At 39.7% G+C, this 227307-nt stretch overlaps 5 protein-coding genes and 3 pseudogenes across 16 annotated transcripts; 5 read left to right on the top strand and 3 right to left on the bottom strand.

Moving 5' to 3' along the window:
* Positions 1-3367: 3367 nt before the first annotated feature.
* Positions 3368-33110, top strand: RAB5A (RAB5A, member RAS oncogene family). The gene is made up of 6 exons (XM_027583247.1): positions 3368-3755; positions 6784-7039; positions 25318-25469; positions 25746-25868; positions 27904-27997; positions 31673-33110. Exons 2-6 carry the CDS (start codon positions 6877-6879, stop codon positions 31786-31788), a joined length of 648 nt encoding a protein of 215 aa, XP_027439048.1. The 5' UTR covers positions 3368-3755; positions 6784-6876; the 3' UTR covers positions 31789-33110.
* A 54-nt stretch (positions 33111-33164) lies between these two features.
* PP2D1 (protein phosphatase 2C like domain containing 1) lies at positions 33165-55457 on the bottom strand. Of its 3 annotated transcripts, none has more exons than XM_027583244.1 (3): positions 55284-55457; positions 46478-47541; positions 33165-34100 (listed from the first exon to the last, which is right to left on the bottom strand). In XM_027583244.1, exons 1-3 carry the CDS (start codon positions 55310-55312, stop codon positions 33301-33303), a joined length of 1893 nt encoding a protein of 630 aa, XP_027439045.1. In that variant the 5' UTR covers positions 55313-55457; the 3' UTR covers positions 33165-33300. The 3 variants fall into 3 exon arrangements, with proteins under 3 accessions (XP_027439045.1, XP_027439046.1, XP_027439047.2); XM_027583245.1 differs by having other exon boundaries at positions 46736-47541; XM_027583246.2 differs by lacking the exons at positions 46478-47541; positions 55284-55457 and adding an exon at positions 44127-44396.
* Positions 50157-51644, top strand: LOC118356863 (heterogeneous nuclear ribonucleoprotein A1-like). Its single transcript, XM_035726917.1, has one exon. It carries the CDS (start codon positions 50202-50204, stop codon positions 51141-51143), a length of 942 nt encoding a protein of 313 aa, XP_035582810.1. The 5' UTR covers positions 50157-50201; the 3' UTR covers positions 51144-51644.
* Positions 55458-75472: 20015 nt separating the features above from the next.
* Positions 75473-174542, top strand: KAT2B (lysine acetyltransferase 2B). Of its 7 annotated transcripts, none has more exons than XM_027584756.2 (18): positions 75475-75882; positions 107162-107288; positions 121383-121528; positions 125683-125775; positions 127345-127526; positions 134655-134846; positions 139929-140035; positions 144345-144470; positions 146760-146905; positions 149706-149914; positions 150947-151073; positions 157658-157768; positions 160626-160769; positions 165720-165834; positions 167280-167316; positions 167544-167607; positions 167706-167790; positions 172468-174542. In XM_027584756.2, the coding sequence occupies exons 1-18, from the start codon at positions 75580-75582 to the stop codon at positions 172659-172661; spliced, it is 2508 nt and encodes an 835-aa protein (XP_027440557.1). In that variant the 5' UTR covers positions 75475-75579; the 3' UTR covers positions 172662-174542. The 7 variants fall into 7 exon arrangements, with proteins under 7 accessions (XP_035584213.1, XP_027440559.1, XP_027440560.1 ...); XM_027584757.2 differs by having other exon boundaries at positions 75478-75882; positions 146760-146896; XM_027584762.2 differs by lacking the exon at positions 75475-75882 and adding an exon at positions 78701-78805.
* A 7390-nt stretch (positions 174543-181932) lies between these two features.
* Positions 181933-195869, bottom strand: SGO1 (shugoshin 1). Of its 4 annotated transcripts, none has more exons than XM_027585611.2 (8): positions 195728-195869; positions 193342-193490; positions 193064-193260; positions 189446-189513; positions 187632-187690; positions 185843-186649; positions 183227-183413; positions 181933-183005 (listed from the first exon to the last, which is right to left on the bottom strand). In XM_027585611.2, the coding sequence occupies exons 2-8, from the start codon at positions 193481-193483 to the stop codon at positions 182888-182890; spliced, it is 1578 nt and encodes a 525-aa protein (XP_027441412.1). In that variant the 5' UTR covers positions 193484-193490; positions 195728-195869; the 3' UTR covers positions 181933-182887. The 4 variants fall into 4 exon arrangements, with proteins under 4 accessions (XP_027441412.1, XP_027441413.1, XP_027441414.1 ...); XM_027585612.2 differs by having other exon boundaries at positions 183227-183338; XM_027585613.2 differs by having other exon boundaries at positions 182868-183005; positions 183227-183303.
* Positions 195870-198502: 2633 nt separating this feature from the next.
* Positions 198503-199045, top strand: LOC113918846 (annotated as a pseudogene).
* A 16654-nt stretch (positions 199046-215699) lies between these two features.
* On the bottom strand, positions 215700-217548 carry LOC113916002 (annotated as a pseudogene).
* Positions 217549-218062: 514 nt separating this feature from the next.
* Positions 218063-219397, top strand: LOC113916003 (annotated as a pseudogene).
* Positions 219398-227307: the final 7910 nt, after the last annotated feature.

Below are 227307 nucleotides of genomic sequence, written 5' to 3'. Positions count from 1 at the left end.
GCCAGTGGGTCTTAGAAGTGCTAGCCACTGGAGCAGCACTCTTCATAAACTATAGTTTATGACTAAACTATAAAATACTATGGAATGTATTTATGAAGGGGGTAAATTAAAAGACAAAATTGGTTGAAAAAAATAAATGAGGAAGCAATATCCTAGAACAATGAGTGGGGAGTTCCTAACAATTTATAAATTTCACCATCTAGGTGTTATTTGAGGTCTTCTTAAGTCAAATGTTCATCATTCTAAATATAATTAAGTTCACAAATATTTTTGAGGTCCCTATTATGTCAAAGATCCTTTGTGAGGAATTGAAATGATGAATAAGTTATTGTCTTGGTCCTTAAGAACTTTAAAATCCTAATGAGATTTTTATATTTTTTATTTTATTATTTTATTTTATTTTATATTGGTGGGGGGGTAGCAGAGAAAGAAGGAGAGAGAATCTTAAGCAGGCTCCATGCCCAGTGCATCAGGAGGCTGACTTGGGGCTTGATCTTACAACCCTAAGATCATGACCTGATGATGCTTAACCAACTGAGCCACCCAAGCGCCCCCTCCCCCAATGAGATTTTAGATTCCCTAATGGGAATGAAAGTGTAAGGAGAAAAGTCTAGGCACTATAAAATAAGGCAGATAGATATTAGAACCATTATAGAGAGTAAAGCAAAGTATTGTGAAGCTACTGGAAAAAGATAACTAAATCCAGTAGAAATACATTTGACCCTTGAACAACACAGTTTTGAATTGTGCGAGTTCATTTATATGTGGATTTTTTTCAATACATCAGAAAGTTTTTGGAGATTTGCAAAATTTTTTAAAAACCTGCAAATGATATAGCCTAGAAATACCTAAAAAATTAAGGGAAAGTTAGGTATTATTTTAAGAATAGAATATGTAATACATATAACACAAAATATGTTATTGGTAAGGCTTCCGGTCAACAGTAGGCTATTAGTACTTAAGTTTGGGGGGGAGTCAAACATTATATGCACATGTTCAAATGTGTGGGGAGTTGGTTTCCCTAAAGCCTGCCATTGTTCAAGGGTCAACTATATCCTCAGATGTGATCGAGAGCATTTGGCATCTTTTTTTTTTTTAAAGATTTTATTTATTAATTTGACAGAGAGAGAGAGAGAAAGAGAGAGAGCAGGAACACAAGCAGGGGGAGTGGGAGAGGGAGAAGCAGGCCTCCCGCTGAGCAGGGAGCCTGATGTGGGACTCGATCCCAGGACCCTGGGATCATGACCTGAGCCAAAGGCAGACGCTTAAGGACTGAGCCACCCAGGCGCCCAGCATTTGGCATCTTGGCCAAAGTGAAACCTGCAGTGATGGACAGTATTGGTGTTCTGGGAGGGAGAGAACAAAGTGATTAAGTAAGCCAAGATGAGAACACACAGGCAATATTCTGGGAACAAAGGGTAGACTGGTATGATTAGGGTACAAAGCAAGAGTTTGGGGAGAGGGAGACTATAAAAATAGAATGAAAGAAATGTGGGTTGGGACTGGAGAACTTTGGACTCTATTTTGCAAGTGAGATATCGTTGAACATTTTTGAGGAGAGTTACTGGATGAAATGTAAAAAATGATTGAAAAGCCAGGATTGTGCATTAATTTGTTTATATGAATACTACCATGGTGTTGGGATTAGATCACAGGTGTTGGGATTAGATCACAGATTTGGGGATTAGAATTTGGGGTATTAGAATGGACAATAGGTTTATGAAGGAAAGTGGGAAGAGGCAAGATGATTTTGCCCTTTCAAGTCCAGGTGACTGGAAGCCTGTTAATACCAGTCAGCTAAGCAGAAGTTTTGGGCTGGAATAAGTTTGGTTTGGGACATACTGTTGACATACCAAAACTGATGTGACATATCCTATTTCCTGATTCTTCCTTGGATTGTCTAAGAGGTACTAACATGACTAACATATTGGAACAAGCTCTTGGGGATAAAGTACCACAGATACCATTTAGGTATGACGCATTATGCTCTTCTGGTTAGTAACTGGGGAGTTGATCTAGAAGACTGGCTATTCAAGGGTTCAAATCATCTTCATTGCATAATGTTGACCAAGAATCCCCAGGATATCTCTTAACCCAAGTACACATTCTAGACAATGTTGATGTTCTCAAAACAGGGTTAAACATGCTAAACAGCAAAATGAAAAGTAGCCCTTATCCTGAAAGAAAGTCAATTTAACATTCTACCAAATTACAAAATGAATTATTTTGTTTTGTTTCAGATACCTGGCCAGAAACTATTGTATGAAATTTAACCAAAGAAGGGTGTTATGTAGATCTGCAGTGGAGGATAATGGATGTTTTGAGTTGTCTTTTACTAGAATCCAGCTTAAGAACTCAGGTTCTGAAGCCAGCCCGCAGGTTAGAATACAATTTCACTACCAGCTTAGTGGTGATTTTGGACAAGTTACACATCTCTTTGCTTCAAATTCTTTACCTTTAAAACAGGCACACCTCATTCATTAATTCCACAACCATGACTGAAGCCTCCCAGCTGCCAGGCACTGTACTAGACAGACGGCGTTGAGGACCACTTTGGGGAGCTAATATTCTAATGTAGGAAGGCATTTAGTTTCAGATACTCGTTTGAGTGGAACCCTGTAGTGTAAGAGTAAAATGGAATAACTCCTGCAAAAGCATTTAGTACAGTAACTCGCAAAGGAAAATCCTGAATAAAGGCGAGCTATTAAGATTTGCTCCCCACCACCACCAAAAATAGGTAAACTGTGAATAAAAGCAAGTTATTATCTTAAGATTTTCTCGCCTAGAAGATTTTTGGTATGAGGAGGTTCTAATCTTCTTCCCTGGGGTAAGTACCACAGTAAATACCTTTATGATCCATGCTTCCTCTCAGGACATGTTCGGGGCGGGCGGGAGGCTCTCTCTTGCTAGAAAAGTCCTCCCCAAAAAGCCCCTTAAGTGAGTTGCCACGGCTGGGGTGTTGCAGGGTAAGGGTTTAATTGGGACGGTGAGCTAATATTCACAAAGGGAACTTCGCCGCCCCACATGGGCAGGGAGCAACAAACCCTAGCTCTCTCGCGCTTCCCCAAAAGCAAGGCAGTAAAAGAGTTACCCCACCCGCTGCCGCCGGGAGCCCAAGACCGCCACCCAGACGACAATGGCGCCGGCAAGGGCGGGGCCGCGTTTGCCTGGGATGTGGGAGGGAGGGAGGAGGAGGAGGACTCGCCCCCTGCCGCTCTCAGAGGTCATGTGACACGCCCCACCCGGCCCTGCAGACCAGCCCCAGCTGAGAGGGCTTTGAGAAGGGGCGGGGGAGCGGATGAAGAGGTGGGACTGGCGACCGCGGAAGTGACGAAGGGGCGTAATTCGCTACGTGCAGCGACGTGGCGGCGAGGCCGGCGCCGGGCGGCGGAAGTGGCTCCCGCGCTGGGACTTGAGTGTTTGTGTTTTGGTTCGCGACGGAGTCGGCGGCTGGCCTGAGGGGAGGAGGCAGAGGAGGGAGGAGGAGGAAGAATTAGTCGGAACTCGAGCGCCGGCGGCGGCGAAGGAGGAGAAAGGAAAGAGGAAGGCGGAGCGGAGAGAGGCGGAGACGGAGCCGGACGGGGGCGGCACCACGGCACGATCCCCGCACGGTCCAGTCTAAGGGGAGCGGCCTGAGGAGGAGACGCGCCGCCGCCGTCTAAGCCACAGCCACAGCCTCAGCGTCTTCTCGGGCTACGCCTGGGACCTGCTGCCGGGAGTCTTCAGCTCTGCGAGTCCGCGTGCTGCGGTCTCAGGTAACCAAACTGTCCCTCCCCTGCCTAGAGCCAGCCGGGACCCCAGGTTATACACTGTTCTGTCTGTCCGCGGCCCTGCCGGCTCTGAGTCCCCCGCCCATTCTGCCTTACCCGGCGCCAGTGCCCAGGACCAGAGCTATCAAGCCGGCGTTTCGTCCTGCCGGCCCTGGTGATTCATTCCTCAAAGAGCTCTGGGGATCGGGATTTGCGGACTGGCTGAGGGAGCGACGGGTGTCACCCTTTTCCCTTCTCAAGATGGCGCCGTGAAAGAGTGCTGGAGGCCGCGGTTCCGTCTGGCCCCTGTCCTGGCAGTCCTGGAGGGGGTGGTCCCAGCCGACGCCAGGCTAGGTCCGGGGAAGCAGGGTGGGAAAGATGGCCAGGGGGCCTGGCGGGTCCTCCTTGTTCAGGCCATCCAGAGTTTGGTACCAGTTACTCAGGTGCTCTCCAGGGAGGAACTGGGGCCTACAGCAGGTGTGAATTTGGGGAACTCCGCCAGCCTTCGACTTCCAAAGACCGGTAGTGGAGGGAGGAGGAGGAGGCTCGTCGACATAGTCTGCCTAGGGACTGTCTCATCTATGAAAGGTGATGAACCGCAGCCTTTAAGAACTCAAGACAACTAGGCCGCCGAACACGCACAGTGGGTAGAGAGAGACCTTGTTAACCCTGTCCTGCTGTCCTCTTCCCTTAGAAGCTGGTTACCCTCCTGAGACTTCCAGACTGTAACTCTGAACGTCATAATTCACAAATTGGGTTTTTTGTCAGTGTCAAATCAGTTGCCTTTCGCATAACTAGTTAGGAAAAAAAACACCTGTACAACACTATGAGAATTCAGGAGAGCTCAGAAACTTTATTTTTAACGTAAAATTGGGGTAATATGAGTTTATAGGGTTGCTGTAAGCAAACTTCATGGAATAGTGGTTGGCACATAATAAGTGTGTGGTAAATGTTACTGCTGTTATTAATACTATTTTCGTTAAAGAGCACCTAGAGACCTTTATAGACTACCACTTATTCTCAAAAGATTTAAAAAGCATTTTATGCAAAATTTTCGTTTTGCAAAATAAAAATTTCAGTAGTGGATACAAATGAATGCACATGATTTTTAACCTTAATGTTATGCTAACTGTATCTTTATAATTAAATTTATTTTCTGCTAGAGAGTGTTGGAGGGAGTTAACAGTCCAACAGTTTTAACCCCTAAAAGGCAAAGCTAAAATCATAATTTTTTATGGGAATCATGTTTTCCCTGAAATTTGGACCATGGAAATTTGGAGCCTGTTGCCCTTGACAAATATTTCAATTTGCTGTTTTGGAGGTAGTGAGACAACGGGGAAGTGTTTCAATTGGTATTGAAATACCTGAAGGTGTGTTGGTGCGTGTTCAGTCTGCATGATGTTCTGTTGATATTTGGTCATTATTTCATCAAAGGGCCACTTTAATTGCCAATTTTTAATCCCTTTTATGTGTTGACCCCTGTATTAGAGATTTTTTTTTTTTAACATATATTCTGTCATCTAATTCTCCAGCAATTTAAGTTAGGTATTTTGGAAATGGAGACTTTGGTATAGCCAGCCAAGATTAGATCCCAAATCTGGTATGTTTTTTTTTGGGGGGGGGTGTCAATGTGAGGATTGGAACATTTTTTTATTACAGAAAAAATTTTAAATATACAGAAGTAGGGAGAATAGTAAGATGAACCCATCACCTGCTTTAAATTATTTTATGGCCAGTCATGTTTTATTTACATCCCTACTGTTTGGAAGCAACTCAGACATATCATTTCATGTGTAAATAGTTCAGTATGCATTACCAAAAGAATTCTGCAAAGCTGCTGTTTAAATAAGTCAGTGGTGATTTTGTCTCAAATGTAAGGTCTCTTGGATATTTATTAATGAATTTACTGTCCAAAGGGATTCTTATGTAAACTCATTTCATGGGGAAGGCAAATTTCTTATATGAGGTACCTAAATGAAATATAACAGTGATTTTAAGGAGGGAATCGTCAGGTTTAATGAGCACATGATCAGATTTTAGCTAAAGATGGGAGAAAACCATTGTGATTTGTGAGTAGATTGGAAGAGTCCTATAATGTTCCCTCATTCCTTTGAGATTGAAAATTAGCATTAGATGATAAAGAGAAGTTGCCATTTAGGCTAGGTTTTTCTAGATGTGTTTAATAGAAAATAGTGACGTAGTTAATTATTAGGCCCAAAACTACGGAAAAGTATAAGTAAATAAGACACTAATAAGCTTACCACATAGAGAACCCCACTGTTAACACTCCATGTATAATGTACTTGAGCACATGATGAAACAATTTTAAGTCTTTTAACCACTAGACACACAAATCTAAGAGCCTTAAACTACTTGTTGCTCCAGAATTACCATTAGTTAAACAAAAAAATGTACAGTTTAACAGGGGCCTTCACATAATAATAGTCAACATTTAGGGGTGCCTGGGTGGCTCAGTCGTTAAGTGTCTGCCTTCAGCTTGGGTCATGATTCCAGGATCATCATGATCCCAGGGTGCTGGGATCGAGCCCTACGTCAGGCTCCCTGCTCCGTGGGGAGCCTTTTCTACCTCTCCCACTCCCCCTGCTTGTGTTCCCTTTCTCGCTGTGTCTCTCTCTGTCAAATAAATAAAATCTCTAAAAAACTAATAGCCAACATTTATTGAGTACTTAGTGTGTTCCAGGATCTTTTGTAAGAACTTTCCATTTATGAAATTCATTTTCCCCAAAACTATTTTAATCCAGCTACTCTGGCTCCGGAACCTAAACTCGAGTCAGTTCTCAGGTTGACTAGGTTTGAAACGCAGCTCTGTTGTGGCTCTGTCACAGTAACTGTGTGACCTCAGTCAAGTTACTTAACCTCTCTGTGCCTGTTTCCTCATTTTTAAGGATTGTAGTATCTATAGGATTGTTGAGTGACTATGTTAACTACCTGGCACAAAGTTCAAGTCTTTAATAAAGATTAGCTTTAAAATTTTTTTAAAACTCTGAAAATTACAATATCTGTTTCTTTACAGGTTTCTCTACATCCAGAAAGAAAAAAATTGACACCTTGCATCCTGGAAGTTCATTTAAGAGACTGAATTTAGGGACTTCTTTCAAATTTGGACATGGCTAATCGAGGAGCAACAAGACCCAACGGGCCAAATACTGGAAATAAAATATGCCAGTTCAAACTAGTACTTCTTGGAGAGTCTGCTGTTGGCAAATCAAGCCTAGTGCTTCGTTTTGTGAAGGGCCAATTTCATGAATTTCAAGAGAGTACCATAGGGGGTGAGAATTTCTTTTTTCCCTTCATTTAATTGAATTATACAGTGGCAAAAATTTTGCAGTTTCAGTTGTTTGATGATGAATACCTAAATAGGTTGCACAGTGAAGAAAACTGTTCAGCAGACTTCAAGCTTTAAAACTTACCTTGATTTTTGTTTAGATAGTATCTTCCTACATTTTGATTTCCTGGTTATCCCCAAGACGGTCGTGTAAAAGCTGGAATACAGATGCAAGCATGAACAGAGTCAGTGTCCCAAGTATTTAGATGTGATCTGATATCTGTTCCTTGATAATGATAAGAGGCTTCTTCAAATTAATACATGTTTTAGCTCAATTATACGGCCTTTAGAATGAGTAATGAAAATAGTAAAAGTAAATAATAAAAGTTAACTTTAAAATTCTAATTCTAAATAACTGGACTCTTTGTAAATTACACTGATTAGTAAAATTAATTAAATTTTATTAAACTTGTTTAAGAATGCTCCTAGGGTGAAGGAAGAGAGAAAGTCAATGATCAATGAAGAGCGACATAAGAGGGAAATGGGACCTGGAGAGAAAGATGAAAGAGGGGTTAAGAGGTAGAGTAAGTACTGAATAGAGTGGTTGTGGTAGAGATGAAATGAGGGGAAGGTAAGAGGCAGGACAGAGGTGACAACTAATAGTGCAGTGTTATGGACATAAGACAGGAAATTTGATAATTGAATTTAATCAAAGAAATTCACAACTATATAGCAGTGGGGCAAAACAGGCACTTCAGGGGCCTCAGTTTCATCTGTCAAATGAGGCTTTTGAATTGGGTAATACCAGAGGAAACAGCTTTAAGATCACAGTATTTTGCAAGGGGTGTGTAATTAAGCAGTACTGTATTTTTAAAGGTATACATAAATGTAGTTTAACCTCATACATAAAAAAGTCAAACTTTTGTAATACGTAAGACTGATACACGTAGCAACCTCAGATCTTTTAGAAGTGTAACTTTATGTCGTGCATTTAGTGTATGTTCTCAAGTACACTTGAGAATCTTATTCATAGTTCAGACCCTTCCATTAAAATAGTTTGTTAAACAGTAGTACCTCCTGGCTTTTCCCTGCATATAGGAAATAAACTACATAGGTGGTATTTCCACTTTAATATACTCAGAAGTATAGTGGTGATTGTCAACCTCTTTTATTTGTATATCTATCAAGGTTCACAGTGTTACACTGTTTTAGTGGGGTTTTTTTGAAAATATATTGAGAGAGCGTGCGCGCTTGGTGGTGGGGGTGGGTAGGGGCAGAGGGAGAAGGAGCAAATCCTCAAGCAGATTCCCCACTGAGTATGGAGCCCATCATGGGGCCTATCACGGGGCTCAATGCCAGGACCCTGAGATCATGACCTGGTCCATGGTATGGAGTTTTTGAGTTAGAAATCTAATGAACAATATGTTATATGTTCTTTGTGGTTTCTTTGTTAATACATACGTCTGGTTTACCGCAAGGTAATCTTCTCAGGTGGTTGTCAGTGGCAGCATTTCCCAAAGTACATATGCATTTGAGGCTGTAAATACTTGGGCCAGATAGACTTGATATATGCCACCCTCCCCCTTCTCACAGTACATACTAAAATAACAAAAACACTGATATACCATAGTACAGAACTTAATTCCTGGGAAACTGCAGGAACCTCAGAAGCTTAAGACTAGAATCTTTTTTATTTTTATTTATTTTTTTTAATGGTGCTATTATCTGGGTGATCGTATATTTTTTTTATTTTTTATTTTTTTGGATGTTGTCATCCAAATGTATTTTTTCTTAATGACATTTCAAGCAGGGCATTTATAAGAAATATTTAACCCTGTATCAAGTCATAAATATACATATTTTCTGATACGTGTGTATGCATATATATAATCTTGTGTCCATTCAATACAAATTAGATTATTTACATTTCATTAATGAACTTTTCAAGTTTTTTGTTCCTCCATGTTAAGCTTTCTTAATATTTTCTACTTGTACAGATCAAATCTTGCTTTTAAAACCAACTTTAAAAGGAACTTATATCCAGATTTGTGTCAGTGGTTGTTGGACACTTTTAACTACCTTGACTATGTAGTAATATCTTTAGGAGGTATGAGTACCATTATGATTACAGCTATGAGCACTGGTTTTTGTTTTTGTTTTGAGACATTATTGACATAAAACATTGTGTAAGGTTAAGGTGTAAGAGTGATTTAATGTTTTTATAGTGAGTACTGTTCTTTTATGCTCTTTGCTAACAGCTCTTCACTCTTAGGAACTATAGTAGTAATCTATTTAAGCACTTAAGGATTTCAAGGTTTGAGCTATTTAATGATGAATACCACAGGCCTGTAACTTGTAAGAAATATGTATTTTTGTTTTGGCTGATGTGTGATAAGACTTACCTAACAAATGAACCTGGCCAAATGTTTTGCATTTTATATGTGCTTTAGTTTTTGATTGTTTATATCTAACAATCATTATGGTCTGAAGAGCTCAACTAAAATTTTCATCTGCTTGTGTTTTAATGTGGGAATCATATGCTGTACTCTTGAATTTGTGTATATTCTAGAACCTTACATTCATCAGGAATATCAGGATAGTTTATGTGTTCCTTCCTAAACATGGTAGCTTGATTTAAGAATCCATGTTGTCTCACAATATCCTATACAATTGCCCCTTGACCCTGTAACACTCAACAATGAGGTTAGGTAGTTAGATGGTGGGTTTAGCACTTTGGGGAGTTCTAGCTTATTTGTAGGGATTTAAAGTCTGCATGACATTTTATGTTCTTATTGAGACAAGCCCAGAAGGTTAGCAAGGAATATTAAGGCTCAGGTGGTTGTCTTTCTCCTGCTGTCTCATCTGGAGGCTTAGTATTGCCTCAGTAAATATTTGTTGGATGGGGCTGGCCGTCTTTCACTTAACACCTTGAGTAAAGACTTTAAAGAATTCAAGTGAGTTAACTCTTGTAAAAAAAAAACAGTATTTGTTTTTAAACACATTTAAGTACTATTTACAAACAAGTAGATCTTCAGTGTAAGTCAGAGCAACATTAGAGTATGCAGTGAAATAAGATGCAGTCATTCAACTCTTTTTTTCTTTTGAAAGATGAATGTTTTATACCTCAGTTTAATTTTGTATGCACTGATCATCAAAGGAATGTCAGACATATGGTTTAGGTTATAGAACTATACATGAGAACATTAACAGCATTCTTGCAGGTACTGTAATTTTTGAGCTTTGGTTTAGAGCAGTGGTTCTCAGACTGTTCCCTGTTCAGGAGCATCTGCATTACCTAGGAATTTGTTAAAAATGCAAATTCCTATATCCTATATTCAATCAAAACACTGAAGTGGAACCAATAATCTTAAATTTTAACAAGTCTTCCAGGTGATTCTGATATATGCTGAAGTTTGAGAACCACTGCTTTTTGTGTTCTGAGTAGTCAATATTACTTTTACACTAAGGTTCTTGGAATAATTGCTTTTTTTTTTTAACTGTAGTTTGGGTAGGATTTCTAAAAATATGTGGTTTATCCAACTGCTCCAGTTTGAAGATTACAAGTATTTTGTCCTAGTTACATCATATATTCTTTATATGTGTTTGTATGGAAACCCCTTCCCACAAATCTATTAACCTGTTAGGCCCTTTAAGAGAATATGGCCCCTTCTCTGTCCCATCGAGGTTACTCTGCCTTGTCTCTGCTAAGGAACTTAGAGTATCTGTAGTTTTCAGTTATCTCTACCAATGCTGTTCCCCCTTAGTGACACAAGTAATCAAGGACTGATTATGTTAGAGAAACAAGTGCCTTTTTTAATTTTAGTTCCAGCACATAGCACATACCAGCTGCATGATCTTAGGCAACTCATACTCAGCTTTATTTTCCTCTTACAGAAATGGAAATAATGGTACCTAACTTGAAAAGTTTTTGGTGAGGATTAAATGAAAGTACATGTAAGTTTCTTGGCTACAGTGCCTAGCATAGAGTAAAATGCTTATTAAATGTTAGCTGCTACCACTACCATCACCACCATTACTTTTTGCTGAGTCATTTTTGTCACTGTTCTATTGTCACAGCATGGCATTTATTTTGGAATCATGACTATTCCATCTAGTGCCTGGCATTTGATTTTGGATTTGACAATGTTAAAAAAAACTTCATGTTTAGATTTTCTTTTATTGGAAGATAAACCTTCTCATTAAAAATTATAGGAACAAATAAAAATTTTTTAAAGATTTTATTTATTTGTCAAAGAGAGCACATGAACACAAGCAGGGAGAACAGCAGGCAGAGGGGGAGAAGCAGGCTCCCTGTTGAGCAAGGAGCCCAATGTGGGACTCCATCCCAGGACTCTGGAATCATGACCTGAGCCGAAGGCAGGTGCTTAACCAAAGATTTTAAAACCTTATAAGCAAATACTTACACTAAATTTGAGCCTTCCATAAATGAAGTTTTTGCAGATTCATTCAAGTAGATAGTATGAGCATTTACAACTAAGTTTTTTAAAATTCTACATGGTAAATTCTTAACTAATTTTCTCCCTCCATTTATTGGTTTTCACAGAAGTGGTTAGTCATGTATATTACATTAAATTCATGCCACCCACAGGAACTGAGTTATTTGTGGAAGTTTTCTCAGAGGGAGAAATTACACTGTTAAATAGAATACTAAATGTATTCGGATATTAAACTTGCTTCCTAAACTGAGAAAGAAAAGCCAGCCAGAAAATTTGAATCTGAATAAGTCATGTTCTTCCTGTAGTAGTAAGGTTTCTACTGTTGCCCTTCATTTGTTTGCCTTCAGAAAGACCAGTCTGTATATAGATGATCCCCAGTTTACAGTGGTTCTGCTTAAGATTTTTCAACTTCATGATGGTATGAAAGCAATACAGACACTAGAATCTATACTTTGAATTTTGATTTTCTCCCAGGCTGGCAATATTCAATACAATACTCTTGGGATGCTTGGCAGTAGCAGTGACTCCGAGCTTCCAGTCAGCCACGTGATCACAGGGTAAATAACTGAAACACAACTATTCTGTACCGGTAACAGCCATTTCATTTTTCATATTTAGTACAGTATTCAAGAAATTACATGAGCTTTTCTGTTCAACACTTTATTATAAAATAGTCTTTGTGTTAGATGATTTTGCCCAACTGTAGGTTAACATAAATGTTCTGAGCACATTTAAACTAAGGTAGGTTAGGTGTATTTTTTTTTATTTTTTTTTTTAGATTTTATTTATTTATCAGAGAGAGACAGAGGCAGGCAGAGGGAGAAGCAGGCTCCTTGCTCAGCAAGGAGCCCAGTGTGGGACTCGATCCCAGGACCCTGGGGTCATGACCTGAGCCGAAGGCAGACGCTTAACCAACTGAGCTACCAGGCATCCCCGTTAGGTGTATTTTTGACTTTTACTAAATTTTCAACTTGACGATGGGTTTATTGGGAATAACCCCATCATGAATCAAGGAAGATCTGTAATTGTAATCTGTGCATTTATTGCCTTTATCTTTTTTCATGTACACATTGCTCTCAATTAAAAGTGCTCTTTTTTTTTTAACAGCACGTGCAAGCAAGGGGGTGGTGCAGAGGGAGAGGGAGAGAATCTTAATCTTAAGCAGGGAGCCCCATGTGGGACTCCATCTCACAACCCAGAAATCAAGAGTTAGATGCTTGACTGACTAAGCTACCCAGGCGCCCCTCAATTAAAAATACTTTTCAGAGAGAACAGAAGACCTACAGATAGACCATTAGCATATGTTTTTTGATTGATGAGGAAAATGGTGCTTGAAATGTTCATTGTTCTTTGTAATACAGTGAGAATTAAAATTTGTGGAACTTAAGCATTGGTTTCAAGTGGAAGAATATCGTTATGCATAATACTCTTTCCTTCTAGAAAGTGTGTATTCAGTTACTATTTGAGATAGATTGTATTACTCTGAGCAGTTGGTAGAGATTTGCTACTTTATATCAGTTTGTACCAGTTACGCCCTAAAAAGTGAATTTTTAATAGTCTAAACATCAATTATTCTCCAGTATCCTAGTTTAAAATGTTATACATGACTACTTAAATATTGCTTGTAATTAGGAGTCTTGTTTCTAATCCTGGCACCCTTCTTTGTTTTTTCTTTTTAAAAAAATTTTTAAGTATTTATTTACCTGACAGAGAGAGCTAGAGCAGGAACATAGGCAAGGGGAGTGGGAGAGGGAGAAATAGGCTTCCCTTGGAGCAGGGAGCCCAACATTGGGCTCCATCCTGGGAGCCTGGGGTCATGACCCAAGCCAAAGGCAGACGCCTAACGACTGAGCCACCCAGGTGCCCTGTGGCACCCTTTTTTGAACACTTATGTGAGCCCTGTTTGTAAAATGAGAGGATTGAACTAGATAAGGGTTCTTCTAGAGCTAACTTACTTTTTTTTAATTTTTTTTGAAGATTTTATTTATTTATTTGACAGAGACACAGCGAAAGAGGGAACACAAGCAGGGGGAGTGGGAGAGGGAGAAGCAGGCTCCCCGTGGAGCAGGGAGCCCGGTGCGGGGCTTGATCCCAGCACCCTGGGATCATGACCTGAGCTGAAGGCAGATGCTTAATGACTGAGCCACCCAGGCGCCCCTAGAGCTAACTTTCTTTTAAACTGTGTACTCTCCTTCACATTAAACAATACAGTCAATACAATTTAATCTTTTTCTCTTAAAATTTATGTCATAATTTGGGATTTTGGACATCAGTTTTTGTCCTGTCTTCCTTAATTCATTGATTGTCCTCTGGTGCTGCTGAAGTGTTCAAAGCTGTTTGGTAGAATGATTTTTGCCAGTTATCTCTAACTATAGTGAACAGCCTCTATTGATTGACTAATTTGCTGCTTTTATTCTGTCACATACTGGGAAGTAAGATTGTGAAACGTCTTTAAATCAATTTACTCAACAAATTTACCAAGCTCCTAACACTGTGCTAAGTACTAGAAGTCAAAGATGACCTTATGGTTTAGGATGGGAGACAGATTGAGTACACATAAGATATGAAAAATGGTATTACATACCATTATTTAAATTAAGCCTAAGTTTCCAATTGGTCTTCCTGTTTTATTTATTATATATATCCCAAAAGAGGACATATATGTGTATATAAAGAAAGTGTGTTCTCAGTTACATACTGAAAAATTCTGTAAGTTTTCATAAGCTTTGATGCTTGGACTTTATGACATCTGTTTGGCTGCATTCATTCTGTTTTTGCTACCTTTCTGTTGTTGACTCTGTTCTGAATATTTTAAGGTTTGTGGATAATTATCCTTTTGTAGACACCAGGGACCCATAAACGATATTTGATTTGGGTGGTGATTGGGTGTGGTGCGGTGGGAAGCTTTTTTAAAATTTGCTTTTAATAGAGTAAGAATTCTGACTTGATAAAAATATAGGAAGTTTTGTTGTTGAAAAATGTTTCTTTCCCTCTTTTGTGTCTTACACCATAATAATCTGATGTTAGTGATATGCAATTTTATGGTGCATGCTGAATTTATTAGATAACGTATTTTGGAGTCATCATAAAGAGCTTTTTATTACAGGCCTCTTGGTGGAGGAGAATAAGAATGTGGAAGAGTGAGAAAAGCAATAGGAGTTAATTTCAGAGGTTTTGGGATTTTGATCATTGGCTATCTTGATATAAATATGAATTCTAGCAAACAAATTATTAAATTCCTCAAGATGAGAGTGAGTGCTACTGAAGTTGCCTATTGGATTTTGGAAATAAGGAATTATGCTTCGTGTTTTACTACTTTTATAGAACAGAATATTTGAAGCAAGTGTTGATGAACAGCATTCACCCTCTTTTCAAGGTAATATATAGATGTGGAAGAGTAGAAGCAGATAAGGAACTAGTTATCCTTGGTTTCCATCGTTGAAGATAGCAGGTGCTTTTGGACTCAGAAGAGGATAATCTGTTGATATGGGACTCAAGTCACTATATAATTATTGGGCTAAACCTTTAGCATTTCTCAGCATTTTTACAAGTTTCATATGGACCTTACCATGGCTATATGATATTACACTGAAAACTCTCCCTGCTATATTCTCCTACCCCACTCAGTTCTTTTCCCCAGAGACAATGTTATATATCCTTGGGAGGTTACTGTTACTTTAAATCTATATATTCTCTCCCCTGTGGAATTTGAAATATCAGGGCCACTATAATGTATCATTTTTTTACTTTAGTACTGTTCCAGTTATTTACTGCTCAGAAACAAATGACCGCGAAACTTCATGATTTAGAGCGATACCATTTTATCCTCTCATGGCTCTGGGAGTTGAGTGGGCTTTGTAGGTGGTTTTGTGATCTCTCATGGGTTGCTGTCAGTGCTGGGGCTAGAATCATCTCAACTGCTGCTGGCTATTGGTTGGGGCCTCAGCCAGAACACCTACATGTGGTCCTTGCCACCTGGCTTGGGTTTCCTCACAGCATGATGGCTGGGTTCAAGAATGAGTGTCCCAAAAAGTACCAGGTAAAGCTGGGTAACCTTTCATGACCTAGCCCAAGCAGTCAGGTAGATAGCATCAATTATGTTCTAGTCACAGGCTCACACAGATTCAAAGGAGTGTAGGTGTCATGAAAGAAGAATGTGGTATAGGAATCTTTTTTTTTTTTAAAGATTTTATTTATTTATTTGACAGAGACAGCGAGAGCAGGAACACAAGCGGAGGGAGTGGGAGAAGGAGAAAGCAGGCTTCCCTCTGAGCAGGGAGCCTGATGTGGGACTCGATCCCAGGACCCTGGGATCATGACCTGAGCCGAAGGCAGATGCTTAACGACTGAGCCACCCAGGCGCCCTGGTATAGGAATCTTGTTAAGCCATCTTGGAAAACAAAATCTGTCAGAGATCTATCCATATCATTTTAGGAAGGGCATCTTCATTTTTCTTGGCTGTCATGGTATTTCATTGCATGGATCATATCGATGTATATTTAAATTGGTTCTTTAGTTTTGAATTTGCACATTGTTTTATATTTTTGGCTGTTAACCGTAGTGCAGTGAATAATTCATAGTCACTTCTCATATATCCCAAGTATTTCTATTGTATAAATTTCTAGAGGTTGATTGTCTTTGTCAGAGGTTATATACATTTGTAATTCTGGCAAAATTTTCCAGACAGCCCTTCAACAACAGTGTACAGAATGCCTATTACTCTACTTTACTATCTCAAGGGACTTTAGATTTTACCATTCTGCCTTTTTTATTGTACTTTTTCTGTTATGAGTGAGATTAAAAATCTTATATTTTTAGTCCATTGTGTTTCATTTCTCTGTTAACTATAACTTCATTCTGTGAATTCATTTGTAATAATCATGCTATTATATTCCATTTCATTTATTAATGGTAATTTTTTCAATATTTCTTATGTTCGTTTTTATTTTAGTAACTGGTAATCTCACATTCTTTAACTGTACTCTTACTGTTGGACATTTAATGTTTGCATTTTTGTTTGCTGTTTTAGGTAATTATCTAATAGTGGATATTTTCTTAGAATTTTTTTCCACTCTGGACATAAATTCTGTAAGATCAATTTCTAGATGTAGTTATTAAGCCAAAAATAATTTTATCGAATGATGGTAGGATCAAAAGGATTCCAGTCTTTTCATCACTTTTTTCCTCCCTTGGAGATACTTCCAGTGTCTTCAGGCATTGCTTGGCTTAAATAATTATATTCTAGGATTATAGGTTTCCTGTAAGTGTTACTCTGGGAGTTAAAGTCTTCCTTGTCTCTTATCCCTTCTCTCTCTCTCTCTCTCTCTCTTTTTTTAAGAATCTATTTATTTGAGAGAGAGAGAACAAGCAGGGGAGCAGCAGGCAGAGGGCAAGGGAGAAGCAGGCCTCCGGCTGAGCGGGGAGCCTGACATGGGGCTTGATCCCAGGACCCTGAGATCATGACCTGAGCTGAAGACAGATGCTTAACCAACTGAGCCACCCAGGTGCCCCTCTTCTCCCTTCTTTAACTTGTCCTTTTCCATTCCTATGTTGTAAAATTCTCAGATATTAACACTTTTAAGCTGACTTAGTGGATCGGTTTATTGCTAAACATTAAAGAGTCATTTTCAAGGCCGGTAATGCTTTAAAGATCTGGGAGGTTCTGTCTAGGAAGCATTAAGTGCTAGATTCTTAAACCCAGCTGAGAAGGTAAGGTGTATCACTAAAGAGAAGGGGCGAGGGGACAGGCTTTCCCCTTTTCGAATAAGCATTTTCATTTTCTTCAGGTAAATAATCCAGAGGTGGGATTACTGGATCGTGTATTACTATTTTTAATATTTTTAAATTTTGTTTAATGTTTTCTGTAGTGTCTGTACCAGTTTACATTCCCACCAACAGTGCACTAGGGTTGCCCTTTCCCCACATCCTCGCCAACACTTGTTATTTCTTGTTTCTCAACTAGCCATTCTGACTTGTGAGGTGATACCTCATTGTGGTTTGGAATTGCATTTCCTTGATGAATAGTGATGTCCAGCATTTTCATGTGTCCGTTAGCCATCTGTATGTCTTCTTGGGAAAAACATATTTAGGTCCTCTGTCCCATTTTTTAATCGGATTGTTTGGGTGTTGAGTTGTAGGAGTTCTTCATGTATTTCGGATATTAACCGCTCATTGGATATATCATTTGCAAATATTTTCCCCCATTCAGCAGGTTGCCGTTTCATTTTGTTGATGATTTCCTTTGCAGTACAAAAGCTTTTTTATTTGATGTAGTCTGACTTGTTTATTTTTGCTCCCTCTAGAGTTTGACTTGTCTGCACCTAATTTCCAGCAATTTGTCAATTACAGCTCAGGTTTTTGTACCTGAGCTGGTTTCCTCAGTCTTCTGATCTGTGTCCTTACTGTATCCACCTTTCTGTCCAATTTTAGGACAAGTAGATTGCCCTGTGACCTCACTTTTCTTACAGATCTGAGAAGAGTTATCGATTTTTCAGTTTGTTCCATCTTTTTACGTGTTAGGGTAGGGTGGTGACTTCTAATCTCCATACATGCAGAATCAGAAACCAGAAGTCACCTTTTCCTTGCATATTATGAGAATTTAATAAAGTACTATTTAAACTATTTAATAAAATATCTATTTTCCACAGATTAAATGTCTAAGTTAATTTTATTAACTTTTTCTCAGTTTTTGTTCTTTGGAGATCATCTAATAACTGATACTATTTAATAACTTCTAACAACCTCTCCCCTTTCTCCCATCTCTTCGCCTTTCCTCTTTGTAATGTGTTCATTCTGCTTCCAATTTATTATTCGATGCATCCTTGTTATATAAATCCAGTCTATTGAGTAAAGATTTTAAAAGGTTTGGGCCCTTGGTGGGGCAAGCACAGGTTCTTAGCCTTAAGTTTCAAATCCTGGTTTTATCAGTTCATTCTAGGGTGTTTAGGTTTGGGGCACAAACTTAATACTAACTAAACTCAAACTCTTCAAGGCTAATTTTAAAAGAATGTGCATTAGTTTAGTATCAGAAATAGTAGTATAATGTTCAACAGTTGAGGTGTGACTAGTTTATGTCCTGGTTAGTGGATTCCATTAGGATAGTCAGGTGTCCTTTAATATTTTCCAAGATTGCAGTTCACTTGGCAACAGTTACCTTTAGATGTTGCTAAGTGATTTCTGTTGTAAAATATAATATAAAATTTACAATTTAAGCATCTTTTAAGGGTACAGTTCTGTGGCGTTAAGTACATGAACCTTGTGCAGCCATCAGCACTCCCTGTCTTCAGAACTTTTTCATTTTCCCCAACTGAAGCTCTACTTATTTAAAAAATAGCCATTCTTCCCCACCCCTGCCCATAGCAAATACCATTCTACTTTACATCTATGAATTTCACTGCTCTAGAATCTCCTATAAGGGAAATTATACTGTGTATCTTTTTTTTTACTGTGTATCTTTTTTGTGATTGGCTTATTTCACTTAGCATGTCATCAAGGTTCATCCACATTCTAATGTGTCAAAATTTCCTTTTTAAGGAAGAATAATGTTCTATCACATGTATAATACCACATTTTGCTTATCTTTTTTTTTTTCCACATTTTGCTTATCTTTCATTGATACTTCATTGTGGATTCTTAGGTTTCTTCCACCTCCTGGCTCTTGTAATGCTGCTCTGAACATTCTTTTGGGTGTATATCAGAAGTGGAATTGCTGTGTCATCTGGTGATTCTGTTTAATATTTTTCAAGAATCTCTACCATTTTCCATAGCAGTACATAATTTTATATTCCCATCAGTGCACAAGGGTTCCAATTTCTCCATATCCTTGCCAACTCTTGATTTCTGTTGTTTTGTTAATAGCTGTCCTAATGGGTGTGAAGTGGTATATCATTGTGGTATTTTCATTTTCCCACAGATGAGTGATGTTAAACATCTTTGCTTCTTGCTCATTTGTATGTCTTCTTTGGACAGATGTCTATTTTTCATGTTGCTGAGTTGTAGGATTTCTTTATATATTCTGGATATCAATCTCTTATCAGGTGCTCATTAATTTTGGGGCACCTGGGTGGCTCAGTCGTTAAGCATCTGCCTTCGGCTCAGGTCATGATCCCAGGGTCCTGGGATTGAGCCCCATGTCGGGCTCCCTGCTCAGCTGGGAAGTCTGCTTCTCCCTCTCCCACTCCCCCTGCTTGTGTTCCCTCTCTCGCTGTCTCTCTCTCTCTCTGTCAAATAAATAAATAAATAAAATCTTAAAAAAAAAAAAAGATGCTCATTAATTTTAAGAATGAATCCTATGTGATTAGTATTTTACAGATCATCTCATAAGATGAATTTGCTTTTTGGAGTATTTTTTTGGGGAGTTAGTCACTGTGTATGCTTTCTTCTCTGCTAATCTTTCTTATCACCCTTCTCTTTCTCACATTAATTGAAATGTAACTCTTTCCTTGAATACATGATTTTTGCTGCCATAGTCAACTTGGGTATTCCTCACTATGCACATATGATTTTAATAGGAAATAAAAATGGACACAGTTTTTTATTTTGTCTGCTGTCAGCTCTAGACTATCCATATTTTCTTCTCTGTGTACAATTTTGTCTGAAGTCAGTGCTCATCTGAGAAAATCCATTATATTAGATTACTGCTGTTGATACTCATTTCCTAAAGCCAGTTTCTACCCTGATAATTTTGGTACCTGGTTCTTGATGCTACTTGGTCAATTCCTGCCATCCTTCTCCCTGATTGGATATTCATCTTGAAGTTTGATCCATTGAACTCAGTTATTAAATTCCTTGCCTCTAAAAACCTTTGCTTCTCCTGTAAACCACTTCCAAACAGTCTCTCTAACTTGGATTTTATGATCTACTTCTGAGAACTGGAACCAAGGCCTTTCTCTTCTCTGGCAATTATATTCTTACCTTTCAGTTTAAAAGGCCACAAATCCACTACTTCTCGAGGTTTTACATAAGGGAGAACATTGAATCATGATCTTACAATGAGGACACTACTGGCTTTTAGTTTCTTCTGTGCTTTTCTAGTCATGATTTTACATAGATGTACCATATCTCTACCAGGAATTCATATATATACTTAATAAATTTATTTTTTTTTTACTTTTTGGCAATTAAACAGGTCATCTTATAACAATTTTTTATTTAATTGCTACTTAATACCTACTAAGCCAGCAGTACCTTTTCATTTATACATTTAGGTTGTTTATAATTGTTAAATACAAAAATTATTTGAACATAAAGGTTTGTTCTCCCTACTCTCCTTCTCCCCATACCATCTTTTGGAGATTCCATGAGTTATGAGCATTTTCACGGTTTTGCTACATGTTGACAAAATTATTTTCAAAACAGTTACACAGTGTCACCAGCAATATGGGAGTTTGTGCCACTTAAGTTTTTTTTTTTTCCTTTTTGCTAAGTTAGGAGGTAAAATAGCCTTTTTCTTTTCAACTTTTTGCTATAAGGATGATTTTCTTTATTACTAGTGATGTTGACTTTTTATGTTGCAAATTTTCTTTACACATTTATCCTTGATGCTTATGCTTTTGAAGTTTTTAAGATTTATATGAGCTATCCCACATATTAAAATTTAATCTCTTAGTATCCACTGTAGAAATTTTCCTTTTTTTTTTTCTTTGTAGAAATTTTCCTAAAATGTCTTCACCCCTGTGTTTGGGGTGGTGATACATGTTTGCAAACGAAGTCAAATTTTTATGTCATCAAACGGATAGTCTCATAGGATTTTTGGTCAGTTCTAATAAGGTAATTCTTGTTTATCAAATTCGAAAAGAAGTTGGGTCGTATTGGTTCCTTGTTTTATCTCTTTTATGCCCTTCTGTTTAATTCTTTTAGAATCATTTTAGTTACTAGATTAAACTTTTTTTTCTTAGTTGTTAACCTTTGGTTAATGCTATTGATCTGGATATTTTTTCCCTGGTCCAGTATATTGCAGTGTCTCTTTCCTATTTATTATTTATGAAGGTCTTCCCTGTTAATGTAGGCCTTTGGTATTTGCAGATTTAACATTTACAGTTTTCAGCTATTCTCAGCTGACTGCAAGGTCTATGATTCACTAATTTGTAGTTTTGCTGAGACTGAAATGTTTGCTTGCTGCCAGCCTTACCAATAGGAACTGATCATGTAGCTCAAAGAGGGAGCCTATTTAGACAGGCCAGCACCCGCATCTCAACGCAGCTTTGTTTTTCTCTACTTGTCGTCGCGTACACAGTTAACTCTCTCGAAGTGATAAAAGCTGTTTCTTTGTGAAATATGGGCCCGGAAAGAAAACCAACTGCTAGTGCTGGTGATGAAGTGAAGAGAAAATGAAGAGGTCTAAGAAAGTGATGGTTCTTAGCCAGAAAATAGACGTTTTGGATAAATTAAAGTGGTTGTGCAGATTCAGGTAAGTTTGTGGTGGTTAATGTTGCTACAGTATTGATGTAGTAGTTTATATTTTGAGTGTCAGAGTTTATTTTTATAACCTTATAAATGACTAGCAGTGTAATTTTAGAAGCATTAAGGATGTCATGAAGATGTCAGCTGTACTTCACTGAGTTTTATGGGAGAAGTATTTGAAAACTTGAGAACGTTAAGGAATCATGATGGTCTTGCAGTGTATAATGTCTATAATAATATTGGATTATCCTGAAACAGACAGTATTTCTGTTCTTGTGGCCCTCCAACACTTTTAATTGTTTTAATGTGTTTTTGATGTACCTAAGACCCATTCCCTGGCCACTAAATACTGGTCCTTTTCTCCTCCAGCATTATGCTCTGTTTATCATACCTCATGAACAAAACTATGGTATTACCAAGTTAAAAAGATCTTGATGGTATTTTGTTTGAGATTGTGTTAGTTATATAATGACTTGAGTAGAGGCCTTTTGAAATGTCAATTTTTTTCCCATTTGGGAACTGTTTGTCTATTCATATGTTGTCTAGGATACCCCAAAAATAGTGCCACTTATCTTTTATGAACTTCATCTAGTGAACATTTTGAATATATGACCTGGGATTTTTATTAGATGTTGCGTATGGAGAACAGTAGCTAACAGTAATTTCTCAAGAAACTCCCAGTCTAGAAGAAAAGGATTATATAAATCAGTGATTACAAAAAGTGTGAAAATGTCCATTGCACAGAGGTGGGAGCTGTAAAATAGGGTGTGATGAAGGATGCTTTCTAAGAGTTGAGTGAATTGATTATTCTTGTTCTTTGTTAATATGATTGGGATTCATTCTCCTCCCAGTATAACACTGAAAACCTGGTTATTGCCAGTGTGTTGTAAGGCTGTTGACTTTAATCTGTTCTGGTCAATTTAAAGAACTCATTATCTGCACTTTTTTAGCTGATGCCTTTGGATTTTCTTGTCATTCTTTCCTCTTACAAATAATGTCTCTTTTCAGAAATCTAAGGATATTTGAAATAATAAAAAATAATGGTGGTAGTGGACAGTCTTATTTATTTGGTTTCTAGATTTAGAAAGACTGCTTAAGAGCTTTACTATTAAGCAAAATGCTCATCTCAGGCTTACAGATAGAATTGGACACTTGATAAACGTTAAGGAAGAGTCCTACATGTATATTAGGAATGGATATTGCCTCAAATGCCCTTTTGTAATTTATTTAAATACACGATTTTTCTTCTTTAGCCTGCTGGTGTGATAGCTTTGTGTTTCTGAATCTGCTTGGTCATGGCTTTTGTTCTTTTAATGTATTTGTTGAAATTCCTTTGCCTGTATTTTATTTGTCATTTTGTACATATATTTATAAAAAAGACTGGTAGCCTTTTGTGATACCTTTTGTGTTTGAGAATCAGATTATATTTCCTTTAAGGCAGCATAACTAATAGTTATGTTTCTGAACCTCAGGTTGATTTATGTAAATGTAAATGAATGTTTTAACTACCAGTGTATTTTGTGGTCATAGAAAAAACAAAGTCTGAATGCAAATTGTGATCCAGTTTTTTTTTTAAGTTGCGTCAAACTACTTGAGAAATGGCTTGTATTTTTGTGATCCATTTTTTTCCTTCTATGGGAAAAATAGTGTTTTAGAGGCTTAAAGTGTTTAAGAATATTTTTTTGATTCTGCAGGAGAATCTTTCATGACTGAAAAAGTGACATAGTCCTTTTTTGGTATCCTTTACCTTAAATACAGGATTTTAAAAAAATGGATATTTCTAACTTTGTATGTTAAAAAGTTTGATGAATTAGAATATATTTTAATTATGACTAACCACTTCTGAGAATTCACAGAACTATTAATTAGAATCTGCTTAAAATAAAGACATTTCCAATTAAGATGTTTGCAAAACTGAGGTTATAGTTGCTAATATAAAGCCATCAACTATGGAAATAAAAATACCTTGAAATAAATGTTATATTTAATGTAAAAGAATATCTAATTAGACTTGGCTTATTCAGCAGATTTGATATTAATTAGTGAATCACTTATGAAAAATTGACCACTAGATAAACTACAGTTTATAGAAATGGATCATAATTCTCTTGCATGAGAGGACAGAGTTTTAGAAAATTTTTATAACTTTAATTCCATGCCAGTTTGGGAGAAAGTTGAATATCACACCTTCAGCTAAAAGTAAAAGGGAGGGGCATACTAACATGATGAATGATAGAGCAGCCGGGGCTTAACTACCAAAGTTAATGAAGGAGAAGAACTAAGGTGTCAGCATGCTGCTAAAAATGGCTATGTGTAGGTCTCTTTCCCAAGTATCTTTATTTAGTGCAGCTAGCAATACTTAGAAACTTACTCTAACAGTTGATATTTTAAAGTTCAAGTCAATTGATTATAACCAATTTTTTATAAATTGATGGTTTTTCATTTTTTGTAAATATACATTGCAGTGTTTTTCTTGATGTTTATTCTTAGAACTAAGAGGATCATAGTGGACATTTTACTTCATACTATTCTCAACAAGCAGTTCAGAAAATAAGTGATACCATAATTTGCAAGATTGGACAGCAACTTCTTAACCCTAAAAGCAAAAATATCACTATAAAATAATACTTCCTTGGGATGCCTGGCTGGCTCAGTCGGTAGAGCTTGTGACTCTTGATCTTGGGTTTGTGAATTCAAGCCCCATGTTTGGCATAGAGATTACTTAAAAAAAAAAAAAAAAGGATACTTTCTTGTTAAAATCTGAGAAAAGAACTGATGAAAAAGCACAAATGCAAAAAATCTATACAAGGATTGAAACAGCTAGGAGTTAATATTGAATGTATATTTAACACATTAAGTCTAGATTGAGGTCATAACAGTTACAAAATTTAAAGTGTTATTTTTGAAGGGAAAATAATATAACAAAAAATATTTAGTGATATAGGCCTGGGACTAAATCCCCAGAGTATGCCAATAAATACCAGGAGAATGGAACAGGGGGCATTGCATTGACAATGTAGATGATAGTTACAGGTATGCCAATCCTTTCTCTGTGTGTCCCCCCCCACCCCCTGTGCAGTTTTTAAAGAATATCAATATATATATACATTTATTAAATTGTTTTTAATTTAAAAAATTTTAGTTTACAATGTGTAAAACAATTTAAGAAATGTTTACTAAACTATTTTACTATTACAATAAACTTTTTAAGAATGTAGAAAAATCTTTGAATCTGTGATTTTACTATGAAGGTGCTTACATAAGCACATATGTCTTACCAGGTTTCAAGGCCCAGATCTTGCAAGTATCTAAAGCCACTATTAACTGTTGCATATGCAGTATATCATGTTTCCAGCTGTTTCTCTATATTATGAAAATATTAGGGTAAAATGATAAACTTATTGCAGACATTTTCTTCTTTCAGCTGCTTTTCTAACCCAAACTGTGTGTCTTGATGACACAACAGTAAAGTTTGAAATATGGGATACAGCTGGTCAAGAACGATACCATAGCCTAGCACCAATGTACTACAGAGGAGCACAAGCAGCCATAGTTGTATATGATATCACAAATGAGGTAAGTAGAAATGTATCCTACAATGAAAATAATTTGAACATAGTTTTGGTATTCAGAATTTTTTTTAATAGCCAATCATGACATTTATGCCAAAGCTTTTATGAGGTAGAAGAGCTGATTTAAAAAAAAAAAAAAAGATTAAAGTGTCTCAAATAATACAGTAGTCCTAAGAATTTCTTTGAGTCACATTGAAGAGTCTTTAAAGCCTTGTCTTACAGAGACGCTCCCTAACCATTTTTTGAGCATTTGCCAAATAGCTGTTTTTTTGTTTCCCAGGAGTCCTTTGCCAGAGCCAAAAACTGGGTTAAAGAACTTCAGAGGCAAGCCAGTCCTAACATTGTAATAGCTTTATCAGGAAACAAGGCTGACCTTGCAAATAAAAGAGCTGTCGATTTCCAGGTATGTTTGAAGGCACACATGTATTGTAAATTTTTCTTCTGTATCCACACGTGAATTATAGTTACAATTTTAAAGCCATGCAAATAATAGAAAACAGTTTTTTAAGCAAATGTAGATCTACTATATGTAATGTAATGTTTCTCATGATTAATCTGAATTTTTAAATGTCCTTACATATTGTAATATATAAATTGATTCAAAGATTTTGCTGACCAGGGTTCCTGGGTGGCTCAGTCGGTTAAGCATCCAACTCTTGATTTTGGCTCAGGTCATTATCTCAGGGTCATGAGAACAAACCCTACATCGGGCTCTGCGCTGGGCGTGGAGCCTGCTTGAGATTCTCTCTCTCCTTCTCCCTCTGCCCCTCCCCACCTCTCTTAAATAAAAAAATTTCGTTGACCTAAACAGTTACAAAAGAAGTAATTGTTGACAAATAGTGCAAAGTATATAAAGCAAAAGGTGATTCCCTCCTACCCTAATCCTTCCACCCCCACACATAATTTAGTATCTTTCCTAACTTTTTTATTTATCTGCCAATATTTATATCAGCACACATAAGCATACCCACATATGCACATACAGCTTACACTTATGTGGTTCTTGAAAGGGCCTACTACAAAAGGGCGCCTGGGTGGCTCAGTCGCTTAAGCCTCTGCCTTTAGCTCAGGTCATGATCTCGGGGTCCTGGGATTGAGGCCCACGTTGGGCTCCCTGCTCTGCGAGGAACCTGCCTCTCTCTCTCCCTCTGCCCCCTCCCATACTCGTGCTCTCGCTGTCTCTCTCAAAATGAATAAATAAAAAATCTTAAACCAACAAAAAAGGGCCTTCAAAAATAAAGGCTCAAAAAATCCACTTTATATGTTACTTAATATAGCTAATTAAGAAAGTTCCCTGCTACAAGAGAAAGTACAATTACTTAAAAACAAATGTCTCTAGTTAGACATTTTTAAATTTTCCCTTTTCTCTTCCTCTTCAGCTTCTTTATGAGAGAAGTTTGTTGTGGTCATTTTATATGTATAATATCAGTGATGGGATAATTGTCTTTGATGATGGCTGTTGATGGAGTACATGGACTGAGAAAGGGAACTGATATTTCTTGGCACCAGTAGGTAGTAAGCTGAGCATGTTGCACCTGTGATTTTATTTAATTCTGGTTACAATCATGTGAGGTGTAAGACCTATTCTCTTTCTAAGATGGTTACCTCCCCCGCATAGAGAGGGAGATAGAGCCCTTAAGTTATAGTCACAAGTGGCCTTCCCACATAACAGTTCAAAGGAAACTCTTTTTTTTTTCCCCCATTAAATGGGTAAGATAATTGGTTGCTCTTCACAACAACTTGAGGATCAAGGCAATAATACATGTAAACTGTAAAGCATGACAAAAATGTAGAGTAGTAATATTTTTAAAGGAATGATTTATGACATATTCAAAATTAACATATAGCTAGCCATTTAGTAGTTGAAGCCAGTATTAGATATTTGGATTCCCTTTGATTTCATTGCAAATGATAAGCATAAATAAAATTTGCCATAGAGATCGAAGAGAATTTTATATTTAGAATAGGATAATTTTCCACCCTCTGGAACTTACCATTTCAAATCAAATTTAATGTGAGACCAGAAGAATCAGAATGGGATAGTGCAAGAAGTTAAGGCAAAAAAGAACTTTGTAAAGGTATCCTACAGGAATTCTCTTACTTCTCTTAATTAGTAACAATTGTTTATTACATAGTTGATTATAGGTAATCAAGTTGGAGTAGTAATAAGGAAGCAAAACAAAACAAGTCAGGTATAGGGGCGCCTGGGTGGCTTAGTTGTTAAGCGTCTGTCTTCAGCTCAGGTCATGATCCCAGGGTCCTGGGATCAAGGCCCGCATCGGGCTCCCTGCTCAGCGAGAAGCCTGCTTTTCCCTCTCCTATTCCCCCTGCTTGTGTTCACTCTCTCTGTCAAATAAATAAATAAAATCTTAAAATAAAAAGTCAGGTATAGTATGTGCAAAGGATATACATCTTTTTTGTTGTTGTTCTATAAACAGGAAGCACAGTCCTATGCAGATGACAACAGTTTATTATTCATGGAGACATCAGCTAAAACATCGATGAATGTAAATGAAATATTCATGGCAATAGGTAAGTTTTTTTTAAGCAGTGGATATAGGCAAAACAAGTTACACAACAGCATACTTGGTTTGACTGTCTTTTTAAAAACTCTTGATTGGGACACCTGGGTGGCTCAGTCAGTTAAGCATCTGCCTTCAGCTCAGGTTGTGATCCCAAGGTCCCTGCATGAGTCTCCTTGCTTAGCAGGGAGCCTGCTTCTGCTTCTGCCTGCCACTGTCCCTGCTTGTGCTCTCCCTCTTTCTCTCTTGCAAATAAATAAAATCTTCAAAAACTTTTTTTTTTTTTCTGTAAATAATTTTGGGTAGTATTTTTAAAAGTAGCCATTCTTGGGGCACCTGAGTGGCTCAGTCGGTTAAGTGTCTGCCTTCGGCTCAAGTCATGATCCCAGGGTTCTGGGATCAAGCCCCCACACTGGGCTCCCTGATCATTGGAGAGCCTGCTTCTCCCTCTGCCTCTCCCCCTGCTTGTGCTCTCTCTCTCAAATAAATAAATAAAATCTCCTAAAAAAAAAAAAGTAGCCATTCTTTTTTTTAATGATTCTACTACTATTCTAGATCCTTCCTTTTTTTTTTTAAGATTTTATTTATTTGACAGAGACAGCGAGAGAGGGGACACAAGCTTATCAATACAACATATGGGCATAAAGAGATTTCTTTATCACTGATCAGTAACTATTTTCATCTCTACTTTGCCCTCAACGAGCACTATTTTTGTTTCTCACATTCTTTTTAAATCATTCATTTTTGACAAATACAACACAAACATGTACATATTACATAAATATACAAATTCTTTTATGCAAATATTGTAATAGAGAAAGTTTCAAATCATTGAGGCACAGAGAGAAAGAGGGAAAGCAAAACGACATGGTTTATATTACCTCTGGTCATTTGACCTACATAGTGCTCTTACGTTTTCTTTAAGGTAATTTTAACTGATAATGGTTGCGATTCCACGTTTGTTGATAGTAAGTGGTGAAGTTGGAGTACTAATAAGGAAGCTTCCTATTTTCTGTAACAAAAATAAAAGTATTTCTATTGACCCTAGCCTCCTTCCAGTAATTTTAAGGTGCAGATTCTGTGAGAATTGTCTACTTTGGTGACTTTTGTGTTTTACTGTCTATGCACTATTCATGCACCAAGCACTCTTCTCATTCCAAAACATTTTTATTATATGGCAGTGATTATTAACTGGGGTGCCCACAAACTTATCCCCAGATAAGAAGTATTCCTTTTATTGAAGTCATACAAATTAATTAACAGCTGGTTCAGAGGCTAAAGAAAATTGCTACAAATACTGTCAGAATATCTTTCACTAGGTTAGAGAGCTTAATGGCAGCTCATTTAGGCTCATTAGGAAAAAACTTGCCTGTTGTACAGTAAAGTATTTTACTGAAAAGCTCAGGCTGAAGTTTATTAGGGAAATACTTGTGAAGGATTGTGCAACAATATGGTCTTTTTATAAATAGAACACAGGATTACACCCAGAATCACATCTGAAAAGCTAGTAACAGAAATCAAAGAAATAATAGGTCCATCAAATCAGGCTGAACTTTAAACTTTTCTGATGGTATTAAGACACCACTAGCAGATAGGCTTCTTGCTTGTTTTATTATTTTTTTATTTTTTAAGTAATCTGCACCCATTGTGGGGCTTGAATTCATTATCCCGAGTTCAAGAGTCACATGCTGTACTGACTGAGCCAGCCAGGCACCCCCAGTTGGACTTTATTTAATTTGTACCTTTTATTCAGATGTGCTAATAATATATTTTTCCAGTCAGAAAGTAGCCTACATATTAGAACTTTCAGTTATTTTTCTGAAATTACAATGTTTCTTTCCTTGAAATACCATGAATTAAATTGGATTGTGGCCTTTCTATTTTGTTTACCAGGTTAGTAACTTAGATCACACAGTGCACTCATTATTTTCACTCTTAATGACTTCCTATAGGGAGTAGTACAGTTATTTAGTGGGAGAAGGTCTACAATAAATTTATCATCTGCTTTCAATTTGATAAGATTTTGCTTGCATGGCTTTCATTGTACATCTTCATGAACTTGATCTGGAATTTTTAGCCTCTTAAATCCTAATTAAGGGGCAAATTGGTAAGCTCCAATTATCCATATAGCAAACAAATATTATCAGCTTTATTTTGGTAGTATTTAATAAGATACGAAACAGAAGACTGCTTCTAAGACTTCTAAGTTAGGTTTTAGTTTATCTTCTCACAGTAAAAGTTTACCAATAGAAGCTTAAAAATTTCTCATTCTACTTTATTTCATTCAGCCTCCCAGTTTCATTCAGATCTAATTACAGAAAGCTCATTGAAAAGTATGGTAAAGGGAGAAAAGATCTCTCAGTTCAAAATCTAACTTAGTATTATAATAAAGTTTATAGATGCTAGCTTACTCTTTGTTCCTACAAGCCTTTGTTTGAAAATACATTCCACTGGAAATTTGCCATTTTATTACCATTTACCCTACCATCCCTAGTGCCATTTCTAGAGAAGTAGCCCAAGGTGAAGGCTTTTCTTCCCAAATTTCCATTGATTCTTAAGATGATTAATGTTCATGTGGAATATTAAAACAAACAAAGAATAAAAGATCCAAAATGCAACTAGGCTTTTAGGTATTGAAGTAGAGCATGTTCAGCTTTTGGGTAACCTGAACCATGGCTAAGGTAAAGTCAGAATTCAGCCATAGTAGTCTCTCCCCAAGGTTGATAGAGACCAGTGTATTTAGTCACCTTTACAATCGGTACTCTTAGAGATAGTATTCTGTGAATGCGGCACATGAAGGATCTTTGGGATTCAAGCAGACTACATCTAACAGGTATGTTTTTAAATCAGTGGGATCCAGGCTCCAGAGAATAGCCATTAGCTATATAGAGCTTAGCAGAGCTAAAACTGTAACTGCTGGTGGAGGGCTTTGTCCAAATGTGGCAAGCCAAGATCATCCGACTCAGAATTGGGAAATAGTTTTTTGAGATAGAGCCTTTAGAATCAAGTCTACTTGCAGTAGGCAGAGCTCCTGGTGAATAAGTATTTGTGTGGCAGTTCAGAGATCATTGATAAAAGCTAAGATTCTTTATAAACATTGGCTGGGCATCATCTTTATTAACTTAGATTTTCCTTAAATAATAGAGGTATTAATGATAATGAAATAAAGTACTATTCTGGTATTACTAACTGAATATGTATAAAGAATTAAATATAGCTCTAGTCAACTTAAGTTTTAATTGTATGTCTGTAACGGTTCCTCATCTAACCCTTCCCTCAACCCACTAACCTCACTAAGGACGGACCAATGACTACTATTTGGTATTATCTAGTAGATACTCAATAAACATTTCAAAAGAATGAGCATATAGCTCTGTGATACTTTGGGTTAACCCAGCTGGGAGAAAAAAAGGTAAGTAAGCAGATGAAAGTAATTCTAGGGGCACCTGGGTGGCTCATTCGTTAAGCATCTGCTTTCTGCTCAGGTCATGATCCCAGGGTCCTGGGATCGAGCCCCGCATTGGGCTTTCTGCTAGGCGAGAAGCCTGCTTCTCCTTCTCCTATTCCCCTGGCTTGTGTTCCCTCTCTCACTGTCTCCGTCAAATAAATAAATAAAATCTTAAAAAAAATAATAATTCTAATATGGATATTCTAATTGTGTTTATTTTGATAATTTATCTCTCAGCTAAAAAGTTGCCAAAGAATGAACCACAGAATCCAGGAGCAAATTCTGCCAGAGGAAGAGGAGTAGATCTTACTGAACCCACACAGCCAACCAGGAGTCAGTGTTGTAGTAACTAAACCTCCAGTTTGAACTTGCTGGAATATTCTTCTGCTTCCTAAATGTTAATGACCGTGGAATTGGAGCATTTAACCAGCCCAGTATGACTTCCAAAAAGAAGAGACTTATGATAGAGTCAAGTTTCTAATACAGAATTATTTTAAGTGTTTTGAACTTAATTTTTAATAACATGCATGTGACCCTCTGACTAATGTTTCAGAAGTAGAAGGGAATGAGAGCTGTGTGTGTACGCTTGTTTCCTTGGACGGTTAGGGAATCATTTCTCATTACCAGGGATAGAGACAAAGGATGATGTAAACCCAGAGTTAACCAGCCACTTCTATGTAAAAGATTTGGAACTTAATAGTTTGGGCTTTTCAAAAACATTCTTTTTTTAGAAGGAGGTTCTAAAGATATTTATGCTTAGCTACAGTATTTGGGCAACTGGTAATTTCTCTTAGTATGCATATTTAAAATGTACATTCCACATTTTAACAAATTAACCACAAGAAAACAGTCCTACATCTTCAGGGGGAAAAACACGAACATTTAGTGGCATCTAAATTATAGCCGGTCCTGGTATTTTTAGTGGGGTAAAAAAAAGTCAAATGTAACCTCATCTTGTTTTAGGAATATGAAAACTGATAAATGCATCTTAATGGATAGTGTTCCCTTCAAACATGTGAGCTCTTCAACAGAAATGAAACAAACCAGGTGTCTGTGATTTCTGTTTAATCACTGCTGGCCATTACATAGGTTTTGTTGTTGGGGGAAGGGAGGGAGCTTTTGTTCCCTTTGGATATGATATAGTCAATGCACTAACAATTATGTACATTCAAACTTGATTATTTTAAATTCGATCTTCAGCTGTACTGTAAATAGGGTACTGCACTGTAGTCTCCATATATGTTTATTACTTTCCTGTAATATTTAAGAGTTGCTTAAAAGTATACAAAATGTACAGTTACTAAAACAGCTAATTTTTCCTTTTCTCTCCCTTTGAAAGGAAGGGGCTTCAGTTGTTCCTACATGGCTAGAACCATAATAAACAATGTATCAGTAATTTGTAACCTAAGTATTACAGTATGTTAGTAACAATCTTGCAGCCTTGTTTTCCAAAGTTCATTTTATTTTGATCAGTTCAGTATATTGCACTAATTGTTTTAGGTATTTTCATTATATGAAACCTACCATGTGTCAGATGATTTAATCTATTTAAGTGTTGAACTGCTAGCAGAACTTGTACATTTACAGTAATTCAGAATTAGTAAGGAAAACAGTTCACCAGTGTTTAGTTTTATATTGAGGTGCTCAGGTTGGAATAAAGTGGTATAAAAAGCAAGTACTGGTTTTTCTCTTTTTTGGCATGGAACAGTGAACATATATAAATGGTATTATGTAACCTAAAATACGCTTTTATAGTTTCTTTAATACATTCTTAAAAATTATTTGCTTGGTATTGATGTATTATCCTAATATCTGGTTCTTTGAAGAATTGTCTTTACATTTTTGTACTCTGGATAATCAAAACTTTATGTTTTGTCAGTCAGAAACTGATACTCACTTCCCTTGAGAAGTATTACCATGACTGTAATGTTGTCTCTGGAGCCAGCCACTAAAGCAGCACTTACAAGTTCACGGCTAATATATTTGGCTACACCTTCATAGAAATTTTTAGTGCGTGATTCTTTTTCCCTTGAATTTTTGGACACATCATCTATACTTGTTGGTCCATTAGTTTCTTTCTCACTGTAAAGATCATGATTAGTCATTTCTGGTGGAAATGTTCGTGCATTTTTAGGGTTAAAACATGTTGAATCAAACAAATTTTCTTTTGAATTTATAGTTGACACACATTCTGTAGATTCAGATTTATACTGAAACAATATACGGATATTACTTTCTGATATAGAATTGCTTGGTTCATAGATTAGGAAAGGCTCTTTGGATGGTAAAGATTCATTTTGTGTGTTAGAATAGTAGGTTTCTTTATACACTTGAAACATTGTCATTGCTAGTGCAGTGACTTCCTTTGTATCCAAAACTTCCCAGAGTCCATTAGTAGCTAAGATAAGGAATTGGCATAAGTCATCTATAGGGACCGAGATAGTTTGAGGTGCTGGGATAATAGATCTTTTCAGTTTGAGATTTCCATGAAATCCAAGTCCTCGTGTGGTTTTTATTTGCCCTTCTAGGAGCCCGTATGGTTCATTTGAACTAATCATTGCTCCGTTCTGAAGTAGCCGTCGTCTTTCGGTTATGTTTCGTGTAGTGTGTTCTTTCGTTATGCAAAAGCCTTTTCCGTTTCTGCATAAGACTGCTTGTACGTTACCTAGAAGATTATTAGAAAAAATTGATCTTAGATATTTAACCACCAGTTGTATTATAAAGTATGCTCTTAACTCTATTCTGTGTTTCAGTGCATAAATAGGCCATTTTAAAATATTTTTTACATTTGTGAAATACTGATATTACTGGGCAACTTATGGTAATTAAGATTTGAAACTGGGAGGCCAGTTTATCCCTCATTTTTAAGTAACTCAGTGTTTAAAGTAATGCACTTAATATTAAAATAACTAAAACTACAGATACAAAATAACCATCGATTTTTTTTTTTTATGAATCAGCTTCTGAATATTTTATAGAGCCAAGAGTTGAATTTTTTTACGACCAACATATATTCCATAGGGCAGACATTTTTAAAATGTTTAAATAAATGCCTTTTTAATTAAAAACACAAGAATTGATTTTTTTAAAAAAGTGGAGTTGATAGTTTTGTACCTGGTAAAACTTAAAACCTTAAACACATCTATATAGGTGTGGGCGATGAAGAAAATTAGAATGCCACTGTTAATGTCAGTCTTACTAGTTTCATGTTGTGTGATTAAAAAGAAATTAAATCAATTAGCCCTGTAAAGAAAAAACATGTATTATTAATGTATTACATGGATAATAGCTAGACAACATTAAACCCTTTGAAAACTGAAGTCTTAAAAGTTGATTGTAGTTTATTCATGGTTCAGATGAACCTGTGATGTGTGCTTCATTGAAATCTTAAAATCTAAACATAATCTGAACAGATTGAGGGATGGTTGTACTACCACAACTTTTCTTTGGTTTATTAAAAAAGGATTCACAGAGTTTTAGTTTATTAGGAAAGCAATTTTCCCCAAGTTTTTGGGAACATGATTGTATATTTAAGCATAAGCAAGTTTTTCTTGATATGGAGTCATCATTTATAAGAGGGTATATAAATTATTCTGAGATGGGGTTGATGTTTGAATAGTAAGTACCTTTGAGAATTAAAATTCCTGGGATCATGCAAAATTTACATTAGACTATCTGGTTTCAAGCATTGTGCTAGGCCTGGAATCTGACTTTTGTTGCTACAGGGGTTCAATTCTAATCCTGTGTTTGAGGTAAAGAAGTTGAGATTTCAGAAGGCTAAAGTTTACACAACTAGTATGGTTGGACCCAAAGAGCTTAAGTTGAAGCATCAGTGTCAGGCATAGGCTGAGCCTATTGGCTCATTTACATAATGAGAATTACAAAGATGATGAATGTGGAAAATGTTTTTAAAACCAGAGAACTGGGTAAGTGATAGTCCTTAAAACTACATGACCCCTTTTACTTCTCTCTGGTTTGGTTATTAATATTTTGTATTAACTTGTCTTTTCTTCTCGTCACTTTACTTAAACTGCAGAAGGCAAATCAGTAAAATAATTCTTGACTTTTGCTGAGTTGTAAATTATTACTGTACCAGCAAAGCAGCATGGATTGGTAATGAACATGTCACCTGGGTAAATCAAATGTTCTATTAGGAGGACATATGATTCAATACCTCTTTTAAACTAGAAAGTTTCTTTTATGTGTGTACATACACAGAAATAGTGCAACCATAGCTCTGAAAACACAAGGGGCGTTATTTAGCTCAGAATAGTCAAATCCACTGACTTCCTAAATGTTTTATTTGCATGTGGCATTTCAAAGCCCACTCAACAAAAAGAAAAAGTTGTTCCTCTGTTGTGTGATTTGAAAATAATTCAATACAATTATGTTGTTATAATGGAAAGGTGGTAAACTGGTATTTTTATTTTAGTTACCTCTGCAGAAATTGCCAAGCATAACCGTACGCACTGTTTGCCTTCCCCCCCCCCGCCCCCACAATTGCTCTACTAGATAGTAGGAAATGCCATTTTGGCTTATTTTACTATTGTGAACATCCCTTGGGCTCACCACAGTAGAACTTTCTAGAAGAGGGGACATTAAATCCTCATTGCACTTTTCACTCTACCATTTACTTGCTGTCTGACTTTGAGTTGAGTTAGTTTATCCTAATGTAAAGGGAAACAGTACCTTCTGAATAATTCACATCCTTTCCTATGTGAATGGTGCATGAAGAAAAAAGTGAAGGAGAGGTACCTACTGTATCTCAACTATTCACGCACAGCCCAGGAAGTAGAAAGATTCAGGCCTTGAAAAGAGTACTATTGGAACAAGAAGAAAAATTGTATGTGCAAAGTTTAGTAATGTTTTTTTTGCCTGAGTCTAGGTTACATATGTTGTCAGCTGCAAATGGGGTTGTTGAAAGCAGTTGACTACATTAAGCTGAAAGGATAGAATAATGAACAAAAATAATGAACATCTTCCCAAGGAAGATGGGAAATTGGAGGAAGATTTAAATAACACTGTTAATGTCCAAGTGTCTCGGGAACTGAAAGGGGAGAGGAACAGGTCATGACAATTTAAAGATTGGCTTTAAAGAAAGGTTCCTGTAACATCTCTGTAGAGGGAATGAGAATAGGCAGTGAGCTGATGTGAAGACCCTTATCCAAAAGTTTCTGTGAATCTGGGCATAAATATTTCAAATTCCTAGACAAAGTTACCAGCTTCAGCAGTTTGGAGAGATTGTGCTCTTCAGAAAATGTTATCAGAACAAAAGTGGAACAGGGTTACTGCAAGAGGGACATTAAGTATATGAGGATTAGAAAAACTGCTTTGAAATGATACTCAAGCTTTTTCAAGATGGCGTGTATAGTCAGGCAAAGTGTTCTTATACAGAGAGCAACGATGCAACTGCCTCCTGCAATTAATTGCTGGATTATCTTCAACTTGTGAAAATGAAGAGTACTCCTGTAAACTTTGGAGTGACCTTAGAATCACAAGGGAATTCTAGATCTGAATGGGCAAGATCAAGATTTTTTTTCAGATAAAGCCACTCACTATTGAAGATAATAGGAAAATTTATTAAAAAGTGGAGGAAAAAGGAAGAAAAATTATATGTGATGGAAGAAAAACATACAGGATGAGGAGTGACCAGAAATAAAAAGCTTGGTTTGAAAGAAATAGCATGGGGAAGTGGAAACACTTCGGAATCTGACACACTTGTTTGGGCTTTAATTCCAACTTTATGTGACCTTCATTTAGTCACTTTATTTCCCTGAGTTAGTTTTCCACCTGCAATGTTATTATTTGTCAAGGTTATTGTGAAGATTTAAGAAGGTAATTTAGGGGCGCCTGGGTGGCTCAGTCATTAAGTGTCTGCCTTTGGCTCAGGTCATGATCCCAGGGTCCTGGGATCGAGCCCCACATCGGGCTCCCTGCTCAGCGGGGAGTCTGCTTCTCCCCTCCCTCTGTTGCTCCCCCAGCTTGTGCTCTCTGTCTGTCTCTCTCTGTCAAATAAATAAATGAAAAATCTTTTTTTTTTGTAAAGATTTTATTTACTTGACAGACACAGCGAGAGAGGGAACACAAGCATGGGGAGGGGGGAGGAGAGGGAGAAGCAGGCTTCCCATGGAGCAGAGAGCCTGATGTGGGGCTCAATCCCAGGACCCTGGGATCATGACCTGAGCCAAAGGCAGACACTTAGCGACTGAGCCACCCAGGTGCCCCTAAATGAAAAATCTTAATTAAAAAAAAAAAGTAAAGTTGAAACTTGATAAAGTTTTTTTTCCCCCCTTTGGGTCCCATGAAGGAGAAACCAGAAGAGAGGCAGTCCAAAAAAGATTGAGATGAAGCTATAAATGTTTGATTTCAGACATATTTATAAAAAAAAATTCTCATGAAATAGATTTATAGGCTTAAAGAAGTAAGGAGCAATAACTTGAAGCTTGGGAAATGAAATAGTTACTGGGGAAAAGAAAAAGCAATTGAAAAGGAGCATGAACAAACGGGAAATTCAAACATCAGTGAGGTATACCTAAATTGGAAGCATAATGAAATGTATGTAAGTGAGGTCAGGGAAACAACCTATATCCAGTTTTTTTGCAAGACTCTAATTTTGGCAGAAAAGGCTGAATTCGTATGCATGGACACCAGGTTTATGACTCTTCCTACTGATGATCAGTATGAGAGCCTTGCTGATGGGGAGCTAGTTTTCATCAATTATTCAAAAGATCCCTTCGTTCATTTTGTAGGCTGTATGAGCATGAAACTCAAATTCACCATTGTACATCTGGAGCCTAAAAATACTTTACACACTAGTCTCAACTATCGGTCAAATATTTGTTGAATGTATTTTCAGAATCAGGTTTGTATATATGAGTTCACCACCAACTTACCCCAAAAAAGGGAGAGAGGGAAGGTAAAGCATATAAAATGTCAGTGTCTGTTAAGAATATGGTTTCTTTCCTGCATAAAATAAGGTGATTCTGGAATTTTAAAGATTTTATTTATTTGTCAGAACAAGCAGGGGGAACAGCAGGCAGAGGGAGAAGCAGGCTCCCCGCTGAGCAAGGAACCCTCCCCCCCCCCCCCCAATGCAGGACTCCATCCCAGGACCTGAATTAGGTTTTAAAGAAAAAGGATGGGGCTGGAAATAATTACCAGCAACTAGTTTTGTTTCCTAGTGACCTAGTTTTCTGTCCGATGAGCTCATTCTAGATCCAGAGACCAGTCATAGCTTTACCCAATACTTTTCTACTATTCACAATTCCTTAATTGTTGACCACCTCAAGCCCCCATCCTTCTCAAGGTTACCAAGTGATTCCTTTAATCCTCACAACCTCAAGGTAAGGATATCCAGATTTTAACACATAAGAATGAAGCTCAGCAATTATATAAGCTTGCATCACTAGTACAAAAGTAGTTTCTGGGGCCTCATTAAAAGGAATTATCAAGAACAAATATGCACTGGGGTGCCTGGGTGGCTCAGACTCTTGGTTTCAGCTCAGCTCATGATCTCAGGGTGGTGAGATCGGGCCCCACATCAGGCTCCACACTCAGCATGGAGTCTGCTTGAGATTCTCCCTCTCCCTCACCCTCCTCCTCTGCCCCCTCCTCCCACTCTTCTTGTGAGCACCCTCTCTCTAAAATAAAATATTTTTAAAAAAACCAAATATGTATAATCTAGACATAAAGATACTGGAATAGATACACTAAACCACTCATTTACCAATGCCCATTTACCATTCCAGAAATCCTAGGGCCCTTAAGAATTGTCTTAAGAAATCTATTCTGCTTATGCTCTACAAATGCAACAACAAAGCCTGGATGCCGGTACATGTATTCAGTTTATTGAATATTTTAAGCCTACTATTGAGATGAACTGCTCAGGGGGAAAAAAAAAAAGATTCAAAGCAATTGTGATGACTCTGGTATTTTACAAATTTAAATAAATTTGTACAGGAAATACAGAAAAATACAGGAAAAATAAATTCCCTTGCTATAATTATAGGTCTTGTACAATGTCCATTACTGCTCACTGACAAGGCAACTGGTCACCCAAGAGCTCTGATGATGTACAACAAGATTGATATTTTCATGCCTGCTAACACAACATCCATTCTGCAGCCCATGGGTCAAGGAGCCATTTTGACTTTCAAGTCATTACTTAAATACTTTTATGGGGTGATAGCTACCATAGATAATTATTCCTCTGATGGATCTGGGCAGAGTAAGTTCAAACCTTCTAGAAGGGATTCACCATTCTAGATGCCATTAAGAACATTCATGATTCATGGGCAGAGGTCAAATATCAACATCAACAGGAGTTTGGAAGTTGATTCCAACCTTCATGGATGACTTAGAGAGGTTCAAGACCAGTACAGTAAATCACAGCAGATGAGGTGGGAATAGCAAGAGACCTAGAATTAGAAGTGGAGCCCGAAGCTGTGACTGGATTGCTGCAATCTCATGATAAAACTAAACAGATGAGGAGTCGCTTCTTATGGATGAGCAAAGAAAGTGGTCTCTTGAGATGGAATCTAATCTAGTCCTGGTGCAGATCTGCCAAGATCATTGAAATAATGACAAAGGATTTACATTATCACATAAACTCAGTTGATAAAGCAGCAGCAGGGTTTGAGAGGACTGACTCTAATTTTGAAAGAAGTTCTACTGTGGGTAAAATATTAACAAACAGCATCACATGCTACAGGGAAATCATTCATGAAAGGAAAACCAATGGATGTGGCAAACTTTGTTGTCTTATTTTAAGCAATTGCCATAGCTACCCAAAACCTTAGCAACCATCACCCTGATCGGCCAGCACTCATCAACGTCAAGGCAAGACCCTCCACCAGCAAAAAGGTAACAACTCACTATGGAGACCTCAGATGATGATGATCATTTTTTAGCAATAAAGGTATGCACACTGGCTTTTTAGCATACCGTATTGCACACTTAATGGACTACAATATAGTGTGATCATAACTTACAGGCACTGGGAAACAAAAAAAATTTCATTTGACTTGCTTTATTGCAATATTTGCTCTGTTGTGGTGGTCTGGAACCAAACTCGCAATACCTCCTAGGTATATCTGTATAAAAAGAGACAAGTTTATATATATACATATGAACAAAATAGTATAAAGTCTGAGAGGGAAGAAATAAAATTATGCTGTTGAAAGGATTTTATTCTATATGTAAAATGGTATAATATCATTTGAAGGTAGACTGTGAGAAGTTAAAGATGTATACTATAAACTAAAAAACAATATAACGAAGAGTTATAGCTAACAACCTAAGAAAGGAGATAGATAGGAATAAAGAAATCAATTCCAAAGAAGGTAGTAAAAGAGATAATATACAACTGTGTATCCACATAGAAAAGAATGAAGTTGGGCCCCGACCCCATGACACATACAGAATTAATTCAAAATGGATAATAGACCTGAAAGTAAGAGATAAAACTATACATCTTAGAACAAAACACTGGTGTAAGTTTCTGTGGCCTTGGATTAGGCAATGGTCTCATAGATTTGACACCAAAACTACAAGCATCAGAACAACAAAGTTGATACATTGGATTTCATCAAAATTATTTTTGCTTCAGAAGATAACAAGGAAGAGGAAAAAAAAAAAACAACCCATGGAATTAAAATATTTTCTAATCATACATCTGATAAGGGACTTGTGTCCAGAATATAAAAAAGAACCTTGCCACTCAATAGATAAGTAACCCAATTAAAAAAAATGGACAAAAGATTTGAGTAGACATTTCTCAAAGGAAGATAATCAAATGACTAATAAGCACATAAAGAGGTAGTCAACATCATGAGTCAACAGAAAATTGCAAATCAATAGCACTTCATACCCATTAAGGTGGCTAGAGTCAGAAAGACAGCGTTGGGATAATGTGTAAAAATTAAAACTCATACATTACTGGCAGGATAGTGAAATGGTACAGTCACTTTGGAAAATAGTTTGGCAGTTCCTCAAATGGTTAAAGTGCAGAATTACCTTAGGACCCAGCAATTTCACTCCTGGGTATATACCAAAGGGAGTGAAAACATGTCCACACAAAACTTATGTACAATGTCCATGCCTGCATTATTCATAATAGCCACAAATTAGAAACAACTCAAATGTTTTTCAACTGAATAAATGGATAAACAACATGTGACATAACTATACAGTGAAATATTATTCAGCAACAAAAAGGAAAGAAGTACTAATGCATGTTACAGCATGGATGAACATGCAAAGTGAAAGAAGACAGTCACAAAGGAACCCAAGTTCTACAATTACATTTATCGTAAGTGCCCAGAATAGGGACATGTATAGAGACAGAATGTAGATTAGTGGTTGCTTGGACCTGGAGAAATGGCAGGTTAGAGAGCTGATTGCCGAAGGGTACCGGGTTTCTTTTTAAGAGGACGAAAATATTCTAGAATTGACTGTGGGAATGGTTGCACACATCTGTGACTGTACACTTTACATGGGTGAATTTTGTGCTTTGTGATCTCAATAAAGCTATTAAAAATAAAAGCACTGGGGAAAACAAGGATCAAATAAGAATCCCTTATGTTTATAAGGAACTTGTGTGGTTAATTAGAAATGTAAAATTTGTGGTTTATTTGATGTTAGGGAAAAAGTGTAATTATGTATTCTGAATAAATACATTTGTTAGTGTTTTAATTCTGTGAAGATTAATTGAAGCAAAATAGGAGAGCACCAAGAGAAATTTTAAAATGCAATATAAATGGGAAGTGCTAAGAATAAAAAATCAAGAATGTCAGTTTTGAAATTTTTTTTCCACATGCACAAATACAACATTTATTCAATGGTTTCATTATTGCACTCCTGTTTCCTTATATAGTGAGGTTTTTGTTTTGTTTTGTTTAATTCCCAAGTTGTGATGACACTGGTATTTTACAAATTTAAATAAATTTGTACAGGAAATACAGGAAAAATAAATTCCCTTGCTATAATTATAGGTCTTGTTTTATAAAATACAACACATGCTCTTGATAAATTTCTGTGAAAATTTAGTTTTTGTAACCCAACTAAATCACTTTCAGGAGCAGTCTTTTTTTTTTTTAAGATTTTATTTACTTATTTGACAGAGAGAGACACAGCAAGAGAGGGAACACAAGCAGGGGGAGTGGGAGAGGGAGAAGCAGGCTTCCCGCTGAGCAGGGAGCCCGATGCGGGGCTCGATCCCAGGACCCTGGGACCATGACCCGAGCCGAAGGCAGACGCTTAACGACTGAGCCACCCAGGTGCCCCTCTTGTATCATCAATCACGACCTCCTTTTCACAAGTTGGAATTTTTCCCTACATATTTGTTTCTATTAAAATGAAGGATGCCTAAATGAAAACAGTTTAACACAATTATGTAAGCCTGAAAATTCGATCCAACAAATATTTGACCTGGAGATTAGAACCAGCCAAACAGCAGTGATCCTGGAAGTAGTGAATCATAGGAAATTAGACATTTAATGATAGTGTCTAGTTATTCACTGTCTCATAATTCTTCCTTTAATTTTACAAGAACCCTGATGTGTAATGACATTTTCTTTTTTTCTTTTTCTTTTTAACAATCACATAAGGAAGCATTTATTTGAAGTTTAACATGGAATCATACAAATAAAATTTGTATAAACACAAATCCACATCGAGTCATAACACAGATAGCAAAAGACAAAAGTAAAAACAAAGAAAACTAATTGGCAGCTATATACAGTTGGACAGTTGTGTCTTGTACACTAGAAAGTCTTTTACAAAATAATCATCTTAGATCAACAGAAGACCAATCTTCAATGTCGTCCTGCAAGATGGGTTAACTTTAGCAATCTCCTCCTGTTTTCTCTAACATCCTCCTTTAGTATGGCTGGTAATTGTTTTGGTGATTGCCACCCCCTCGAGACGCCTTGCCGTAAGCGCTCTGTTGCCCACTGTAGTCTGCACATCGCTGTCCATATCCATAGTTCCCATAGTTATACCCAGTATAATCACAGCCGCCATAGCCACTATAGTTTTGATCACCCCATAGGCACTATTGTAATTTCCATATCCTTGATCATAGGAGTTCTTAAATCCTTGGTTCCAGTTTTGGCCCTGACCTCGTCCACGACCCCTAGTACCACCTCGTCCACCAGCTGCAGCACCTCTTCCTCCTTTTTGTTGTTGCTGTTGCTGCCTGTATACCTCTTTGGGTTGTGCAACTTTGATTTCACACTTCCCAGAACCAATTTGATATCTGCTTTCTAACAATTTCTTTACTGGCTCTTCGTCTGTATATGTAATAAAACAAAATTCTCTTCTTTCATTTGTTTTTGTATCCATGGGAAGTTCAATATTTTCAATCTCTCCAAAGGCTCCAAAATATTCTTTAATTTGTTCTTCAGAAGTATCTGGGCTCAATCCACCCACAAAAACCTTTTTGGGGGGTTCTTTCCCTTTTAAAGCTTTGGCCCTTTTGGGGTCAATTTGCCATCTAATTTGTGTTCTTTCAGTTCCAAAACCTTATCAACACTAGCAGCATCTCTGAAAAGCACAAATCCAAATCCTCTTGATCTTCCAGTCACTGGATCTGTTTTTATTGTACAGTCTACAACTTCCCCAAATCGAGACAAATATTCAGTCAGATCTTTCTTGCTTGTATCCCAGCTCAAGCCCCCAATAAACATTTTACCGTCATCCTGCTGATTCTTGCTCGCGTTGATCTTGGATCCCTCTGCGAATTCCTCTCTGTTGCTGTACCCGTTCATGTCCTCCATGGTGGCGGAGTTGTCGGCCGTGGGGTGCTGGCGCGCAGTCCGGGTCGCGGCAGCAGCGGCGGCGGAGCGTTGTATGGAGCTGGATTTAAAATGGCGGCGGAAGAGCTGTAATGACATTTTCTAATGGATGTCCCACGTCCAAGAATATGGGTCAGTTCCCAGAGTGGTGTGAAATCTGAAAACTATGCATAATATAGACCGGCTCTGAAGCCATCTGGAACCTCAGCATAAAGCCTGAAAAGTGACAAAAATGCTGAGGAAACTGGCATTGGACTTGACTTCTTTATATTGCTTAATCTGGAGTACTCATCTTGGGCTCAGAACCAAAGCTAGAGGGGCGCATGGGTGGCTCAGTCGTTAAGCGTCTGCCTTCGGCTCAGGTCATGATCCCAGGGTCCTGGGATCCAGCCCTGCATTGGGCTCCCTGCTCGACGGGAAGCCTGCTTCTCCCTCTCCCACTCCCCCTGCTTGTGTTCCCTCTCTCGCTGTGTCTCTCTCTATCAAATACATAAATAAAATCTTTAAAAAAAAAATTAAAAAAAAAAAGAACTAGAGCTAGATCAGAAACAGGCTGATACCCAGGGGCCTTGACATTGTAGTGGTCTTTGATTATCTGGTTTTTGTTTGGAGCCATCTCAAACACATCGTCCCACTCGCTGAGGGCCAGCCTCCTCAGGTTGTGGAAACAATTCCCTTCAGATGCAGCATGACATTGTGAGCTTGATTCCCAGCTCCAACTCCTATTACCTCCGAGACCTTGAACAAATTATCTCACCTCTCTGAGCTTCCCTTTTCTTATCTGGAAAAATGGGGTAACAACACCTAGATACGAGAGGGGTGGTGGGAGATAGAACAGGTGTTTAAGGGTCCAAACTTGCAGCAAGTAGTAAATAAGTCCTAGAGATCTAATGCACAGTATAGGGAATATAGAGAGCAATACTGTATTATAGTCATCAAACTTGTTGAGACTAGAATTTAATTGTTTCAACCACCAAAAAGAAATGATAATTATGTAACATGATAGAAATGCTAATTATCACCCAAACAGCAATCATATTACTATATATGAATGTATCATATTAACATACTTTAAACTTGCACAATGTTATATGCCAAACACATTAAAAACAAACAATACTTAGAGGATATCTTTCGATATCAGGGTTCTCATAAGACTAAATGAAAAATTAGGCTATATTCAATATTCAATAAATGGACACTATTATTAATTATAACTCTAGGGGCACCTGGGTGGCTCAATCAGTTAAGTGTCTGCCTTCGGCTCAGGTCATGATCCCGGGGTCCTGGGATCCAGTCCCACATCGGGCTCCTTGATCAGCAGAGAGTCTGCTTCTCCCTCTGTCCTTCACCCTGCGCATGCTCTCTCTTGCTCTCTCGCTCAAATAAATAAATAAAATCTTAAAAAGTAATAATAGTAACAACTCTATACAGGGGCACCTTACTAGCTCAGTCGGTAAACCATGAGATTCTTGATCTCAGGGTCGTGAGTTTAAGCCCCACACTGGGGGTAGGGTTCACTTAAAAATAATAATAATAACTCTATTGATGAAAGGGGTAGTGGAAACCTAATGAAGCATGTCATGGAACTCAGCTTAACTTTGCTAAAAATGTTTTACGTATAGGCTTTCCATTTTGGCAACCTCCTAAGGTAGACCTTTAGCACTGAAAGGATTGCTTCTTGAAATACAGTTTTAAAAATACAGCCAAATGTTTGGAGAAGAGAATATATGCTTATAAACTTGAGGCACAAATTATTGTTTTCTCTAAAATTAAATTGATGCTACTTGGCCAGTGAGCACAAGTGACCTATCGCAAATGCATTATCAGAGTGACTGACCAGTTTAAACAACCAGACTTGTAACAATCCTTGAAGAACTTTCCATTCTCCCGGAAAAGGGAGGTATGGGAAATGTTTTTTGTTTCATTCAGATCTAAGCAAATGTAATATGTTTGCTTTGCCTTTATTTATGGCTGTATTGCTACCCCATTTAGAAAATTTAATGTTTCTGTCAAATTATTACATATATGTTCCTTCTTGGGAAAAAAATTTCAATTATTTTTGTGCCTGCAATCTGCATCTAAATGTGATTGTTGGTCATTTCTTAAATTAGTCAATGGAATTTCAAGGCATTAATAAGTCACTAAATCATAGGCCACTAAATAGCTCTGGAAGCAAAAGAAGTTTTGCTGCCAGGAATAAAAAATAAATGTAAGGTGTGTAATGTGTACCACTCCATGTACATACCAGTGTTTGCAATATGGAGTACTCCAGACATTATTTGTGGCATCATCTGGGAAGGGAAACTCTTTGCCAAGTCATCACCCTTATTGATTTTCCAATTCTTGTTAGCATAGGGTTTTTTAATATTGCCTTCCAATATACAAGTAACTGCAGAACAGCCACTCCATCGAACCCTGGATACTTCATTCCTTCCGAGACGTAAAAGTCTATCCATTCTCCAAAATGCTTTTGCAAACGCTTTGTGTATGTTCTCATACTCACATTTCACCGTTCTTCTCTTTCTCTTTATGGAGGAAAAAAGTTCTTCTATAGCTATGTATTCCTCCCTAAATACTGTGTGAAAGGATTTGATTACGTTTTGCTCTTCAGGAGTCATTTGGTAGGAAGGATCAAATCTGGAAAGTTGATGGAGAAGTAAAAGTGGAAGTTCCATTGATGTCAAGTCTGCCGCTGAGGCACCATGATGTCCATCGAACAAACCCAAAAAACACACGTCAGGTTTATTGCCAAAGTTATTCACCACAGTGAATTTATCATTCATGTCAGCTTTCCATGTAGAATTTCTATCTTCACAAACGGCCACACCCTTAATCAATACATGACAGATTGTTTGAGAATATATGGAACTCCTGTGAATGTTATCAATAATCTTATAGTATGCTGGGATTTGTTTCTGCCAAAGTAGCTCAAAAGCATTATTAATGCTCTGTAGGATTTTTTCAGTGAATATAGAAAATGACAATAGTTTAGTGATTATAAACTGTCTCTGGATGGAAATCAGTGGGAGCGCGGGTTTCTTTCCACCCATCCATTGAAACCCCAGGGTGGCCAGAGCCACGTGCAGCTTTTTATGGAGGAAAATTTCAGGTAGATCAATTTCATGCTTGCATATGGAACAGGGAAATGTGATCATTTGGTCATGCTGCTCTTCATGGTCTTCAGAGCCTCTTGATGGTCTGTTCTTTTTCATCCTTCTAAAATACCTTCTTCTCAAGGAAAGTGGGATTTCTTTCACTGAATCAAATGTTGATTTTCTCACATTCCATTCCCTTGATTTCCAAAACACTCTGCAAACAAGACAAAATATAATGACATGACAGGAATGACACACTGAAAGTCTTTTTTTTCTTTAACATTTATTTATTATTTATTCATAAAAAGTGAGAGAGTGAACACCTGGCGGAGGCATAGGGAGAGAATCTTCAAGCAGACTCCCACTGAGCACAGAGCCCAATTCCGGGCTTGATCTCTCAACTCATGAGATCATGACCTGAGCCCTGAGCCGAAGTGGAGAGTCAGGCACTTAACCCACTGAGCCACCCATGTGCCCCAACACAGTGAAAGTCCTTTCAAGCAGACCCTTGTCTTTGCAATTTGCTTTAGTTCCTCACGATTCTATGTGAGCCTACCACTGAATATCCTGATGCATCTTTCTATCATTCCCCCAAAAAAACACACAGTAGAAGTACTCAAAAAATTGGTGACTGAACTGTGGATGCCTGAATAAAATTAGGCAAAGTCTCTACAAAGTCAACTAGAAATCTAAGAGCAAATACTCAGAAATCAGCACAAGGTTGTATCCCAGGCATGTGAAGGTACATGCTTGACACCTAGGTATTTGATTTAAAATTTGAGCATAATTATTTTTGTACTCCATTTTATGTTGCTGAAAATACTTTTGTTTTTTTCTACTTAAAGGGTTCACAGGAAAATGAATAGGAGGGGCACCTGAGTGGCTCAGTCAGTTAAGCATCTAATTCTTGGTTCTGGCTTTGGTCATAATCTTAGGATGGTGGGATTGAGCCCTGCATGAGGCTCTGCACTCAGCACCGTGTCTGCTTGAGATTCTCTCCCTCTCACTCCCTCTCTGCCCCTTCCACTGCTTGTGTGCTCTCTCTCTCTAAAATAAATAAAAATCTTTAAAAAAAACATTCTAAAACCTAAAAAAATCAAAGTTAGTAGCTTTAAATGCTTATGACATGTGACATGTTGTTAACTTCAACTCAACGTCATGTAAGTTATATTTAACTTCAACTCAACTCATAGAAGTTGTATTTGATCTGAGTACATTTGATGTGTTAGATTGGCCCACAACAAGAAGAATGTCTGAGGCCCATAGGGACTTAAAACATTCCAAGCATAGTAAAGGTATTCAAAAATGCTGATAGTTGTTAAAATAAGAAATGAGTCCATTTAGTACTAATGACAAAATAATAATAATATCTCTTAAGAGCATAAAAGTAATGCATAATCATTTTTAAGTTCAAGACAGAAAGACACAAACTAGAAATGAAAGAGTGTTCTCCTTGTTTCCCCAGTCTCGCCTCCACCTCCCAAATCCCAGTCTCGGTTAATGGCCTGTTATCTATCTTTCCAAACATGTATATATAAGATATTTTGTAATATATTAATAATATATTGTACTTGTTATTATATATAAATACATTATAATTATTATATACATTATATATTAATATATTATAAGTATATCATTAATGTAATATATTATGTTACATATAATTATATAATAATATATTAATAGTATTAACATTACTTACATAAATATATTTACATATAAAATATATATGTCATCTTTTCTGAAATGTAAATAAGAGTCACATTTTGCATACCATCCTAGAATCTGCCATTTTTACTCAATACTAAGTCATGGCCTCATATTGCAAGTTTGAATATGGAAAGACAAAACAATATACTATGAACAATGTAGAGTTTGGATTTAAAAAAGAAACTGTCTTCAAAAAAAAAATCTGTCTCCACTTACAAATTATATGGCCTTAGCCAAGTTATTAAGCTTCTCTGAACATCTGCTTTCTTATCTGTAAATGAGTAGGATTATTTATAGCATCAAATGAGATAAATGGTGAGGCAGTTGGCAAAAGGGGACATTCAGAAAGTGCCGGCTCCTTCTACCCTAAGCAAAAAGGACACTTAGAACTGTACCAGATGAAAACATATCACATGAAGACATGAAATTGTAATGTTTAGGGGACAATGTATTCTATATAAAACTAATTTAAGGAAAAAAATCAGTAAATTAATGGGAAAGGATTTTTTTCTTAAGTAATCTTTATACCCAATATGGGAGTTGAACTTAGAACCCTGAGATCAAGAGTTGCATGCTCTACCGACTGAGCCAGCCAGGTGCCCTGGGTGAGGATTTTTTTAATAGCAGTACCTGAATCTGAGTGTTTCAGAATTGTGTTATATGTATTTATTAATATGTTGTGGTAAATTGTATATATCATTGCTTTGCTACAATTGTTACTCAGTTTAACAAATAATAATAAACTGGACATATAAAATAAAACACAATTTAGGGGCGCCTGGCTGTCGTGAGTTCAAGCCCCACGTTGGGTGTAGAGATAACTAAATAAAGACTTGAAAAAATGGAACACAATTTTGAGAAACGTATGTAAATTAAAAATGAAAGCATAGGGGCCCCTGGGTGGCTCAGTCGTTAAACGTCTGCTTTCGGCTCAGGTCATGATCCTAGCGTCCTAGGATCGAGCCCCGCATCGGGCTCCCTGCTCAGCGGGGAGCCTGTTTCTCCATCTCCCACTCCCCCTTTGTATTCCCTCTCTTGCTCTGTCTCTTTCTGTCAAATAAATAATAAAATAAAAAATCTTTAAAAAAAAATGAATGCCTCCTTTCTGCCCGTGGACGCCGCAGAGTAAGCATCATTAAAGTCTCCCCTCCCACCGCCGTCATGTCTAAGTCAGAGTCTCCCAAAGAGCCTGAACAGCTGCGGAAGCTCTTCATTGGAGGTTTGAGCTTTGAAACAACCGATGAGAGTCTGAGGAGCCATTTTGAGCAATGGGGAACGCTTACGCACTGTGTGGTAATGAGACATCCAAACACCAAGCGCTCCAGAGGCTTTGGGTTTGTCACGTATGCCACTGTGGAGGAGGTGGATGCAGCCATGAACGCAAGGCCACACAAGGTGGATGGAAGAGTTGTGGAACCAAAGAGGGCTGTCTCAAGAGAAGATTCTCAAAGACCTGGTGCCCACTTAACTGTGAAAAAGATTTTTGTTGGTGGCATTAAAGAAGACACTGAAGAACATCATCTAAGAGATTATTTTGAACAGTATGGGAAAATTGAAGTGATCGAGATCATGACTGACCGAGGCAGTGGCAAAAAGAGAGGTTTTGCTTTTGTAACATTTGATGACCATGACTCTGTAGACAAGATTGTCATTCAAAAATACCATACTGTGAATGGCCACAACTGTGAAGTAAGGAAAGCCCTCTCTAAGCAAGAGATGGCTAGTGCTTCATCCAGCCAAAGAGGTCGAAGTGGTTCTGGAAACTTTGGTGGTGGTCGTGGAGGTGGTTTTGGTGGGAATGACAACTTTGGTCGTGGAGGGAACTTCAGTGGTCGAGGTCGCTCTGGTGGCAGTCGAGGTGGTGGTGGCTATGGTGGCAGTGGGGATGGCTATAATGGATTTGGTAACGATGGAAGCAACTTCGGAGGTGTCGGAAGCTATAACGATTTTGGCAATTACAACAATCAATCCTCAAATTTTGGACCCATGAAAGGAGGAAATTTTGGAGGCAGAAGCTCTGGCCCCTATGGTGGTGGAGGCCAATACTTTGCCAAACCACGAAACCAAGGTGGCTATGGTGGTTCCAGCATCAGCAGTAGCTAGGGCAGTGGCAGAAGGTTTTAATTACTGCCAGGAAACAAAGCTTAGCAGGAGAGGAGAGCCAGAGAAGTGACAGGGAAGCTACAGGTTACAACAGATTTGTGAACTCAGCCAAGCACAGTGGGGGCAGGGCCTAGCTGCTGCAAAGAAGACATGTTTTAGACAATACTCGTGTGTATGGGCAAAAAACTCGAGGACTGTATTTGTGACTAATTGTATAACAGGTTATTTTAGTTTCTGTTCTGTGGAAAGTGTAAAGCATTCCAACAAAGGGTTTTAATGTAGATTTTTTTTTTTTTTGCACCCATGCTGTTGATTGCTAAATGTAATAGTCTGATCATGACGCTGAATAAATGTGTCTTTTTTTTAAATGTGCTGTGTAAAGTTAGTCTACTCTGAAGCCATCTTGGAATACTACCCCAACAGTGTGAAGTTAGAATTCCTTCAGGGTGATGCCAGGTTCCATTCGAAATTGATTTGCAACCTGCTTGGGCACAGAAGCCGTTGTCTCCAGTTAGTTGAACTGACAGTTGAACTGACAGTTAATGTGTTGTGACCTGGAGTTCACCATTAAAAGGGTCACCCAAGGAAAGTCCTGGAGTTTATTTGGTTATTAATATGATTGTTGGCACATCCTATGCAATATATCTAAATTGAATTATGGTATCAGATAAAATTATAGATGGGATTAAAGCTTGTGTATCATCCATTATCATGTGTAATCAACAAACTATTTAATATTCTCCTGAAAAAAAATGAATGCATAAGTAAAGTAATACTTTATGGCTAGAGAAAATAGGCAAAAATCTTTAAGATTCTTCCCAGTAGAATTTTCATTCTATATGCTATGCAAAAGTCTTATTTCGAGGGAAGAAAACTTTCTATGAAAAATGATAAATAAGATGGAGTACCATGTAATTGGCAAAGGGCTTTAGCAAAGTTCATATATGGTTTACATATGGCAATATGATTAAAAATTAAACAAGCAAAGCTCTGAAAAGTTTAAAATGTTTTGCTGTTTTCCTTATTTGTATTTAATTCCCTGAAGGGCACAACTGTATTGAATATAGCTACTCATTCCTATTGTAAAATTTTATTTACAAATTTCACCTCATAAATGCTTCTGAAGCTGTTAGCATATTAGTAGGCCTTCCTGGCTTTGCCTCAGCCACAAATTTTTGTGTGTTTTTATTAACAGAAAAATGTAAAAGTACACAAAAATAGAAGACTATAATGAGCCCCCATATGCCCATCATCAGCTTCAACCATTATCAACATTTGTCCATTCTTGTTTCATCTTTGTCTTCAGCCATTTTGTTTTTTTATTTCATTCTATTACTTTATTGGAATATTTAAAAGAAAATGCCAAAATTATATCAATTTCACTAATAAACACTTCAGTCTCATCAACAAATATGATCAGCACCCATTCACTTCTTCAATACCTACCACAGGACAACTTCTGTCCACACATATGCTGACGATGCACAGATAGATAAGGCTTGAAGCCTTGAGGGGAGGAGTTTGCAGAGCCATTCATGTGCTCACACAAAGAATTAAACAGGTCAGATGAAGTCCAGGACAGTGCCCGCCAAGGGACCTAACCCCTTATGTAGCCAGGAGTGGCATCATGACACCTGAGAAGCCGACCTAGAAAAACTCACAGTTGAGAGATATCAACAAGTGGGTCGAAGGCAAATCTGAGGGAATGACTAGTTAGCCGGAGGAAGAGGACCCACTGAAGGAAATGGACAGGCAAACAGAGAAGTAGGGGGAGAAATGAGAGCTGGCAAAGCTATTAAGCTCTTCTGGCCAAAATGTATAACAAATATTTTTATTTGCTATTATTTGGTAATGTTCATGTAAAGGATGCAGTTTTCCTGAGGCCTGATGAACTGTTGGGACAATACATAAGGCACCTTACCACTGTGATTCGACTTAGAGCCAATCCTTCATACCAGAAGTTTATTTTTCTGTATATGGGAAATAGCCATAAAACAGTTCTCTCTCACATGGAACTATTCTTACAATATAATGTGTCATTCATTCATTCAACAAATGCTTCAGTGTCTGCAATATGCTAGGTACTGTTTCATTTGCTGGGGATACAGCAGTAAACAAAACAGGGCTGTGATGAAGCTTATATTCTGATAAGAAGGCAATACATAAAAGAAACATATGAACATGTAATACCAGATGGGAGTAAGTACTAACATGAAAAATATAGCAGAATAAGAGTATAGAGAGGGATGGAAGCCCTCCTTTGTAGAAGGTAGTCAGAAGAATATATCATTTCCCCGTGTACATAGTCTAACAAGAAGCCAAGATTTCATTTGATAACTAAGAAAGTGGAGGAAAAAGAACACTGTAGATAAAATTGTTCATTGACTTACAGAGGGCAACGGACACATGAAAAGATGCTCATCATCAGAGAAATGCAAATCAAAACCACAATGAGATAGATATCACCTCACACCTGTCAGAATGGCTAAAATCAAAAACAAAAGAAACGACAGGTGTTGGCGAGGATGTGGAGAAACAGGAATCCCTGTGCAGTGTTGGTGGGATTGCAAACTGGTGCAGCCGCTGTGGAGAACAGTATGGAGGTTCCTCAAAAATTAAAAATAGAACTATTCTATGACCCAGTTATCAAACTACTGGTATTTACCCCCAATTTTTTTTAAAGTAATTCAAAGGGATCCATGCACATCTATGTTTATTACAGCATCATTTTTTTTTCCTAAAGATTTTATTTATTTATTTGACAGAGAGAGACACAGCGAGAGAAGGAACACAAGCAGGGGGAGTGGGAGAGGGAGAAGCAGGCTTCCCGCTGAGCAGGAAGCCCATTGTGGGTTTCGATCCCAGGACTCCAGGATCATGACCTGAGCCGAGGCAGATGCTTAACGGCTGAGCCACCCAGGCGTCCCTGCAGCATCATTTATAATAGCAAATTATGAAAGCAGCGCAAATGTCCACTGATAGAGGAGTGAATAAAGAAGTAAGATATAGGGGCACCTGGGTGGTTCAGCCGTTAAGCGTCTGCCTTCGGCTCAGGTCATGATCCCAGGGTCCTGGGATCAAGCCCCGCATGGGGCTCCCTGCTCAGCGGGAAGCCTGCTTCTCCCTCTCCCACACTCTCCCCGCTTGTGTTCCCTCTCTTGCTGTGTCTATCTCTGTCAAATAAATAAATAAAATCTTTAAAAAAAGTGAGATCTATCTATCTATCTATCTATCTATCTATCTATCTATACATATATTGGGATATTACTCAGCCATAGAAAAGAATGAAATCTTGCCATTTGTATCAACATAGATGGATATAGAGAGTGTAAGGCTAAGTGAAGTCAGTCAGAGAAAGACAAATACCATATGATTTTACACATGTGGAATTTAAGAAACAAAACAAATGAACAAAGGGAAAAAAAAAGAGAGACAAACCAAAAAATAGACTCTTCACTATAGAGAATAAATTGACAGTTACCAGAGGGGCAGTTGATGGGAGGATGGGGGAAATAGGTGGTACCTTTCACAGTGTCCCATCTCCTAGACTCACTATGGGATCCTACTTGTCTGTCTGTGGCCTGGATCATTTACATAGGAATCTGATTTACTGATTTAGGGAATCTACCAAATAGTTTTCAGCCCTCTCCCAGTGAGGGTTATCAAGTGTATTCAGCCTGAGCCACCCCTGAGTGTTCCGGTTTCTCATAATTGTGTTTGCTTTCTAATAACGCTTGGATACAAACAAAAAATGGGGGGATTAAGAGCACATTTATCATGATGAGCTCTGAGTAATGTATAGAATCGTTGAATCACTGGGGCGCCTCAGTTGGTTAAGCGTCCGACTCTTGATTTCAGCTCAGGTCATGATCTCGGGGTCGTGGGATCAAGCCCTATGTCAGGCTCCGTGCTCATTGTGGAGTCTGCTGGAGATTCTTTCTCCCTCTTCCTCTGCCCCTCCACCCGCTCACCTTCTCTCTCTGTCTCTCAAATAAATAAATAAATCTGTACCAAAAAAATTGTTGAATCACTATATTGTACACCTGAGACAAATCTAACACTGTATGTTAATTACACTGGAATTTTAAAAAAATGTTCATTGACTACATTTGTCATCCAATAGAAATGAAGACAATTTACCTGAAAGCACTATTAATTTCCTTGCTCATTTGGAATTGTTACCTCCCTTCACCTCCTCTTACGGCCTTTCCCCAGCCTCCATTCCTCCAACTTGGATAGTGATGGTGATGGCTGTAGTGGAGGTGGCTATGGTGGTCGTGGCTGTGGCAGTGGTGGGGGGCGGGGTCCCAGTGATGTGATGGGAGACCTCTCTGTGTGGAATGTTCACTACATCACCTGGAACCTTGGTCAGAATTCTCTTTATGATTCTGAAGGACTATGAAGCAGGAAGGGTACAACTGTATTAAGTAACAAACTTGTGCTTGAAATTTCGGAAAGAAGAATCATTCATTAAACATACTGTCTTGAGCCTGCGTAATAGGATAAAAAAAATAAGAGGAGGGACTATCAAGTAAGTTTTTTTCTTTTAAGTCATGGACTTTCAACATACTGATTCCAGAAGGCCACCCTTAATGCACAGACCAGTTCTCTTCTCACTCAGAGGTAAGGTATCTCAGCCCATCTCTCCAGGACCCGCCCTGTAGGGTCTGCCCACTCCATCTCGCTGCCCTAAGTCACTGCCAGAGTTATAGACCTTGTTTGAACCGTCTTTTTGTTTCTTGAGACTGTCTTCCCTCCTGGCCAATACCTTTAGCTCCTAGACTCATAATCCAAAGCTGCATTCCACCCTCACACCACAGGATGGGTTAAAACTAGAGTTCTAGAGCCATTTGTTTGCATATTGAAGAAATTTAGACAAGACAACTGCTTCCTGGACATTTCCATGGGAATGTACTACATTCAACTCAAAGTTGACATGTCCAAAATGGAACTCACTACATTTCCTCCAGAATCTCCCACCATTACCTTGGTTAAGCTGGAAACTGTTTTGCAGAATCCTTTTCCCTGTGTGGTTCCAGGTTAGAGTTGGCCAAGAAAGGAATTTGGAGGCACCCTATCTGAATGCCATCATGGTTCAATGATATGACCTGTAGATGCAGAGGTGCCTGGCGGGTTCCAGCTTGTCCTTGCTCCCTCTATTTTGCCTCCAGCTCTTTCTCTGGACTGAAGGCCCTGTTGACCAACAGCAGCCCAAGATCCATCAGCAGATGCCTGCCCTTAGACCCACAAAGGCAAATGCTTCTTCTAGACTTCTCCATCAGTCTCCCTTCTGAGGTCCAATTTCGGTGGCTGGACATCCTTAGCTTCTCAGACTGACTGGTTGGGGATTTAACTCACCTTCCCAGATGTTCACTTGCTTCCACAAACTGTGCAAGGTCTAATTTCAACAACAAATTCCTTATTCCATGAGTCCTACGGTTCAACTTTTACTGATTGAACCCTAGATGATACAGACACCACACCACCACCACCCTGTTCTCCTTTTCTGGACGTATACAATCAATCACCAAGGCCTGTCAGAATTCTTTCTTCAGTATCCCTCTACTCATGCACTTGTCTCCTTTTCCACTGCTTTCACATGTTCCAGGGTACAACAATATTTTGCCTGGATTACTGCACTGGCCTCCTAGCTGCTCTCCCCACGTCCAGTCTGGTTGTTTCTCAATGCATTCTCCGGGGAGTAGCCAGAGGTGATCCAACTGCCTAAGGCTTTTTACTGGCTTGGGATAAGCTCCCGGTTCCTGGGATAAGCTCCTTAATGTGTTTGACAAAGCTCTGCCTCATTTGCCTCTGCTAATTTGTCTAACTTCACTTCTCATCATTGCCCCCTCACCCCGTGCCAATATTGTGCAGAGCCATCAAACAAATCCTCCCCAGTTTGGTAGGACATGGCATTTGATTGTTTTCCTTTCAATTTCTTATTATTCAATTACTTTGTAATTCATACCACATATGCCCACACTGCATATTCATTTCCATCCGCTGCCTCACCCCCCTACCTCCACAAATGTGGGAAGGAATGAGGCATGTTTTTTAAGCAAGTACTGAGTCTCCTTTCGGCTCTCACTCCCTGGGGTGGGGTCGGGCATCCTGCAGGACAGGTGTGCTGTTCCGGTCTCACCTCCACATGTAGCCACTGGGGCGGGCAGGGACTAGAATAGTAGGAAACCACCCCCTTCTGGTGACTTAATGGTATCTTTCCAGAGAGGCAAAAATGGAGAAAACATGGTCCTCAAATCCTTCCCAAGGGAGAAGATGGGTATGGGTGTGTCTCTACATAAGTTCTCAGCAGCTTTTCTTCCAAAATCTCTTTGTGGTCTGTTAATTTTGTCATCAGTTGATTATTTTATTTATTTATTTTATTGACTTCAATAAAAACATGTGCTTATATTTATTGATTGATTAGATGCCCAATTAATGCCTTTTCCTTTTAAAATATTCAAACAATACAGAAGTATGTAGAGGAAGAGCAGAGGTCTCCCTTTCTAGAGGTAATAATTACTGCCAAAAAATCAGGTGTATATCGCTCCAGACCACTTTCTATGTATTTACATTATACATGAAAATATAGACACAACCTATTTTTTTAATTTAATTTTATTACGTTATGTTACTCACCATACATTACATCATTAGTTTTTGATGTAGTGTTCCATGATTCATTGTTTGCTTATAAAACCCAGGGCTCCATTCAATACGTGCCCTCCTTAATACCCATCACCGGGCTAACCCATCCCCCCACCTGACACAACCTATTTTTTTAAGTAAACTCTACCCCCAACATGGGTATTTTTAAAGTTTTAAATTTAGGTTTAATTTGCTTACTGTCAATGGCACAAATTCTAAATGTACAGTATGATGAATTTTTAGATGGGAATACACTTGTAGACTCCATTAAAACACTCTTCTGTATTTTTAAAAAATAACTTGGTAACATTACCACAATATTATTCTGTAAATGCTTTCCGTCATTTACTAGTGTGGGGTGGGGATTTTCAAGTCGGTACCTATTGACTTACCCTATTCTTTTTAACTGCTCTATTATATTCTATAAAAATGTAAAACATTTTAACATAGATTACCTATAATGATGGATTTTTTTTTGCTATGATAATCAAAGTTACAATAAATATGAACACATATGCCTGGTGCACAAGCTGGTGCTTGTTGGATATCCAAACCACAGAAAGTCTGGCTAGGTAATGAATGCATTATTCTTCTTAGTATTGCTATTATATTTTATATACAGATTCAAAATGTTACTCTGTGCCTATTCATCATTTTAAAAATGAATGAGGCAGCATTGTTTATAGTGCCTAAAAATAAGTAATTAGTTTACTAAACCAGTTGTAAATACATTGGCATACTATAAGGCCTATAAAAACAAATTGATTTATTTAGAAAAAAATCCACTGAATATCATTTGATAAAAAGCAGACTACAGAGCAGCATAAATAGGATAAACTCATTTTTGTAAAATTGTACAGCTGCGTAAAGAAATAGCTAGAAAAATATTTACCAAACTGATATGTTTTATTATTGTAAGAGATTTTTTACTTTTTTATTTAGATTTTTTTAATGAAAATGTATCATTTCCCCTGAATAATTATGGTATTTTCAAATAAATAAATCTATGCCTTTTTTACAGTTTTACATAAAAACTTCCATACATTTTTATTTTTAAAAAATAAATCAGGGGGCACCTGGGTGGCTCAGTCTTTAAGCGTCTGCCTTAGGCTCAGGTCATGATCTCAGGGTCCTGGGATTGAGCCCCACATCAGGCTCCCTGCTCAGCAGGGAGTCTGCTTGTTCTTCACCCCCCCACCCCTCCTCCCTACTCCTGTGTTCTCTCTCAAATAAACAAATAAAATCTTTAAAAAATAAAACAAAACAAGAAACAATGCTCCAACAAAAAAATCCTGTACATATACCCATTTGATAAATCCCTTGTAGTAAAATTCCTCTCTCAATGACTAAGTACATTTGCATTTTTCAAATTTATTTAACAACTCTTTATTGAAGATACACTATGTGTCAGACACTGTTTTTAGGCTGGGGATACCATATGAAGAAAAGAAATTTGTTCCTACAAGGAACACATATTCCAAATTTTGCCAAATAGCCACCTATACATTTTATACTAATTTATACCAGTTTTGAGTTTTATTTCCTCTATCCTGATTAATAATGGGCATTAAAGAGAAAAATAGGAGTTTACTCGTTTTTCTTTTCATTTTAAATTAAGAGAAAGTTGACATTTTTACAAATATTTATAGGGTACTAAACTTTCTTTTACTCTGAAACTGATGATTCAGATATTTTCCCCCCAGTTGTGTTGTTAACCTTTTTCTCATTGATTAGACACCTATCTTCCATAATAGTAAACTTTTCACATATGTAATTACTTTTCTGTATTGTTTATTTTTTTCTTAATAAGCATGCATAATTTTTCTGAAAATAATAAACCTACTTTTAAATATATAAGTAGCCAACCCAATATTGAAAGAGAAGGACAAAGTTGGAGGGCTGACACTATCCAACATCAAGACTTACTCTACGGGCGCCTGGGTGGCTCAGTCGTTAAGCGTCTGACTTCGACTCGGGGCATGATCCCAGGGTCCTGGGATGGAGCCCCCCATCGGGCTCCCTGCTCGGCAGGAAGCCTGCTTCCCCCTCTCCCACTCCCCCTGCTTGTTTTCCCTCTCTGGTTGTGTCTCTGTCAAAAAAAATAAATAAAATCTTAAAAAAAAAAAGACTTAGTCTAAAGCTATAGAAATCAAGACAATGTGGTATTGGTGAAAGAACAGACAACAAGATCGATGGAACAGAACAGAGAGCCCAGACATGAACCTACAGATATAATCAACTGATCTTTAAAAATGGAGCAAAGACAATTCAATGGAGAAAGGATAATCTTTTGAACAAATGGTTCTGGAACAACTGGACATCCTCATGCAAAAAAATAAAAATAAAAGAATCTAGACACAGATCTACCACTTCTCACAAAATTAACTCAAAATGGTTCAAACACCTAAATTTAAAACAGAAAACTACTCTCTCAAATAAATAAAACCTTTTAAAACAGAAAACTATAAAACTCCTAAAATGAACATAGGATAAAATCTAGTAACCTTGGGTTTGGCAATGACTTTTTAGATATGAAAAGCTCGATCCATGGGAGAAAAATTGATAAGTTGAACTTCATTGAAATTAAAAACTGCTCTGCAAAATACACTAATAGAATGGAAAGGCAAACCACAATTTGAGAGAAAATATTTGTAAAACACATATTTGACAAATGACTGATATCAAAAGATGCAAAGAACCCTTAAAACCCCACAACAAAAAAACAAACAACTGGATTTAAAAATGGGCATAAGATCTGAACAGACCCTTCACCAAAGAAAATATACAGATGGCAAATAAGCATAGGAAATGATGTTTAATATTGTATGTCATTAGAGAATCGCAAATGAAAACAATGAACTATCACTACACACCTATTACAATGACTAAAGTCCAAAACACTGATGACACCAATTGAGAGAGAAGGTGATGAACAGCAGGAACCCTCGTATCTTGCCCGTGGGAATTTAAAATGATACAGTCACTTTGGAAGACAGTTTGGCAGTTTCTTGCAAAACTAAAACAAAACAAAACAAACAAAAAAACTAAACATATGTTTACTCTACAATAGAGCAATTACACTCCTAGGTATTTACCCAAATGAGTTGAAGACTTAACATCCACACAAAACCTGCACGTGAATGTTTACTGCAACTTCATCCATAATTGACAAAACTTGGAAGCCGCCAAGATGTCCTTCACTGGGTGAATGGATAAATAAACTGTGGTACATCCATACACTGGAATAGAATTCAGTGATGAAAAGAAATGAGCTATCAGGCCAGGAAAAGATATGGATGAATCTTTAATGCATATCACTAAGGGAAAGAAGCCAATCTAAAAAGGCTACATATCCTATGACTCTAGCTACATGACACTCTAGAAAAGGCAGAACTATGGGGATAATAAAAGGATCAATGGTTGCCAGGAGTTGGGAGGAGAGAGGAATGAGTGGGTGGAGCACAGGGGATTTTTAGAGCAGTAAAACTCTTCTGAATGATAATGTAATAGTGGATACAAGTTATTATACATTTGTCAAAACTTACAGAATGTATAATACAAAGAATGAATTTAAATGTAAACTATGGGTTTAGTTCATAATAATGTATCAATATTGGCTTACCAATTCTAGCAAATGCATCATGTTAATGCAAGATGTTAATATGGAGGGATGAAGGGCGTTAGGGTGCATATGGGAAATCTGTACTTTCTGCTCAATTTTTCTGTAATCCTAAAAGTGCTCAAAAACAAGTTTACTAATTAAATAATATGTGTGTATAAGTAGAAACATTCTAGGAAAATATCTTTCTGGAAATGTATCCAACAATTTTGTTTTCCTAATTTACGTCTAAAGCAAATAAAAAGGTGGTAGGAAATTAGAAGATAGACTCTCTTGGGAAGGCTGACCTCACAGGAGAATTCTTTTCCTATAAGATGGCTATATCAATTATTCATTTTACATACTGAACACCTACAGGAGCAGGCACCAGACAGAAAGGCCAATGGCAGGTGTCTTTTCTTGAGGAGGTCAATGTCATGAGGAAGATAGATATATAGGTGCAGTACTGGATAACAACGTCAGTGCAGGGACTATTTCTAATCATTTCATCCACATTGTCTTACATCCATACGATGCTGCAAACAGACACTATTAACCCATTTTACAGGCAAAAAGACACTAAGCTCTGGAAGGTGAGTTAGCTTGCTTGGGGTAAGTGGCAGAGTTGACAATTAAGCTCAAGTGTGTTGACCAGCAAAATGGGTGACTTTTCTATCATGCCAGAGACAGAGGTAAAGTCAATTCACTTTGGAAGAAGCAGACCATCAGTGATTCATGTTGCTTAAGGAAGTTGGATTCTGGTTTGAAACTTTTGACGTTCAAATACATTCCCAAGTCTTTTTTTTTTTTTTTTTAAGATTTTATTTATTTTTCCACAGAGAGAGAGAGAGACAGTGAGAGAGGGAACACAAGCAGGGGGAGTGGGAGAGGGAGAAGCAGGCTTCCTGCTGAGCAGGGAGCCCGATGCGGGACTTGATCCCAGGACCCTGGGATCATGACCTGAGCTGAAGGCAGACGCTCAACGACTGAGCCACCCAGGCGCCCCATTCCCAAGTCTTTTGTCTCAGACTCACTCTTACTTGCCTTTTTCCCACTGGAGTCAATTCTTTGGTTTGTCATCCTCCCAACTGAAGGTCCATCAGCTGTGTGTGGCTCAACAGAAAGAACAGACTAGAAAATACCGAAAGCCAAGCTCTCTAGTGGGCTGCCCTCATTCGGCTTAAACCTGTCTGTCAAATTCGTTTCCTAGATATTCCACAACTATGCTTGTAAAAGTCGAGGCAGCAGGCACCAGCCTGTGTGGAAGAGAGTTATAGTTAGTAGTCTTTTAGGAGCTGTCTCTTTGGATATCATGGAGATTCTGGTACAGCTTGTTACTGTTTGAGGGCTTGTGGGCCTGCAGCAGAGAAAACGGAGTGGGTGGTTTGCTAAAGTTTTTATAAATACCCCAGTATTTATTTAATGGTAGAAACGCACAGAGAGAACACACAGAGCATTAGAGGAAAGAACACAGCTTAGCTCCATTCATCCTCTGGGCCCAGGACCAAGCACTTCCAGTCTGTTCTGAGGATCTGCCTCTGGAGCCAGCTGCAGCCCTGTGTCTGGGGAAGTCACCTGCCTGGCTGCCGGAGGAGGAAGGAAGGAAGGAACAGGGAACAATGAAGCCCTTGTTAAAAGCCAAGTTTTTTGTTGTTGTTGTTTGGTTTTGTTTTTTAAGTTTGGTTTCTAATCATGTCACTCCTCGGCTTGAAACCTTTCAGGAGCTTGTCCCTGCTTCTAGGATAAAGGTCAAAAGCCCTGATACGGCAGGCGACGCTCTCTAGAGCCTGCTCTTCAGCCTCATCTCTCCCCATTTTCCTTTTCTTTGAAGTTCCACAAACATGTCCACACTCTGCCCACCTCAGGCCTATACATGCTATTCCCTCCACCTGGAATGCTTTTCCCACCACTGGTCCCTAATTCTAGCTTATTCTTCATTTCTCAGCTAAAACGTTCGTTCTGCAAGCTGAACTTCAGCATCATCAGAAAGGGGTTTCCGGAGGCCTCAAATCAATTCTCCATCTGGGGCGCCTGGGTGGCTCAGTCGGTTAAGCGTCTGCTTTTGGCTCAGGTCATGATCCCAGGGTCCTGGGGTCGAGCTTCTCCCTCTCCCTCCATTGCTCTCCCTGCTTGTGCTCTCTCATTCTCTCTGACAAATAAATAAATAAAATCTTTTTTAAAAAAATCGATACTCTATCCTTGTCATACACCTTCCCAACTCCTTATATGATTCCTTTATTTGAGTTTCTAATGATGTCTCTGTGTGATTATTTAATTAATGTCTGTCTCTCCCTTTCTGTCTCGCTTGCCATTTTAACCTCAGAGCCAATGCATAGACTTATAGTGGGTATATCTGCCATGTAAGGAGAGTTCCACAAATATTTGTCAAATAAATGAACAATAAAATAAATGAGCACTTAAGTATTCAGTTTTAATAAAGGGAGTAAAAAAGCTCCTCATTATTTTCCCTCTTTCTCAATTCTTATCTGTGCCTTAGTCTGAAGATACACTCCCCAGAAGCTGGCTAATAGTAGGACTAAGAAAAAGGAGAATGTAATCTCAGAAGCTCTTAGACTCTGCTGCTGGGAACTTGGCCACCAAGCAGTCTTACCCACTAGCCATGTGTGCTGTTTAAATTTAAGCTAATTAAGGGGCACCTGGCTGGCTCAGTTGGTAGAGCATGGGACTCTTAGTCTTGGGGTCAAGGGTTCAAGTCCTATGTTGGGTGTGGAGCCTACTTAAAATAAAAGAAATAAATTAAATTAGTTAAAATTAAATAAAATTAAAATTTCATCAATTAATCAGATTAAAAGTTCATCAATCCCACCAGCTACATTTCACATATCAATGGTCACACATGGTCAGTAGCTACCATATTGGACTGTGCCAATGTAGAACATTTCCATTATCACAGAAAGTTCTATTGAATAGTGAGTGCTACTCTAGAATGAAAAATACCTCTTCTGCACAGAACACAGGATTCTCAGCAGGTTGAAAGACGAAAGCCTACTTTCCTTCCTGCTTTCAGATCAGGAGGTGGGGGAGAAGCCCTGTGGCTGTTAGGATTATTGTCTCTCTTACATGTAATTTTTAGATGCTGCAGCTGAAGGGTCTTCATCTATAAGCACGACTCCTAAGTGCTCTCCATTAGGGTTGTTACGAAGATTAAGTTAGTTATAACACATGTTTAGGCCTTTAGTTCTCAGTAAATGGTAGCTGCGCTTGTTACCGGCTGAAAGTTAACGTGGTTAAGAGCAGGAGAGACTCTCGCGCCAATTATTTAGCTTCTCTGAGGCTCAAGTTCCTCATCCTTACAATGGGGATAATAACTTGAACATCCTGGAAAGGATTAGATAGGATGTTTTGCAAAAAGGGCTTAGCATAGTGCCAAGGATATAGTAAGTACCCCCAAACTGTCAGCTATTCTTATTTTATTATTGTTAAGTGCTAGAACAAATTTTAATTTCTCATGAATTGCCAAAAATTGGATTCCAGGTGTGGGGGCGCCTGGGTGGCTCAGTTGGTTAAGCAGCTGACTCTTGATTTCAGCTCAGGTCATGATCTCAGGGTCCTAGGATCTAGCCCTGAGTCTAGTCGGGCTCCTCGCTCAGCGGGGATTCTGCTTGAGATTCTCTCCCTCTGCAACCCCCCCCCACTCTCTCTCAAATAAATAAATAAATAAATCTTAAAAAAAAAATTCCAAGTGTGTTTCTGCTGTGCTGAAGTGGCCAGTAGTCTAACTTCCTGAAACTTTCATTTTGTTTTGCCGAGGGCTGACAGCCCAACCCGTAAATCGAAACTGCTGGTAAGAGTCAGTTAAATTCCCTGCTGTGACTCCCACGTTTCTGAGATGCCCCTGACTTCTCACTGGGCCAAAGAAATGCCTGACATAGCCTATATGTCAGAATTCTACTAAAAAATACTGGTCATCTTAAATGATTGAACTTTTATCTAATTTTTCTGTTTGGCCACAGCTAGATTCCTCTAAAGTCTCCTCTCAATTCTACTATTTTCTCCCAAATTCTAGATTTGTTTCCATAAGGCAACCAAATTCCTGACAGGATGTGTATGTTTGTATTTGGAAGATAGAGGGGGAGAAAGGAGAGAGGGAAATTAATTTTAATCTGACATCAAGTTAAAAGCAAGAGGAAGGAAGATGGGGTGGCAGAAGGGGGTCCCTAATTATTGAATACTCACCATTTGTCAGACAAATTATTTTTATTTTTTGTGGACTTCCTTTTTTCTTCTTTTTAACTTAAGTTTATTTTTTTAAGATTTATTTATTTAAGAGAAGAGAGTGTGGGGGGAGGGGGAGGAGAAGAGGGAGAAGGAGAGTAATTCTCAAGCAGACTCCCCGCTGAGCATGGAGCCTGACATGGCGCTTGATCTCAGGACTCTGAGATCATGATTTGACCTGAAATCAAGTGTGTCGGCTGCTTAACCGACTGAGCCACTCAGGTACCCCTCTTCTTCTCTATTTTTTATTTCAAAGTAATACATGTACACAGTCAAAATGTAATTGTAGGTAAAGTGTACAAATTTTGAATGCATTTTTTCCCAAAATTGTAAATGACTGTAAATGTAAAAAAAGAAATTAAAATTATTTTTCACATTTTAAGAAATGCTATCTTTCTTCTAAAATATTCAAAATGACCTATCAAAACTAAAAAGCAAAATGAAATTAATCACTATCAAATTTCTAGTCAAAGGTATTAAAATAAGCTGCATGTTTTATTAGCTTTTTAGAAAGTTCAGTTGTCCTTAATAATTTTATAAAACTGTTCACAGTGTTTGCATTTAATGTTCACCTATTTGCCAATGAAAAAAATCTGTCATGCTTCCCATATATAATGTTTAGATCTATATACATACACATTTAAGGGTAAAAAATTCTCTAATATTACAAAATGTTCCTCAGACACTGCAACGTTACTGAATACTTGTGCTAATTTATGAAGATCTTCAGAGGCATGAATTGGAGCACAAAGAGAAGCAAGACAGCGGCTGCTTGGCACTCTGGGAAACAATACTTTGTATGCAGGAGTCTTTTGCATTCATACTAAGAAGGAGGATTTGACAAGTTAATTTGTCTTTTCTCTTACCTAAGCATTCCTGCCACTCAGATCCTTCCTGCACTTCCATACTGTGCTCTCTCACACTCAAAACTTCTCAATATTCTGATCCAGACACCTTCTGTTTTGAGAATCTAGGACAAGAAAGGCAAGGAAGTGTGTCTCCTTAGGGCATAATACGGTTAGGTAAAAGATGAATGTTTAGGTTTACAGGGTTGTCCTGTTTAGAGCTCATACCAACTGACAAGTGACAGAGATTCCCCTCCCCGCCTCTGCTTGTGAGTGTTTATGACATGAGAGATGCTATAAACTATGGGTCTCAGAGTAGACACTCCTCTTGCCTGAGACCAAGGGCAATGCTGTTTTAAAAACTAATTAGAAAACATGCAAACTTTAATGGGGTGCCTGACTGTTCTTCAAAAGCACTACAGTGAACCTGCTGTAAAGATGGATCTATAAGGTCATGCTGCAAGGCACTCCTGGTACATTTAACAATGATAGTTTAAAAATGGTATACAAAGAGAAAATTTTAATAAGACGTTGCCCACTGCCTCACACTATAGTCAGCAACTGATAGAGATGCAACAGGACTTAAATGTGAAAGATAGGAACAGTAAAACTTGGGATGCCTGGGTGGCTCATTTGGTTAAGCGGCTGCCTTCTGCTCAGGTCATGATCCCAGGGTCCTGGTATCAGGTCCCACCTTGCTCCGCAGGGAATCTGCTTCTCCTGCCTGCCGTTCCCTCCTGCTTGTGCTCTCTCTCTCTCTCAATAAAACTCAAAGAACACTTAGAAGAAGAAGGGAACTGGGTTAGGCAAAGAATTTTTACATGGAACACAAAAGCACTAAACGTAGAAGAAAATATTAATAAATCAGACCAATATAATAAGAGTATCTCTTCATCAAGGATACTATTTTTTTAAAAGATTTTATTTATTTATTTGAGAGAGAGAGAATGAGGGATAGAGAGCATGAGAGGGAAGAGGGTCAGAGGGAGAAGCAGACTCCCCACTGAGCAGGGAGCCCGATGTGGGACTCGATCCCGGGACTCCAGGATCATGACCTGAGCCGAAGGCAGTCGCTTAACCAACCGAGCCACCCAGGCGCCCCATCAAGGATACTATTAAGAGAGTGAAAGATCAAGCCTCAGACTAAGAGAAGAGATTTGCAACATATATATCCATCGAAGGTTTCAAATTGGAAATATACGTTAAAAATCTGCTAAAAAATAAAAAAAGACAAACTAATTTTAAAGTGGGTAAAAGACTTGAACAGGCATTTATTTCATAAAAGAGGAAATCCAAAATGCCAGTAAGCAAATGAAAATGTGCTCAACATTATTATGCATGTTGAAAGTGCTAATTAAAACCACAAGGACTGAGGGCGCCTGGGTGGCTCAGTTGGTTAAGCGACTGCCTTCGGCTCAGGTCATGATCCTGGAGTCCCGAGATCGAGTCCCACATCGGGCTCCCTGCTCGGCGGGGAGTCTGCTTCTTCCTCTGACTCTCCTCCTTCTCATGCTCTCTGTCTCTCATTCTCTCTCTCTCAAATAAATAAATAGAATCTTTAAAAAAAAATAAAAAAAGACCCACAAGGACTGAAACAAATAATACATTATATGTTAATTATAAAAAAAACCCACAAGGAGATAACATTTTACAACCACCAAATGGTGAAAATGAAAGACACTGATGATACCAAAGTTTGATGAGGATGTGCAACACTGCACATGGGAGCATAAATTGGTACAGCCACTTTGGAAAACTGGCAGCATCTATTAAAGCTCAATGTACACTATCCCTATGATGCCACAACCGTACTCCTAGGTATAGGAGAAATGAGCATATATGAGCACAAAAAAGCATTATAAGAATATTCAGGGGCACCTGGGTGGCTCAGTTGGTTGAACGTCTGACTCTTGGTTTCAGCTCAGGTCATGATCCCATCGTTGTGGGATTTGAGCCCCATGTTGGGCTCTGTGCTTAATGCAGAGTCTGCTTCAGATTTTTTCTCCCTTTCCCTCCGCCCCTCTCCTGCTCCTCTCTCTCTCTAAAATGAATAAATGAAATCTTTAAAAAAAAAACCAAACAAACAAAAGAATATTCATAGCAACTTTATTCATAGTAGTAAAGAATTGGACATGCTCATCAATAGGAGAATGGATAAGCTATGGTATAGTCATATAATGGAATACTATGCAACAGTAAAAAGAAGGGACATATGGCTTCATGGAACAACATGATGGGGTCATAAATATAACTGTATTCAAAAAGGAGACTCACAACCAGAGTCCATGCTATATGATTATAGTTATATGAAATTCAAGAACAGGCAAGACTAATCTATGATGATAAAGCCAGAATAATGATTGCCTGAGGGTACTGACTAACTAGAAAGGGGCAAAAGGGAGGCTTCTTGGGTGTTGGGAATGTTCTGTATCTCAATCTGGATAATGAGTGGCCAAGTATATGCACATATAAAAATTCATTGAGTGGGACCATTACAATTAGGGCACTTAATAGATGTTATATCTTTAAAAAAAATGTCTACTAAGAAAAATAGAATTAAATATCCCAGCAACTGTTTTCATCAACTGAAAGAAATCTGAAGAGACTTTTTGCTTTTACAAATAAAGCCCATTACCATACTAACTGAGGTCTTTCATAAAAGTGAAAGGTTGGAATGTGAACTTTCTGAAAGTGGGGGGATACTTCTATTCAGATACAGAAAATTGTTACAGAAAACTTAGGTGATACCAAAGTTTGGTTCTTTGAAAATTTGATTTTTTTTTTTTTTTTAAGTAGCCTCAACCGTAGGGCTCAAACTCACAACGCTGAGATCAAGAGTTGCATGCTCAACTGACTGAGCCAGTTGGGTATCCCCCAAATTTGATTTTTTAAATATAATTTTCAAGTTATTCAAAGAGATAGATACTCACATATTGCCATAAAAAAGCAGTCAGCCACTTAGCCTGAATTCAGAAGAAAGAAGTCTTCATTTCTTTTACTTGCTTTGTACCTTTATTGTAAATGGTAGGTAGGCTGACAAACATGTATTAGAATTTAAGACAAAAAACAGTGACAATGGGGAAAAACCTCTTTTTACAAGGGCAGTGCTCGGCCAAACACATTTAGGCCTATTCATATTAAATATGGAAAGTTGTTATTAAGAACAATTAAAAATAAAAAAAAGAAAACAAACAATTAAAAATAAAAATGAATAAGATAGCACTAATGGTATTTGGGGCACGTCTAAGACTCATTGTAGAAATGAGGATTTAAGGGGCACCTGGTGACTCAGCCGGTAAGTGTCTGCCTTTGGCTCAGGTCATGGTCCTAGAGTCCTGGGATCGAACCCCTGCATTCGGCTCCCTGCTCCGTGGGAAGCCTGCTCTTCCCTCTCCCACTCCCCCTGCTTGTGTTCCCTCTCTCGCTGTGTCTTTCAAATAAAGTTAAAAAAAAAAAAAAAGAAATGAGGATTTAATTGCGTAAACGCTTGAAAACTAGGGAAAAATAATTTATGTCTCTGAACTCTAGGAATCATTTTATAATTGTTTTTCAGTAATTTTTCCTTAGAAAGAAAAAATTTATTTTAGAGGTTATTAAAACAAATGTCATTACAGCCACTTTTTCCAGGGGGACGTTGGCTCAAGGAGCTTCACACTAAGGCATGTCTTTATTTTACAATCATCATCAAGCTGCTATCTCTAAACACAGGTGGCTATGCCAGAAAGGACGCCACGCTGGGGCAAACCTGCTTGGACACCACCTGATCCAGACTCAGCCCTTGGAGTCTGGGCCCTCCGTGGGGACAGTTTCAATCTCCCTGTGGCTTCAGGCTTGTTGGTGCTTTACAGAAGCTGTGTTGGCTTGGTAGGAAAGAATATGGCAAAAAGGTGCTGGGGGTTGCAGTAACAATAGATGGTCACAAAACTTGCCCTTCTTAGATGAGAAGGCATGTCTGAGCAAGGGGTACTAGACGCACTGGGTGTGGGGGTGGGTTGGGGCTGTGGGGGCAGCCATGCTGTCGGAGGGCGTCAGGCAGTATAGCCAATGGGAAGGCCTCGGCAGGAAAGAGCTTCCTGAGCTTGGGTGGAGCTTGCCACTCACTGGAGAAAGGGCTAGGAGAGGTTGGACTTTGCCAAGCAGATGATGGAGTTGAGGCTGTATTTTATTTTATTTTATTTTTTAAAGATTTTATTTATTTTTCAGAGGGAGAGAGAGAGAGAGAGAGAACAAGCAGAGAACAAGCTCCCCGAGCAGGGAGCCAGATGCAGGGGCTTGATCCCAGGACTCTGGGACCATGACCTGAGCCCAAGGCAGACATTTAACTAATTGAGCCACGCAGGCATCCCTGAGACTGTATTTTAAATGTTGTGAGAAGCCATTAAAGGGTTTCAAGCAGGGAACTGTGGGATCAGGTTTGTACTTAGAATTTTAAAACTCTGTCCTTTGATGAGGGGATTGTGATAGAGCCAGGGTAAAAGCAGAAAGACCAGTTAGGAAGTTGTTATTAGTAGTCTGGGCAAGAGATGATAGCCGTGGAGAGAAATATGAACAGATGGAACATAGAATTTATAGGTAGAAATGACTACTAGTACTTACTAAGACTTTGAGTGAGGAACTAGGGATATAAAAATGAGAAAAATCTGTTTTATTTTTATTTATTTATTTTATTTTTTTAAAGATTGTATTTATTTAAGAGCAAGAGATTGAGGAAGAGAAAGAGAGAGCACAAGCAGGGGGAGTGGCAGGCAGAGGGAGAGGGAGAAGCAGGGAGCCCGATGCGGGGCTCAATCCCAGGACCCTGGGACCATGACCTGAGCCGAACGCAGACACTTAACTGACTGAGCCACCCAGGCATCCCAAGAAAAATGTTTCATTCTCAAGGATGCCCAGTGAAAGATAAATACATTTAAGAGTTTGCTATCTATTTCTCTGAACATTGCTCTTGCTTTTGCATTTTTACATGCACTCATTGAACATATACAAAACTGGGCTTACCGGTCAGTGTGCCTGTTTTTAATACAAATGGTATTAAACTGTACAGGGTTCATTCAACAGTACTTCTTGGAGATCTGTCTATGCTATTATATTTGTATAAAGGTCATTCTTTTAACAGGAACATAATATTCTATGGTATTAATATGCCAGAATTAATCTCCAGTGGTCAGACCGCCCCCTACAATTCCTACTCTCCAAGCCCTTCATTTTCTAATTGTGGCTTCCTTACCTAAGTAAATTGTGTTAACCTCAATAAAGAGGTAAACTGAGGCAGGTTCAAATTACCAGAAATGGAATTTTTGGGGAATAGCAAAGGAATGCCATTCAGGAAACAGATGCTGTAGCAAGCTACAGGTGAATCCATTGAGGGCTTCTGGTGGGGTGGAGAAAGTCCATCCAGAGTCCAAGCAGTTAAGTTCATTGGCTTGAGGATGGGAAGAGATTCTTAGTGCATGTTCATTGGTCAGGAGATGTCTTCGTCTTCTATAAATCAGGCATTTACAGGAAATCATCTTCAGTTCTTAAGTTCTGTTCTTTTGAGGATGCATGTGTGAGATTCTCCATTGCATATACTCCAGTTCCATTTTATTTTATTTATTTTATTAAGTAAACTCTACCCCTAACATGGGCCTCAAACTCACGACCTGGAGATCAAGAGTCGCATACTCTACCAATTGAGCCAGCCAGGCGCCCCCCTCTGGTTCCATTTTGGATTGAAAGCCTTTCACAGTTGTAAATATAAACCAAAACATTGCCTTTTATTGTCTTGGTACTCACTTCGTAAAAAGGGCTCTGCACCCAGGAACTTACTGAATGCTCACAACAGCCTGATTATGAAGAGGCAACAAGCCTCCTGAATCCTTTGCCCTTGAAATGTCCCTGCCTGGTGTTCATAACACACTTTGAATAGGCCTTGAAACTGTGGGCCTGCAGCCTAAGGCAGTATGTCATCTGGGTGCTCTGAGCAGGGAAATAATGAAAAATAATGTTCAGTTGATGTCACAAGCCATTCACCATTCAGACAGTGATAGTTTTCAGGATGGACTGAAATGAGTTTGTTTTCTTCTGCTTCAAAACATTCTGGAAATAGCCTGCCTCCTGAATTCTGAGGCTGGCTGTGGAGAGGGGACGTGATGGGTGAGTTAATATTAAAGTTGGGGTTTTCCCCCAACATTTTATTGTGGAAAATTTCAAACATACAGAAAAATTCTAATTGCCCAGTGAACACTCCTACACTCACTACCTAGATTCCATTATTAACATTTTACTGATTGCTTTATCACCCAGTCTGTTCATCTGCCTATTTGCCCATTCACAGATGCCTCAATTCATTTTCTTTAATTTAAAAAAAATTTTTTAAATTTTTATTTGAGAGAGAGAGAACGAGAGCACGTGTGCAAGAGCAGCGGAGGGGGAGGGTAGAAGGAGAGGGTGAAGCGGACTCCCCACTGAGCAGCGAGCCCCCCAGGATCATGACCTGAGCCCAAGGCAGACGCTTAACAGACTGAGCCACCCAGGCGCCCTAATTTATTTTTTAGAGAGGGAAGGAGAGGGGGGAGGGGCAAAGGAAGAGGGAGAGAGAGAATTTTTTTTTTTTTACTTTTTTAAAAACTTATTTATTTTAGAGAGAGAGGGCACACAGGAGGAGGGGCAGGGTGAGAGGGAGAGAATCCTCAAGGTGACTCCCCGCTGAGTGCACAGCTGGTTGCAGGGCTGGAACCCACCACCCTGAGATCATGACCTGAGCCCAAATCAAGAGTTGGCTGCTTAATTGACTGAACCACCCAGGTGCCCCAATTTATTTTGTTTTTTGATAAGCAAGCTGCAGATATCATGACACTGTAACCCTAAACTTTCAGCATGAGTACCATTAACTGGAGTTTAATATTATAACTTTTAAAAAATATTTGAGGGAAATTTATATCCAGTAAAATGCACAGATCTCAAGTGGACCATCCCATCGGTTTGACAAACTCCTGCATATGGAACTCAAACCCCTATCAATGTCTGCTGCCATCATGATGTTAGACTTTGATCTGGGGATCAGAGCCTTTAAGATTCCCATCCTGGTGGGCGCCTGGGTGGCTCAGATGGTTAAGCGTCTGCCTTCGGCTCAGGTCATGATCCCAGGATCCTGGGATCGAGTCCTGCATTGGGGTCCCTGCTCCTTGGGAGCCTGCTTCTCCCTCTGCCTCTCTCTCTCTGTCTGTCTCTCATGAATAAATAAATAAAATCTTTAAAAAAAAAAAAAGATTCCCATCCTGGTGTGGTGAGAATGGCTAATAATCTGCAAAACCTCAGTAGAAGCAGGAGAGAGGAGTAGTGCTAAAGTGAAGCATACCAATCACGCAAGAGACTGTCCTGATGGAACCTGACCAGAGTCTGCCATTTCCCACCCCGCCCCCCTTCAGGCTAGACTCAAGTTGGGAGAGGCTATTTCCTTTTGTGCTGTCTAATGTCGCTGTTTAGATATACAAACTTTATTTTTCATTTTAAAATATCGCTCTGCATTAAAAGTCAAAAGAACACAGAGAATCTGGAAAAAAAGATAGAGAAAATTAACCGGAAAAACGGGATGGCAAGGGGAATGTTTCCAGGGAAATGCACATTCCTTAAGGCATCTCTGGCAGAGAGCTACATGGCATGCAAAGAATTTGATAATACGCACATTATGACCCATATTACACAAAAATTATGACTCATATTACGGAAGCACACACTTGTGAAGGGTCCTGAGAAATAGCGTTGGGCTTTTAAAAACTGTTTTAGAAAGGCCCACCAAGAGTGCACAACTTTCAAATGAAAAACTGGAATGTGCACTCCACCTTACTAAACACCACCCTCCTCATTGTCAACAATGAAAACGACAGTTTTCAACAATAGTTGAAAACGCTGAGTCGAGGTTTGTTTAAAAAAAAATTTTAAGCGTGAAGCCAAAATCAACATTCATTCTTTTGGATGCTGCTTAAATTTTTTCATGGTTAATATGAATGCCAGCGATATCAATTTTTGAAAACTATGTAACATTATATAAAAGAAAATAGCAAGGTTATAATCCCACCATGCAGAGATGAGCCCTCTTAAACTTTTTGTATTCAAACTTTTCCCACTGCGAATAGTTTTCATTTTGACAGTGTTTTTAGACAACCGTTCTTTTTAACTACCAGTGCTTTTAAACAAAAATTACAGAAAATATTAACAGTCTTTTTATCCTCCAGCAGATGGGATCCAGACACTGCTATAGGAAGAAAGCGTTCTTAATTTAAAAAAACTTGCACAGAAAAGTATTTAAAAAGAAATAGAAAACATTACGCCTTTATTTTGGTGAATTAGCAACAAAGAAAAGGATTAGCTTGGACGGGTTCTTTTCAAAAATATTTTTTTGTGTCTGGCTCCCGCTAGGGTGGAGGAAGTTGTCTCTGTTCGGAGAGGGTGGAATAGAGTGGAAGAACAAATAACTGGGAGGCTCTGCCTCGTTCGGGAGAGCAGGGGGTCGGCTGGGGGGGCTGCGGAGATGGAGGCGGCCAGCAGGTGCCTGGGCTCCAGCCCCCCTACCCCCACCCTCACCCCCTCCCTCATCCTTACCCAGAGCTTGGCCTCGCCCCCTGGCGGGCGAGCGCTAGGTGCTGAGGCGCGGGGGTGGGGGGGGGCACAAACCCCGCGGGCAGCGGGAAGGAGGCCGGGGGAGAGGGGGGGCCGCCCGGGCCCGACACACACCGAGAGGTTGGCACCCGCCGGCCCGCACCCCTAGTCCGCAGCCCCCAGGAACATGTCCGCGGCCGGGGCGCGGAGTAGAACCCCGGGGAGGAGAACCGGGGGAGGGCGTGTGCTGTGGCGGCGGCGGCAGCGGAGCCGCTAGTCCCCTCCCTCCTGGGGGAGCAGCTGCCGCCGCCGCCACCATCAGCGCGCGGGCCGCGGCCGGAGCGAGCCCAGCGAGCGGCGCGCGCGGGGGAGGGCGGGGGCGGGGAGGGGGGTGGGCGAAGGGGGCGGGAGGGCGTGGGGGGAGGGTCTCGCTCTCCCGGCGACCAGAGCCCGAGAGGGAGACCCTGGCGGCGGTGGCGGCGGCGGCGGCGGCGCCTGACACTCGGCGCCTCCTGCCGTGCTCCGGGGCGGCATGTCCGAGGCTGGCGGGGCCGGGCCGGGCGGCGGCGGGGCAGGAGCCGGGGCAGGGGCCGGGCTCGGGGCGCTGCCCCTACAGCCCCCCGCGCCGCCGCCCGCGCCGCCGCAGGGCTCCCCGTGCGCCGCCGCCGCCGGGGGCTCGGGCGCCTGCGGACCGGCGACTGCAGTGGCGGCGGCAGGCACGGCCGAAGGACCAGGAGGCGGCGGCTCGGCCCGGATCGCCGTGAAGAAGGCGCAACTGCGTTCGGCTCCGCGGGCCAAGAAACTGGAGAAACTCGGAGTGTACTCCGCCTGCAAGGTACTCGCTCGCCGCTTCCCGGCCGCCCAGGGGGGCTAGGGCCCTGCCCGCGGGACCCTCGCCCCTTCCCCCTCCAACCCCCCGCCCCCGCCTCCCGCCTCCCGCCTCCCGCCTGGGGCCGCTGCACCGCGGAAGTGCTGCTGTCGCCCGCGCCCAGTTAGCTTCTTCTCGGACAAGAGTCCTGTTGGGTTGGACGGAGGGGATCGCTCAGATCGGGAGCCTTTCATTCTTCCCCTTTGGAAGGAGTTGCCTCTGCGTCTGCGCTCCTGGGCTGCTCTGGGGCTTTGTTGCTCTGTAGGAGTTCGCCAGAGGCACCTTTCAGAGAGTGGAGCCGCGCTTACTAAGTGGCAAGCGCCCCAGGGCCAAGGAAACCTCTTTTGGGGGGATCTGAGCGTCCCCTCTTCTTCCATCCTCTCTCCGTGTCCCACTGGGAGGAGCTGAGTGGAAGGGAGTGAGAGTGAAATTGGCTTCAGGACTCCCAGCGCTTTGGGAGATCGAGGGGGCGGAACGCGCGGGGTGGGAACGTGAGCACAGCCCGAGGCGAGGGTCCGGGAGCTCCCGGCGCCCTAGGCTGAGGGAGGAGGCGCTGCTGCGCGCGGTGACAGCCCCGTCATTATTGTATTATTACTTGTTTAGTTAAAACGCTGTCCCAGCTGCTTGAGGTGTAAACAGGATTTGGCGAGGTGACAGCCCAGCGCGGCGGGCACTACGACTCAGTTTGACACGCGTTTCTTGCCATCCCCTTTCCATCCCAGCTCTCGCCCCGCCCCCCGTAGCCCTTCAGCTGCAGATCCAGATGTGGGCGCCGTGCTCCGGGGGTGGGAGGATTGCCCGAGGCCGCGGGGCAGGCTGGCCCTGCGCTGTCAGCAGCGGCTTTGTTTTGACAGGGTGACAGCTGAGGGGGGCGGGGACTTGGCCTTGTCAGCTCCTGCGGCCTGTGGCTGAGGCGGGGAAGAGACACACTCACACACCTCCCATGTATATCTCCTGCCTGCTGCAAACAGGGTCAAGTTCCCAGAGTCCAGATTCCCACAACCAGTCTGCAGGGGCCACTTCTGAATTTTGGTGTAGTAAAGATTATTAATCCTGCTGGAACCTCTCTCCCCAGTGTTGCCATTTTTAGTATTTACTGGAGCTTCTCAGCCTCAGTGGAATGTCTGTGCTTACCCTTTTTCCCACACCATTCACATCCTCACGTGTATGTTGAATGCCTACCGTGTACCCTACGTGGGTTTACTAAATATTTGCTGAACGAATGTAGGATCTGGCTCTAGGGCTTTTCAAACTTTAAGGTGCATAGGTATCACCTGGGGAGCTATTTCAATGCTAATTGTGAATCCATAGGTCTGGGGTGGGGCTGAGATTCTGCATTTCTAACAAACTCAGCTGATGTGATGCTGGTCCAGTGACCAGTAGCAAGTCCCTAATTCAGACCTGGGCAATATATTATTAATCCCTTTTGAATTCAGCCAAGAAAGCAAACTGCCCTCCTCTGAGGGCAATATGTGGTTGGTATTTTTGAAGGACTGCAAAAAAAGGAGAAGGGTGAAGGGCCAGGAGGTGGTTATAAAGGACATAAGACTAATGGCAACAAGACCTGGAGTATAGTAGGCAGAAGGGAGAACTGTGCCCCGAATTGAAAACAAGCTCAGTTACGTGGTGGACCTGACGTTCAGGAGCTGGAATGGGTTCACGTAGGAACTGTCAGCGTTTCTGTCCTGTTTTTTATTTTATTTTATTTTATTTATTTTTGAGAGAGAGAATGAGAGGGGTGAGGGTCAGAGGGAGAAGCAGACTCCCTGCTGAGCAGAGAGCCTGACATGGGGCTCAATGCCAGGACTCCAGGATCATGACCTGAACTGAAGGCAGTCGCCTAACCAGCTGAGCCACCCACGCGCCCCCTGCCCTGGCTTTTTATTGGGTGCCCATGATGAACACCTTCTCTCCCAGCTGCCTACTGTTGCCCTAAAACCTGAGAACTTCCCTGAAATTTTGGTCCTCAAAACCATGAACCTGTTATGTGCCCTCCATTGATTTTTTTTTGATCCTTTCAGATTTCTGAGTGTGAGATGTAGCCTCTTCTAATGTTTGTGACTTTGTGTGTTTCATGGTCACATTCACAATCAGACTTTTAGGAAGGGAAACTTCTCATTAAAGGCCTCTCTTTCTGCTCCTGGGAGACTCTGGAAGTGTCCATTTTCATTTGCTCATTACTTCAGTTAATATTCATTCAGTAAATATTTAGAGAGGCCCAACTAGGTCAACTAGGTTCCAGGCATTGTGCTAGATGCTGGGGCCATGACACCCAGAATGTGCTCTCCTGGAGCTACTGAGTGTATGTGTATGTGTGCACGCACGTGCATGCGTGTGTTTGGGGCCTGGGGAGGTAGGCAGTGAACCATGTACAATGACGTGAAAAAAACCTGCTTTCTTAGGGCAGTTTTGGAACTCAGAGGAGGGCAGTTCTTGGGCTGGAGCTTGGGTGCAGTAGGAATGGCTTCCTGGAGGAAGTGTCAGTGGGTGCTAAGGACTCTTGGTAGTGCAGGGTGGGGTGATGTGAAGCTTCTTGCAGTGGAGAAACTGAAAGCACTTGTGAAAGCTTGGAGCTGGGCCAGCAGGAGCTAACGCTGCATTGGCTGAGGCCACCAGGTTGGAGGGCAATGTGTGTGGCCAAGAAGGCATTGCGGAATCTGGGAATTTTAACCTGGGGAGTGACATTCTCTCAGATTTGCCTTTTTTTTTTTCTAAACTGTACTTAGTTGGGTGTGAGGGGAGTGTGAGAGAGCAGATCTGTGGTTCTTTCTCAGCTTGTCTCTATTCTTCACCTAAGAAAGCCCCAAAAGGACCTTTTGTCACTCATGGGCCCCTTGGCATAATTGGAGGGAGTCGAGAGGTGAGAGAGTGAGGAGGGACCTGGAAAGAGGTGAGTAGTTTACTGGGGGCTATTAAAAGAAAAACAGGTCCCAGACCTGATAAAAGATCTGGCCTTTAAACTTCACAAACGGAACAGGAGGAGGAGGGAGCTAGTTCACAGCCCGGGTGGTATACCACACCCTGGAGAAAAGAAAAAAGAAGAAACAAACAAACTTGTTTTGCCGGATCCAGGGTAGAGTTCTTTGAACTATGTTCTGGCAAAGGTTGCTTCAGAGAGTCACTTTTCTTCTGTGTGACACAGAGTAATCATTAAAAATATAGATCTGACCATGTTATACCTCCACTTGGGACCCTTAATTTCTCTTTGCTGCAGGGCCTTACCACTGCTATGTCTGGCCCCTTTTCAGGGCCTTGCGTCCATGGTTCCCTTCTACCTCTGGGCCTTTGCACATACTGTTTACTGGGACTGAAAGCTCTTCCTGACTCCCTTTCAAATTAACTTCCAGCTCTTCCTGCACATCTCACATTCCTTGCATTTCCTTTACCTGCTTGGCCAGACTTCCAAATATAAATTGTTTGGAACCCCCTTGTGCTTACTTTTCCTTCCTAGTGCTTTTATCACAATATTTTTTTAAAGATTTTATTTATTTGACAGAGAGAGACACAGCGAGAGAAGGAACACAAACAGGGGGAGTGGGAGAGGGAGAAGCAGGCTTCCCGCAGAGTGGGGAGCCCGATGCGGGGCTCGATCCCAGGACCCTGAGATCATGACCTGAGCAGAAGGCAGATGCTAAATGACTGAGCCACTCAGGCACCCCATTTTTATCACAATTTTTAATTGTGTGATTATGTGATATGTGTTTGTCTCTGAATAGATTCTAAGTGATGTGGTTGTTGATTGGGTGAATGAACTAGAGAAGAGAAAGCTGAGGAAATGATTAGCTCTTAAAGATAGTAGTGGTGAAATTTTAGCCTGACTGCTTCTTGACAGTGGGGTAGAGGGAATTCTTTCACATAGTACATTTCTAGGTTTCTCACAGGTGTCCACAGGATTGAGTTTTTAGTGTTATAGAAGAAACTTAAGTAAATGTATGAGTAGGCCAAATCTCAATGTCCTTGAATTTAATATAATAATTTACTAAAAACCCCCACTGACTCTTCCTAAGGAAACAGGCCATTTCTACATGAAAGGAAGCAGTACGATATAGTGGCCAAGAGCATGTGCTTCTTAGTTCAGACTTGAGGATATCCAGTACTGTGACCTTGGACAGGGACTTTACCTCAGACTCCATTTCCTTGTCCGTAAAGTAGGAATAATAATACTGTCTCATTGCATAACAGGGAGGATTTAAACTGCGTTAGTATGTACGAGGCATCCAGCTGGGTGTCTGGCCCGTGGTAAGCCCCTACAGCAGCCCAAAGTAGGGAGTACACCGGTAAGGTGGAAGTCAGGAAAGAACGTGGGATTTAGAGAATCTCAGCTCTGCCACTTGTGTGACCCTGGGCACAAGTCATTTAGGTTTTCTCTGAGCCTTGATTACTTCCTCTGTAAAATGGAGACCATAACTTCACCCTTGAAGTTAAAAGAGAAAGGGTCCTCCAAAGTTCCTGGAACCTAAAAGTGTTGGATTAATGCTGGGTAAATGTAATTGCTGCATTGTCTGTCAGAGTCAGTGGCCACAGAGCATTTATGGAGAAGCCAGTTGCTTCGATTCTGGGCCAACTGCCACACTTGGAGAGTGACATGGGCTATAAAATTAGGCTTCACTTAAAAAAAATAATGGTGATAATCTAAAAGTAACACTGATTGTAGAATATGCAGAGGACAGAGGCAGAGAAAAATTATCCTACCTACCAGCCAGGAGCTGGTGAATGGGGACCTAGAGTAAGTCTTAAAGTTGGGGAGAGCCCCCAACACCTTTGTTTGTATTGGTCAGTCACTCCTCCAGAGAGCAAATTTCTCTTTCAACTGTCAAAATCTAGAGCAGTGGCTCTTACCCAGGAGCCGTGTCCCGTCCCCCCCCCCCCCCCCGGGGATATTTGGCGATGTCTGGAGGCATTTTTTGGTCATTGTCAGTGTGAGGGAGGAAGTGCTACAGGCAACTGGTGAGCAGAGGCCCAGGGTATTACTAAGTAGCCCACTCTGCACAGGATAGACTGCACAGCAATTATCTGGTCCCAAATGTCAGTAGTGCTAGAGTTAAGAAACCCTGTTTTAGAGGAAAATTGTATTGACCGTGAATACCATGAATACATTTGCAGCGTTGGAAAAATTAATGCTTTTAAGGTTAATTTGCATAACACTTGAAGCCTGAAAAATGTCACTTGGTGAATCATGGGGCATATTTCTAAACAGCTTTCTTGCGGTATAATTTATAGATCATAAAAGTCACCAGCTGTAAGTGTGCAGTCAGATGCTTTTTAGTAAAGGTATACAGATATGCATCCATCACTATAGTTCAGTTCTTAGACCTCTTCCTTCTCCCTAAAAACTTTTCTCCTGCCCTGGGCACCTGTTTAAGGTGATACTTTGTATGTATTCACAGTTTGCAAACAGAAACCAAATTAAAAATATCTTTTTGGAGACTCATCAAATAAAGAGTATTGCTACAGCAAAGCACAAACATGGAGCGTAGATACAGTGTTTTTAAGAGTGGTCTTTAGCCACATAAATCTATAGCATACAGTTATTTCATGTGTGGTGACTTCTCTAAGAGGTGATATCATGGAGCCAGGCACACATAGGAAAAATATTTCATTTGGCAGGCACAATACAAAAAGCCCGAGAGAAAGATGACCAGATTTAATTGTTTCTTCATAAACTTTCAGGGAATATGGAAATTCAAGCCTGCATAGCCTTCAGATTGCAATTTGCAGTTTTATGTAACTGAGAAAGTAGTTTACAGGGCAAAAGAGAACAAAAATCTGCTGAGGAGTGTTTTGTTTTAGGAAGCATGTGCTTGCAAATAGCATTTGGTGATGCAGTGCTGGTGTGTTGTTTTTTGATTTTTTTTTTTTTTTTGGTTTATTTTGTCTGTTTTGTTTTTTTAAAACCACTGAGCAGATTTAAACCTGATTACCTGTCCACATAGGCGGGATTTAATTCTCTTTCTGTCAGGTAAATCCACAGGTCTAACCCATCATAGGGAATGTTGAGGGTAAAACACAGTTTCATGTGAGGTACCTTGGAATGATCGGAACATCTCCTCAAATGAAAGATTTGGATACTGTGTGCAGTGCCAATAAAACTTGGATTTCCAAGGCTCAGTGGCTTCTGATTTGGTTTGTTGCTCTTTCCAGGAGAAGAAGGTAGTTATTTGGGAATGATTGTCAATGGTTTCTTACTCTTGATGGTTTCCTACTCCTAATGTGATCCAAACACAAAGCACCTGTGGCAGAACAGGAGGCACGTGGACTGGCTGGCTACTGCAGCAAACCTGGAAAGTCTTCCTCCCTCTCCCTCCGTGCTGGGTGCCTTTGGGCAGCCATGTAACAGCCTTGGGGTTCGGTTTCCTGCATGGTGAAGTGGGAGTCCGGGCGCCACCTCATTGACTTACTGTGAAGATGGAGTAGGTGAGCATTATGTGAAAGTTCTAGGAATACAGGTAGCCCACGTATGACTATTTTAGTTCGTTTTTGGAAACTTTCCACGGGTCTCAGCAGTTTTGTTGATAGTGTTTTGCCACAGTGTTACACCTCGTGTCATTTGCTGCTTCTACCTGGTGCAAGAGGAAGGTAAGGAAGGTCGTTTTACTAGCAGGGGACTGAGACCCAAAGAGGTTAAGCAACTTCCTCAGCAGCACTGGCTGCTCTGGGAAAAGCTGGCCCACATAGTAGATTTTCTTTCCAGTGCACGATTGTGCATCCCCTTTCCAAACTCTCATGTGGGGTGGAGGCGATGGTCTTCTCAGTGGCTTACAGAGACAATTTTGTTCCACACATTCCATGGCTCTCATTTGATGTTTATTGTTACTCCTATTGCGAGGTATGTTCAAAGGCTTTTCTAGTTCATTGAAACTGTGCAGGCCATAAAGCAAACAAAATAAGCGTTTTTTATTACTGGGCTAGGGCAGACGGATGCATGCCCTTGATTCTTTTAAAGCTGACAATCAAGAATGGTCACTGTGCTGGCCCATTAGAATCCCTTGTTGAAGGAAGATGAAAGCGATACATACTCAGGCTGTGGAAGGTGCCCGATGTGCCAGAGAGGTAAGGAACTGACTGTCTTGGATGTTTAGAAGTCCCAAAACAGCTCCGCGGAAGACTGCACACACAGCAGTGTTACAGCACAATTCAGAGAAACGTCACTTTTTTCTTAATTTTATTATGCAGACAGTAAGGTGCTCATATCATAAGCATATATAGCTTGGTGAATTTTTACATAGGCACGTGGCCGTGCAGCTGCCACTCAGATGGAGCTGTCGGGCATCTTCAGCACCTCTGAAGGCCCCCTGTGCCTCCTCCCCACCTCTGGTAACCCTTATTCTTTTATTACTAGAGATTACTTTTGCTTTTCTTAAACTTGACATAAATGGAATCATGTGGCCTGCGTTCTTTTGCATCTGGCTTTTATCACTCACATGATGTGCGTGAGCTGCATCCATGTTGCTGCATGTAGTAGTTTGTAAAGACACGTTCTTAAAGTAAAAACGAGTTTTAAAAATTGTCAGCCATTTTCAGGATGGAAGTCGTTGGGTGTGGACAACTTCATAAAATGAATTTTAATTAAATCTTAGAAAAGATTCTATTTCAGAATTTAGCATATGTGAAAGTTCTTGGAATATAGGGAAGAACCCATGAGGGCAGGAATGGGGACAAGAAACCAAGAAGGGCTGTAGATGAGCATTGGGATGGAGGAGGGGCAGAACGCTAGGGAGGTGGGTGCTGGGGGCCTGTGACGTCACAGCTGGTAGAATGCCCAGCCTGCATAGTTCCTTTGCCTCTGGAGTCTGTATTGGTCAGTCCTTCCTGGTAAATATCCGTGTGAAGCTCTGCTGTCTCATATCCTCGGTTCTGGAAGATGCCTAGAATTATATGTTGTATCCTGCAAACCAGGCAGAACCATACATGTTGGGAGCTGTGGCAGGGTTTCTAGAAGGCTGGCTACAACCCAGCACCTAAAGCTCTGGTAGGCATTGACACCTTTGTGTTGTGTTGTTGGCCTAGGGGATGGAGATGCAGGAAAGAGATCATTCTTCTTCACCCTCCTTCCACCCACATCCCCAATCCCCAGAAGTGTGAGGCTACCTCTTTCCAGGAGAGGCAGTGAGGAGCACAGATTTACTCTATTACTCAAAGCACAATTTTGGCATAACAGCTCATCCTTGAAAACTCCTGTGAAATATGTAAGCTTATTATTTAATGGACTCATATGGACTATCCACTTACGAAGTAATCTGTTTTGTAATTGATGTATTTAACACAGCAGGATTTTTGTCTTTTTTACTCATGTGCACATGTAATGGGGGTGTTACATTAAACCTATTGCCATTTATCTACTTTACATTTATTTCCATGGGCTGCTTTAAATTTCTGCTTAGGGAGCTCCTGTCTAAATTCCTTATGACAATTCATCACCTTTCATCACAGTTGAAATATAATTGAATCTTTCTATATTTTTAAAGATTTATTTATTTTTTTTTAGAGAGAGAGTGCACACACAAGGGGGAGGGGCAGAGGGAGAGGCAGTGAGAAAATGTCAAGCAGATTCCCTGCTGAGCTTGGATCCCAGTGGGGGTGGGGGGGTGGGCTCAGTCCCAGGACCCTGAGATCATGACCTGAGCCGAAACCAAGAGTCAGACGCTTAACTGACTGAGCCACTTAGGTGCCCCTTGAATCTGTATAATATTGAATTGCTTTCATCTCTGGCATTTAATTATACATGCTGATACCCCCTGCATTGCACACTCTTCTTCTCCAAGTATTGGTGTGGCTTATTCTCAAGCCTCATTCTGGTCTGTTCTCAAATGCCAACTTTTCAGAGAAGCCTTCTGACCACCCCCTGTCAAAAAAGCAGCACCCCATTACTCTTTTTTTTTTAAAGATTTTATTTATTTGACAGAGAGAGACACAGCGAGAGAGGGAACACTAGCAGGGGGAGTGGGAGAGGGAGAAGCAGGCCTCCCTCTGAGCAGGGAGCCTGATGCGGGGCTCGATCCCAGGACCCTGGGACCATGACCCGAGCCGAAGGCAGACGCTTAATGACTGAGCCACCCAGGCGCCCCTAGCACCCCATTACTCTTTAAGGTTACCTGTTTTGTTTTCCTTTACTGCATTTTTCAACACTTGGAAATCATATATATATCATATTGTTTCCTTTGGGACAGAAGTTCCTTGAAGCAGGGACTTTGGTTCACTTCATATCCCAGGTCCACTGACTGTGCCTTGCACATAGTAGGTGCTCAATACATATTTGTTGAATAAATGGGTAATTTCATATTCACAGTGAATTTCATATTCACAGGCTTTGTGAGATTGGAAGAAAGGAAATTGTGTCGTAGAGACAAGGTAACAGGCTCACAGAGAGATTAGGAATGTGCCCAAAGTCTCGTGGTCCCAGGAGCAGGGCAGCCCCGAGCTGGAGCTGGAACGGCATTTTCTGACTCCGTAGCTAAGTGCCGTTCCCTTGTGCTTACAGCAGACCTGGTGACCTTCAGCACTTGCCGGGTGGCCTGGATTTCCACAAGATAGAACAAGGAGAGTCACACCCACTTTTAATCCTCCTCTGAATGAATGATGTGAACTTCTCTGACCACCGTTTCCTCTTCTGCAAATTGGAAGTAAATTCTCACGCGGGAATTGTATTGTGAGACAGTGGAGTTAAAACCTATGATGTGAGGGGCACCTCGGTGGCTTATTCGGTTCTGCCTTTGGCTCAGGTCATGATCCTGTTGTCCTGGGATGGAGCCCCGCATTGGGCTCCCTGCTGAGCAGGGAGTCTGCTTCTCCCTCTCCCTCTACTCCTCCCCTGCTCATGCTTGCTCTCTCAAATAAACAAAAAAACTTAAACAAACAAACAAAAAAAACCAAACACCTATGAAGTGAGAAAGAGGCCCTACCATGTATTCTAAAAGTCTCTATGGTGTTAGTGAACTAGAAAAAAAATCACCTACAAAGACATGTTTTCTAACTACTATTTATATTTTTTGTTGCTTTGCTGCCCACTTAAAACTAAAGGTTACCATGGGCTTTCTTTGATATGTTCTTCTGTTTGTACCCAGAAGCCCAGACACAGGGCTTATTATTTTTTTAATCAGGAGATGAATACATGTATTTTGCAAAAAAGTGTAAATAATGTCTCTAATGATCCATTTGGAATGATATGCCCCCTAACTTTAGGAGGAGGCTTTGAGTAGTCTCTTCATTGACCTCAGGGCAGGACATTTGGGGATGTTTCCATTAGTTTTCCACCCTCATAGAAAGCCCCCATCATTGCATGCTCTTGGCCTATGCAGCCTTCTACGAGGCTTCTGTGGTATGCAGAAGATTCCAGAAGTACAGGGATGAGACTTGAGCAGTATCATAGTGACTGATGGTGGCAGCTCTAATTTGCATTAGCTCTAACAAGCTGGTGTTGAAACTGGATGGCAGAATGCCAGGGACGCCAAGGTCAGCATTACTTTGAAATACCAAAGTGAGTCATGTAACCCAGGATTTGCACATACCCACAGGAAGGACTACCTGATTCACCCCACCTCCAAGGGAACACATCCACCAGTATTGGTTAGGTGCCTGCGCCCAGGCTCTGCCCTGGTGGGTGGTGAGTGGCAAAAGGAAGTGAAAGCCACAAGGAGCCCCTCATCTTGCTCTGGAGACAGGTATAGAGGGAAAGTAAGATTCGAGGGAGTAATCAAGCATGAAGTCAGCACAGACAAAAAACATTATGAGCTGGGGGCAGGTAGAAGTGTAGGAGAGAGGCTCAGCCTAGGTGGATTGAATAGTATAAAACAACAGAGAAGCAAAAGTGAAGGGAGCAAGACATCAGAGTGCTTTGGAATGTGGACCCAGGGAACAGACTGCCTGGGTTTGAATCCTGATGTGCTGCTTTCTTGCTGTGTGACCATGGGGAGATTAGTTACCCTCTACAAGCCTCAGATTTCATAGCTGTAAAATGGAGAGCGTGATATTGTCAACTTTACCCATTCATTCAACAAACTGTTATATCATGTGCCAGGCATTGATTTAGATGCTGGGGACACAGTGACAGATGGGTTTTTACTCTTGCAGAGCTTGCTTCTGGTAGCGGAAGCAGACAGTAAACAAGAAAATAACAGAAAGTGGTAAGTGCCACATGCCACGCAGAGAATGAAAACAGAGAAGTAAATGACAGTGCCTGGGGAGTCCTTCCAGTACGTGCCCAAAAAGGTCTCTCTATGGATGGGACACAGTCTGGGGCCTGAATGACAACAAGAAGCTAGCCATTGGGGGTGGGGGGTGTGTGTGTATGTGTGTGTAGAGTGCCAGGTGGTGTGTGTGTGTGTAGAGTGCCAGGTGGTGTGTGTGTGTGTGCAGTGCCAGGTGGTGTGTGTGTGTAGAGTGCCAGGTGGGGAGTGCAAAGACTCTGGGGCAGAAATGGCTTGGCATGCTTGAGGGTGGCCAGGTTACCCTTGTGGCTAGATGAGGGGCAAGGGGACAAGTGTAGGAGATGAAGTGAGAGGTAGATGGGGCCAGATGGCCGAGTACGTATAATTTTCACACTGTGAAATGATTTGATTTCCAGTTCTGATCATTTTCAACAAATGCATATCAAGACCCAGAACATTTTAATCACCCTAGAAAGTTCCCTTCTGCTCCTTGCCATTTAAATGCCTCACCCTCAGAGGTAACCACTGATCTACTTTGTATCACGGTATACTAGTTTTGATACTCTGGCATTTCATATAAATGATGCCACACAGTACATACTGTTGTTCTTTCACTCAGTATGATATGTTTGAGATTCATTCTTGTTGCATGTGTCAGTGGTTAATTTCTTTTTTTTTGCTGAGAGGTATTCCACTGTATGGATGTACCGGTTTGTTCATCTGTTCACCTGCTGTTGGGCATCTGGGCTGTTTCAGATGGATTCAGATAAGATTTGTGTTTAAAGCATCCCCTTTGTCTGCTTTGAGAAGAGTAAATTGTGCAAGAGAAAAAAGAGAGCCAGTTGAAGTTACTGCAATGTGGGTAGAAAGCGGAGGGTGGCTTGCGTGAGTGTGATGGCAGTGGGGTGGGGGAGACTAGCCAGTTTGGGGCAATATTAGGAGTGTGGAGGCAATAGGACTTGAAATGAACCCAATGTCTAGGATTTTGGCTTGAGCAATGGAAAGGATGGTAGCTCCATCTACAAAGTTGGGCAGGACCACGAGAGAGGCAGCTTTAGAAGTGGATGAGAATCAAGAGTCCTTTTTCTGGTTGTGTTAAATTAGGTGTGTCTTTTAGTAGTCAAGTGTTGTTTTGATAATAAAATGAGATAATCCACTTAGCAGTTTGGTTTAGTATTGGAATATTCTAAGTGCTCAAAAATGGTAGCTACTATTACATTTAAAAGCAGAGCTAAATAACTACTGATCTTAATAAAGAGACCAGCCAAATTGAAAAAAAGGAAAAACAAGTACACAGAAATTGTGGGTTAAAAAAGGAACATCTCTCTGGGTAAAGAAGAAACCAGTTGTTAGAAAGTCATGAATTTCAGGCAGAAAATTTTGGACTGAATTTATTTAATAATAGTGAGTCTTTGCACTTTAAGGAGGAGGAGACCGAGATATTTTAGAGTGCCAGCGAAAAGTTCTAGGTTTTGGTTTTGGTCCCTGCTCCTTTGCCAGCTGGGGTAACTCAGGCAAGCCACACCCCTTCTGTAAGCATTGAATTACTTGTCCTGTGGGGTTATTGGGAGGGGAAAATAAGATGATGTCGGCTAAAATTGCCTTGGAAAGTATCAGGCAGGAATGCTGGACATTGTTAGATGGCATTTTAGAGTAGGGGGGTGGGTCCGGTGCGTGTTAGATGGAGCAGGAGTGGGGATGTATTGAAAGGGAGAAGAAAGCTGTTTCTGCTAACCAGCTGTTAAAAGCCTGACCCAGGGCCCTGCCAGTGAGAATGGAGAAGATGTAAATCTGGGAGACACTTGAAAAGAAGAATCAGATGGCCTTGGGTGAGGGCATTGAATGCAGATGTACTGAGCCTCAGGAACTAGGAGAAAGGCGGATGCCCCTGAAGGGAATAGGCTAGTTGGAAAGGGGTGTTGGGGTTGAGGGGGAGCCTAATGTAGAGCTAGCTTCCTGGGCAGAGATGCCAGATGTGGGCAGTTGGGAATGCAGGCTGGAAGCGCTGCTTTGCAGGTTGGGCTGGTGAAGTGGGTGTGCGAATTGTCAGCCCGGATAATGATGGATACCATGGGAGTGTGAGCTGTCCGAGGAAGCGACATATATGGTACTGTTTATTTTGCTCCTCCCAGCTGACTTTGTGCCAGGACAACAGGCCGAAGAGTGAAAAATTCTGTCAGCTGGTTGTCTGGCCTGCTCGATGTCAGCCAAACAGTTTGACAGGTCTTTCCACCGTTGAAGACTGAGGTGTCTGCGTTGGCAAGTTCACCGATAAAGTCTGAGATTAGTTCTGTGTGTATTAGAAGAGATACAGGGATTGTCTGGGATTTAGGGTTCTGGGGCACGAGTTTCTTGGCCTTGGTGTCATTCATGACCTCTTGAGGCCTTTTCCAGGGGTGAAGCATGTTTGGGTTGGTCCTGGAGACGTGACTCCGCTGTGATGCAGGGTCTGGCCCATCCCTAGGCCATTTGGTAGCACCAGAGTCATTTAGCACCTTTTTAGATAATGACCAAGGGTTGGGCCTTTGATTCAGTCAGACCTGATTATTTAGCATAAAGAGGGCAGTTCCTGATTGAGCTCCAGCCCGGGCCTAGGATTTCTTCCAGACAGCGAAGTCAGGAAGGTTTTCTGTTGATTTGAGGTCAGAGTCCTCTTGGAGAGCTTGGAAGAGGAGCCTTTGAATAGGGTGTTTATACCTGGGTCATTTCCTTACCGCATATTTTCCATTCTCCTTCTGTATCCTTGACCACTCTGCAGTATTTGCTCTGTGTTCTTGTGACTTTCCAGACTGAAATGGTACTGTTCATTAAGGCCTTCAGAGATGTTTCTGCCTGGATTAGCACGCTGGTTATCTTTTCTTTCCTTCCACTTCTGTTTTTACTTTCAGTTCCAGGCAAATTTGTCTCCTGAGGGAAGTCTCCATCCCCCACTCCCACCTCCTTTTCACTTGTGCCAAAAGTACTTGGATTTTTGGGGCACCTGGCTGGCTCAGTTGGTGGAGCATGCAGCTCTTGATCTTGGGGTGGTGAGTTCGAGCCCCACGTTGGGTGTAGAGATTATTTAAAAATAAAATCTTAAAAAAAAGGTACCCAGATTTTTAAAATCCCAGTTTCAAGTCCTAGCTTTATGGTGTCTGCTGGCTTTCCATGGACAAATGTGTGAACTGGAAGGATTGTTGTCACAGTGGAGAAAGAAAGAATTTATGTCCCAGAAAGGATTAGCTAGCCATTTACATTTAAACCGAATATGGAAAACTGAAGTTAATCCTGGGAAAAGAGGAAGGTGTTAACACATCCATCAGACCACTTTCTCCTTTCAGGTCTTTGCTCCTCCACATGTGGCCCTCACCTGGGAACTTTTTAGAAAAACAGCATCTTGGGCTCCACTCTAGACTTACTCAATCTGAATCAGCATTTTAAGATTTCCTAGGTGATTTGGGAGCAAATTAAAGTTAGAGAAGCACTGCTCCAAGTCACAAGAGCATTATCCAAATTGCTTCCAAAGCACTTCACTTCCAAATTTATTGGGATCACAACTGCTTACAGGGACTTCAGGTGTTGTTGTTTTAAAATAGGATTAAAAGATTTTTTTTTTTCCAGAGTAACACATGCACACTGTTAAGAGGAACATTCAGACAGCTCACTACAGTGGCAAATGAAATGTTAGCCCTCTCCCCTGTCCTCCTGCATCCCGGCTTTCACTCCCTTTCTTGCGTCTCCGCAATGTGTCCGTTTCTCCTCCCCCACCCTCTGGAGGCTACACCCTACAGTTTATACTACAATCCAAAGAGGGGAACTAGATTCACTGTACAGAAATCCCTTTAGAGTCCAGTGAGGCTCGAATGAAGCTGTCAATGTGCCAGAAAGTTGGATGTCAGCAAGTCAAGAGTGTTGAATGAGGGAGCCCAAAAGAAGCACCAGTGAATACTGAGCCCAATGTGGGGCTCGATCCCAGGACCCTGGGATCATGACCTGAGCCGAAGGCAGACTCTTAACCATCTGAGCCACCCAGGTGCCCCAGAGTCTCCATTCATTTTAAAGAACAGGGCAACCTACTTAATGACTTAACTCTCTTTTGCCAAGACAGATTCTGACAGTGGAGGTGTGGCCACCTAGATGCTAACTTATTTTGCTTTTCTACATCAGGGGAGGAGAGAGATGGAGACCCCTATTTGCTGCCCCCCCCTTTTCCCCAAATATAGCTTATTAAGCTTCTTTAATTTGTGAGGAGAAAATATACCTCAGTTTTGGTGAAACTTTGTAGAAGACCTCTATTTGAAGGGATAATTAGTTATGAGCAGTTCTTGCCTTTTAATTTTTACATTTTTTATATTTTTAAAGACTTCTTTATTTTAGGAGGGAGGGGTTGAGGGAGAGGGAGATCCAAGTCAACGCCACGCTGAACTTGGAGCCCCACTCGGGGTTTGATCCTATGACCCAGGGCTCGATTCCACGACCCTGAGATCATGATCCAAGCTGGACCTGAGTGAAAACCAGGAGTCAGACACTCAACCAACTGTGCCACCGAGGTGCCCCAGTTCTTGCCTTTTTAAAAAACTTTAGTGAGATATAATTGGATGCCCTAAAAGTCTGTGGTTTTAAGTTTACAATTCAATGACTTTTAGGAAATTGAGTTTTAGATGTCCCATCTCTCCCAAAAGATCCTTGTGTCCATTTGCAGTCAAACCTGTTTTCACTTCAGCCTCAGACTAATCAATCTACTTTCTGTGTATATAAATTTGCCTTTTCTGGAACTGATATGTATACAATATGGGACTGGCTTCTTATACTTAGCATAATGTTTTTAGGCTTAGTCATATAGCATATGTATCAGCATCTCATTCTTTTTTAATGCCACATAATATTCGCCTGTGTGGATATGCCATATTTTGTTTATGTATTCACCAGTTGATGGGTGTTTGGATGCTTTCCACCTTTTGGCTAACTGATACGAATAATGTTGAGTGGACATCTGTGTTCAGAGCTTTGTATGGATATGTTTCATTTCTCTTGGGCAGATACTTTGGAATGGGTTTGCAGGGTCATGTGGTAAATTTATGTTTAACTTTTAAAAACATTTTTTTTTAAGTTGTGGTAAAATACACATCACATAAAATTTACTATCTTAACCATTTTTAAGTGTATCATTCATTAGCATTAAGAAACTCATATTGTTGGGGCTTCTGGGTGGCTCAGTCAGTTAAGCATCTGACTTTGGCTCAGAGCATGATCTCAGAGTCTGGGGATAGTCAGACTCTGTGCTCAGCGGGGAGTCTGCTTGTGCTTCTGCCCCTCTCCCCACTTGTGCTCTCTTTCTCTCTCAAATAAATAAATCTTTAAAAAAAAAAGAAAAAGGAAAAGAAACTCATATTGTTGTGCAACTATCACTAACTACCACTATCTATGAACTCATAATCATCTTCCCAAACTGAAACTTTATATCCATGAAACAGTAGTTCTCCTTCCTCCTTCCCCTCTACTCCTGGCAACTACTGACTTTCTGCCATCTGTCTACTCTAGGTACCTCATACAAGTGGAGCCATACAGTATTTGTCCTTTTATGACTGCTTATTTTACCTAACATGTGGTCCTCAAAGTCCATCCACGTTGAAACGTGTCAGAATTTCTTTTCTTTTTTAAGGCTGAATAGTATTCCCTTTTATTCATATACTACAATCTGTTTATCCATTCTCTGCTAATGGACACTTGGCTTACTTCTACCTTTTGGTTAATACAAATAATGTTTTTGCGAACTTGGGTGTGAAGTTAAATATTTAAGTTTCTGCTTTCAATTCTTTGGGGTATATAGCCAGAAGTGGAATTGCTAGATCATATGGTAATTCTATTTTTAATATTTTAAGGAACTGTCATACTGTTTTTCATAGTGCCTGGCCAATTTTCCTTTCCACCAATAATGCACGAAAGTTCCTGTTTCTCCACATCCTCACCAACACTTGTTCTTTTCAGTGTTTTTGTTAATAACCATCCTAATGAGTATGAGGGGGTATCTCATTTTGGTTTTGATTTGCATTTCTCTAAGGATGAGTGATATTGAGTATCTTTTCATGTATTATTGACCATTTGTATGTCTTTGGAGAAATGTCTATTCAGGTCTTTTGTCCATTTTTCATTGGATTGTTCTTTTGTTGCTGAGTTGTAGGAGTTCTTTATATAATCTGGATATTAGCCCCTTATCAGGTATTTGATTGGCAGTTTTTTTTTTAATCCTGTGGGTTGCATTTTCACTCTATTGATTGTGTTCTTTGATGCACAGAAGTTTTTTTTTTTACCTTTTAAATACCTGATTTTTATTTTTTCTTTAAATTTTTTTATTGTTAATCACCATACATTACATCATTAGTTTTTGATGTAGTGTTCCGTGATTCATTGTTTGCATATAACACCCAGTGCTCCATGCAGTACGTGCCCTCTTTAATACCCATCACCAGGCTAACCCATCCCCCCACACCCCTCCCCTCTAGAACCCTCAGTTTGTTTTTCAGAGTCCATCGTCTCTCATGGTTCGTCTCCCCCTCCGACTTAACTCCCCTTCATTCCTCCCCTCCTGCTATCTTCTTCTTCTTTTTTTTCTTAACATATATTGCATTATTTGTTTCAGAAGTACAGATCTGTGATTCAACAGTCTTGCACAATTCACAGCGCTCACCGTAGCACATACCCTCCCCAATGCCTACCACCCAGCCACCCCATCCCTCCCACCCCCCACCACTCCAGCAACCCTCAGTTTGTTTCCTGAGATTAAGAATTCCTCATATCAGTGAGGTCATATGATACATGTCTTTCTCTGATTGACTTATTTCACTCAGCATTAACACCCTCCAGTTCCAGCCACGTCATTGCAAATGGCAAGATTTCATTCCTTTTGATGGCTGCATAATATTCCATTGTGTATATATACCACATCTTCTTCATCCATCTGTCGATGGACATCTTGGCTCTTTCCACAGTTTGTTAATAACCATCCTATTGTGGACGATGCACAGAAGTTTTTAATTTGGGTTAAATCCAGTTTATTTTTTTCTTTTGTTGCATATGTTTTTGGTGTCCTATCAAGAAATTATTGCTGGGCTCCTGGGTGGCTCAGTTGTTAAGCGTCTGCCTTCGGCTTGGGTCATGATCCCAGTCCCACATCGGGCTCACTACTCGGTGGGAAGCCTGCTTCTCCCTCTCCCACTTCCACTGTTTGTGTTCCTGCTCTCGCTATCTCTTTCTCTGTCAAATAAATAAAATCTTTAAAAAAAAAAGAAATTATTGCCAGATTCATTGTCATGAAGCTTTTCCTCTGTTTTAAGAGTTCATACTTTAGGTTTTATGTTTAAATCTTTGATACATTTGGAGGTAATTTTTGTATGTGGTGTGAGGCAAGGGTAGAACAACTTCATTCTTTTGCAAGTGAATATCCAGTTTTTCTAGTGTCATTTGTTGAAAAAAACTGTCCTTTCTCCCCTGAATGGCAAAAATCATTTGATTTTTATGTGGGGGTTTATTTTTGGGCTGTCTCTTCATTGGTCTATGTTTAACTTTTTAAGAAGCCACCAAACCCTTTTCTACAATGGCTACCATTTTACATCCCCTCCAACAGTATTTGAAGATTCCCACTTGTCTATATCCTTGTCAACATTTTTTATTGTCTGCTCTTTTGATTATAGCCATCCTTGAGGGTATGAAGTTGTATCTCATAATGGTTTTGATGTTGACTTTTAACATTCTACTTTTGTCTAACCCAGAGCAGAGAGGTAGTAAGATAGAGTGAGGACCTCCACACACAACTACAGGACCACAGTTATCTGCCTGAGCATACCCAGTGCTTCTGCAGGGTAGACTGAAAAAGTTCAGGCAAATCTCTTAACATCTTAGAGCCTCAGCTTTCTCTTCTGAATAATGGGATAATTAATACCTTCCTCATACAGGATGAGATAAGAACAAATGTACAAGTGCTTTTCTCATTTTAGGTGCTTAATAAATGTTGGATTCACAGTTTTACTTCATAAATTTCCCTTCAGTGTGTGTGTGTTTAAGATTTTATTTATTTATTTGACACACAGAGAGAGTGCACAAGCACTCTGGGGGTGGGGTGGGGGGGAGGCAGAGGGAGAGGGAGAAGCAGGCTCCCCGCCGAGCAGGGAGCCTGATGCAGCGGAACTCAGTCACAGGACCCTGGGATCAGGGCCCGAGCCGAAGGCAGATGTTTAACGGACTGAGCCACCCTGTTGCCCTCCTTTCAGTGTGTTCTTGCTGTGGGACATCCCTGTCACTGATTTCAGTTTTCCAGCAAATAGGACTTCCCAGTATTTTAAGCATGACTGAACCCTGCTAGTCAGCTTGGCTGTCTTTCTCTTGTTCCTCTGGATGTCACCCAAATATCTTCACACCCATCTCATCGACACCAGGTGAACTGTAAGCACTCTACTCCCTTGTCTATCTGTCATCTGAGTCACGATCGCTTGTTTATCCAGTTTAGCTTCCTTCTCATCCTCTGTCCTGGCTTCTGCAGACTACAATGAAGGCTGTTGCATTCTCTTGCCATATAACCCTGGATTCTATTGGGGCAAAACCGTTTTTATCCTGGGCCTGTTGAAGCAATCCAGTGACCTTTTCTTCTTGGTTCTGCCATGTCTGCAGAGACTTGCTCTTGGAGGAGATGAAGTCATCTGGGCAGCTTTCCCCTCCTTGTGCCCGGGTTGCTAGCTGCTGTAGTAATTGGCTTGGCAGCACACTCCTGAAAAGGTTGTCCTTCAGCTGGTACTTTGTTAAAGCCACAAGGCCAGTGGCCTTGGGAGTTCCCGTAGATAGCAGCTGTCTTGCCTAATTATGGAGAGACATGGGAAAGGTGTTTTGAAGGAAAACCTCTTATCTGGAAGAACAGTGGCTGGGCCTGCACATCTGGAAAGGAGATAGAAAGGCCAAGGCAGAGGGCATGGTGGTGGCAGCTTGGAACACGTGGCAGAAAGTGCTTTGCTGGCAGTCAAGGATAATGGCATTGAAAGAGGACTTAGTATGTCCTCTTTAGGAAACTGGGCAGGAAGTCCCACATGTATTAAAATTTTTGTGCACTTAGGTTTCCATGTGTCCCATGGTGCATGTACATGTGTAGGAAGTACTTTGTATATCCTACCAAAAAAAAAAAAAGTCCTGAAACAAGTGAGCCAAGCTCAGGGAATTTCCAGGTATCTCAGAGGGGTATAACTTGAACCACTTAGAACCACTTAGGAAATGTTGGGAGTATTCTAGACATAAGACTTGGGTTTTGGGGGGGCGGGGTGAGATTCCTTTTCAACTCTAGTACAGCAAAGTCCAATGGAAATACAATATGAGCTACATATGTAACTTAACATTTTCTAGTAGCCACATGTATTAGTTTATTAGGACTGCTGTAACAGATTATCAACAACAAGGTGAGTGAAGCAACAGAAACTTTCCTTATTCACAGTTTTGGAGGCCAGTGATCTGAAATCAGAGTGTCAGCAGGGCCATACTCCCTCCAAAGGCTCTGGGAAGAATCCTTTTGTGCCTCCTGCCAGTCCTTGGCATTCCTTGGTCTGTAGATGCATCACTCCAAGGAATGCATCTTTGCCTCTTTTATAAAAGCATCAGTTACTGGTTTTAGGGCCCTAAGTCCAGGATAATTTCATCTCAACGTTCTTAAGTAATCATATCTACAAAAATCATACCTATTTTCAAATAAGATCCCATCTGGGGTTCTAAGTGGACATGCATTTAGGGGGACACTGTTCAGCTCACTCCAACACATTAAAAAAGGAGAGAGAAAAATCAACCATTAAATTTTACTAATTGTAATATATTCTTTTTTAAAGATTTTTATTTATTTATTTATTTGACACAGAGAGAGAAAGCACAAGCAGGGGGAGTGGCCGGCAGAGGGAGAAGCAGGCTTCCCGCTGAGCAGGGAGCCCGATGCGGGGCTCCATCCCAGGACCCCGGGATCATGACCTGAGCCAAAGGCAGTCGCTTAATGACTGAGCCACCCAGGCGCCCCTAGAAAATAATTCTTAATGAGATATTTTAACATTCTTCTTGTTTTTTTTTTTTCTTTTTCTTTATCTTCTGTTTTTGACACTAAGTTTTTGAAATCCAGTATTTATTTTACTCTTACAAGGCATCCCAACTTGGACCTGTTACCTTTTTGAAGACTGGATAGCCACTTGTGGCTGGGTGCCACATCCTGGCCAGCACAGTTGCAGTGCTGTGGGGCTGACAAAAACGTTTATACTTCTCAGTGTTTTGCCTGTGTTTTCTTCCTCTCTCCTTTGCTCTCTCTGTCCTTTTATCTTCCTATTAGTTTTCAGTGAATTTTCTATTTATTTGGAAAAAGTCTCATTTGTTCTGAACAAAAGACATAAAAGTCTGCTTTGTGAAAGCGACTGGGATCCCAAGACTCAGTGGGGGAAGCAAAGTGAGCCAGTTTTGAAAGAAAAGTCCTTTATTCAGTTACATTTGTAAGTGTTTATTGTTGGTTGAATTCAATAAGCGCTTCTATCACAAGTAGCTTTAATAAGTGTGGTTAATATTTGGGATGTAACATTTTCTATTAGTAAGGGCAGTGTAAGACTTTATTATTCCGAAATCTCTCTGCCATGAGATCTGTGACCCATTTTCAGCACCCCATGAACACGGCCATTCTTCTCTGTCATGTTAAGACAAGAAGGGGAATAAACTTTTCTTTCTGGGCTGATTACTCTTAAGTCTGTTGCAATAGTGAAGTTAAGATTTATATCTCTAAAAATCTATATTGTCTTCTTTAAGAATTGCAGGCTTGTTACTTTTTGGCTTGAACCTCAGTAAAGGCTTTTATAAGCAACCCCACGGGGAGAAAAGTTTTGGATCCTTGAATTCTTAAATGTGGTTTGTGATAAGGATGTGGTTTCTACCCTTCCTCCCCCACAACTGATTTATACTGAGCTCTGTTATTGTCGTTGGAATTTTTCTGGAATTATGATTTCCCCTCATGAATTAATATTAAAGAAAATTAGCAAGCAACCCATGAATATGAACTGTAGAGAAGAATATAAAGTACAATGTGAATGTCCTTTTCTCTCCTCCCATTTTGCCCCCCCATAAGTATGTATCTGTCCAGTTTCTCTGCATATCCAAATACATATATGTTTAAATTGCCTATTCACTTATTTAAAAAAAAAAGAGATACTGTATTATGCTTTGTATTACTCTATAGTTTGCCTTTTCAGCCTTTTGCTAGGACCTAGAGGGGTTCCAAGTCTACACAGTTAGCTGTAGGGATAAAGGTGACGTAATAGTCTGCGGTGCCAATCTACATAACTATTTTTTTTTTTTTTTAAATCAGAGAGAGAGTATGCACACAAGCAGGGGGAGTGGCAGGCAGAGGGAGAAGCAGGCTCCCCGCTGAACAAGGAGCCTGATGCGGGACTTGATCCCAGGACCTTAGGATCATGACCTGAGCTGAAGGCAGCTCCTTAACTGGCTGAGCCATCCAGGGGTCCCCCAACCTACAGAACTTAATAAATGCTTTTCTTATTGATCCGATTTTACCCGACATATATTTTTCTTTTGCTCTAATAAATGCTATACGAATATCATTGAGCACATGTGAGTGTTTCTGTAGGAAAGCTTCCAAGTAGTGCACTTGGGCCAAAGGGCATGAACATTACAGTTTGGTCTGTGAAAGGCTCTACCGGTGTCTCCTCCCACACATGGTATATGAGGGTGTGTGTTTCCTCACATCTTGGTCAACTTTAGATATCAATGTCAAACTTTTATTTATTTATTTTTGCCAATTTAATTAGTCTGAGGAAATATGTCACGGGGCTTTTAATCTCATTTCTCCATTACTAGTTACTTTGACCATTTTGTAGGTTTATTTGCCATTAGTATTCATTTTTCTTGGAATCACCTGGATTTGCTATTTTTTTCTGTTAGGCTGTGCCTTTTTCTTATTGTTTTATAGATGATTTTTTTTTTTTTAAGATTTTATTCATTTATTTGACACAGAGAGAGAGAGAGAGATCACAAGCCGGCGGGGGGCAGTAGAGGGAGGGGGAGAAGCAGGCTCCTGGGCAAGCAAGGAGCCTGATGTGGGGCTCCATCCCAGGACCCTGGGATCATGACCTGAGCCAAAGGCAGATGTTTGACTGAGCCACCCAGGTGCCCCTAGATGATCTTTATATATTCTGAATATTAGTACTCTGTTACATATGTTATAAATACTGATTATGGAACTTAACAGATTAATTTGAGGAGAACTTAATATCTTTACAATATGGTGTCTTACTATCATGAACACTGTGTATTTCCTTGTTTCAGTGAAGAAATTCATCTAAGCTTTAGTAGAAAGTTGTAGTTTTCTATATATAGATCTTACTCATCTGGAAGATTTGTTCCTAAGTATTTGATGGCTTTTGCCATTGGGATTTTTTTTTTTCCTATTACATTTTCCAAGTGGTTATTGCTGATATAGAGAAAAGTTTCTGAGTTTTATATGTTGATCCTGTTATACAGCCAATTTATTGATTTCTTTATAAGTTATGATGTCTAAGGATTGTATGCCAGTTTTTATAGTGTTTGTGTACTTCCAGGACAATGTTGAATAGTGGATGTATTGAGGGCTTCCTTGTTTTGGTAACTTTAATAGAAGTGATGTGTGTCTCTCTGTTTAGTATAATGTTTATTTTCAAGTTAAGATAATTTTCTTCTATGACAAATTTGCTATTTTTAAAAATCAGAAATTGATACTGAATTTTATGAAAAGCTTTTTTTTGCATCAATTGTAACTATTTTTTCTTAATTTGTTAATGTAATTAATTTGTTTGAAAGGATTATCTTTGCATTAATGCATGATTTTAATTGTGTACTGTTGTATTTAACTTAGAAATATTTTATTTCAGGTTTTTGTGTGTGTGTGTGTGTGTGTGTGAGATTGGGCTAGTGACTTTTTTGGTGTTTTCGCTGTCTGTTTTTGTGTCAGGGTTATACTGGATTCATAGAATGACATGTGAGTTTTTCATCTTTTTCTAATGCTCTGAAACAATTTACAGTAAAAGGAATAGTGTGGTCCCCTGGCTGTCCCATATAGTAGCCGCTAGCCACAGATGACCACTGAGCACCTGAAACATGGCTAGTCTGAATTGAAATATGCTGTTATTATATGCCTTGGATTTTGAAGACTTAGCATAAAAAATATGTAAAATGTCTTATTAATGATGTTTTTATTCTGATTACATGTTGAAATGGTAATATTTTGGATGTTATTACATTAAATATTATTTACTTTTTATAATGTGGCTACTAGAAAATTAAAAATTTTATATGTGGTTCACATTATATTTATTTTGGATAGTTCTTGAGAGTTAACTGGAACTTACCTTACAAACCGTCTGATCCTGGGCCTTTTTTGGATCTTTGACTACCTTTTCATTATCTTCTAGGGTTGTCAGAAAACTTTACTACCTATTAAATCAGGTTTGATAACTTCGATTTTCCTAGGAAGTCACTTGTTTCATCTAGTTTTTCATATTTATTTATATAAAGCTCTACAGAGTACTTATTTAGTTATAAAATAATATCTGTAGTTTTATCTCCTTTCTCATTGTTCTTTTTTTCTCCGCCTTCATTAGAGTTGTCAAGAGTTTGTTTATTTTAATGGTCTTTTCAAAAATGAACGATTTATTATACTGGTTAGGTATATGATTTTGTTTGTTATTGATTTCCCTAAAGTTTTTTACATGAGTTCTTTTTGTCAGTTTTTCTTGAGTTTATTTCGTTGCTCTTTTTCTAGATTATTTGAGTTGAATGAGTAGTTTGTTTATTTTTAGTATTTGTGTTTTCCCCATAAATGCATTTAAGGGTGTATGTTTTCCTTTTAAGTGTTGCCTTGACCATACCCTATAGATTTTGATATATTGTGTTCTTACTAGGTGATTGTGTATATGTAACCTGGCCACGTTTCTCTTCACTTCTGTTTTGTTATAAAAATGTCCACCAAGATCACCGAGTAAGCCTTTGAATGACTTCCCACTGCTCTTACCTGTAGTGGAAATGGAGCTGATTTATTCTTTGAGGAAGCATAACTTTTTATATAACTGGTAACCTGTCCAGTCTTTTGTTCAGTAAGAGCTGTAGCCTCTTTCATGATGATTGGGGCCAGTATCCTCAAACTACTTCATCGGTTGCATCCTCTTCAAGTCCTCACTTTAAAGTATTAACTGTCCTAGTTCATCGTGACCTAACAGTACTCCTAGCATATTATCATTATCAGTGCCACCATAATCTTTATTACTGCTTCCATCTATTCAGCATCTACCCACATTAATTGCTTAATGCCCCCAACAGTCTTGTGAGGTAGGTATTTTACCACTTTATAGATTGGGAATCTTGGAGAGGGTAAGTGATTCACCCTAGGTTCACATAGTAAGTGTTGGAGCTAAGATTTGAAACTGTATTTCTGTAATCCTCTCAACCATGGCATTGATGCTGTGTACTGCCACCTATGGTTTTTCTACCAACTTCAACCTAAGCTGAAACATTTTGCTGACCCAGATTTTGCCTGCATTCCTTCTCCTGTTGCTGCTGTGAGTTGGTTGAAGGCAGGGTGTTGAGGGGCCATGGAGAAAGAGAAAGAGCCCTTGCAAGAGTGCTCAGCAAGAACGCTTCCCAGAGTTTCCCGCCAGTCTCTTTTGTGAGGGCAGATAGCCTCAAACTTCATGTCTTTCCCCGGGCCCCTTTTCTCTGTCCCTAGCCTCTTTGGTCCTCCAGAGTCTGAGGAAGGCAGTATAGCCTGAAAGAATGTTCTCGTTCATAAGTTTTGCTGCAGGAAGATCTTGTCTCTTTCCACACTATCTGGGAAGATTTCCAGGAATCTCTTTGCTGAGCAGAGCTTCAGGAGGAATAGGCGTACATCACCTATTTGATTCAGTCCCAAAGTCTTATCTATTCTAGGCCAGTGGTTCAACCTTTGGTTTTTAATTTAGGCTGAATTTTTTTTTCCTAAAGATTTTATTTATTTATTTGAGAGAGAGAGAGTGAGAGATAGAGAGCACGAGAGAGAAGAGGGTCAGAGGGAGAAGCTGAATTTTTAAGATGAATATCATGACTTAAAAAAGCAGGGGACAAGCAAAGATCTATAAATGACAGGCTCTTAAAAAAAAGGAGTAATTTTATAATATATTTGTTTATAGTGATAATTTTAGAATTTTAAACTGTACATGTTCTTTTATCCCCTTCATAAAAATCCTAGAAAATCCTGACACAAAGAAGGTGTTAACCTCCCTCTTTTCTCCTCTGCCACCCAGCCTCAGGAGAGTATCACTGGTCTCAAATTACATAAAAATGTTTTGGAGAAAGAAGGCACCTACGTATTGAACTGTACAGGAGGTGAGGGGTAAGAAGTCTGTTCCAAAGCATGCACATGCTGTTCTCCTTCAGAAATGAACCGTTCTTACTCTCCTCTCATTCCACTTGAAGGGCCCCTTGTCTGTATAGGTCTACCTGACGTGCTCCTATTAGTCTGTGAGTGTGTGTATGTGCGTGTGTGTGTTTAAGATTTTATTTTTAAGTAATCTCCACATCCAATGTGGGGCTTGAACTCACAGCCCTGAGATCAAGGGTCTCGTGCCTCACCGAGCCAGCCATGCGTTCCAAGTGTGTGTATATGTTTTTTTTCATGGATCCATTACTAGTAACCCTTCTTTTTAGATCAGAGATGCTCAATTTTGTCTACACATTGGAATCACTAGCTTAAGAAAAATATTGATGCCTGGGATCTATCCACAGAGATCCTGATTTAATTAGTCTGGGGTCAGGTGTGGGTATCAGGCTTAATGGAACTCCCCAGTAATTCCAATATGCCTCAGGTTGAGAACCACCGGGGTAGATTTTTATTTCTTCTCTTTTTTTTCATTCATTCATTCTTCTTCTTCTTCTTTTTTTTTTTTTTTTTTGAGAGAGAGAGCTCACTCGTGAAAGGGGCAGAGGGAGAGAGAAAATCCTAGGCGGGGTTCACGCTCAGCACAGGGCCTGATACGGGGCTCAATCCCACAACCTGAGATCATGACCCGAGCCGAAATCAAGAGTAGGGTGCTTAACCAACAGAGCCACCCAGGTGCCCCTAGATTTTTTTTTTTTTCAAAGATTTTATTTATTTATTTGAGAGAGAGAGAATGAGAGATAGAGAGCACGAGAGGGAAGAGGGTCAGAGGGAGAAGCAGACTCCCCGCCGAGCAGGGAGCCCGATGCGGGACTCGATCCCGGGACTCCAGGATCATGACCTGAGCCGAAGGCAGTCGCCTAACCAACTGAGCCACCCAGGCACCTGTAGATTTTTATTTCTGCAGAAATTTGTTGTATCCACGGTGTCTGGTTCTATGATATGGACATGTAATAGGTGCTCAGTTAGTGTTTGCAGAATGGATAAATAGTGCATGAGAGAGTAGGAAAGGTTCACAGTCTGTCTACTTTTTTCCCCTCTGCGTTCTTCCCACCCACCTTCCAAATACAGAGAAAACACTCCCTGTTAGCATTGTCTTCTGAGATATGCCATTCCTAACACTGTCTTAGGTGAAAAGCTATGGTACGATCCCATGGATTTCAACCCCAAGCACAATATGGAGAGTTTTCTTACCTGTAGACTCAAACCTTTGAACCAAAAAGTGGCATTTTGTCAAGGTTGATGGCTCTTGAATACACTCTTGTGAGAGTATATAGGCCAGAAACGCTTTCGGATTGATTCAGAGCAAGTTGGCTTCTCAAGCTTCCTTTTAATGAGGAATTTCGTATCTCACTGGGTCACTGTCTTTCTGAGAATCTGGAGTTATAAATGCTGGCTGTGGGTGGTGTTATTCTGGTCCATACAGAATTCCTACCAGTTTTCCTGCCTGCCCATAGAAAACCTGCCAAAGAAGGAGACTAGGCTGTGGTTGCTAATGTGCCCAGATGCAAAAGCCCTTGCATTTGTCAGAAGCTAATGTGGTTACCTGTGTGAATGAGGACAGATTCCCACATTACATAATTCCTCGGGGTTTTGAACTGAACTTATTACCCACCTGACCCCTAGCCCTAAAGTTAATCTTGGGCCTTAGTAAGTGATGAAACTCTTAACTAGACAACTTGGCATCTTTTTGGTAATTCCAGGGGAATCCTGTGTTCTCTTGCTGGGCCTTGGTTAAGGTATTAGAGTTCTTTTCCATTTAGATATTAAAGAGATTTATAAATTCTGAAATGTATGAGTAATTATTGTGCTTCCCTGTGTAACAGAATGTGTATTTGATCCTGGATTGGAGGTTAAAAATGAAAGCAAATAGGAAGATTTGCTCCTGTAAGTTAATGACAGAAAAACAGATGCCTCAGTGAGTAATGCTAAAGGAAAAGAGAAAGTGGGGAGGCTTTATACAAATGAGGAAAGGAAAAAAATCCAAGAAAGAAATGAGTTTGGAAACATCTGGCCTCGTGTCTTTGTCTTCTCTTCCTGTGCTCATTTCAAGCCCAGAAGATCCTGTTGGGGAAGGAGAGACAACAGGTCAAGTAACCAAGCTGAAGTTCTTCTAATTGACTATGAGGCCTTGTAGGATTCCTCCTACTTTCAATTCAGTGCTTTCCTTTGCTCACTGTGCTCTAGCCATGCTGGTCTTTGCCCTTTGTTGAGCAAGCCAACCACTCTTGACTTTGCACTGGCTGTTCCCTCTGTCTGGGATGTTCTTCTACCATACATCTAATGTTCAACTCCCTCTGCTCCTTCAAGTCTTTGCTTTGTTGCCACTTTCTCAAAAAGGCCTACTTAAAATTGCAGATTCTGCCCTACTCTTCCCCCAACCCCCCTTTCCCCATTGCTTCATCTTTCTTTCCATAGCACTGTCACTGTCTAATATACTATATAATTTGTTAATTTGTGTTGCCTATTTGCCTCATTGCTCACCACCTTCCCTTCCATACCTAGCAAAAGTACCTGGCACAGAGTAGGCCCTCAGGACATACTGTCGAATGAATGACTCAATATGCATTGTAGTTCTTTGGCTTGGAAATTAGTTCTACAAACTCAAAGGTTGTGGGCCATTGCTGTTTCTCCTTCTAGGTTCGGTCTGCCGTATTTAATTAATTTGTTAGAACGGTGGTCGTCATTTTTCTTTCGCTAACCAAAGGCTTTTTTGGAAGGGGTTGTTGAATCAGCTGAACTGCTCAGTAAAGCCGGAGGCTGTGGGAGTCCCTTGGACTCCACTGCTAGGAGAGGAGTGGTCCCCAATGCAGGTGGTTTCCTCCATCCCTACAAAGATTATAGGGACGCTCTCTTGGCTGCAAGTTCGCACGAGAGTCCTTCTCAAAAACATGGCCCTTGAGAACTTTCTAGTCTCTGAAGAAGTGGATGGCTCATTGTAGGGAATTTCAAGGCCCAGTTCAGTTTAATAATTGAGCAGTGCAGTTAACAGTCAGGTCCTGCCTGGTGCCTGGCCGAACAGAAGAGGGTCACTTAGCTACTCATTGGGAGTTGTGCTACTACGTTGCTGTTTTTGGTCTTGCCTTCTCTATCCCCATTGCCATAAAATGTGAGAAGCAGTCAGGTTGGGCTTGCCAAGCATTCACAGGGTCCAGCTTATCTTCAGAAGCATAGGGACTTATCTTCAGAAACATAATTTTCCCTTTACCTTGGCCTTCTTGCCTTGCCAATTATTTTTTTTTCTTTTTTCTTACTCTCCTAGATGTACACACACTTCAGAAACTGTCCTGTCTTGGAGAATTTTCTGTATGAGGTTCAGGTAGCAGCCATTCTATCACTTTCTACAAATCAGACTTCTCCTAACTTCAGCCATCTGCTACAGGGTTTGGGGGTTTGGGGGTTTGGGAGCTGCGAGGGTGGGAATCAGGGAGAAAAGACCTGTGATCAAAGACCTAACACGAAGCCCAAGCACAAAAATCTATGCAATTTGTTTTGTTAGACCAGTGCTATTCAGGGGAAGTAGACTATGAACCGCATATATAATTTTAAATGTTCCAAAGCCACATTTAAAAAAATGAAAAAGAAACAGGTCAAATGAATTTTAATATCTTTTATTTAACTCCATACATCTGAAATATTAATGTTTCAACATGTAACCAATGTGAAAATTATTAACGAGATATCTTGTTTTTACATCAGTCTTCTAAATCTGGTATGTATTTTATATCTGCAGCACATTTCCGTTTGGACTAGCTATATTTCAAGTGCTCAACAGCCACATGTGGCTAGTGGTTACCATATTGGACGGTGTACACAGAAAGCTCTTGCCCACGATCAGTCAGCTATGTTACATGTTATTTTTATGATTGAAAATAGTTGATATCATTCCATCCTTGTCCTCCACTTTGTAACCCAAGTCACCACAAAAAGCCCAGATCATACATCATAGTCACTGTTCTCAAAGAAGGTAGGGAAATGTGAAGAGCATGGAAGATTTCTAGTAAGGGTTGCTAAAATAATAAATACTAGTGTGCTGGTACAAGGAGCCTGAGAAGTATCATAGATGGAAACCCCAGACTACATGGTGAGGCCCTCTCCATTTCTAAAGCTGAGAGCCTGTAAAGGTCTTGGAGAATCTAGCGAATGTGGCTTCAGCTGGGTGTGTCCCTCCTCGTGTCCTTGAGATTGCTAACTTCCTCAGTTTCGCGGGTTTCTTTTCTGGTCCATGGGGCGGAGTTGCAGCTGGAGCCTTCCAGCCTGCATGGCTCAGTCATGGCCGAGGCCCCAGCTGTGTTCCAAGGACCTCAGGACAGTCTGGCTTGTTGCCTTGGCCAGCTCTATGGATGCGCTCCCTTGGAACTGACTACTCCATGGACATTTGCCTGGGACCCTGGTACCAAAGGGCACGGTCTGCTGTCTGAGGTGCAGTTCTCAGATTCCAGCCAGCAGAAAGGAAACCAACAAAAAGACATCAAAACCCAAAACATCTCGATCAAATAGCCTCTTTGCCTTTTTCTCTGTTTTTGTTTCTTGTGCATATGTAGGAAGTTTTAAAGTCAGGAGTGGGGAGGGTAGCTGTCCTATGATTAGTGGGTATTGATCTCATGTAAAGCATTGAGTCCATTGCTGCCTGTTACATAATTTTCTCTCTCTTTTCCTTTTTTAGGCCGAGGAGTCTTGTAAATGTAATGGCTGGAAAAATCCCAACCCTTCTCCCACTCCCCCCAGAGCTGATCTGCAGCAAATAATTGTCAGTCTAACAGAATCCTGCCGGAGTTGTAGCCATGCCCTAGGTGAGTTCCTAAATCTTCAAGGGAACTTTAATGATGTCATTGTTGCCTGAAAGTTCTAACTTAACTGAATTCTGTGGGTTCGCCAAACTTGCATGCTATTTACCTCTAAGTGAGGCAGTAACAAAAGAGGCTATTTAGTCTCATGGATTTGCTTTATGTGAGACAAGCTCTGCACTGTTTGCACTGACTCCGTATCCATCTCTTCCCCTTTTCCCTAAGAGCTGGATTGGACTGGGGGATTGCCAGATGAGATGAAACGCCACAACTGAGCTAGTTAGAATAAAGTGTGACATGTCCTGATTCATTCTGATGGGGGCCTGAGGGTCTTTGATCTCCAGGGTAGAAAACTCAACCAACTGGTTTTTTGTTTAATTGTTACCACTACTACTATTTTATTTTCTGATTGCCTGAACTTTATGGAAGTACTTCATTTTATCCTTTAGTTTCCTGCTTCTGGTAGCTCTTTCTTCATTGGGGTTGTGTTTGGTCAATGTTTACTTATGTTTTCCCTTTCAACCTTCTTATCTATCCCTGCAAGATAATCATTGTCAGTTTGGCAAGATAGACTCTGCTAGAGTTACTCAATAGGACTGTGCTAATATGTTCTTGTCCTGATACAAGTTTGAAGTTAAAAATTTTTAAATTGTATTTGGTTTGGGTAGATAAAAGTTAATGGTAGTTTTCCCTAGATATTAAAATTCCAGTTCATACAGGATCGTCTTGGAATATTATACTTTTCCACCTTCAGTTATCCAGTCTCCCAAAGAACGTCTCTGTGTTGTTTAGTGTCCACCGCTGCTCTGGGTAGAACATTCTCACTGAAGTGGCTTTTCCCCCCTGACCATTTCTTAGTGGGTGCCTTCTTTTGGACGTCATCTCTCTTTCAAGTTTCCCGGTGATATCAAATGGTGCAGCAACAGCCTTCAAGGTAGCATGGTGTCAGGCCGAGTCTGAAGTTTTGTTTTGTACTCAGCTGGAGAGTATTTCAATACTTACAGAGCAAAAAAGTAGATTATGTGATCTTCCCAGGAAGTTACTGCACCGGACTAACCTTCTGAGAAAGGAAATAGAGACCATTGATCTCACAGAAGAAATAAATACACTAATAATTACATCATTGTATAACTGCCGTCTAAAATGATGTAAGTTCTGATTTTTGAAACAGCCGGTGCAAAGGAGGGATTCCCAAAAGTCATAGAACACCTTTGCTATACCTTTTTCACAGTTGATCCCTGAGCGAGTGCCCTTTAGAATTTGCCTCAGGAAATATGATGCAATAAAAGCTGGCTCAGAAACTTCTTAAGCACTGGGCTTGAACTGTATTTGGTATAGATTGGGAAATCTGATTATCTTACATCAATTAACATTTAAAAACAGAGTCTTCTTTCTTAGCTGAGCAGATTGTCTCCATTCTGAGCATGTAAACAGACATGAATGCCCAAAGGCAGAAATGGCCTTTTACAAAGAAAAGCCAACTTTGTTCTCTTTTACATTTCTTAACAAGCTTTGGAAAACAAGTAACCCTTACTGGATGCTACATAATCAAGAATGGGGGAAAAAGTACTTATCCTTTGACCTGGCAAATCCCTGCCAGAAATTTAACCTACCTATAAATGAAGATGTGCCCTCAAATTAAACTCAAAGAACAGTTAATTACAGCCGCATTAATGATAGTAAAAAACTAGAAATAACCTAAATATCCCAATGTAGGAGATAATTGTTTGAATTATGAAAATCTATATCATAAAATTCAATATGGCTATTAAAAATGATTATTTTCCAATATGGAAAGGCATTTTTAACATATTAATGAGAAAAGCAAGTCATAAAGCTGCTTAATTGGAAGTTTTGTAATTTAGGACTAAATTAAGGATCCACCAGCCCAAGTTCAAATCTTGGCTCTACAACCAGTTGCTGTGAGTTGGGGCATGTTATTTCATCTGCCTGGAGCTCCGTTTTCTCAGCTCTGAATCAAAGTTAATAGTATTTATCTCAGAATTGTGTGTGGCTTCAATGAGATAAAACATATAAAAACTTTAGAACAGTACCTGGCAAATTATTATGCATTACTATTAGCTCTTCTTGTGAGTAGTAGTTTTCCCATAACTACCAGAGCTCTTTTACTTCAAGAACAGATAACGAATTCTGCCCCGTTTAAATAAGAAAACAGTGTTTATTAAAGGGTACTGGTAGCTCCCAGAAGCTGAAAACAAAGGGAAACCCAGTTTCAGTCTGGTCTGGGGAATCTCAGCTGCAGAAATTTGTGGGCCTTCTGTCCAGGACACCCCCACAGGATGATTCAGCTCCATCTGCCCCTGTCCCTCTGAGTATTGGCTTAGGAGGATTTACATCCCTAGAGGCTGGGATCTGACTGGTGTGGCATCTGTCACACGCCCAACCCTCAGTTGCACCCTTAGAGAACAGCATGGAAGATGGTCATTCCCATGCAGGCAAGCTGACTTAAGAACAGCATCATGAGTACAATCTCATTTTATCAGTTTAGAAAATATGACATATATGTTAATATGTACTAATAGGAACAGATCTGGAAGGATTATGTTGAGTTGCTGACAGTGCTTTTCTCAGGGTATTGAGATTTATAGGTGTTTTAAAAATATTTTTCCCAGTCTCCCCTCCCCCCCGCCCCGTTGCCCCCTATCTCTCTTCAGTTTGCTTTCTTAAAATTGAAATGTCTGTACATTTTCAAGGGCTCCTGGAATTATTGGCGGAATGCCATAGTTTATTTATTGGTCTTATTATCAGGGCTCTAGAAAACCTTTTTGGGAGGTTATGCTTCCTCTCCCCCACATCCTTACACTTAAAAAAAAAACTTTATTATGGAAGAGCTCCCATGTATGTAAAGATAGAATAGTTTAATAGGTGCCTTGTACTCATCACCCAGCTTTAATAATTGTTAAAATTTGCCAATATCCTGAGTACCTGGGTGGCTCAGTCAGTTAAGTATCTGACTCTTGATTTCGGCTCAGGTCATGATCTCAGGGTCCTGGGATCAAGCCCCGAGTCAGGCTCTGTGCTCAGCTGAGAGTGTACTTGAGATTCTCTCTCCTCTCTCTCCGTCTACCTCCTCTCCCCCTTGATTGCTTGCTCGCGTAAATACATCTTTAAATAAAAAGTTGTCAGTTTCCCTCCCCTCACTTTTTTTTTTGGCCAGAGTACTTAAATCAGGTTCCACACATATTTTCCTATTTGTGCAGATTACTTCCTAAATATTACAAACAAAGTAGAGATTAGGGTATAGGGAATTCTGTTAGGCTATCATGCAGACCTGAATTCTCAAATGCATTTAAATTTGTGTACACTGTCCTGACTTCCACAGTCACTGTGCTGAGTATAGTGGATTTAGTCCCCAGTGATCATGCACGTGTGTCAACCTGGAACATTCCTGTACTTACCAACAACGTAACCAGGCTTCTCGATTGAGACCATGTCTTGTTCTGTTGCTTTGCCGTTGCGTACCCTTTGGTTCAGCCATACATTTTCTCGTGACAGTGAGCTCTGGTTTCATGTGGTCTCCTGTTAGTTAACTTCCATCCCAGGTGTCCTTGGCCTGCAATCATTGAATACTCTTTTGTGTCTCCTGGGTATAAAACATTCAGTTGGGAATTAGGAAACATTCTAGGCTGGGTATAGCAGTTTGCCAATCCCTTAAACTCTTTGCAGTTTGGTATCTTCATCTACAGAGTGAAATGGTTAGTCTAGGTCCATGCTGTCCAATGTTATAGCCACTTGCTATAACATGAGCTAATGAGCACTTGAGCTATAGCTACTCCAAATTAAGATGAGCTGTAAGTATAAAATACATGCCAGATTCTGAAAGCTTAGTATGACAAGAAGGGAGCTATCTCATTAATGTTGATTGTATGTTGAAATGATATTTTAGGTAGATTGGGTTAATAAAATATATTATTTAAAATTAATTTCACCTGTTTCTTTTTTCAGTGTTGCTAATGGAAGACTTAAAATTACACATATGGCTCAGATTATATTTCCTTTGGATAGCACCAGCCTAGAACTTTCTGGTCCATCCTCTGAAATTATTTGTTATTTGGGATTGATAGAGTCAAGTTCAGTTTACAGAAATTTAACAGAGGATCCTAACAAAGCACTTTAGTGGCCCAAATGTTTCTCCTTATTATTGTATTTATAAAAATTCCTCATTTGGGGACTGCTTATTTAAATAGCAATCTACCTCTATGACCAGGAAGGAGGAAACACACCATTGTGATCAAACACAATTGGAATTTTTGTTATCATTTTGGAGTCCATTGTTCTGAACTGTGCCAGGATGTACTGATTATTAAATTTGACTAGTGATAGTTTTTTGCAATTGTATGTGGGAGGTTTTTGGTTATTTTTCAGTGCCATCGCTTTTTTCTGATAAACATAAACACATAAGCATACATCATGCAGACACATACATATTTAAACATTACAATAGTAGAAATTGATAGGTGTTCCCTCCCCCCAACCCAGTGGTTACCTCTGCTTACCTGCTTATTTACAGGAGAAAGTTCCTAAGGAAAGTAAAGACTAGCATTAATCAATTACACTAGAGCTTACTTTCTTGAATAGTAGGAGGTATGAAGGGACTACCAGTGTTTTTCTCATGGACTATTTCAAACATGTAAATCATAGGTAAATCATTTGACCCAACACATTTTCTTTAGCCTTACCACATTTGCATAGACTTCCACCACTTAATCATCCTGAGTTCCCATTTATATTTGTACTGTGCAGATGCCAAGTGATATAAATAGGGGGCCAGGCACAGCCATCCGAGTCAAGTCAGCGTATTTCTCTTGGCTGGGTGTCCTCTGTTGTTGTTGTTTTTTAAGATATTATTTTTAAGTAATCTCTACACCCAGCATGGGGCTGTACCTGCAATCCCAAGATCAAAAGTTGCATGTTCTCCCGACCGTGCCATCTGGCCATCCCTGTTTTTTGCACTAATGCCATCTTTTACACACGGGGTTCAGAGTTGTCAGGAGCTGTGAGTCTGGTATGATGAGGACTGAAGGGGTTAACTCTGGTACTATTTGTCCTGCTCCCTGATGTCATTACTTTCCCCTACCTTCCTGGGGTCATGAGAGAGTAAAGGCTTTCTTGGGGCTGCCTTGCAATGTTCCTTGCATAACTATAATTATTTATAATTATATATATATAAGGTATGTAATAAATGATTATATAATACATAATTAAATATAATTTGTAGATTTTCTATAGTAGACTAAGGTTAAGGACTGACTTTTTCTCTAGTTCTTAATATATTCTGTTCCTTGGGCATAATTGGGCTTACTCCTTCATTGATAAACACTGAATTCAGGAGTACTAAAAAGATGACTGGTTGCATTTATTTGCAGGGGAGCTTTCATAGTTTATAGTCTGTACCTGCACTGTCCACAACAGTAGCCACTAGTCAGTCATATGTGACTGCTGAGCTCTTGAAATGTAGCTTGAATTGCTATGCACTGCAAGTGTAAAATGCATGCTGGTTTGAAGACTTAGTATGACAAAAGAATGTACAATATTAGTAATTTTTTACATTGAGTACATGTTGAAATGACAAATCTGGTATATATTAGGTTAAATAAGATGTATTAATAAAATTTCATCTATTTTACCTTTCTAAAAGTGGCTGCTAGAAAATTTATATGTACATATGTGGCTTATATTTCTCTTGTACTGAACTCATCTAAAGGATTCTTAATCTCAAACTTCTCTTTTTCAGGATGGCTGGGTGGCTCAGTCGGTTAAGCGTCTGCCTTCAGCTCAGGTCATGATCCCAGGGTCCTGGGATGGAGTCCCTCATCGGGCTCCCTGCTCAGCGGGGAGCCTGCTTCTCCCTCTGCCTGCTTGTGCTCTCTCTCTTGCTCTCTCTCTCTGGCAAATAAATAAATAAAATCTTAAAAAAAACAAAACAAAAAAACTTTTTCTCCATCCAGATCTGAAATTACAAAAGAGGAAATCACTTTTAAATTATAAACTTTTGCACATTAGTCAATTCAAAAGGTTTCCTTCATTGAAGGAATTTGTCTTAACCTCTTCTAGCTTTGACCTCAGATTCCCATGAGCAAAAAATGTATTTGAACAGCTTACAAATACTGTGGGTGCCATGCTGTTTGCTTTCTTTCCAGTCCAAAGGAGCAGAGACATGTTAGCCGCCTGCCCAGCTGCTGCCTGTTCACACTGCAGGGCATGTGAGGACTGGCGGGCTGTCCTCAAGAGAAGTGCAGGCCAGTGATACACGGAGCCAGAGCTGAGAGAGGGTCACAGCAGATGGTGACAGTGTGCTTCCTGTTCCCAGCCAGGCAACAGCTGCACCGTGATCCTTGGCAGCAGGCGTTTGGCAGGTCTCCCTGTGGCACCCTGGGTGTTTGCAAGTCTGGCACAGCACTGAGAGGTGCCAAGGTACATCCTCCTGGAGAGAGAGAAAGAGAGCAAAACCTCCCCCAGTCTTCTGGCTCCCACCTTCCCTCTGCTTGCCTCTGCCCTCTACACACGGTGGACACTGGGGGAAGCCAAGGCTGACGAGAAAGAGTGAGCTTTTCCCAAAAGAAAAGGGTTGGCCAGTTTTGGGTAATTATATCGATGCTTTGTACCATACTCTTGGAAGACTTTGAAATGAAGCAGGGTCCTTTATATTTGAGTTTTCAGTTCCAGGTGGATGAAAGATTTTTTAAAAACCCTTTTTTGGGAAATAATTTCAAACTTACAGAAAAGTCATGAGAATAGTAACAAAGGACATCCCAAAGCAAAACCGCGTTTTGCTCAGATTTACCTGTTGGTAGCATTATGCCCTATTTGCTTTGTTTTTTATGTTTCTGTGTAGTTTCATGTATATATATTTTTCCTGGACCATATGAACTTATGTTACATATACATCATGGCCTTTTCCCGCTACATACAATGTCTGTTTCCTAAAATTAAGGATATTCTTTTACATAACCTTAGTTCAGTTACCAACTTAAGTAAATTTTAGCATTTATGTCATTTTTTTTTTAAAGATTTTATTTATTTATTTGACAGAGAGAGAGCGATAGAGGGAACACGAGCAGGGGGAGTGGGAGAGGGAGAAGCAGGCTTCCTGCGGAGCAGGGAGCCCGATGCGGGGCTGGATCCCAGGACCCTGAGATCATGACCTGAGCCGAAGGCAGTCGCTTAACCAACTGAACCACCCAGGCGCCCCTTTGTCATATTTTAATGTACTGTTTGTATTCTACTTTTATCAGTTGACCCCAAAATGTCCTTTATAGCATATTTTCCTTCCCAGTTAAGCATCCAGTCTAGAATCACATGGGTAGTTAGTTCTCATGTGAAAGGAAAACAGCTTGTCTACTTTACTCATACTCAAAAACACTTCCAGAATACTTCTCGCGCCAAATGAGTGGGGTTTTACACACAAGCACTTCTCCAACTCTCCAGTGGACAACTAGAGGGTGTTTTGCAAATTTTAACTCAGTTTTCACACTAACTGCCTATAGTTAGTGCAGACCCCACAGGTTAAGGGCTCAGTCCCTCTCCTTCCTTCCACTTCCGATGCCAATTGCAAGTCCCACTTTTACCCGTGCTTCTGACCAACTGGCTATAAATTGGGAGATTCCCATGGCCCCCTCCTGGGGTTGGATAATTTTCTAGAGCAGCTCACAGAACTCAGGAAAACAGTTTACTTATTTGATTACTGGTTTATCATAAAAGGATACTGTTCAGGAACAGTCAGTCGGAAGAGATGCACACAGCAAGGCAGGGGGAAAGGAGCACGAAGTTCTAAGCACGCCACTCTCCCAGGCACCTTTCTGCGAACACCAATTTGGAAGCTTTCCAGACCCCTTCAGTTAGGGTTGATGGAGACCACATTATGTAGGCATGATTGATTGCATCTTTGGCTATTAGTGATTAATTCAGCCTCCAGACCACTTCCTATCCCCACCATAGGTAGGAGAGGTGGGGCTGAAAATTCCAATCGTTAATGACTTCTTTGGTTCCCCTGGCAAACAGCCCCCTTCCTTAAGGGACTTTAAAAGGTCATTAACATAAACTCAGGTGTGGTTGCAAGGGGCTTGTTATGAATAACAAAAGACACTTATTTTACATTATTGCTCTCATTACTTAAAAAATTCCAAGGGTTTTAGAAGCCCAGTGCCAGGGGGAAAAAAAAAGCACTGTGCCAGGAACAAAGACCAAATATATATTTCTTTGTAAGTTGCAATATCACAGGGGGTCCTTTTAGTTTCCTTTGATCTGGAACAGTTCATCAGCTTTTTTTCTGTTTTGTTTTTGGTGTTTTATGACATTGACATTTTGGTGGAGGAATGTTTTAAATTTTAAAAGCAAACCTGTTAAAAGAGCTAGGAGAAAATACATTTTTGTCATCTTCTGGGTATGAAGGGAAGACCTTTGCAAGCAAGACCTTAAAGAAATGCCAAACACAGATTCGACTTAATAAAAAATTTAAAATTCCTTCACAACCTGCCCAAAACCCCAACAAAATCCGGCAGCATTTACAATGAATTTGACAGACCTAAAGCTCTTTCAAGGCAGTAAGGAAAAGACTAACATCCTAAAACACAGGCAGAGGATCTGAATAAGTAGTGCACAAAAGAACCAATACAGATGGCCAGTAACCTGGAAAACAAACACCTCCAAGGGCATTCCAGTGAATGCGAATCAGAATGGTGTGGACTCATTAATTTTCAAGATTGATTTAATTCCTGAGAATCATTCTTTACTATAGGCAAGAGTGGGGAAAGGCTCATTCTCTAACATGGTTGATAGACTGCACATTGATGCAAACTTCACTGGTGGAGGAAGGTAAATTAGGCAGCATATACAAACGCTTTCTTTCTTTATTTAAATATTTTATTTTTAAGTACTCTCCACAGCCAGCCTGGGGCTCAAACTCACAACCCTGAGATCAAGAGTCGCGCGCTCCACCGCCCAAGCCTGCCAGGCGCCCCTACAAAAGCTTTAAAAAGCAGTGATTCCATGTTATGACTTCTGTGGCAGATGAACTGCTGTGGGTTTGCGCATTGTAGTTTACAGATTTTGAGTTTTATTTTTTAGTTTTTAGTAACGTGCTGTCCAACTATACAGTAGAGGCCTATCTCTTTAATAAGAAAACAAGTTTTAGATAATTGAAGGTAACCTATTTGCATCAAAAAGGCTTCTTTAGAAAAGATTAAAAGAAGGGTTTCTTTCCATTATGAGTGACCCTTTTTAGTTAAAAATGAGTTACCAGTACAATAACTAGTTTAGCTGTGTGGTTAGAGTGAAGTGTTCCTGGGTGTTGGCATGGGTTAGGGGTGATTGTGGGCTCCTGGGGAAGTCCTATCCAGTTCTGGTCAGCAGCTCCAAAGAGGCAGTGTTTGGATTTGGTGGAGATGGGCCTGTTTGAAGAAAATGGTGTTTTAGGAAGAATACCCTGGGCTCAAGAGAAGACAGTCTGGGGCTCTTTTGGTACTCTAGGCTTGAGATCCCAATGACCACCAGAGTAGGAACAGGGAAAAGTGGTGACTCTGGGAGACAGTGAGCAAGCTCACCTGAATCCTATGACTGGGAATATGCAGTAGGTAAAGGACAATGAAGGAATGAATGACAGTCTTCTTGTCACAAGCGGGTCTGGCAGCAGGGAATTGCCACCTTGAGGAGAGCCATGAGGATTTTGACCCTAAGGTCAAGTTTGCCTTAGGGTCAAGTTTGCCCTGACGGTGGTACACTGATGTTGGGATAGGGAGGCTGTGAGGTGGGGTTAGTTGGTGGTGTGGATGTGATGAGAGGGAGGAGGCTGGCAGCTGGATGTAGAGACTGGAAAAGGAGTCTTGGTCAGAAGGGGGCCATAGTTGGAGACTCAGAACAGGGCAGGTCCAGACAACTAAGTATTTATACAGTGCAGACATGACTGTCCTTGTCTAGCTTTCTCATTCCAGGGAAGCTTCTCTTTCCTAACGACTTCTCCAGACCTCCTGTTTTCCCTTCTCAAGGAGATGGCCCACCCCTCTACTTTCATCTGTCTTCCCCCGTCCCATCATTTATTCTAGGAAGCCGAACCTTTTTCATGTAGTAGTATCCTTATGCCTTAGTATACCCCCTTTCACTCCAGACACACCTTTCCTTTATTCTCAGAGGAAGAGATACCTTTGCTTTTGTGTTGCAAAGATTAGCCCCATTTGTCCAGTACAGCCTTTCCCTTCCTCCCTCCCTCCCTCCCTCCCTCCCGGGAAACTTGCTGTTCCATTTACTGCCCCCCTCCCCCATTCTCCAGCTCCTTAGTCCTTTGTGATTTGGCTTACACACAGAGCTTTGAGGAGAGATTACAGATTTCATTATACACAGAATTAGAAGGAAATGAACTTCTTAAGCATTTTAATGTTTCTCTAGTCTACTCTTAAGAATATGCTGGAAGATGTTTCCAAACAGTGGTTTCCAAACTGTGGAGCTCCCCACGAGAGGAAAGGATGCCCCCCCCCCCCCCACCTCGCCTTCTGAAAAATAGGCGCTTCCACCTCTTGTTTCAACCAGAATACCTCTTTCTAGTTCTGATTAAGAATTCATTTGGGTTAAGTGTTTTTTGACTTAAAGAAAATGAACTACTGGTTTAAAAAATAAATCATGGCTTGTACTTCCATGAGTTAAACTCATGTTAGCACCTTAGTTAGACTGTTTCATATTGTGGTGAATCTGAAGGAATTGATGTTATATATATATATATTTTATTTTATTTTATTTATTTTAAAGATTTTATTTGTTTATTTGACAGAGAGAGACACAGCAATAGAGGGAACACAAGCAGGGGGAGTGGGAGAGGGAGAAGCAGGCTTCCTGCTGAGCGGGGAGCCCGATGATGCGGGGCTCGATCTCAGGATCCTGGGACCATGACCTGAGCCGAAGGCAGATGCTTAACAACTGAGCCACCCAGGCGCCCCGTTATATATATATTTTAAAGATTTATTTATTTGAGAGAGAGAGCACAAGCAGGGGGAGTAGGAGAAGGACTGCTTAGCAAGGAGCAGAATGCAGGACCCTGGGATCATGACCAGAGCCGAGGGCAGATGCTTAACCGACTGAGCCACCCAGGCGCCCTGAATTGATGTTATATTGTGAACTGATTGCTTTCTTAGCTTATCACTGAAAAGCAATTAAACATTACAAGGCAAAAATAGTCTTCAATAAAATTATTTCTGTAAATAACTGACATAAAAAATTTTGACCTAATTGTCTCCAGAATGAGGCCTGTGTCCCATAGGCTTCAGACTGACCTCAAGGAAAATTTTGCAGACTTAAAAAAAAAAAAAAGATGACCTGGCAAACATTCTACCTAAAAGGAAGTCTAGTTTGGAGCATCTTTGAGAAGATGAAGTCACTTATTGTATAGCCAAGTAGAAAGTAATAGATTTGCATATTAATTTTTTTACACACACGTAAATATATTTGTAATTTTTCTGTGCTATGTTACTTAGGTTCTGAGAGACATTTTAGTCAGTTGCTCTTTTTCGATTTGGTAATGTAATAATACAATTTTCAAGTTTAGATGTATGCACTAGATTTATTCCACAATACCTAAGGCAGAGAGATCACCACATTTCCTTCTCCTCTTACCTTTAAAAATGCTCTTTGGGGTGCGTGCGTGTGTGCGTATAGGTATGTGCCCATCATGCTCATCCCTGATGGCTTGTGACCTTGGGCCCATCTCTGCCTTTCCATTTTACTGCATGAAAAAGGAATGAAAAGTAGGTAGCCTCTGCCTCTCTAATTCTGAGTTCTTTAATCCGGCTTCCCGGTGGACATTTACAAGTCCCAACCTCCTGGTATTTAATCCTCTTGACTCTCTGAAAATGCTTTTGATCGGATATTTTAGTTTGCGCTCCCTCAGAAGCAGATTCCAAGACAAGGATTTGAATGCGAGTAGTTTCTTTGGCATGAAGCTAGGGGAGTAGAAAAGTGAAATGAGGCGGAAAGAGTGGCTAATAAAGGGTGAATTACTGAGCCAGCTGCTACCTGGGGCAGCTGCTACTTAATTTTGTGGGGGAAAATTTGGGAGATGGTTATTCAGCCTGAGGGATGAGGGATCTGGGGTTTCTGTTTAATAGGCTAATGTCTTAGTTTTGGGTTGAAGGGTGCTCTTGAGGGGCAGGTAGGTGGCAGAGCAGATTACAGTGGTAGGAAAAGCCCTTAGGTAGAGAAATGGAGCTCCCGGGAGTCAGATGCCAGGAGGTATGCCCTGATGTGGTAATGGAAAGGTATAGGGGCAGGGTACAGGCAGCATTCTCTGTCCCAGTCTCCTGATTGAGCTTCGTGGCTTCCCCCCACCCCCCCCGAAGATTATTTATTTATGAGAGAGAGTGTGTGTGTGCGCGCACATGATCTGGGGAGAGGGGCAGAGGGAGAGGGAGAGTGAGGACAAGCAGACGCCCTGCTGAGTGTGGAGCCTGACGCGGGGCTCAGTCTCAGGATCCTGAGATCATGCTGAGCCAACATCAAGAGTCTGACACTTAACTGACCGAGCCACCCAGGTGCCCTGAGCTTTGTGGTTTAATGACAAGAGCACCGTGGTCCCTGGAGTAGACTAACTCATGCCTGACACTTCATAAGTAACTTAATAAGTATTCCTCAATGTTCTTTAGTTCCATCTCCTTTTAACAAGGCAAGGGAAAGCCCTCTCTTCTTCTACATAGTTTAGTCTTTAAAAATGATCTCAAACCCTTCTGCGTTTAAGCATTTTTAAGCCAGCACACCAAGTGCTACACCCAAGAGGTTTCCTCTCGAGGTGCTGGTGCCCACTATGTGGCAAGCATAGTGATAAATGCTGGGGATGCAGACGTGAGAGGCATGATCCTGACTCAGAGGAGTTCCTGGGCTCGGGGCTGATTATTGAGTGACTGACCTAGAGAACCCTCTTCAAGTGAGAAAGGACTTGAAGTGAATCAGCTAATCAACAAAAAGTGTGCTTGTGGGTGCTTTGAAATTTGGGTCAAGCATTCTTCCTTTCAGACCCTGGCTCTGCCTTGTTAGCTGAGTGACATCCATTCTCTCTGAGCCTCAGTTCCTCAGTTGTCAAATGGGATTGCTAATACCTACTCATGGGATTGTTAGAGGATTAAGTGCAATAACCCTGATAAATGGACTGGATTTGGATAGAAGAGAGGACAGGGGCATGGGAGAGAAGGTTGATGGCTAGGTCACTTACTATAGCTCTTAATAGAACTGAAGTAGGAAAAATGGGTTTGGGGGGCTTGATCCTGGAAGGCATTGAATCTCAAGCTCAAACAGGCCTTGAGACATTGCTGCAAGGACAGTGAGGCTTCATCGCATCTCAGAAAGGCGGAGGGAAAGGGCCATCATTCAGTCTTCACACTAATATGATATCCTTGGCTCACTGAGCTGTTCATGGGCATGGTGGAGACCAACCACATTCTTATGTGGATACATAGGAATTTAACACTGTCAAGAAGTAGAAACAGACCCATAAATACAGAGAACAAACTGATGGTTGCCAGAGGGGAGGGGGTGGGTGGATGGGCAAAATGGGTGAAGGGGGGTATGGGGACGTAAAGGCTTCTGGTAACGGAAGGCATAAGTCACAGGGATAAAAAGTATAGCACAGGGACTATAGCCAACGATACTGTGATAGCATTGTATGGTGATGGCAGCTACATTGGTGGTGAGCACAGCAGAACGTATAGACTTGTGGAATCACCATGTTGTACACTGGAAATTAATGTTGTGTGTCGACTCTACTGCAATTAAAAAAAGAATTTAACACTATGAGGACCACCAAGTGGTGCCAACAAGTTCTGGATCTTAAACTATACATTATTAGAATACATTAGCCACTGGCCCATTTTTGGTCTTAAAGGGGAAGGCTAAGGCCCAGCAAGGTGGCAGTCTTTTAATTATAAGTCAACTTGGTGAGAAGACTTAGATCTTACAGGAGTTCAGAAATTTCCTCTGTTTACAATGCAATCTAATGGCTTGGTGTCCCAGAAGGTTTTGAGAGAGAGCCTTTTCTATTTTAAAATTGAGAACATTTGCAGTTTCCAGCTAATGTGTCACATACGTTCCTTTGATCTTTGTCTTCAGCTGCTCATGTTTCCCACCTGGAAAATGTGTCCGAGGAAGAAATGAACAGACTCCTGGGAATAGTGTTGGATGTGGAATATCTCTTCACCTGTGTCCACAAGGAAGAAGATGCAGATACCAAACAAGTGTATTTCTATCTATTTAAGGTGAGGTTTTCACCATTTTAAAAAGGCGTTTCTTCTTTCCCTCATTGTTCAGATGTGCTCAGTTTCTGCACACCAGGTTCGTGATCGTGGGTGGGAAGGCTCTCAGCTCGTGATATGTTTGCCCTCAGGGTTTGTGGAAGCATGCGTTTCTTCATGAGGGATTCTCTAAAATGACCCACCATGTGTTGGACACATCACTTTCCTTGAGAGCCTTCCTATTTGTATGCAGATTTGAATATCTTGATTTGCTTATGCTTATAGATTTCTTTCCATCCACCCATCCGTTCATCCATCCAAGTATGTATTGCACACCTGCTCTGTGCTCTGTGCATGGCACTCATGTAGGCATGAGGGATAGATCAGTGGGCAAAGCAAAGTCCTTGCCCTCATGGAGTTGACATTTCAGTAGAAGAGGCAGACAATCAACCAGTAAATAATATATTTGCAGGTGGTGATAAGTGCTGTGAAGAGAAACAAAGTAGGGTAAGTGGAATCAGAATGGCAGGGATGGTGGTGGGTGGGAGGGCACAATCATGAGGAAGGGCAGTTAAGAAAGGCCTCTCTGAGGGGACCACAGTTGAGCTGGACCCGAACTGGGGCACAGGAGCCGTTGCTGGAGAGGGCTGGGGGAAGAGCTTTCCAGGCAGCAGAGGGAACACCGTCTAGGCCACGCTTAGTGAGTGTGGTGTGATGTGGGAAGAGCAAGGAGGCCGGCGTGGTGGAGCAAGGGGAGGGTGGGAGGAGATGTGGTTGGAGGGTGGTGCCAGGGCCTTGACTCTCATGCTTCACAGGGAGGAGTCAAGAGTTTCCAGATTTGGGCATCTCCCCACTGTCCTCTGGGTCTTGTTGACACCAGTCACAATTACTGCTCCCACTCCCCGTAGCTGGGGCTTCTTGGCTCTGCCTCAGCTCCCCTTAGGTCACATCCATCCCCTTTCTGCAGACGTGTGTTTCCCCAGCTCCTGACTGCTGTAGGGACGGACAAGTGTGGGAGAGAAACGGGTGGTGGGAACAAACAGATGAACTTCAGGGGGCCAAAACTACATTCTGAGAGGGGGCGGACAGAAGAAATAATTAAAAAACAGAAACCTTGCTGTTGAGGGCACTGTTGGTTATGTTGTATTGTGTAACACTTCTAAGGTTCTTTAAAAAAAAAAAAAAAAAGACAGAAAGCAAAATGCTCCACTCAGAGCTCAGAGCCCAGGAAAGGTTTGCCTCTTTACTGAGCACCCCGTGCTTCGTTTTATATGACAAGGATAGAAAAATTTTCCACTGAGTTCCTTCTTTTGCTTTGGCTGCTAGGAATCTCAGTGCAAATTTTGTGCCCAATTTCTGTAGCTTTTTTTTTTTTAATCTGAATTTACTTTCTACATAATTTCCCCTTCTCCCCATTTATTAACTTTGGTCTTTTTTTTTTTTTTTTTGTGGGGGTGGTTACTAGTGGGGGTTTGGGGATTAGATAGGAGACAGGTGTGGGAGTGAGAACTGTAGTTTTAAACTTTCATGTGTGGGGATATTGGTTCTAAAAAGGTAAATGGGAGGTGGGGGGAGGAGAAAGAGAGAGAGACGAGAGGGGTGAGCAGAAAGAGAATGCACCTCTGAATTCCCCACCGCCATTAGCAGGTGCTGGGCTACTTCAGGTGACAACTTGTTGACATGGCTGTGAGGCCTGAGTCATCCAGATTGAACCCTGGCAGGTTCATGCTGTTTAGAGCTTCTTTGGAAAAAGATCTTAGTTGAAGAAAAACAACGTCTGCATGACTGCAGCGATTATTTGTCTTGGAACTGAGCACCCTGGCAGCCCCACCGCCCTGCTGGAAGTGAAGGTGGTGTCAAGGTTTCCATCCTGCCGGCCTCCTCTTGATTCCGTTTATAACTAACCAAATAGGCCAGACAGCATTGCTCTGCTTTGAAGTCCGTTTTCTCTCTCTGTCTCTCTCACCTCCCTCATCTTTAACAGCACAACAGTATATTTACTCATGGGAACAAAATCTAAAATATACATCATTCTCCCCCGTCTCCCCCCACCAGAGTCATTTTTTGGGCAACTAAGTAATAAATTATCCATTCCTTAGCTTTTGAAAGGCAGTTCCTGTGTCTCATATGTCTCAATAATTAAATTAAAATTAAACGTATTATACCTTTAAGTAACATTTAAAAAACCTGAGGCTTAGATTTTGAAAAAAAAAAAAAAAAAAAAAAAAAAAAAACGATGAAAAGCTGCTTCCTAAACCTCAGTGTATCCCAGAACCTGTAACTGTGGCTCCTGAGCTCGACTCTCTGGGCTTCAGTCCTGACTCCATCACATATGAAATGTGACTTTGAGCAAGTCATTCTCCTTCAGTTTCCTTATCAGTAAAATACAGACAGTAATAGCCTCTACCTCTAAAGGGTGTTGGGGTATTAAATGAGATACGACATAAAGAACTATAAAGAGTGTCTGGCGAAAGTAAGGATGCAAATGCTTGCTGTGAGTATTAAATTTCTTTTATATGGCCACTTATCCCAGCTCCATCCTTTTGTGTAGATGAAGAAACTGACATTCAGCATCTCCCCAACCCATCAGTTTCTCTCCAAACTGAAACCCCCAGTGGACCAAGTTCTCAATTGGTCTTATTTAACTGGGCAAACAAGTATGCAGCCACAATTATCTGTATTTAAATTTTACAATCCTGGGCGCCTGGGTGGCTCAGTCGGTTGAGCGTCTGCCTTCGGCTCACGTCATGATCCCAGGCTCCTGGGATCGAGCCCCACATTGGGCTCCCTGCTCAGTGGGGAGCCTGCTTCTCCCTCTCCCGCTCCCCCTGCTTGTGTTCCTGCTCTCGCTCTGTCAAATAAATAAATAAAATTTTATGATCCATCTTTCCATATCCTTAGAAACACATAGAGTGACTTATCATTATTGCATGTTTATTTTTATAAAAATGGGCATAATACATTGAAAGGATAAACAGATGCCCTGTGCTAATTATGGATATGGCACCCCTAGAAGGAATTGAGGCCCTTGTAAGACATGGCTCAGGGGGACAGAGGGTGATCTTCAGCCTTGGGTGTTAGTCCATTTCCATTAACTCCTGGGAGCATGGTTACCACGTCTTATTTCTGTTGAAAAGGCAGTAAGTGGAGAAAGGAGAGAAAGATGTAACTTAAGTAAATGCATGGTCATATCATACCTGGCCCGCATGTAAAGGTTACAGAATTTTCAATCCAAGGTTGAAGGTAAAGGATTTCAATATCAAGTTTATTTTCAAATTAGGTCTTGATTAGTGACTCTGTTCCCTTTTTCTGTCGGATATGTGCTCTTTGAGGGCTTTAAATTCCAGTGGCAAGGATTAAGAGCAGTTTTGTTTTGTGGGCATTGAGATGCCAGAACACTTGGCTTGTATTCTGTGCGTGGAGAGGAAATGAAAAGAGACCGCAACAGTGAAAGTTGCCAATTGAGAGTCCTGCAGAATTCCTTCCCGAAGGGCCTGGGCCCTAGTTTATGCATAGGACATACAGCTGGTACAAACAGCCCTCTCTTCTGTCCTCACTTGTGCAGAACAGGTCTCTGCCTTTCATGGGTTTAAACGCGAACCTTCTTTGGGGCTCCTGGGTGGTGCAGTCGGATGTGACTCTTGGTTTCAGCTCTGGTCATGGTCTCAGCGTCGTGAGATCGAGCCCTGCGTGGGTGTAAGATTCTCTCTTTCTCTGTCCCCTCCTCCCTGCGTGCACTCTCTAAAATAAATAATCTTAAGCAAACAGAAAACCACCCTCCAGAGCATCAGCACACCTGCGGTGGCCTAGATGGGAATGTGCAAAGTGTGGCTGTTGTATACCAGGCCTCTGGGTCAGTGGGAATCTGGCAATGGTGGGGAGAAGAGTGAGTGAGTAGGGTAGAGGAGCCTGATGGTACTGCTAGTGCTCTAGGCTGCACAGAACATGAAAGGGGTCTAGTTTCTCATAGTTCTGGTCATGGATATGAAGGCAAATTTGGGTTACCTGGTAGTCACCCATTTTATTGATTTAAGGATTTATTTACATGTAGATAAGATAATTAGAATATGGTGACTTCCCTTCAGAGGCTGTGTTTTGTGTGTGTGTGTGTGTGTGTGTGTGTGTGAGAGAGAGAGACAGACATTGATTTTTTTTTTCCTTAATGATTTTTTTTGCAGCTCTTGAGAAAGTCTATTTTACAAAGAGGAAAACCTGTGGTTGAAGGCTCTTTGGAGAAGAAACCCCCATTTGAAAAACCTAGTATTGAACAGGTAAAAATTTAGAAAAAGAAAAAGAGAAGCCCCCCCTTTTTTTATTGCTCTAAGGCTGAACAAACCTAACCTTCCTTCCATCTCTACACGTGCCTTCCTTCCATCCTCTATACCCGGCTTTGAGATGCTCACTGAGAAATTGTCTTGGACCCTTTGCATCAGAAGTGAATACTTAATTTAATAAATGATCTAGCTGTTGTCTTTTACGATTGCTGTATACTCAGAATTCACTGTGTTTGGGGAAGAAAAAAATTAAGCAGAACGTGTAGGTCATAACGCATGGAATGTGCTTTTTCTTGGTGTTGATGTTTTAAAATTAAGTGAATTAAGTCTTTGTTCTTGTGTTTGTCACTGTCTGAAAAAGCCTATTGAGGTGAGGGAATTAAGGAGCATTGTCAAAAACATTGTAAGTCAAGGAAAAAACACAACAAGGAATGAGATTTTGCATCCAGAAATTGACTTCTGTTACATTATGATTCCTGGAAAGAAACCGGTTTACTTGGGGAAACTGTTGACATGTATAGACTTTTTCTGTGAGGTGTTGTATCCTTCCTCAGAGTCACTTTTTAGCCTGCCATTATTCAGCTAAAGAAATCTTGGAGACTCTTGACTGAATTTCTTGATGAGAATGATTACAGGAGATAGGACATCAATCAGGGTCTCTACAAATACAAATAAATGTATTTTTATCAGTCAGTTTTCAGTAGAAGAAATGTTATTTTGTCTCCAAACTCTATTCAATAAGAATTCATTGTTCTTTTATTTGAAATTAGATTAGTTGGGAGTGTTCTGCAGAGACATTAAATTAATCCACAGATTCTTTTAAAAACTCACAATTTTGAATAAGATTTTTTTTTCTTGGTAAGCTTGCTGAAACCGAAAGAGTGATAGTAAAGAGTTTAAATTCTCATGGTTTAGTTCAATGGAAGACGTGCTAGCAGCCTTCTGATTAAAATTTTGGTAATGTAGGGGTGCCTGGGTGGCTCAGTCGTTAAGCGTCTGCCTTCAGCTCAGGTCATGTTCCCAGGGCCCTGGGATCGAGCCCCGCATCGGGCTCCCTGCTCCGCGGGAAGCCTGCTTCTCCCTCTCCCACTCCCCCTGCTTGTGTTCCTGCTCTCGCTGTCTCTCTCTCTGTCAAATAAATAAATAAAATCTTCAAAAAAAAAAAATTTTTTGGTAATGTAAAAACGTAATGCTTATCCAAGAACCTCATTATACGTGATCTACTATATTGATAGTGCAGCAAGAATTATTCTGCAAAATAGTCGTATTTTATTGTTTAAGAGGTTTTGACCTTTTCAGTCTGTGATTTTGATTTTCTCTTTAACGCTTGAGGATTGCAGCAGGCATAGAATAGCAACCCACAGCTTCTCTGTCTTGTCACTTTTCATCCACTATGATCTGTGGCACGATTCCCTCTGGGCATTCCTGTTTCTAATAGGGAAAAGGAAGAGATTTTTGTGAATAGAGAAATGTCTGTTCTTTAGCTAATAACCGTGCTGACTGTGGGTGTTCAGAATTAGTATGATTGCATAGCCGTATGAATAAATTGCCTTCCCTCCTTTTAAGGGTGTGAATAACTTTGTACAGTACAAATTTAGTCACCTGCCATCCAAAGAAAGGCAAACAATAGTTGAGTTGGCAAAAATGTTCCTAAACCGCATCAACTATTGGCATCTGGAGGCACCATCTCAACGAAGACTGCGATCTCCCAATGATGACATTTCTGGATACAAAGAGAACTACACAAGGTAATCAGATGACCAGTTCTTTTCCTTTGGCCTCTTAGAGCCTGTTGCAGACCTAAAATTACTACTTGGCCCTGCAAGCGGAGGGTTGCCCAGTTTTCATGGTAACTCCATCAATTCAGAATGCTTCTATAGTTTAACTTTTTATTAATATCATGATATTTTGGGGGTTGAGGGATCCTAAACCACCTAGCCCTGTACTACCCAGTCCGATAGTTGATAGCTATGTGTAGCTACTGAGCACTTGAACGTGACTAGTATGAATTGAGATTTCAAAGCTTGTACAAAAAAAGGAATGTAAAATATTTCATTAGTACTTTTTTGTATTGATTACATGTTGAAATGATAATATTTTAGATATATTCAATTAAATAAGATATATTAAAGTTAATTTCATCTGTTTCTTTTTATCTAGTCAATATGACTATTGAAAATTTTAAAATTACTTATGTGGCTTGCATTGTATTTCTATTGAATGTCGCCGATCTAGGTAACCATACTTTGACTCTGTAATTATTATATAGAAACTTCATTCCCATTTAAAGAACCAAAGAAACAATGACCACGAATATAATAGTGTTAAAGAATTTTTATAAAGAAGGAAAGATCACCATTGTCCCAGCACCATGATGGAACTGATATCATTATACATGTCGTCTTCCAGTCTTTGCCCTTTAACTATTTTATATTATTTAGAATGAAAAAATATATATATAGAATTTGCATCCTTTTTGTCCCTCTACTTAACATCATATCAAACATTTTACTGGTTACATTATGGTCAGTTGAATTGATATATTGTAATTTACCCAACCATTTCTCTGTTAGTGGAACTCAGGCTGTGCAAATATTCTTGTATTGCACGTTTTTTCCCCTAACGTGGGAATTTGTTTTCATTGTTTATGAATTGCAGAATAATAGAACTCACTTTAAAAAATCTTAAAACATGGACCACCCAAAATAGGATAACCTACATTTATTTTCATTTAAGAGAGAGAGTGACTTGAATTATCCATTCTCTTTCCCTTTTTATAACTTTTCCCCTTTTATATTTTATTTATTTAAGTAATCTCTACACCCAATGTAGGACTTGAACTCATGACTTAGGGATTAAGAGTTCCATACTCTTCCCTCTTCTGACTAAGCCAGCCAGGTGCCCCACCCCCTTTTATATTTTATAGGCACATCAGGCTTGCTTCAGGAGATATTTCTGACTTAAAGTAAGGCAATTTTTTTTATAGCCTGAAGAGCATTTCTACCCAGGTTATTTATTTATTTTTTCTAAGATTTATTTATTTATTTGAGAAAGAGAGAGAGTACGTGTGAGCAGGAGAAGGAACAGAGGGAGAGAATCTTTTTTAAAAAATTTTTTATTGTTATGTTAATCACCATACATTACATCATTAGTTTTGGATGTAGTGTTCCATGATTCATTGTTTGTGCGTAACACCCAGTGCTCCACGCAGAACGTGCCCTCTTTAATACCCATCACCAGGCTAACCCATCCCTCCACCGCCCTCCCCTCTAGAACCCTCAGTTTGTTTTTCAGAGTCCATCGTCTCTCATGGTTGGTCTCTCCCTCCAATTTCCCCCCCTTCATTCTTCCCAGAGGGAGAGAATCTTCAAGAGACTCCCTGCTAAGTGCAGAGCCTGAGGTGAGGCTCAGTCTCAGGACCCTGAAATCATGGCCTGAGCTGAAACCAAGAGTCAGATATTTAACCGACTGAGCCACCCAGGCACCCCCCTCCAGGTTATCTTCTGTAACAGCAGATAACATGTAGGAATGAGTATAGTTTAAGATAAGTTTTTCTCTCTGATTATTGACCCGATATTCATTAGTAATATCCCCTTTCCTCTCCTCTCTTTTTTTACAGTATATATAATTTGAATTATAAAGTATTTCCGTACTAATGGACTTTTAAGGAATTACAGATTTCTTCAGTATCAGTTTTTTAAATTATATATTTCTATACTTTCAGAATTTTTCATGAAATAATATAGTTCCTATATTATTTTAACTGTTGTTTATAATAAGGGTTAAGATAATAAATCTATCAAAAATATAGGGACACCTGGCTGGCTCAGTCAGTGGAATGTGCAACTCTTTTTTTTTTTTTTTTGCTATTTTACTTTTATTTATTTATTTATTTTTTCATTTTTTTATTATGTTAATCACCATACATTACATCATTAGTTTTTGATGTAGTGTTCCATGATTCATTGTTTGTGCATAACACCCAGTGCTCCATGCAGAATGTGCCCTCCTTAATACCCTCCCCTCTAGAACCCGCAGTTTGTTTTTCAGAGTCCATCGTCTCTCATGGTTCGTGGAACGTGCAACTCTTGATCTTGGGTTCATGAGTTCAAGCCCCACGTTGGGTGTAGGAAGTACTTCACAAAAATCTCTATCTTTTACACCCATCTGTGAACAATTGGCTAAGCTGAATATTTGCTAAAACCTGAAAGTTTTTACCATTCTTAGCAGAGGAAAATTGTTTCACTGAGAAGGAGAATTAAATGTAAAGCAGCATGGAAGATATTACTGTATTTTAGAAAACAGTAAAAATACACTCTGTAGCGTTTGGGAATTACCAAGAAATGGGTGGCACTTACAAATACTTAGAGAGTAGTAAAATTAGAAATGGAACTTTGAAATGAACAGGGGGTTTGAATCATAGCTCCATCCCTCCCTAGTTCTGCATGCTTTAGACCAGTCACTTCACCTCCTTGACCTTCAGTTTCTTCGTCTGTCCGAGTCTCATGACTACTGTGAGTGTTGTGTGTAGCATCTGGCACACAGGACGGGTGCTAGGAAGATGCTAGTCATCGTTTTCCTCCCATACATGTTGTTCTCTAAAACTCAGATGCTGCCAGTGTGGGACTCTTAAGCTAGAGCGTGTACAACTGAAGGGGAGTTGTCATTATTTGAATATCACTTTAGAAACTAAAATAACAGGGAATAGAAAGACAGTTGCAGATTCCTTTCTAGCTCAGCCTCTTGAGCCGCTGTCCAAGGGCGGTAGAAGAGTGGAGTCTGACCATGGTGAGGAGAAACCTTCTGAGAGACTGGAATGAATACACCCTGATGCGTTCTGAAACCTGCTAATTTCTAGGTGGAATGGAGACCAAGAGCCTCTGTTAATAATAAATAAGGAAATGAAGGTAGACGACGCTCACCTCCCCCACTTGCCCATGATCACGCCACGTAGATGAAGAAAGGGAAGTAAAGAGAACCTAACCTGTGAAAATTATGAGAAGCAGTAATTGTTTCAGAGTAAAACCTCACTGTCATGACCACTTAGGAGTTCAATAAACCACACTCCACTACAGCATGGTGTCTCACTGATACTCATCTTCTCAAAAATGGGTAGTATTACAGGCTGCAGGCACCACCAGGTTTTATCTTGATGTGTAAGTGAACCTCAGGACCTGTAATGCTGGTTCAGCATATAATTTACAGCAGTTGTAGCAATTAGAACAAAGGGGCTGAACACTCCTGGAGCTTGTATGTCAGTGTGAAAATGGGGTGAAATAGGATTCTCTGTGGAAGAGACCAGACTCAGAAAATGATTATTGCAGAGCTACCTGTGAAGATTTTCCAATTAAAAAATTAAGTGCAGATTGAACAGTAGAACTGCTTAAATGACATAATCCTCTCTGTTCTGAATAAAGGAAAAATACAAATATTTTGCATATTGAAAACATCTGACATTGTAATGTTAACGTGTACTTAGAAGTAATAATTAATAGAAGTATGTATCCCCTGGAAATCACTGTGGCTTTAGAAAAAGATCTGGGCAAATGTTTTGAAGTTCCCTGAATTTCATGATGAATTTCCTTGAAGAAATAGCCTGAAAATAAAGTGTCTGAAGATTGTGACTTTTTAAAATACATCTGACCAACAGAATCTGCTACTAGAAGTGGCCAGTAATTCGTCTTAGATTCTGAGTTGCGCAGACCTTCTGAAAGGTGTCATGGTCATCCCTATATTGGTGAGATGTTTTGTAAGAATACAGTGCAAGTTGGATATAACTAAGTTGATTTTGGTGAAACAGTTGTATGTAACTGTTGTTGTGTGTTACTGAGCGTTCATCATTAGGCATGTAAGTATAGCACAGTACCTAGCAGGAAGCATGGAAAGAACAGTGGGCTAGGGGTAAGAGACCCAAGCCTTGAGTTGAGGTGAACTGGGACAGGTCACTTAATTCCTACAGACCTTAGAATTTTCATTCTAGCAAGTAGGATGACATGGTCTGTGCTCCAGTTCTCCAGTTCTGTTCACATTTGAAAGAAAGCAAGGTGGTTGCAAATCATTGGAATGCTGTCAAAACTCTTGAGAGAGTTATTTGCATACATATGCCATTTTTATTAGGTATACAGAAATGAATGAACTGTCCTTTCACTGCTTTTGAGAAGACCTGAAACCGGTCATTTAGGTAAAATCTTTTCCTGCAGTAAAGTGTTCGGAGAAGTGTGTGTGCAGAGACGAGGCACACAAATTCGCGTTTCTTCTTTCCATCCCACCATGCTCAGTGACCATGTCATTTATTAAAATAGCACCCAGACACCACACATTGACTCAGTCTCTGTCTTACCATATCGTGCACCTTACAGATTTATAAAATGGAATTAACCTTAGAAGTAAAAACAAAACAAAGCTGAAAAGCATCAACTGTGGTCTATAAAATGGTTTTCAGAGGAAATGAATGGAAGCCTATTATTTGAAACTTTTTACTAGACAATAACAGTCTGTGTTGCCTTCCCTTACCCTGGGAAGACTGCATGGCCTGTTGAGCACTTCTTTATAACACTTGATGGTCTTACGGTACCTACCATTGCTGTAGCAGAAATAACATGAGTTTTAAATAGAGTATCCGACATCTGTGACCCCTCCACAGATGGAAATGCTCTTTTAGACTCAAAATCAGCACTTCATAATGTGAGCCACAGAGGTAATTTAAAACTTTCTAGTAGTTACATTTTAAAAAGTAAATAGGCGCAGGACATTAATTTCAATACTGTGTTATTTTACCCAATATATAAAGATTATTTCACTGTGTGATCAGTGTGAAAAATTATTAATGATGCATTTTTACCTTCTTTTGTGCTGTCTTTAAAATCCAATGTGTATTTTATCCTTATGGCACATCTCAATTCATTCCCTCAGTTTTAAATGATTAAAGCTAAATGGAGTCCTACCAAAGCAATAAAGTTATCTTTCATGGAAAAATATTTCATACTGTTTCCATTTTAAAAGTAAATTTTAAACTGATTAAATGCCACTAAAAATTAAGCTCCTCAGTTGCACTAGCCACGTTTCGTGTGCCCAGACTTACATGTGGCTGGTGGCCATTGTATCAGGCACAGACAACAGAACATTCCCAGCAGCAGAGACCGCTGTTTGGGCAGTACTGGTCTAAATCCTGAGAATCTTTAGTCTTCCAGTGCAGAAAATTGGACATATTTTTAACATTATAGTCGTGCAATGGCCCAAGTCTTGTGAAACTGAATTTCTGATTATTGAGGTTTGTACCTTTAACTCTTAACGTTTGTCATTTCATAATTAGTCACTTGGGAGCTGGCCTCCCTTCAGCCCTGAATATCTTATAACCTCATTAAGTGGCCACAGACTAACATCCAGCAAAGACTGGCCTTGAAGGTGATACAGTCCTGTATGAAGTACAAAATAAATGCACTTGCTAACTTCTCTGCTACCAAGAACACTGTTTCTGATTTGACAAGATACAGTGACAACACTTTAAGATGAGCATTTGGGTGTAAATTGTTAAGACAGAAAAGCTGGGAGAAGTGTAGAAATAGTAGCAGGGTTTTAAGGTTAATTTTGAACTTAGGCAGATAACTCACACTAATGAAAATTATCTTTCCGGAAGATGAACCACCACCACTGCTACCGCCATCACATACACAGGGCAAATATGAAGTGATACATAATAACATAAAGAAAGCAAGAAGCACGAGTTAATTACTGTTATTCCACTCTTTTTTAAGGGTCTGAAAGTTCATCAGTTTTCTATTGGCAGTTTGGACACATTAGAGCCCTCTGTCCCACTTTAAAGGAGATCAGGAAGGCACACAGAGAGCAGAGGTGTTAATTTTGGGAAAGCAAAGGATGTTTGGCTCTGCTACCAAGGAATAAGGATCTTCTGAGCTTCTGAGCCCTAGTCTCGTGCCACCCTCTGACCCCCACTCTACAGTGATGTGACTGGGTCCTGGGAATTTGAGACCTCGCATCCTGGGAGACCATAAAGAAAGAGGGTTGATTTTGAATAAACTTTCATTCTCCAGCTTCTCTTGGCTGAGTGAGCTTTCTACATTGTATGCCCTACATAGCCAGTGTACCCCAGAACTGTGGTCAGATCTCAAGAAAGCCTCTGTTTTCCCTCTGGGCCTGGGCACTTGTCCAGCTTTTTGTAATGCCGAAGTGCATTTTTAAGTTGGAGACTGAGTCGTTGAAAATGCACCTAAGCGACAGATGGTGAAGCTTATTACTTCCTGCGTTTTGACTGAGTTTTGAAAAGTCTTGGAGATCTTTATCTTTCCACCAAAGCTTCAGGGGTATGTGAGTGCTGTGTAGGCATTTTAAATTTTACTCAGAGAACGAGAGGGTGGAATCCTGAGTCTTTCACAAATCGGGCATCCTCAGCTTCCCCTTTAATTTCTTCTTTTATTTAAACTCCCATTTATGTACCAGAAACTCGAATTCAGTATGCACTCTCCATACAGTATCTCCTACCACGCGCGTACCAGCGAAGTAGGTATTCTTGCTGTCCACGTTTTACAGGTAAGGACATGGAGACTCGAGAACACAATTAACATTTCCCAAGTCATGGCAAAGCAGAGATTTGACCCCAGGACTGCCTAACTGCAGGGCTTACTCTGCGCGGTGCTGCAGAATGGAATGAGTTTCATAGAACTGGACCATGCTTGTATATGGGTGGGCAAGCCACTCTGATTTCTGGGTTTCATTAGCTGGCAGGGGTACTACTGCTTGTCATTGCAGACCTAGTTTCTTCTGCTGTGGTTAATGACAGGAGAGTCGGCGTCATCAGACATTTTGGATGCCCTGGGGGTTTAAGGGATAGTGATGGAGCTTGTTCCCTCTTATCACAGGTGGCTGTGTTACTGCAACGTGCCCCAGTTCTGTGACAGTCTACCTCGGTATGAAACCACCCAGGTGTTTGGGAGAACACTGCTGCGCTCCGTCTTCACAGTCATGAGACGACAACTCCTGGAACAAGCGAGACAGGAGAAAGACAAACTGCCCCTCGAGAAACGAACTCTAATCCTCACCCATTTCCCCAAGTAAGAGAGCGCCCCTGCCTTGCCGGTCTTTGATCCTGGAGCTTGTGGTTGATAAACACATGCCAAAGCCTGTACCCGTAACGAGACCAGGAATGCCAGGAAAAGCATCCCAGGGAAGAGGGAGAAGGGACCCTCTCCTTCCGCAGCTCCCTTTGTGGGTCCTCTTTGGTATTGCACAGCGCATCTGTTGTTGGTGTGAATTTGTGTTGCCTGCAGGCATGCCTCCCTCGGCCCCACCTCCTCCCACCTGGGTCCTTGTCTCTGGATCTGCAGTGGGGTAGTGCTTTGTTGGGTGTATCCAGCTGCCAGCAAGCTAGAGGAGGATGGGGGGGAGTGGTAGAAGCAGTTTCCATCTACTCAGCAGGACAGCTCAAGTGGCTGGTTTTTTCTGTCCCACATTTCCAGTCCTTTCTAAGCCTGGAGAAATCACTCCTGCCTCAGCCACAGTCAACCTGCCCCCTCACTGTTTGTAAACTAGACCCCAAGAGTGGGGCTGGATGGGAATAGAGAGGCTTCCTTCAGAATGATCTTTGTACCTCTCTACTCATTTTTTTGCAGAATGTACATAACTCTTGTGCACCTTGCTTCTTTTACCTGCTCCAACATACAAATAACCACTTAACGTATCTTTCAAATGAAGGAAATGTGTTAAAGGAATAGGAAGTTGCAGTGTTGTATACCATTGGCCTTGGAAATGTGTTTTCAGTGCTAAGAACCAAAAATTTAAACTAAAAGGCTGGCTGCTCATGAGAGGGGCTGAGGGTGCAGTTGCCGACTTGTCATGGACCAGCGACAGCAAGACATGGGTGAGATAGTTTATTCTGTGGGCGTCATTCTCCCTAAACCAGCACTTGTCGTGGAAGAGGCAGAAGGTATCATTTGAAAGGGCTTTCTTTCTAGGTACGATAGAGGCTTCCTTCCCCACACCATTGAGAACTGCTGGTGTAGAGAAGAGAGTTTAAGAGAAGAGGTATTATTATATTCTTTAACCAAAGACTGATGATACCCTGTTTTAGTAGGGAAACTAGATTTTTATTATTACATTACTGTTATGGGATTACCCAATTTGTTTCTCAGGAAAGACAGCTTTAATTTTTAAGATAAGTTCAGTCCAAAACAACAACAAAAAAAATTTTTTTTTTTTTGATAGAAATTAACTGAAAATTCCTTTGCAGTTTAACACAAATCCTAAGCTGTAGGTAGAAGATGTCATGGGTAATTCTGATGAGCTTTAGCTGCACGCCCAATGTTTGCACATAAATCCTAGCACCCTGAGTTTCAGTGTTTTCTTAAGGCAGCCGGTTCCTGAGACTGAGGCAACCATGAACATTCTGGTATTCTCCAGGGAGGAAGATTCAGAAGTACTAGAGCTGCAGTTTGGGTGTTGCCCCTAAATGGGTTATGACCTCTCGGCATGCTTGTGTATTCAGTAGCTGCCTTTTGGTTCGCCTGAGCTCCTTGACTTCTAGATTGAGAGCAATTTTCTTATTTCTCTATTACATTTAACACATAAGCAGCATTTTATATTTTTAGATTATGGTTGTCATTCTCTGTCTCTAAGCCAAGGAACAAAGAGGGTGCTCCCCCTATCCCACCTTTTATAGTACATAAAGAGAAATTTTAATTACCTTACAGAGTAACAGATTTTTTTTTTCCCATAGCAAATTCATTTCGCTTCTTGCAGATATTTGCTAATTATAGTGTATTATGTTCCTTCATCCCATAGTTCTGGCATGCTTATGCTGTTGAGTTAAAAAATCAATGCTGTTTTTTTTCTCTTCTCTATTACTAATGGTAGGGTAAAACTACCACCCACTTCTCCTTTTGAATCCCTTGTCATTGAATATGACAACATTGGAGCTGTTAGGGATTTAGACCTCTAGCCTTGGCAGCAGAATCATGCATATGGGGGCACCTGGGTGGCTCAGTTGGTTAAGCGACTGCCTTCAGCTCAGGTCATGATCCTGGAGTCTCTGGATCGAGTCCCGCATCGGGCTCCCTGCTCAGCGGGGAGTCTGCTTCTCCCTCTGACTTCCTCCTCTCATGCTCTCTCTCTCTCTCTCTCTCTCTCTCTCTCTCTCTCTCTCTCATTCTCTCCCTCAAATAAATAAATAAATAAAATCTTAAAAAAAAAAAAAGAATCATGCATATGGAAGCTTGAGGTGCTGTTTGAGTCTTGGGCACTGCTTCCGAGTGAGAGCTGAACCAGGCCGCATACCACTCCCCTAGGTCACTGTGACTCCCGCTTGCTTTTGCAGGGTTTACGTCCTCATGTTCTTCCTCCTCGTATGTGCCCTTCCTTCCACTTGGCTTTAACTTGTGCCTTTCCTGGGGCCCCTGGATGGCTCAGTCGGTGAAGCATCCGCCTCTTGATTTGGCTCAGGTCATGACCTCAGGGTCATGAGATCCAGTCCCGCCTCTCAGCAGGGAGTCTGCTTCTCTCCCTTGCCCTCTGCCCCTCCCCCACCTTGCACTGGCACATGCTCTTTCTCTCAAATGACTAAACCTTTAAAAATATATACATGTATTAAAAAATAAAAACAAAACTTGTGCCTTTCCTCCCATCCACCAACTTACAAGGTTGTTTTTAGAAAGGTTTAGTACCTATGTTTTCTCCTAGAAGTGATAAATGCACATGCTGGTGAAAATTTGGTTAAGAGAGAACAAAGAGGCAAAAGACCCGCCCCCTCCCCCAAAGCCCTACCACTCTGAACTACTTTTAGTGTGTTTAGATATTTCTGTTTTTCTCCATGGATTGTTTTATTCTACGTACAATTTTGAATTGTGTCTATACACAAAGCAAGCATTCTCTCATGTCATTGCATGAGACTATATTGTAACAAAATAACTATATTTACATATATACAGATACAACACACACACACACATGTTTATATAGAATTATTTGTCCTTGATTAGTAATGGCATTCTTCCTTGGTGAGTCTCTCTGCAGGGCTTTGTGAAGAGTGTTCTGACCATAAAATTACTGATAGAGAAGGAACCTGGAAAAGGAAAGGAAATTTACTTCTGTGATGAAGGGCAGTTGAGGAAGTCTTGAGGGCCGTGTAAGGTAGGAAAAGGAGAAGAAGCCTCAAGCTCTTTCTCCTCAGCAAGATCAGAATGTGATCTCAGTAAGGATCTTATCTCCCACTGCTGTCAGTCTTTCTGTGATGGGTAAGAAACATACTAAAATGTTTTAAAACGTAAGGTAATGGTGGCTTGCTTGGAAGTAGAAGTGACTCATGCAGTTTCTATAAACCATGAATTAAACTATCGTGTGCGGCCAGGTACTCATTCAAATGGTACCTTGTTCTTAAGTCTGAGGTTTAATTTGAACAGCGAGTAAGACGACCCCTAGGACCTTTCCCCATCTATTTTCACTTCCACAAAACAAACCTCTACCACCCCTGAAACCATTTAAAATCTTGCAGGCATTGATAAGCGAGAAAAATTGTACTTTTAGTGATAGGGATAATGGTGATGATGATGATACAGATCCTTGATCAGTTATCCAAAATCTTGATACTGATGTTTCAAAATTCAAGATTTAAAATATTTTGTAGAGGTAATATAACACTTATATATCAGAGCTCTAGGGGTAAGGGCAATCCCCCTAAATCAAATCCACTTGTAATTGTAAAAACTATAAATAGTTTTATATATGTTCGGGTTAGATTGTTGCCAAATGGGTTACAGAAGATCCTTTTCTAAGAGCTTTTGGAGTTCAGAATTTCAAATGAGGATAGTGGACTCATCATATTCAACCTTTATTACATCATTGCAGCCTGAACTTTGTGAGGGCAAGATGGTTGTTTTGTTCACTCTGTCTTCATAGCACCTAACACAGTGCCTGGTACAGGGTACATGTCCAACCAGTATTTGTTGCGTGGATGAATGGAGCCACTTACATGGGGTCAGGCAGCATTTTATGCACGAACATTAGCTTATTTCTCACTATGACCCTATGCAGGAATTACTGTTGATATTTCTGTTTTATGGAATAGGAATCTGAGAAAGAGGAAAGCTAAGAATTTCTTCTAAGGATCACAGAAATTAAGTGGTGAGCTTCGCCAATGGATTCTAGAGCCCAAGCTCTTAGCCATTTTTTTATATTCCTCCACTAGAATTAATGTGCCTTAAAAAAGAGGCCTGTGGGAAGGTATTCCAGTACCAGATGTGTAGATTTATGTTGGTACTTTTAATCATAGTTCTTCAATTTTGGTGTACATCAGTCTAAGGTACCTCATCAAAATTTAGTTACCCAGGCCTGTTCTCATGGGCTCCAATTGAGTAAGCCCAGGTAGGGCTTAGCTATCTATATTTCTAACAAGATCTATCTCCAGGTAATTTCTGTGGGCCCCCAAACTTTGAGATCCATTTGGTTTATAACATGACAAGAAGTATATAACGTAGTAATCAGTCACATTCTAATCTTAGCCCTGCAATTTACTAATTGTGGAACTTTGTGCTAGTTATATTGCTTTAAGTTTTTTCTTCTGTAAAATGGGTATAATAATGGATTCCATTCCATAGGTTCGTTAGGAAGATTACCTGAGTGAATAATACATCAAACACTTAGAACAGGGTTTGTCTGTAAGAGTTATATATGTGTGACAATAAAAATAAAATATGTCACTCCTTGAGTTGAAGGGAGGATTCGCTAAGAAGTTTATAGAATAGTGCAGACACATGGCGAGCACTTGATAACTAGTAGCTATTGCGATGGATAATGACAGTGGTAATGACAGCTACAGAGATGCTGGAAATCTTGCTCTGAGGCTGAGGAGTGCTCAGTGGCATGCATTCCTACTGAGAGAACACTCTGTGCAGTCTATGTTGTGTCAGTCCGTGCAGAATCAAAAGAGAGTAAGTTTGTAGAAATGAATTTCTTTATTTGAATATACCGGGAGCGTCCACAAATCATCATTTGAGTCATAATTCACAAGCATATTTCTGAGTTGAAAGTGAGATGCTGATGGTGGGGTGCTTGCCATAGATGGTTAGGGCTTTCATCCCTCTGGTAATATATTAGTTTTTTTTTTTTTTTTTTTATCTTACTGTTGCTTTTACTCTTATGCCTAGGTTTCTGTCCATGTTAGAAGAAGAAGTTTATAGTCAAAACTCTCCTATCTGGGATCAGGATTTTCTCTCAGCCTCTTCCAGAACCAGCCAGCTAGGAATCCAAACAGGTAAATTTCTTTTTGCATAAATCCGAGATCAGGAAGTGTTAGTCACGGCTCACTCTGCATTTATCTGTGTTTTTCATCAAAAAATTGAAGAACAGAGCCAGCAAAAAAGTAACACTTTGGCAAGTCTTGCATCTGCATCTCTTTTAATGAGGAGAGCAGGTGCAAATCAGTTAAAACCACTCCCCCTTGTACTGTTGGGTTTGCTTAGCTTGCACATTACGATTTTATGAGATGTAAACTACCACACAGCTCAGCTCTGTAGTCAAATGCTGGCTCTTTTTTAAAGACACTTAAGGTCTTGGTCCATGGCCAAATATGCCCAGGAATCAATTCTTGGTCTGCTTTCTGAATCTGTGATGTCTGTTGGTGCATCAAGTTACTCTCATGGATAAAGGTAGGGTGGTGAGTTGAGAAGAGCAGGCTTGATTCTCCGGTCATGAGGTACTTCCCAGTGGGGCCAGAGTACCCTTGGCATTGGCTTGAGTGGCATCAGCTGGTATTTTATGATGAGGGAAGAGACATGTGACCTCTGGAGTCACACCGATCCCAGAGAGAGGATCTGAATTGCTGCCTTTGACACTAGGAAGACTCTGGAGAAGTTTAGCAAGAGATGCCAAAGGAGTCATTTATATGTGACCATGGGGAAAGAGAATGCAGAATTTTGATGGCAGAGTTTTTAGTATATCTAGCTCAGAGTGTAGTATTTTTGCCTCCAGCAAAAAAAGAAAAAATTTACGCACAGTAAAAGTCACCTTGAGTATATGGTTCAGTGCATTTTTTTCTTTTTTTAAAGATTTTATTTATTTATCACAGAGAGAGACACAGCGACAGAGGGAACACAAGCAGGGGGAGGAGGAAAGAGAGAAACAGGCTTCCCGTGGAGCAGGGAGCCCAGTGCGGGGCTCGATCCCAGTACCCTGGGATCATGACCTGAGCTGAAGGCAGACGCTTAACGACTGAGCCACCCAGGCACCCCAGTTCTGTGCATTTTGACAAACACATGCAGTTGTATAACCCCTAGTACCATCAAAATACAGAACAGTGGCTTCACCCCAAGAAACTCCTTTGTAACCCTCTGTAGTCCATTCATCACCCTACTTCCAGCCTTGGCAACCACTGATCGTTTTTTGTTCCTGTAGTCTGCCTTTTCTAGAATGTCATATGAACAGAATCATATGGTACACCATTTTCTGAGTCTGACTTCTTTCACTCAGCATAATGCATTTGAGAAGGTGGTTAAAAAACATTTTTTTTTTTTTTTGGGGCACCTGGGTGCCTCAGTCATTAAGCGTCTGCCTTCGGCTCAGGTCATGATCCTGGGGTCCTGGGATCGAGCCCCGGATTGGGCTCCATGCTCAGCGGGAGGCTTGCTTTTCCCTCTCCCACTCCCCCTGCTTGTGTTCCCTCTCCCGTTGTGTCTCTCTTGCTCTGTCAAATAAATAAAATATTAAAAAAAATAAATAAAAATTTTTTTTCATCTAGAGCCCAAGTTTGGATGTAAATATAATTAAGTCCCTACAAAGCAGAGTACTTAGGGAATGAGGTAGTTTGGTTTGGATCAGATCCTTTTTGTTTGAATTCTTGTTTTTAGAGCCTTGAGTTTTTAGTGTTTACAGGACATATTCTCTGTGGTGGCTGGGCATATTCTCTGCATTGCTCTGTCCCTGCCTTTGTCTTTATCTCACCTGGTTTTCAAACAGCATCTCTCCCACAAACCCTTTCCTTATTCTTCCCAGGCCTTCAGTCCTTGGATCTCTTTTCTTCCAAACTTTCATAGAACCTGGAATATATCTATCTTTGGTTCTCTAACTTGGTTGCCCAGTGGCGTCACCCGTGGTGATTTAAAATACTGATGTCTGAGGCTTTTCCCGAGAGAGTGATATAATTGGTCTTGCCTGGACATTGAGACTTTTAAAAGCTGCCCAGGTGACTCTGATGTGCAGCAGTATTTGAGAACCGCTGTGTCATACGGCACTTAACTCATGCTAACCTAATCCCGTTTTTCTTTAAGTCTTCTGTCTCCTCTGAGTGTGACTCCAGGGTGGTGAGAGACTGTTTTGCCACAATAATAATAATAACATACTTCCATTAAGTGCTTGCCTATGAAGTTTGCTTCATATTAAAGCCTTAGCACAAACCCTGAGAAGTTGGTGTTATTGTCCCCTTTATGTAGATGAGAAATAGAAGCCGAGCAAGGAGCACCAAGTTGGCCCACAATCAGAGCTGTGGAATTCCTTAACTGCTTCCCTGTATGAAGAGCCAGACTCTAGCCAGTAGCACAGGGCGCTGCTCTGGTGTGTGCTGCAAACGTGCAGGCAAATGCTTGTGGGAGAAATGAGTGAAGGACACAGCTTCCTCCTACGGGTAGGGGGACACCAAAGCTGACAACCAAAGTTGACAACAGGGTCAACTTTGTTCTTTTCTGGAGGGTCTTCCCGAGAGGATTCCTCTCTTTTGTGAAAACTTCCCTTGACCCTTGCCTGCTCAAAATGCCTCCCAGTCTGTTCAGCTTCCAGCGCATTCTGTGCCTTAGCACAGGATGGAGAAGGTGGGCGTTGTCTCTGACTCTCGGGATTCCACATTTATTTCTGTGACTAAGGTTGTAACCCATTTGAGCTGTATTGTCCTCTTCAGAATTACCCAAAGCTGTCAGAAGCAGGCTGCCTTCTCCTGTTCTCCTGTAATTGCAGTGTTTCTCTGGGGGGAAAGAAGAGTGTAATCATCTACTTAATTGGCATGTCTGCACGGCTCTGCAGCTGTGATACATGACATTCGTAAGGATGGCTCGCAAGTTTTGCAAGATACTCAAATGTCTTCAGAGTCACCGGAGCTTCCTCTTTGTGTGGAATCACTCCAGGGTACTTTGAGATTCAGAAGGCCTGTTTCCTGGAAGCAAAGCCATATAGCCTGGCATTTGAGTATATTCTGAGCATTATGGATTGGTGTCTCTCTGTTGCTCCATTAACTTACTCCATCACTTTGTTGGCTGTTCGGAATGTCCTCTGGGGACTGAACTGTGGCTACATTGAAACTTAGTTGAACATTCTGTCTGGGCATCTGGCTGCACTACCGTACTCTGTCCTGTACGTGACCAGTGCCACTGAGGATGTCTTGTGTTCTTCATCTGCTCTCACCCCACTAGCTAAAATCAGCAGCACACTAGCGAAGCGACATCCTATTTCTTACAATGGCTTTATGAAACAAAACAAAACAGAAAAGTTTTTGATTTGTAAATACTCTCAAACTGACAGAAAAGTTACAAGAATAGGACAAAGAAGTCTTGCATACTGCATAGCCTTTGCCCAGATTCACTACTTGTTAACATTTGGCCATATTTCCTTTATCTCCTCCTCTCTCTCTCTTTTTTTTTTTCCCCTAAACTATTGGAAAGTCACAAACGTCATGCCCCTTTACTGAGCTCAGTGGGTATCTCCCAAGAAAAAGGACATTCTCTTACTTCACAACAGTACAGTTATCAAAGTAGGGAATTTAAGCTTGATGCAATATTATTATCTAATCTGTAGACTGTTTTCCATTGTGCCTCTTATCACAAACATGTGGTTTATAGCAATTTTTGTGCCCCATCAGGAGGCACATGATGTTGGCCTCTCTCCTTGTCGGGATAAGCTTGAACACTTGGTGATGGGAGTGTTTACATGATTTCTCCGCTGTAGTGTTACCGTTTTTCCTTTTGCAATAAAAAAAAGTGTTTTTGTGGAGAGATACTTTGAAATTATCCTGTCTTCATCAAAATTATACTCCCAAGGTTTAGCCTGCACAGACAATTCTTCCCTGAATCAATTATTATATGCTGGCTGCCAAAATTTTTTGTTGTTGTTGTTGTTTTGTTTTTGTTTTTGTTTTTTCCCTCCCCAACATCCATCATTCCTTCCTTTTTAATTATTGGTATTCTCTTGTAAGGAAGACTTTTACCTTCTGCCCACTTATTCATTTATTATTTTATCAATGTGGACTCAGATATCCTTACTGTATTCAGTGGGCTGTAATCTGTTACTTTATTATCATGCTCACATTGGCCCTATGGCTTTTATTTTATTATTTTAATCAATTAATTTTTAAAAGATTTTATTTTTAAGTAATCTCTACACCCAGTGTGGGGCTTGAACTTAAAACCCCAAGATCAAGAGTCCCATGCTCCATCCTCTGAGCCAGGTGCCCCTCCGTGGCTTTTATCTTGAAGATGACTTTAATGTGGTATTGGGCAGGAATGGGATGGTTGCATGTGCACGTGGTTCCTTATTGCCTAAGGAAGGAGTCACCTAATACCTTTTTTTCTTTTTGGGGCCAGTTATCAGTCCACCTCCTGTAGCTGGGACCATTTCATATAATTCAAACTCATCTTCCCTTGAGCAACCTAATGGAGGGAGCACCAGTCCTTCCTGCAAAGGCTCTTCTGGGCTTGAGGCAAACCCAGGTAAGCTCTTAAGGGGGCATAAGAGAAGGCTATGATTTGCCATAGAAATTCTGTTATCTGAGGAGTGCCAGAGGTAGATTTAGACCAACTACAATTTGTGCGCATCCAGGATTTTAACGGCTGGAAATCACTTTGAGCTGTATTGGTTAGTTACTGCTATGTAACAAAGCAACCGAAAATGCAGATTCTTAAAACCATAATCATTTATTATCATAGCTCACTCATTCTGTGTTTCCTGGAAGGTGGCTGATCTCAGCCAACATCATTCAGTCTTTGCTAGGCTTGCTCATGAGTCTACCTGTTGACCGGGGGCTCTGTTCTGGGCTTGGCTAGAACACTTAAGCTGGAGCATCTCTGTTCCATATTATTTCTCATCCTCCTCCTGGGATCACTGGGCTTCTTTTCTTTTTTCTTGGGGCAGAATATGTCCTTCTGACGACGGTAGAAGCGCCAGAGAACAAGTAGAAATACATACAGTTTCTTGAAGCCTAGACTCAGAACTGGTATACCATCACTCCTGCCTTATTTTGTCATCTAAGGCCAATTACATGGTCAAACTCAGAGTAAAGGGGTGGAGAAATGTACTCTACTTCTTTTGTAAGAACCACAAAGTCACATGGCAGAGTGTGGATACCAGGAGGGTAAAGAATTTGGCCACTAATGTAATCAGTCATGTGGGCAAAAAACGTGTCTTAATCCTACCGGCATTTCACGGTTATAGAATGTTTTGAAGGTTGCATTTCTGTCCACGGGCTTGACATCAAACAAATCTGGGATATGACCAAAGTTTGACATTAAAGAAGTGGCATAAAAGAGGGAAAGAAGAAAATTTTAAGTGTAGGACCACATATTTAGTATATGTGCCAACATTTACTCTCTGTCACTTCCAAGGGAGACATCACTGATCAGTCCCGAAACTCTTTGCCAATGAGCTTTGATGTAGCCTCAGATACTTTCTTATCATAACACTATTAGCAACTTATCAAGTTTGGGGCATATTAGTTATAAATCTCAGCTACAGAATAAGTAGTTCATAGCATTACTCTTGGGGAATTGTGGAACTTGAAGGTTTCTTGGTCAAATGACTGAAAATATTCTCACCTTTAATAACAACTAAAAAAGTTATAAAAACAAGAACTCAACAAAAGCCATTTAGTAAGTGACACATAATGTTTATGGAAGCATCTCATGTAGACAAGATACTTTACCTTGTTCTGTTCCTTTAACTAAAAGATGGTAAGAATGATCTATGGAAATGTGCTTAGTGGGATTAGATTTGAACATCTAAAATTTTTTAAAAAATTTTAATTATAAAAATAAAAACATTATGACAAGGGAAAAAAAAAAAGGAAAAAACCAAGCATGATAGTAGAAAGGACGAAAAGCCACCATGTAATCTAAGGAGGAAAATGGGAGAAAGTTTTCTTTGTCTTTGTATGGCCTTTCCCAGCACGTGACATGTTGAGAATGGCCCAACTCACTTTGTGAGGTATCATTTTATGGCAAAAAAGCATTGTGAGAGAAAAAGTGTTATTTTATAATGAAAAAATTAAATTCACTGGCAAAATGAAACATTTCATTTGTATATTTCAAATATATACAGACATATACATAATATATCTATACATACACACATGTACACATACGTGAAAGAGATTTGACAGAACCACAAAGAGAAATAACCTAGTCAACCAGTAGTTGAAGGCTTGAAGCAACATTTCTGAGTAATTCATAGTTCAAGTGGACAAAACTATCGTTAAGGATATAGAAGCCCTGAAAACACAATCAGTAAGCTTAATCTAATGGATGTACAGAGATCATTACTCCTAAAAGTCAGAAAATACACATTATTTTCAAGAAGACACAACACATTTACAAATAATTGGTAGTATTTTATATTCTAAGGTAAGATTCAGAAATTTTTGATGTTTTGTTATCATATGGACCATGTTCTTTGACCACAGAGGGACTAAATTTAGAGATTAACAACCATGATAACTAAAATCACCTCTTGCATTTGCAAATGAATGAATACATGCCTTCATAATTCATATAGCAAGTTAAAAAATTAACATAGAAAATATTCAGAATGGATCTGTGGTTGGCAGTTATCGTGACCTCCTCCCTTCTCTTTCCCATCTTCCACTGCCACGCCTTCCCTGCATAGATGGAGAGTTGACTTCCGTGCCCATCAATGTTCACAGAAAATTAGTTGGATTAGTTGGCATGTATTACCTGCTTTGTGTTTAAGATCATCCATTGTTTGCCCTTTTATTTTGATCATCACAGGAGAAAAGAGGAAAATGAATGACTCTCATGCGTTGGAGGAGGCCAAGAAACCCCGAGTTATGGGGGATATTCCAATGGAATTAATCGACGAGGTCATGTCTACCATCACAGACCCTGCAGCAATGCTTGGACCAGAGGTCAGCAGGGTAAATCAGAGCCCAGCCACCTGGTAGACCCCTTTCATTTTCCTGGCCACTCCAGCTGTTGGAAATGGGGGTGGTATCATTGAGAGATAGCATGTTATGCTCTCCTGGTTTGCATTTAACCAGGTGGTCAAGGTGTGGAGGGTAAGACAAGCTGGTGGAGATGTGATTCCCCTTGATGAATATCACATTACAGGGAAACATACTAATAATCTCACACAGTTGAAGGCATTCCCACCTCCCTCAGCTCTTCATCTTAAAATATTTAAATGCTCATAAATGTTAGAAACATTTCATGATAGCGAACCATAGTTGTTTTTTTTTTTTTTTTTAAAGGTTATATTTATTTATTAGAGAGGGCGACAGAGATCACAAGTGGGGAGGAGAGGGAGAAGGAGAGGCAGGCTCCCCTCTGAGCTGGGAGCCCAATGCAGGGCTTGGTCCCAGGACCCTGGGATCATAATATGAGCTGAAGGCAGACACTTAACTGACTGAGCCACCCAGGCTCCCCTGAGATCCATAGTTTCTTTATTTAGATTCACCAATTGTTAACATGTCACACTTGCATTACCTCTGTCTCTCTCGCCTATGAACCATTGGGAACCATTTCAGAATTCAATATAGATGTCACAACATTTCACCTCTATATTTACCTGTATTTTTTAAGATATACACTACTCTTTTACATTACCACAGTGTAGTTACCATTATCAGAAAATTTAGCTAGGTTATATTTTCTAATATATGTATATATGGCCCACTGGCTGTTTTTTAAAGTATTATTGAAACGTATTGTCTTTACCTGCCTTGCACTATAAGAGCAGATTTGAATAATTAAGACAGGTGATGTATGATCTGCAAAGCCTAAAATACTTGTATCTGACCCCTTTATAAGAAAGTTTGCTGACCCCTGGCCTAATGTATAGAGAGCCCGTATCTGAATTCCCCATGTAACCATATTATGTCCTTAGAACATTTGTTCCTGTTGTTGAAGGATCAGCCAGGGATCATGAATTGCATTTAGGTTCTTTCTCATCATCTCTTTAGTCTCCTTCAATCTAGAACAGTTCGCCTGTCCTTTTTTTTTTTTAATGGCAGTGTCGTTGTTGAAGATTCCTGCTCACTAGTTTTGTATAACAACTCCTTTTTGGATTTGTCTATTTACTCGTGATTGGATTCAAGTAAAGCAGTTTTGGAAAAGTTCTGTTATCTCATTGCATTGCATCCAGGGGCAAGGCAGTTTAAGATGTTTCTGGGGCACCTGGGTGGCTCAGTCAGTTAAGCTCCAGGGTTGTGGGTTCAGGCCCTGTGTTGGGCTCCATGCTGGGCTTGGACCCTACTTAAAAAAAAAAAAGACATTTCTGACAGCTTCCAGGAAATGAAGAAATGGCTTGGAGATTATTTGGTAAAGTATCTTTAAAAATTATTTTGGCATGGCTCTGCTACATCAGTTTTTAATTTGTCATGTTTCCTGAGATGTTTGTTTTATGGTATTGGGGATAATTCAGAGAACTGGAATGTTTTAAGAGAAATAATCTCATTGTAAGATTATCCTTCCCATTTCCTGTTAGATATCCAGTCCTGGTATCTAATACTATACCTTTTGTGCACTTGTCTTTCAAGGATTTAGTAACTTCACAGATTAGTTTAGCTCAGTTTTTTTCAGCTGTGAAGTGTGGATGTTATCACACATTTCAAAATTTGCTGGGTGGATTTGGTAGTGTATTGGAGTTGGCTTGTACAACATGCACAAGGCAGTTGTTAAATTTTCAAGAATTTGGTGAGCTGGGTGTTAAATATGTTGGTAGCTTGAAATTGACTGCAGTTGCACCTGGTCAGCCAGCTGCAGACCAGTGGGATGAGCAAGTGCTACCATTTGGGGCTTTTCTTCCCTGGGGAACTGTTGCTTGAACATTTGCCTGCACACCCCTGGGTGGATTAAATAGGGTGAGGAGCATAAAGTGCTGGCACAGGACTGTGCTGCCAGCTACGGTTGAGAGTGGGTTAGCAGATACCCTCAGAACAGATACCCAGGAACACTGTCCTCCAGAAAGAGGTGCTAACATCATAAACGTGACTGTCACTGTTGGGACTGTGATAGGAATTTTGGGGATCGGTCATCCCGAGGCTCCTGTAAAGTTTAACCAGATGGGATTCCTCCAAACCAGGGGTTAGCACACAAGCCAAATCTGGTCTGCTCTACCCCCGCCCTCTTTTAAATAATGTTTTATTGGAACATTACTACATCTGTCTGTCTGTCTGTCTATCTATCTATCTATCTATCTATCTATCTATCTATCTATCTATCTGTTTATGAGAGAGAAGATGCACAAGCGGGGGGAGAGGGGCAGAGGGAGAGAATCCCCAAGCCGACTCCCCACTGAGCACAGAGCCCCATGTGGAGCCCTGAGAGCATGACATGAGCCAAAATCAAGAGTTAGACACCTAACCAACTGAGCCTCTCAGGCACCCCCCTCCATCCATTTATGTATGTCTGTGTCTGCTTTCACACTACAACAGTGTTGACTAGTTGCCACAGAGACCTTGTATTTACTATATGGCACTTCACTGAAAGGTTTGACGGCTCCTAATCTACGCCAAATATCCATGTATACATACAATACTCTGATCTCTCAAAATGATTTACCTCTCTTTTCCATTTTGTTTTTGTAACTTGTGCATGTTGTTTGGGTCCCTGAAAATCCACAAATGTGTATTTTATTAGAACAAATAAGAGAAGCATGGAGATGTCCCATCCCCATTGTCTTAAGAGTTCTGTGTAATTTTTTCCTGTCTCCTGCAGACCAATTTACTGTCAGCACATTCAGCCAGGGACGAAGCAGCAAGGCTGGAAGAGCGCAGGGGTGTGATTGAATTTCACGTGGTCGGCAATTCCCTAAACCAGAAACCCAACAAGAAGATTCTAATGTGGCTAGTCGGTCTACAGAACGTGTTCTCACACCAGCTGCCCCGGATGCCAAAAGAATACATCACACGGCTTGTCTTTGACCCGTAAGTGGTACTTGGCTCTTCTTTCTTATTTCCTTTTTAAATGAAGGAGGAACCACTCAGATAGTGGAAGTAAGCCAGAGTCAGCTACTGAATCCTGCTGCCTCTTGTCATGCTGGGGAATACAGAGCTACATCAAGATACTTGGCATGACTAAAAGCAATAAGATGAATTTTTCAACAATGCATACATTTCTTTGTTAACAATAATGAAGCTCTATATTTTAAGTTGCTGGTGACTGTCCTATGGTTCATTCACTATAGCAGTGAAGAAATATAAGCACCAAGAAGATGTCCTACTTTTTCGTAGTCAAAACATTCTTGAATTTGGCATCATAACTAGGTACCACTGTTGCTGGGAAAATTATTGGGATATCAGACAGGTACATTTGAAAATCCATTGCTTTAAATAAAACCCAAACACCAGAAAACCTAAAGTTCTCTAATTGAATGTACTTTAACATATATAGCCTAGCAGCCTATGTGGAACGTGATCCCTGCCTGTGACAATTCAGAGTGACGCCTGAGACAGAAGTTCTGACAGGATTCTATAACGCAGGGTTTGGCAAATTGTATGTGTGGATTTTGTATTCTCTTCCATAATGTTTCTGTAATGTTTTTGAGTCAGAGTAAACCCTTCGGAAACATATCCCACATTTGTCCATGACTTACTGCTTTCCCTCCAAACCTGTACTGGGGGTCCCTTGGCATTGAGTGTACCACTGTTCCAATACCAGTCAGCACCTCCACACATACTCTGTTCTTTACCTATAAACCTCACACCCTTCGTAGGCGGCCGGCATTCTGTTGTGATGGAAGCCCCGATGAATGAAGTCTTGTGCAGGCGAGCTTGCTCTAAAAAGTCCACATTAAGAATGTTCTACCGAGATAGTGTCTAGATAAAGGAGGCTTCCATAGAAACTCAAGAAAAACACTCCCCTCCCTTCCTGTTTGGTTAATAAGGAACCTCCCCTCCCCCAAAGTATTTTTATATAACCAAAATAGGTAAAACTTTGCCATAATCTTATTGTTTCAGGAAACACAAAACCCTTGCCCTAATTAAAGATGGCCGTGTTATTGGTGGTATCTGTTTCCGTATGTTCCCATCCCAAGGATTCACAGAGATTGTTTTCTGTGCTGTAACCTCAAATGAGCAAGTCAAGGTAAGGGTAACCCAAGGTGTTAGAAGAAAAACAGAATGTGGTGCTTCTCACTAAAGCTGCGGAGCCTGGGCAGGTCTCTCTCTCTGTGCCACGTCCACAGAAAGTTTGAAGTGGAGTTCAGGACTTTCTGAGAAGAGTCCTCTTGCTGAAAATGTCGGTGCATGTGTGTGAAGAGAGCAAACGGTTCCACATCCCAATAGGTCAGGTTCTACCAGGGCTTTGTTGGGGACTGGGGCAAGGTACAAGGACACCACACAGCCCCCAGTGCAACTGAAGGATAGTCCATGACAAGTGAAGGGAGGTTTGAAGATAAATTTCACTGCTCATTGTGAATTTAAACATGCACATGCATACACACACACAGCCGGTGACACACTGAGCCACCAGAAAGGATACGGTGAGATGTGGGTTACATGATTTAGGTGGCTTACACTTAAGAAAGGTGTCTTATGGCTTCGTCCTTAAAGGCAGTCAAGGGCTAAAGAAATTCTATAAAGGAAGTCATGAAAAATTTGAATATGACTAAGTTTTAGGAGTATTCATGCAGGGTTTGGAATGTGGGGTTTTTTTGGTATGTGTGTGTGTCTGTGTTTCTGTGTGTCTACTTGACCTTCCCAGTTGTCCTTGTCACTGGTCCCTTCATCCCTGGGAGCTAGGCTGTTTCATTGAAGCTGCAGCTGGTGTTGCAGTAGGACTGGAATAAAGTGTAGACTCTCCACTGGCAGAAAGACCTCTGGTCTAATGTCTGTTGTGTTTTCTGCTCTGCTGCCACTTTTAGGAAAACAGAACCAGGAAAAATGTCTTTAAACTATCACTCATTTGGTATTTTGGGAAGCCTAAATAGTGTCATGCAGAACTAGGGCAAACGGTGGAAAGATGAGTAGCTCAGGGTTAGGTAGCTGCTGAGAAAAATGACCGGCAAGTCTGAGGTAGTGTTACCTAATGAAATATAATGTGACGTGCGAATGGGAGCCATGCGTGTAATTTTAAGTTTTCTAGGAGCTACGTTAAAAAAAAAAAAAGGAAACCGGCAAAGTTAATTTTGAAAACATATTTTATTTTACCCACCGTATTTAAAGAGGTGTCACTGCACCAGCAGGTACTCAGTGTGGGCACAGAGGATTACTAATGAGACATTTTATATTGTTTGTCTTCAGTCTCTGGAATGTAGGGTGTGTTTTACACTTCAGCACATCTCAGCTTGAACTAGCCACGTTTCCGGTGCTCACTGGGCACACGTGGCCAGTGCTCCCATATTGGGCAGTGCAGGCCAAGGGACAGGGTCGCCTTCTCCAGCTGCAGAGAACCGGTGCCATTTACAAAAGCTGACAGGAAGTCACTTGAAGGAATCCTTCTCTGCTTGAGGGCTACGGCCAGTGCTGTGGGTACTTTTGTTTTCATTAACAGCTTTAGTCGACCCACTGCGCCTGTTAGCGCTGCTGTGATTTCTTTTCATGAAGCACAAAATGGGGCTTTTTGTCTTTGACTCATAGTACTGAGCATCAAAGGATAGACTGAACCCATCAGTCATACCTCTGTCATTCTGACCGGGGAAGGCGGGGGCCCAGGTTTGCTTGAAACGGATGTTTGGTGCTTTTGCAAGACATTCTGACAGTGTGTCTTAAGATGGTGCTGTTGCTGTGCTTATCACTATTTTATTTTTCCCTAGCCCACGTGAGAAATAGTTCAAGTATCCAGGGTTTAGAAGCTTCCTTAGAAGGAAAATTTATTTGGCTTTTCCTAGGGAGAGGGAGCTGGCCCATATGTCTTTGGTTTATAATTTCAGAAAAAGGTGGCAAAATTTCTGTTTTCAGAGAAAGCTACACCAAGCCCCTTGTTTGGAGAGGTTGATTAAGGTTGACTTGGACACTTTTAGGGATACCAGAGGAAAACTAAAGGTATTTAATATGAATTGGGTGCTTTGTCTTACTACTTTCCAGAAGGGCGATTTATTTTTTCCCCCAAACCATGTAATTTTCTAAAGACTTGCAGGAGGGTGGCCAAACATGACAAACTCAGTAGGAATCCTAGAACTAGAAAAAAGCCATGTTTTTGTAAATGATTTGAAACTGTAGTTCTAGAAAATGAAGATTCGTCTTTCACAACTGAGTAGAATGGGTAAGTTTGATGAAAGCCAGTGCTGGTCGTACCTATTTGGAAAAAAAACCTCAAGTTCGTAAGTGGAGGTTTTAGATTTTTATTTAATATGTTAAAAATCTTGGCTAAATGATAATTCAAAATTTGCATCCACTCATTTTAGAGAAGCAGGCTTACATATAAATTCCTGTGAATGCTTTAAATAAGGTTTGTATTTGAATTTATCTTGCTCAAAGCACACACAAGATGACATTTCAGAATTTACTTGAAAAGCTCATTACCCAGTTTTAGAATTATCTTGTCATCTAAGAACTATTTGGATTTGAAATTGTGCAAATTTAAAGTCACATAACTAATATTTATATATCATAATAAATATATGTATTTTTATTTTTTTTAAAGATTTTATTTATCTGATAGCATGAGTGGGGAGGAGGAGGAAGGGCAGAGGGAGAGGGAGAAGCAGACTCTGCTTCAGTGCATATATGTGGTTATTTAAATTTATATTTAGATCAGTTAAAGTTAAATAAAATTCAAAATTCAGTTCCTTATTTACACAAGTACTCAATAGACACATGTGACTAATGGCTACCATATTGGATAGCATAGTTAAAAAACATTTCTATCATTGTAGAAATTTCTGTTAGTGCTGATATAGAGCTATTTTACCCTTTTTCCATAGTATCTCATAATATGGAAGCACCATAATTTATATAATCATTCCCTATTGAAGACATTTTTGTTTATTTACACTTATTTTTCTGTCACAAACAGTGCTCTCTTTGGAAATGTTTTTCTGGACAGTGAGAAGTGAAATTGATGCAGGATTGAATATGGCCTGTCTAAATTAAAAAAATAAATATTTCCAGATTGCCTTCTCAATGGGTTCACCAATTTATACTTTCACCCATGGTTTTGGAGGGTACTGTTTCTCCTGTCTTTACTGAAACGGGCTGGGTGCCATCAACCTTAAAGATGGTTGCGTACTGTTGACTGAAATGTTGCATTTCCTGATGGAGTGCTCTAATTACTATCGAGGTCAAACATCTTATGTATTTTTTTTTTTTTAAAGACTTTATTTATTTATTTGACGGAGAGAGACACAGCGAGAGAGGGAACACAAGCAGGGGGAGTGGGAGAGGGAGAAGCAGGCCTCCCGCCGAGCAGGGAGCCCGATGTGGGGCTCGATCCCAGGACCCTGGGATCATGACATGAGCCGAAGGCAGTCGCTTAACAACTGAGCCACCCAGGCGCCCCTTATGTATTTTTATTGGTTATATTTACTGCTTGTTCCTGGCCTTTGACAATTTTTCTTTTAGGCTGTCTTTCTTTTTTGTACTGATCCCATAGAAGCTATTAAATCTTTGTAATATGTGTTACAACTGTGTCCTCTCAGTTTGTCATTTGTCTTTTGTTTATGGCATCTTAAATTGCTTATAATAACTTTAAGGAGTTTTAAAATTTAAAATAATCTACTTAATAATCAGTTCTTTATGGTTTTGCATTTTGTATTTTTTTTAGGAAGCCTCTTTGTACCCTTAGGTTATAAAACCACTTTCCTGTATCTTTTTATAATACTTTTGTATAGATTTATTTTTCTTTACTTTTAGATTTCCAGTCCATCTTCTTACCTTGTTTTCCATTTGACAAATTCTTCTTTTTTTAATTTTATTTATTTATTTGAAAGAGAGAGTGTGCATGCACGTGTGCTCACGTGAGAGAGAGAGAGAGGGCGCGAGCATGTGAGAGAGCGTGAGCGTGAGCGCATGAGCGGGGTAAGGGGCAGAGGGAGAAGCAGGCTTCCCGCTGAGCAGGGAGCCCTGTGTGGGACCCGATCCCAGGACTCTGGGATCATGACCTGAGCCAAAGGCAGATGCTCAACCAGCTGAGCCACGCAGGCGCCCCTTGACAAACTCTTCTTAAGGCCTAGCTTAAACATGTTCTTTTCCTTCTATACCCTCCTCCTTCCCCCTCTTAATTATCTTAAAGACTTTATCTGTAATTTTTTTTTTTTTAAAGAGAAGGAGAGGGCACCTGGGTGGCTCAGTTGGTTAAGCGACTGCCTTCGGCTCAGGTCATGATCCTGGAGTCCCGGGATCGAGTCCCACATCGGGCTTCCTGCTCAGCAGGGAGTCTGCTTCTCCCTCTGACCCAACCCCCTCTCATGTGCTCTCTCTCTCTCTCTCTCTCAAATAAATAAAATCTTTAAAAAAAAAAAAATAAAGAGAAGGAGAGAGAGGACGAGGGGAGGGTGAGAGAGAGAATCTTTTTTAAATATTTTTTAAAAGATTTTATTTGAGAGAGAGAGAGAGAGAGCGTGCACAAGAAGGGGGAGTGGGAGAGGGAGAAGCGGACTCCCCGCTGAGCAGGGAGCCGGATGCGGGACTCAATCCCAGGACTCCAGGATCATGACCTGAGCCGAAGGCAGTTGCTTAACCAACTGAGCCACCCAGGCGCCCGGAGAGAGAGAATCTTAAGCAGGGTTCGTGCCCAGTGTGTAGCCCATCATAGGGCTGGATCACACAATCCTCAGATCATAACCTAAGCTGAAATCAAGAGTCGGACACTTAGCTGACTGAGCCACCGAGGTGCCCTGTCTTTTTCTGTATTAAAGATACAAATACATCACTCTATGCTAACATTACACAATAGAAATATACTTTGAGTCTCAAATGCAAGCCACGTATATAATTTTAAATTTTCTAGTAGCCATATTTTAAAAAGTAAAAAGAAACAGGTGAAATTAATTTTGATATTTTTTATTTAACCTAGTATGTCCAAAATAGTGTCATTTCAACATGTGATAAGGATGAAATGTTATTATTGAGTTGTTTTTTTTTTCCCTGATGTGTATTTTACACACGTACATTTTAGTTGAGGCTAGTCACATTTCAGTTGCTCAAAAACCACATGTGGCTACTGGCTACTATATTGAACAGCACAGCTCTATACTGTTATTATGTATTTATGTCTTTATCTTCCCCATTTTACCATCTTCTCTTCAAGGAGAGAGACATTTCGTTCCTCTTTTTATCCTAGTTTTATTGAAACTTAGAATATATTAGTATTGTAAAATGTTTAGGATAAGCTAAAATGTCCTTGGGTAACATCAGTGGAAGAATAACTTCCAGAAGAATGAGGTTGTAATACTGTTCTCCGATTTACTGAACAGACCATTCTCTAATTATTATGCTTGGTCCTTCCATGCTTTAGGACATTGTTATACAGGAGAAAGCCCAGAAAAGAGTGATTAGATTAAGAAGGGGTCTTCCAAATCGTGCCTTTTAAGGAACGGTGGAAACCTCAATGATATTTCACATGGGGTTTGGGAGGTAAGGATGGGCATGAGAGGGTATGGTCTTTAAAGGCTTGAAGAGTTAAGAACAGGAATGAGTCATTGTTACTCTAAGAGTAGAACTAAGGTCAACAAGTAGAAATAACAAGGGATCAGATCTCAGGTAAACTTTAGGAAGAACTTCCCAACCATAACAATACCTGAGAATGAACTGGTCTATCTAAGGACCAAGGGACCACTCTATACTGGAAGAGGTTTCTAACAGCTCACCTTTTTAGGATAGATGGCAGAAGACTTTAGCATCACCTGGGATAGAGAGTTAGACCAAATGGTTTTCCAAAGATCCTTCTCCCCCTCTGCTACTGCAGTTCCATGAGACCATACCTGTAAGCACATTTGAGTTCTTTAGAAAAGTTTGTCACCAAATTCTAAAATATTTATGTGAAGGTATTTGTGTCTGGATGCTTGGATTTACTTTCACCTCTTTTAATGAGGTTCTAAAACTTTAAATTTATAGATTTTCTCTAAGCTTTATACACTACTGAAAAACCTGGTACTTGCATTTTTTTTCATATTTTAATCATTAATTTATTCAACATTGTTCGCTGTCTTTAGTTTACTTCCTTATATCCTCTGGCTCACTCAGAGATTCTGGATTTCTTAGACCTTGCTTGGGATGGCCTGATAAGACTAAGATGAAAATCCTGTGTATGTGATATGATACATTTCTTTGGAGGGGTTGCTGATTTGTATACATTCAGGAAACACTTGAGTTAATATTTTAGTAAAGATTAGCACTTTTCATTTACATTGCTCTTTGCATCTCAGGTTCTCAAATACTTTAAAGATAAGCAGAAATCATAATCAAGTTAACTCCCCAAACTTCTTTGTTAATATTCAGCAAATACTCTTTAGGATTGAACCAGCAGCTTGTAGCCTTGGTGTGTTACTTCCAAAGAACCAGAAACTTGTATTTTAAAATGATGATTATATCTCAATTCAAGGATTTTGAATTTTTTGGTTTTGTAGGTCATTTTCAAAGTTCAGAAATGCATGAAAGGGTGTTAGTATTATATTGGTAAAATATATCAAAGTACCAACTTCTAAATTTGTCAACATTTCCCAGTGAATTTGTAGGAATGTGTTTTCTCCAGAACCTAATATATTTATCTCTATACTAACTTCCACATAGGGCTATGGAACGCACCTGATGAATCACTTGAAAGAATATCATATAAAACATGATATCCTGAACTTCCTCACGTATGCAGATGAATATGCAATTGGTTATTTCAAGAAACAGGTAAGTTTTTCGCTGTGCAACTCTGTTCTGTCATTTCTTTTCTTTATATATACTCAGGTAGCCTTCATCCAATCCAAGGAAGTTTTTCCCCTGGCATTTTCTACTTGAAAGAAGGACATACATTTATTTTTTAATCCTTAGGCCAGGACTAAACTTCAGACTGTAGTAGAGGGTATGACCAGCACATAGTAAGTACTAAAGAAATATTTGTTGAGTGAATGAATGAATGCCATCTATAAATGAAGTATAATATTGCATCCTGGAATTCTAAAATATGGTATCCCCAGGCTAAGGAGAAATTCCCAGGGCTGGGTGAGTAGAGTTCTCCGTGAATAAGAGAAATAGATTCAGTCTCTGGAAAGTCTCCATTTATGACAGCAGAAAGAAAATGATGAAGTTTATGAAGGGCTCCTGATGATCCTTCTTCAGCAGCACACAGCAGGCTAGGAGCTTGGCTGCCATCTTGGTCCTTTCTTATCCGAAGTTTTCAGCTCAGTTTTTTAAGGAGCTTTTTATTCTCAGTTTTCAGCTCAGCTTTTTCTTCTTTGGCTGCGTATTTTTTTAATAGTGCTTTATAATTCCAAGTAATATAAAGTTATTGTAGAAATTTTGGAAGACATAGTAAAGCAGAATGAAGAAAATTCATTTGTAATTCTACCATCCAAAGAGATTTACTGTTAATGTTTTGATATGTACCCTTCTAATAATTGTTCTGTGTATGTGTTCATGTGTATATATGTATATAAATATAATATTTGGCTCATATTATATGTAATTGAATTACTTGCCCCTTTCACTTAATATATTCTGATTATTGTTTACATAACTTTTGATGGTTCTCTGAAATTTTATGGTATAATTAGAAAATAATTCATTAAACCAATACCACATCTTTAGGACATTCGGTCTTTCTTGTGTGTAAGCATACATTTATAAGTATGTGTTTGTACGTATGTTGCCCTCATCTATGGTAAGTTTGCTTAGGATAAATGTCCAGAAATAGAGTTGTTTCCAGATATATCTAAGGCTTTTGTTATGCATTGCCAAATACTGTAACAATTTCTATTGTCAGCAATATGTAAGGGGGTTCAGGAAAAGGTTTTATAATTGAGAAATATATTTTTTACTCCTTCCCTAAATAATAAATTGTGTATGTTTGCATTTATTTAATCATTGTGAAGTTTGATGTATTTTTTCTTATTCATTGACCCTTTGTATTTCTTCTTCTGTTTTTGAATTGCCAATTCATTGTATTTTGCCTCTTTTTCTACTAAAATATTTATTTTCACATTGATTTATGAGGACTCTTTGTATATGAGGCTATTAACCTTTTATTTTATGATTTTTCTCCCATTGTCAGTTGTTTCAGCATTCCTTATGACTTGATGTACAGATTCTTAAAGATTTCATTACATAAAATCTATTAACTTCTTTTTGTATTAGTCTCATGTGTTTAGAGAACTTTTCCTCCTCTGATGTCAGGTAGCTATCTCCTATTTTGTTTTCTTATTCTTTGGGACGTGTCTGTGACTTTTATAATAAAACTCATTTGGGAGAACTCAGTGGGATTGTTAACTGAAGGCTTGAGTGTCAGCTTTCTTAGGCTACAGCTAGCTGCATTGCAGATCTTGAAATACGGTTCTTAAATGACTTGTCTGTAGTCCTCTTTGAGGATGATGGCAATGATTGCTTGGAAAATAAGTTTTTGCTGAAAGGGCAGCAGGACACTGCTGGAGATCTGAATTCCAAATAATTTACTGCAAAGAACTGAAATAGGCATTGTAAGGAAAATTATGTTTATAATATAAATACATGAATATATATCCTGTAGCACTAAGTTATTGCAGATTAAAGTATATAAATGAATATATTGTAAATAAATGCCATTGACACAACTACACATTATGATGGTCTGGAAGTTTTTGCCTATACAGTAGGGGTTTCATTTCCTCAACATCAAAGTTTTTGGGGCACCTGGGTGGCTCAGTCGGTTAAGCGTCTGCTCAGGTTGGGATCTTAGGGTCCTGGGATCGAGCCCCATGTTGGGCTCCCTGCTCAGCGGGGAGTCTGCTTCTCTCTCTCCCTCTGCCCCTCCTAACCCCCTACTTGTGCTCTCTTTCTCTCTCTCTCAAATAAATAAAATCTAAAAAAAAAAAAAAGGTAGTAAGTAATTAAGTAATCTCTATACCCAGTGTGGGGCTCGAACTCACAACCCCAAGATCAAGAGCCTCATGCTCCAGGGTTCCTGGGTGGCACAGTTGGATAAGCATCCGACTCTCGGTTTCAGCTCAGGATGTGATCTCAGGGTTGTGAGATCGAGCCCTTCATTGGGCTGTGCACTCAGCATGGAGACTGCTTTGGTTTCTCCCTCTCACTCTGCTCCTCCCCCCGCCACTCTCTCTCTCTCAAATAAAGAAAATCTTAAAAAAAAAAAAAAAAGAGTCACAGATGGTTACATGCTGTACTGACTGAGACAGGCACCTCTAATTACTATATTTTTTGATATGCTTTTCTTTCAGAACTTAGATCGATTTTTGATTTGTTGAGAATCTTGGGGTCCCCTCCCCAGTTTGGGAGAAATTGTTCAATTTAATATAAAATTCAACCTTATATTCTGTTAAAAACCGTTTAGTATAATTTGTGTTTTACTCGGATTATTTTTTTATGTTGTCTTGCTTCCTGTTTGCAGTTTGATTTTTGATGTTTTTGAACCCCACAGAGGGGTTTCATGCTAATCCTTTTCCAGGATAATATGATGAGAACTTGAAAAAAGTGTATCTTGCTGCCTACCACACAGTTTGCACTCAGTGGATATTTGTTGCATAATGGCCATATGAATGAATTATTTGCTTTGCAGGGTTTCTCCAAAGAAATTAAAATACCTAAAACCAAATATGTTGGCTACATTAAAGATTATGAAGGGGCCACTTTAATGGGATGTGAGCTAAATCCACGGATCCCATACACAGAATTTTCTGTCATCATTAAGAAGCAAAAGGAGGTAAGCATGTGACTGACTCCTATTCCTTCCATACAGGCTGGTCTTCTTTGGGTGAGTTGCATATCTCTGGGCTCTGTGTGGATGGCTCTACTGGATAGCATCATAATTTCAGTTTGCTATGGTTTGTATAGATTTCTTCTTTGATGGTATGCTTGATCTGTTTCCTCTCTAGGTACCATTCCTAAGAGGGTCAACACTTGTTAAAATGGTGTAAAATACAAAACTTCTAAAACACGACACCTTCACCTTCAAGGCCTTTTACTTTCTAGCCTCATGTACCCTTCCCAAACTTACTTTGCTTATCTAAACTCTTCTCTAAAAGCCATTACTGATGCTTTAAGCCTCTAGCTTGGTGTCTTTATCCATTTCCCACCTCACTCTCCCAATACACAGTACAAATAGGCCCACTTTGGCCCGTGTTCAGTTTCTTCTTTGAACTTCACTAGCACTAGTTTGATCCACTTATTTGAATTTTTGTTATTCATCATCTTACGTGGGCATTTATCTTAGCATGTATCCATCTCTCCTTTTAACATTGCACCTTCTGAAGGTCTGGACTTCTAGGAATTCAGTGATTTGTTACCTCATTTTGGGGTGAGGTCTTTTATACATATGAACTAAAAGAGAAACAGTGAGAGGAAAGGTTGATAGATTTGACTACATAGTAATTTTACATTTGTCCAAGACAGAAAAAAATACCATAAAAAAAGCATAATTGGGAAGTGTGCATTTATTAAATGAACAAATTTTATGTTAAGCCCAGGATCACCTCCTCACTCCCCCTAGTTCCTTGGAGTTCAAAAATGGGCTTTGTGGATGTGTCATCCCTCATCATTTCCGTTTTATACTTCTGTTACTCATTCTAGTGCACTTTTTTTTTCTAGCAAGTAACTAAAAAAGGCATCTGTCTTAAACCCCGTCTTTGTTTTCTGGTTTCTACTAATGTCCCTTAATCCCACTTGTTTGTTTGACATCATCAGTTGTTTGTCAGACATCATCAACATAACAGACATAAAACTCCTTACACAGTGTCTGGTGCATAGTAGGTGCTCAATAAATATTTTTCTTTTTTACTTAAAGTGGGTCAGGCTTGTTCTTATGAATGTGGATGAAAGGCTTTTTTTTTTTTTAGAAAATAAAAACAACCTTTGTTGTTTCTCGCTCAGAGATGCCAGCCTTAGAGAGAATTCCAAATAGGGTACTTGGAGAGTTAATAAAAGCACAGCAGGCCCCTCTCTCTGTCTCTTTCTAAAGAGCTAGCTTTCTTCATTGTTCTCTTTGGGCTCTAATGAGCAGGTCTGTATTCAGCAGCTCCGTGTTCAGCATGAGGGGCTGCTGGCCAGCTAGAGCCATCACCAGGCGGTCAGCTGCCCGTCCCTCCTTCCTCCTCTGAGGAGCACCCGTGCATCTCTGGTGAAAGCAGAGAGCAGGAGTCTCCTGCAGATTCGCCTTGTCCGGGTCTGGTGGCTCTTAATGCGGACAGGGGAAAGCCGTAAGCACAGAGCTAGCCAAAGCAGTCCGTTGGTTAGGAGACAGTGCTCCCTCCCCTTTCTTTTTCTCCTCCCCTCTTGGATCTCATCTCCCTCTCACCTCACCTTCCCTGTTTGCCTCCAGCCTTCTCTTAACACATGCCACTGAGTGGATGATGCGGGCTGGGAGCTGTTAACCTAGGTTCTTTCAAAGAGACCTGAAGTCACCATAATAAAGTACTGGATTCGCGTAGTATCTTCTTCCACAGAATTCAAATGATTTTCGCAAGTATTTTCCTTCCCACTTTTGAAAACCCCCTTGCAGAAGACAGGGACTAATGGTAGTAGCAAACAAGTTGTAAGTAGATGGAAGGCTTTCCTGGCCCCTGAAAGCATGCAAGAGCAGAATTAAGTTGTGCTTGTGTCTAGTGGAGATGGAGAGAGCAAGCCAGTGCAGTTGGACAGGGGAGGAGAGTAGGAGTTGAGGGTTGTGAGTGTTGACTCCAAGGGGAAGGTGGGGTCCATAGGGGCCGAGCATCATCGGAGGTATCTTTGTGGGAAATAATGTTTGAACTCTCTTGAGCCTGCTGAATCCCATCAGCATGAGCAGAGATTCAGAGTCCAGCATAAGTAGATTCGTGGGCACATGAACAGTGAGGACCATAGGTGTGCTGGTGATAAAAGCCACTATTTGAGAAAGTGTGACTAGGTCTAGGCATGAGCGGCAGAGTTGAGTGTATATATGCACGTGTGCGTGTGTGTATGGGGAGGTGGAGCTGGGATGTAGGGATACGTCTCAAATCTTCACCCGAGTGTGAGACAACAAGGGAAAGTAAGGGTGACACCAACCAATGAGATTTCTTTGTAAGAACACTTGCTAAGACTTGGTGGCATATTGGAGATGGGGGAGTTCCCCCAAATCTTATGTTTGGGGAGACTAAAACTGAAGGGATGGAATGGGAGAAGGATTTGAGGAGAGAATGATGATGACATGGTGGAGAAGTGGAGACATTTTCAAGGGAGGTGAAGAGAAAAGACTGAAACAGAAGTATAGTGTCTCCTTTCTCCAGAGCAACCCTTGGAGGCACAGAGGGGTTAAGAAACCCTCTAGTGTCATTACGGAGTCACTCACCAGGACCCCGCTACCCTCAAGGTGCTACACAAGGGGTGTGGAAGCCACCTGGGTGGGTTATCACATCTGAGAATATCCTTGATAAAGAGAAAAAGTTTTAAAATTATATTTGAAATTATGTTTTCTGAAGGTGTTTATTTAAGAGAGTACCATTGTGATTCTCTCTTAAAAAGACTTAGACTGGGGTGGGTACCTGGCTGGTTCAGTCAGAAGAGCATCTGACTCTTGATCTTGGGGTTGTGTGAGCCCCACATTGGGTGTAGAGATTACTTAGATAAATTAAAAAACTTAAAAAAAAAAAAAAAGGCTTACACTCAGGGCGCCTGGCTGGCTCAGTCAGAGGAGCATGTGACCCTTGATCTTGGGGTTGTAAATTCGAGCCCCATGTTGGGTATAGAGATTACTTAAAAATAAAATCTTTTTTTTTTTTTAATTTATTTATTTATTTTAGAGAGAGCATGAGTGTGGAGGGGCAGAGCTAGAGAAACTCAAGCACATTCCCCACTGAGCCGGATGCCTTGCGGGGCTGGATCCCACAACCTTGAGTTTACTACCTGAGCTGAAATCACTAGTGGAACGTTTAATCGACTGAGCCACCCAGGCGCCCCAAAAACTCTTAAAAAAAATAAAAATAAAAATATTTAGACTCATAAATAAACAAGAGGGAGAGCATCCGTCTAGATCTATCCTGTCCAAAGTGGCAGCCACTAGCTACATATGGCTTCTGAGGGCTTGGTATGTGGCTAGTTGAAATTGAGATGCACTGTAAGTATAAAATACACTCCGATTTTGAAGACCTGTTAGGAATAAAAGAATGTAAAATATCTCATACATGTTTTTTCTATGATTATGTGCTGCAGTGATAATATTTTGGATATATTGAATTAAATAAAAATATATTGTTAAATCCAATTTTACCTGTTACTTTTTACTGTAAGAAATGTGGCTGCTGGAACATGGGGGTGGGGTGGCTCAGGTCATGCATGATCTCAGGGTCCTGGGATCCAACCCCCGATTCTGGGTTTCCTATTCAGTGGGGGGAGTCTGGTTCTCCCTCTGCCCCTCCTTACTGCTTGTGTGCTCTCTCTCTCTTTCTTCTCTCCCTCTCAAATAAATAAATAAGATCTTAAAAAAAATTTACATGAGCTGATTGCATTATATTTCTGTTGCACAGCAGTGAACTGGATTTACCAGGCATATACTTTGACTAGTCCCATTCACCTTATGAAGTTCTTTGTTTAATTGTCAAGATGAAAATGCATTCATGCTGGAGCATTTACCAATGATATGTTTGAGATCAAGCTGTTAGGACCTGGAATTTTTTGTTTTCCTTTGTGAATTCAATTAATGACTGCTACTGTGTTTTTGTTTTTCAAATTTTTATTGAAATTCTAGTTAGCTAACATATAGTGTAACATAGAATTTAGTGATTCATCATTTACATATAACACCCAGCTCTCATCACATGCCCTCCTTAATGCCCATCACCCATTTAGCCCATCCCCTGTCCACCCCCCTCCAGCAACTCTCAGTTTGTTCTCTACTGTTAAAATTCTCTTATGGTTTGCTTCCCCCTCCCCTCTTTTCCCCCCCTGTTTTGTTTTTTCTTTTCCAAAATCATTTATGACATAGTTAATTTCGGGATGGCTATTTTTAATTAATTTTTTTTCTTTTTTTAAATGGGAAACTGCACTGCTTTGGAAATAGTTGACATCAGTACATTAGGAACTGTTCTACAAAACAAACACCTCTCAGAATTCCCTAATCCATCCTGGTTGCTGACACCAGGGGGTGTGTCGCCTCAACAATTTGGAGCTGCTTTTTTGATGCAAACAGTATAGGTTAGGGCTCAAGCCTTGAAAATTTTGAGTAATAATGTCATCCTTCCCAGCAAGGGGGGAGGTGGGGAGTGACACTTTCTGAGGCCTGCTTAAGAGCCCTCCAGTCGGAAGGGAACATTTAGTTCCTAGTCAGGGGATGTGAAGAGGTCCGGATGCTGGGGCTGGGCTGCGTAGCTGATCAGCTCCGGCAGAGGCTCCTCAGAGAAATAGGGCAGAATAATTGGCTCCTTTGTGAAAGAGGACAGCGGGCCCCAAGGGCAGTGTGTTCTCTCAATATTGGCTTTTTGGATGGCAGGGGACAAGTATTCAAAGACGGTTGTGTGAATGCCCCTGGAGGTGTATGGTGTAATAGAACGTTTTCAGGTCTTCCCTGTTCAATAGCATTCACCCTCTCTCCCTTTTTGTGTCCCGAAGACTTTATTTAGGAGACCGACTTCTTAGGTTGATTGACGTAATCTGTAGCCACAGACTTCTGGCACTAAACACATTTTCTTTCTGTGCTTTACAGATCATTAAAAAGCTGATAGAAAGAAAACAAGCCCAGATTCGAAAAGTATACCCTGGACTTTCATGTTTTAAAGATGGAGTTCGGCAGATTCCAATAGAAAGCATTCCTGGAATTAGTATGTATAGATCTTCTTTTAAGAGCAGAATCTTTTAGTATTGCCATGCGATGTGTTTGAAACGGTTGTCAGAGTGCAGTGATTTGGAAAGCTTTTTGCCTTGCCTGTCTCCATTTGTGGTGTCTGTAATCTTAAGAAGGGAGCAGATGCTTTCCCTTTGTCTTTTCTCTACTTCTCAGTGCAAACAAATCAAGGAGAACTTAGATGACCCCTTCTTATAGCTGTTCATATCCATCATTTATTGAGAGAGTACCGTTTATAGCACGGGGAAATGCTACTTTTACGAATGGGGAAATTGAGTCTCAGAGTGGTTAAGTCCTTTGACCTCAACTAGCACATGGCCAGTAACTGTCAGAATTAGAAGCAGTGGATGCTGATCTGCAAACTTGTTGGTGTTCGCACCCTTGCTCATGCTGTCATGATTGCAACCTGCACAGGTGTGTGCTTGGCCAAATTTGTCTCTCCAAATTTCTAAAAAATATGATTGGAAAACATAATTTGTTTCAAGTTCCTTATTTTAGAGTAGTTTTCCCAAGGGTTCTTATCTGTGAATGTTAGAGATGAATCGTCTTGGGTGAAAACATACAAAATAGCTGTTTTTGTAGATTGAAAGCTATCGAATAGCCACGCTTTTGTTCAGTTCAAATCCAGGATCTTCTAGTATATTGAAGATTTAATACACAACACGAAATCAAACAAACCACAGTTCTCCAGAAAAAAATAAGACCTTATTAGGGCAAGATACATTCCTTCGATACAGTAGCTACCCTGTAGCAGAACTTACTTTTACTTCTAGACTTAGAAATTTCACTTCCCTTGTGCCAGGCATTCTTCTGTTTTTTTACATACATCAGCTAATTTCAAAAGCGATAATAACACCTAATTTTTAGAGTTCTGTTTTATAGATTGATAAGTCACTTAACCTCTCTAACTTATCTAGGATAAGTTAGCTTTTAAGGAGAGAGCAAGAAGTCAAATCCAGGTCTGTTGGACTTGAGGCTGTGTTTTCTTTCTGCTGCAGTAACCATCTTGTATTACAAGCAGGGTCTTTGCCAAATAAAATAGAGACCAGGACAAAGTTTGTTCTAACCTAAAATAACAGCTTAACTCTTTCACATGATGATTAGCAAAATACGTGATTTAGAGTTCAAAATGCACATATGCTCCCAGTACTGGGCATATTTATTTTTTATGCTTTCCTGAAAAGTCGGAGTTCCTGCTTTAGAAAGCACTAACATAAAGAGGTGTTGGCCTTCTTGGAAATGTTTCATGCTGTTAGCTGTAGAAGGAAGTAACTAATTGCAGTTGATTTCTGTCTCTGCCCAGAAATAGACTTTTATTGAGGCATGCTTGTAATTTATTTCCTCTTTGATAAGTATTAATTTTGTTACTCTCCCTTGACCAAAAGCAGTTCTCATTCAGTGTTTAATTTCGTTGACATATAGGAGAGACAGGCTGGAAGCCAAGTGGAAAAGAGAAAAGGTAAGTAGGACCGGGGAGAGGATATTAATGGAAGTAAGTTTTCTTTCTTCCCAGCAACTTAGGAGGAAGTGGGCAAACTGCTTGTAATCACCCATTCAATTTTCATAAAAAAATTCTGGTTTGGCTCCTATTTTAGGTTTTTGTAAAAATAAGCGGAATAGGAATCCCCTGGCAAGAGGGCAAAAAACTAATCATTGTTCCCTGTTGTTTCCTCTTTTCCTTTCAAGTAAAGAGCCCAAAGACCCTGACCAGCTTTACAGCACGCTCAAGAGCATCCTTCAGCAGGTGAAGGTGGGTGTTTTCTTTTCATTCACCTCATGCAGATATTTTGAAATGATTTCCCACATGGAATTTCCATATTAGATACCTTACTTTTTTCTTTACTCAAGAGCCATCAAAGCGCTTGGCCCTTCATGGAACCTGTGAAGAGAACAGAAGCTCCGGGATATTATGAAGTTATAAGGTTCCCCATGGGTAATGCCATTAACATTTTCTAAGTATAGATTTAACACTCTGGATGGCGGTGTGGGGGACACATGGTTGCTGAGGTTGATTTGTACTCTTCTGTTGTAGGGTAGGGTGTGTGTGGTGGGTGGTGGGATTCCCTGCACCCGCGGAGGGCCAGTGATAGAGAGCAGAGTAATAGAGGACAGGTGGGTGGCCGAGTCACGTTAGACACTCCTGCACCTTTAAGAGCTGCCTGCCTCCTGCACCGGATGCAGAGAGCCCAGCTGGGGAACTGCACCCAGCGCTAGATGTGAAAGCTGGCTGTTGGGACATAACCTTGTTTCTATTCTACATGTGGAAAACTCTGGTTTGGTTGCACATGGACAACTTCAGGTTGTCCTCTTGATGTATTTTGAGCCTTTTGAGAATTTTTGAAAGCGACGCAAAGGACGTTGGATTAAGGCTGCTTGCTAGCAGAAGGAGAAGTTCTAGGAACGCAGTTCTCGATTTTTCCATGCTCTCGATGGATACTATTAGTGTCACTATCTATACTCCCTTTAAAAGCTTTGTTCCACATCCAGTACCAGACAAACAAAAAATGCTTTGGAAATGTCGAATTGTGGAATTTGTTGCTGTGCGTACACCATGCTAAAATGATTAATTGAACCAATTGAGAATCCAATTAAACTAATTTGGCATTGTGTAGATGACAGACAGCTAGCTGAAATGTTTTCAGTCGGTTGTGTGGCCGTTGTTTTGGAGACAGCCTGTGTCTTCTGTCCCTTTCCTACCTGCAGTCTGTTCCTGGTTCTAAGAAGGTAGTAAAATAGGAAAGGAAGAATGAAAGGTATTCATTAGTTCCCTGATGAAAGAGTTATTTGTAGGTGTTTTCTATAGCGTTGATTTTCACATGAATGTTCTATATAGTCATTGTAATGATTTTGGTAGTCTGTCCTCTTTAATGCGGACCTACATCCGAATGCTTTTCTTTCTCTTTTCTCTGCCTTGCTTCTCTGTATCTTAGTTATGAAAACCAAAGTGTGAGGGTTGAGTGAGTCTAGAATTCTGAACAGAAGCATGTTTGGGGAATCAGTATTCTCTTTTCTAAGTTTTTTTTAAAGGTCTTATTTTTAAGTAATCTCTATACCCAACGTGTGGCTCGAACTCACAGCCCTGAGATCAGGGATCACATGCCCTGCTGACTGAGCTGGTCACATGCCCGTCAGTATTTTCCATCCTGTAAAAAATATGTTAAAATCCTTTATGCCCATTTCCAAACTTAAGTTAACTGACCTTTGCATCTCATCGCCTGGACTGTCTCAACTCCCTTTATGAAACCCTCATGGGAGGTAGTATGAGTTTGGGGAGAATAATTATCTTTCAGCCCTGTTTATGTATGCTCTGAAAACCTGCAATAGTAGGTCTAGAAGGTCCCATCTGTCATAGCCTACTCTCAGCCTGCTTTCTCAAAGTGTTTTGCTTGGTCCAGGCTGAGAAGGGTATGAGCCTCTCCAGTTGGATAACCACCTGTGTGCGTAGCTGACTGCTCCTGAGGGGAATATTGGCCCCGTTGAACAAGACCAGTGGCGGATGGAGGTGTGTTCTAGACAAAGTTATGAAAATAGTGAATGGTGCTCTTTAGGGGAGCAATAATATTTTTCTTAGGGTGCCTTTAGGTGCTGAGTGAAAGATGTAGTCTTGTCCCTAAGATGGTCTTTTTTTTTTTTTTTTTGGTTAAAGATTTTATTTATTTGACAGAGACACAGCGAGAGCAGGAACACAAGCAGGGGGAGTGGGAGAGGGAGAAGCAGGCCTCCCGCTGAGCAGGGAGCCTGATGCAGGGCTTGATCCCAGGACCCTGGGACCATGACCTGAGCCGAAGGCAGACGCTTAACGACTGAGCCACCCAGGCACCCAGATGGTCATGTTTTTGAGGACAAGCCTGACAAATCAGTAGTTTTACTTTCCCCCATTATTGCCTTCTCGGCTTTTTCTAAAAACGTTCTTTTCTTTCCCTTGTGCTCTCAAAAACTCTTTTTCTATGAATGAGGTCCAACCTGTGTCTTTTAGGGAATCTCAGAAAATCATCTGAGTAGTCTGGCCCAAACATGTCTTCTTACCATGGGTGCATTGCTGGGCAGCATTTTCCTATTTCCTTAGAACTCCCCAGTTGGGGGAGGGATGAAAATGGAATAATTTATTTTTTCTCCATATGTGGTATCACTGATATTTAATCACCTTCTTTTTTAACCCATGCCATTTGGTCAAGTAAGCCTCTAATAAAGCTAGAGGAAGAAAGATGTTATTTATTTATTTACTTTAAAGATTTTATTCATTTGACAGAGAGAGCCAGCGAGTGCACAAGCAGGGGGAGAGTGGCAGGCAGAGGGAGAGGGAGAAGCAGACTCCCCACTGAGCAGAGAGCCTGATGCAGGGCTCTCTTGAGCCCAAGGCAGATGCTTAAACTGACTGAGCCACCAAGGCACCCGAAAGATGTTATTTATAACTTAAGAATAGAATAGAAATATAGAAAGGAAATATGGAGAATTGGTTGTAATTATTCTGGAAGATCCAAACATTCTATGACTCTCATTTTGTTTCTGCTGTATTTTAGGCTCTCCCCATCTCTTCTTACCTCCTTTCTTCCAAATTTAATTTGAAAGCTTTGGGATAAACTTCTTTGTGCCATGTTTCATTCTCCCCCCGCCCCCCCCCCCCCCCCCCCCCCCACCCCCCCCCCCCCCCCCCCCCCCCCCCCCCCCCCCCCCCCCCCCCCCCCCCCCCCCCCCCCCCCCCCCCTTTTTGGTTAATAAAACTCTTCCTTCTAAAACATAAGCACTATATTGGGCGGCATATCTTAAGTGGTAGACATTTAGGTGGTAAGGTGAACATCTAACTTTACCTGGAGAGGCACAATTAATTTCATTGCTCTTTTTTCATTTAATGAGAGGACATCTTCATCTGCTCAGTCACACTCAGGTGAGACATCTAGTGGGGTATTTGCTGAGCCTTTATAAAGTACCTTAACACTTGCCAATTTTTCTCTCCTTCCAAACTGTTCTAGTTAGAGAAGAAAGAGATTTGAAAGTTGAACTCACAGATATGATGACACACCACTAACCAAGAGAAGCGTTAGTCAAAGGAAATAGGCAAAAGTACATATTTCCCATTTTTTCTTTGGTGTTTTGTGGTAGATTTAAGATTTTGATGCAAATGAATTCTCCCCATTTTTGGATGTTGCACATAAATTTATATATCTCACTAGCTGATGATCCCAGTGTATTTGGTTGTAAGTTTCTTTCCTTCTGGAAAATTTGATAATATAGTGGGAATTTGGGTTATTGGTAGAGGTATTTTTTTTATAGCAATTTTGACTTATTTTTCCATGCACAGTTAATATAATTTTTAATGACAGAACCAGACTGAGACACAACTAGGGACCTATAAGTAGACAAATGTTAGCATCTTCTTTTTTTTTAAAGATTTTATTTATTTTATTTTATTTTTTTTAAAGTTTATTGATTTGAGAGAGAGAGAGAGAGCGTGCATGCACAAGGCAGTGGAGGAGCAGAGGGAGAGGGAGAAGGAGAGAAATAGGCTCCCCACTGAGTGGGAAACCTGCTGGGGGCTTGATCCCAGGACCCTGAGATCATGACCTGAGCCAAAGTCAAGCGGCAGCTGCTTAACCAACTGAGCCACCCCTATTTATTTGAGAGAGAGAGAGAGTGCACACGCGTGGAGGGAAGGGGTAGAGGAAGAGGGAGAGAGAATCTCAAGCAGGTTCCATGCTCAGCGCAGAGCCTGACGGAGGGCTCAATCCCAGGACCTTGAGGTCGTGACCTGAGCCAAAATCAAGAGTCAGACACTTAACCGACTGAACCACCCAGGTGCACTCAAATGTTAACACCTTCTAATCTGCATAGGATTCTTTAAATCAGTTCTAAGAGTGAGGAGTAAACAAGCCCCATGGTATTCTTACAAGTTTAAATAAAGTGCTGTTTTCATTTGTAAAATAATATAATTTAAAGCAAGTAAATATATTAGGAAAATACTATTTTTAAAATAATCTCCCAAGGCTTACTTGCTTTAAAAAGAAATTATTGTTTGTGCTTTTTTTTTAATTGCCTGTGATTCTTATTTCATGGATGGAGCATGAAACTGAATTCATTTGAACCATTTTATATGCAAAGAGACTGGTGTATCTGTAGATTTATTTATGATCAGTTTTTCTACTTTAGTTCTGTCTCTATAGCACCAAAACAACTGTGAATTTAATGAAACAAACTCAGTCTTATTGTTTGGATTTAAGTAATGAAATGATTCAGACAAATGTTCCACCTGCTCTACACCGTGTAGATAGAGCCTCTTCTGTATAATTCTGAATGAATAGCTAACAGTACTTAGTTTATCATACTTATCACTGCTAATCTACTTAGCTTCCTTGTGCTGAATAGGGGATTGGGCCAGATGACTAATAATGGTCCCTTCAGTGTGAAAATGCTGTGATTTTACACAAGAAGTCCTCACAACAGAAACAATATAAAATTTAAGAAGTGTTTTCCTTGATCATGTCTCTTAAGCAAGGGCATTGGGATGGTAAAAATGTAGCCAGACTGATGACATAGATTTCTCTCCCTGTCTCCCTTTTGTCAGCTAGTGTTTAAAAGGAGTCAAAGATTGCTAATATTTTTTTTTCCTGTGCAGATCTGAAAACCATGAGCGAACGCCTCAAGAATAGGTACTACGTGTCTAAGAAATTATTCATGGCAGACTTACAGCGAGTCTTTACCAATTGCAAAGAGTACAACCCCCCTGAGAGTGAATACTACAAATGTGCCAATATCCTGGAGAAATTCTTCTTCAGTAAAATTAAGGAAGCTGGATTAATTGACAAGTGATTTTTTTTTCCCCTCTGCTTCTTAGAAACTCATCAAGCGGTGTGCCTAAAGCAAGGTGGTTTAGTTTTATAAAGAATTGGACATAATGTATTGAAGATACTTGTAAATGTAATAATTAGCACTTTTGAAAAACAAACAGAAAACCTCCTCTTAGCTTTTCAGATATGTATTTAAATTGAAGTCATAGAACATTTTTATTTTATGGAATAGATTTTAATCTATTTACTACTATTAATGTACATTTTCTATGGCATGTCCATTAGCTGAATATTCAGTAATAGATGATCAGGGGTTTCCTCAACACCTGTGTATGAGGAAATTGCACATAGTACCAAGATTTGGGGGAATGCAGAAACTTTTCAAACCATGAATGTTTCCATTTTTTTCTAATGGAATGAGAGTTTATTTTTATTTTATTCTGAAGGACTTTAAGGAAGGGATACATGATAAAAAGCTTGTAAAAGGTGAAATATGCGATGTTTGAAGTCTCATTGTAGACTTTTTATATATATATTTTTAAAAACACTCATCTAGATGAGGTGCTTTGAGCAGTTCTGAAAAATGCAGTTCCAGAAAAGCAACTGCTTTGATTCCTAAGGAAGAAATTCTAAATAATGCACACTTTTTTATAAGCATCTGGATTTTTGATAATTCTATCTACCTACAATAAACTTGTGAGCACATAACCACTATTTTAATAATTATTTTCTCTACACGAATGTGTAATATTATATTTGACTTTGCTTATGCAGGCCATAAGTTCCAAAAGGCAATCTCCTGATGCACGAAGGCATACATTTAAAAACACTGGAGATTGAATCAACATGCTTTAATAAGAAAAGATGCATAATCTACATATGTATCAAATTTGGTGAATCCTTGTTCTAACAAATAGGGATTTTTTTCCCTTTTCTATGATATTCACAACCCCACTGATAATGTATTATATGAACATTTTTCCTTTTGCATCTCCAGACTATATTCATTGTCTGAGGTGAATTAAATCACCAAGATTTGCTGTCAGTATTTTAACACCTGTATTGGAAGACAGACCCAGGGTAATATCCCACTAAAATCCATCATACAACCTTACTAACCTGTCTTGGGATTCCAGCTTAGTGCTTGGATTTATTTCCTGATTAACACTACATAGAGAAGTGGGACATCTGCCATCCTGACTCTGGGAGAACCAACTAATATCAAACAAATGAAGGCCATTTTGATGGTCTTTGACACTAATTTTTATGATACAAATTTATAAACTGATTTTTGTAAAGGACTAGGTTTTAAAAGTGTATTTAACTTGATGTTTTTTATCAGCATAAATGAATTAAAATGGTCATTAAATAGTTGTCAAAAACAGTTGCCAGAGATAATCTGCATGAAGGAAAAAAAACTGCAAATGGCTGTTAAGTGGGAAGTATTGTTTTTAATATGTAAGAGATATTCAGAATGCTCACACTGAAAAATGCCTCAACTTTTGTAAGTATAAGAAACCACCTTGAGTGGCATCTAGATTTCTAATGAAGAATGATGATACAGTTTGGATTAAGTATCTTGGACTGGTTTTAAACAGTGCTTTGTCCTGAATCTGCCAAAGCATCTGTCCAGCTTGGTATCCTGTGAAAGTTTTTTATTTTCTGGGTAGACATTCTTATAGAGTATTGTCTTTAAAATCAGATTGTCTCTTCTATATTGAAAGCATTTTTATGTTTTCTAATTTAAAAATTAATATTTTCTTATAGATATTGTGCAATAAAGCTGAAGTAGGATGTGTGGTTTTTGCAAATGCTTTAACAGCAGATAAAATTTTACATTTGTAAAATTAATATATTGTACTGGTACAACATAGTTTTAAATTATATTTTAAAAGGCTCTCAATTTGGTGTTGTGTTTTCTTCTTCTAGCCTATTAAATTTAACAGGGCAAGTGTATGATCTGGTTGATGACCATTGACTATATCCATAATTCTTAGATTTTAGGCATTTTGTTGAAGATGTTTAGAATTGTTGCATTTGTTGGAAGTTTCGTAAAACTTCACACCCACCGGTGGGAGAATTCCATGAGGACACACTTGAGGGTGTCTGGGTCTTGAGTGGTTCACTGCATCCTGCCCACTGTCACTCATTAAACGAAGAAAAAAAAATCCTAGTGAAAGAAGAGTGTTAATTGGTTTAGAAATTAGACGGGTTTTCCGCAGTTTTTCTTTGTGCATCTGTGAAATAGATGAATGAAGAGACAGTTAAAAATACAGCTGATTCCTACACATCTCATGAGCTTGTTACTCAAAAGGCTGACTGCAGGAAAGAATACGGTTTCCTCTTGGGGGTATGAGAGAACCCACCAAAGAACACCTTTTCTTTCTGAATCCTCAACCAACTGAGAAGTCAAAAGAATAAGGCATATGATGGCCAGAATATCTTTATTAATAATAAAATGGATATTGGAGAATGTGGCTTTATGTATCTGTGGAAAGTGGGCTAATACTGAACCCCAGAATGTGCTTGGCTCGCCAGCAGCTTGGCACCACTGCCACTTCCCCTCCAAGGGCAGGGCCTTTACTGTTGAGCTCAGTGCATGGCCAACAGCAGTGGTGCTCTCTGAAGGATGGCCAGCTCCGGAGAGGCACAGGCAGGGAGCAGCCACACAGTGCAGTCCCAGGGCCTCACGGTAACTCATCAACCAGGGGGAGGAGTGAATAAGGGCAGAGGGAGGCCAGGGGGTGATGTCCCTTCTTCTACTGAAATATAAACATCTGGATTGGAGAATAGGTCTCCTTCCCACTCATATCCCATATATCCATATCAAAAATCACTATAAAGTTGTATTCAACACATGTGAAAACTGATTGTATTCATTAGAATAGTGAAAAGAAGACTTTGAGGATTTCATGTTACGTGGAAGTAAAATTTAAAATTATGAAACCTAAGAAGTAGAAATAACATCAGTCAGAGGCACTATGGACAGGTTAATAATGTGTCACCCCCCCCCTTTTTTTTTAAAGATTTTATTTATTTGACAGAGACACAGTGAGAGAGGGAACACAAGCAGGGGGAGAGGGAGAAGCAGGCCTCCTGCTAAGCAAGGAGCCCGATGTGGGGCTCGATCCCAGGACCCTGAGATCATGACCTGAGCTGAAGGCAGACGCTTAACGACTGAGCCACCCAGGCGCCCCACCCCCCTTTTTTTAAAAAAACATTTTATTTATTTGACAGAGGCAGTGAGAGAGGGAACACAAGCAGGGGGAGTGGGAGAGGGAGAAGCAGGCTTCCCGCGGAGCAGGGAGCCCAATGTGGGGCTTGATCCCAGGACCCTGGGATCATGACCTGAGCCAAAGGCAGACGCTTAACGACTGAGCCACCCAGGCACCCCTGTGTCACCCCTTTTAGCTGATAGTCTTCAGACCAACCCTCACTGTTTTAAGAGATTCTAAGAGCTGTACAAGGCAGGTTTGTTGGAGGCAGCCCGTGACTTTTTCCATAATGTTCCGCCCTGGTCTTCGCCAGCCCTCGTTAACTAGCATTCTCCTCTTAGCAAAGCAGAAACAATACTTTGAAGGGAGAGCTTCAACAAAGTAAACGGAAGATGCTGAGAGGAGGTGAGGGAACACCAGTAAGTATCATGAAAAGTTTTCCAATGTAATTTATGTATATTTATGCCTTGGTTTCTTTATGGGAGCATCTTTACTTTTTTTGTGGAAAAAAGTTAACATAGACAAAGCTGGAGATTTTCTCTGGGTTTACTAAAAAGCAGTATATTTCAACAAGGCAGAGAAAAGCAAGGAATACAAAAATCAGTGTTCCTATTCCCTCTTGTTATTGGGAAGTCCAACACAACCTTGGCAGAATTAGTTTAAAAAGATGGAAAACAACACCACTAATTGTGTGTGTGTGTGTAATTTTCTGAGCTGAACTGAAGGTTGTCAGTTTTAATTTATGTAGGTTTGAAGTTCTTTAGGAGAAATCCCTTGGAGAATTTGTTGGAAAGTAGGAATCTTCTCAAAATCATGCACGTATTCATGCATATGCACTTTCTGCATACCACTTTACTTGGTTTTGGGGCCCTTTCTAAAATTCACTGGTCTCTATTCTTTGCTGTTAACTACCCATTTTCTACAGTTAAGAGATGGGTATCCTATTTATGTTTGAAAATACCTAAGAACAGAAAATCTGCCTTTTTGTCCAGTAGGGCAGTACAGCAACAGGATAGGCAAACGGTTATAAGAAAGTGCCTAAATTTGGTTAATGTTGGTTGTTTTTTAAAGAGTTGAATAGAATACACACATGGTTTATATAAATCTTGTGACCAAGTTTTAATTCAGACCTTTTTTCCCCATACAATGTTATTAATTCATTGTGCCAGGACTGCTTCTACTCCTCAACATACTCACACTTGTATAGTTGTAGCTTGTTTTGTGGAAAGCTCAACATCCCCTCCTGTATTTTTTAACATTAAAAAAAATTGAAGTATAATTAACAATAAACATGCACTACAACACAATATCATATAAAATACATATAATAAAATACACAGGTCTTAGGTGTAAGGACCAAGAAGTATCAATCCTACACAAACTTAGAAAACAGATGTGGGAAGTCTTCTGAAATCATTTTATGAGGGCCAGTATTGTTACCCTGATACCGAAGCCAGGAAAAGAATTCTAAGAAAACTATACAACACAACCCTCCGAACACAGGTGCAAAAATCTTTAACAAAATACTAGCAAATGGAATTCAGCAATATATAAAAATTATAAGAGGTTATGACCAAGTGGGGTGCATCTGATTAAGTCAAGGTTGATTTAACATTGAAAATTCATTAATTATATGAATAGCATAAAGGAGAACAAAACACATTCATCTCAATAGATGCAGATAAAGCATTTGACAAAGCTCAACACCCATTCATAATTTAATAGAAAAACTAGCAAAGAGGAAACTTCCTCAGTATGATAAAGGTTATTAATAAAAACTTACAGCCAACATCACAGTAATGCTGAAAAACCAAATGCTTCCAAGGTTGAGATCAAGGCAAAGATGTCTCTCATTACTTTGATTTAACATTATAGCAGAGGTTCTAGTGAGTGCAGTTAGGCAAGAAAGGGCATACAAGTTAGAAGTGAACTGTCTTTATTTGTAGACAATAAGGTAATGTACATTAAAAAATTCTAAGGAATCTACATAAAGATAATAAAACTAGTGAGTGAATTTAGCAAGGTCTATATATGAAAATCAATTGCATTTACATAAACTAGCAGCCAGCAAGTGAAAATGAATTTTAAAAATACATTTACATTAAATCAACAGTATGAAATGCTTAGGATAAGTTAACAAAATATGAGCAAGGATTAGACAAGACTTCTCTCAACAGCAAAATTAAGACCATAAGAAAATGAAATGTTGGGGGAAGTAACTGTCAATCTACATCAACAAGAGTGAGGGGGAAAAATTAAATTTGTTTCTAGAAAAAAGAATTTGGCCCTCATCAAAATGACTTATAAATGCTTCAGAAACTTAGACTTTGGAAAGTCAAGTGTACAAATAAAGCCGTATCAGGATAGCCATTTATTTTATTTTATTTTTAAAGATTTTATTTATTTGACAGCCAGCCAGAGAGGGAACACAAGCAGGGGGAGTGGGAGAGGGAGAAGCAGGCTTCCCGCAGAGCAGGGAGCCTTATGCGCGGCTGGATCCCAGGACCCTGGGATCATGACCTGAGCCGAAGGCAGATACTTAACGACTGAGCCACCCAGGCACCCCAGGATAGCCGTTTAATAAAAGTAGAAATAAAGACAACGCCACCAATCCAGTGGTAAACCGTAAAGAAGAAGAAGGCAGAGTAGATAGCATAAAAATATTTGATAGAAATAAATCATAGGAGTTATCAAAATAAATGGACTTAATTTGCTAGGTAAAAGATGACAATTCAGTTTGGACCAAAACCAAAAATCTAGTAATATGCTCATTAATGAGATACATCTAAAACATTAACATAGGAAGGCTTAAAGAAATGGAAAGAAAAATGATGTAGTAAAAATACTAATTTTAACTATATACGGGAAAATATTAACCATATATAAGTTGCCTTAGCTATATAAGATATTAAAACAGCATTATGAGGGAAAAAGTGACTACAACAGCGATAAAAGGAACAGTTCACTAGGAAAATGAAATCAATAAATCCAGAAATTTTGTGGAAGATGTTATACTTTTTTTTTTAGCAAATGATGAAGACAATCAAAAAATTGGTAAAGCTATGAAAAATTTGAAAACGTTATACATTACATTCAACAATTAGAGAACTAGTTTTTTTCTAGCACACACTTAAACATTTGTAAAATTTGACAACTTACTACTCATAAAAGATTTAACAAATACCAAAGAATCAACACCATACAAATAATCTTTTGATGTATTACAGAAAGAATAGAAGTCAATAACAAAGAATAACAACAGAAATCTCCACTTTGGTATGAAGAAAATGATTTTACATAACTGATAGGTCAAAAAAGAAATCAGAAAGTTAAAAAACACCTGAAGGCGCCTTTGAAATCAAAGTTAAGGATATATATATATATATATATATATATACATATATATATATATAACACACTGAAGAGGTCATGCAGTAAAACTTAAGAGGCAAAAATGTATGCCTTTAAAAACTTGGTTAATAAGGAAGACTAGTGGCACCTGGCTGGCTCAGTCAGTGGAGCATGCAATTCTTGATCTTAGAGTCAGGACTCAAAAGAGTTTGAGTCCTATATTGATTGGGTGGAGAGATTACTTAAAATTACAGTCTTTAAAAAAGAGGAAGGCTAGACATCAAGGAGCTAGATAGAAGTTAGAAAATGACAACATAAACCCAAAGAATGTGAACAGAAAATAATAGCAGAAATTAATAAAGTAGAAAATGAAAAAACAGGATCAACAAAAGCTGGTCTTTTGAAAAGATTAACAAAATGGAAAAGATTAACAACTAGCAAAATAGATTCAGTACAAAAGAAAGCAGGCACAAATAGGCAATAAAAAAGTGACATAACTAGATAGTACAGAGATTTGAAAAATTGAAGAAATACTATAACATTAAAAACAAAGAAATATGCAATTCCTAAGAAAAGGGTAATTTAGCTAAATAGAATCAAGAAGGATTAGAGAATTTATAATCATTTAAAAAACCAAGACAAAAATTTGCCCATAAAACACAGGATAAAATAGTTCTAATGGCAAGTTTTACCAAACCTGAATTGGTAACAATTTGTTCCACAGAGCAAAAAGAGAAGGTTCTCAACTAATTTTATGAGGCTAGTATGGCCCTTGCTACCAAAAATATATACGGGAAAGGATATAGGCAAATTTTACTTGTGATCATAGGTATAAAAAATCCTAAGCAAAATATTAGCAAACCAATTCCATCTATTTCTTTAAAAACAAATGTGACAAGAAAAAGTACAGGAAAAACTTTATGACATTGGCTTTGACAATGATTTCTTGGGTATAACAATCAAAAGCAAAGATGAGAGGAAAAACTGATAAACTGGACTTAATCAAAATTAACAACTTTTGTGCATCAAAGGATACTCCAACAATAAAAAGCCAACCCACATAATGGGGGAAAACATTTGCAAATCACATATCTGATAAGGGATTAATATCTAGAATGTTTAAGGAACTCCTAAGATTCAACAACAAAAACAACCCAATTCAAAAACAGGCATAGGACTTGAACAGACATTTTTCTGAAGGTATACAAATGGACAATAAGCATATGAAAAGACGCTTAACATCATTAATCATTAAGGTAATGCAAGTCAATATACCACAATGAGATGCCACTTCACACCAACAGGATAGGTATTGTGGAAAAAACCCACAAGTATTAGCAAGGATATGGAAAAATTGGAACCCCTATGCATTGCTGGTGGGAATATAAAATGGTGCAGCCACTCTAGAAAACGTATGTTGGTTCATCAAAATAGAGAATTACCATGTAATAAACAATTCTACTTCTGGGTATATGTTTAAAAATTAAAAGCAGGAACTCGAATAGATCTTTGTATTACCACATAGACAAAAAGTGGAAACAACCCAGATGTCCACTGAGATAAAATCTGCTACATATACCCAATGGAATACTACTCAGTATTCTAGCACTTGAATACTTGAAAAAGGAATGAAATTCTGTTAGGTGCAGACATGGATAAGTGAAATAAGCCAGACACAAAAGGACAAGTACTGTATGATTCCATTTATATGAGGTACCTGGAATAGTCAAATTCATAGAGACAGAAAGTAGAATAGTTACTAGGGGATGGGGGGGTGGGGTAAATGGGTAGTTATTGTTTAATGGGTACAGGATTTCAGTTTGGGATGATGAAAAAGTTCTGCAGATGGATAATGGTGATGGTGATGGACAGTATGAATGTATGTAATGCTACTGAACTATACACTTAAAAATGATCAAAATATTTTACCACTAAACTACAAACAAAAAAATGTGACTATACAGTACCCAGCCCATTGTTTGACAAATAAACCAACAGAAAGAAACTTCAGTGGCAAGGTCAGCAGATAGATTAATCAATGAATAGTGCTGGGACAATGGGCTATTCTCATGGAAAATGAAATAAAATCAGATCCCCATTTGACAAAATACCAAACGGTTTAAAGACCCAAGTGAAAAAGAAAAACTACAGATTTTAGAGAAAAACCTTAAGGGAAAAGGTGATAGAGGACATCAATATTTAAAATTCCTGAACATCAAAAAAACATAAGGTAAAAATAAAGTAGAAACAGTTATAGCACATGTAAATAAAGACAAGGAATACTATCTAGGATATATAAAGAGCCCATTCTATTAAGAAAAAGGCTAGCTAAAAAGTGGGCAAAGTACACAATAAGCAATTCATAGAAGGAATGAGTGACCAATAAACACTTGAATTCTCACAAGTAATGAACTCAAATGAGATAAAATAAATAATTAAAGAGAAACCATTTCACATTCATTGCCATAGGTAATTTCAATGTCCAATAATACCAAGTGATAGTGTGTGGGGAAACTGGAACTTACATGTTGCTGACAGGACAGTGATACACTTCTTGTGTCAGGAAAATTAGTACAACCACTTTAGAGGGCAACTCCCCTTCTAGGTATCAACTCCATGGAAACTTATTCACATGTGTGCAAGAATGTAGAATATTCACCGCAGCACTAACTTGTAATCATGAAAAAAGTGGAAGCAAATTATCTCTCAAAAGAATAAGTCGTTTATTTATATAATAAAATACTGTACAACGATGAAAATAATCTACATCTGCCAACATGGATAAATCTCAAAAATAATGGTGAGTTAAAACTCGGTTGCAAAAAAATATATACAATATAACATTCATGTAAAATGTTAAAATATAAAACAATTCTTAACAGTCTATGGACAAATGCTACAGCAAGAATACAGAAATATTAAAAATGCAGTCACCCAGTAGAGAGCTTTCTGTGGTGATGGAAATGTTCTTTATCTGCATTGACCCCAACATGGTAACCACTAATTAGGGAACTATCCTCAAAGTCCAAGACATAACAATTTGTGATTTTGCTGAGGTATCACTGAACAATGAACCCACACAGCTTGGTATTCAGAGCTAGTCACTTACCTAGTCCCTGAGCCTAAGCAACCATTAATTCTTTAATAAGGATCTCACATTTTATTTGAAATTTTAAATACAACAGTGGTATAAGGGATCCGCAAACAACTTAGGGTATACCCTACTATGCATGCCAAGGATTTATTTTATTCAAATATTATATAAAGAGTTTCAAAAGATCCTTGGCCTGTCCAAAAATCATTCATTCTAGTATTTTCCACTTAAGGGAAAAATAAAGGCACCAGAAGCTTGTAATTAAAACATCTTAATTTGATTACTCATTTCTAAAATTTTTGCAGAAGATACATTCTGAGTAAAACTAAGTTTTAGGTAGTTTAAGAAATAGGGCTTAAGTCCAGTTATTTATATTTAAAAGAAAAAATAAACCAAATTTATTAATGGTATAAAAAAAAGCATCACATTTGAAGTACAGTTTTGAAGAAATTTCCGTGATCTAGAGTTCAGTCAAAGAATATTCCATGGCAACAGTTCAATCCTATTGTGTACAATCTTAGAGATTCTCTCTTGGAGAGATAGAAGGAAGTGTAATAGGATGAATTTAAACAGCATCCAACAAACACTTCACTGTATTTGCTTCATACTTTTTTTTTTAGAACTGCGTCTGGAATCCTTTTTCTGTTTGAAAATCGGAGAATTCAAGAAACACAAATCTGTAAAAGGGTCTCCTCTTCTCAGTTTCCTATAAGGGTAAAAAGAACTCTTAAGCATAATTATAAACATCCCAATACTAACTCACTCTTCAATATAAAGTTATTGTAAAATATGCCAGTGCTAATATTCCCACTTCAGTTTTTAATCAAAATTTTTTATTTCAACAAGACTCATTCTTGAACAAAGCTCCAAACCTTACTCCCCCCACATGTATCATTAGAGGTGGGGTCCCACAAATCAAATACTTACGAAGCAAGCGTGGGTTCCTTATAGTTCATACTGACTGCACACCTGCGCTTAGGCAGCGACACTGCTGGGCTTTCTTTCTTTTTTGGAGAAAGAGAAAGTTTTCTGATTTTCACTACAGGATACAAGGGGACATTGGTGATATCCTTCAGGCTAAAATGAGGTGAGCGGTGAGTTTTAGGTAGTGCACCTATGAAAATTAACTTTTACTGAATATGGTTCCAAATGAAAGAAAGAAAAAAAAACCACAGGAACTAAAATTGTGTGCAGTTACACACCTAAACATATACAAATCCAACATTTTATAATACAGATTTTTTTTTAACCCATTCATCATTTTATCATCCCAGATAACACTGAAATATTACTGTGGATGTGAAGAACTGATACAACAAGTTACTAAAACTTAAAATTCTTAAAAAAATTATAATTCTTTAATGATAATGTGGGCATAATGAATTACTTTCAATTATGGAATTGCATTTTACTTCCACCTTGCTCTGTAGAATCATTAAGGCCTCCATCTTTTTCAATACCAAAATTTATCAAGTGGCTTTCTATAGTCTTAAAAAGCCACTTAGGGGCACCTGGGTGGCTCAGTCGTTAAGCATCTGCCTTCAGCTCAGGTCATGGTCCCAGGGTCCTGGGATCGAGCCCTGCATGGGGCTCCCTGCTCAGCGGGAAGCCTGCTTCTCCCTCTCCCACTCCCCCTGCTTGTGTTCCCTCTCTCGCTGTCTCTCTCTCTGTCAAATAAATAAATAAAATCTTCAAAAAAAAAAAAGCCACTTAAACTCACTTTATTAAATGAGAATTCTACCTCTGTGGAGACCAGCAGGAAAAGGGTTCCCTCTGGTAAAGCTAATATGTTAAAAAAGTTACCCAATATTTTTCTTATCATAAGCATCCAAGTTATTCTACTTTGGAGCTAGATCTGTATTGCGTGACAGGTACTCAGCACACAGAAGGACCCTGTAAGACAATCTCTTCACACAGCTTTAAAAGGCAAACTGTTTTTCGTAGTCAAACTCTAACTGTAAAATGCCTATATTTAGCAACCAGGGTTATCTAGGTTTCAAATACTGTCTTTTTTTGTCCCCACATAAGTACACTGTATTATACTAATTATTCCAACTTTTAGTTTGGAAAATATGGCTAAGCAACATCCGATCAGTTGCTATAGTCTGGAACAGTACTTCTGAAAATTTATATATATATATAGATTTGTGTGTGTGTGTACACGTATGTATACACACACACACACACACACACACACACACACACACACACACACACATTCCCCGGGGAACTTGTTAAAAAGATGCAGATTCTGATTCAAGGGTATGGTCTCAGATTCTGCATTTTTAAGAGGTTTCACATAATGGTAATGCTGATGATCTGGGGATTAAACTCTGAGTGACACTATATTAGAGTGTAATTTTTTTTAAACTTACTGTGTAAAATTTCAAGGATACACAAATACAGAGACAACAATAATAATGGAACCCCAGTTACCTAGCTTCAATAATTACCAACATTTTGCCAATCTTGTTTGATTTTGTAACATTATTATAGCATATTAAAAAAAACACATCTGTATACTACCACTGCCTAACTGGTTGACCTTGGAAAGTCATTTAAATTTTTTAGGTTTTAAGTTTCCTTATAAACAATACAAACATGGTGGTACCTACACTTCATAGAGTTTTTTTTTTTTTTTTTTTAAGGTTTTAATTTATTTGACAGAGAGAGCACAAGCAGGGGGAGAGGGAGAAGCAGGCTTCCCACTGAGCAGGGAGTCCAATGTGGGGCTTGATCCCAGGACTCTGAGATCATGACCTGAGCTGAAGGCAGACGCTTAACTGACTGAGCCACCCAGGTGCCCCTTCATAGAGTTTTTCTGAATATCAAATGAAATAGCATGACAATGTTTTGGGAATGCTACAACCTGACCATACAAATTAGTTTAACCACACTAAATTTTCCAGATAAGAATCTTTGTGGGCAGATGCAGGCTCTATCATCAACTTTTGAACCATGCCTACTTTTGATCTAATAAAAGCAAGATTTTTCTAAGCCACAGTTTTTAGATGTCTTACAAATGCCTTAGAGAAGAATACTAAGCCCATCAACTGAGGAAAAAGTTTGGTCTAGCCACCTTTCATTACCGAGAATGAATCAATTTATAATCATGGTTCCTGTCAAATTGAATATGAAGCAAAGCCATTAAAATGACAGGCCACTGGATTCAAATTTGATTTCATTTTCAAGGGCCTGTTTCAGGTGAGTGTATAAAAGATATTTTAATTCAACCTAACTCCACCAAAAAGTTTTACCTTATGTTGAAAGGCTTCATTTACTAAAAGTAAAAATGCTTTCTCTGTAAAAAGTAGTATTTGTTTTTAAAGAAGATTTAAATTAGCTTAAAGTAGGTCATAGCCATACAATTGTGATTTCCATCCCAGGTCCCCATTGTTTAATAAGACTGGAACATCCCCCAGAGACAGATGGCAAGTCTCTAATCTCCCCCAGAGAAACAGATGGTAAGTATAGCATATAAGCATCAGGAGTGATCATTTATTATAAACATTAAAAATGCAGGCAAATAAGTAGATCACTTACTTATAGGAGTTTTTGTAAGCTTAGAATCCTCCATTTCTTTTTCATCCCTGTATTTTAGTGCTCTTTTAGGTCGAGACCTGGCGACTGGGCTCCTATCTGATTCACTGGAGAGATCTTGACTGTACTTGCAAGTGGGCAAATAGAGGTCATCAGAATCATCTCCTGAACCACTTGATTCACAGACGCTCACTTCAAATTCATTGTTGTTTTCTTCTCTGTTAGAATCATTGCTCATTTTTTGTCGGAAAGGAGTGAGATGAATACCCTCTTCCAAGTTAAAATTGTAAGCATCACTGGAAATGACAGATTTATCCAACTTTTTTTTGGAAACAGCTTTTTTGTTTTCACTTTTGCTCCCTTTATACTTTGATACAGATTTCGATTTTCTCCTTCTGTTAGTTTTTCTTTTCTCTTCTCCTTTTCTTCCTTGTGCACCTCTATGCTTATTTTCAGTTTGTTCAAATTTATATTCTAAAATGTTTTCTTTTGTTTTAGCAGGTCTTCCTGGGTCATTCAGCTTTGGTGATAAGTTAATTTGATCCTTATTCCATTGACAAACACTTTGTTCTACATTTTCTGTTATGTGCATGTTTACTAGTGGGTCTACCCATCTTTCAGATTCAAAGGGCTGCACTGAGAAATGACTGATTTCAAAATCATCCAAGGTATTGAACTGACACAGATTGTTGAGATGTTTCTTTAAACTTCTACGGACAGATACAGTTCTAGGTAAGACATTATCAGCAGACTTATCTTCATCTGAATCCAAATCAAATCCCAGTCTATCTTGAGAAACAGGTATTTGCTCTGAGAATTTAAAAAAAAAATGAGAAAAATAGTTTTACTTTATGAAAACTTCAATTTCAGCAATCTTAAAACTCAAAATTAAAAATGGAATAGATGAAAAGTCATTCTGTAGTTTCTCCACATTGTCTCTAAGTAAATACAAACCTGGGCAACTTAATACTGCCATCTATTTATTTGGCAATGATCAATTGATGGCTTCTATCTGACTTGTGAAAGACTCTTATATAACCTTTAAAAATATTCTAACTGGGGGTTCTCTGTGTCCTGATTTAAAGGTTTCAAGAAAAACTAGTAGGCTCTATGTATCTGTGTGTGTGGCATTCAGTGGAAAAGAACCTCTATTTTATAGTAGTACAAGTACACTTGAGAAAATGGGAGCTAAGGTGTTCTTTGAAAATGAGTAAGATTGGGATAATTGCAAAGCCCTTCAGGTAAGAAATATAATCTGTATTTTTAGGAAAAGTGAGGATATTTGGTTCTGCTTATTCAAATGCTATCCCTTAGTTCAAGTAGAAAGGATTGATATTTGAGAACAGGGACATGTCAATTTAGAAGTGGAAAGAATGGCGTGGCTTTGGAGGTCAGCTTTGAGTTTAAACACTAGCTTTTACCATTCGAGCCACTTCTTGTGAGAACTTTACTTCTTTGAGTCTATATAAAATGGGACCAACTGTACCTACAGTCCAAGGTTGTTGTGAGGGTCAAGTGACAGAATGTATGTAAAATGGCTAACACAGAGCTTGGCACATAGTAGGGCTCAGTAAATTGCAGCCGTTTATAGCTGATTATAGATTTGGCAAAATAAATGGAAGTATTTTAAAACTGTTATTATTCCGTGTAAAATAAACAGATTTGCTTTGAGCAGAAGAATGCCAGATGAGCAAATTTTAAAAAGTTAAAAAAATACTAGAGAAATTTGTTACTTGTTCCCAAAGATCTCATCTTGCCCTTAATAGTATTTTTAGATTTTTCCTTGAATTACCTTCTATTTGGAATGATTCTCCTTGTCCTGGAAGGTGAGCTTCCTGAAGAGGAACTTGTCTAGCCAATGAAAAATAGAAATTTATTTAACAATTTTATAATAAAAACAAATTTAAGATTTTCTTAAAATTAAAATTTTCTCTTTAGTATCATTTCATAATTCTATTTTAAATCAGTGTATCTGTTCAGTTTCAAAGAAAAAAAAACATTTATGCTGATTATATGGAGGCTGGTTTGTTATGACTGACATTCAACTCCCACTGGAAGAACTACCTTACCAATGAAGACATGCCATAACTCATAATTTCATTTACCTGGAGAAACAGCCATTCGGTATTGACTCATAAAATCTATTATAGAAATGCAATTTGATTACTCAACTCTTTATCAGCCTGCTTCATCATTAGCTGAGCTATGATCTTTTTTCTTTTCTTGGTAGTTTATATTTTTATGATGCCTAACTACTGACCCCTCTAAAGTTAATCCTATTTATTTTAAAAATCTTGTCCCCCTTTGGCTCATGAAACAATTTTCTTTATGCTTTAATACCATTACTGGCTGTTTTACCCTAATTTTATTCTTTATTCCCTATAGAGAATTTTTCCCTCTAGACATTGAAAATTAAATACAGGTTTAGGTAACAGTTATGGTAACTAACAATTTCAGGACTCTTATAAAAAGTCAATTACCCTATCTTACTTTTTGACCATTACATAAATATTTTGTCAGATCTTACAGTTCAACTATTTTCAACTATTCATGATTAAAATTAATGTGGGGATAGAAAGCATCTTAGTGATTACTTTTGTGAAGAGAAGGGCATAGACTTGAAAGGGATAGGAGGAGATGGCTTATGGCAATGGTTCTAATTGGGGATAATTATATGGATACGTGGCACTGTCTGGAGACATTTTTGCTTCTCATAACTGGCGGAGGGAAGTGCCACTGACATTTAGTGGTAGAGGCCAAGGATGCTGCTAAATGTCCCACAATGCTTAGGATAGCCCTCCACAACAAAGGATGATCTGGCCTAAGGTGTCAATAATGCTGAAACTAAGAAAGCCCAGCTAGAGTGACAGCAGTGCTCTCTATAACAATTGAGATTTTGGTTCCACAGGTGTATACGTTAGTCAAACTCATTAAACTGTGTAATTAAGATCTGTGCATTTTACTACGTATAATTATATCTCAGTAATTCATAAGCAAAGTATACTTGATCTAACAGAAGGGGAGGACGGTATATGGGGGTCTGACTATATTTAGGAATGAATTGGATTAGCAAGACAGGGTGATAGCTGTGTTAAACATGATGTTTTATTATATTTCATTTCTAAACCAGACTATTTGTAGTACTGGCAAAATACCATCATTTGAATACCCAATCCTTAGAATAAAAACATATCTAAGAAAAATATAACTGAAAAAATTCAGTTATATTTAAATAACCACCTTATTCCTAGACATCAAAAAAATAAACATAACAAAGTTTTGGCTCGGCTAAATGTAACAATATCAATGTATCATATTTTTTCAAATACATTTTTAGTAGAGAAAACATCAGACTCCAAACACAAGAATCTATATTATGCAAATTTTCTTTCATAAATGCATCACAGAATTAAATCTTTCTTGATATTAGTAATCATAATAATGAAATTTTTTTATTAAAATATAATATTTGTTTCAGGGGTACAGGTCTGTGATTCATCAGTCTTACACAATTCACAGTGCTCACCATAGCACATACCCTCTCCAATGTCCATCATCCAGCCACCCCATCCCTCCCACCCCCCAATAATGAAATTTGATACTAACTTCACAAATAAATCCCCAGAGTTGTTGTCACTATTGGAGTCCATTCCAGAGGGACATATTTCCTGGTTCTGTTAATATATTAAAACAAAGAAAACGGTGGTACAATTGAAATATTCATAACAAAGCATTCATTTATTTAACAATAAAAACATATGAGCACTCTATATGGTGTCAGGCTCTGTTCTAGGAACTAGATCTATAGCAGCTTAAAAATAGATTTAAGTCCAACCCTCATAAAGTTTACATTCTAGTGTAGGGATAGAAAAATTTAAAATGAAGGGAAAGAGATATATAAATAATTATCTCAGATATTGATAAATTGCTATGAAGGAAATACTCAGACTTGAAGTGACAGAGTACTTGAGTTTGGAGGGTTCTCTTAGGGTGACTTTCATCTGAAATCTAAAGAATGCAGAGGAGCCAGCCATTGAAAGAGCAGGGAAAGAAAAAGTGGTAGAAACAGCAAATACAAGTCATGGTGTAGGAAAAACCTTGCTGTGTTTAGAAAAGAAAGGCCATTGTAGCTGGAGTCATCTATGACCTGTCTCATAGTGAGAACAGTACGGCATGTGCGCACAGAGGCCACATAATGTGGAGCTTGGGAGTCATGAGTTTGGATTTTAGTCTAAGTGTGATGGGAAGTCATGTAAATGTTAAGCAGGAAAGTAAAATGATCTAAGTTTTAAGAAGATCAGTCTGGCCACTGTGTGAAACATGGATTGAAAGGGGCCAAGAGCAGGAGTTAGGAAGTCATTGTAGTAAATCTAGCAAGACATTCATATTAGCTAGGACTTGAGTCCTATGGCTACAGAGGTAAAGCCCAGTGGAAGGTGTTAAGAGAACAAAGTGTGCTGAGACTGAATAGGGGTGGAGGTGGGGACAGTGAGGGAGAGGGAAGCCTCTTTGGTTGACTTGAGCAAATGGATAGGTTGTTTTATGAGATGAATAGGACTCCAGACGAGGCAGAAGTATACAATATCTTTGGAAGAGGGAAAATAAAGAGTTGTACTTTGTACAAAATGTGTTTGAGATCCTTTATAAGTATTTAAATAGATATATCAAAAAGTAGTTGTGTGTGTGTGTTGAGCTATAAATTTGGAAGTCATCAGCAGACAGATAGTATTTAAAGCCATGGGAGGGGGAGAAGATAAGATGGGTCTAGGACAATTGACATTTGAAAGTAAAGAAGAAGCGAGCAAAGGAGGCTGACATGGAACGGTCAGAAAGGTAAGACAACCAGGAGAGTATGAGAGTAAGAAAGCTGAGAGATCAAAGTATGTTGTTTATTACTTCAAGGTCAAGAAGAAAAAGTGGCCACTAAAAATGGGGGTTGTGGGCACCTGGCACAGTGACCATAGAACGATGGGGATAAAAGCCAGGTAAGAGTAAGTTCAAATGTAAATGGAAGCTGAGGAAGTGAAGACAGTAAGTGCACTGTTCTCTCTGCTAAAGTTCTGCTGTGAAGGGAAGCAGAGAAATGAGTAGAGGGATATGAAACCAGGAGAGGTTTCATTTATTTTCTTTTCCTCTTAAGGGAAGAGATACTAAAGCACATTTGTATGATGGCCAGAATGATTCAGCCAAGAGGGAAATACCTGTTGAAAGAGCACAAACTTTTAGGAGCAAAGTCCTAGAGATGAGAAAAAGGGAATCTGATGGACAGGGGAGGGCTCAGCCTTCCATAGGAGCAGAGGTACTTCTGCCACTGTGACAGGAGGAAAGATGAAGAACAGCATAGACACAGGCAGATTTGGAGATTTGTATCAGGAAGGTGAAAGCTCCAGACAGATTCCTTAGAGATCACTCTAATTCAGCTGTTTTTTTTAATTTGATGCACATATAAGATGCTGACATTACGAAAGGTTAAAACTGTTCAAGAGAAACAAAACAACTAGAAATTTAATCCTGTTAAAAGTCTTCAATTTATTTTCAGGATAGCTCATGTTCTAAATTTAAATAGTAGTATTACTGAAGGTAAATAAAGGAGAATATTTAACTACAGAATAATATAATTTATTTTTATTTTTTTAGACTTTTTTTTTTAAAGATTTTATTTATTTATTTGAGAGAGAGAAAGAGCACAAGAGGGGGGAAGGTCAGAGGGAAAAGCAGACTCCCCGCTGAGCACAGAGCCCAATGCAGGACTCGATCCCACAACACTAAGATCATGACCTGAGCCGAAGGCAGACGCTTAACTGACTGAGCCACCCAGGCGTCCCCAGAATAATATAATTTAATAACAAGTTATTAAAAAGATTCATTATAAAATTTAAGGAAGAAAAGCCTATTAGAAATTACTTTGTGATTAATCCCTATAAGCTAACTATTGTCAGGCAAGAAAAACATTCTTCTTATTAAAACATTTTAAGCTTTTCCATCACTGATAAATTGACTTGATAAGCATGGAAGCAGGAGTATAGAATGATGGTTGAGAGAGAGTGACACATGTAGCAAGTATATGGCAGAAAACAAATTTAGATGTTTTAAATGCTAAGAACACTTTTGCCCAGCAACTAATAATATGTTTTAATAAATACTCAAAAATCATTGAAAAATGTCAAAAGGCCTGCAATAATAGAATTTTTCCCACTGTTTTTGTGATTATCTTATCAGGTACTCATTTTTCACTATTCTATATGTGATTCCACCAAAAACTTAGGAAAGGGAAAAGGAAGATTCAAATGTCTTTGGAGGGATTTTTTTTTTTTCCTCACTAGTTGACTAAACAAGGAAAAGAAAAAAAATTAGGAAAGATTATATTCTGAAGGAAAAAAAAAAAACCCTTTTTAAAAATAATCTAACCCCTCACATGAAGGAAATTATATCAAATCTTTATAGGTAATTCTCTGCTACACTGTATATGCATGTATTGCATATATATGTATGTACACTCTGTGTGTCATACACAGAAAAAAATATCTTAGGTGCAGGGAAGCAAGAACTCTTTCACTGATTCCCCCTGTCAGCAGAGAGGTGACTTTATTCCTTTCCTGAGTCTATATCCCCTAATCACTATGGTCTGGCTTTCTTCTCTGGTTTCCTGGCCCAAGTGCCAACACAACTGTCTTCACCAGCATAGCAAACAGATGGCCAACCAGGAAGAAAGTAAACTGTTTCTGTTAATACCCAGTTAATGTATAGTTTTCCTTATTTAACCAAGTCATAGTAAAAATGACTCTTCAAAAAGCACTTAAATACCCCCCGCCCAAATTAAGGTAGTTCTTATAAAACCTTACTATATGTAACAAAACTACATAGAAAAGGTAAGATTTATACCACTGATTAAAACTTCTGGACTAGTCTGCATCAAGTAACACTTTTAGACCTTTAGCTATCTTTGATTCACTTAGCTGAACAGTCGAAGGGACCAGCAGTGCAATAGGCTAAACTAGTTCTTCTGTACCTTGTCTTGCTACCTGCTTTTAGAACCAAGTTATACAAGCTCAAGCCTCAATCACGTATGTGCTTTAAGTTTTCTTAACTGGTGAGAGATGTTTTAATCAATTCACTAATAACAGAGCTATGAGTAATTAGTTTAAATAACATAATTGTTCTAAATTACCAATTCATGGCTGTCACATTTTTTCCTAAGAAATTCACCATTTGTAATAAAAATACCTGAGCAGTTTCTTCTGTTTGTCGTGCAGTTAGTTTCTCTTTCAATGCATGTAGCTGACATGTGAGGTAGTAACATTCTTTTCTCAGTTGGAGGATGATATCTTGGGCTTCTCTCACTTTGGATTTTTCATTTTCCAAAGCTAAAACTAACATTCTGTTGTTGTCTTGGTAGTTTTTTAGCAGTGTAGAAGTGTTGGCTAAAAGAGGATAACATTTTTTTTATTATGTATTAAATCTAAACTTAAAAAGTGATGCAAAAGGACATGAAAATCTCTTACAGATTATTTGGCATGGCGCAGTTATAAAAGACTTTCGTTTGCCAATCTCTGCCAAATTTTTATTCCTTTTCTCTTTCATCCGTTTCTTTATGTCTTCAAGACTGTCTTGAAAGGACTTTTTAAGGCACCTTTCCTTGGCCATCTTCTGCCTGGGAATTTAAAACAATAAAAAGTAAGTTTTCTAAGAGATAATATCATCAAATATAAAACAAGATTGAAAACACAGGTTGTTCATAGAGAACGGATTAAATAGAGGTAGTAACTGTAGCGTTAGCTTAAAGAAGATGGCTAACCTAGTAATAACTTAGATTTTGCAGCTTTTAAAAATCTCATTAATATTTTGGCATAATATTAGCCTCTTCAGGTACTTTATAAGCAAGGTTAATAAGTATGCATTTCAACCCAAAGACTCTGTAATATGCCACTATTTATTCTTTTTTTTATAATTTTAATTTTTTATTGTTATGTTAATCACCATACATCATTAGTTTTTGATGTAGTGTTCCATGATTCATTGTTTGTGCATAACACCCAGTGCTCCACGCAGAACGTGCCCTCTTTAATACCCATCACCAGGCTAACCCATCCCCCCACCCGCCACTATTTATTCTTTAACAAATACTCACTGGGGCTTACTATATACTAGGCATTATGGGAAATACTTAATATTATATTTTGATGTTATTATTATTTATGTTTCCTACAATGTTTATGACTAACATTTAGTGTTTTAGTGTTTACTAGACTTACAGCATTAGTTCAGAGGTAATCATATATGTGGGCTTTGTTTTCCAGTTCTGCTCTATATTATTAATCAGTTTAGGTCACTTGATTAACTCTTTCTTCCACACTCTTTTAAGCCAATACTTAAGATATAGCACATACTCTCAAGAAAGTCAAGGTGATCTTCAGAGGTTTAATTAAACTATGTAGCACTATATACAATTTTAATAGGCTACTATAACAATTATAGAGCTAGAAAGAATAGGAACTGAGGCAGGGGAACATGCCAGTTTTCTCAAAGTTATTTTTAAAACTCAGGTCTGCTAGCTCCTAGTAAGTCATGAATATAGCAAACAACACATTAAATAATGATTGTTCTACATAGTTAAAAGTAGCAAAACAAGTGCTGATAGTGGCATATGCTACTGGGTGTATTAATACATAAATATACTCAAATCTTTTAATGCAGCAAATTAGATTTGCTTCAATATTCTGCTACTAAGCATATCAAACTACTTTTCATGAATATCTTCTACCCTAGATTGCACTTTGCAGATCTTAAAATTGTAAAAATAATTCTTGTTTCCTACAACTACATATACACTACAAAAGATACCTCCATCTCCTCTAAGTTAGTCAAATATTTTACTGAATCTTACGTTTCCTTGAGTATTTTCTCCAGGCCTTAACTTATTTTCCTCTAAACAGTGTCTGGGGGTGTTAAATACAGATACTGTAAATCTCATTATTTTCTCTCTGACAGTGTAGATACAACATATACTGAGATGTTTCTAGTAGAGCAGGCACAACTATTTTTTTTTAAAGCACTAATGTTAAGTGGGTTGTATAAGACAATGTATCACAATGGAAGTTTTGAAGTTCGAACTGGAGATGTTTGAGAGCCATACAGATTAAGTAACTGATCAGGTTGGTTTAGCAAAGCCTTACCTAAAAAACTTTATTACCTTTAACCAACTTAAAATCACAAAAGAAATCTGCCGTATCAGAAGTTCCCTGTCTAGGCCGATGATATTAACAGGGGGTGTGGTGGGGGGGGCGAATGAAAACAGGTCAGTGTGGGAGGAGAGTCCGTGTGTATTCAGGTATAGGGTCTGGATTCAGACGAACCTGGAATATTTGATCTCCGTCATAATTCTTTCATCATTCCTGCTGCTGAAGCAGCAAGGTGGGACACTGATGAGTGCTAGCTTCTCCAGGATAACCGAAGAAGCAAAACGAGGTCAACGGTATCGCGCGGCACAAAGAACAGCTGCCAGTTTGTGTGCCCTTACATTAAGCCTGGCTTTTAACTACTGTAAATGCTTTTACACATCACTTAATCCACAAAATTCTGCAAGGCAGGAGGTTAGGGCACCCCAGTAGTTAAGAGGAAATTGGAGCGTCGGAAAGCACAAGTCGGGTGGATGAACACAGAAAGGCACCGGATCAATCCCACTCCACAGCCTGAGCTTTTGGACACCGAACTTGGAACGACAGAGAGACCCCTGAAAATAGAGGAACAGGGATCACAACACCCCTGTTCCACACCTGAAAAACCTGTGGCCTCCTCTTTCTCGGGTGGGCTCAGGTAAAGTCCGGGGGGTGGGGGTTGCCGGAAGAAGGCCCGGAAACCCTCCTCCCACAGGTACGTCCAAAACAGTACCTTGGCCACCACTTCTGCCGCAGCTGTCGCCCTCCTCCTTACATTCCAAGGTTCCGCGAGGCGGTTCGGCCGGTGTATCCCGCGCTTCGGTCCCTCCGGGTCTAGGTTCAGTCTACTGTCGCCCGCCGGCTAACACGGCCACATTCGAAATTCTCCGCCGCGCTCACCCATTGGCTGGCTGGCAGGTAGTCACGTGAGGCGACGGCGCTGCGAAGGACGCAGCAGAGTCCCGCCCTACTGCGCTACCTCACGTGACTCACTCCGAGCATTCACATCCGGAGTGTGTCTACGGCTCCCCGGTCCCGGGAGGGCGGAGTCACTAGTCTGCACGTTGACCTGCCGGCACTTTTTTGCTCAGAGTCGTTGGCTTTTAGGGGTGGAGCCGCTGCGAGATCTTTAAGGGTGCGTATTTTAGGGCATTCAAAAGCTTCCTGTTACTTTAGTCTAGCAGCTTCCCGTCTTTGAGACTGTACTCGTGGGCTCCCTCTTGTGAGAAGACTCTCCTTGATTGTTTGCCCGCTCAAGCAGTCGACCTGCTGCACAGAGGATTCTGGTAGGGCTTTTAAAGCCAAAATAGGAAGCACATTTTGGAAGTTCCAGATATCTGAAATATTCAGCTCCAGGTTCTTTGTCTGGCCACCTCTGGCTCTTTAACCCTCGGGAAATGGCACTGGCATCCATACGGCTACTGACCCAGAAGTCCGGGAAGTTTTCCTTATTGATTTTTTTATTCTCCCTCACCCTTTCCATGCCGTCAGTCACCCAGTCCTGTCAATTCTACCTTTTAAGTATTTTTTTCACGTCCAAACCCCCACTATATTCCCTACAGCCAAATATCTAATCTCTTTCTATGAACTGTGTACCAGTACCTACTCTGAGCGCAAACTCCACTCCCTTGTGTTCTTCATAGAGTGATATTTTGACAAAGCAAATATGATTGAGTATGAAGCACTTATATGACTCCCCACTGCATTTAAGATGGAGTTCAAACTCCTCAAGATGTTTGGTCTTTAAAGAGCCCTATGGTTTCTAGTTTCATCTCTTCTGAATTTTCTTTCATTTCCTTGTAATTCATCTCGCTACTTTTGCCCATGCTGTTTTTTTTCTTTTTTTTTTTTTAAGATCTTATTTATTTGAGAGAGAGAGAGAGAGACAGTGACAGAGATAGCAAGAGAGCACAAGCAGGGAGGAGAGGGAGAAGCAGGCTCCCGCCCAGCAGGGAGCTGGACATGGGACTCCATCCCAGGACCTCCAGATCATGACCCCAGCCGAAGGCAGACGCTCAACTCAGCCACCCAGGTGCCCCTGCCCATGCTGTTTTGTTAAGAGCAGTCTTTCCTCCCCCTGGGCCCACTTAGTCTTATTCATGCTGCAGGTCTCATTGTAGAGGTGAATTATCTGTCCCCAAAACCCCCTTAATAGCTTGCTTTGTACATCCTGGTGCCATGCATGCACTTTTCGTTTGGTACCCCGTGTAGCAGTGACTTGTCATTCATTGCCTATTTATTCAACTTGCATAAGGCTAGGAACTATATATGTCTGTTTATAGTTAAGTATTCAGCATCTATTGGGGCGCCTGGCTGGCTCAGATGGTTAAGCGTCTGCCTTCGGCTCAGGTCATGATCCTAGGGTCCTGGGATCGAGCCCCGCATCGGGCTCCCTGCTTGGCGGGGAGCCTGCTTCTCGCTCTCCCTCTACTGTTCCCCCTACTTGTGCTCTCTCGCTCTGTCAAATAAATAAAATCTTAAAAAAAAAAGTATTCAGCATCTATTTAGCAATTTGCTATTAGTAGATATTCACTGGGACAAAAGAAGAGTAAGTAAATGAAACTTAAGCAATTGTTTTGAATTTAGGCATTCGATTCATCATGAAGGTTTTTTTTTTTTTTTTTTTTTAAGATAACTAACATTCACATCCTTATCCTTGTCTAGGCCTCACCTCACGCCTTCTTGGCTTGAGTGGAAGAGATTAGAATATCTGTTTTTAGCCAACAACTTGTTCTCCCAGTGTTGTGAGCCAGGTCACTTCCATTAGTTTACTACTCTGGGCAATGTGGCTTATATGTGCAGAAGCATCAGGAAGAAAGGATCAGAGCAGACATGTGTGCCAGCTTGGTGGTAGGTGGCCACGGCTACTGCCTGTACTGCAGCCCAGGGTCTTGGCCCGCCGCTTGCGCCAACCTCAACCGGCGGCATTAATTGCTCTGCTGGTGTGGGTGGTGGCGTCAGTCTCTGCAGTTGACTCGGGTGGCCATGGCAGTGGTTAGGGGCCCTGGCCGCCGTGGCACATGTGCAGGGCACGTTGGAGTTGCTACTCGGTGTGCACACCGCCATAGGTCTGCCCTGGTGGGCCTGCGTTGGCCTCACCATTGTGGCCCAACACTGCGTAGTTGCACAGTCACGCAGTCACGTGCCTACCACACGACATCCTGGCCAAGGTGGAAAATTTGCAGCCAGAAATAAAAAAAAAAAAAACATTGCAAGGCATCTTAACCAAGAAGTTGCAGTTTGTACAAATTAGTTGTGGCGGTCCAAAAGATTTGCTAGGCTCACTTACCTAAAGAATATGCGGAGGCTTGGGGCACTTGGGTGGCTTAGTTGGTTAAGCCGAGGACTCTTGATTTTGACCATCTCGGGGTTGTGAGACAGAGCCCCAGCCTCCGGCTCCATGCTGAGTGGGTTGAGCCTGCTTGGGATTCTCTCTCTCCCTCTCTCTGTCCACCCCCACCCCACCCCCATTGCACTCTCCATCTCTTAAAAAAAAAAAAAAAAGAATATGCGGAGGCTTTTTTCAGAGCTGTATTTTCGGGATAACTGCCACCCTTTGAAAGCCACTGTGTTGGTCTGGATTCAGTTTCTGTTGTGGATCTTCATGTCTGTTGCTCTCCAGAATTTTAGCAGAGGGGCAACACATTCAGAGGCAGGGGTTTCCATTTAGGAACCACTTAGCTTACTGATGGGGTCCTGTAGTTTCCTGACCTCACTGCACCACTTGGGTTCTGCCTATCTCCGCTGGTGTCATCAATTTATTAAAGTGGAGATTTTTGCTTTGCAAAAAAATTGGAATGTCTCATTTTCAGATGTATGTTGCATACTTTGTGCGGTATCACTGTTCGCGATTCCAATTGCTGTGACAGTACCTTCATTGATCGTCTTCCACTGGTTATGTTCCAGCCTCACCGGCCTCTCACAGAACTTACTGCTGTGTTCTAGGTTTTGCCAAGTTTGCTGAATGCTGGTGACCAAGTCACCAGGTACAGATATTCCTTATAAGGACCTCTTTGCTGCCTTTTACACTAAGTTCATTTAAAGAAAATAACATGCTTCTCAGTAATTTTGAAACAATTGCAAGTGTTACTATCACAATATATTTAGGCTTAGAAATTCAGATGTGATTTAATTTGTTTTTATTTAAAATCATGAATTGTGTGAAGTACTATGGTTAAGATATAATCCAAATATATTTGACAACTTAAAATCTTTTAAGTGCTAGAAATGTATGTTTAATTCTATCCTAAAGGGACGCTGGGTGGCTCAGTCAGTTAAGCGTCTGCCTTTGGCTCAGGTCATGATACCAGGGTCCTAGGATCGAATCCTGCAAAGGGCTCCTTGCTCAGTGAGGAGCCTGCTTCTCCCTCTGCTTGCCATTCCCCCAGCTGGTGTGCTCTTTCTCTCTCTCTGACAAATAAAATCTTAAAAAAAAAAATAATTGTATCAAAATACAAAAGTAGAATTGATTTGTCTAATTCTGCTTATAAAATTACTAGAGGTGCCAGAACTTTGGAAAACAGGATTAAATACTAGATGATGTCAAATTATACTGACCAGTCTCATACATTAAAGCTTTATAAAGTAAAAGAATCCAGTGAGGTGATTCTTAAAATTTTGGAGGTGTGGAGGATCATAGACCCATTTGCACATCTGCTAAAGCTATGGTTTTCTTTTCAGAAAAATCCTGGGACTCACAACATGGGGGCCTTCATTGATGACTCCCCCACCCCTTACCCCTCCTCAAGACTTTCTGGTAATTCCTGGTTAAGAAATCTTATTCTAATGGAACACACAATGATGATGAGTTAATGTGTGACTTTTATAAAATGAACTTGAGATACATGCAATAGAGTAGTCCTTACAAGAAAGTACCTAACGTGGTAGGTGATATTGCCTTTCAACACTGTTCTGAAAGAATACAAAAAGGGTACATTCCTTTTCTATAACTAAAAAAGTCTGGAATATGAGTGTAGCACTAAGTACTGCTAGAGCCCAAAGTGGAAAATCTTAAGCATTAAGTTCGTTTAGTTAAAGGAAGAAAATCAAAAAGGCAGCTACCTATTGTGGAGGTGATTTTATAAACTTTATTTGGAATGATTAAATACTCTAATGGGTTTCAACTATGGTAGATGTTTAATATAGGAAAAATTAATAGGTAATATAAATTGTGGATCCAGTTGTTTGCTTGTTTGATTTGAAAAGATGATAAAACTAATTGCAGTTGGGATATTTATGATTAAATTTGACAGTCATTTGAGAAGATTAAAAAAAGAATAGGAGAAAGGATCACAAATTAAATTAAATTTTTTTTTTTTTATTGCTTGAGGCCAGAAGATATGAATTAGAAAGTGAGAACAGGGCTGGCTTAATGAGCATGTGACCTGTGCTCAGAAAGGCCTTGTACTTGGTTTAAGGTTCTGCTCTTACCATTTTGAAATGCCTTTTCTTTTTTTTTTTTCCCCCCGAAAGGTCTCACATTTATTACTGAACCAACCTACTGGTGCAGAGGCATAGTAACAGAGAAAAATCATTTCCCTGATAAAACATGTCTGTTGGCCAGGTAGGAAGGATGTTTACAGAGTGATAGAACACATGATCTTCATGCAGCTTAATTAAATATGTGGTGCCAATTAGGTGTGTCATCTCATGATGTGTGACGCCTTACAGACCCAGCTTGGTTCTTCTCCGGTGCCTCCTCTTGGAGTTGTACCTGATTTTATTACCAGTATTTATCCGATTCCACTGGGGAATGGGATGATTCTGCTTTTGTTTCTTGGCCAGGAATCGCTTGATTCTGAAAGTCTTGTGAGAAGACATGGCGAGAAACAGCCACACACAGCAGGATGATGGCGAAAAAAAGAAAAGTTTGAAATGCTTAATAATTTATATTTGAGCTTGTGATTTGTAAGTGAAGTCTGATAAGACAATGGAACATGCACATGAACAAATGAGATAACGTGCAATATGTGTGTCCATCTGTGTCTCTTGTTGCCTTATTGCCGTATCGTGTTCAGGATGCTCAGTAAATGGCTTCCATGACACACATACTTTATACTTGGGGCTCTGTGCTCAGAAGGGCTTCATACTTCGTTTAGTGCTCTGTTGCTATCTTGAAATTCCTTTTTTTAAAAAGGATTGATTTATTTGAGAGAGAGAGTGAGAGAGAGAGAGAGAGATGGGGGAGGGGCAGAGGAAGAGGGAGAGAGAATCCCAAGCAGACACTGTGCTTAGTACAGAGCCCGACATGAGGCTTGATCTTACGACCCTGAGATCACAACCTGAGCCAAAACTAAAAGTTGACGCTGAGTCATATTCCATTGTGTGTGTGTGTGTGTGTGTGTGTGTGTGTGTGTGTGTATTTATCTCTTTATCTCTTTATCCAATCATCTATAGATGGACACTTGGATTGCTTCCATAATTTGGCTATTGTAAATAATGCTGCAATAAACGTAGGGATGCATATATCTTTTCAAATTAGTGTTTTTGTATTTTTGGGGAATTACTGGATCATATGGTAGTTCTATTTTTAATCTTTTGAGGAATCTCCATACTGTTTCCTTTTTTTTTTTTTAGAGATTTTACTTATTTATTTGACAGAAAGTGAGAGAGAGCAAGTGAGCACAAGCAGGGGGAGCCTCAGAGGGAGAGGGAGAAGCAGGCTCCCGTCTGAGCAGGGAGCCCGATGCAGGGCTTGATCCCAGGGCCCCTGGACCTTGACCTGAGCCGAAGATTCAGGCTTAACCAACTGAGCCACCCATCCACACCGCCTCTCCATACCGTTTTCCACAGTGGGTGTACCAGTTTGCATTACCACCAACAGTGCACAGGGGTTCCTTTTTCTCCAGGTCCCTGCCAAGACTTGTTGCTTGAGTTTTTTATTTTAGCTCTCTGACAGGTATGAAGTGATTATCTCATTGTGGTTTTGATTTGCATTTCCCTGATGATGAGTGATGGTGAGCACCTTTTCATGTGTCTGTTGGCCATGTGTATGTATTCTTTGGAGAAATGTCTGTTCATGTCTTCTGCCCATTTTTTAATTGGGTTATTTGGGTTTGGTGTTTTTTTTTTTGTTTGTTTGTTTTGTTTTTTTGGTATTGACTTGTATATTTTCTTTATATGTTTTGGATACTAACCCTTTATCAGATATATCATTTGCAAATATCTTCTCCCATTCAGTAAGTTGTCTTTTAGTTTTGTTGATTGTTTTCTTTGCTGTGCAGAAGATTTTATTTTGATGTAGTCCCAAGAGTTTATTTTTGCTTTTGTTTCCCTTGCCTTAGGAGACATATCCAGAAAGATATTGCTACAGCTCATGTGAGAGAAATTACTGCCTGTGTTCTCCCCTAGGATTTTTATGGTTTCAGGTTTCACATGTAGGTCTTTTATCCATTTTAAGTTTATTTTTGTGTATGGTGTAAGAAGGTAGTCATTCTTTTGCATGTAGCTGTCCAGTTTTCCCAACGTCATTTGTTGAAGAGACTGTCTTTTTCCTATTGCATATTCTTGCCTCCTTTGTCAAAGATTAATTAACCATATTATCATGGGTTTATTTCTGCGCTCTCTATTCTGTTCAAAATTCCTAATGATTTTATCTTTGAACTTGTATATTCACTTTGGGTCTCACTGAACTTTCACACATCTTAGCCTCAAGAAACTTTTAAAAACCTAATCTGAGATTGATTATTACCAGACAGTTTTCTTAAAACTGAAGTTGACTTTATGGAGCCAATGAAGCCCCTTGGATATCAGCAAAACTTTAACTGAAATTTAATATTTTTAAATGTGCATAAAATCACTATTCTTGCTGCACTTGTGTAAATAACCAGGCCAGATCTAATGAGACTAGACTTATTTCACAAACAAATCAGAGTTACTGTAATTGTCTTTGGTAAAAATGGGGTGACTATAGAGAGAAAAATTGCATTTCAATAGAAAACTATGGTGTGCCCATTACAGATTCTGTTTCTGCTCATTGTCTTTGGGGTTTTGTTATTAACCTGTAAACTGTATTGGACCGCGAGTTCTGCTTCTTCTAGTTCGAGTTCTCTTATATATGGCTACAACTCTTCAAGCTCACTTTTCTCCTACACTTGTGACTTAGAATCACTGAAAACCAAAACTGCCCTTTTGTCCATGTCCTAACTAGCTGAAGGGGGACAACTACATGAGGGCTGGAATAGCAGATTTTAGCTACTTGTATGAACAAATCCGTATGTATGTATATATGCATGCATGTGAAAGTGTTAACTTATTCTTTCACTTGTATGGGCAGAGAGGTTTTTCTGAATATTTAAGAGTTAAATCACTTTTGCTTATGTTTATTACTGCTTGAGGTTGAGGCTTTTTGAGTATTTTAAAAATATATACCCACAAAACTACTCTGTAAAGGAAAATATTGCCACCATTTGTAGACCATGTAACCTTCAAGTGTGTGCTATTTTTGTCCCTGTATCTAACTCAAGTCAGAACTTTAAAAATAATTTGCTTTTGAAACTTGAAGTTCTTAAAACAGTGTGATACAATTGCTGCTGTTCCAATCCCCGAGTTTTCTGTGTGAAATCTTGAAATCAATACAGATGGAAGGGAGAACTTGGAATGTTAAACAAAACAAAATAGAAAACAAAGGAAAACAGGCAAGACTTCAGAGGTATCACCACAATAGATCATATATGCACAATCTTTATACCTATCTCTGTGTAGGCTACTTAGACAGTTCACCAGAACACCCTGATATCATCAGACATTAAAGCTGCAAACCAGGAAAATCCATCAGATTGAAACTGCCATCTTCATTCCACCATCTAAAGGTGCTTCCAGCTCAAATCTAGAAATGTTCTTCACTGACTGCTCTTTAGACTCAGAAACTCATTTATAAACTAGTTTATAATTTGCTCCAACTGTGAACCTGTTTCTCTTTGGATTCCGTAGAAATACCTCTTATTAAATACCTGATTGCTCACACTATATAGAGCCCTACTTAGATGGAAACTCCTACCTGCAATATGCCTCTTGAAGTGAGACCTCATCTTATTTATCCTGTCCTAAATAATCATGATATGGTTCATTATTGTAAGATACAAATGCAATATTCAAATACTTATTTCCACCAATCCAAAAAGTTTTCTGAGATCCACTTCCAAAAGAAGACAATGGGTCCATATATTAAAACCTAGAGATTTGGTTTATTGGAAAATACATCAGTGAAAGATTGCAGGTGAACCTTAATAGAAGAGACCTTATCTACTACAAAATTTCTACAGTCACAACAAAAATTTATAGAATTTTTAGCCAGAGTTATATTAGAGAACCACATAGCCTTAGATTATTTAGAACCACATAGCCTTGATTATGAATAAGAAAGAATGTGTTTTTATTAATCATGTTATGCCTATTTGGGGGAAATTGAAACCCAATTATATTTCCCCCCCCAAATGCAGATTGGCTTGGAAAAGTAAAATTTGAATCTGATTATAACCCATTTGATCTTTTTTAAAAATTTTATTTTATTGTTATGTTAATCACCATACATTACATCATTAGTTTTTGATGTAGTGTTCCATGATTCACTGTTTGCATATAACACCCAGTGCTCCAATCAATACGTGCCCTCTTTAATACCCATCACCAGGCTAACCCATCCCCCCACCCCCCTCTCCATAGAGAGTCCATAGTCTTTCATGGTTCGTCTCCCCCTCCGATTCCCCCCCTTCATTTTTCCCTTCCTACTGTCGTCTTCTTCTTTAACATATAGTGCATTTATTCTTTCAGAGGTACAGGTCTGTGATTCATCAGTCTTACACAATTCACAACGCTCACCATAGCACATACCCTTTTTTCAGTAATCTCTACACCCAACATGGGACTTGAACTTACAATCCTGATACCAAGGGTTGCATGTTCTACCAACTGAGCCAGCCGGGTGGCCTGATTTCCCTTTTGGGTTCATTTTTGAACCATTGGTTGCTCAGGTGTGCATTAATTTTTACTTATTTGTGAATTTTCCAGTTTTCCTCCTATTATTGATTTCTAGTTTCATACCATTGTGGTTGGATAAGATACTTGGTATGACTTCAGTCTTTATAAATTTGCTAAGACTTGATTTGTGACCTAAGAAATGGTCTATTCTAGAGATGTTCCATATGTTCTTGAGAAGAATGTATATTCTGCTACTGTTGGATGTTCTGTATATGTTTTTTAGGTCCATTTGATCTAAAGTATAGTTCAAATCCTATGTTTCCTTATTGATTTTTCTATCTGGATTATCATCCATTGCTGAAAGTGTGGTATTAAATTCTCCTCCTATTATTGTATTGTTGCCTATTACTCCCTTCAAAGTATTAGTATTTGCCAAACATATTTAGGTATTCCAATGTTGGATACATGTGTATTTACAATTGTTATGTCCTCTTAATGAATTGAGGAACTTTTTGTCTCTTGTAATTGCTCAAAGTCTGTTTTGTCTGAATTAAGTATAGATACCATCACTTTCTTTTGGTTTTCATTTGTGTGCAATATATTTTTCTATCCCTTTGCTTTGTCATGTATGCAAATTCCACCTTCTTAAAATATGTTTAATGGGATTATGATTGGCTAGAATTATCCGGAGCTTTCTGATTTTATTTTCACTGATGTTGATATACTTTTAAAAATCCATAGTAGGAACACACTTAAAACAATTTGAGACATGTAGTAATTGATTGTCACAATAGAAAGTGGTTATTTCCCTTATCTCTTTTCTGAAGTATGTTATTCCTTCAAATAATGGGAATAACTTACAGTTTGAGTGTTTGTGTTCTTCCCAAATTCTTATGTTTGAAATCCTAATGCCCAGTGGGATCGTGTTAGGAGGTGGGGCCTTTGGGAGGTATTTAGGTCATGAAGGCAGAGCCCTCATGAATGGGAATAATGCTCTTATAAAAGAAATCCCACAGAGCTACCTAGCCCCTTCCACCATGTGAAGACACAGGGAGAAGTCACTGGCTGTGAACCAGGGAGCCCTCACTAAAAACTGAATCTGCCAGCACCATGATCCTGGATTTCTTAGCCTCTAGAACTGTGAGAAGTAAAATTCTGTTGTTTATAAGTCACCAGGACAGTGATACTTTGTTATAGCAGCCAAAACAGACTAACACACTTATTTAGTGAGGCAGTTTATAGCACATTGATAGTATTCTATAAAAGAACAATGTATACACATAGGACTTAATTTATTTGGGAAAACAAGTACACACTTGTGTAAAGTTATGTAACAGTTATGTAATTAACTAAGAATGCTAATGACCGAGATAATAAGGAAATGAGTATTGCTAAATGACACTTAGAAAATGGATATTGGGGCACCTGGATGGCTCATTTGATTGAGCATTGGACTCTTGCTTTTGGCTAGGGTCATGATCTTGGGGTCCTGGGATCAAGCCCTGCTTTGGGCTCTATTCTAAGCTGGGGGTCTGCTTGAGATTCTTTTCCTTTCCCTCTCGCTTTCCCCCTGCTCATGCTCTCTCTCTAAAACAAATAAAATCTTTTAAAAAAGAAAATGAATGTTATTAGTTGAGGAAATGGAAACAATGGATGAGTTTAATAAAAATTTCATTCATTCACAGAACAATTTTTTTTTTTTTTGAGAGGGAGAGAGCGAGGGGGGTGGTGGGGAGGGGCAGAGAGAGAATCTTAAGCAGGCTCCATGCCCATCATGGAGCCCAAGGCAGGCCTCAGGACCCTGAGATCATGACCTGAGCCAAAATCAAGAGCTGGATGCTTAACTGACTGTGCCACCCAGGTGCCTTATAGAACAAATGTATTTTTAAACATTAAGGCAGAAACTCTGTTGGCTACCTGATATCCCTTTTTCTCTCTTAATAATAGAATATTATTGGAGTAGCAGTGTGTACAGCTATAATGAACATTTCAAATCAATCTCCCTTTTACAATATCTAATATGAGTGGAAGTCCTTGTATAGGGGACTATGTAAGTTTCATGACATATTTTCTTAAGCTTCTAGTTTAAGAGGAGTCTAAATCCTAAACCTGGTATAGCAGAAATGGTTTCATCTTTCATGTCACATTACATCATGCCTTAATTACTTATTTCAATGTCTCTCTTTCCTAAAATGTGTAGGCTCTATGATGACAGGGGCTGTGTCTGTCTTGTTTTATATTGGATCCCAGAAGAGGCACAGAAAAAAGCTTTGCTGCATGAATGAATGAATGAATGAATGAATGAAGCAATGACTGTCTGAACTTTGTGTTGAGAAGGATTCTGAGTTAGTATTGTACTCAGGGGAAATAATGTCATTGTCAATTTGTTATGAATGTCATAGGCATACCATAGGGGAGGAAATGCACACCTCTCAGACATGTGTCATTTTCTTTTTTGTTTTGTTTTTGTTTTTTGTTTTAAATTAGTAAACTTTAACTTTCAGAGCAATTTTAGGGTCGTGGCAAAATTGAACAGAAAGTACAGAGTTCCTATATACCTCTTGACCCCACAGATGCACAGCCTCTCCCATTATCAACATCCTGCCCCAGAGTGGTACATTTGTTACAACTGATGAATCTACATTGATACATCATTATTATCCAAAGTTCATAGTTTAAATTAGGGTTCACCTTTGGTGTTATATGTTCTATGGGTTTTTTAAAATTAAAATTCAATAATTAACATATAGTATATTATTAGTTTCAGAGGTAGAGTTCAATGATTCATCAGTCATATAATACCCACTGCACCTTATATCACGTGCTCTCCTTAATGTCCATCACCCAGTTAGCCCACCTCCCCCCAGCAACGCTCAGTTTGTTTCCTATGATTAAGAGTCTCTTATGGTTTGTCTCCCTCTCTGATTTTGTCTTGTTTATTTTTCTTTCCCTTCCCCTATGATCCTCTGTTTTGTTTCTTAAATTCCACATATGAGTGAGATCATATGATAATTGTCTTTCTCTGATTGACTTATTTTGCTTATCATAATACCCTCTAGTTCCATCCACGTTGTTGCAAATGGCAAGATTTCATTTGTTTTTTTTTTTTTTTGATGGCTGAGTAGTATTCCATTGTCTGTGTATCCATTCATCTGTCCATGGACATCAGGGTATCTGGGCTCTTTCCATAGTTTGGCTATTGTGGACATTACTGCTATAAACACTGGGGTGCAGGTGCCCCTTCGGATCACTGTATTTGCATCTTTGGGGTAAATACCTAGCAGTGCAATTGCTGGGTCATAGGGTAGCTCTATTTTCAACTTTTTGAGGAACCTCCATACTGTTCTCCAGAGTGGCTGCACCAGTTTGCATTCCCACCAACAGTGTAGGAGGGTTCCCCTTTCTTTGCATCCTCGCCAACATCTGTCCTTTCCTGACTTGTTAATTTTAGCCATTCTGTCTGGTGTCAGGTGGCATCTCATTTTTTTTTTTTTTTTTTAATTTGTATTTCCCTGATGCTGAGTGACGTGGAGCATTTTTTTCATGTGTCTGTTGGCTATTTGTATGTCTTCTTTGGAGAATGTCTGTTCAAGATGTGTCATTTTCATTAAAGCTTTATGTTATAAACACAAATCACTAATGTTATGCTATTTTGTGGATAAGTTTGCTTTTGTGTTATGTGTTGATGTAATGAACTAGGAAGCACTTATAGATCAGTAAAAGTTATAAGTATTAAAGGAATAATAAGAATGTTGAAGTTGAATTAAAATTAGTTTGTTTTGTTCAATCTCCTTTTAGTTAATAGATTTTGGAGGTATGTCATTTATTGAAAGTCTCACAGTTTCTTGAAGTGGTTTCTTATATTTCCCCTTGACAATATATTCCTGCCTCACCTCATTAACCACCTCACCTAATTTAACCACCATTATAGAGCTGTATGGCTAATTATTCTAGTGCAAAGGAGGGATAAAAACAACAGAATCAGAAAGATTATTTTAAAATTGCATTAAAAGTCCTGAAACTCTGAAATTTCAGTTGCTACCTTTTTCCACCATCTTCTAACTCCAATTTTTAAGTGAAATTAAACAGAGATTGAAACTCTGATACAGTTTTTCCTTTCATTAAGAAAAAAAAAACTTTCTAAATCATACACACTCAGCTCTATTCATTTTGACTAGAAACATGTTTATTCAATATTCATTTCTATTATATAAATATTCTCAAGTGTCTACATTTAACACTATTTTGACACATTTGTGTTTATCCTTGGAAATCTTAATTCCGTTTGATGTTATTTTATAATTTCTTTCAAAACAATTTTCTTCAAATAAACAGGATCTTTTTTAGGTCTGAAAGACTAGACTGGCAATGTGCACTGAGAGAAGGTAATTTTGCTTTAAGATGGTACTAGGTATTAGAGCAAAAGGGGGCTGATAACTGAGAAAGAGGCCAATGGAGGTACAACAATTAGAGAAGGTGGTTTCTGGAATAGTCAAGAGATGTCCACATACTTATAAAACTCCAAACTAATTATTTCTTAGATTACCTATGGCAGTGGTATTATATTAGCATGTCTAGTTACATATGAAATATATCAGTTTCCTGTGCAATGTGAAATAGGAAACCATTCTAATTTACTATTTTTCCAACATTCTTTCCTTTAAATATTATTTTGCTCAAATAGGAATGCATTGTTTATTAATAGCGTAAAATTTTGGTCATGATTTCGTATGGAGTTATAATAAAAATAAAATATGGTTAATTCTAGGCACGTGTAGATTTTACTAGTAAATTGCTTAAGTTGCAGAACATTAAATAGTGAATTATTCCATCTGACAGTGGTTGGCTAACTTTGCCAGATTGGGAGAATGGAAATGTGCACTGAGGGAAGATTAATTTTACCTTACCTAAGAGACAGATTGCAATAGATACTCAAACTCTTTCACTGAGGAACTTGGTAAAAACACAGAGGTGCAGGCCTTATTCTACCTCAACAAACCTGGGCCTTTCTCATCTATATTTGTTCTCCAGGTGATTCTGATGCTCATCAGAGTTTTATGTGCACATAAATCACCTGGCCATGTTGTTAAAATGCAGATTCTGATTCACTAGATGTAAGGCTGGGCCTGAGATTCTGTATTTCTAACTAGCTCCCAGGTGTTGCTGATGCTGCTGGTCAGTGGAGCATATTTTGAGTAGCAAAACTCTAAGACAGTGATTCTCAAACTTGGTGCACACTGTAATCATATGGGGACTTTTAAAATTACTATCTAGTACCCATCCCCAGATATCTTGATTTGGTAAGTACACAGATGGAGTGAAACTTAGGCACTAGGGATTTTTAAAAGCTTCTAGGTGATTCTAACATACAGCCAAGTCTGAGAACCACTGCTGTAAATGACCACTTCTAGAACAACTGGTCTCTTTTGGTCATCCACCCTCTTGACCACTTAGGTCCTAATCTCCTTTCTGGAGAGTGATCTATTTTTCTTTTCTTTTCTTTTTTTTTTTTAAGATTTTATTTATTTATTTGAGAGAGAGAGAATGAGAGATAGAGAGCACGAGAGGGAAGAGGGTCAGAGGGAGAAGCAGACTCCCTGCCAAGCAGGGAGCCTGATGCGGGACTTGATCCCAGGACTCCAGGATCATGACCTGAGCCGAAGGCAGCCGCTTAACCAACTGAGCCACCCAGGCACCCGAGTGATCTACTTTTCTATCTCTAGCTGGGAACAGATCTATTCCATTTGAAAGTAAGTAGGAGACAGTGCTCCTACTGCTAAAAACCTTACATATCTTTCCTAGGAATAAATGATATTCTCTTTCATAATCTCAGTACAATAATCAAAATCAGAAAATTTTACATTGATACAACACTATTTTCTAGCCTATAATCTGTATTCAAATTTCATCAATTGTTGCAATAATTTTTTTATAACTATTTTTTCTCAGGTTCATGATCTATGCTAGAATTACTTTGTTAGTTTGTTCCTCAAGATTCAGTTTGATTCTAACTCCTCTGCTACTATATGCTAGGACAGGTTGGCTGGGTTCAGTTCCCTTTAGTTAATTGTCTTTTGCCTTTTAACATATAGCTTTATCTGTGTTAGTATGCTTTCTTGCCATCAAGGCCTTCACATATAAAAAGGTCACAAATAAATTTGCTTTAAATTCCATTTCAGCCCACATTTACTCCTGTAATAACTGCCTTAGATTGCAGACATGACTCTTCAGCCAGCGCTGTGAAATAGATGGGTCTCACCTATATGCTTCTCAGGTAGGCCAGCTTAAAAAAGGTAAACCACTGGACACCAAAAACATCCATAAAAAGAAGAATTGATAAATTGTACCTCATGAAAATGAAAAAGAAGTTTGCTCGGTGAAAGGTCCTGTTAAGAGGATAAAAAGACAAGTTACTGACTGGGAGAAAATGTTTGCAAACCACCTGTAGTAGGCTGAATAATGGATACTTAAAACTATCAAGTCCAATCCCTGGAACTTGTAAGTGTTATTTGGAAACAGGGTCTTTTTTTTTCCTTTAAAACTTTTATTAGGGGCACCTGGGTGGCTCAGTCGGCTAAGTGTCTACCTTTGGCTCAGGTCATGATCCCGGGGTCCTGGAATTGAATCCTGCATCTGGCACCCTGCCCAGCGGGGAGTCTGCTTCTCCCTCTTCCACTGACTCTTCCCCCGCTTCTCGTGCTCTCACTCACACACACTCTCTCAAATGAATAAATAAAAAATCTTTTAAAAACATTAATTAATGTTTTCAAAATACATAGAATGTGACAATAAAAGGGGTAATTTTCTGCCTAATCATATCTAATTAATTAGATGTAATTAAGCTAAAGATTTTGAGATAAGGAGATTATTTATGATTACCCAGGTGGGTCCTAAATGCCATCACAAGAATCCTTGTAAGAGAAAGGCAGACAGTGATTTTACAAATACACAGAGAAAGGAAGATGATGTGAAGATGGAAGTAGAGAGTGGACTAATGCAAAGCCACCAGGTAAACACACAGAGGAGAAGGAGATGTGAAGATTGAGCAGAGAGAGAGAGAGGTGACTATAAGTTTAGGCGTGTTGGCAGCCACTAGAAGCTGGAAGAGGCAAAGAAAGGCTTTTCTTCGAGAAGTAATACCCTGCGGATACCCTGATTTTAGACTTCTAGCCTCTAGAACTGGGGGAGAATACACTTCTATTTTTTTAAGTCACCCCCTTTGTGGTGATCTGTTACAGCAGCCATAGGAAAACAATACAACACCTATCCAACAAAGGGTTACATCTTGAATATATAAAGAATGTTGAAACCCAGCAGTAAAAAACAACCTAACTAGAAAATAAGCAAAAGACATGCATAGACATTTATTTCACTGAAGAGGATAAACAAACGGTAGAAAAGCACATGAAAAGATGTTTAACAGGATTAGCCATCAAGGAAATGCAAATTAAGACCACAATGAGATTTCAGCTATACACCTATCAGAATGACTAACATAAAAAATAATAACACCAATTCTGGTGAGGATGTGGAGAAACTGGATCATTTATACATTGCTGGTGGGAATGTAAAACCATATAGCCACTCTGGAAAAAAGTTAGGTAGGTTCTTAAAAAATGAAATATGTGATTATCATATAATCCAGCTATTGCTCTCTTGGGCATTTTCCCCCAGAGAAATGAAAACTTATGTTTACACAAAAACTTGTACATAAATATTCATGGAAGCTTTATTTGTAGCAGCCCAAATCTGGAATCATCACAGATGTCCTTAAACAGGTGAATTGTTAAACAAATTGTGGTACATTCATACCAAGAGTAACAAATAAAAAGGAATGTTGATACATGCAACAATTTCCATGAATCTCCAAAGAATTGAGTAGAAAAAGTCAATCCCAAAAGGTTACATACTGTATGATTCCATTTATGTAACAATTTTGAAACAACAAAATTTTGGAAATGGAAGGCAGGTTAGTGATTGTCACCGAGTAGAAATAGGGATAGGGAGGGTTGGGAAGAAGGTGAGTATGTTTATAAAAGTGCAATATGAAGGACACTTGAGATTTATTTTTTTTCTCACTGTTAAAAAATAAGCTGTGTTATGATTTATACACCATACAATTCACCCATTTAAAGTGTACAAATCATTGGTTTTTAGTATATTCACAGATACTTGCAATGATTGTCACAATCAGAGTATTTTCATCATTCCAAAAAGAAACCCTGATAACTACTAGAAGTCATTCCCCATTTCTCCCCAGTCCCCTCCCTCAGCCCCAGGCAATCCCTAATCTATTTTCTATTTCTATACGTTTGCCCATTTTGCATATTTCATGTAAATGGAATCATATAATATAGGGTCTTTTGTGACTAGCTTCTTTCACTTAGCATCACAATTTCAAGATTCACCTATGATGTAGCACATATGCATTCTTCATTCCTTTTTATTGCTGAATAATACTATTGTATAGATTTTTCACGTTTATCCATTCATATGTTGGATTTAGGTCTTTCCTGCTTTTTGGCTATTACGAATAATAATGCTATGAACATTTGTGTAAAATTTTTTGTGTGGGCATATGCTTCTATTCTCTTGGAACCTAAGAGTATAATTGCTGGGTCAATGGTAATTTCACACTTACCCATTTGAGGAACTGCCAGCCTATTTTTTGAAGCAGCCACACCATTTCACATTCCTGCTAGCAGGATAGGAGGGTTCAGATTTATCTACATCCTCATGACACTTGTTATCTTTCTCTTTGATTCCTGCCATCCTAGTGGGTGTGATATTGTATCTCATTTGCTTTTAATTTGCATTTCTGTGATGTGCTTATGATACCAAGCATTTTTGCATGTGTTTATTGGCCATTTGTATGTCTTCTTTATAGAGAAATGTCTATTGAGATAATTTGTCCATTTAAAAAATTGGGTTATTTGTTTCTATTATTGAGTTTTAAGAGTTTAAGTTCTCTATATATGTTAGATAAAAATCTTATCAGACATATGTTTATAAAAATGTAGGCTGTCTTTTCAATTAATGGTATACATTGAAGTATAAACATTTTTAATTTTGAGAAAGTCCAAATTTATTTATTTATGCTATTGTTTGTGCTTTTGTTATCATAGCTACGAAATCGTTGCCTCATTCAAGGTCACAAAGATTTACACCAATGTTTTCTTCTAAGAGTTCTCCCTCTGACCTTCCCCCCTCTCATGTGCTCTCTCTCTCATATTCTCTCTCTCAAATAAATAAAATCTTTAAAAAAAAAAGAGTTTATAGTTTTAGTTCATATGTTTAGGTCCCTGTGGTTTATCTTGACTGTGGTGGTTACATAAACCTACACAGGTAATAATACAGAATTTAACACACATATACACACCTACACACACAGCAGAGGAGTACAAGTAAAACTGCAGGAATCTTATTAAGATTGGCGGATTGTATCAATGTCTATATCTGGGGTATGATATTATACTACAGTATTATAAAATGTTACTAAGCAAAGTGTACCAAGGGATATTTGTATTGTTTCTTAGAACTACATGTGAATCTAAAACTATCTCAATAAGGTGCCTGGGTGGCTCAGTCAGTTATGCATCTGCCTTCAGCTCAGGTCATGATCTCAGGGTCCTAGGATCCAGTCCCAGGCTCCCCGCTCAGCAGGGACCTGCTTCTCCCTCTGCCTGCCACTCCCCCCGCTTGTGTGCCTTCTCTCTCTGTCAAATAAATAAATAAAATCTTTAAAAAAATAAAATTATCTCTCAATAAAACTTTAAATTAAAAATAAGAATCTTTAGAAATTGGTATTTCTCCCCCTCCCTTTGCAACATAATAGCAAGGATTGACAGGTGAAATGAGAGCATTATGTGGGTATGGGTAATCCTTGTCTTTAAAAATGAGCAGTCGGCATGTAATAGTTCTAGTGTTAATTTTACACACATTCCTGTTTCAACATGTAGTATTGATTTTGATTTCCACCAAAAGCCTGATAATAATGGCATAGGTAAGTGAAATTTGCTGAATAGCAATAATTTTAAGTGCCAGTAATTTTTAAAAAATAATTACATGTTGGACTATATCACATTTAACACTTTTTTTTAAGATTTTATCCATTTATTTGACAGAGAGAGAGAAGAAAACACGAGCCAGAGGGAGAAGCAGACTCCCGGCTAAGCAGGGAACCTGCCTCGGGGCTCAATCCAAGCATGATATTTATAAAAATTTGTTATTGTTTTTTTGCCCTTTGAGAATTTCTAAATACAAATTAAGTTAAAGGATTGTTCCAAAATCTACTGTGTCATTAAAAGGCATTGAAACATTTCTTATGGCAGGAAAGGATCTCGTTAGTCTTTTGGTTACTATTGTCTGGGATTAACAAATAAGAAGAAACCAGGTAGGAAATGGCTAACACACTGGGAATATTTGTGCATACCAAAATACCACTACTTCGTTATCTTTGGATCTGAATGGTCCTGGGGAGATTCTTTTGGTCCTCAGCAGGTGTGGCGTGTGCACCAGAGACTGGCTCTGGTGATCTGGCCGTTGTACTCTGTCATCTCCGTCTTGAGCATGTAGGGAATTATGCTATCAAACATTGACAATGAGACCAGTAAATAAATGAATAAATAAATAAAATGAAAAAAATAAAAAAAATTAAGTTCTATTATGTTGAAGCTCAGTGCCAGCGGATAGATGAGAATCTGGGCCACTCAGAAGGTGGGTGTCTTCTGAGTAGGGTTTTTGAACATAGTCTTGTAAGTCCATCTCTGCTTTTTTTTTGGAATTTTTCAGTCTGGTTTGTGCTGGTCAAACCTGGATGATCAGGACTAAAGGGAACTATAGCTTTAAGGTATGCATATTCCTAGCTGTCTATATCCAGCTCCACCGTACTATTAACAGAAAGTCCTGACACTTCCAGATGTGCTCTATGACTTGCTTTATCCAGTAACCAGCAAGTTTATCTTCCTGGGTGCTGAGGTTCTGCAGGTGGTTGATGGTGGCTGCTAAGATACTGGAGAGACTCATCACTGGGCACAGTGGGTCAGGCCAAGGGTGAAGGGCACATTCTAGCAGGGCAGCATGAAGCTGGTGTTGAGATTGGCCTGGGCTCTTTCGTGGGGAGGAAAAGCAAGTGGGATGTAGACTTGCAGATGTAGCTCATGTTGAGGTATTCTGGAATGGGGCTGGGCATCGTGATCCTAGATGTGATGTAAGTGTCTAAAAGGAGGGTGCCTTTGCCCTCACTGATGGGTGGGGACTGGTCTCCAATGATGACATGGATGCTGCCTCCTCCACTAGTGTCTGTCCTGTCTGCCAGGCTTGGAGACATGAAGCTGTCTGTGTTATTAAGGGCTTTTGCTAAGGTATTAAATGCTCTAGGAATCTCACTTGCAGACTGGTTCTCCCATAGTACTTCCGAAGCCTTACCATTGTTAAGGGATTCTTTTAGGTTGGCAAGGGAGGCTACTACATTTGCCAGTATGCCCAGAGCCCCTTGGCTTGTCTCAGGTTTAGAATACATGGTCAGGAGAACCATACCATCCCAGTATATCAAAGGCTCCTGGATGTTCACAAGTGTCCTGGATCAAGAAGATCTGTTTCTTAGTTGAAGCAGCACAATTGCTTGGTTTCTCCCATGGCACATCAAAAGGCTTCTTTCTCCCCACCCCAAAGGGCTTCTGTTCACACTGTGTAGATTACATTTCCATACCCATCTCTAAGCATTTTTTTCATTCAACAAAACTGACAGCTGTTCTTGTAGTGCTTACTGATGATGCAGTCTTATTTGCTCTGACAGCTGTAGGTCAAATTTTTCCTAATGTCCCTTTTGAATACATTTTGCATCCTTCAGAACTGACAGCCCCATAGTGACAGCCAGGGTCTTTGTGGCCCCAGACCATATAATACTCCACCACCTGAGGCCACTGGATGTGGGCCTTCCACACGAAACCCTCCGCAGAAGCAGAGTCCCTGATGATCTGGATTCTGCCAAGGATGAGGTTATCCCACGTGGTGAGAGTGAGCTGCCTGGCATTGGAGGTCTCTGGGGAAGCCAGGATCACCTTCTCAGTCCCAGCTGATGAGGAAGAACTGCTGCTTGCGGAATCCAGAGGTGCTCACTGCGGTGATAATCTGGATCTTCTGTCCTGACTGCTGGTCTGTCGCAACCCGAACGCTTCGAGAGGCCAGGCTACCGCAGGGTGGGCGGAGGTTGCCTGGATGCACCGGGAGGGGCTGGCCTACCTGGGGAGATTCCTGCAAGAGATCTGTGTGTGCAGTGCCGCAGCCTACACTCTGCTGAACCAGCCCTTCCAAATTTGTAGCAAAATCATCAAAGAAACTCGGAATTTGGCACCAAAGTGGCCTAGAAGCAGGTATGGCGTCTGTGGTGGGCGGCCCTGGACAGAGGGCAGGGCTTAAGAGGCCCGGCTTGCAGGCGCGTTGGCTGTTGGCTGGTGGCTGGTGGCTGGTGGCTGGTGGCGGGAGCCGGGAGCCGGGGTGAGGGGGGCGGCTTGCAAGGCTGTGGGCCAGAGTGGAGATGCCGTGGTGGGCGGGGCATGGGGACCGGCTGGGGGCACCCTGGGGTTCTGAGGAAGGAGGATTGTTACCGTTTTTGTCTGCAAGGTCAGAGTTCATGACCCCCGTGCTTTTGTAACCGGCTTGCTTTTTTCTTTAAAAGTTGAAAAAAGATTATGAAGGCTTAGGAAATACTGAGTATAATTAATCTGTAGTCCAGAGTTAGATACAATTTAATAATTGTTCAATTCCAAAATAAAAGTTGTTGTGAGCTCATGAAATTTTCTTGATTGCGTTGATTTTAATTGATTTTAATACATTGTGTTGATTTTCTAAAACAACTAAAGAGATTTTAATTGATTTAATTATTTGATTTTAATTGGTTTTAATACATTGCGTTAATTTTCTAAAACAACTCTCTGAGGAGACAATATTTATAGTAGATGGAGTATTTATGAAAAATCTGGCATCAGGTATTTATATATTTGTATATATGCATATATATATGTGTGTGTGTGTGTGTGTGTGTGTGTGTGTGTGTGTGTGTATAAAACCCGAGATTATATGAACTAGGAAACAATTGTATGTCTCAACAGCAGTACTGGAGTACAGAGTTTGAGACTGAGATTTAAAAATGCTTTTTCAAAATGTGGGATTTGGAAAAGGAGCAGACATTTTGTTTCCAAAACCTGAAATTTTTCTGAGGACTGAAATCAAAGTTGTAACTGCCACAGAAGAGGGAAAAAGGGAATGTGAATGTGGTGTAGAACAACCTGGCCCTGCTCATCTATCTCCTGTGCTGGGTGAAGGCACTGAAGGATAACCCTGCACTGTAGCTAGAAAAAACCCACACGTGAATTGATTCCAGCTGTGATGATCTCCCTCTTGGGCAGACAGCCGGGCCTGCAGTCAGATGTGGACAATCACTGGGTGGTTTGCCACCTGCCTCATGGCCCAGATCTGTAAGCATTTCAGCACAATCACTAACAACATCCAGTCCCAGATCACCATGACCTTCACCAAGAGCTAGGTGGACTGAGAAGACTCGTGGACAACTCATTGTGGCCCCATCTCAGGCTTGGCAGAGCTGGGACACGATATGATTAAGACTCTGATTCTGCCATGGCTATACAGCAGGAAGGGAAGTGGATCTGCAGCGTTCTGGATGGCCCTGTGGTGAGCAACATCAACCACATCTGAGCAGACCATATGCAGAGCCTCCTCCTGAAACACTATGCCCCAGTACCAGCAATGCTGCACCCACCATCTGATAATCAGGATTCCCATGGGGCAGAATTTGGGTCCCTTGGACTCCTCCTCCTCCCATGTGGTCAAGTCTGTGGTTCAGGCTGCTCTGCAGGCTCAGCAGGTCAACAGGACCACTCTGACCACCACTCAGCACTGGTTCACACTGACCTCTTGGCAGGCCCCTCAGCTTGACCGTAGGACCTCTGCTTTCCTGAAGGTCCCTGATGCCACCACACTGCCCATCCAGACACTCGTATGTGTGTGAACTGCTGCCCATCTCACCCTTCCCCTCCTCTAACCAAGTTTATTTTAATGTCATTGTCCTCCAGTGGCTCATCCACCCAATCAATAGTCCCTCAGCACTTCATCTTCTGGCTCAGGTTCTAGCACTACCTCTCCTGTCACCATCATTGTTCCCAGTGTGCAGTCCATTGTCACACTGATCTCCACTGCCACAAGAGCACCCTCACCTTCCTTTGGTCCCTGGCGTTGTCCAGAAGTACATTATGGTCTCCCTTCCCTCAATAGAGGAGGGGCAAAGGAGGCCCTACCACATCCTTCTCCAGCCCTCCTCAGTCCTCAGCCCCCTCCCAACTTGAAGCCAGTGCCCTCTGTGGGGGAAAGAGGAAGCTGGGGACAGCCCTCCTCTAGCTGCAGGGACTCCACAAAGGCTCATGGCTTCTAGCCCTCTGGATCTGGCTCCCGTCAGCCTGCTCCTTGATGTTCTTACACCTCAGCCGACTTTCTTCTTTGCCCCAGATTCTCATACACATGCTGGGTGGTAGTCTGTTTCCCCCACATTGCTTTCTTTTTAGATATTGTGCAGCCAAGTCCATATTATAAAAATTTGTTAAACAACAAGACTTGAATGTAAGACCTGAAATCATGAAACTCCTGGAAGAAAACATAGGCAGTGAGGCTCCTTGACATTGGTCTTGGTGATGGTTTTTTGGATTTGACACCAAGAGCATAAGCAACAAAAACAAAAATAAACAAGAGGGACTACATCAAAATAAAAAAGCTTTTGCACAGTGAAGGAAACCACCAACAAAATGAAAAAACAACCTATTGAATGGGAGAAGATATTTCAAATGATATATCAGGTAAGAGACTAATATACAACATATATAAAGAACATATACAACTGAACACCAAAAAACCAAATAATCCAATTTAAAAATGGGCAGAGGACCTGAATAGATATTTTTCTGTTTTTGTTTTGTTTTGTTTTAAGTAGGCTCCATGCCCATTGTGGAGTCCAACATGGGGCTTGAACTCACAACCCTGAGATCAAGACCTGAGCTAAGATCAAGAGTTGGACACTTAACTGACTGAACAGCTCAGGCACTCCTGAATAGATGTTTTTCCAAAGAAGACATACAGATGGCCAACAGACACATGAAAAGGTGCTCAACATCACTAATCATTGGGGAAATGCAAATCAAACCCACAATGACATACCATCTTACACCTGGCAGAATGGCACTACTATCACAAAGACAAGAAATAAGTGTTGCCAAGGATATGGAGATAAGGGGACCCTTGTGCACTATTGGTAGGACTGTAAATTGGTGCAGCCACTGTGAAAACAGTATAGAGTTTCCTCAAAAAATTAAAATAGAAATATCATATGATCCAGTAATTCTACTACTGGGTATTTACCCAAAGAAAATGAAAACACCAATTTGAAAAGAGACACGCACCCCTATGGTAATTGCAACATTATTTACAATAGCCAAATTATGAAAGCAACCTAAGTGTCCATAGATAGATGAGTAGATAAAGAAGTTGTGGTATCTGTATCTATATATCTATATAATGGGATGTTATACTCAGCTATAAAAATGAATGCCATCTTGCCATTTGCAATAATATGGAAGTGTCTGGAAAGTATTATGCTTAAGTGAAATAGTCAGTTGGAGAAAGACAAAAACCACATGATTGACTCATATGTAGAATCTGACAAACCAAACAATCAAACAAACCAGAAGAAGAATCATACACACAGAGAACAAACGGGTAGCTGCCAGAGGGGAGGTGGCTAGGGGAATAGTTGAAATAGGTGAAGGGTATTAAGAGGTACAAACTTCCAGTTATAAGATAAATAAGTCGCAGGGATGAAAAGTACAGCATAGGGAATATAGTCAATATTATAGTAATAATGTGTGGTGACAGAGAGTAACTACACTTATTATGCTGACCATAGTGCAATGTATGGAGTTGTTGAATCACTATGTTGTATACCTGAAACTAATATAACATTGTATGTCAACTATACTTAAATAAAAAACAAAACAACAACAAAACACAATGAGATATCACCACATGTCTGTTAGAATGGCCATCATCAAAAAGACAAGCGATAACAAATGCTGGTGAGGATGTGGAGAAAAGGGAACCCTTGTGCACTGTTAGTAGGAATGTAAATTGGTGCAGCCACTATGGAAAACAGTATGAAGAATCCTCAAAAATTTAAAAATAGAACTACCGTATGATCCAGTAATTCCTCTTCTGGGTATATATATATATATATATACACAAAGGAAATGAAAACACCAACTTGAAAAGACATATGAGCTTCCACGTTTATTGCAGCATTATTTACAGTAGCTTAAGACATGGAAATAACCTAAGTGTCCATTGATGGATGAGTGGATAGAGAAGTGGTGTATGTGTGTGTGTGTATGTTGGAATATTATTCAACCATAAGAAAGAAGGAAATCTTGTCATTTGCAACAACATGTATGGACTTCGAAGGCATTATGCTAAATGGAATAAGTCAGACAAAGACAAATACCATATAATCTCTTTCTTATAAGCGGAATCTAAAAAAACCGAACTCAGGGTGCCTGGATGGCTTAGTCAGTTAAGAATCTGCCTTCGGCTCAGGTAATGATCCTAGAGTCCTGGGATTGAGCCCCGTGGCAGGCTGCCTGCTCAGCAGGGAGCCTGCTTCTCCCTCTTCCTCTGCTGCTCTCTCTGCTTGTGCTCTTTCTCTCAAATAAATAAATAAAATATTTTTAAAAAATTAAAAAAAAAGAACTCATAGATACAGAGAACAGATTGGTGGTTTTCAGAGGTGGAGGGTGGAGGGTGGGGTTTGGGCAAAATGAGGGAAGGTGGTCAAAAGGTACAAACTTCCAGTTATAAAACAAGTAAGTCCTGGGGTGTAATGTACAGCATGGTGACTATAGTTAACTCCTCTATTGTATATTTGAAAGTTGTAAGAGAATAGATTTTAAAAGTTCCTATCATAAGAAAATTGCAACTACTTATGGTGATGGATGTTAAAGAGACATATTGAGGGCACCTGGGTGGCTCAGTCGTTAAGTGTCTGCCTTCGGCTCAGGTCATGATCCCAGGGTCCTGGGATCGAGCCCCGCATTGGGCTCCCTGCTTCTCCCTCTCCCACTCCCCCTGCTTGTGTTCCTGCTCTTGCTATCTCTGTCTCTGTCAAATAAATAAAAATAAAATCTTAAAAAAAGACATATTGAGGTGATCATTTTGCAATATAAACAAATGTCTAATTGTTATGTTGTGCACTAAAAATAAAATCTTAAAAAAAAGACATTGAGGTGATCATTTTGCAATATAAATAAATGTCAAATTGTTATGCTGTGCACCTGAAATTAATATAATGTTACTTGTCAATTATATCTCAATTAAAACATTTAGAATAAAACTTACATGCTTTTTTCATATACAAAAACATAGAAAACTGGGGCATAATTCTTCATATAGATAATATTAACATTAAAAACTAAGTAGTAATTCATATATATATTAACGTGTAGTAGTCATACATTGATGTGGCAAGAAAAATTATGAAAAACTTTGAAATAGGTAAAAAATATTAAGTGTCCTGCTTGGTGTACCATTCCAGCTTATCTCAGCCTTTCATTGTTTTGGAGCTATTTTACAACTTTGTATATTGTAGAAAATTGGTAATAATGAAATAATTCTTATTTATAGACATGCAAATGAATTGTGTGCACTGGAATTCAATTGATTTCTACCCTGAGGATAGGTCTATTTTGCACCTATTTATAAATCATTTTAGCAATTCTTATTGCCCACATGCATATGGTTCTTTGAACTCTCCTTTGAACTAATTACAATATCTTACTGGTTCCCTTATTAATTAACGAGTTAAATCAGATTTCTGATATTTACTCACTTTAGTTTGTATGAGAGTCATGATTTTACCTTAAAATCTTTTAATAGATGGCTACAACATTCAAACAGTACAAAATGGAATAAAATGAAAAGTGAAAGTCTCTCCGGGAGCCTGGGTGGCTCAATCGGGTAAGCGTCTGTCTTCCGCTCAGGTCACGATCCCAGGGCCCTGGATCAAGCCCCGCATCGGGCTCCCTGCTCGGCGGGAAGCCTGCTTCTCCCTCTCCCTTTGTTGCTGCCCCAGCTTGTGTTCCCTCTGACAAATAAATAAATAAAATCTTAAAAAGGTCTCTCCCCTACCCAATTTCACTTTCATGGACCTTAGGGTCTAATGGGGAAGACAGATATTTATCAGATAATGTAAGATAAATGTAAAATTACAATTCTAAAAAGTGTGTTGAAAAAGTGGAACACATTTCTGTGAGAGCAGTCATAGGGTCACCGCACCTAGCCAGAACAATCTGGAAAGGCTCTTCTGACGTAGCAGCAAATGGGCTGAGATTGGAAGTGAGTCAGGAAAACCGTTGTTTGTGAATGTAAAATGGGACCCAATGAAATGGTGATTCACGGACTCTAAGATGGATAAGTAAGGAAGTTAAAAAAAAAAAGGCAGGTTGTTAGAACAGATAGAAAATAGAGACATTTATAAACTTGAAGTTCCTTTTTTAAAGATTTTATTTGAGAGAGAGAGAAAGCATGAGCAGGGGGAGAAGCAGGCAGAGGGAGAAGCAAGCAGGCTCCCTGCGGAGAAGGGATCCCCAATGCAGGACTCGATCCCTGGACCCTGGGATCATGACCTGAGCCGAAGGCAGATGCTTAACCAACTGAGCCACCCAGGTACCCCTAAACTTGAAGTTCTGATGAAGTTAATAATGCAAATTGGAAGGAGAGGCTGTTAAAAGAGCCCGGGTTGTTTGAAATAGAGATTTTTGAAATGAAGCAGTTGAAGGAAATGAAGAAGTTCAAGGTATCACCATGGGAGGGGGTGGCTAGGGTAAAATAAGGATCTTGGAGATGAAGAAGTTAGGGACCTCTGAGGTCAGTTATTAGTTTGATTGCCTATGTGGACAGTGAGGTCCCCCAGCATTTATTTATGGCAGAGCGTGGAGGTGAGTCATATGCCCCATCACAGGTGAATGAGGGGGAGTGACCTGAGAGGAAAAACAGAAACGCGGGGAGGAACAATGGTCTGGAGTGTCAGAGATCTGCTATCACTGGAGAGGGCTACAGGGCCAGTAGTGCCCTTGGGGAAGCCCAATTTCAATTAATTCAAGGTGGTAGAGGAGGGGTTCTGGGCCAGGATGAGGGTATAGGGAGCTTGTTGATTATAGATCAGGAGTTCAACAGGTGTAGTAGAAGGTTTTGTAGAAGGGAAGTGGACAAAGGGTGTGAGACCAGGTCATGGGCAAGGCAGTAGAAATATTAAGGGATGGTACCCTGAAAAGTTGTTGAGGTGATGGTTTACATTTTGGATGTTGATATTTCGAAGGAAGGATTAGAGCCAAAGTGGATTTAACTCTCAAACATGTTTTTGAGAATGGGTGGGAACTAATAGGTAGCAGCCAATGACTTTTTTTTTTTTTTTTGAGGACCGATAGCAGCCAAAAGAATCAGAATCCTTTTGTTTCCTGCTGGGTGAAAAACAATACCTCCTTGCTGATTTAAATTGCATTTCTTTCATTTCAAGTGAGGTTGGGCATATTTTCATTTACTTTTAAAACAATTGTTTTGTTAGATTATCTTTTTTTTCCTTTTTAAAATTTGTACCAGCTCTTTAAAATTCAGGAAATTAGCTCTTAGACACATGAATTTCAAATATTTTTCTTCCATTATTTATTTGGCTTTGACTTTGTTTATGGTGTTTTGTCATGTAGCAGTTTTTAAAATTTATGTTCTAGATTTACCAGTCTTTCTATTTATGATTCTGGGTTTTGTGGTTCTGAGTTTCTGCTCCTTTTCCCCTCTAATATTATGAATAATTTTATTTGTGATTTGTTCTGGAAGGTTTTGGGATTCATTTTAATAGTAAAATCTTTTTTTCTACCTGGAATTAAATTTGGTATAAGAGGTGTGGAAGGGATCCAGCTTAATTTTCTTTCCAGACAGATGTTCAGTTGTCCCAACAGCACTTAGCTACTGACATGAAATTTCACCTTTGTCATAAATAAAATTCCAGTATAGTTGGGCTTATTTTAGAAGAACAAAGGTTTATGTGAAACTGCATGGTATACTTGAGAGCCATGTCTTGGAGCAAAATATACTAAATTCTGACTCTAGCACTTGAGGTGGACCTTGGCCAAGGAACTTCTCTGGGTTCCAGTTTTTTTCATCTTCAAAATGGACATGATCATAGCCTTTGAGGGCTATGACAGTGTGTGAAATACATGCAGTAGAGCCGTGTAAGCAAGAAAGAGCACAGAGGAATGGAGGTCAGAGAAGTAGGGAGGCAGGTTATCTGAGGCCCTGTAGGCCATTGTGAAGATTTTGTTTTTTTCCACGAGGGAGATGGGAAACAGCTGAGGATTTTGAACAGACAAGTGATATGATCTAACATATTTTACAAGGCTTTTGTATTGCAATTATACTGTAGGAGGAAGCAGGGCAGAAGTGAATTGCAGTTCTGAGGAGAGAGGTGATAAGGGATTAGACCAGGATGGGAGCAGAGATTTGGGTAGGAAATGATGGATTCTGGATGGAGTTGCCATCAAGTGAGATGGAAAGACTTGGGAGTAGAGCAGGTTTGGAGGCAAAGCTGGGAGTTGGAAATTGATTATTAAATGTGTCAAATGTGAGAGATTTACCACATATCTAAGTATAGATGTCAGGTAGGCACGGTACCCACTGGGAGTTCAGGAGAGAAAGCTGAACTGGAGATGAAATCTGGAAGTCATCAGTATATGGACTGTATTTAATATATTTAAAGTCTGTGGCTGAGATGAGATCACCAATGGGGAGAAGGAAAGAGTTTGCAAGACTGAGCCCGAGGACTCACTGACATTAAGACATTGAGGAGAAAGGGGAAATCAGCAAAGAAAGCTGGGCAGTGTCCAGTAAGACAGGAAGAAACCGACAAAGAGTGGTGTTTTAGAAGCCAAGTATGGAGTGGTAGGAGTGAAAGCCTGATTGGAGTGGGTTTAAGAGAAGGTGAAGGAAGAGATATTGGAGAGAATGGGTACATACCGTTATTTTAAGAAGGTTGGATGAAAAGGAGGATGGAGAAGGTGTTGTTGGGGAGGAGGGGAAAGGAGAATGTATAACATTGTTGCCTGGGAGAGTCATACATTTGTTGATCAACTGCAAGTGTTTGAGTTGGTGCTTCCCCAAGCATGTCTAGCATACCACTGTTGGTATGTGAGATGGTTTTAAGTAGTACTTCAAGGCATACTTTTACAATCTTAGTCATCATACTTTGAGTCCACTGTGTATTTTGAAAAATACAACTAGCATTTATAGTGATATAAAAGTAATGGTATAAAGTTCTTTTTGAAATAAATTTATTTCAATAGAAAAGGTGAATCAGTTTAAAGAAAAATATCAAAAGCAATACAGGGGCACCTGACTGGCTCAGTCAGAAGAGCATGCGACTCTTGATTTTGGGGTTGTGAGTTCGAGCCCCATGTTGGGGGGTAGAGATTACTTAAAAATAAATAAACTTAAAGAAAAGCAGTACAGGTAGTTTATAGACGTGGTAAGTTTACACAAATACTCTAAGCTTAGGAAACACATGCTTAGGGCACTCAAGGTCCTTTATAATGAAGCTCCTTATCTGACTGAAGTCACACTTTCTTTCTCAATCCTCCTAGAGAATCTCTCTCATCACTATCTATTTCCATCCTGACTGCATAATATGTCTTCTCTGAATCCTGTATTTTGACTCTGGACTATACTGTTGTTTATATATTGTATCACGTGTGTGTTTTACTTTCTCAATGAGAATTTCAATCAGCTTCTACCTTCCCCCACTCAAACACACACACCTACACGTAAACACACACACACACACACACACACACACACACACACACACTTCTCTTTGCAAGTGCATTTGCTGTGTGGCCTGCTGAACCTTTGTAATGTTGGGGTCTATGGGAAGAGTGGAAAGCCAGATGTAGGCTAGTGTCTAGTAAGATGGGACCTAAGCTGCTGTAATGGCTGATGCAGGCTATGAGAGCCAGGAAGTTCCAGGTGCAATGTCCAAAAGTCACAACAATCATAGACCCAGCTCCATTGTTGGCAGGATAAGGTGATCAGGCCTGGTGATGAGAACATGGCAGGAAGTTCTTCCAGGTAGCAGTCCGTGGCAGTCAGGAAAGGGCAATTGTTAAAGCAAGGGAATCTGTACACACTCAATTAGATCAACACTTACCTGCTTAGTTAAGGATGGCCTCGGGAAGGAGGACTGCCAGACTCAGGTGAGCACCAGGATCTCCCATTACTACTGAAGAAGACTTCTGG

This window comes from Zalophus californianus, chromosome 1 (genome assembly GCF_009762305.2).
Source record: "Zalophus californianus isolate mZalCal1 chromosome 1, mZalCal1.pri.v2, whole genome shotgun sequence".
Lineage (NCBI taxonomy): Eukaryota > Metazoa > Chordata > Mammalia > Carnivora > Otariidae > Zalophus > Zalophus californianus.
The sequence above is the reverse complement of the archived record's forward strand: the minus strand, read 5'-3'. Positions and strand labels throughout refer to the sequence as shown.

What these genes read in the sequence shown, in the direction of transcription:
- RAB5A (XM_027583247.1), top strand. Translation starts at nt 6,877, where the DNA reads ATGGCTAATCGAGGAGCAACAAGACCCAACGGGCCAAATACTGGAAAT. An exon ending in AAAGAGCTGTCGATTTCCAG is followed by an intron (nt 25,869 to 27,903) that starts GTATGTTTGAAG and finishes TTCTATAAACAG; the next exon opens with GAAGCACAGTCCTATGCAGA. An exon ending in TGAAATATTCATGGCAATAG is followed by an intron (nt 27,998 to 31,672) that starts GTAAGTTTTTTT and finishes TTTATCTCTCAG; the next exon opens with CTAAAAAGTTGCCAAAGAAT.
- LOC118356863 (XM_035726917.1), top strand. Translation starts at nt 50,202, where the DNA reads ATGTCTAAGTCAGAGTCTCCCAAAGAGCCTGAACAGCTGCGGAAGCTC.
- PP2D1 (XM_027583244.1), bottom strand. Translation starts at nt 55,312, where the DNA reads ATGAGCAAGGAAATTAATAGTGCTTTCAG. An exon ending in GAAATTAATAGTGCTTTCAG is followed by an intron (nt 47,542 to 55,283) that starts GTAAATTGTCTT and finishes TCTTGTTTGCAG; the next exon opens with AGTGTTTTGGAAATCAAGGG. An exon ending in ACTCCATATTGCAAACACTG is followed by an intron (nt 34,101 to 46,477) that starts GTATGTACATGG and finishes ATAATCTTCTAG; the next exon opens with GTAACGTACAAGCAGTCTTA.
- KAT2B (XM_027584756.2), top strand. Translation starts at nt 75,580, where the DNA reads ATGTCCGAGGCTGGCGGGGCCGGGCCGGGCGGCGGCGGGGCAGGAGCC. An exon ending in CCAAGTGGAAAAGAGAAAAG is followed by an intron (nt 167,317 to 167,543) that starts GTAAGTAGGACC and finishes TTTCCTTTCAAG; the next exon opens with TAAAGAGCCCAAAGACCCTG. An exon ending in GCATCCTTCAGCAGGTGAAG is followed by an intron (nt 167,608 to 167,705) that starts GTGGGTGTTTTC and finishes TCTTTACTCAAG; the next exon opens with AGCCATCAAAGCGCTTGGCC.
- SGO1 (XM_027585611.2), bottom strand. Translation starts at nt 193,483, where the DNA reads ATGGCCAAGGAAAGGTGCCTTAAAAAGTCCTTTCAAGACAGTCTTGAA. An exon ending in AGAATCATTCCAAATAGAAG is followed by an intron (nt 186,650 to 187,631) that starts GTAATTCAAGGA and finishes TTAAATTCTCAG; the next exon opens with AGCAAATACCTGTTTCTCAA. An exon ending in AAGGAACCCACGCTTGCTTC is followed by an intron (nt 183,006 to 183,226) that starts GTAAGTATTTGA and finishes TTACCCTTATAG; the next exon opens with GAAACTGAGAAGAGGAGACC.